Here is a 288,358-nt window from a genome sequence, read left to right as displayed (position 1 = left end):
AAAAAAAAAGCCCACTTCTGTCCTCATTTGCAATTCATCTCAACATTCCCTTACTCCATGTAAATTTGTGCTGTTTTGACTTTTCCTTTGAACCAGTTATAACATCTATCTGCCTGGTTCTGTCATATCATTTGAGCAGAATAAATTCTTTAACACGTGTTCATTTTTGAATATTTTCACGGAAGTCACGATTTTACCTTATAACAGTGTCATACCTCATCCGTGAGACGCGGCCATCCCACTGTGTGCTGTGGTGAGAAGCTGCTGGATGGGTCTGTTTCTCTGAGCTACTCTTCTCTGGGTTTGCCCGGGGCAGGGGGGGACGGTGTGTCCTGGGAGGGCCGAGTGGCTGACCTGGGCCCTGCATCCCCACTCACTAACTGGTGTTCCTTTTCTGACACTGTATCCAAAAACTATGTCAGAGAGGAAAGTCATACCTAGTTCTGAGTACATGAAGCTGTCTTGGAGGAGAGGCAGAGGGCCAGCCCCCGGGAGCAAGGCTTTCATGGGACAGAGAGATAGCCTGGCTAGGAGCCTCTCTGGGTCATGTTTCCTGGGTTTGAATTCTTTAGCGTCTTTTTGCTCATGGGTTGTTAGAACATTGAATATAACAGAAGTACTTGCTTACTCTACTAAAAAGAGAGGGGCGGGGGGGGGGGAAGGAGAAAGAGATGGGAGGAAATGAGGTAACAAATGGAAACTGGAAGAAATGAGAGAGAGAGAGAGAGAGAGAGAGAGCACAAAGGGCAGCGTACAGACACTTCCCATCATGATTCCCTGGGCTACACAAAATGATCCAAGGACACAGCGTTAAATAAATAACAGTGCCCAGATTGTCCCCTTGACGCTTCAGATCATGTAAAGGAGAAAGCCTCAGTTTGGTGCTAGTCTGTCTTCAACACCTCTCTAACATTTCCTATCTCATCTCTTAATCAAGGGCGGGTAGGCCTCCAGCTCTGAGCCTCCAGTCACCAGCAGTATCCAGCTAGAATTTCATACTATTGCTGCCGTTTTCATTGTATTTGTCTTACTGTTTTATAATTTCCTCCTGCTTATGGCGAGGAGTACTGATTTTTCCCTGATGGAAAGCTTTTTTAAAAAGTAATCTTATTCACGTTTTTAAAGGGGCCAAAAGGAAAAAAAAAAAAAAAATCAATGTCAAAAAAATCTAAATGAATCGAGGCTGTGCAAAAGTCACGAGGGTGGCACAAAATGACTGGAACTTCGGGCTGAAACACAGAAGAAAAGGGAAGGAGACAAAGAAGAAAAGAGAGAGAAAACATATGAATAAGAGAAGTGAAATTGGTGGCAGTAGGGGGGTTTGGGGACAAGGGGGTGGCTGGGGATACCAGCGGGCAGCAGAGGCGGTACAGTGAGGGAGGGGAGGGCCAAGGGGCGTGGGAGGGGGTCCCACTTTTATGTTGGGGGTCGAGGTAAAGACGGCGTGTCTTAGATGTATCCCAACTGCTTAGGAGACTCTGGGAAGTTATTCAGGAAAACCGTAAGTGGTTTAGGGTGACTCTGACCTTCAAGAAAGGGAAGAGAAGGGGTGTCCCTGCCGTGGGCTGCCCTGCAAATGAACTCTACACTCTCTTTCTGCCATCAAAGAGCTACTTGAGTAGACACCACCTCGTTTTTCCTTTCTTCGCTGGTATTCATTAGGTATTTTTAAATGTCTAATTGCAAGAACTCATTTCAAGAAGGTTGAATTTTCACGCCGTGACATGAAATTTGTGTCCAGTAACTCAGAGCCTGTCTGCTTCGCTACTTAATTTAGAGATATGCTGGTTGGTGCAAAGCTTCCGGTGCCAAAAAATCTTTCATTTCTGAAGTCTTCTAGCCAAGCTCAATGAAAAATACAGCCATAAATACTCATTCCAACGACTCCCCAGGCCATAGTCACAAAGCTTTTACACTGCATTTACTCAGGGCTCCCCAGCCAAAATTATCTCGCTCATTTTTCTCCAGGGTCCTTGGAAACGTCTGTGTCCCCCCACCACCTGCCTTACTGTGTACCCCCTTTTCTTGCAGGCCATGTGTCTACACGCCGGGTTGAAGCAGTAGGCCCTGGTTTCCCGCAGCAATAAGCCTCTGACTCTCGGGCTTACCGGGAGGTGATGCTCTGGCCAGAGGCACTGGAGGCTGAAGTCTTGGATTCTGGCTTTTGCCACGGGAGGCCCCTGTCACTGGAGTTCAGATATCCACGCAAAAGCTGATGAGTCCCTGGGTCATGGCCTGCAGGGTGGATTTGCAAAATCTACCTATATGGGGAAAGGGGAGAGGGAGATCTCAGAAGGATCTAGGAGGACAGATAGGAGTTCACAAAGTATAATGCTCCTCTCTCTCACCCCATGGATTGCCCTAGAACCCCTGGAGTTCACTTAGTTTACATAGGCTGCCTCCAAAAGCCAGGCAGAGATCAGTCACCAGCCAGCCTGCACAAAAGGATATGCTTGTGTTTCTCAGTGCTGGCTACATATTAGAACTAACTGGGGAGCTTTAGAAACACTGATGTCTGAGCCCTGCCTCAGACCATTTAAATCTAGAATTTCTGAGGGGTAAGCCTTTTGTTTTTTGTTTTTTGTTTTTTAATTGAGATGTCATGTAAATAGAGCAAAGTGCACAAATTTTAAGTATACCCCTTCATGAATTTTTGCACCTGGGCAACTACTACTGAGATCCATATTCAAGATGTGAAAGCTTCCAGTCCCTCCGAAAGTTCCTTTCTGCAAATAGCCAATAGCAAACCCATCAAATCAGGAGCAGGGGCAGCCAGCACTTGTCTTGAACTTTTCTAGTCTTCCCAATTGTGGGGGTAGGACACAACCCCCCTCTTAACATCTTAACTTCATTGGCTGCAACTCTGTAAAGATAGAATAATGACAGAAAAATAAGCAGGAGTTTATTTATTTTTTAATGTTTATTTGTGTATTTTGAGAGCGAGCCAGTGAGAGAGAGTGTGGGTGGGGGAGGGGCAGAGACAGAGGGAGAGAGAGAGGATCCCAAGCAGGCTCCTGGCTGGCAGTACAGAGCTGGACTCAGGGCTCAATCCCATGAACCGTGAGATCATTACCTGAGGCTGAACCCACTGAGAAACCCAGGCCTCCAGGACTTTATTAACGTGTGCATCACGCATACACTGGCAGTGCTCTGGGACCAACAAAAGAACAAAATAACAATGTATTTTTTTTCTTTTCCTTTTAAAGAGAAAGCCCGCATGAGCACAGGAGATGGACAGAGGGAGAGAAAGAATCTTTTTTTTTTTTAAGTTTATTTATTATTTATTTTGAGAGAGCTATTGCGGGAGAGGCAGAGAGAGAGAGAGAGAGAGAGAGAGAGAGAGGGAGAATCCCAAGCAGGCTCCTCACTGTCAGCGCAGATCCTGGTGCGGGGCTCAAACTCACTAACTGTGAGATCATGACCTGAGCTGAAGTCGGGCGGACACTTAACTGACTGAGCCACCCAGACGGCGCCCCGAGAATCTTTAGTAGGCTCCTTGCTTAGCTCGGAGCCCGACCTCACGACTGCAAGATCGTGACCTGAGCCCAAATTAAGACTCCATCGTTTAACTGTCTGAGCCACCCGGGTGCCCCTTTGAAAAAGAGACAAGAGGGAGGAAAAGGACTTTGAACCTCCAAGGGTAGATTGCGCGAAGGCAAATATCTGGGGAAACTAATGGAAGATGAAGGCTGGTATTGGCATGTTCTGTGATGTGGATTCCTCTGGTGCTGTCTCTGGGCTGATAAGGGTCTAGGGTAGCGTCCAGTGATGGACTTTGGTCCTTCCTGACAGAGAGGGGGAGGAGGGACACCTTTACCAATTTATATTCTGCTTTTTTAGGCAAATAGGGGGAGGAGAGAGAGTCTTCCCTGTCTCTGCGTCGTCTCAACTGTCTTTAGCTCAAAATAGTCTTCATGTGGAGGAGGCATATCTTGGGGAGGTATGTTCTGCCCCCCTCCACAGGAGACCTGTGTCAGCGCTCTATGATCACCTCTTGGTCCCTGAGGTTGGGTGAGGGGAAGGGGAATGCCCAGGACCCCAGAGCATGTCTCTCCCTGGTGCAGTCACCACTAACATTTAGAACTAATGGCTTGAAGACACCCTGAGGCCTTTAGAAAAGCAGAATTCTGATAGGGGTTTTTTCTTTCTTTGTTGTTAGGGCCTCAGGCCTGCCTAGAAGGTGTTTCTGGTTTTTTTTTTTTTTTTTTTTTTTCCATTTAACCAGTCCTGCCTAGAAGGTTCAGCACCTTTCTTTAAAAAAACTGTTTTTGTCACCTACTTTTAAAGTCCCATATTACCTCTCTGGGGCATCTGGGTGGCTCAGTCGGTTGAGCGTCCAATTCGGTTTCTGCTCTGGTCACAATCTCACTGTTCGCGGGTTCCAGCTCCGTGTCAGGCTCCGTGCTGACAATGTGGAGCCTGCTTTGGACTCTCTGTTTCTCTCTGTCTCTGCTCCTCCCCTGCTCGCACTCTCTGTCTCTAAATAAATAAATTTAAAAAAAGAATGAAGTCCCACATTACCTCTCTGATAATTGGGTTTTGCGTGTGTGTGTGTGTGTGTGTGTGTGTGTGTGTGTGTATACATGATAAAATATACATAACATAAAATTTGTCATTTAAAAAAATTTTTTTTAATATTTATTTATTTTGAAAGAGAGACAGAGTGTGAGCAGGGGAGGAGCTGAGGGGAGGGAGACACAGAATCAGAAGCAGGCTCCAGGCCCTGAGCTGTCAGCCCAGAGCCTGACACGGGGCTTGAACTCACGAACCGTGAGATCATGACCTGAGCGGAAGTTGGACGCTTAACCGACCGAGCCACCCAGGCGCCCCAAAATTTATCATTTTAACCATTTTTAAGTGTGCAGTTCAGTGGTATTAAATACATTCACACATTGGGCAAACCATCACCACTGACTATCTTCCAGAACTTTTTCAGCATCCCAAACTGACACTCGGTACCTATCAAGTTATAGCTCCCTTCCCTGCTTCCCCGCAGCCTCCGGCAACTACCATTCTACCCTCTCTCTCTATGGATTGGCCTACTCTAGGTAGGTCATGTAACCGGAATCCTACAGCGTTCATTTGTCCTTTTGTGACTGGTTTCTTTCACTTAGCGTGAGGTCCTTAAGGTGCATCCATGTTGTAGCATAGTACACAATTTCTTTCCTTGGAGAGGCTGAATAATATTCCATGGTACGGATACACCACATTTTGTTCATCCATTCATCTGGGGTGTTGATTATTTCCACCCTTCGGTTATCATGAATAATGCCATTATGAATGTCAGTGCACAAATAGCTGTGAAGTGTTTCTGCATGTATACTTTCAGATGCTGTTTGACTGATTCCAGCATGCTGGAGGCTCTTTATGTGCTGTCCCTATTCTCAAATTCAGGCCTCCTCATAGAGCAGGTGGAGAAGCCAGGAGGTGGCAGGACCAGGCAAGCCTTCATGCCATCAGGGCTTCTGATTGATCCCTGGTCATACCCAGTGCTGCCTCCTTGGAAGTGGGCTCCTGTTCTACTCAGCGTCCTTAGCGTCCCTGAGCTCCAGAGAGTTCCTGGACCTTTTCTGCAAGTTGGCCCTCCTCTTTTCCTTGAGAACAGTTCTGCATATGAAGGGGGGTAGAGAGGACTTTGTCTTCCACAAAAGATCCTGATTGCACCCTTTTCTTCCAGAGCAGCCTTACCATGAACATGACCAAGAGGGGCCACTCCAAGTATCTTCCTAGAACAAAAAAAATCTGCTTCACGATGACTTCCTGTCTCCGCCAAGTCCCGGAAGCAGCTGGCAGCCCTTAAATTGCTGCTTCAGGGGCTAAAAAAATATCAGCTTTGCTTAGCCAAGCACCCCACTATACTCACTGGCCTGCCAGGTGACAGACAGGATCCGGCCTCAGGTCTGAACTGCACAGCTAGCATGGGTAGGGTTTACTTGGGTGTGAAGGGGCCACGGTGCCATGTGGGCCGGGGAGAGGCCCATCTCACTCCGCCCCAAGGGGCACATGGTGTGGCCCACTGGGTAGTGAGGACCTCCGGGGGTGTAGGTTGTAAGCTGGTATTTCCAGGGCTGGGAGCCTGGGGTCAGGGCTCTTGGCTGGGACCTCAGCTTCCTCGCAGCCTCTGGGAGGAGTGGCAATGCCAGCCGTTGCCTTGGCTTTAAAAGCCAAGACAGTGAGCTCATATGCTCCTCTGGGGCCTCCTAAAATCGGCACCAGAGGAAGCCAAAGTTCTGGGTTATGCCAGTGGAGGCCCAAGCCAAGGAAAGTTGAGTTTTTACTCCTAATGGGGGTCCCTTTAGGGCTTTTAGGCTGGAGGGGGCTTGGAAACTTCTCATTCACCTGGATAATCCTCAAATTCAATCAACAAACAGCGAGACTGATTCTCAGAGAAGTAGTTTCAAATCTTCCCATTTCCCAGAACTACACTCAGTCTATTTTGAGTTTCATCCTCCCCAACTCTCCCTGCTCGGGGGGGTGCTGCTATAGCGTAAAGTGGTCAGGATTCTGAAAGCGAGGCCAGCATCTAGAGGCAGAGTGCACACAACTGTGCATTGTAAGGCCTGGAACAAGGAGCTAGACTTATCAACACTCTCCAGGCTTCTGGTTTTCATAAAGCAGTTCTTGCCTGAGGATGAAACTGAGAGACGGCAAGAGCCCAGCCAATTAGGTCTGCCTGCTGGTTGCCAGAGCTGGTCAGACATTTCTGGGGCCACCACCTTCTCTGGGGCTTATTAAGGTCAAGATCTTCCCTAACAAGGGTCATTCAGCTAGTCAACAGTGACTGCCTGCTTTTCCTCAAAGCAAGAGCTGGAGCCCAGGAGAGGGAGGCAGGGATGGGGCCTGGTCAATCCCGGCCAAGAATGGGGTATTAAAGATTCACATGTTCTTTACATTCGTCTTCCCCATGATAGGCTCTGCTCCCCAACACGCTTCAAAGGAGCACCAATTTTGTGCAAGTCACACTTGCATGCCTTGAGTGATAGAGACAGAGATAAGACAGCCAGAAGTTTGCCATCTGGTAGAGGAGAGAATCAGGCATACAAGGAAGGGAGCCAATGCCCCAAATAAAGTGTAGGAGAGGGAAGACATTCCCTCTATCCCCCTAGCTTCAGTAGCTGGGTCTGTGAAATCACTTGACAACCGGCAGATTAATGGGAGAAAAGATATACAAATTTATTCATTTCTAATATTACATGGATAAGGGCATCACAGAGAAAAAAAAAAGCAAACGCCTAAAATGAGATGAGATTTGGGGCGCCTGGGTGGCGCAGTCGGTTAAGCGTCCGACTTCAGCCAGGTCACGATCTCGCGGTCCGTGAGTTCGAGCCCCGCGTCGGGCTCTGGGCTGATGGCTCAGAGCCTGGAGCCTGTTTCTGATTCTGTGTCTCCCTCTCTCTCTGCCCCTCCCCCGTTCATGCTCTGTCTCTCTCTGTCCCAAAAATAAATAAACGTTGAAAAAAAAAATTAAAAAAAAAAAAAAAAAAGAGATGAGATTTGAGAGCTTATATACCATCTTAACAGAGAAGGGGGTGCGGATGCAGGTCACTTAGGGGACAGTAAGTGACTTGGGGGAAAGACGGAGGGGCCCTAAGAACAGAGGGAAAGTATGACAGTGTGTGACAAAGTCCGTCTGGGTGTCGTGTCGACTCGTAGTCTCCTCTCCTGTGACAGGAGCCAGTCTTCCCTGGTTGATGAAACTCGAGGGTTGGGGGTTGATGACAATGGAGTTCCTTTCAGAGGATCTGTCTTTAGGCAGATGCGGGGAGTTCAGAGAGAGCCTCTCCCTGTATCTGCTGTTTTTCAAGTGCCTTCAGCTCCAAATAATCAATATAGCAAAGCATATTTTTGAACTTCTTCAAAAGCATGGTAGAAAACGCAGAGTTCTGTTCACAAAGGAAGAAATCCTCAAGCTGTGTGGGATGTTGTTCTTTCAAGGCTGTGGCATTGTTTTTATACAAGTTTGGTATTCTTTTATTTTTTTTCTTAAGTTTATTTATTTTGTGTGAGAGAGAGCCTGTGTGTGCATGAGTGGGGAGGGGCAGAGAGCGAGGCAGAGAGAGAATCCCAAGTAGGCTCCGCCCTATCAGCACAGAATCTGACATGGAGCTCAGTCTCAGGAAATGTGAGATCTTTTAAAAAAAATTTTTTTTTTCAACGTTTATTTATTTCTGGGACAGAGAGAGACAGAGCATGAACGGGGGAGGGGCAGAGAGAGAGGGAGACACAGAATCGGAAACAGGCTCCAGGCTCCGAGCCATCAGCCCAGAGCCTGACGCAGGGCTCGAGCTCCCGGACCGCGAGATCGTGACCTGGCTGAAGTCGGACGCTTAACCGACTGCGCCACCCAGGCGCCCCGGAAATGTGAGATCTTAACCTGAGCCGAAATCAAGAGGTGGACGCTTAACTGACTGAGCCACCCAGGGGTCCCATGGTATTCTTTTAAATAATGGCAGAAGCTCCCAAAATTGAATTAGGGTCAGATGTGTGCTAAGTACTCCGAATGCATTAATTTGTTTAGTTGATATAACAACCCTAAGAGGAAAGTATTATTATATATTTACTTATTTATTTTTAAGTAGACTTCATGCTGAATGGGGATTCCAGTGCTGGGCTTCAACTGACAACCTTGAGATCAAGACCTGAGCTGAGATCAAGAGTGGATGCTTAACTGACTGAGCCACCCAGGTGCCCCAAGTACTATTATTATCATCATCTCCACTTCACAGATAAGGTTACATGCTGTTTAGAGGTATAAAATACTATTTCTCGGGTGGTCTGCCTGGTAAGAAGAGGAGCCATAACCTTGGCCCAGTTTGGTCCAACTCTAGAGCTTGAGTTGTAGATGCAATGTTGCACTGGATGTCCAGAGGCGTCAATGGGCACGTTGGTGGGAGCTCCGAAGAAGTGGGTGCTGATTTTGCTGCGAGTGCTATCCAGCCTATGGTCTTAAGTCACAACTGTGCCCCCAAGGCTTCAGTTTCCTTCTCACTTATTTTAATGGTTGAACCAGATGGCTACGAACGTGCCTTCTGTTTACGAAAATTCTCTCAATCGGATTTTTAAGTTCTTACCATGAAACCACTTCATGTTCACTCTCCTAAATGCCTAAATCCCAAAGAACATTTAGGAGGCAAGCAAGCCGCTATTGTACTTACCCACTCCTGGACGTCTGGGAAGGCTACTAAAAAGGCTGAATGCAGCAAAAGGGTAGAAAGTGGGGGTTCAGAGGTAGGGAGCCATAATCGCGTTTGGAAGGAACTCCATACCCTTACTCTAGCATTTATACAGTGTGCGTTAGAGTTGGCTGCTATGTCAAACAGCCATGATGTTTCAATGGCTTAACCCAAGGAAAGCTTATTCCTTACTTAGGAGTAGTCCAACCCAAGTGCCCTATTTCAATGGCTCTCCTCCAAGTGGCTTCTCAGAGACTCAGGCTCTGACTGCTTCCTAGATCCTCGGGGTTTTTTGGCTCCAGTTATAGAGGATCACATGAAAGGCTTTCAGGGAGAAAGAAGCAGCATCCTACTTCTACCCCATTCCATTGGCCAGAATTGGTCACAAGATCCCACCCACCTTCTCAGGAGAATTGGGAAATGTAGTCTGACTGTGTGCCCTAAAGGAAGCTGATTTTGATGACTATATAGTGGTTTCTCTAGAAGACCATATGTAGTCAACTCAATCTGTTAAAAAATAAGCAAAGAGGAAATTTGCCCTACCAGTCATAGAAGCTCATCATTGCTGTCCTCTCTGTGTTGTTGATGGCTCATCCTCCCACAACTGTTCTAACTTCAGTGTCCCTCAGCAAGAATAAAATGACCCCCCCCCCCTTTCCCTCTTTGGTTCTCTAAGGGAAAGTAATAGGACTTTCTTTTTCTTCCTTCCTTCCTTCCTTCCTTCCTTCCTTCCTTCCTTCCTTCCCTTCCTCCTTTCCTTCCTTCCTTCCTTCCTTCCTTCCTTCCTTCCTTCCTTCCTCCTTTCCTTTCCTTCCTTCCTTCCTTCCTTCCTTCCTCCTTTCCTTCCTTCCTTCCTTCCTTCCTTCCTTCCTTCCTTCCTTCCTCCTTTTTAAAAGAAAGGCAGACTGTCACATGTAGCACCTCATTTGGATATGTCTGGAGTCTTGGAAGCTTGATTACCATACGTTCTTCTACAAATGGACCTTGAGAGCTTGTTTGGAGATTCTAGCAGGGGAGTGCACCTACCCAGACACCCTCGACCTAAGAATGGTCCTCCTCTATGGGGAAGGTTATCCTCTTTGACCAAGTGTGCAGCTTCAGGGGGGAACACACAGAGAGGTGAGGGAGGAAGGGGACACCCACTTAGCTAGCCAGATCAATCAAATCAACCCTGGCGATCAATGGAATGACAGATGTCTTAGCCAGATTGCCCTCACATCTGGTAGTAGGCCTTTCTTAAAGTGTATAATAGGACTTTCTTCAGTATCTTGTCTTGGGATCAAAGGTAGTAATAGTAACTAGCATTTATCAAGCACATATTGTATAATCAGGTACTTATATCATTATCTTAGGATGGGGCAAATCTTAAGATCTGGATGAAATATGTAAAATTAGTAATGTATTTTAATTTACTTTTTTCTATAAATGGCTTTCATTCCTTTTTTTTTTAATGTTTATTTATTTTGAGAAAGAGGGAGAGAGAGCATGTGAGAACACACGTGAGCAGGAGAGGGGTGGAGAGAGAAGGAGAGAGAGAATCCTAAGCAGGCTCCACACTGTCAGCACAGAGCCTGACGTGGGGCTCAATCCCACAAACCTTGAGATCATGACCTGAGCTGAAATCAAGAGCGGAGTGCTTAACTGACTGAGCCACCCAGGAGCCCCTAAATGGCTTTAACTTCTCTTTTTAATGCCCGTTCTTCTGGGTGGCAGAAACTTAATTCCAGTTGATTTTGGCTCCTGCTCTATTCCAGGTTTTGCCTGAGGAGTTTCCAGGTGATGGGAAGAGGCTGGGATTCCATGTCCTGGTGTCCATCTATCCATAGTGGCATCTGCCATTACATCCTGTCAAGTGACAGAACTGAAGCAATTTGAGTTTAATGTCCTTTATTCAAGGGAAAACCCTCCACAGACGAGGGGAGTAGTGCCTCACAAGTAGTAGAGCACTGTTCCCAAGGGTGTTTGGGCAAGAGCGAGTTTTATAGGGCGTCAGAAGAGGCAATGTGGAAACAGGGCATGATTGATGAGGGTTTCCTTCTAAGTCTAACAGGTCTTGTTTCCTAGGGTAAGGTAAGCTCGCTAAAGCTGAGGTGGAGGATTGTGATCGGTGTGTGTTAGGTTTCCCTGACAGATGTTTTTCCTCAGCACAGGCTGACTTGGGTTTAGATTTGTGACGTGAGCCTCCATTTTGCGGGTCCCGGTGAACAAATTAACTTTATCAGTCCCAACTGCCAGACTTGACATCCCATCAGGACCCTGCCTGGGTTACTCCTTCGCTCCACACCTCCAAGTCATGGTTCTCTCTGCTACCTCAAAACTACCTCCTACTTCACCAAGAACAAGCCACAGTTTCCGGCATCTGGAGAGAGCCTGATACTCCCACCTCCCCGCTCAGCCCTTCTGCCTGACAAATTCTGCTGCCTGGAGCCACCTCCCTGGGGTAAGCCTTTTTCTCAGGGACACTACTACCAATGTTTTGCCTCCCTTTGGCTTCTCTCCTCCCTTCCATAGCCTTGATAATCTTTATATGCCTAGTTCTCTGTTTTTCCGTGTTTAATATTTATGCCACAAACTTGATGCTTCCATCATTCAAGGGTTAAATTTGGCAGTTCGAAAGGCCTCCTTACCACTCCTAAGTAGTTTTGTGGCTTTTCTGCCTTATCACTCCTCCCCTGAGGCAATAAAAGCTAGCTGACTTCAAGGCGATAAGGAAAGACTACAGGCCGAATCAGGAGGAGGGCAAGGGACACTAGGAAATAAGTACACAGTTTAAAAAGCATTTGAAATTTGTCAAAATATTTCCCTGTCACAATCTCGTTGAATTCTCAACGACCGCTCTCTGCTGGCCATTACTATCTCTATTTGACCCACGAAGACACTAAGCTGTGTTCTTAAGATCTACCTTGCCAGGATACGTTTTGGTGTTTGGCGGATGAAAAGAAGTTATTTCCATTTTGAATCGGTAGAAAGTTGGGAGAAAAGGCCATTTACAAGACATTCACTGTTATTACTTTTAAGCGCCAACACAAACTGATAGGAAATCTTATCTAATGGAGACAAGTCTTAGACATTCTTTAACAAATACCTAAGGCACACTTGAAAATTGTAAGAAGCCTATTATTTGGAATGGATAGAACAAAACATTCGAGAAGTATCCTCTTAATTAAGTTAAACTCCTTCTAGCAATCTCTTCTAATGATTTGCTTATTAGGAAAATCCTTTTATTTACCAACAGTGTGAATGTAAAGTTTGCTTAATCATTCAATAAATATTGATTGAGGCCTTTTTTGAGGCCGAGGCCAGACAGTAATTAGGTTTTAAACTCTCCAATTTGCAGCATTGAGATTCCCTGAACTGCCTCCTCCCCTCAGCTTTAAAATCTTTTTCTAAAATTTAACAGCAAGGTTTCTTCATTCAATGAACACCCGAAGCAGGAGGTTCTGCACCAGAGGGGGCTCTGGGAGCCTCACAGAGGAGAGAGGGTGGGGGGCCCGGAAAGAGGTGCTTAGAACCGTGGAGGGGGGGGGGGGGGGACAGTGGCTGGCAAGGCACAGGTGCCGACGAGGAGCCTGAGGATCTGAGGAATGAACAAACACTGCAGTGGTGTGGAAGGAATAGAAGACCCCTCTGGGGACAGTGCCTCCATTTTCTATAGATGTCTTCCTCCTGACCTGTTTTGACTGACCCTCAGTGCCCCAGGACAACTGGGCTTTTCTTATACCCAGTGAAACTCATCACGCCTTGGTATCCTAGTGCCAGACAGCGCCGCAGAAGAATCTGGAGGAGCAAGGGACACAACAGCAGAGAGGAACCAAAGAGAAGTGTGCGGCTGGATGTTTGGAGAGGGCAGGTCACGGTCGGGACAGTAACCAAGGTTGGGTGGCAGGGGAACGTGGCTGGGGCTCTCGCGTCTAAAGGAAACCACGGTAAAAAGTGGTTTTCGAAGCGCACAGACCTTTGCCCAGGATTCCAAACAGGACTTATCAGAGAACCTCCAGAGAACTCCTAACCTGCGTGTCCAGGTTCAACGAGGGCTCAGCATCTTACGGGTGAAGAATCAGCAACCTCAGAAGGAGGGACACCTGGCACCTGCGAAGCTTTGCAGGCGTTGGGTTCAATGGTTTCGAAGGCACTCACCTTCCGTTAGGAAAGACGGCGGCTTCCCGTGGGTAGCGGGGAGACTGAGGCGCTTCTCAGGAGAGCTTGGTGCAGCCAACGCTGGCATCCTTAGTAAGAGGTATCCGAGTGGTGTTGATATTGCCACCAACTGCCTTTTCAAACGCCAGAATCAGTAATGGCCATTTCCAGTAGCTGGGAATGTTCGCGGTTAAGCCTGTAGGGACTACAAAGGAAGGAGTCAGGTGACCTGGATTCAAATCCTGGCTTCACTGCTTTCAAGGTGTGGTAGATTAAGGATGGCTGCAAATTCTTTTCACGCCTCCTCCCATTGAGAGATGGAGTCCAGGGCCGCCTGGGCAGCTCCGTGGGTTAAGCGTGGGACTTCGGCTCAGGTCGTGATCTCACGATTGGTGGGTTGGAGTCCTGCCTCAGGCTCTGCGCTGACAGCTCAGAGGCTGGAGCCTGCTTCAGATTTGGTGTCTCCCTCTCTCTCTGCTCCTCTCCTGCTTGCACACTCTCTCTCTCTCTCAAAAATAAATAAACATTGGGGCGCCTGGGTGGCGCAGTCGGTTAAGCATCCGACTTCAGCCAGGTCACGATCTCGCGTTCCGTGAGTTCGAGCCCCGCGTCAGGCTCTGGGCTGATGGCTCAGAGCCTGGAGCCTGTTTCTGATTCTGTGTCTCCCTCTCTCTCTCTGCCCCTCCCCCGTTCATGCTCTGTCTCTCTCTGTCCCAAAAATAAACGTTGAAAAAAAAAATTAAAAATAAATAAATAAATAAATAAACATGTAAAAAAAAAAGAGAGAGAGAGAGAGATGGGGTCCACCCCCATCTTGCTTACCTAAGCCTGGCCTCTGATTCACTCTGGCTAAGAACCTACAGAAGTAGCACTGAAGGCCAGAGCTAGAGGAGACGTGCGGCCTCTGCCCAGGCTTCTCAGGACAGTCCCTCTCAGAGAGGCTACCTCTGACACTGAGTGACGGCTCTAGCTTTCATTCTCTCAGCAAGCATATGGGGACATCCAGCCCCGCGGAGCCTCTGGGTAACCACAGCCATGGCCAACATCTAACTGTAGATGCCTGAGCCCCAAGTGAGAACCACGCAGACACCTGCAGAGAACCAGAAGCAACAAGAGTAAAGTGCTGCTTTCCGCGCTGGGGGTGTGTACGGAGCATGACCTCGGGGGAGATCCTTAGCCACTTGGAGGTTTAGTTTCCTTCTGCAAAGTGGGCAAGAGAGCAGGTCTGCTTCCTAGTTATTGTCACACGAAGGTAATAACGGTGGAAGTGGTGAGCGCGGTGCCCGGCACCCAGTAGGACCTCCAATAAATGCCAGGCTTCTCCCCTCCCCGCTTCTGCAGGAGGTTATATATCCCAGGTGTGAGTGAATCTTGGCTGCCACTCACAACTTCCTGGGCAAACACCCAACTTCCCTCAAAGGGAATGCCCGGGATCGAATTTGAAAATGGGGTTGGAGAGAACTTCATTTTTTTTCTTCTTTCTGGGGCAATCTGTGTCCCCCTTAGGAAAAATACCACTACCTTGTATGAGGAAAATTGTTATGTTTTTAAAAATTTCTCCTCAATTCAAAGGATCGAGAGATTAAGTTTTTGCCTCTTTTTTTTTTTTTTTTTTTTTTTTTTTTTAACAAGAAATAAGCTTGCTCACACTGAAAAGTACCGGCATGAAATAAAACAACTCCCCTTCTGTTTCACAGCCAGCAGGTTTTCTTCAACACCCCAGCCCTGGAGAGCCACAGATTGCACAGCGGGCAGACTTTGTTGAACAGATGAACAACTGTGGCTTAATCTGTTTGGGGAAAAGAAAAAAAAAAAAAAGTCCTGAAGCAATTGATAAAGAGGCTGAGAGGCTGAGGTCAGTGTGAAGGAAGAGTAAATGAGGCCAGATTGGGGAACGTTGAAACCTAAGCCTCTTTCACCCCCTGTGCTGAATTGGGTGTGTGAGGAACAGTCAGGACGAATCTGCTGGGAGGGGGACGGAGAGCCTCCTGGATGGCCTGAGTTTGGAGTTATGTTTTCATTATTATTCAAAATTATTTTATGTCATTTCTTCCTCAAAGGTTTTTTTGTTTTTTTTGTTTTTGAAAACTGTACCAGAGTATAACAGAAAAGTACACGAATCTTAAGTACCGGCAAGTGAGCGTTCATAAACTGAACACATCGTATAACCAGCACATGGGTCGAGAATGGAATATTAGCGGCACCCCAGAGCCCCCCACAGGGAGAATCGCTCTCCTGACTCATAACGTCATTATTTTCAGTAGCTCAGACACATTCATGTGTGTTCTCCTAGAGATATTCCACACATATACAAGAATACAGATGTTATTATTTTGCACAAATGTAAAAATGTATTTAAACAAAAATTTTTTTTTTTAATTTTTTTTTTCAACGTTTATTTATTTTTGGGACAGAGAGAGATAGAGCATGAACGGGGGAGGGTCAGAGAGAGGGAGACACAGAATCGGAAGCAGGCTCCAGGCTCTGAGCTGCCAGCACAGAGCCCGACGCGGGGCTCGAACTCACGGACCGCGAGATCATGACCTGGCTGAAGTCGGACGCTTAACCGACTGCGCCACCCAGGCGCCCCTAAACAAAATTTTTTAAAATATTTATTTATTTTTGAGAGACAGAGCATGAGCAGGGGAGGGGCCAAGAGAGAGGGAGACACAGATTCCGAAGCAGGCTCCAGGCTCTGAGCTGTCAGCACAGAGCCCGATGTGGGGTGGGGCGGGGCTTGAACTCAAAAACCTCTAGATCATGACCTGAGCCGAAGTCAGAGGCTTCACTGACTGAGCCACCCCGCCCCCCCCCCCCCCCCCCCCCCAATAAAGATGTATTTTGCGCACTCTGCAGCCTATTCTCCAGGACGATCTGCCTCTGGATGTTTCCACATTTATCTCAGTGATCGTTCCATATCACTACATAGAAAGCAGCTAAGTTTCTTTAGTGGTCACACAGCAGTCCATTGTCGGAATGTACCACAATTTAATTTTACTAAAAGGCAAAGAGGTTGTGTTCAACCTTTTTGGAGCTGGCCTTTTTTTTTCCTTTTAGAGTATTCTTGAGGCATCTTTGTTGTGCTTTAGATGGAAGGTGGCAACCAGATGCTGCTCTCTGGAAGCCTTAAAAATACAGCTAGTAGTTCTTCCTCATTTCTGAGCCGTGTTGGGCGCGGTACCACCTGGGGTGGTCGCCTATTTTATTGCCTTGTCCTGTTAGGACTCAGTTGTTCCATGTTTGAATACGTATCCAGGAAGTGGAAATAATGTCCCTGACACCCCCACTTCCTTTTCTGGCAAATCAGTGTCCGGTGAACGGATTCGACTGCTTTCACCCACCCCTTTCCTTCAGTCAGCTGCCTGCCCAGCATTGTCCTGGCCGAGACCTGGAGGTTGGGGAAGAAGGGCCTCAGGAGCTCTTCCAGATGGGACTAGTTGGAGGAACTACTGTTCTTTTGGGTTGAACCAAGCCCTCCCTTTCTGCCTGCCTTTTCCTTCTGTGGGTCTTTTCATCTCTGGACTCCAGTCTGGGCCCCAGGCTCTGGACCCTCCCTGCTCTGACCTCAGCTCTCAGAATCATTGAGACTTGGTGCTAGTTCGAGTCGGCGCCTACTTCTTTCTCCTCCGAGTATTCGCTCTTTTGATTTCTTGCCGATCATATTTCTAGAACAAAAGACTTTGTCTCCTTAAGGCCTTTTGATCCCCTGACGGGAGGAACAGTTATATATTTGGGAGTTGGGGCGATCTCCTCCTCGTCTCCCTCCTTCACTACCAGAATCAAACCCGTCCTTTCCCAGCCCTCAGGGGAGGGGCAGGAAGGGGCAGGCGTGGCTGGGTCAGGACCTCAGGGCGAGGTGGGAGTCACCTACAGCAGAGGGGAAATGCCACCAGCTTGTACGAAGGGTGCCAAGGCTGAGCTATAGAAACACGCCCTCGGAAGGCAGGGTCACAGGCAAGTATCAGGGAGGGAGCAACTCCAGTTGAGGGTAGGAGGGAAGTCCTTGGGGGTGTAACACCGGGAGGTGAGGATCGCTGGCTCACCTCTTGGAACTGGCAGCCACACCTTCTCTGAGCCTCAGAGAAGGCAGTAACAGTGACCGCCTTGTAGACTTGTAATAAAGATGAAATGAGTTGATATATAGCCATGGTAAGCGCTCTATAAATGTTAGCTCTCATTATTATACGAGGTGGCCCAGACACAGTGGCCCCAGTGCTGATTACCGGTGGCCAGATTAGCTCTGTCCCTGCTCCATCTCTCCCCCTGTGACTTGGCCTTGGCCTAACAGACAGCCCCGCCTCTCCCTGCCCAGCCAGTTCTTGGTCTCTGCATCCCCTTTCACGCCCCTCCCTCGTGCCTGCTCCCTCCACCAGGGAGCCCTCATTCTTTGCTCTCCTTCATCACTGCCTGTCCCTCCTTTCAGGAGGGGCAAAAAAGCCCACAGCAACCCCTGGAAGATGAAACCGCTTCTTCTCCTAGTGCTTTTGTGTCTCGCTTGCCCCTTAATCTCTGCATTGTCCAGTCTCCTTCCAAACTCCCGACTCCAGGGTCTCCCTGCCATCCCCCCTCTCCCCCTTTGTGTGCCCTGAGGACAGTCTGGTGGGAGAGGAGAGGATGCACAGTCCTGACACCTGGGGACTCTCCTGAGATCAATGATGGCTAACACATCTCTACCTCCTGGCACCTATTGTCCGTGCAGGAAGATAAGAACAACAGACCTGAACAATTTACCCATGAGGACCTGCTACACACCCTGCATTGTTCCAGGCGTTTCACAGTTTACTCTTTCATTTAATCCTCGCAGCAACCCTCTGGCCTGAGTATTAGAACCATTCTGTAGATTTTCAAACTGAGGCTCAGAGCAAGTACATATCAAGGTTTCATCATTGCTTAGTAGTCGAAATGGGATTTGAACCCAGGTCTGCTTGAACTCAGAGCCCAGTAGGACTTCTGATAGTAATAACATTTTACATTCTGTTTTGTATTTGGATCAACTAGCCCAGGAAGTGGTGTTTTCTACTTTTGAACTTGGGATGCCCAATGGATCAGCTGAGGATGGCAAGCTTTGTCTTGTCCACACACAGATTTGATTTTGAAATAGCCAGATTGTAGATTCTCGAAAGTAGTTTTGCCAAGGGTCACGTGGGTGCATTTGTTTTCCCAAACTTCTGAAATACATTCCTCTGTAATAAATCTCCCAGAGGAGAGCAAGAATTAGAAAGACGGTGTCCAGGGGCTCCCCACCTCCAGGGAGGGGGCTCATCAGGATAGAGGCATATCACAGAAGGCACGGACAGGAAAAGCAGTGGATAGAAAAGGGTGCCTCATCATGTGGGCTTCTAAAATGGCTTGAGAGTTGTACTCAAAGCGAGCGATGCTCACCTTCATGGTTAGCTTCCAAAGGCATCCTTCATAGCTCCCAAACAGTCAGAGATGTATGAAATGTCTAAGTGGAGTTTCAGTCTTACCTTCGACCTGAGGTCTCTCCCACCTGTTTCCCTCAAGGTTTGAACTACTCGCCCTCTGGATTTTTGCCTGAAGCTCTCATTTGAGCATGGTCTGTCTAACGATATCCCTAGTTTTCTAGGACTAAATAGGGGGACTGCTCTGGATTGAATGGTGTTCCCACAAAATTCACGTCCACCCAACAACCTCCGAATGTGACATTATTTGGAAACAGGGTCTTTGTAGATGTAATTATTTAAGATGAGGTCATCCCGAATTTGGGTGGGCTCTGAATCCCACGACTGGTGTTTGCCTAAGAGAAAGGAGAAGGAGAAATCACACAGGGACACAGGTGAGGAAGAAAGCCATGTGCTGACAGAGTCAGAGATTGGAGTGAGGCATCTCCAAGCCAAGAAACACCAAGGATTGCTGGGACCACCAGAAGCTCGAAGAGGCAAGGAGGATTCTCCCCCGGAGCCTTCAGGAGAAGCGTGGCCTGCTGACACCTTGATTTTGGACTGCTAGCCTCCAGAACTGTGAGAGAATCAATCTCTGTTGTTTGGAGTCACCAGTTTGTGGTAATTTGTTCTGACAGCTCTAGGAAACCAGTACAGGGATCTCATTTGGCTCTTTAAATAAAAAGCTTCTTTTATTATGAACATGTCCATAGGCTTTGTCTTGTTTTTAAACAAAGCTCCCTGGGCCTCAATTTTCTCACCTAGAGACTGTTTGTTAGTCAGCTACGGCTGCATGAAAACTACCCCAGACCTCAGAGGCACAAAACAACGAGCATGCGTTACCAGGCTCCCAGGTCTGCGGGGTGGCTGGGTGGCTCTGCTCCACATACGTCTTGCTCTTTGAGGACCACAGACCTCCTGGGCATCTTCTTAGGGCAATGGCGGAAGGCCAAGTAGGGAAGCCCCACTGTGTAGGCACATGTAAAGCCTCTGCAGGTGTCACATCTGCTAACATCCCATTGGCCAAAACAAGCCAGAAGACCAAGCCCAACATCAGTGGCATGAGAGTACCCTCTGCTCGCAGCGAGAGGGGAAAGGGAGTGAACACAACCATAATCCCAACTATCAACACAGATGGCATAATACCTGCGGCTATAGACTGAATGCCTGTGTTCTCCCAGAATTCATTTGTTTGTTGAAACCTAATTACCATTTGGAGGGGAAACCTTTGGGAAGTGTTTAGGTCATGAGGGTGGAGCCCTCACGCCCTTATGAAAGGGACCCAAGAGACCCTCAGAGAGCTCCCTTCTGTTATGTAAGGACAAAACGAAATAATAGCCATCCACGAACCAGGAAGCCAGTCCTCACCAGACACAGAGTCTGCACACAGAGTGACTTGATCTTGGACTTCCCAGCCTCCAGAAATGAGAGAAATAACTTTGTGTGTTTGTAAATATCAGTCTGTGGCATTTTTGTCATAGCAACCCAAATGGACTAGGATGCCTATTTAACAGGATTATTGAGAAGTTTCTGTATGTATAACTAAATTAGTATAATGAATAATCAACTTTTATTGAATGCTTATTATGTGGTGGACACTGTTCTAAGTGCTTTCTAAGAGTTTTGGTTATCTATTGCACACACAAAAAAACCCCTGAAACAAAGAACAACAACAACAAAAACCCCAAACTTTAAAACTTAGTGACTTAAAACAACCTTTCTCACAGTTCTGAGGCAGGCTCAGCTGGGTGGTTCTGCTCCACAGGTGTCAGCTGGGGTCATTTACTCAGGTGTATTCAGTTGGTGGCTGCACTGGGCTAGAAGAACCCACAAGGCTTCACTTTCATGTCTAGCGTCTTGGTGCTTCTCCATCTGGCTAGCTTGAGCTTCCTCACAGCATGGTGACTAGCCGTAATGGACTTCTACGTGACATCTGACTTCAGAGGGATGAAATTAGAAACTGCAGATCCCTTAAGGCCCTACTTTAGATATTACACAGCACAACTCTGCCCAATTCTATTGCTTTGTGTTAGTTTCCTATTGCAGCTGCAAAAAAAAAAAAAATTACCAGACATTTAGTGGCTTAAAATAACACAAATACATTACCTTGTAGTTCTGGAGTTTAAAATGGGACTCATTGGGCTAAATCCAAGATCTCAGCAGGGCTGTGTTCCTTGCTGGGGACTCTGGAGGAGAATCCATTTTCTTTCCCTTTCTGCTTTCTAGAGGATGCCTGCATTATTTAGCTTGTGCCCTCCTTCTATCTTCAAAGCCAACAAGGGCTAACCCGATGTCACTCAGACTCTTCTGCCTCCCTCTTAACTCCTAAGGACCCTTGTGATTTCGTTTGACCAGGTGGACAACCCAGGATAACCTCCCTACCTCAAGGTCAGCTGGTTAGAAATTTTAATTCCACCTGCAACCTTAATTCTCCTTTGCCGTATAACATTAGATAGTCACAGTTTCTTGGGACTGGGACACAGACATCTTTGGGGGCCATTATTCTGCCGATCAGTCGAAACTAGTGACGGGGACAGTCGAGGCTCAAGGGGAGGGGATATAGACTATTCGACAGGAGGAATAACAAAGCTTCTGTGGCTCTTTTTAACCAACAACAATACGGATTAACTCATGCAATCCTCAGAACAGCCCCACCAGGTGGGTACTAGAATTATCTACATTTGAAAGTAGAAAACGGAGAGCAGAGGTGTTCATTACTGGCTAAGTTTAGCCAGCTGGTAAGCAGGAGAGCTGGGTCTTCAATCCAGGCCGTTTGGCAGTGGAACCAGAGCACTGTTGTGCCTGGCCTTCCTGGTCCTCGGCAGATGTTTGTTTTCTCCTTCTCTCATTTTCTCAGCCTTTTAAGAGGCTGAGAATCCCCTATAGTTCATGATACACATGCATCTCTCAGACATACACCCACACGCACAGAAGGGCTATGGTAAAGTCCCCTTAATAATCAGGGTGATGGAGTGATCCCTATTCAAGTAAATATAAATTTGGTGTTGATTTTCCAATCGTGTTCTGACTGGTTATTAGTTTTCTTGTGATTTCTCTACCTGGGTTCTGAATTGTCCATGCAACTGCCACCTAACTTCCATACCCTTTTTTTAAAAATTTTTTTTAATGTTTATTTATTTTTGAGAGAGAGACAGAAGGTGAGCAGAGGAGGGGCAGAGAGAGAGGGAGACACAGAATCCTAAGCAGGCTCCAGGCTCTGAGCTGTCAGCACAGAACCCCACTCGGGACATGAACTCACAAGCCGTGAGATCATGACCTGAGCTGAAGTTGGACGCTTAACCGACTGAGCCACCCAGGCGCTCCTCCATACTCTTGACTTGTTGACGGAAACTCAGTTCTGGCTGCTAGCCCCTATCCTTAGATATTGTTTTAGTAATACGTGGGTCCTTTCCCCTCTCTGATGTGGCACTGGCCCCAGCGTTTCCTACCCCCATCCCAAGGCTGGACTAGTCTCTCAGAGCAAACCTTTGCTCTACTTCAGCTGGAATTTCCCATAGTGCAGGTCCCAGAACCAGAAGTTATGGGGCTATGCCCAGAGTGAGTGGAAGCAGCAGCATCTAAAATCGGCCTCTTACCTGGTGCCTGTCTGGCTCAGTGAGTAGAGCATGTGACTCTTGGTCTTGGGGTCATGAATTCAAGCACCATGTTAGGTGGGGTCATGAGTTCAAGCCCCGTGTTGGGTGTAGAGCTCACTTAACAAAAAAAGCGGGAGAGGAACACCCTAGCATCATCTTGTCTGAATACATTCAAATTTAGGTGGGTTTGAAATCAAAGTGTGTGGAGTACTATGTATCATGGTACATCGCCAAGTTCTCTATTTCCTGCCCCAGAACCCGCAAGAAGAAGAGCCCGGTGTCAAGACAGTCTGGCAGACAGACGTGGATGCATGCCTTGTAAATAGAGTCATGCTTTTGGATTCATTCACTTGTTAGACAAATATTTGTTAAGTACTTGCTATGAATCAGTCACTGTGCTAGGCATAGAGGACAAAGATGAATAAATTGGATGGTTCCTACCTTCCAATGGAGTCCACAGTTAATTACAATTATTATCCACATTTTCTACCTGGGCATGTAGAGTCTGAAGATGTTAATCACTACATATGTCTATCAGTAAGGCAAGGTGTTTTTTTCCTGAAATTGTCATTCAGAAAAGAGGCAAGTCGGGGCGCCTGGGTGGCGCAGTCGGTTAAGCGTCCGACTTCAGCCAGGTCACGATCTCACGGCCCGTGAGTTCGAGCCCCGCATCAGGCTCTGGGCTGATGGCTCAGAGCCTGGAGCCTGTTTCCGATTCTGTGTCTCCCTCTCTCTCTGCCCCTCCCCCGTTCATGCTCTGTCTCTCTCTGTCCCAAAAATAAATAAACGTTGAAAAAAAAATTAAAAAAAAAAAAAAAAGAAAAGAGGCAAGTACTTTTATCTTTGGGTCTGTAAAGGAACAACACACTCTTGTGTGTCCCCTTTACTACTCTTACTCAATACTTAAGACATTTCTGGTCACCAGATGTGTGGGTTTTCCACACACCAAGCCCATGTGACACCAGCTGGGTGTCCTACAATTTAACTCAATTCTTTTTTTTCAAAATTTTTTAATCTTTATTTATTTTTGAGAGGGAGAGAGAGAGAGAGAGAGAGAGAGAGAGAGAGCATGAGCATGGGAGGAACAGAGGGAGACACAGAAACTGAAGCAGGCTCCAAGCTCCGAGCTGTCAGCACAGAGCCCGATGCAGGGCTCAAACGCATCATGGACCGCGAGATCATGACCTGACGGAAGTCGGACACTCAACCGACTGAACGACCCGGGCGCCCCTGTTTGTTTATTTTAAAGGTGACAAAGGGAAATTGCATGCTGATTTGTTCCTTGCAGGCTGTCCTACTGGGGCTGAGGTTATAGGCATCTTTTAATCCTTCTCAGGAAGTAAACAAGAGAACAGGGAAGATTAAAACTCATGTTGCTTAACAGGGAGAATGGACTATAAAACCTGAATCCAGAGCTGTTCTTAGTCAAATTAGTCCTTTTTCCCAATCTTCAGTTAAAAGTCAGTCTTTTCTCTCTTAGTTCAGTGCTAAAAGTGATTCACAGGTTTGAAAAACGAATCCTCCATTGTAGTAGGTGCTCAATAAATGCTCTGAGTTGAAATTGAATGAAGTAAGTGGACAATGGGGTCAGGGACTTAGATTTTATGAAGTTTGGTCTCATTGGAGAATTAAGGCAAACACATTAAGGCAAAAAAGTCTGACCCATCTGACTCTGCCCTCCTAGTTGTTTCACTTTGGGCAAAGTTCCCACACGTGCCCAAACAGAAGCTGGCACCAAATATAAGGCAGACCTAAACTTTCCAAAGGGGAAATCCTCCCATAGTGTTTTGGTCAACCTGAGCACAGAACTTTAGTGACATAGATAAAACTGTGATATGCTTATCAAATTTATGAATTATTACACATATTTAATATCATTTATTCAATTAATTAATTTATACAAAAACTTAATTTGTAAGTATCACTGTTTTCCCACTCTATTCCATAAAACAAATCTATTCCAACTCTTCACACACCTCTTGGTCATCAGTGTCCTCATTGTCCCTGGAGCCATTTATCAGGCATTCACTCTCACTTCCATCTGGATTGTTGGGGACTCTCTTGGACCCTGCATGGGATGCTGTCACTGGAAATTTTTTCCCAAACTACAAAGTACCCATTCGCATAGCATTGGCCAGCTCATGTTTTCGCTGGTCTCTCTGACATAACTACTCACCGTTCTGCTTTTCCAAATGATCATAAAAGGTTTGTTTATGACAACTTCCAGCATTGCAAATGTGAAGCGTCGCAAATGTGACTTTTGCACTAAGTCAGTGATCTCCCCAAGCTTCCAAAACTAGCATGAATTAAGAGTATTTTAGGCCAAGATCTTCCTCAATCCATAATATGGTTGTTAAGCATAAAGAAATTTAGAAAGGGGCGTCCGGGTGGCTCAGTCGTTGAAGCACCCGACTTCGGCTCAGGTCCTGATCTCACAGTTTGTGAGTTCGAGCCCCACATCAGGTTCTGTGCTGACACCTCGGAGCCTGGGGCCTGCTTCAGATTCTGTGTCTCCCTCTCTCTCTGCCCCTCACCTGCTCACACTCTTTCAAAAATAAACATTTAAAAAATAATAAAAAAAAGAAATTTAGAAAGCATTGGTGTAACATGTGAGACACTGTAAGGATCCTATGATATTGTGATTTATATTAAGATATAGATATAGATACAGATATAGATTTGGTCTTTGTCCCCATCTGGCAGAGAGCTCCTAAAACCCTTGGAATTTCCTAAGTGATAACAGGAGGAAAAAAGAAATGGGTGTCTTTTGTTATTCCTATAAAAAGCCCCTTCAACCGTACCTGAGTTTACATTAATGAGGTGATTTTTGGAGAGTCCCAAGATGAATTAGGATGGGGGCTGGTTGCTGGGGGAACATTCTCACCCCTCTTTCCCCACATGCATGACCTCTAGGGAGGGGAGAGGAGCTGGAGGTTGAACTGATTGCCAGTAGCCAATGATTTCATCAGGCTTGCCTGTGTAATGAAGCCTCAAGAAAAACCCAAGGACAATAAAAACCCCTGTTGCCCCCACTTGCACTCTGTCTCTTTCTCTCTCTCTCAAAAATAAACATTAAAAATCTTTTTTTAAATAATAAACAAACCTCATTAGTCTTTCGGGGAACAGGATTTTATTTTTTTTACTTATTCTCTGCAGTATCATATAAATTTTCTATATGAGCATGGGCTGTCTTTAATAAGAACAAAAAACCTACAATATTCATTTTTGAAAACACACAACTATTAGGCTACAGAATTCCAATTTCACTTTCCAGACTTGCATTGAACCCACCTCACAATTAAACTCTTTCCCTCCTGGGCGTCTGGGGGGACTCAGTCGGTTGCGCATGGGACCCTTGGTTTCAGCTCAGGTCATGATTTCACACCCGCATTGGGCTCTGTGCTGACAGCATGGAGCCTGCTTGGGATTCTCTCTCTCTCCCTCTCTCTCTGCCCCTTCCCCACTCATGCGTGCATTCTCTCTCTCTCTCTCTCTCTCTCAAAAATAAATAAACTTAAAAAAAAACAAAACACCTCTTTCCTTCCAATTAATCCAGGCTGAGAACCAAACACCTGCCTGTGGGAAATACCCTCAGGGTTCCCCTCTTTTGGGATCTGTTTGCCACCCAACCCCACCTTCCCACAAGATGCCAAGTATGTGTGAAGGAAAAGGAACAGAAAAATGCTCCGAAGAGCTTGAGCTATATGGTTTGTGTGTGTGTGTGTGTGTGTGTGTGTGTGTGTGTGTGTGTGTATGAGTTCAATATTATTATGTCTCTCTGAGACTTTCCTTTAAGGCCACATTCTTACACATTTATCAAGGTCCTATAAGTTCTGTGAAATAGAGTAGAAGACCCTGTGTGACCCAGAGCAAGTTGTGCATCCTCTCTGAGCTTGAGTTTGCTCACCTGTAGAATGAGTGGTTGGATCCAAAAGGAAGGGGAAAAGAACATGGCTTGGGCAGACAGACAGGACTGAATTCAAATCCCAGCTACTTACTTCCTGTGAAGATGAAATATGATGTATACTCTGTACTGTGTAACATATACGGGTCCATCCTATATGCTAAAAAAATGGTAGCAATGGTTTTTATGATAATTACTACTACTATATATATGAAAGAGCCTATTTCTCTTAAAATAAAACCATAAAGCACAAGACTCTCAGCTCAACTGCACAAGCTGTTCACTGCACAACTCCAGGGTGCCATCCACATAGAATACAATGTCTAGTGGTACCTTGAGAAAGCTTCGTACAAATTTTAAATATTGCTTTTATTAAGAATCATTGAGAGGAGTCAGTTAAGTGTCCAACTTCGGCTCAGATCATAGTCTCATGGTTTATGAGTTCGAGCCCCACATGGGGCTATGCATTGACAGTGCAGAGCCTGCTTGGGATTCTCTCTCTGTCCCTCCCCTCACCTCTCAAAATAAGTAAATGAGTTTTTAAAAAGAATAATATAGAGGTACAGAACTTTTATTGTTGTGGTAGGTACAGGGGAGGCTCCCTAAATTAATAAAATAGGTAATAAGAAAACTCCCTTTTTAAAAAAATTTTTTTTCATTTAACGTTTATTTATTTTTGAGACAGAGAGAGACAGAGCATGAACAGGGGAGGGTCAGAGAGAGAGGGAGACACAGAATCCTAAACAGGCCCCAGGTTCTGAGCTGTCAGCACAGAGCCCTACGCGGGGCTCAAACTCACAGACCGCAAGATCATGACCGAGACGAAGTCGGCTGCTTAACCGACTAGGCCACCCAGGTGCCCCATAAACTCCCTTTTTAAAAAAGGTCCTGGACCTTCTGGTCAGGACTTGTTAAAGAGAACAACAAAACGCCAAAAATCAGAGTTCTGCCTTTATGAGTCTATCAGTCACTCAACTATTTTTATTTTTATTTTTATTCTTTTTAATTAATTAATTAATTAATTTTTTTTATTCAACGTTTATGTATTTTTGGGACAGAGAGAGACAGAGCATGAATGGGGGAGGGGCAGAGAGAGAGGGAGACACAGAATCGGAAACAGGCTCCAGGCTCCGAGCCATCAGCCCAGAGCCCGACGCAGGGCTCGAACTCACGGACCGCGAGATCGTGACCTGGCTGAAGTCGGACGCTTAACCGACTGAGCCACCCAGGCGCCCCTCACTCAACTATTTTTAAAAAGTTTATATCTCTATCTCTATCTCTATCTCTATCTCTATCTCTATCTAGAGAGAGAGAGAGAGCATGAGTGGGGGAGAAGGGCAGAGGAGAGAGACTGAATCTCAAGCAGGCTCCAAGGCTCCATGCTCAGCGAGGAGCCTGGTGCAGGACTCGATCCCACGACCCTGGGATCATGACCTGAGCCAAAATCAACAGTCAGATGCTTAACCAACTGAGCCATGCAGTGCTCCATCAGTCACTCATCTTTAAGTGATTTGTTCTAAGTGTCAATAGTGAGGGACACTAGGGAGAGAGTTGCTCCTAGGCATTTCCCTTCTCAAGCTGGGTGAAGGGCCCCAGTGCACTTGATATGGTTTTCCTACCATTAGGAAGACTGGAAAAGTTCAGAGGAGAGGTGCTGTTTGCCCCGCTCCTCACAGTGAGCAAGGTAAACGCTGCGAACAAGTAGGCCTCTGTCCCACCAAGGGCCTCAGAGCGTCTCTCCAGCAGAATGGGGCCAGCATAGATGTAGTGGAAAAAGAATTGGATTGAGTTATTTTCAAGTCTCTTTTAAGGCCTTTTAAGTTCTGTTTGCTTTATATTCTCTCTCTCTCTCTCTCTCTCTCTCTCTCTCAATCTCTCTCCCTCCCTCCCTTTGCCCCTCTCACCCACTCGAGCTCTCTCTAAAATTAAGAAAGAAAAGAAAGAAAGAAAGAAAGAAAGAAAGAAAGAAAGAAAGAAAGAAAGGAATAAAGAAAGAAGGAAAGGAAGGAAGAAAGAAAGAAAGAAATTTAACAGAACTATAGTAAAAGCTTTGTTTTTCTGACCTTCTGTTAACTGGAAATATCTAGTTTACTACGTATCTACTCTCCATGAGATTAACTGCTCTTCCTAGAGATGACCCAAGGCACTGAAAGATTCTAAAGACCTGAAGTCCTGATCCTCTGAGAAAGTCTGAGTTCTATGGCACCACAATTGGGTGTGAAGCATACATTACTGCACGCCAAGTCTTCAAATGATCGCCCTTTATCAATCCAAGTAATTGATGAACCTGAACATCCCATTCCCCAAGCATGTCAGATAACAAACATTTCTTGTACTTAGTGGTGAGGCTCAACTGTGAGAGACATAGCATGGAGGGAGAAAATTTGCTCCTTCCATAGCTCAAGTAAACCTTCATGCCAAATAAATCTCTCCAAGGCCAATTTCAGATGAATGATGTTCAAGATGAAACAAAGTGATGAGCCTACATGGAAACATATATCCCTTTTCTATATACATTTATAGACAGATGTCTCTGGAACTCAAGAAAATGCCTTTCCCTCCATCAAAATACCAACTCCCCTACAATTTCTTGGCAGTTCGCAATTAGAGCATCCTGGAGAGACTGCATTATTTTACCTCAAATGTGTAGAAACACATTGTTCTCAGAAAGCTGTGTTCAAATCTATTAAGTGTTGGCTTGTCCGATCATTGGGGTCATCCCAGCTGTGCAGTAAATGCTGGTTTATCCTTCCGGATATCACGGAGTCATCCAAAGTCAGTGTCCACACAGAAGTTGTGGATTTGTTTGAATAACATCGTTATGCCTACAGGAACGTGAATGTCCGTGGTGGATTGACGTATAGAACATGGTTAGATGTTGACGGGCAGGATGGAGGGCAGTAGGGAGAAAAGTTAAAGCAAACAAACAGGGAGGTCATCTCAGAGAATTAGGAAATCCGGATCTTTTCTTTTACAAGCCTCAGATCTTTCTGAGATTCCATGTGGCTTTCATTTCTAGCTCCTTGTCTTCTAACAAAGACAATGAGGATGGTGTTTAAACTAAATGTGAGCCCTTCCAAGAAACAAGAGCTCCTCCCTTCTCCTCTTTTAGTCTAGTAGCAGAATTTTCTTTTGCACTATTAAAAATGGCGTGGGCCACCTTTTCTCGAAAAACACACGAAGCTGTGGCATAACTCTTTCCCAAATAATTAATCTTTCCAGTGGAATCTTTCAAAGCCCCACGTTTCCTGTTATTTTATACAGCTGCAATTTGTAACTGGAGCTCCTGCCCAGTGTTCCATGGGCAGAGCGCCAAATCCCCTACATTTCACCTACCAAGGTGCCCCGCACAAATAATCCTTAACCGCAAGTTAAACAGTTAGGTCCTGTTCTAGCCGAAAAGAAAAGCCCAAGGAACAAAAGACTTTTAACATGTTTCTGTGTTAAAATTTTAGTGGATGCTCACAATATTTTATTTTCCAGCGTCAACATTTGGAAGTATCACCATGACGCCACAATAAAAGAAGTTTCAAACATGGATTGGTTCTTGTGTCAGGCTATTATTTGTGGATCACAAAAGTGACACCCTTTTCGTTATCTGGAAGCCAGAAACACTGAATTGCTGTATCAGACCAGCCTTGTTTCCTTCCTTGTCTATGAGCTGGAGGACCAGAGCTAAGACTGGCTGGAGGGTAAGTAGGGAGGCAGAAGTCAGGAGGTTGGCTGTGACCCCCTTCCTTCTCTTTGCATTTCACCTCTTCCCTCCACCCAGTTATCATTTCTCCAAACTGCCCGTGAGGGAAGTTCTCTCAAGATCACTAAGTTGGGAGTTTCTCCTATTTTAAACTCTCTCTATTCTCCTTCCTACCTTTCCAACTCTCATCACACATTTTTGCATATAACCTGCCTCCTAGTTTTCAAAAATTGAAGCCATTGAACCAGACCCTCAACTTCTGGCTACAGCCCCACCTACCCTGACACCATCCCCCTTCCTTTCCTCCCATCCTGGCTGATGCTTTCTACCCTAAGGTCAGGCCCTGTGTTCCGGATCCCAGCCCCTCCTTTCCTCTCTAGAGCCTGACACTATAACATGTCTCTTCTCCACTGTATACTCATCCTTCTCTGACACTAAATCACTCCTATTTACACTTAAACATACTCAAGTCCCTCTTAAGATAACACAAAGTCACCCATCTCAACCCACACTCCCTTCCTGTTATATTACTCCTTCCCAGTAAAACTTCTCAAATAGGTTATTATGCTACTCTTCATTTTCATCATTTTCCCTCACTCCCCAGCCCCATTACTTTGGCTAAAATGACTAATGGCCACCATGTTGCTAAGGCAAAGGACTCAGTCTCCTAGTCTGAGGAGGACTAGGACTCCTTTCCTAGTCTCCCTGGGACCCTTCTCTCCTGAAACCCTCTTCCCTGGGTTCTTCTTGTTTTCCTCCTACTCCTGCCCTGTTCTTTCTTTACTTTCTTTCCATTACCATCCTTCTCCACAGAGCTATTAAATGTTTCTGTTTCTTAAGCTAAAAATGATTTTCTCACTCCATATTCAGTCACTACCATCCACATCGATAGCGCCAATTATCAGACTCATATATTCAGTTGCCTACTCAACATCTTCACTTGGACTTCTCGTAGCCCCAAGTTCAAACCCCAAGTCATAATCTTTCCTACTAAACTTGATTCTCTACCTCAGATTCTTATCTCAGCAAATGATGCCACCATCTACCAGTTGCTCAAGTCATAAACCCGACATACTTGGTAACTTGCTCTATTTCTCAAATCTAACCATTCCCTTAGGCCTGGTGATTTCACCTCCTAAAATTTCTCATATCCATTCACTTCCCTCCATTTCCACAGCCACCACCAACCATGGGCATCATCTGCTCTCTTCTGGACCATTTCAATAGCTTTCCAACTGGTTTCCATACATCCATTCTCAACGCTCACTTAGCTGTTCTCCACAACGTTGCTACACTATGTCACTCTCTTGCATGGATTCTTTTAATGGTATGTAGGACACAATATCTGTGTGCCTCTCAGACTCCCTGGACTCCTTCCTTTTATTTCTCTGGGTTGGGTGTTTCACATACACCTCAACTTCCAGGTTTGGTTGAAATGCCCCACCTTGGTCATGACCACTGAGAGGCTGAGCGATGTACTCAGCACAGGGGAATTAGCTTTCAGTAGAGTGAAACATGAACAATGGGCAACGGAAGCTGGGAGAATACTAGGCAGATAAATCACTCCCTCCTTTCTCTCTGATAAGAAATGCTCTGAAATATGGTTTTCCTCGTAAGCTTTCTGGAGAAATTCTGTATGCTGGACAAACACACCACTTTAGTCTTCAACTCAGAATTGACTTCCTAGAGGTCCCAAGTAAGACAAATGTTTAGGATAAAGACCAAAATATTTACCCAAGACTCTACATGGATTGATTCCTACCTGCTTCTGTAGTCTCTCTCATCTCCTATCACTTTCCCCTCATTTTTCTATCTTCAGCTACAGTAGAGAGTTTTCTATTCACGCCAGATCCTCACATGCCAGAAAGTTTATCTGGAAAACTCTTCCTTTCCACGCACCCACCCCCTCCTTCACCTGGCTAGCTGTTTTTCCAGCAGATTTGTTTCACTTCCTTCACTTCCTTCCAAAGGAAATCTCTGTGGTCCTCTCCCTGCTCCTGTTCCTGCTCCTGCTCCCCACTTTTTTCTGTTTCCATTGCTAGGGACTATCAATGATCTGTGTCAGGGTTTGACTAGTGTCTGCCCCCTCCCCACACTGACTGTAAATTCCATGAGAGCAGAGACAGCATCTGCCTTGGCCCCTCCTTTGCATCCCCAGAGCAGAGACTAACACTCAACAACATATACGGAGTAAACAAGCTCTTCAGATCCAACTCTCCTGTTTTATAGCTGGAGAAGCTAAAAGCAAAGAGATGAAGGGATTCATTCAATTGAGCCCATCAGTGGTAGAGCTTGGCTGTTCTTATACATTCTTTTTCAATTGAAAATCATCCTTCTTAATTCTGGAAAAAGACACATAACAGACAGATCAATGAAACAGAATAGAGAATCCAGGAATAGACCTCAATACCTCTGTCACATACAAAAAGTACTCATCCTCATTCATAATAAAATAAATGCAAATTAAAAATGAGGTGAAGGGGTGCCTGGGTGGCTCAGCTGGTTAAGCACCGATTTCGTCTCAGGTCATGATGTCGTGGTTTCCGGGTTCGAGGCCCACGTGGGGCTGTGTGCTGACAGCTCAGAGCCTGGAGCTTGTTTCAGATTCTGTGTCTCCCTCTCTCTGCCCCTCCCCTGCTCGTGCTCTGTGTCTCTCTGCCTCTCAAAGATAAATAAAGTTTACGAAAATTTTTTTAAAAACGAGGTGACTTTTTTGTATCTTTCTAATTGGCAAAATTCATAAAATTTGGTAATTTCCTCTCTTGGAGAAGGCACTCACCAGTAAAGTGCCAAATATATAAGAGTAAATATATAAGTGTTTGTGAAGTACGTATTTAAATTGTATTCTTTCATGAATGACAGTGTGACATTATAATAGGTACAAAATCACAAGAGCACATGTTCTCTGCAATTCAACTAGCAGTTCAACTTTTGGGTATTTATCCTACAGATGTATTTACCCAGAAAATAATAATAAAAACATACAGTTTATTCATTGTAGCATTATTTGTAATAGCGAAATATTTAATGTGCATTATTTAGGGACTGGTGAATGATACAATTATGGTATTTTCACACAAAGGCATAGTATGTAGTTGTTTAAAAAAGAATGAGGTAGTTCAATCCTTTCGAATTCCATATTCCTATCTGTGACTATTGCATATTTCCATTGTAGGAATATTCCATATCCCTATATATTCCATATTTTTGTATACACTAATGTGGGACCCTTTCTACAATATACAAGTAAAAACCCAGGTGGACAGTAGTTATATAATTAAGCCCCCATCTGGGTTAAAATGAACAAAATCTACAAATAAAACCAACTGCATTGTTAACGAAACTCAGTGAGGTCAATGCCCTCCTACAGTTTGTCTTTCTTACAGTGAATGGCAAATACTCCATTAATATTTTTTATGAAGTTCAATAAGAAGAAACGACATAAGGGGAAGGGGGCAAAGGGAAAATGGACAAGTAATCATTGTTTATGCTTGTTTGCCAGTTGGGTGATATCTCATCGAAAGAGAAAGTGAAATCTGCCCGTCAGTATGATGGTTTTAGATCATCTGCGGATTTTTGTTGTTCTCCATGAATTAGTTAGCTATTCCCCATGGGAATTGAAGAGTTGTATGTCCTTGATTGTATCAACTCCTTTCTGTCTCAACGAGAAAAGAAAAGATACTCAGTAAAGCTTTGTTGGCCCAACGCTTATTCAGATCAGGTCTCTGTTATTTGCATGTCCTCACTACTGGATTAACCCGATTTCTCACTCACATATCACATCAGGAAAATCAAATGAAAAGATGCTTACGAACTGGCAGAAAGCTTGGCTCATGCTAAAGAAACAGGTATAATTTGATTAAATCTAGGCTTTCGTATTGCTGCCTGCATGTTCTTTTGGAAGACATATGACTATATAGCTTAGACCTGGGAAGTACTAACTGTGAAATCTGGCTGATGCCAAAGTAAATATCTGCATGTTTTCCTGTCGAAATGCTCAGTGTGTGTGCTCGCCCTGCCTCAGTAGGGACATTACTGCTGCAGAGGCGCTTATGTTATTTTTTCCTGGAAGGCTTTTTTTCTAAAGTAGTATTCAAGTGTGTCGATATGAAACATGTTTTCTAGTGTGACAAAGGCCCAGTGATATTAATAACATCAGGAAGCTGTTGTTTTCCTATCCTGAAATCACTATCTTAAAGGCAGTGAGAGTCTTTTCCACTCACCAGACAGCAGGTAAAGGGATTTTTGCAGGATTAGCCTTGACCCTTTGGCTTCATCTTAGATAGATAGATAGACAGATAGATGATAGATAGATGCAGATGGACAGACAGACAAGACAGACAGGCAGACATAGAAGTACATACGTAGGTAGTACACAGCATTGTTTTAACTAAGGAGAGGTCTGGAATGAAGACTGCATTTCTCAGCTTCTCTTGTGGCTGAGCAATAACATGTAAATGATACTTTTGAATGGGTCTTTCAAGGACTTAAAGGAAGCTGAATCTGTTGGGATGAGTCCATTTCTCATCCTTTGGGTTTGATGGCCTGTTAGAAGGCTACTGCAGCACAGAGATGAATAAGGCACAGCCCCTCTCCTTGAGGCATTTATAATGAATCACACATTAAAGGTATGAAATGACCAGAATACAGAAGAAAAAGGAATTGATTCTGTGTGGAGGAAACCCACAAGGCTTCACAAAGAGGATCCGGTCTAAGCTGGGCTTTACAGAATGGGTTATAATAATAAAATCTCAGATTTGTTAAAGACTTACTATGTTCCAGGCGGTGTACAAAATGCTTCCCAGGCATTATCTCATTTACTCTATGTGACAGCCCTGTGAGGAAGGTATATGATTATCCCCATTTTACAGATGAAGGAACTGAGGGGCAAAGAGGTTAAATGACTTGAAGATTAGAGAGGTCGTAAGTGGCTGAGCCAAGGTCCAAACCTCAGCCCATCTGTTGTTCCTAAAGCTCAACCCCCAGGATTCGGCGGTGTGGACCGACGTGGATGGAGAGATGGGGAGAAAAACACATACAGGCTTTTCACCTCCATCATGAACTCCAGTAACAGTCAGTGCAGGCAATTCAATCCAAGTGGGTTGTTAGGTAGAGATTAGGCCAGTATTGCCTAAAGTATGTCAGCATATTTGGCAGAACATCAGTCTTTTAAGATGCTCTGCAAAAACATTAAAAAAATGAAAATAAGCAAAAGACTTACACACAGTAACATATAAAGGTCCTGAGAAGGCCTATGGTAAAGAAACATGCTTAATATTATTTTATTTTTTAAATGTTTATTTATTTTTGAGAGAGAGCATGAGCAGGGGAGGGGCAGAGAGAGAGACAGAGAGATAGAGAGACAGAGAGACAGAGGATTCGAAGCAGGCTCCTCGCTAACAGCCGTGAGCCTGATGTGGGGCTCGAACTCACTAACCATGAGATGGTGGCCTGAAATCAAGAGTCGGACGCTTAACCAACTGAGCCACCCAGGCGCCCCAGAACTCTCTGATTATTGTACTGACTCAGTTTTATAAGCAAGTGCCAGCACCAAGCAATCACATGCTACAAAAAAAGCACAATAGTTGATAGCTCTTTTCTAAAACACTGTTAAAGAATTGAAGCCCTCTTAATAATTCAGCCTGAAAAACACTGGGCGGAATTATGTTCAGTCCTTCCCTCTCAAGATGTCTTTGGCTAGTGCAGGTACTAATAACTGGATTGCACTACCTTTTTTTTTTCCACTTGACTTTCCCAATAGAAACAAAATAGAATCCCATTAGCACCCCAGGAATACACTTTCTGAGGAACATATTTTGGGAAAGCCTGCTTTAGACAAAACAACCAGTTGAAAGAAGGCTTCACTTTGCGTGACTGTTTCGGTATTGAATAGCTACAGCTTTGGACTCTGATTATCTGGGTTTTTTTTTTTTGTTTTGTTTTTAAAGTCATCACATTCTAAACGGAAGGACTTCATAACCAGTCCTAGTTGTGACTCTTACTATGTCTGTGATACTAAACCATGCACACACACATAAACACACATGCACAAAATACTACAAAGCTTAACACAGGGTAACATGGCTGTAAAGTTAAAATCAGATCAAAACCATATGAAGCAAGTGACTAGGTTATTCGAGGCCTATTGGAAGGAGATGAATCTAAAAGAGATGCTTGCTGTATGGAGATGCAAAGTGACAAAGTAATAAACCATAAAGCACAACAGCAATTTAGTTTCCCCGTCTATGACAGCAGCTAAAATGAACACCGCATGCCAGGACACTGCCAACGGTATCTTCTAAATTAAAGAAAAGAAGAAATGATTTCATTCATTGATGCTTCAATGGCTAGCTAAATATTTATACACCCCACAAGCACTGTACTCAAAATTTACAGTAGCAAAGCAGCCTGCAGCAACCAAAATATTGATTGAGTCATAAAAACGCGAGGTTATTAACCCAAATATCTTCTTGCTTTGTATAAAACTAATTGCCAGGCCAGGGAATGCAATTTCTGAGACAATTACCAGGAATGGGGGCTTTAATGACTTTCTCTTACTCTTTGCATAAATAAACAGTAGCTGCCCAATCCAGGGCACTGGATGAGTTTCCTTCGGCAGCTCAGAGTTAATCAAACGCATTTCTCGCCGTGTGCCCAGGCGATTCTTTACCTGAAGCTAGGCCCGTGTGCTTCGGCAAATGTGAAATGTGTGTTCCCGAAACCGTATACATCCTCGGGCCAACATCCTATCTGATGATACATTATCAACCGTAAAGCTGTGTGAAGGAAAACAAACATAAGCGTAAACTGCCAAACGACGAAAGGCATCTCTGTTACAAAAAGCCGGCGTAGTCATTTGCTGGTGTGCGTGGAAAGCAGAAACTCCAGGCAGCCTTGGGGTCAGCAGGGGAAGGTGTCAGGGAAGACTTGGCAGTTGGACGGTGTGCTTCCTGCCCGGGGCCAGGCACCCCTCCCCCCACGTATCTCAGAACATAGCCAGGCGTGGTCTAGCTAGTGGCTACAGGACAGGATGGACAAGGAGGAGTCAGGACCTGGAAGCAAATTTTCCTCCTGGAGTGGACGGGCTCCGGGGAGGCACGACCAGCTGAAGGAGCAGGGAAAGTAGAGCTTGATCTCTGGAAGTGCGGTTGTGAAACCAACTTTGGTAGTGCCCGCAAGGAGTCCGGGTTGGGCAGCTCCACACAGAGCAGTGGAGATGTCCCAAAAGACAAGCAAAGTATGAGAGTCAATAATCCTGGAGTGGGTGATATTCAGAAATCCAGGAAGAGGGCCATTTACCCTGGGGAGGCAGATCAGCAGGAGCCAGGACCCAGGCACAGGCTGTAGGGAGGGCTTCTAGGTAGGCAGAGGCCCAGGTTAGCAGAACCAGACAGAACCCCAATGTTTTGGTTGGAGTATAAGCTGGGTATTGTTGCTGTTACAGAGACACCCGACATAGCATGCCTTAAATAGTACAGAATCTCATTCCTCTCTTGTGCAACTGCAGCAGTGAAGGACACCATGGCTCCGTGAGGTTGCCCAGGACCCCGGGACCCCTCTGCTCACCGTGTCCACCCTCGTGTCTGAGACGGCTGCTCCGGGAGTCCTCTCCGCTTGGTCACGGCATGCTGACCAGCACCGTGATGGAGTTCTGGGCGGTGGGAAGGGAAAAGAAAACAAGGCAGGGGTGGAGAGAGGGGTAAGACACTTTATTTTGAAACCCGGGAAGCAGAAATTATGCACGTCACTTCTTTTCTTTTTTTAAATAATTTTTTTAAGTTTATTTATTTTGAGAGAGACAGAGCATGAGCAGGGAGGGGCAGAGAGAGAGAGAATCCCTAGCAGGCTCTGTAGGGTCAGTGTGGAGCCTGACACGGGGATCAAACTCACGAAGCTGTGAGATCATGACCTGAGCTGAAATCAAGAGTCAGAGGCTTAACCCACTGAGCCATCCAGGCGCCCCCACACACCACTTCGACTCGTGGGCCAAACGTGGTCACGTGGCCACTCCCAGTTGTCAGAGGGACTGGGAGATGTAGTCCCTACCTGTGTGGTAGGGAGGAGGTTGGTAGTAGTAGTTTCTTGTGGCTCCTGTAACATAGTAGCAACAACTTGGTGATTTAAAACAACAGAAAGTGATCCTCTATGGTTCTGGAGGACGTATGTCCAAAATCAGTATCACTGGGCTGGAATCAAGGTGTGAGGGCGGCTCTTCCTGTGGAAGCTCCTGGGGGAGGATGCCTTCCTTGCCTCTTTCAACCTCTGATGCCTGCTGGCCTTCCAGCATTCTGTGATTTGTGGCCACATCTCTCCATTCCCTGCCTCTGGAGCCAGATCGGCTTCTCTTCCATCCAGGTAAAAATTTCCCTCTACCTCGCTGTTATAAAGATACACGTAATTGCATTTTTAGGCTCCTTCCAGATCACGGAGATCCTCAATCACATCTGCAAAGATCTGTTTTCCAAGTAAGGTAACACTCAGAGGTTTCAGGGATTAGAAACTGATATTTGGGCCGGAGAAGGGGCGTACATTATCCAGCTTGCTACAGGGGTACTCTATTGCTAAGAGGAAAAAGGAGAAAACGGTCTCTGCATCACTCAGCAATCAGAATCAGGAAACTCTGATCAATGCCGTGAAACCCACTCAGGGCTGAGTACCAAAGAATCTGTGTCTAGCTCTTCAGGTTTTCCTGGCTTGGCTCTAGACTGGTCTGGAACCTGCACTGGGGCCAAGTCAGGCAGGTAGCCCTGGCCCTAGGGAAAAGAGGGCCACTAAACAAAGGCAGTGTGTGCCTTGTAAACAGTATCACCCATAGAGAGAAACTTGGTAAGTGCTACCCAAGGACACATAGGAGGTTCTCAGACCAATAAATCAGTACCGAGGCCTCAGCAAAGCACTGTTTGCAGATCACAGCCCCTTAAGACAGAAAATGCCTTCCACCTTCACATCCCTCACCCTCCTCACCCCCGAAAGGCCCCAACAGTCCAGATGCTTGTAAGTGAAATGGCGAAACCCTCTTTCACCTACTTCCCCTGTTCCACTCCCCAGAATTAACCATTGTTTGTTAACAGTTTGATCCTTCCTGACTTTTCTTTCTTCCCCCTGACTTTTCTTTATGTGTTTATAAACGCACACACAGAGGGAAATACAATGGTGCCTTTTTACATAAAGAGGATTGTGCCATACATGTGTTTTATTTATTCACTTAATAATATGTCATAGACATCATGGCTTGTCAACCATAATAATAAATTCAGTACTCACACGGTGCCGGGGGAGATGCTGAGCACTTTCCACATTTTTTATTTCACATCTCACACCACCTTAGTAAGTAGGTACTATTATTTTCCTCTCTAAATGATGACCAACATTCACAGGGAGCTCAAGTGACTGGCCCAAGGTCACACAGTCGGTGAGTGACTGAGCTAGGGTCTGAACCCGGCTTGCTACTACCTGGACCCCAATCTGCTAGCATCCTTTGCTATCACACAGACGTCCTCGGAAATCTTGTCAGGCAGCTCTTCCGCCTACATCAGCCGTGGCACCAGACAAGCTTAACTTTTGCATCACCACCTCTTAGACTTCCCTGGAAACTGCAGTGGTCCCCCTGGTTCCTGGACGGCTGGCTGTCTTGTAGGGCACGTGGCTTCAGCCACCCCAGTCTGTGCCGGGAGGGAACCCTCAATTCTGTTCCAGCGTTTGCACCTGCCCTGGTCCCAGTCCCTTGGCGTCTGCCCCTCGGTCCCTACCTTCTCTCTGCCTCTAAGTTTGCTCTCTTAAACCCTAGCGGGTTTGGCCCAGCATCTGTCACCCTGCTCAGATAAGCTGGCCTTACCTGGCACCTTCTGCTGGAAAATCTACGATCGTGAATGGTAGTTTTTGACTCTTCCCTAGGGCTCCGAGCGGGCACTGCTGCTTTCTGCTGCAAAAGCCTATAGAAAGTCTTTGTAATCATCAACCTTTCCTCCTGGGTCTCCCCGTTGGCCTGAAGCAGGCAGTGAGGGCCTGGTACCAGTGAGACCTCTGCTCCCCTTCTGGACCATTACCATGGAAACAGATGCCCGTAGAGAAACCACATCCCCCTTCTTGTCTGTTCGCATTCCCCAGGTGCTTACCTTCTCGGGAGCTCCGTCCCTCTCAGTTTCCCCGTTGCCTGCCTTCCTACCATCGAAACCTTCTCTCACGCACGGGCAGGTGGAAATGGCTGAGACTGTAGGTGCCCAGCCCAGCGTCTTCGGTCTTCCTTACGGACAGCAGGACTCCAATGTGCGGCTGAGCAGTCCCTGCTGATCGACACAGACACAGACACGGGTGGTGGTTAGTGGGGCAGAGAGGCTTTCCCCTTCAGAGAATTTGAGGCTTGTGGTCTGATCCCAGACCTTTGGAAGCTAAGGGAGTGCCGAGGCAGAATAAATTGCTCTGAGGTGCCAGGAGAAAAGGCCTCGGTTATCTCCGCTCTGCCTTGGTGCAGCTACTTCCGGTGAGCCCTGCTCACGGTCCCGCCCTTGCCAAAGCCGGCCTCCTGGTCTGTCACCGTGTGGTCTTTGCTCCTTGACCTAGTTGCCTCAGGCCTCACCAACTTGAGGACAGACAAAGCAAAGAAAGCAAAGAGGTTGCCACAGAACGGGGCCCCTGAGGCACTGCGGTCTCAGGATGAAGTCCGGGCAGAGGTTCCGGGTGACCCGTTGACCTCCCGTTGACCTCCCACCAGCTCCACCCCAGACCCACTGAATCTGAATCTCTGGAATGGGACCCATATTGTGTTTTAACAAACCTCCCAGGGAAGTCTGAGGCGTGCTCAAGTTTGAGAACCGTTCTCCTGTGGCCCCTTCTGATCCTCTCTCTCCTCGAAGGAAACAGGTCCACTTCCCTCACAAGACTAAGGGACTTTTTCCTGGGTAGTTGTGGTTTGTCACTTTAGACAAGTGGCCAACCCTTGCGAGCCCATGCCCAGATCTGTGGGCCATGTGCCAAACTTTTCTGTACTCTGAGAAGTCAGGTATCTACCAGAGATAAGGAAGGAACTTAAAGCATTGCCCCTCTCAGGGGTACTGTTGTTTTATGAGGCCAAGACAACTAACAGTGGAATCTCAGGCTTTGGAAGGAGAGGGATTTAGGGGAGATAGCACGGTTTTCATGGTTCTCTTAAAACCAACATGTTGAGAGGGTCCCCTTGTTGTCAGAAAGGAACCCAGGCTTTGTCATGCCCCATGTGTATAGTTTTGTGCCACTTAGGCTGAAGTCAGGCTTTTGATTACCACAACCTTCTAGAACTCAGGGCTGGAGTTGGAGCCAGGGCCAGATCATGAAGGGCCTTAAAGCCATTTCTTTTATTTAAAAAACATTTTTTAAAATGTTTAATTTATTTTTGAGAGAAAGAGAGAGACAGAGCATGAGCAGGAGAGGGGCAGAGAGAGAGGGAGACACAGAATCTGAGGCTCCAGGCTCCGAGCTGTCAGCACAGAGCCCGACTTGGGACTCAAACCCACGAAATGTGAGATTGCGACCTGAGCAGAAGTTGGACGCTTAACTGACTGAGCCATCCAGGCACCCCTGAAAGCCATTTATAAAAGTTAGTCTTGGGGCCCCTGGATGGCTCAGTCTGTTCAGCATCTGACTCTTGGTGTGAGCTCAGGTCATGATCTCACAATTCATGAGATCGAGCCCTGCTTGAGAACTCTCTCTCTCTCTCTCTCTCTCTCTCTGTCTGTCTCTCCGCCCCTCCCCTGCTCTCTCTCGCTCTCAAAATGAATAAATAAACTTAAAAAAATAAAATAAAAGTTGGTTTTTACCCTAAGAACATTGGAGGAGCCATGGAACGCTTTTAGGCTTACGAATGCCACGCTCAGATTTAGAGGTGAGAGACAGCTCTTGCTTCCTTGCAGAGAATGGATTGGAGTGGGGCAGAGTGGGGTCAGAAGGACTGAATGCCCAAAAACCACTTAGGGACACAGGTGAGAGAGAATGGCAGCTTGAATTAGGGCGTTGGCTGTGGTCATAGAGAGAAGTGGACAGATTTTAGAAATATTAAATACGGACAGGAGAAGGAAAAAGGACAACTCACTGCGTGCTAAGAGCTGTCCTGAACATTGACATCTAAAACTTACAGTGACAGCCTTATGAGGTCTCTACTACCACAATCTTTGTTTTACAGACAAGGAAACTAAAGCACAGAGAAGCTGAATGTCATGGCCAAATAGTTTCTGACCGGTTGAATGTAAGAGAGAGAGGGAAGGAGGAACGAGTAAAAGATGACACTTGGTTGCTGACCTGAATACCAGGTGGCTATATCGGTGCCGCTTGCTGAGATGGGGCGCGGGCGAGGGGAGGCAGGTTGCAGGGGGGAGAGAGACAAGGAGGTCTCCCTTGGCCTTGGGTTCGAGAGATGGAGCTCTTCAGCTGGTTCTCCTTAATGTTCTTTCCCAAAGAAGCCACTGTGATGCAATTTACGCATTTTTATCAGAAAGGGTTATGATGAAAAAATATGCAGGTGTTGGGAGGGGGTGGGTTTCAGTGAATTACTGGTATGGCTTGTTTTTAGGGCTCTTGGGTTCAGCCTCTCCTTTGGGATTGCTATCCCTGAAACATGAGAGATAAAGCCTTTGTCTTTTCCTCGGTAGCTGCTACCTCAGTGCATTGAATTCTCTGGTTTTGCATGTATGGCCACTTCTTTGGAAAAGGATTCTTCACCCAAGAGACCAAAATGAATCAAGTAAATATGTGTTTAGACAGTTTCTAAAAATCTGTAGTTTAACCCAAGAGACCAGAAAGGTTCCTGTCTCCTAGGTAAACAGCAATTAAATGGTGTATTAAAATGTATATTATGTACCCGATTGGTCCACCGGGTAATTATGCATTTCAGGAATATCTGGAAACATGTGTTCTGCTTCCCTCAGCACTGTTTCAATCCATCAAGTAACTGTATACTTAGAACATGTGTTCTGCATAGTAAGAGTCGTTTTATAAACCCCTCGTTAAAGGGAACCAAACTAAAAGGCATTAGCTGCAGACCATTTTTCAGGAGTGTTTATGCCAACCAAACGAAGACAAAGGAAAACAAAACCATAGAGGCAAAGTCGTCCGCCATGGACCGTCCCTGACTGGCTGCGGAAACTCAAGGGTGATCCTGGACCGTGAAGAGAGCAGATGTTGGGGCTCGCTTGGACACCTTCTGGAGTGAGGCTAGAGGATGTCAAAAAAGAAAACAGGGAGAAGGGTTATAGCACAGGCACAGGTTACAGCCCCAAGGGAAAAATTCACACTTCCCCTGAAGAGAATGAAAAGCAGGTGTTCTCTTGGCTGGTTGGCAACGGAGAAGCAGTGGGCCAAGGTCCAACTCTTTCGAGGGTGTTGTGTTTGCCAAAGGGTTGGAGCAGTTGGGCACTTGGGGTCGGTGGGGATGGGGGGACACAAGAGGAGAAGGAGCGGCAGGACGCCCCTATTAAACCTGTGGCCTGGGGCCAATGGGTTACCCATAGCTGCCAAGGCTTCTGAGCTCTCTTGGCCTCACCACTGTTCTCCAGGAGACAGCAGCATGCACAACACTTTCTTTTCCCTTGTATTTCAGTCTCTCCTTAGTATTCCTAAGTGCTGTTTGCAAGTTAACTCCTGCAGGCTGCAAGGAAGCAAGGATGCACCGAACTTTTCCTGGTCTGAGAGTCTCTCCGAGCCCTTAGCTATTATATAGAAGGAACCAAGCTTTCCTCGAAACGCACCGGATTTAGTGGAAAAGGGGAACTAGAAACTTGGAGCCCCGGAGGCATCACCTGTATCACAAAGGCCGGAAGAGCTGTGACACAGGAGGGGAGATGGGCTTAGGAACTTAAGATCCTACCTGGAAGGGCTGTGTGCAGAGTTAACTCGCTGAGGACCAAGGACACCAGGCTATAGGAGAGAAGCAAAGCAGACCAAACCAAAGGTAGGCAAACAGGAAAGTGGAATAATAGGGAGGGTCCAAACGGAAGTAATAACCGGAGGGGAAATTTCAAAGTGCAAAAGAGAGGAAAGGAAAAGGAAAACTTTCAGAGAAGTCAGGCAGTGTCAAAATACAGGCTTTCGTGGGGGTTGATTGATGATTTGCTTGCTTTTAAGTTCACCGGTGGTGGAGACAACATTTTCCCTCTGTGTATAGAGAGGAGAATTCTCTCTGTCAGAATGGTGGCGGCATCCCTCTTGCTTTAATTGTCGTACTATAACAGTGCAAAACAGTAGCTATTATCTGGGAACTGGGGAATTCTTTTGACGTTATTTTTGGACCCAGTCCTAATCAGTTTTGAAGTATGACACAGATGCATTCTCCTAATGTGTAGGGTCTAAAGTCCTCGACGCTGCTGTCTGAGGAAGGAAACAGGCTGTGTGAAATGCCCGAGTGGGTCTTGGCCAGCTCCTGCAGCCTGAAGAAATAACCGTGTCCTCGGACACGGTAAAGCAGGTAAAGGCTGCAGGTAAAGGCTGCCAGGTGGCCTTGGGCTTCATGATGCATTACGTCCTCGTCACCATCAACGGTGTCACTGCCCTGGGTGGTTGGGTAGGAGAGCTGACCCCACTGCGTCGTCTAAGAGCCCTCAGCTGTTGGGCTCCTACTGGGTACAAGCATCGCCTTGGCTGCATCATATTCATCATGCCTGATCCTTGCAACCGCTTTGCAAGGTAGACTGTATCTGCTTCATTTAACGAAGGGACAAAACTAGCATGATCTGGGCCTCCTAAGTGAATTTAGTCTTCCGTGCTGCCTGCACAGCTACCTTGCTGAACTGTGTTTTATGGGCTCATTCTTCACAGGACACCAGCTTGTCACCCATCCACACCGTATCCTGTCTGGGGGGTGGGTAAGGAGGTCAGTAAGCTGTGAGATCAAGAACACAGAGATCAAAGGCACCCTGATGGGGGCAGGGTCCAGTCCAGGACACTGGAAAGGGCTCACTCCCCAGGGTCCATTTGGTCATCTGCCACATGTCCAACACCTGCTGGGTGCTGGGTGCTGCGTGGGACATAAGGGAATCCTTGTGGCCTGTTCAGGAGATGAGTCATGAGAAACCTCTCCATCAGCCAACTCGTGTTTCCTGAGCGTTTATTTCGCTACGTGCTGGATGAGGCCTGTTCTAGGCTCTGGGCCTTGTAAACAAAACAGACAAAGATCCCTGTCCTTACGGAGCTGATAGTCTAGTGGGGCAAACAGAAGAATAAGTAAAATCTATAGCATGTCAGATAGCAGGAGGGAAAAGGACCACGTAAAGAGGGGAAAGAGCCTAGGAATTAATGAGGGGTTTTGCACTTTTAAATAGGGTGGCCTGGGAAGGCCTCAGTGAAAAGTTGGCCACTGAGCACAGATCTGCAGGGAGTGAGGGCACTAGTTAGGGGAAGAGACTGCAGGCCACAGGAAGGGCAAACACCAAGAACCTGGCACAGGAGGAAGCAAAGGAGAGGGTAGTGGGAACTGATTCCAGAGAGGAAGGGCACCAGGGATGAGGCCAGAGCAAGAAGGACCTTACAGAACCCTGGCAGAACTGTGCTTCCCCAGGACACCAGTAAGACGTTAAGGAAAGGTTTTGCACGGAAGAGGAAAATGATTCTAATTTCTTAATCAGCTCACAGGCCACTGTGTTGAGAACAGTCTACATAGTTCTTAGGAGAGCAAGGACTGATGTCAAAAGACCAGTTAGAAGGCTCTAGAAGTTTCCAGTTCTCCTTCCCTTCCTCCCCACCATCTAATCCATCACTAAGGTTTAATGATTCTGCCTACATTTCCCCCTTGTCCTTCTGCTGACTGCTTGTAGAACCTCATCGCTGAGGGGAAGCATCGCTAAGCAGCTTGGGAGGGTCTCTGCCCTCACCCCTCCCTTCCCATCATTGCCCGTGTAATTGTTTTAAAACATAGGTCAGATATTAGCACTTCTCTGGACAGCTTTGATGTGCCAGATGCTGGGGAGATTGAAATATGATCCCTGCCCTTGAGGAGCTCACAGTCTGGCGAGAGACACACAGAAGCCATGACCTGCAGAGCCAGGTGACGTGTGCCACCAAAGAACGGGGCACCAGCCTCTGCCAATCACGAGAGGAGTGCAGAATGAACCCTTTAGCAAGGCCAAGAGTGAGACGGAAGGATGCTACACTGTGCCCAGGCCTCGTTCATTTTAGTCCAGGGAGCTGGGCAGACTCGGCACACTGTGGGGGCTCCATCTCTCAGAAGTAGACTCACATTAGCCCAACTCACAATAACTGATGTATTTCAATTAGAATTTTTAAGCATTTCAATTAGAAATGTTTAGAATTTAAACATTTCAATTAGAACTTTTAAAAAACAGACTTTATTTTTCTAAAGCACTTTTAGGTTCAGCAAAATGGAATAGAAAGTACAGACATTGCCCATATATGTCCTGCCTCCTCGTACATACTGCCTCCCCTGTATCAAAACACTGCACCAGAGTGATACATTTGTCACAATCTATGAACCTATGGTGACACATGATAACCACCCAAAGTCCATAGTTTGCCTTAGGGTTCACTCTTGGTGTCGTACATTCTATGCGCTTTAACAAATGTATAATGACATGTATCCACCGTTATAGTATCACACAGAGTAGTTTCATTGCTTTAAAATCCTCTGTGCTCTCTCTATACATCCCTCCCTCCCCACAGCCCTGCCAACCACTGATCATTCTACTGTGTCCATAGTTTTGTCTTTCCCAGAATGTCATATAGCTGGAATTGTACACTCGATAGCTCTCTCCGGTTGGCTTCTTTCACTCAGTAATCTGCATCTAAATTTACTCCATGCCTGTTCATGGCTTGACAGCTCATTTCTTTTTAGTGCCAGATAATATTCCATTGTCTGGGTGTACCACAATTTTTTTATCCATTGACCCACTGGCGGACATCTTGGTTGCTGCCAAGTTTGGGCAATTATGAATAAAGCTGCTATAACCGTTCCTGTGCAAGTTTTTGTGTGGATGTAAGTTTTTACCTCATTTGTGATCATCTTTGAAATCCCCTCCTTTTCCTCTTTGACATTGTCAGCTCCCCGTTCTTTTAGGTGGTAGACTAGACTTTCCTTCCTTCATCCCTGAGAGGCTTTGAGCTCTCCTCATTAAGTCATGAATGGAGACTCCATACCATTCTTCATTCATTTGAAAAATACAGAGAGCTCACTTTCTACAGGGCAACACACAGAGCGTCTCTCCCTGAAGTCACCATGTAACTTGAGAGGCTTTTTTGTGGGCGGCTAAGCGCTGATGAGAGGACGAAAAATTAGAAGCTCGTGGGGAGCCTGGGTGGTTCAGTTGATTAAGCGTCTGACTCAGACCCAGGGTGCGATCTCACGGTTCATGGGTTCAAGCCTTGTGTCGGGCTCTGTGCTGACAGCTCAGAGTCTGAAGCCTGCTTTGGATTCTGTGTCTCCCCCTCTCTGTCTGCCCCACCCCCTCTCACATTCTGTCTGTCTGTCTGTCTGTCTGTCTCTCTCTCTCAAAAAAAAAAAACAACATTAAAAAAAGGCCATCCTATCCTTGAGGAGGCCTTCCCAGGTCACTCTGTCTAAAAAGAATCTCTCCTCCCAAACACACCACACTCTAATTTACCCCCTTGCTGGCTTCCTTCATAACACATCAGCATTTGTCACTGTTTTCTCTGTTTACTTCGTTTTTGTCCTTCTGAACTAGAATAACATACTCAGTGAAGGCACAGATAGTGTATCTCCTATCATTATATCTCCATGTCCCAGGATACATTATGTGGCATATCCTACCTTCCCAGTTAAACATTTATTGGTTGAATTTTATTTTATTTTATTATTTTATTATTTTCTTAAATGCTTATTTATTTTTGAAGGAGAGAGAGACAGAGCATGAGCGGGGAGGGACAGAGAAAGAAGGAGACACAGAATCAAAGCAGGCTTCGGGCTCTGAGCTGTCAGCACAGAGCCCGACACAGGGCTTGAACCCATGATATTGGCTGAATTCTAAAAATGAATGAATGAATGAATGGACGAACGAACAAGTAATTTGTCAGAGGCAGTCCTCTCTCTCATCGTAGGTTGGGGAGCCTCTCCTGCAGGGTCTGGGACTTGGTCTGCATGTCATTCTTCTTTCAGGAAACCAATATCCAGTGATGCCCACCGAACACACGCCAGGGTCTCTTCTTTCTCCTGCCGGACAAAGCTCTTTCTCTTGGTTTTCCGAGATCTCAGTCCACACCACATAATTAATCGCAGCCGTTCAAATCATTCAGTACTCACAACACATTTCAAATTTTTTGTACTCATGACACATTTTCAAATTCCTGAAAATTTAGGATCTGAGAGACCTTCCTGTTATCTCTCGGCAAGACAAGACCACCTCTTTGTGCCGCATTTTATTTTTATGTATTTATTTAGGATTTTATTTATAAGAAATCTCGACACCCAATGTGGGACTGGAACCTACAACCCCGAGTCATGTGCTTTACTGACTGAGCCAGCCAGGCGCCCCTTGAATTCCTGAAAATCTGATTGTGCACTTGAAGGGACAAAAAGATGCAAAGCATGACTAAAGAAGTGAACAGTGATTACAAAGCAATGTTTCCCAGTAACCATACAGTTATCTACAGTGCTGACAGAGGTCTACCTACCTGACCATACATCTATCCATATGCTAGCATTGGATGCAACTTCTTTAGTATTTAACACACGTCCAGCAAGTTGCACAGAGGTCTATATCAAATTGCAATACTGTTGGTTAACATTGTTGTAGCAATTGTATGTTGCATTGCACCAAAGATACATTTTAAACGTTATTCTGAACTCATCCACCTGTGCGGGGTCTGCAGTCCATCACTTGCTCGTCAGTGTGCTGGTCTATTGACCGTCAGTCTCCTGACATTTGGCTTGAACTAAATGCAAGAGAGCCGACGTTGACACATATGGGGTTTCTGCTTCCTCTATTAAACATGCATCTAAGAAGTGAAGGTATGCAACCCTGCAGGTGTGTACGGTGATTTCACGTCTCCTATTGAGCATATTTCTGTCAGGTAGAGCTGAGTATTTTTCTCTGTCTGTGTAAGCAAGAAAGAACGGAAAAAAGGAACTGAGACTAAGCCAAATTGGCCAGGACCAAAACAGGAACTGAACCAAGATCAGACACTACTGATGGGCACCAGTGGCCACACACAGTAATCAGAGTGAAAGAAGATTAAAAGTCAAGATCAGCCAAGTGCCCAGGAAAGCTCCCCAGCAAACTCCGCCCACCTGCTGTCTCCTAGGAAACAGAGTCTCTGAGGCCCTCTAATTTTAGTGAGGTGGTACCAAGACGTAAGGAAAGACATAGTCTATGGAGGCAGGAAATTCCGTGGTCAAGACATGGGGGCCATGAGGGTAGGGTGAGGAGGTACCTGGACAGGAGTTTAAAGTAGAGAGGGCTAGGGACAAAGAAGAGGGTGACAGGGTTGTCACATATATGGGTTAGACCACACACCTGACAGGAAGGATTATACAGGGTGTTATCAAGCGGGAATAAAGTGAAAGTCTTTCCAGATACGTGGCTCCCACTTTTCACGAGGGGTGATCTTGATAGCTAGGTTCCTGCTAGGTTCCTGATGATGATCTGGGGAGTCGGAGCCAGACATTAGGAACCACTGATATTCAGGGTCTATCCCACATCACCTTTGTTTTGTTATTCAAATGTACTAATACCTTTGTAGTGGCTTATACAAGCTCCAGCCTCCCCTACCTCTTCGTACTTCTTGCTTACCTATGATTTTACATCTTGGAAGGTCTTCAACTAAAAAAAAAAGTGAGTTAAGAGAGTCTGTGAAACTCGAAGTAGTTTTACTACCATACATGTACTATACTATACGTGTAGGGTCTGGCTTAAGATCTTTTTCGGGGGGAGGAGATTTAAATGGCAATAATAGTAAAAAATGAGATCTCATTATTTTCTGTGGATTTCAACACTATGTGAAAATACCATCCCTCAGACCATTAATTATCAAGAATTAACTAGAGGATGGGGCGCCTGGGTGGCGCAGTCGGTCAGGTGTCCGACTTCAGCCAGGTCATGATCTCGCGGTCCGTGAGTTCGAGCCCCGCGTCGGGCTCTGGGCTGATGGCTCAGAGCCTGGAGCCTGTTTCCGATTCTGTGTCTCCCTCTCCCTCTCTGCCCCTCCCCCGTTCATGCTCTGTCTCTCTCTGTCCCAAAAATAAATAAACGTTGAAAAAAAAATTAAAAAAAAAAAAAAAGAATTAACTAGAGGAGAGTAAGAAGAAGGAAACACAGTTACAGATATAGATATAGACACATGTGCATACATTTCAAGTTTAATACTGAAGTTGAATACTGAAGAAAAGTCATTAGAAGTAAAAAGATTTAGTGCCACCCGATTTTCCTGTGTCATCTTGCCGTGGGAAAAATTGCAAAATTTTATACATTGAAATCCATAAATGCCGAAGAAGCCACAATTAAAAATATTTTTTTATTGAAAGCTAAAATGTAAGTTATTTTTAATAGCACAGAGACAGATGGATGGGTTAGAGTAGAATTCAGAAATGAGAGACTTATGTAGCTATTTACATTATCTGTTTAAATCAAAAGAAAGAAAAGATATCACTCACTCATTACTAACAAGGTAGTATAGACAAACTAGGAAATTTAGGCCCAAATTGCCACATTGTGACCAAATTTCTCTAAATTCTTGGTTTTCACCAAGCCAAAGTTACTATTCTCCCTCTTGTGTTACATTAGGCATAGCAAAAATGGATTCAATTTCAAAATCAGGTCACTACGTCAACAGTTTTGAAATCAATTTTTATAATTTAATGGCTGATTTCCTCACAGTTCACCAAAACACCAGCTCTTGACCTATTTATTTCTTTCATTTAGGTATAATAAAAGGCTATACAGAGCCTTGAACCTCTTCTACACTTTTAAGTGAGTTAAATGAGACTTCCTTTTTTTTTTTTTTTTTTTTTTTAGGCTTTGATTATTTCACACAGCTATCCAAGGTTCAGACACATAGCCTTATTTGAACATCATTTATCTATTTTTTTTTCATATGAAAGCATAGACATTTAGAGTTAAAAGGATCTTAGAAATAAATTAGTCTGTATTAACCAGGGGTTTGGGGTGTACAAATGACAGAAAACAAACTTAAGCCAGGTTAAGCAAAAGTAAGCATTAATTAGAATCAATCTGAGTGTCTCATTTAATTGTAGGCAAGGCAGGGGTACATGTAGGTCTCAGAGACACCTGGTCCAAATGCTACCCCCCACCCCCAATGATCTCTTATCTCTGCTTTTCACTGCATGTGTTAGCTTCTTACACGTCACCTGGTAGAAACAGGACTGCTAAGTGGTCCTGAGCCCCTCTCTACACAATCTACCCAGAAATGCTAACTGTTTTCCCAGTTCCAATTCAACAACAAACAAAAATCCCAAGGAAACACTCTGATTGGTCCAGCTTGGGTCAGGTGCCCACTCCTGGACCAATCAACTATGGGAGGTGGAGTCATGTAAGAAAATGGAGGTCACAACAGTTGAGGTGTGGGAGAGAAACAGTTCCCAGAAGAAGTGACGAAGATGATGGGCAGACTGCCTCCCCTTCAAAAAAAGAAGTTCACTCTGACTCATTTTACAGATGTGGAAATTTGGGCTCAGAGAAATTAAGTGACTTAACTCAAGGTTACAACTTGTACTTAAACTCAACTCATCTGGCACCTAGTCAAGGTTTGGCTCACTACCCGACAAAGCTGTTGATTTTTTTTACATCTTTATTTCAAGCTCTTTCAACAGGAAAGATAGGGGGTGGGGTGGAGGGGGGTGAGATTAAGGGTCTTATGCTATGCCGGAACTTCTTCCCAGTTTTTTGCTGGAGTTCTAACTCCAGAAGTCACTCTGTTGCCTGACTTGCTTTATTTTCTTATTGGGGGAATATACATCTGAAGCAGGAATCCCCCTCTTGTTTTCTGCTCCCGTCAATGCCAGAGGGCTCACCCTGTGTCAAGTTGGATGATTATCATATAACGGTCTACTACACTGAGGTACCAGGGACTAAGTGCTTTGTATTCATTCTCTCATTTAATCCTCCTCACAGCTCTAGGAAAGAGCCATTAGTAGCATTATCATACCCATTTTGCAGGTAAGAAAAGTGACACACACAGAGGTTAATTGGCTTATCTAAAGCCAGAGCTGGAAGGCAGCAGGATTCGAACCCAGCAGTCTGACTCCAAAGCCCTTGCTCTTAAACACTGGAGTTTACTCCTTCCTGGAGAAACACCTTCAGCCTGTGGCTTGCCTGCACTAAAGCCCTGTTAGTGTCTGAGACTCTTTGAATGCCTGCTGACCTAGAGTTGGCTCATCTCTGGAGCTGTCACCAGCCTGTCTCTGCTCAACCCTGCTTCTCCGGACCCTTGTCTTTTACTACTGTTCCTTGAGCTGTTGTGACTTGTCCAGGGCCTGCCTCGTCACAGCTAACAGGCTGCTGCTGTGGCTGTTCCTGGTAGTGGATCTGTTGTAAAGAGCCAACTCTTCTGTCCACGATGGATGGAAGTTTGCCCTCCCTGCCACGCTTGATGGCGTGGTTTAGGGAGGAGTCCTTTTGTCCTCTCACAGAAGGAGAGGGGGCTTTTTCAGGTTGACAAGTTTTCCTTAGAAAAACCAGAATCAAAGTCCAAAGGGGCAAAGGTGATTGTTATAGCGACCCTGTGCAGACTTATGCAGACCCCCATAAACACAGACCTAGCCGCTAGTGACACACAGGGAGGAATACTATAACTCGCCCCCACCTCAGGATGGGGTCCCATGTCCTCATGGGACAGCCTGGATCTCCTCCCTTGGTTGAGATAGGATTATGGTTTAGGCTTTGGGGCTAGGCTAGGATTTGAGTCCCAGACTACCATTCAGCAAGCAGCCTTGTGATGTTGGGCAGATAAACTTTCAGCCACTACTCTTGTTTTCTTACGTGTCAAACGAGGGTAGTAATATCTGCCTCAAACGTTGTGAAAATTAAATGAGATACAATATTAAAGCTCATATGAGAGTGCTAAGCATAAAATTAACTTCAATAAATGATGACATTATCAGTTTTGAGTCTTAACTCTGGTGACTGGGCCCGACCTTTGGGCCACCAAATCCTTATAATTTTTTGAAGGGCGTGAGGTGGCTTATGTGAATAGGATGGCTCATGACCAATATGTAGTTTGCCCTTGATCCACCTTCAGTTTAGGTCCTGGCTGGAGGAACGTGGGTTTGGTAACTCAGAAAGGCAGGCAGAATTAGTGGCAGGATGGACGAGAGGCCCCTCACCCACAGTAGGGCTGGAAAAGACCAATCTGCCAGTTACCTTCCACCTGCAGAGAAATGTGATATGTGCTGTGTTCAGGCCCTGCCAACCTGAGGGTCAGCCCTGGCAAAGCAAACTGCCTCCTGGAAATGCTAATAATTGCACAACACCCACTCCTACCTGATGTCCCAGCACTCACATACATTCTCACCTCCTAATATTTTAACCACAAAGGCATGCCTTTTGTTAAATCTTTACCCATTCTTTTGCCTGGCATTTTTTTGTTTTTTGTTTTTTTCTGTTTTGTTTTGTTTTTTGTTTTTTGTTTTTTTTTTCAAGTCCCAAGTGTAGGAGCTATTTCTGATTTGTGCGGTTGATAAATGCTTCTACTTTAAATTTTTTGTTTTATTAAAAATTTTTTAATGTTTATTTATTTTTGACAGAAAGAGACAGAGCATGAGCGGGCGCAGGGGCAGAATGAGTGGGAGACACAGAATCTGAAGCAGGCTCCAGGCTCTGAGCTGTCAGCACAGAGCCCAACACAGGGCTCAAACTCACGAACTGTGAGATCATGACCTGAGCCGAAGTTGGATGTTTAACTGACTGAGCCACCCAGGCACCCTATTTTATTTTAGACAGAGAGCAAGTGAACGGGGAGAAGGGCAGAGGGAGAGAGAGAGAGAGAGAGAGAGAGAGAGGCTCAGCAAGGAGCCAGATGTGGGGCTCAGTCCCACAACCCTGGGATCATGACCTGAACCAAAATCAAGAGTCAGAAGTTCAACCACGCCACCCAGGTGCCCCTAGATGCTTGTACTTTGTACTGCTCACCAGACTCAGAGGAAGGAGTCAAGTGGTAGGAAATTTCATAGATGGAAACCAGTGCAAAAAGATGACCAAGGAGATGGAACTTTATGGGTGAATGAAAGATTCCAAGGTCCTGACTTTCAAATACTATATGATCAAACTTTTGCTTTATAATAAGTGCGTATGTGTGTGTGTGTGTGTGGTGGGGAGGTGGGGGAGTGTAAAACCCACATTCAGAGACCTAATTTGAAAATACTTTTTCCCTGCTTTTCCTGCATGCCTTTTTATTGGAAGCAAGCAGCCCAGCACCCAAGATATTACAGTTTGTGAATTCTTCAGCTAAGATGGCTTGACCTATATATAAGTATGAAAATCCCAGCTAGCCCAGACTTTCTGAAAGTGGAACTGTATAACATACTTCCCTGACATAAAATGTCATGAAACCTTCCTTTTTTCCTCCAGGAACCCTTGAGTCCTTAAGGGGACAGCACTTAAGGTAATGGGAAGAAAAAAAAAACCATGCAAATGTATTACCTGTTAAAGAAAGACAAAAGAAAGTAGGAATTGGAGGGAGCAAATTGTGAGAGACTGAAATGAAACCAACACAGGAACCCAATGGAGGCGCCAATCAGAAGGGAGAAAGAACTGCAGGACACGGACACACACACACACACACAGATTAAAGGAAAAGTGCAAAGGGGGCCAAGTTGTGTGTGTGCAAGAGAGGGAGAGGGAGACAGAGAGAGAGAGAGAGATCTTGAGATCTAGACAGGGTCAAGCTGGAAGAACAGGCAGAGTGAGACTAGAGACTGGGTGGGGAATCCCAGAACAATCTGTTTACAAAAAGAAAGGCCTATGGAAATTCCACAAGTGACTTTAGAGATTCAAATCCGAAAGAGAAAAGGACCCAGCTACACACGCTGTGTGTTTTCACCAACTGCTGATGTTCCGCCTAGACTAGAGGAAATTCTCCGCGGCCTTGAACAGACACTTCGAGATTACAGATTTCAGATTTCAGCAGATTTAAACCGTGGCCTCCAGGGCCAGGGGGGCCCGGCCAGCGGCCGCGGTGCCGCCGGGCCGGGACCCCACGGGAGCGCGCGGTGCGCGGGGGCTGCCCCCTCGGAACTCCCCCTCGCATTGGCTGTCCGCCCGGGAGTCTCTGCTTCCCAGGCGCGCTCGGGTTATTGTTCTGCCGTCGCCGGCAGGGAGGAGGGGTGGGATGGGATGGGATGGGATGGGGTGGGGGAAGCGGCCGGAGGAGGACGGCGGCGGCACGCGGCTGGCACCCGAGCAGGAGGCGGGGGGTGCCTCTCCGCTGAGCACTGCGCGCCCGGGGGTGGGACTCCTGCGACCTGAGGCTGAGCGTCCGCGGAGGCTGCCGGGCGCCTCCCCCGGCCGGTTCCCCGGTCCCTCGCGGAGATCTCCGGCTCCCCGGAGGCCGGGAGGTGGAGGCCGGGGTGGGCGTCCCGGTGCCGCGCAGTGGCTGCCGCGGCCGCCCCGGCGCTCTCGGCTCGGGGGAGGGACGCTATGACGCACCCTCCCGGTATTAGAACACTTCACCTTCTATTTATAGACACCCCTCCGACCGCAGACCCAGCTCGCCCTCTCTCTCCTTCCCTCTAATCGTGACGGAGGCTACGAAAAATCCTACCCAGAAGGGAAGACCCTAACACACAGTGATAAGGAAGCATTCTATTTCGTGCGTTCCTTTATTATTGCCAAGTATTAATTGCAGGTCTAGTGAACTCCCTGTGGCACAGGGAATTCCCAATTTTCTGAAGCTTTAAAACCTACCCGACTTTATTTTACGTGTCTCCTAAACATGTCAGATAAATCTGTCTCTTTTGAGTTCATGAAATAGGCGCCGAAAATGTGCTCAAACTGGTTAAGACGTAAACCCATTGAATTGAGGGAAAAGAGGTTTCTTGCTGGCTTTCTGTATTTGCTACATGCCAGCAATTCTAGCCGTCGAATTTATTTGGGAGAGGAAGCATATAAAGGGAAAATATCACACATTTCAAGCAAAAGCAAAGTTTGTCTTACGGTTTTTGTTTTGTTTTGTTTTGTTTTTTGAAATTGTGGCTTTTGGATCCTGACTCCATGCTTTTAGATGTACACTATATAATTATAGGTGATTAAAAATAATTCTTACCTAGTCACATTAACATTTGCAGTAATTAAAATGGGGAATTTTTTTAAACCGTAATTTATTTCTCATAATTTGGTTGGTTGGGTTGCAGTCTGCTAAAGAGGAAGCCTGATTATTATCTTTCATCTTGGTTTCTATTCAGTTTCACTTTCTAAACTTCGGAGTTGACCAACAAAATACTGCCGTTTACATTTATTAAGGAAAAGGATATACATATGTACGTATAGGCCTTTTTAAAGACAATTTTCAGAGCAACTTTAGGTTTACGGCAAAATTGAGAGGGATGTACAGAGATTTCCCGTATGCCCTCAGCCCCCACACATGAGCAACCTCCCGCTGACCAGGATGGTACATTTTTTACCAAGAAGGAGCCTACACTGACACATCATAATCACTGAAAGTCCACCCTTTACCTTCAGGTTTCACTCTTGGTGTTGTAAATTCTATGGGTATTAACAAACGTATAATGACATATGTTAATCTGTATAATATCTCAGGATGTATTTTCACTGGCCTGAAATTTTTTTGAGCTCTGTGTAGGCCTGTTTTTAAAAGCATAGTGAGGGCTGACTCAGTCCTTAAGCGTCTGAATTTGGCTCAGGTCATGATCTCACAGCTCATGAGTTCGAGCCCTGCATCAGGCTCTGTGCTGACAGAGCCTGGAGCCTGCTTCAGATTCTGTGTCTCCCTCTCTCTCTGCCCCTCCCCTGCTTGTGCTCTGTCTGTCTGTCTCTCTCTCTCTCTCAAATATAAATAAACATTTAAAAAAATTTAAAACACGGCAAAACCACAAATTGGTTACCATGCAGATAATTCTAAGACAGCAAAATGCGAGCCAAATAATGTTCAGTATGCCATTCTTGCCAACACCTAGTCTATAAAGTGAGGGGTGTCTATAATAACAGTTTTATAACATGATTTTGCTGTGGAGAGTACTGTGGAGAGTACATGGCTGTGTAAGTATTTGATAAAGAATGACTTCAACAACCACTGTTACAGTGCGTTACAAAATGCCCACTTGATGGTAGGCCCCTCATGAAAGACAATTTGGCAGTAAGTGTCACGTTTTAAACTGTTCATGCCCTTGGACCCATCAGTTCTATTCTTGCGCGTTTCTGCTACAGAGGCAGTGCCTACATGTGAGGTCATTGATTGGTGCAGCGTTTGTACAAACAAAAGGTTAGAAATATACAAATGTCCTGCAATAATGGCACATCTATATGATGAACTATTACACAGCCTTGAAGATTAAAACAATCCCTTTTTGTACCAACAGGGTAGTATCTCCAAGATGTCCTGTTAAGTGAGAAAGATGCAGAAACAATATAAAATACTATCATTTATATTAGAAAAATAAATCTAAATGCACACATTAACTTTTATACGTCTCAAATACATACATGTATATTAAATGCGTGTATATGGAAGTATTTATGAAACTAGTAACAATGTTTGCATCTCGGGAGGCACCAGGGAGTCTAAAATGGGAGAGAAACATATTTTCTATTATCCAGCCTTTCGTATCTTTGAATTTAGTTCCATGCCCATGCATCACCTGTTAGTTTTTTTTTTTTTTTAACTAAAAATACCTTTAAATTTCTTTATAAATTTAGTCAGATATGATAGACCTCTCTTTAATTTGTAGAAGTTCTATATTTGGGATTGCCGTCATTTTAGAGAAGTTTACTGTGTTGAAGCAAAACGATGAAAAGTCAAGCTAAGCTTTGATCTTCAGGACTCATTTAACCTAGCTTTACCTAGTCTATGAATCATCATAGAAGTGCTTTGCCCTGATATGGCTAGAATGCTATTACCAGCATTTTTAAAGAAAGCATTCTGTTGTTTTTTTCTCTATTCTTGGGCATATCATAAATGGGAGCCGGGGCAGAGTTAAACATCTATTTAGCTTCTATTATAAAATAATTATTTAAAGAGATTTATAATTCATCCGCTTTTTTTTTTTTTTTTTTTTGCACAAGTCTTATTTAACAGAATTCATGCTTCTTCCAATGATTTTCTATAATGGAGATCAGTTGGTTAGATTTCAAAATATTCTAGTGAGGTAATATACACAGAGTACATCTGCCTCCATTACAAAAGAGAAAAAAACAGAGGCCTTGGGGTAGGCAAGGGGTGTGTACTATGAGATTATACCAGAAATTAGCCAAATTATTTATGTTTTCAATTTCATTGTAGGTATTTTTTTCTTTCCAGCTTTATTGAGATATAATTGACACATAACGTTAAGTACATTTAAGGTATGTAGTGTGTTGATTCAATACACTTACATATTGCAAAATGACTTTGTAAGTATTTCTTACTTACGTTTATGTAAGTTTATGTTGTTACTCTTCAGTATAAGAACAGGAATGGGGCAGGACTGGTGTTGCCAGGGTGGTTTCCCTCCGGGCCCAGCACCAATGCTCTGTGATGAGGATGATGATGATGAGGACAAGGAGGAGGAAGGGTGTCTTTGCACAAACAGAAATGTCGTCAAGTTTTGTGTACACAAACTGTGTGTAGAGCACTTTGCAAGAGTCTGGCAGTTAAAAAGGACTCAAAATAGAATTACTATTTTATTTTATCTTATTTTTGAAATTTTTAAATGTTTATTTATTTTTGAGAGAGAGAGGGGGAGAGAGAGAGAGCGCGTGCGAGTGGAGGAGGGGCAGAGAGAGAGGGAGACACAGAATCAGAAGCAGGCTCCCACCTCTGACCTGTCAGCACGGAGCTCAACTCGGGGCTTGGACTCACTAACCCTGAGATCATGACCTGAGCCCATGAGCCGAAGTCAGACGCTGAATTGACTGAGCCACCCAGGTGCCCCTAGAATTATTTTACAATAGTTTACAATAGTCTCCTGGGCCACAAGTTTTGTTTGGGGTCGTAGGATCAGGCTGCCCATGCACCATATTCCATTTTTTTTTTTTTTTTTTTTTTTTTAGAGAGAGAGGTGGGGAGGAGGGACAGAGGGAGAGGACAAGAGAATCCCAGTGCAGATTCCAGTGACCTTAAGATCATGACCTCAGCCGAAATCAAGAGTCAGATGCTCCACCAACTGAGCCACCAAGGCGCCCCCATATTCCACTTTCTTAAGAACTACAAAGTCCCTGTGCAATGTTTCCCACCGTCAAGTATCACAAAAGCGAAGCACAATCATGACTTGTACTATCTTTAGGCACCGGCTATAATATTATTTCTAGAGAGTTTTTTAAAACATTACTTCAAGATAACTCTACTCTCCCCCTAGCTTTGCTCTCTAAGCAATCATCATGACTTTTAGCTGTCAGTGGTATATATGTGTGTGTGTGTGTGTGTGTGTGTGTGTGTAATATTAGGACAAAATACATTATGTGCATACTATTAGAATAAAAACTGTCTGTGAACCTGCTGAAAGTATCTCATGTAGCGTATCTACCCTCTTGGGATGCAGAAAAGGAGAGATCGCCATGCAATTGCTTGTCTTTGATAATTTCATTGTAACCTGCAGAGGACCCTGCGAGACACTTGGCAGCTACTTCTCCCTTTCGACATCCTTGATTCGGTTTGGGGTGGCTGCTCTGGAAGCAGGAAAACATGATAACCACCTGCTACTCACACTGCAAGGTAGACACTTGGAGAGCAGAAAGCTTTTCCAGTTCCTCGCCATGCATGAGCAAGCCTGGGTATATTCAAGTGTCTGTGTATCCATATTCTGGTGTATGCTTGCATTGCTGCTGGGTTTGAGCTCAGAGAGGACACTTTCAGATGAATGCACTCTAGTCACCTATTTCAGAACAAAGCCAGATTAGATGGGTAGTGAATAATTTGGGGAGGGTGAGAGTATTTTGGGGGAGGAGAGTCCCAGCATGTATATAACTTGCCTGGGAAAGCCTCAGGAGACAGAAGAGTGAGGTTGTGGAAAACTTTATCTTTTGGAGTTGGCCTGAGATACATTAGCTTATATGATACCATGAATACAGAAGAACATATGGCAAGTGTGGTTTTAGGGAAAAAAATAAATTGGACAATCACGTGTCTATCACCTTGCTTAAGAAACAGAGTATCACCAGCTCCTTAGAAGCCCCTGTGTGTTCATTTCCAAACCTATCTGTCTCCCTGGCTTCTCTCAGGAACCACCTTTCTGAATTTTGTTTTTGTTTCTGGTTGTAGTGGTTATGTACGTATTCCTGAATAACAGTGTTTAGATGTACCCACCTTTGAACTATAAGTAGATGGAGTCTTCGATGACTTACTTTTTTCACTCAGCATTCTGTTTGTGAGCCTCCTCCAGCCCCATCCTTTCTCCCCTCATTGCAGACCTCCAGCCCAGATCCCCTCTGGGATTCTCGCTTTTATCCCCTGGCCAGACTCTCTGTTGACAGATTCTTCCTTCTAGAATTAGCTGTGCAAACCACCACCAAATATTCACCCTAAAATGCAAAGTTGCGTGTAAAACTTTTCTAGCAGCATATTCAGTGAGAGATGTTTGTTACGTTGACAAATTTTGTACCAATATATATTATAAATCACATTTGGACACAACGTTAACAATGGCTCTCTCTAGGCAGGAGGTTTGTAGGTAATTTAGTTTTTTGTGATTTTCTATATTTTTTTCCACATTTTCAACGGATTACATGAAACCTTGAAAGTGAGGTTCGGGTCCTTCCCTGCTTTGGTCTTTCCTCTTCCCGGTGGTTTCTGGGGTGTGACTGGTGGAGAGCTGGGAGTGTGGGGCACAAGAGAAGAACACAGAGCCCCATTTCTCAGCGACATGTTGGTGCTTAGAACCTCTGCTTTCTCTCTCACCCTCAGTCCAGAGCATCATTCTCTCAGCCGAGGCAGGGCAGCCTGGCCTTTCGTCTGTTCTTCCATACAGGGCCAGCATCACAGACGTGTCATCCCCGCAGCCACCCAGGGCCCCGCGCTCCAAAGGGCTCTGTGCCGCTGTGCTGTCTCAACAGTCTTGATTTTATTTTTGTGCCTATGTTTTGTATGTGAAGTCCCATGGGACAAGGGAGCATGAGCAGAAGGGACATGAATATCTGCTACTCTTGCCCCCACATGAGCACAGTTTCCTGGTTGTCCCACAATGCTTAGGAGTTCAGCAAGATGCAAGTGTGTTTCATCTTTGATTAAGTGGGGATGCTTGGGCTTTTTTTTTTTTTTAATGTTTATATTTTGAGAGAGAGAGAGAGAGAGACAGAGAAAGAGAGGACAAGCGGGAGAGGGGCAGAGAGAGGGAGACAGGATCCGAAGCAGGCTCCGCAGTGACAGCAGAGAGCCTGAAGTGGGGCTCGAGCTCACCAACCGGGAGATCTTGACCTGAGCCAAAGTCAGATGTTTAATGGACTGAGCCACCCAGGTGCCCCAGAGGTCAGGCTTTCTATTCAAACCAGGATGTGTTTTGAAGGCAGAAAAAAGGGCAACGGCATTCTAAAAACATGAACAGGCAAAGAACCTTATCATATTCTTTCTTACTTTTGATGCTGTCTCTATTAGGCAAGCACATAGGCTGAAAATGACAACATGGAGGGGAAAAGAACACCACGGTTCCTTTTCCTTTCAGTCCTGCCTTACCCATTGGTAAGCTTAAGTAGAGTGTTGGTGGAATGCGCCCATATCAAGAAGTAGAATAACAACAGTTGAATTAGTTCTGTGCAGTGTGTCCACTGTTCTGGTAAGAATAAAATACATATGCACACACAAGCTACAACATATGAATTGGATACTTTCAGTGGCTCTGCTTATAAGTTAAATGCTCTTATATTTGCATTTAAAATTTGTATTTCACAATATAAAAATGAACAGTAAAATTCAGGCTAATAATTTAATTTTCAACTTAATTTTGACTTGTTTACTGAGAGTCACATTAAATAACTTTTTTTAAAAATGTGACGAGTTGAGAGACTATGGAAGAAAGAGTAAAAGAAAGAATAAAACCTTTTTATTCTAGTATCTTTAACAGCACTTTTTTTCTGGGCTCCACAAATTATGCCGGGATACACAGATTGTATTTCCAAGTCTATGGCTTATGTTGTGTTGTAGCTTATGAAAACCCACGTCTTTTCTCTAAAACTAGGTTTCATCTCTGCTGTGAGTTTTCTCTCTCTCTCTCTCTCTCTTTTAATGTTTTTATTTGTTTTTGAGAGAGACAGAGAAAGAGACAGAGTGTGAGCATGGCAAGGGCAGAGAGAGAGGAAGACACAGAATCTGAAGCAGGCTCCAGGTTCTGAGCTGTGAGCACCGAGCCCAATGCAAGGCTTGAGAACGGCAAGATCATGACTTGAGCCAAAGTCAGACACTTAACCAACTGAGCCACCTAGGTGCCCCTCCCCTGTGAGTTCTTAAAGCCCATTTCCAGACCTGGGAGTCAAGGGTTCACTCTTCTTTCTTTCTGAATCTTTATTGTACGATATCCATACCCTGTGGGAAGGGACTGGGGTAGAGAAAATGCTGGGAAAGCACACTGGTTAATATCTCAAAATAGTACCCTCTCTATTAAAAAACAAAAACAGAACAACTAGAAACTATAAATTTCTTGAAGACAAGGACTTTCTCTCTCTCCCCTGTGCCTCCATAGTGCTTTCCTGTAATAGGGGCTTAATAGCTGTTTGTCCTTTTCCTCAGTAAGTGTTTGCTCAATTAAATTTCAAACACTCTTTTCATCATGCTCTTCCAGTTCTCAAACACCTTCAAAGGCTCCCTATTGCCTTATCCTATAAATTGAAACGCTTAACCAGGCATTTAAGGTTCTATAATCTGGGCTCCATCTGCTTTTCCAAATACATCTCTAAGACTCCCTAGAACTCAGTAAGTAATTGTTGAACAAATATGGAGTGATTGGATTACACAGCTTCTAGGAGTTACAGAAACTACAGATGGATAAATCATTAGACCTTTTAGGGTTAGATTTATGTAATAGATGTCAGCTAACATTAATGCCCCAGTACTGGGAGCGTGATGAGTGTTACAGCCCCCAAATGGTAATCATAAGATATGCGATCCTGAGAATAGTCATCTCTGCAGGATCACATTCTGGCTTCTGCAAAAATCAGACATCCAAAGCTAGTCGGAGAGAAGCCTGCAGCTGTGGCTTAGTTCCCTGGGAAGGGGTGTGGGCCATGGGGCCTCACGTGCTGCTCTGCGGAGCTCCCTACCTGGGCTCAGGCAAGCTCCTGCAAATGGGAATTTGAGGGCCATGAAATCATAGCCATTACTAACGGTCAGAAGTTCGTATGCTAGTAAAGAGCCATTAGGAAAGCTCTGGGCAGAGACAGGCTTTTAAGGCAGTATAATCCAAGCAGGGGCTATTCTCAGCATACCTTTGTGGGAAACAATTGCATTTCCAACATGCCTGCTCTGAGGAGATTCATGACCCGACAGAGCTGGGAGAAACTTCAAGAGCCGTTGTGTCCATTCCCCTGCGTTTAGGTTAGAAAACACCCAAATCTTTCAGAAAGCTACCCATCTGTCCCCAAACCTTCTGGTAACTCCTTCACTTGTTTATCCAACACTGATTTCAGGGAACTACTTCTGATATCTAACCTAGATCTCTACAGCTCATTATCTTTTTCATCTTCTCCCTCTCAATCAACCTTAAAAGGCCTTTTGTGTCTACTGCTCATTGACACAAAGCTAATATTACAATTACCGTTATGGTTTCATCCTTAGGGCTATTATTAGCACTGACAGCACACTAGGAGGTATATAAAGATACATAAGCAAACACATTTTTAGGTCAGTCTTGAAATAAAGCTTTAAAAAAATTTTTTTAATGCTTGTTTATTTTTGAGAGAGAGAGAGAGACAGAGACAGAGGGAGACACAGAATCTGAAGCAGGCTCCAGGCACAGAGTCTGACACAGGGCTTGAACCCAAGAACTGTGAGTCCGCGTCCTGAGCCGAAGTCTGACGCTTAACTGACTGAGCCACCCAGGCGCACCCAAATAAAGCTCTTTAAAATCCAGTAACGTTTGGGTGTTTCTGACTTGGAAATGGGGCAACAGGCAGATGTGGGTAGCAGAGTGGCCCTGACTGTGGCTGACTCTTCAAGAGCCATCGCTCAACTTCCACCCAGCTGGATCAGGAAGCTTATAACCAGATGCATGGATATTAAATATGCATGGGGGAGCGAGGAGGTGCTAGGGAAGGCCACAACGGTAGAAACTGTGGAAGCCTGCAGAAGGAGTCGACCTGGGGTGCAGGGGGAGGGCATATATGAAAACCTGCCACAGCATCACGTGGAAGCCGGAAGGAAATATTTGAGTCAGAAGTGAGTTGTAACAACACTTTCCTTATCCTTCCTTCAAAGTGTTCCAGTTAAGAGCACAAATGAAAAACATCCTTGTGATGAAAAACATCCAGAGGCCCATGGCTGACATGGTCTTGTTCTGTTTCTTACCTATTTTCACTTATGAAACATTTTAAAGATTTATCCATGCTACAAGATGTGTATTTAGTACCTTACTTCACGTTACTCCACGGCATCTGCTACACTTTACTTACCTACCATAGTATAGGTGTTATATACTTAAGTTTGCCTATACTTAACTTATATACTTAAGTTTGCCTATAATACCTCAAGTGCTGCTGTGATGAATATCCTCAATTGTGCCCTCTTATGGACCTGTACAAGAGTTTCTTAGTGGTGTATATCTCCAGGAGCGGAACTGTTGGGCCATCAGGAAAACATTTGCTACATTTCATTAAGTATTGCCAGATGACTCCAAAATGGCTGTACCAGGGCTTAAGTCCAAACAGCAATATACAAGGGTTCATACTCTCTCTCATCCTAGCCAACACTTCGTGTTATCCCCCTTTCACATTTTTGTCCAGTTTGTGGATGTAAAGAAAGAAGTGTCCTGTTGTTTTTTTTTTTTTTTTTTTTTTTTTAAATTTTTTTTTTTTCAACGTTTATTTATTTTTGGGACAGAGAGAGACAAGCATGAACGGGGGAGGGGCTGAGAGAGAGGGAGACACAGAATCGGAAACAGGCTCCAGGCTCTGAGCCATCAGCCCAGAGCCCGACGCAGGGCTCGAACTCACGCACCGCGAGATCGTGACCTGGCTGAAGTCGGACGCTTAACCGACTGCGCCACCCAGGCGCCCCTGTCCTGTTGTTTTAATATGCATCTATCTGATTATAAGGGAGGTTGTATATCTCCTCATCTTCTCAGAGTTCCCTTCTGTAAATTTGCCTGTTCATATCCTTTGGCTATTTTTCTACTGTGTTTCCTATTTATTTTTTTTCCCCTCAATGATTTGCAAGAATTACTAGTATATTCTAGATATTAATCTTTTGTTCATTTTAGGCTTTGGAAATACCTCTCAATCTATCAACTGTCTCTTAAATTGTCTATGATGTTTCTGTTGAACAGAAAACTTTAATTTTGATGCAGTCAAGTTCATCGTTCTTTTGGTTTTATAGTTTATGTGTTTAGAGTCACATTTAAGTAGTCTTTTCCTATCTTAAGACTCCAAAGCTATTCCATTTTTAATATCTATTAGCCTACCAGTTTTCCCTTCCCTTTTTAGTGTTCTTTTTTTTTTTTTTTTTTTTTTAATTCATCAAGAGCTCACCTTTGCATGTAGTATGAGCTATGGATGCAACTTTATTTTTCTCCATGGTGAACCAATTTTCCTGAAATTACCTATCAAACAAAACCTCTGCATTGGATTGGATTATTGTTCTCAATCCTTCATGTCTTCCTTGCTATTGAATTATATACCCATGACCTTTGCCATGTGATTTTGTAGGACCTTCCACTATTGATGTCGGACTTGGCCATGCGACTTATTTGGCCAATGGAATGTTAGAATATGTGATGGGAGCAAAGGTATTAAATGTGTTTGAGTAACTTGGCTTCACCTCTTGAGCTTCTGTAATTGCCAGAATGAGACATGTGATGGAGACCTGAACTTAACCTGTGTCCTGGAGCTAAGCCCAGAGAATTCGGTGGAGCCCAATTAAGCCTTGATGAATCCAGATGAGATCAGCAAATCTCAGGTCACACACAGACCCATGAAGGAGAAAACACAAATGGCTGTAAGTAAGCCACTGGTTCTCTGGTTCTCTGGGGTTGTCTGTTATGGAGTATTATTATTGCAGCAATAGTTGGCTATCTCAACATGATTTCCTCAAAGATTTGTGATGTCACCATTATCATATACCAAACTCTCATAGGTAGATGGTTTGTTTCTGAGTTCTCTATTCTGTTCCACTGTTCTACAAGTCTGTTACTGTCACTTAGAATATGTCTTACTATATGGGAGGGTAAATTTCCCCTCTGATTTTCTGCCTGGGTGGCTCAGTTGGTTAAACGGCCAACTTCGGCTCAGTTCATGATCTCATGGTTCATGAGTTCAAGCCCTGCATCAGGGACTATGAGTGCAGAGCCTGCTTGGGATTCTCTCCTTCCTCTATTTGCCCACCCCCCTCAAAATAAATAAATAAACTTAAAAAAATGACCAGATTATACGGAATTTAGTCTTCCATATTCATTTTAATTAATTTATTTATTTTCTATTTTAAGTAGGCTCCACACCCAACGAGAGACTCGAACTCATGACCCTGAGATCAAGAATTGCATGCTTTACCTACTGAGCCAGCCAGGTGCCCCTCCATATGCATTTTAAAATGTTTGAATTCCTCCACTCCTGCTACAAGTTTGAATAGTTTGCATTGAATTTGTGAATAAATTTTGAGATCATTGATATCTTTTTTAAATATATTTTTTAAATATATTTTGAGAGAGAGAGTATGCATGAGAGAGTTGGGAAGGGGCAGAGAGGGAGAGGGAAAGAGGATCCGTAGCAGGCTCTGTGCTGACAGCAGCGAGCCTGATGTAAGGCTCGAACTCATGAACTGTGAGATTAAGACTTGAGGTGAAGTTGGATGCTTAACGGACTGAGCCACCCGGGTGCCCAGATATCACTGGTATCTTAATAATGTTATCATCCTATCCACAAACATTATATATTACCCTATTTAAGTCTTCTTTGAAGTCTATCAACAGAGTTAACATTTTTTTTTTTCCATAAAGCCTTTGTGCGTTTTCTTAGGTTAATTGCTAGAGACTTTACCATTGTAAATAGTATCTTCCTTTCTAGTTTGTTGGTACTGGTGTGTAGGAATACTTCTGGTTTTCATGAATTGCGTTGGTATTTGGGGATCTTGTATCAGTTAGGATTTGGTTTGGCTATAAGTACATTACAACACACACACACACACACAATCTAAGATAACAGTAGCATGAATTAGAGGTTGATTCAGGAATTTCAAGAAGACTGGAGGTAGATACTTTAAGGCTAGTGCGGGTATAGCAGATGCCTTCTGTCTTATTGCTCCACTGTGTGTGTCTTCCATACCCAAGGTCAGCTCATGGTCTAAGATAACTGCTGAAGCTCCAGCCATTATGTCTTCATTTCAGATGACAGAAAAAAGGATGAGGCATACCCTCTCCCTCTTAGGACTTATACACCATTCCACTTTTAACCTATTGCCTGGAACATGGGAATACTTAGCATAAGAGATGCTGCCCAATGCTGTGTTTGTTCTGGCTGGCTATGTGCCATCTAAACAAAGCATAGTGCTGTGGAAGAAAGGGAGAAAAGTGTATCTTCACTTCGCTGATTTCTCAGATTATTCCCTTTTAAAAAAAAATGTTTATTTATTGGGGAGCCTGGGTGGCTCAGTCGGTTAAGCATCCGACTTCGGCTCAGGTCACGATGTTGTGGTTCATGGGTTCAAGCCTCGCATCAGGCTCTGTTCTGACAGCTCAGAGCCAGGAGCCTGCTTCAGATTCTGTGTCCCCCTCTCTCTCTGCCCCTCCCCCCACTCATGCTCCCTCTTTCTCTCAAAAATAAATAAACATCAAAAAAAAGTTTATTTATTTTGAGAGAGAGAGAGAGAGAGAGAGAGAGATAGCATGTGCATGGAAGAGTGGCAGAGAGAGAGACAGAGAGAGAGAGAGACAGAGAGAGAGAGAGAGAGAGAGAGAATCCCAAGCAGGCTCTGCACTGTTAGCACAGAACCCAGTGTGGCTCAAACTCACTATCTATGAGATCATGACCTGAGCCAAAATCAAGAGTCAGACACTTAACCGACTGAGCCACACAGAGACCCCTCTCTGATTACTTCTAATAGCTTGTTTTTGTTGGGTGTTTTATATGGTTGGTCAAGTCACTACAAGCAATCCCAGTTTTATCTCTTTCCTTTGGATTTCTCTACTTAATTTCTTCTTCCTTTTACAAATCTTACCCTGTTAACCAGGATTTTCAGTATCATGTTAAATAGCAGTGGCAACTTTGTCTTGATCCCACACTTAAATGGAATGTGTTTTAAGTAAATCTATTAGTAAGAGTTTTCTGTACATTTTGGTTCTTCATAAAGTTAATTTCTTCCTATTCCTAATTTTCTAGAAGTTCTTATTAATAATAAGTGATACACTTTCTCAAATGCTTTTTCTCTCTGAGTCTTTTTGAGATGAAATACCGGTAGGCTTTCTGATGTTAAATCATGCTTGAGTTTCTGGAATAAACTCTACTTGATTTATTATTCTTCACGTAGATGGCTAGATAGGTAGCTAGATAGATATCTAAGCTAAAGATAGAAAAATGAGACTCAAGGTTTCTCTTAGTTCACAGAAGTAGGCATGTTGAATTTGGTTAGCTAATAAGTGAAATGGGTCTATATTATTCATAAACTATCCTTTTTAGAATTAGAATTTAGAATCTAGATTCAAATTAATTTAAATTTAGAATTAAATTGAGAATTAAATTGAGAATTAGATTTAGAATCTAATTCTGCTAGTTTCCTTTTTTCTGCTTTTGCTTCGTTTTGCTCACGATAGCTTTTTTCTTCATTTGTTTTGTAATTTGGATTGTGAGCTCATGTTTGTCTAGTGTCTATCTGTGGGAATTCTGTGAGGCCTGGTTTGAATTCTCTATCCTTTATCCAAAAACATAAAGGATATGCTTTTCTTCCTGATCCATGTGGGTAATATATATTCAAACTAACTAAAAAAGAGCTTATAATTTAATTGAGATCAGCTACAATCATATAAATAAGTAAATAAGAGTAAAAGAGATCTATATTGTAATCACATATTTCTTGGATACTTTCTGATTTTAGATTTAAAAAATTATACATGTGACTCATAACAGATTGAAAAGTACAGATAAGTAAGCAAAAGGAAAACTAGATAAAAGTGAACTCAGTCCTGCTTATCTGTGACAAACACATTTGAAGTCTTCCTAGACTTTTTCTCAGGTTCCTATTTAAATGTTGCCTGTGTGTACTTTTGAGCCTCTTAATTAGATTATAAGCTCCTTGAGGCAACAAAAATCTCATACGGTACTTTTTTGTTGTAATTATCACAACAATTGTAAGTTGTTGGTACGTCATTAGTTTCACTCCACTGGTTAGAAGAAAAATTATGGTAACAACATAAAAATATTTTTTGTATGGCGAAATTTGAATTTTGAAATGTGACCCGTACACATGAAAAATTCTATCTCTGTGTACTTTGAAACTATAAACTAGTAAGTTTCACACATACTGTAGGTTCATACACAAGATCGATTACAGTGATATTTTTAAGGTTATAAAATTATTTGACTTCCCTATACTTTTAAGTTTTATAAGGTATGCTTATATTTATGAAAGACAATTTGCCAGCTTCAACTTCCTTTTTAGGGATCACGCTGCCAGTATAACACAGACCTGTGTACAAGAGATTTAGAAAAGGAAGTCATCATAAAAATAAGATCTAGGAAATATATAGGAGAAAAGAAATAGATGTGTGAAAAAGGAAAATAAGGGAAAAAATCAAATAAATACGAGTTCTCTAATTTTCAAAAGGAAGGAATACATAGGGGTTCTCAAATCAAATGTTTATTTTGATATTTTAATATTTATTTAAGTCACCTGGGGTATTTGTTTAAATAGCAGATGTCCAGGTCCTACCTACAGAAATGATCATTCAATAGATCTGAGTGCAGACCCAGTAATCTGGGTGGGCCTTAGACAATCATTTAAGAAATACTGGAATTGAGAGAGCACAGAATTAGAAAATGACACATGTTAGACATTGAAGCCATGCCAATAACAACTGACAAGAGGGCAACTTCCACCACAGGATGCTAAACCTGGGTATTTGGAATCCTCTGGAAGATCCTAGTGTATGTCTAGACTCAAAATCTTCTTCTGTGTTATTAGTACCCTCCACAATATGTAAGATAACACTTTCACCAGGACTCAGGTCTACAGGCTGAAATCATGGAGTAGGACTAAAATCTGAGAAGAGAGAAGACATGTCAGGCTGAGTACCACAACTAGGGCTCAGGGGAAGGATCAGTACCTTAAAATGACAATAATCAAAGAAAGCCTCAACATGGCTAGAGTAAGCCTTTGTGTTCACGTATTATCTGTCCTCTGAATTTCAGACCGCGGTAGGCTTTAATCTTATAATTATGAAAAACAGCAGCAACAACTACCTTTCTCGCTTGAAGACCCTAAATCAACCCTTAGGTCTCTCTAGTTTACTTGTCTATGAAAAATGGATATGGGGTATTCTAAGCGGATTTGAAAATATTTTTGTAGGAATGCAATATATAATTTGCCTTTCCTTGGTTTCTTGATGGGAAGCAATTGCTGTACATTTCAAATAATGCACAGAAATGCACCTTGTGGGAAAGGTGGATTTTTGCCAATGTTTTGCTTTTGTGAGCATCTCTATTCAGGTTTACCGGTAATTAAAGTTACTTCCAAGTAAAAGTGCGTAGAAACTGTTAAGGTCCGTATAATGATTATTGGACACTAGGCAAGAAATTTGAGAAAAAGCCATAGCTCCGGAGAATGAGCAGCGTTAAGATCCAGCAGTGAGAGCTTCCCAGCATTGCCATCAGGGTACCAGGTGAGGAGGGTGGGCAGAGAAGTGGGAGAAAGAGTAGTGCGGGAGGGAAGGTAAGGCACAGACACATACTTAAAAAGCAGAGCCCATACAGTTTCGCTCCTGCCAGGTTAAGAAGTGCCTTTTCCAGAAGATCAGTAAAGAAATGGTATGTATTCGGGAGCTGTTTCAACCTGTCCACACCCTACCCTGACTTCCCCAGAAAACAGGCGAGCAAAGAGGCTCGCTCATGCCTTTGCCAAGCCTCGGGTCTCTGGCTTCCAGCTTCCTCAGATCCCACATCCCAGCCCCACAGGACGTCACAAGGAGCTGTCTTTCAGAGTGGGCACTGCAAGGGATGTGGAGCAAAGTTTTGATCCGATTCACTCCACATCTGGTTGCCCCTCGGGAGTGGAGTTCGACCTCAGGGGCTCTCCGGCAGCACAAGGCAGAGGAGATGAGCAGCAGCAGCCTGCAAGCTGAGTAAGGAGCCAGCCTCCGCCGCCGCCTCCTCCTGCCGGTGCGGAGTCGGCAGCACAGCCAGTCCCTTTCGCTGTCACGCCGCCAGCAGCGCGGCCCCTCCGCCGCCCCCCCGCGCAGCCCCAGCCCTCACACTGTTATTTGCGTGACTGACCCGAACCGAGCGGGAGGGAGGGGAAGGCGTTGGCCCGCCCACTCCTTCCCCTCCGGCTCGGGGCGGCACCTTCTCCGCCTCATTGGTCACACGCTTGCGTCCATCACCCCCACGCAGCCTTCGGATTGGCGGAAGACGCACTTCTGGAGCTAGGAGGGCAGAGTGACTCCGCCGGTCTCCGGCGCCTCATCTTTCCCTCCACCCCCCACTTCAACGTCCACCCACCTCTCCCCACCCCCCACTCCACTTCCCCCGCCCCGTTCGCGGCAGTGTCCTTAGAAGACTCATTGGGCCAGGGGCGAAGCCAGCCGCCTATGGAGCCGCGTCGTGATTGGCCGACGCCCACGCCCGTCGGAGCGGCGGGATTTGCCATTCGCCACTTGCTCCGCTCCGCTCCCCGCCCCCCCAACGCCTCGCCCTCTCAGTCGCCTCCTCCCCTCCCGGCTCTTCTTCGGCCCCCTTTCCCCGCCCGTCCCCGCCGCATCTCCCCTGTCCAGCTGGGCGGGGACTGCTGTACGACTCTGTAAAGTCTGTGAGTCACTGCACAACCCATCAATCCAATTAAATGTCTCGAGCGAGCCGAGCAGGGGGTGCTGCCGCCGCCGCCGCCGCCGCTCGCCCCGCCGCGGCCGCCCCTGCTCGCAGCGCCCCTCTGATCCATGGCTGTCTGTCTGTACTTGTTACGGTGTAACCTCCTCCTCCACCTCCTCCTCCTCCTCCTCCACCTCCTCCTCCTCCTCCCTCTCCTCAGGAGCCGCTGCAACTTCCCCTCTGCCAGCCTCCTCTGCTTGGGGACTGCAAAGGCATGGGATAGATCCAGAGCCACTTCTCTCTATCTCCCCTCCAGCCCTCGCTCAATTTCCCCCCTTTAAATTAAAGTCTGTTCCTCGCTCCTCGTCGTTTTAGAAATTTGTCAGTCTATTATTTCCCCTGATTTATTTTCCCTCCCTGGGGTAAGGGGTCGCAGGAGCCGGTGGGTTTATTTTAGGGAAGGGGCTCTCCACCCCCACCCCCGTTTCTCCTCCTTTTTCGGCCGTGACTTGATTGCCCTGTTCCTCTCCGCTCCCACCCCTCGAACTCACCGTCCTGCACTCGAGTGACGCACCGACACCCCCCGCCCACTGCCCAGACGTCCCCTCCCTCGCTGCCACCCCGACCCGACTCGGAGCTGGACCCGGTGCCGACTTCTTCGCAGAAGGGTGAGTACCGTGTTGGGTTTTTGTTTTTTTTTTTTTTGGGGGGGGGGGAATCTGGAAAGATGTAGCCGGTCCACTTTGAGGAGGGCAGGGATCACGTTGTGGGCTGGAGGTTCCTGGTCCGGCGTGGATTTGAGGTGGCGACTGCCTCCCTCCCTCGCTCTCTCTTCCCCCGCCCCTCGACTCCTTATTCACCAGCCTTGCTGTATTTCTAGGTATTGCCAGACTTCCACCATCGGGGCATTATAACGCTTATAAAATGAGCGGTAATGCCATGTTTTCTGTCTTAGGATGCTTAGTGAGCGGTAATAGTCAGCGATGGGATCTAATAGACTCTATAACCTGCAAAAAGTGTAAAACGTCTAATGGGTACATTTTACTCTAAATCAAAGTTAAACTTTTATTTAATGAAGGCAAAGCAAAAGGTATTTTTATTTTGGATGTGTGGGGATAGAGCAAGGGAAGACAGGTTGTCTAGTGGCCTGGCTTAGTATTTTTATTTTAAAATAGTTTTATGGGTTCCCTTTTGAAAAAAAAAATGATCTCAGTATTAAAGACTATGAAGTCTTTGAACCTGTTGGAGGAGTGCAAGGTAAGGTGGAAATCCAGCTTGACACTTCATCTTTCTCTCCCCTCTATTCAAGCGAGGCATACAACACAGAATTTTTTATTTCTCAGGCACTGGGCACAGTGGGATAAATATGGATTTTTTTTTCTTTTGATATCTGTCTTTTGTATACGTGATTGCTCTTAAACAATGTCATGCTATGGAATTTTGTAAAATTTAATTGGTTTCTTGGTTGTGGGTGGTTCAAAGGTACACCTACCTGCTGCCCATGTATGCTTTATGAGAATCTTGCCTTATGGATCTTTAATATTTAATTTGAGATAGAAGAAAAATTATGAAAAATAGTTACTCTGAATTGGCATCTGAGGTCACTTTTGAGAATTCAGCCTGTTTAAAAATGGTAGTACCTTTTTTGAATCAAGGTCTGGTCTAGTTGTCCACAAGATTCAAATTAGGCCAAACCAAACATGTTTTGAAATATTAAAGTATAAGAAAGGCCTCTTAGTAGTTCATTCTCTCTTTCTCTTTCAGACTAACCAGAATAAGTTGTTACTAAATTTAATTTTAAAGAATAGATTGTTCCTGTACTGAAATCTGCCAAGTTTCTACAGAGATTTCTTTTTAAAGAGCAGAAATGTGTTTATGATCAACCCAAAGTAGTAATGTTGACTCAAATGTAAATGCTGTCGTAAGGAAGTGCTTGTCATAAGCCCCAAAACCTTGCAAAGTGCTTCAGGAAGACTTACACAAAGCCTTTTGGAATTGTTTAATAAATTTCTTCTTGGGCCCTTTTCTTGAATCTAAGACTGAATCACTGAGAGACCTCATAGCACGGTGGAGCTGTGCTGCCTGCGTTTGAATCTTGCCGCCTACCCTTGAGGGCTGTCTGACCTTGGGCAAGTTTCAAACCCGGTCTGTGCCGGTTTTCTTTTGTAAATGGAAAGGATGACTTTTCCTCAAAGGGTTGCTGTAAAGGTAAATAAGAGAGTGCCTGTCACAGAGTGTTGGGTGTTGTCCCTCATCATCACCATCTGCAGTGAGGATGTCTAGTGTAGAAATTGAGAGTATGGCCTTCAGAACCACAGTCTTTAGTTCAGGTCCCAGAATTTCCTCTTGTTATCTTTGTGACCAGGGTCAAGTGAACTTCAGATGCCTCATCTGTAAAATGGGAATAATAGAAGCATTTGCTTCATAGGGTTATTGTGAGGTCGGAATGAATTCATATATTCAAAGATCTTGACTAGTGTTTGGTGCATCTTTTCGAATTTAATTCTGTGTAGCGTTTCTTGTCTGTCTTGAACCATGGGTGACTATATTTTTTAGAAATAAATTTTGGTAACGATAGAGAATTATAGCCGTCATGAAATATGCAGAATTCCTATCCATATGCATGATGTTTAATTGAATTTATACTTTTAAACCAGAGTTTATATGAGTCTTTATGAAATTTAGTTATTAGATGAGTTGATCACTCTTTCATTTAAATATACATAACAGACTGTATGACTGTATAACAGAATGTAAAACTCTCTTATGATGGTACCTATCACACATTTGCTGCTACCTGTGATTTTCTCCTCTACTAAACAGAAAAAACTCTTTGAGGGTAAGAATAGTGTATCATTCATAATTTAATCTCTGGTGCCTAGCAGAGTGTTGGATATATAAAGAAGCTTAATGAATGCTGTGTAGTGAATTAAATACTGTTATTCTCAAGTTGTTTGTGAGTAGTTGAATGACCTTATAAGTGATACTGTGGAGAATGCTATTATTAGTATTGCTGAATTGAATTTTTACATTCTTAATTATTATTTTTGTAACTTGAGAGTAAATAAGGGGAATTATAGTAAAACTTATGTTTTATTAAGGAAACATTTCTCGTTTTGAAAATTAAACTTAAAATAGTCTGAAAAGTACATATTGAATGTCTTTCTTTGTTATCTGACATGTCCATTTTTTATTGGAAAACTTTCTGACTCCCACACTTTCCTGCCACTAAGTTGGATGTCATTGCAATTAACATGAATTATACAGATTCTAATTTGGATGTCCCAGATGATGATGAGATGTTGTTATTGGCTTCAGAATGAATAATAATAAAGAAAAATTTTCAAGTTAACACTGTGAAAATAAAGTAGTATCATTTCCTTAAGGACCAAAGCTTTATTTCTCTTTCCATTCAAGAGTGAGACTCTCTTGAGCAGTCTTAATAAATAATTAACTTTTGAAATAGCTGTAGTAAATAGTGTAACAGGAATCATAAAGGAGGTATATGTAATTAGGAGGTAAAACACTTAAACTTTAAACCTGACTGCACATTTAATAGGCATTACACAATGGGAGAATATATTTTTTTAAATAAGCAAAATTGATGGGACCTTCCAGCTGCTTCATTTATAGAATCATTCTGTTTTACCTGTCAATATAATGCAGTTTAATTACTGTGCTCTCTGAAATTATAAAATGCAAGAAATAGCTTTCATGAAAGAGATATCCTCAGCAAAGAAATCTGAATACTAATCTACTCAGAAGTGTATAGTGTTTCATAACATTGTTAAAACTTTTCAAAAATGTGAACCATCTACTACAATGTGGATCCTTTGTTCAGTTACCCAATTTAGTTGAATATATTGCATTTTTATTGGCTAAAACAATTTAGTAAACTTGCCCTTTTTTGTTCATATATTTTTAAAGCAACCAATCTCAGATGGAACTTAAAAACATTAAGTTATGGGCACTGAGAAACTACACTTAAGGGTCTGGTCTGTGAGATGCAAAGTGGTTTGTTTTCACTTGACACATTTTAGCATGACATTGTTTCCGCACCTCATATCTCTTTTCTTTAACACTGTTGTGAAGGCATTGGAATATTGATTAGCATTTTACAGATGTATGTGATGTCTCCACCTTTTGAAGAAGCAGTGTTTCTGATGAAGAATTGCATGGAAAGAAGAGGAAAGAGAGATAGAAGTAACTTTTAGGACTTGTGATTTCTATCCTTGTCCTCTAACATTAGGAAAATGCTTAACTGTGTGCTTTGTCAGTGATCCAAAGGAGAGGAAAATAATATATGCATTATCTATTGACAAACTTAGAATCGAGGTCCATGGAGTTCTAGACTGAGCAGTGCTACTGATTGGCACGTGACCTTGAGCGGTACACTTCATTTCCACTACTGTTCACGTTCTTATCCTTTCAGCGGGAAGAGAGAAGGCAGTTACCCTGCCCTCACTCAGAGAGAACGTTGCAGGGGTTATAAGTGCTTTTTAAAAGCATTAGAGAAGGACAAGTTGCAAGCAAATACAAAATAAACATTAGGATTTAGAAATGGATATTTGTTTATCATTATTTAAAAATTGTAACCTTTTAGCTTGTTTGTCTGAAGGGCGTTTTTCCTTTTAACTTTATATTTGAAGAGACTTCTTATTGGTGTGTTCACAAGATTATGCAAGGTAACTCCTAAAGAGGCAAGGAACTTTGGTTTAATTGAATGGGACTTTAATGTTAACACCGAGTTTTGTTTTATCCTGGGTTATAGCAGATGTTGATGTTGAAGAATAAACTACGTATTGAGAAGATAACACATTTTATTAGGTTAAAACTTGTAAAACCTGCACGTGCATTTCAGGAAAAAAAAAGTTCAGATACATCAGATTCCATTAGAAGTATATCCAAAGGGAAAAATTAATCACATTATTTACTTTTAAATTTCAAAAAGATTACTCGGCTGCAGGACCCCTCCCTTGCTCATTTAATTTATACCTCGAATGCAGTGAAATGTGCACAATTCAGAATATGTATACTGGCCTGGAGGATTTCTCGTATTCCAGCTAATCTTTTATTTAGGAAGGTGAGTGAAGACACACGTGGAAAGGCTGTATTTTATGAAGTAGTTTTTTTTCCCTCTTGTCCCTAAAAGTGAGTTAACAGTCTTTAAAAGTCAAAAGCTGGAGTTAACACATTATGTAAGTTTCTTTGAATTTAGCGTTTCCTCTCTGGTTATTAGAGAAGAGTTGTCACAACCTCACGATGTCACTTTTTTAAGTGGAAATGAAATTCTAGTGTACTCAGAGTGAGACCTATTCATATGAGTGGCACATACGAGAAATATTATTCATCCCATTTAATATTAAGTATAGGGAACAATGATCCTCAAATGCAAGGTTGTTAAGTAGAAAGCAACTTTTAAAAATATATTGTCTTTTTGTCCTTATTGTTCAGCTTCCAACTGATGGAAACTTGGAACGATCAGATTTCTTTTCCACTTTTGAATTTAAAGTCTACATTGATGTTTGTAATCTTGGGTGGTGGTCTGTATAACTCTGTAGTACTGAATGTTTACTTTTAACATATTAAATAAAATGATTAAAACAGCCCATCCTTTATTTAAACTTGATCTGTTTTTCGCAACCCCCTTCCCTTTGTTCTACCATTGTTTTCGATTTTCTTAGTGTTTCCACATGAGTTTGTGTGTCTTTTAATGCAGCATCTTTCTTATTTGCTCTGTCTTCTTTTTGCATCTGTTTTCTTTTCCCCCATCACAGCACGTTTTTTCTTTAGCTCTCTTTTGCCTTTGCCTCTGCATAAGGTATGGAGTAGGGGTTTTCACTTAGTTCAGTCTGCTCTTATGAGACTGAGGCAAAATGTAAAATTTTCTCCCTATAAAATTTGCCTTATCTCAGCAGAGGAGCTCTCTGATCATCTTATCTATGCAAAACTTCAGGGGCCATTTTGTAAACCTAAAACCAAGTTTTAGTTTATGTGGGATGGTGAAAAGGGAAAACTGTGATGTGTTCATTATTTACTATTTTTCTACTAATTTCTTTCATTGGAGGATACCCACAGCATTTTTCTGTCCACGTTACCTTGAAACATCTAAACATCCAAGCTTTGTTGTGTTCCTTCCGCTCCGCACCCAGTGCGCTGGCGAGTCCTGGAGCTGTCTCAGCAATGACCGTCGCCACCTGACCACCTCGGGGGTGGCTGGCCTGAGAACATCGAGTCAGACGGGAAGAGCAGCTCCTTTGTTTTGTTTTGTTTTGTTGTTAACTCCTTAAAACCAGACAGAACATCAGACCATGTCCACTGTGAGGTTTTCCAGGGTTCACCATTGTTGAATGATTAATGGTTCCTAGTAAAGTAACCATCAGCTTTATTGTCTTCCATGGCTTCAACTCAAATGAAACGTATCCCTTTGAGTTAACTTTTGTTTTGATTTTTAAGGGTTCTTTTCACCCAGAAAATCAAAGGGTATGAAAATGAATATGTATTTTTAAACAAAAAAGATTTACATAAAAATCACTTGAGTAGAAAGTTTCCTAAGGACCCAAATCCATTGATTTGGAGTGAATGTTTAATAGTTTCTCTAAATACCTGGCATTATTCAGACATCAGTAGTAGGAAACCTTTCAGTTTGATTAAACAAAATGACTCCTCCTTTTGATTTAGAAAACAAGCAGACCGTTGTTACTTTTTATTTAAACAATTAAAATATAAGATTAGATAAACTGCATTTTAGAGTTGATTAAATAAGAGAGTTTTCCAGAAATTGCATTTTATGAAATCTGTACCTCATAGAAAAAACTTGATTTTTTTTTTGTACACCTATATCTCATTCCTAGCTTCTATTTATTCATTTATTCAGTTTATTCAGCAGATATTTATTGAACACTTACTATGTGCCAGCTACTTTTACTAGGCACATATATTACAGCAGTGGAGAAAAGAGACAAATATTCTCGTCCTTGTAGGAATTACATTCCAAACCATTCTGGTGTGTATAGAGCTTTTTATTTACTATGTGAAGTAGTCATAACTAAACATTGTGTAATAACGATTGGAAAAAAAAGTAAGATTCCTTTGTATGGATTTTATGTCCTTCGACTTGGTATAAAAGAATCCTGAGGCTGCCTGGGTGGCTCAGTCGGTTGAACGTCCAACTCTTCGTTTCGGCTCAGGTCATGATCTCACGGTTGTGGCATCAAGCCCCATGTTGTTGCTCTGTGCTGGGCATGGAGGCTGCTTGGGATTCTCTCTCTCCCCCTCTCTCTCTGCCCCTCCTCTGCTTCCGTTCACTCTCTTAAAATAAATAAACAAATATTAAAAAAAAAAAAAAAGGAATCCTAACTCCTAAAACGAAACTCCATTTGAATGTACAAGTTGAGTTTGAGTTGAAATATTAAACACCTAAAATGTTGTTGGATGTTTCCACCAGAAATCATGAAATCATCCTCATTTATGAACCCCGGGAAACCTAACAGTGGATACTGTTTGAAATTTCTCCTTGGTTTTCTTTATACTTTTAAAGTTGTTTTCTCCCTTTGCTTTGTTTTCTTTGTGACAGAGCCTGAAAAAAATGTGTAACACTGAAAATTGCACAATGGCAATGTAGTCATCTTGGCTATATTGCACAATTAACAAGAAAATCTTAGGTTTGCTTTGTCTAGTATATGTAAAGAACTAATTTTTTGTTTCCATGATTGTCAAAACCATGTAGTTGCCTAAACAAACAAAACCCTCAAGTGTACCTTTCCAGCTCAGATATTAAAGTAGATATATCTAAGTGTTTTTACAGTACAAATAGCATTAGTATGATATAATCTATTATAATGATTTTTATTTTTAAATTTTTATTCATAAATACTTAATACATGTCCCAAGTACTTGGGGGTATCAGAGACAAGTAAGACATCACACCTGTTCATAACGGTGTTCACAGTCCATTTGGGGAGACAAAAGATCCCCACATGAAAATTAAATCTCTTGTATTAGGCAATATGGGGTTTAGCTTGATGGGAAGTCTGTTGTAGGCTGCTACAGTAAGCTGAGTCCTAGGTCAAGTGGACATGCCTGGCTCGTCTTCATGGGAATCCATCTTTTCTGTTCACTTTGGGCAAAGATGGTTGGCAGGCCTTCTTTGTGCCTTAGGCACCTGAGGGTAGTGAAGTCCCCTTTCCAGCTACTGCAACTGCTCAGCAAGGAAGGGGAAGGAAAGGGAATAGAGCATACATCCTAGCCATTTACTGCATTCACTAGCTATGCCTGCTGGAAGCAGAAACTCTGCACTTGAGAATGGAATGTATATAGACACACCATGGACATGGTTCAGGTTCTTGAGGCCAAAAATTATTCCATAGGTTTGGGAGGACTGATATATTAACGAGGGTCCTGTAAAGAAGGGGTGTTCCCTGAGAAACAGAAGAAGCACCAAGAAGGGAGGAAAGAGCCTTTTGGCGGTTACTGGAGAGCACTCTTTCTTCCTTAGTTTTGCCTGAAATAGCTCTGCCTGTGAGATGGGCTAATTTGCCAAATTTAGGAAGTCTGTATTGCTATAATATGTAGATACAATCTTTCTAAATTATTTTGCTTCACAATTAGCCAAAATTCCTGATATGTGTGTGTATTTAAATTCTCAAACAATGCTGTGTGCCCATGACTTTTGTTTTCATTTCCCTGGACATTTGAAAGTATTAAGAGTCTCTTTGTTTTTAGAGTATATTTGTTTGTTTATTTGGGCCTAAATCTAAGATGGAATAACATCCATTGTTGTCTTTTAGATTTAAATTGGGGGGAAAAAAAATCCAAAGCCTCAATGTGTATTTTGTCTGTTGATGAAACTATTTGGACACTTGTATATAGATTTCTTTGTGGTGGTGGTGGTTGTTGTTTCAAATAACAATTTCTATGAAGGATTTCTTTTCCTGAAAACTATATCTGGGCAAGAATCATCACACTTCTATTTGATTCAGAGGCCACCTAGGATAGTTATGTTCATTTTCTTGATTGCTGTGATGGTTTTAGGGATATATACATACGTCAGAACTTACCAAATTATACATTTTAAATCTGTGCATTTATGGTATATCAGTAAAACTTTTAAAAAGCCACCTAGGTCATAAGGTGTATTTTCAAGATAAAATCCGTATTATAGGAATTATATTTTAAAGTTTGTCATTTGTTTTTTATATCTCTATTTTATCTACCATTTATTCACCTCTATCCCATACCCCAGACACATATGTTTTAAGAAAGACAAATAGAACTGAGGAGGCCTCTGCTCTAGCTGAAATTTAGATATGGGACCTTAGAGAGCTTTTTTCCGTATGTAAGGCTCACTGGAGTATCTTTAAGTAAATTACACAAATTTGAATTTGGAGAATTGGAGTTGTGTGTTTTTCAAGAAATCCTCCTTTCCTTATAGTTTAACAGATTATGACTCATCTTTGGCATGGAATAAAGAACATGATTTTAGTAAGACCTTTTTTTTTTTTTTTTTCTTAAGAGAGGTTAAATTACTTAATGCTTCTTCTTAAATATTGTTCTCTGTTTTTTTGTTTCTTTTTTTTCATTTTTGTAAACTAACTTTTGGCATGTTGAGCCATAGACTCTATGAATAGATTTGTTTAGGAAGAACTAAGTCAACTCCACTCTTCGTGCCCCATGCACAGAAGGCTTAATATATGTTTCATTAAAATGATGGTTTACTATTAACTGAATATTTCTTGTGTCACCCAGTATGTGTCTGAGGGAAATTTCTTTATTGTTGGATTAATGCTTATGTTAAGTTTAAAACACTGGCAATGTTTCATGAATAAAACATAGCCTAGAAAAATTTTCAGAGCTGTCTTTCTGGGATTGGGACTATTAGAGTTGTGACTTCAAAGCTCAGGCTCTTTCCACCATACCAGTTGTACACGTTGGAATTACCTGTGCCTAGGCCACAATCCTGGGTGAGGCCTTCCTGTAAGTATTTTTTAAAGTCCCCGGGTTATTCCAGTAACATCCACACTGTCTCTGCATCATATTCCCCCACACTCAAACTTTCAAACATGTAGAGAACTTGGAAGAATAATTCAGTGAACACCCATATTTCCTCTACCTAAACTCAGTAATTTGCTTTATGACTCTCTCTCTCTTTTTCGCTACATGTAATAGTTTATTGTACCAGTGAAAATAGGTTTCAGACACCGTGACTCTTTACCATTAAATACTTCAGTATGCCTCTCTTGTGGACAAGGACATTCTCCTACATAACCACAATACCATTATCACACCTAAGAAAATTAACAATAACTTAGAATGCTCTTTAAGAGCTCAATTCCATTTATTAAAGGCATGTGAATTCATATTCTACTAAAAATTAAATGCATATGAAATGAGAAGTTCTTCAGAATACGAAATCCTGGGAATTCTTGCCAATGATATGTTTCTCCTCTGTGTTTGCTTAAATCGTTTTGATGAGGTAAACGTATTTATTTTCCTACATATGGTGAAGTCAGATCCTTCCTAGCTCTCACATCGCATGATCGTATGGTGAGAAAAAACACTTGTCAAAGTTCATGCCACAGTGTGGTTTAGTGGAAAAAGCCCAGTTTCAAGCCAGAACAGTGTTGGTTCAAACACTTGCTCTGCCACTTACTGCTGGTGACCTTGGAGAAATAAAACTCTTGTGTCAGTTAGGACAGTGTCAGAAACTACCTTCAGGCTCACTGGAGTGATCAGGAAATTTATTATTTCACAAGAAACCCAGAGGCAGGACAGGCTCCATGTTGGTCAGTTCTGTAGTTCAGGTACTTAGCATCTTTCTACTGCGCCAGATGCCTTGTTGGCTCCAGCTTCTGTTTTGGCTTCTTCCTCAAGGTGGTTCACATCTATACAGTACGGTATTCAGAGGCAGTCAGAAACCTCTTCACAGGTGTGGGCTGTCTGTCTTTGTGTCTGATTGGACATCTCTGCCCACTTCCAGACCAGTACCTTGGGATGGGGTTTTCTTCAGGAGAAGAAGGGAAGAATGGACTTTGGGTACCACTAACAGTGTCCAGTACTCCTCCAGATCCGTTTTCTTTGCTGTAAAATGGGAACAGTGATGTCTATCTCTGTGGTTATCAACTGACATGAAATAGGTAAAGCAACAAATACAAAGCCGATAATTTAATGATGGGAATTTCTATTTTTTTTTCCTCTCCTTTTCATCCTCGAGAAACTTCTGACACTGCTGCACTGCCTACTAGTAAGCACGTGTAAGTGATTGTCCCTTAACGGGTCTCTCTTGTATACTCTCACCTCAGCATGTAAGGAAGAACTTTTTTTTTTAAATATATTTTTAATGTTTATTTTTGAGAGAGAGAGAGTGAGAGAAAAAGAGTGGGGGAGGGGAAGAGAGAGAGGAGACACAAAATCTGAAGTAGGCTCCTGGCTCTGAGCTGTTAGCACAGAGCCTGACATGGGACTTGAACTCACGAACCGAACCGTGAGATTACGAACTGAGCCGAAGTTGGACGCTAAACTGACTGAGCTACCCGGGCACCCCTAGGCAAAACATTTTAGGTGAACTTTTCAGATTTGTCAGATACCCTCCATTAACCTATTTTGGCTCATCTTATTTTTTCTTATATATTTCAACTTCACTTTATATTATTGCAAAGCCAGAGAAGGGAAACTGTCAGTGGGTACATATTTATCAAGATCAAGATCCAGATCCAATGTGAACAAAAAATATCTTTAATTTCACTACCTGTAAAAACAAAAAAGTTGAAATAGGTTTTCCCCTTTTATTAAAATACGTGCACCATGATCTGTGAAAAAGTCAACAAAATAAAATGTTATATTTGAAACATAGTATCTTATTTGTCCAGGATAGACCAGGTCTTTGATACGTGGGGCAAATCTAGGCTTACCATCATTTAGCCACTCTGGTTTCCCCAGAACTTACTTTCTAAAAAAAAAATCTTGTTTACCAGCAGATCTTTTTTTGATAGTTTGGTCTTGAACCTTCTTTTCCCCACTGTGAGAAAGTCATCTTCCAAAGTCATGTTTTCTGATATATGCGAACACTGGAGGGTCTTTGTTCAGGCATGCCTTTTTCAAAATATGTAAAGAAGAGTTGTCATATTTTTCTCCCTATGGAATTTCTAAAGCACTTCTGAAACACCTGTGAAGTTCTGCAAAATTATTACAGCCCAATCACATGGGAAGATCATCACTTTGTTTTTGAATTTTCTCCCTAAACGATGGGATTTCTTTTGAAGGGGAGCTACTGCTCCTTCTTGACCCCTCAAGTAGAAGATTTAATTCCTGCCAACTTCCATGGCTAGGGAATAGAAGAACAGTGACAAGCCGAGTGTCTCTCCTGACTTGGAAGATGCTGGACCTAGGCTTATCCTGTCTTAGTCACAGTTTTTTTGCTTTGTCTTTAATTTTGTTGATGAGGTATCTATTGGTCTAGTAAGCTCTTTGAATACTGAAAATGGTCAGATTTTGAGTGGTTCCATCATAATTCAAACCTTCTGCTGGCATGAATCATTTCAGCCAGAGAGATGTTTTTAAAGGAACAATTTAAATGTGTGTTGATGTTTCTTATACGTTTAATTATGAAGCAGCACAATCAAAGCAGAACTCTGATATAGATCATAATTTTATTAAAGAAGCCAGATAAGGGACACTGTGGCCATAACGTTAGTTAAAAGTGCTAGAGTTTTGGGGGAAAAAATAAGTTTGAAATTTGTATTGCATTGTCTCGAATTAGTTACTTTTAAAAAGGGTGATATATGATTATAACTTACGAAGCTTTGTTTTGTTGGGGCAGATTTTTAATTTTAGTCCCTTTCCGGAAAGTTTTGTGGACAGGATTCCCTTTGCTGTGTAACACATGCTTTTACTGTTTAGTTAAGGTTTGCTACCAGTGGCTCAGAGGCTAAAATGAAAAGTGAAATGGCTGTTGTTTCCCATCTAATAACAGATTTTATTTTTATTTCCACTACCCAGTGTTAAAAAAAGAAATGAAATGAAAGCAAAGATCAAGATCCAAAAGCTCAAACTAAAATTTAATTTCCTAACTAGAATAAGGCTGGCTTTGCCGTGATGTGAACAGTCATATGTAGGAAACATTTGTTCATAGCTATACAGTTGGCCATGCTAATTGCTGGGATTAGTAGTTGGATTGGCATGTATTCCTGTCTTCAGACACTCCGTCAGGCACGTAAAAACCAATGAAGGCTAAGCAGTTGGGATTGACTCAACTTTTTTTTTTACCTCCCTACTGAGAAATGTTTCAACTGTGCTTCTTGAGAGAATGGAACAAAAATGTAAGTGATAGTGGGTTGGAGAGCCATGCATTATCCATCTCTTATTACCCAGGACTTTAATGATAGAGTAATTGCCAGAGCTTTGTCTTTGTTTCTTTTCTGATTCTATCATTTCTATATTCTGTCTTGGAGCTTCTTATGTATGGGGTCTAAAGTTGTCTGGAATAGATTCTAAGGGCAAACTGCTTTTGTCCCAAGTCATTTATCGTTTCACTTTTCATATAGAGTTCTTGTTTTGACAAGAATCACAACATGATCAGTGAAAAATTCTTGCCCAGCTAAGAAAAAATATATTTACAGGAGATTTTATTTTATTTTATTTTATTTTATTTTATTTTATTTTATTTTATTTTATTTTATTTTTAAAGTTTATTTACTTATTTGAACAAGACAGAGACAGCACGAGCAGGGAAGGGGTCGAGAGAGAAGGAGAGAGAATCCCAAGCAGGCTCCGCACTGCCTGCCCAGAGCCTGACATGGGGCTCAAACTCACGAAACCGTGAGATCATGACCTGAGCCGAAACCAAGAGTCAGATGCTTAACCAACTGAGTCACCAAGGTGCCCCTTTACAGGAGCTTTTAAAAAATTATTCAGAAAAGGGATTATACTTGGAGAATCATTTTTGTTATTATTTCTGAAAGACCCAGTACCACAGAAAGTTTTAGGGCCATGAGTCCATTTAGCCATACTGAGCATTATGCCATTCAGTTTATCCATCTTTAGCTGTATGCTGTGTGACTGAGTCACAAAGTATTTGGGGATACTTACTGGTCCACTTGAGTTTTGAGAAGTAATTTTTTAAAAATTTGCAGCTGGACACAAGCACAGGGTCATGTGAGAATATTATTGGGATTGTGTTATGGTCGAAAAAGCTTGATTGTCACAAAATTTGTAATCAGCCATATATTTAGTTTTATCGTGGACTGAGTCGTGGACTCTGCTGGTGATGCAGCTTGTCTTTCTCCCAGCTGAGCATGAAAACCTGGTAGTACAGGGACGCGCCTGTCTTCTCAGCATCGGCAGGTTTCGCAGCAGCTCCTTTCACATGTTATTGCTGACACGCTACCAAGTGGTGAGTGCGCTACACTGACACGGGTCACAAATTTTTGGTTTTGTTCTTTGTGGTACTTACGCACCGTCAGAGCCATGCGATGACAACGGAAGCATTTCTCTTTGGTCTGTTTTAGGATCATCAGTAGACACATAGAGGCATTTGACTGTTTTTTTAAGTTAAAAAAAAATTTTTTTTTAATGTTTTATTTATTTTTGAGAGAGCATGAGCCGGGGAAGGACGGGTGGGGGGGGGGGGTGGTGGAGACAGAAGATCCGGAGCTGGCTATGCGCTGCCAGCAGCGAGCCCGATGTGGGGCTCGAACTCAGGAACTGGGAGATCGTGACCTGAGCCGAAGTCGGATGCTCACTGACTAGGCCACCCAGGCACCCCCGCTCCCCCCCACCACACACACCTTTTTTTTTTTTTTTTTTAATGTTTTGCTCTCACGTGATGACTGGATGGGGAGATGGGCAAAGAATCTCTGTTGGGGTGATGGAGGAGAGTTGCTTGTGGCTACCACTTTTTGTTTGTGTGATCTACTAATCATTTCATATGGCTGCTGGCAACTGTTCCGGTGACCTAGGTTTCACTTCCTTCGCAGAAACTCTGACTTTTATTTTTGAATAATCGTATGAATAAGAAAGTGTTTTTTAAAAATGGATTTGCCATTTCCTGAAATAAAGTGGAAGCCTTTTGTCTGTTTATTCTGCTTCATCTTTTATTAGCCACTTGCACACTTGTAGGCATTGTTGATGTGAGAATTACTCTTTTGAAAGCTTTCAGTTTGGTTTTTGTTCCAAGTGGTGACATTCCAATTAGCAGTATCCCTGCTTTTTACCTGAGGAATACAAAATGAGATGCACTTTGGAATATTTATTCTTTAACTTTTGAATATTGGATGCAGGTATTAGTATAAATTCAGCACACCATTATGTGATGGGAAGAAAAGAGACATGTTTATGACGAGCGAGAACTTTTTTGGCAAAGAGCAGTTCTGTCCCGTTCAGTCAGTTACTGAGATGGAACTGATGAGTTTCCTTTTATTAGGTGTGTCTTTGAAGTTGAAATGATTCAGTAGTCACCTGTGAGCATTAGTGTATCGAGTTCTTGGAACCCGTTGTACTCCCAAGGAGGCAGTTTATGAAGCAAATGTATGGCAGGCAAGTATATTACGACTTTTGTAAATAGCGTGCCACAGAGCGGCTCATGTTTTGCTACCATGTGTAACACAGTTACACCGTGACATGTCAAGTGGAAACTCAGGCACTTGGTCAATCCAGTGATAACTATCTACTCTTCATGTGCGCTCATTTTCTCAGTGTGCGTTTATAACTGCTTTATAGTGATCCTCCTGATTTGACAACCAGGAAGAGTAAAAAAAAAATAAATAAATAAACCCCGAATAGTTGATTTTAGAATTTTTTTTTTTTTTTAAATATTTTTTTTTTCAACGTTTATTTATTTTTGGGACAGAGAGAGACAGAGCATGAACGGGGGAGGGGCAGAGAGAGAGGGAGACACAGAATCGGAAACAGGCTCCAGGCTCTGAGCCATCAGCCCAGAGCCTGACGCGGGGCTCGAACTCACGGACCGCGAGATCGTGACCTGGCTGAAGTCGGACGCTTAACCGACTGCGCCACCCAGGCGCCCCTGATTTTAGAATTTTTAAGTAAGTTGGATAGGGGGAAATGTTGCCTTTTGCTGGTTTCCTTATCAGTTGACTGCTTTACTTTATGTGAAGTTTTATTTCTTTTAAAAATAAAGTTCGTGGGGTGCCTGGGTGGCTCAGTTCTTTAACTGACCGACTTTGGCTCAGGTCACCATCTAACGGTTCGGGGGTTCGAGCCCCGCGTCGGGCTCTGTGCTGAACGCTTGCTCGGAGCCTGGAGCCTGCTTCAGATTCTGTGTCTCCTTCTCTCTCAGCCCCTCCCCTGCTCGTGCTCTGTCTCACTCTGTCTCTCAAAAATAAATAAATGTAAAAAAAAATTTTTTTTTTTTTAAATAAAGTTCATGAATTTTGTACCGATTCAGGATGTGGCAAGCAATGCTGTAATCACTGCTCTGTTCGGTCAGTAAAATTCCTGTAATCGTGAAACATCTGTGGCTGTTAGACTCTTAGTGTTCCTGCATGCCACCATCTTATCATTGTTTTGCATCATCATTGACATGTATGTTCAGGTGCTCTTTACTACATGAAGAAATGAAGCTGGTAAATAGCCATTTTCAAGTATAATCTATACCTGCTTCCATGGTTTTCTACAAGGTTTTCTGGCATCCTTTTTTTTTTTTTTTTTTAATCATTCATGTTAAGGAGGAGCCCAGGGATGGCCTTTCAGGTTTCTTGATGTACTTAAGAATATGTGGCCAATGTTACTTGCTGGAACTGGCCCTAAAAAAGTTGAACTGGCGCCATACTTTTCATGCTACTGTTATGTCTAACTATAAAATGAAAGAAGTGCTAACAACACTTCCTACTTGTTTAGCACGTTTTCCTCCCCAGCTCTCAAAGGAGTTGGCCAATATCAGGCTGGGTTCCCAGACCATGTTTCTATTATTTTCTAATTCCTGCAAGGTAATGTAATGTTACATAAGGCTTTCACTGGTTGACTTCTTTTTTCTTATGCCTTCCTAAAAATCGGAAACTAGTATTTGCCGTTATCGTCCCCACTTCTCAGATGCTGAGGATAAGGCTCACCTTGGCTAACTGTTTGACCTAGCATTATACTATCATCAGTTTCAGAGCCAAAAACAGAACTCAGAATGTGTCCTCAGTCCTCAACCTCATTTGTTACTGAGCCGCAGTTTCTCTTCTTTTCCGCTATACTCACAACAGGACCAAAGAAAATACATCTTCAGGTACCAAAAGTATTTCCCACGTTTCTTCTTCAGTGTTCAAATGTTAGGCTATACACTAGATTTATTGTCTGAAGTAAAGTTTCAGTGCCAGTTATAAACATGATCTGTTGCCATATTATTCCTGATTTGACTGGTGTCCCAGAAGGTGATGGATAGTTGAAGAAAGAATATAATGAATGCAGCCCCTATTTTCTTTTGCCCTTCTAAATTTGATTTAACGTAAGGTTGCTTTCTGCCAGGAACTTTCATGAATGGGCATATATTAATAAGCCAGACCTTTTTTCCCCTTTATAGTAACAGACCTAACAAAGCATCTCCCCAAAGTGGATTCAGTTGGTGTATGCTAATACTTGAGTGCGTACTTCCTGAACTTATAGGAGGAAGCAGCTCCAAGCACTCCGAAATTGAAGTCGTTCCTATAAAACTTGGTTAGTGCAGTCTGAACATATTTTGTGCTTTGAAATAGATCTTGCGTAATTCTTTCTGTTAGTGATTGTTCATCGAACTTGAGGAGTCTGTTAAAACTAGAAGAATTGACTGTTCGGCTTTAAAAATAAAATTTACTTTAGAAAATCAAACGAGGTTTCTGGGAGTGGCATTTTTTTTTTTCTTCAGAGTGACAAAAGTGAAAGTTGCATTTTGATCAGTTTTGATGAGTCGTCTTAGTGGAAACCCCAGACCCGAAGCGTGTGCTGGTAGGCACATACAAAGCAGTTTTCATGTTTGGGTGTCCCCCCACCCCCAGTGAACCGTTGCGTGTATACACATGCCACACATAAAGAGTCCATTCGTGCTCACAAGCAGCTGAAGGGGGCTGGCCACTGCGGTCTTCTGCTCAGTGGAAATTGGCAGCCTTTCTTCTCCTATAAACAACAGCCTGACGTCACCCCACGCAGTGGTGATAGCGGACCCACTTTAGAGATTCTCAATGGGCAGAACCGTTGAAGGCCTGTCGCCGGCTTTGGTCATCTTCAGCCACGCTCGAGTAAATGCAGTGCAGGGAGGTTCATTAATGTCCGGGATCCTGGCGAGCCCTTTAAAGCTGTCGGTCAGGTATTTATCCTTGAACTGGCACAGAGAATCCTCACAAGAAACCTGTGTGATGAGCAGGAGAAGTGGAGTTGTTCCTGTTTTAGAAATGAGCTGACTCAAGTCCAGAGAATTAAAAAGTGAGCAAGTGGTGGAAGGATGGACATTCAGGTTTTCCAAACACGGTTTTGTCTGTGTTTCCACCATGTTAAATCGCTTCTTTAGTAATTGTTAACTGTTCGAATCTGTTACTTCCCCTCCTGTCTAAAATGTGTGGAGGTGATGATTTATGAGGTTTTTTTTTGTTTTTTTGTTTTTGTTTTTTTTTCCAGTCAAGACATCTGTGCATGAAAATCAGATAGAGTCTTGATACATTTGGGAACTCTTTGACAGTAAGGTAACCCACTCCCTTGCCTCAGAGAGAGCCTTTTGAAAAATCGAGTGTAAGTCTACACTATCCAGTGTAATTGGAAAGATTTAACAAGATGATCCTGTTTTTCATTTGGCCTCCAAAAGTGACATAAAATTGCGAGAATGAATGATTATAATTCTTTTGTGTTATTAACTGGGAGAGACAAAACCAACATGAAAGAACTGTTCTATTAGTTAGAAGTTAGATTTTTATTGGGAAGGAGGGGAGGATTAAGCCACTGGTAAAAATATAATTTATTTGTTACGTAAAATAGTTGTTTTTCTCACATGCCCACTTCAGGCAGTTACAAAAAGTGAAAGAAAAGTTTTACCTTCCATGACTTACAGTTGCATATGTGGCTTGGGGATACTTTAGATTTGTAGATAACTCATGGTTTTCTGTTTGTGACTCTGAGTTGGTTTTTCAGTGTGACATTAAGAATAAATGGGCAGGGGGGGGCACCTGGGTGGCTCAGTCGGTTAAGCTTCTTGACTCTTGGTTTCGGCTCAGATCAGGATCTCATGACTCGTGAGTTCAAGCCCCATATTGGGCTCTGGGCTCTGTGCTGACAGCGAGGAGGCCTGCTTGGGATTCTCTGCCTCCCTCTGTCTCTGCCCCTCCCTTGCTTGCTCTCTCTCTGTCTCTCTCTCAAAAATAAACATTAAAAAGAAAAAAAAAAGAATAGGCAGGGAGGGTGTTTAAATATGTGTGACCTATCCACGAGAAATTACTTGTACTTTAACTTCTCCCCCACCTTGAGCCAGCTCCCCTGATTCTGATGTGTGTGTTTAGGGAATGCAAATTGATGTTGATTTTAGCTTAACCCTGACAGAAAAATGGCTAAAAGTATGTATTAAACAGGCAAATACAATCTTTAGAAAAGCTGCTGTCTAAAACTGCACTTTGGCACCCAGGAGGCACTCAAAAATGATTTTTAAAAGACTTTTTATTTTTTAAGTAATCTCTACACCCAATGTGGGGCTCAAACTCACAGCCCCGAGATCAAGAGTCGCATGCTCCACTGATGGGGCCAGCCCGGCGCCCCTCAAAAATGAATTTAAAATGAGGTGGTGGTAATCAGAAGTTAACTATGTTGGCGACCTCTGTAAGGTAGCATCTGTACAGTAGTTGACGAAAATACACCCAAGAAAAAAAGTACACCTGGGGTGAAAGAAATGTAATTTATCGCATCACGTAAAATGAACCAAAAGGGTTGTTTATTTTGCATTTTATTTTATCAAATGGGAAAAAATAGTTTGGCCTTTAAAAGCTGACGCTGCCGGCTTTTCAAATTACGGCGGGCCGAAGGAATAGAGCTGAAGTGCGTAAAATCTGCTTTAACAAGGAGAACAGAGTGACTGCCTTTTTGCCGTCTTTCCCCTTCTTCTGTGGGTGACCGAGAATAAGGAGTAAGTAACGGCTCCCAGGCCAAGCCTCTCACTTCTGCTGTGCGGTGAGTCTGGGTCTGCGGCCGAGCGGAGCCACCTTTGCAGCAGCGGCCCAGCGCGGGCTTCCCCGGCGCTGCCCCGGGAAGCCCGCGCCCACGGCCTGCCCGGCCAGCTTGAAGTTGAGAAAGCGTGCCCGAAGTGTCCCAGTTTAGCATTTAGCAGCAGTGCAGTTTCTCATCGCTGCTAGAAGCTGTTTGTAATTGTAGACAAATAGTAGGAAGGGCAGGGCACAGATGTTCGATAACTGAAGTCAGTGGCGGCGAGCAGCGGGAGCGCCAGGTGGGGCTTAGATTTTAACTCCTACGTAATGATCTTGCTGTCTGTTCCATGGCGAATATGATATGAACAGAAACCAAAGGAGAGTTTTAATTTTAACCTTTCGTGAGAGCATTAGCTTTTTATTTTAACACTTCAGAGTTGGTTGAAAAATAGTATTTTGGCAGATTTGTTACAAATAATGATACCACGCAGATGTGTATGGTGCGTTGCAGTTTGTAAGCACCCTCAGGGGCATTGTCCTATGCCACAGCCACAGCCACAGCCACCTCGTGAGTCGTGCTCTTTCCTCTTCTGATGGGGAGCAGAATTCTGAGCGTTTATGGCTCGTCCAAGGCACATAGGAGTAAGTACTAGAGCCAAGACTGGAATCCCTGTCTTTTGACCCCCTGCTCCAGTATTCCCTTCACCAAACCAGGAATAAGCACTTTGATAACACCCAGATCCCTGGTCTTCCTCACCCCTCGCTCTCGTTTCTGCACAGAAAACCACGGTCGGCAAATCCAGGTTAGCGACCAGTTCCTGTTGCGCCAAGTAGGAGCACGTATAATATCATCAATGGGCAGCGTCTTGATTGACTTTGAAGTTAATACTCAGATAAGAAAGTCTTTTTAATTCTTTTTAAGACTCTTTTTAAGAGTCTTTTTAATTCTTACTTAGAATCAGAATGGTAGTGCAGAATGAACCTTAGGTACTGTTCAGTGTAATGTACAATTTTTTTTTTTTTTAAATCTAGAGTAAATATCTTCCATAAGGAAAGTGCAACTTTAGTGAATTCAGAGACTAAGAGTTACGACTCATTCCCCAGACCCAGACCAGTGTGCTCTTTCTTTAAAAAAAAAGTACACCTCCCCAAGCAGAGGCTATAGTCCCATCCCAGGAGCTGATTGGAGTTGAGCTTCCAGCAGACATTCCTGAGCATCTGCCCTGTGCTGGACCCAGACCTGCAGGAGTGTGGGATTTACTGGGGGAGACTCCATCCAAGGTAAGGTGCGCCCAGCGCTAAGTGTCCAGACATTTGAAAAACAGACTAGGAATGTTACAGATAGATTCATGGATAACCCAGATTTGGTCTCAGTCTTTTGTAAACATTTATGAAGAAGCTCTTTCTTATATAACCTTCTAGCTGTATGAAAAAAATGACAATTGTGATCACTTCGGAACATTTCAGAAAAATGCTGCTCATCCCTGAGAAGCTGAAGTATAAAGATTAAAAGTAAATGAAAAGCAAATGAAATTGAGATTGTTAGCACCAGATTTTTCTTTAGGTGTTGTCCCTACAAGTTTGTTTTTTTTTTTTTTTTTAATGCTTTATTTACTTCGTGAGAGAGAGAAAGAGAGAGAGAGAGAGAGCATGCACCCAAGCGAGCATGAGTGGGGGAGGGGCAGAGAGAGAGAAGGGAGGACAGAGGATCCAAAGCGGGCTCTGTGCTGACAGGGTGACAGCAGAGAGCCCGATGTGGGGCTCGAACTCAAGAACAGCAAGATCATGACCTGAGCTGAAGGTGGACACAACCACCTGAGCCACCCAGGTGCCCCAGGTGTTGTCCCTACAAGTTTTGATTGAGAACATTCTACATTACTTGTCCTGTGTTGTAAAAGCTCTGCTGATAAGTTTTCATTCCTTAGCACACATTTTCAGAGAGCTAAAGGCAAGCAAGTCACATGCTCCCTAGCCCTCTATGAATGTTGTTCAACTGAGAACCTGGAGAGCCTTTTTGAAACCTCTGATAATTTGGGCAGTCTCCAAGTCATGCTGAATTGATAGGGAATGCAGAAAATGATCAGAATAATTACAAGTCCCATTATATAAGAGATCACTTTGCCAACCAAAACACTCAGGGAATGTCTTTATAGACCTTACTTGCACCAGAATTAAACTTGTCTTTCTCAGTAGCTGTTTCCAAAGCTGAATAAACTGCATTGTGTAAATGGGTCAGTTTGTGCAGTATTCTGCATGAAATGTTCAGGTACACACAAAGGCAGTTGGATTATAAATTTCAAGGGCAAACTAGCCTCCAGTAAAGCAGATATAGGAGGAAGCTATGTTATATTCTTAGAGGAAGAGGGGTTTCCCTTTAAGTTAAAAGCTGCATTCAATTTCCCAGTCTCTTGGCTCGGATCGTGCTCACCTCTCAGCTCCGGGTTCTACCCTTTAGCAGTCTCTCTCTTCATTCTCTCACGTTTCTGCCTCCAAGCCTTTGAATCACACCCAGCAGTACTTGGTTATAATCAGGAGATTCTGCCCTCCCTCTGTTCTCCAGGGCCTAAGAACTTGCTGGAATGATTTTGAATTAACTTAAAAAAAAAAAAAAAAAAGATATTCTATTGACTAAGATCTGTGCAGTACCTTTCTACTTTAATGCTCCTGGCTTCAAGTCTGGCCAAAGATGGACAAAATATTATAAATGGTACATATGTGAACTTTGCTTAAGGGGCTTTGAGGGCCCTACCTCCATTTACCATGCTTATCCCAAAGTGTTCTTTATTTCATTTTGGTAGTGAAGACCAAAGTTGAATTTCAATAACAGCCTTTTTATATTTGTAGCTTTTTGTGAGTTGTGCCAGTGCTCCCTCTTAGATGATAAACAGTGAAGCGGGGTGGGGGGGGGGAGTTCCATAGATATTAGGGCAAGAACCCAGTTCATCATTCACTGGGATTTAAATTTTCAGTTCATCACTTCAGCCCCCAAGACTTGAGAAGAGAAAAACAGGCATTGCACGTCTACCTGCTTGACTGAAATTGTCAGAAACCTATCAAACTAACTTAGAAAACAGAGACTTGACTTACAGAATTTAGGAAAGGCTTGAGTCACCAAACTGTGGGAAGGGCAGTATTGAGGTTGGCTTGAAAGTGGACAGAATTCTCCTCCTTTCACCTCCTTCTGCATGTTGTTTCATTCCTTTTCATGGCAGACCATTTTCCCACGTGATTGGAAACATGGCCACCAGCAGGTTATTTTATAGCTTCTGTCACTGAAAAGTTCTCTGGGGGTCAAGTTAAAAAAAAATCACAGGGAACTCATCAGATCAATATAGATCACCTGTCCATCCTTGGAACACTCAGCAGGGATGAGGGAGGTGGGGCTCATGTAGAAACATGGTGACACATGTATTTACCCATACAACGAGAAGTGGGTGGGTGGGTGGATGAGTATTTCCCCGGATAAGAGACGTTTGTTGGGAAGAAAATTCCCTAGCATGGATGCTCATTACAACATGTTAAACTAGTGCTTTTCAAGCGTTTTGACAGAAACTCATAGTAAAAAATACATTTCACATTGCGGCACACAATATATACCCATGTTTAATTGAAATACATTTCATGAAGCAATATTCACCCCCACTATAATTTAAGGCATTCTGATGTTTTCTATTACATTCTATTGTAGTTCATTAAAAAAAAAAATACAGGTTATAATCCACCTAATTGATTTCATGACTCATTAGTGGATAATGATCTGTAGTTTGAAAAATACTATGCTAGACATAAAAGTGAGCAGGTAGTTCAAGTGCCGATACTTGGATGTGAATAGTTACTGAGTCTTGCTGAAGAAATAACTTACATTTTAGAAAGATGCTGGAATCTCATAGGGCGACAAGTATGTGACATGAATGCCCTTTCCAATTCCCATGGTGGATATGATTGGTGCTTTTCCTACTGAGGAACGTCCTGGAACCACTTGTAAATTAAAGAAAACAAGCACTGTATGGAAGCAGCTGCCCTTCACTCTGTTTTGGGTTTACCTTGTGCTGAGAAATACTGAAATCTCTGGACCTAGAAAATTTCCCAAAGTGCTTTCAGTTCTCTCTCAAAACAAAACATCAACACAACTTTTTTTTTTTTTTTTAATTTTTTTTTAACGTTTATTTATCATTGAGAGACAGAGAGAGACAGAGCATGAGCATGGGGGGGGGAGGTGGTAGGGGGTGGGCAGAGAGAGGAGGAGACACAGAATCCGAAACAGGCTCTAGGCTCTGAGCTGTCAGCACAGAGCCCAATGCGGGGCTCGAACCCACAAACCGCGAGATCGTGACCTGAGCCGAAGTCAGATGCTTAACCGACTGAGCTACCCAGGCACCCCAACACAACTTTCTTGAAAACTTCGTTGTGGCAGCATGAGGGGCACTGTAAAGAGATGGATGATACATTTATTTACCCAAGAGCCAGTTGAACAACTAAAGTGTCTTCTTTTTTGTCTTCTCCTGAAACATTTGAATCGCCAGGCTTCTATCTCTCAAGTTGAATTGAGGTACTCAGATGGAAAGTTAGAGCAGTCGTACATACAGAATGACTCTTGAATGAGACGTGGAAATGCTCCTTTCTGTAAGCCGTCTAGAGCCCGTAGAGGCCCGAGATAACCGATAAGCATGCAGTGCCATGAATCTCACCGTGAAATGCCAAGTGGTAAAATGTTGAGAAGAATGTATGGAGAATACAGAGAGAGTTAGGAATATGGAGAGATTTCATAAACAAGATGCAAAAAGTACTGACCATAAAGGAAAAGATTGATAAATTTGACTACGGTTGGTCAACTTCTGTTTACTAAAAAGATGGGACAAAACAGGTTTGGGAAAAGTCTTTAGAACACATACAACAGACATGAGACAAAGGACTCATGTTCAGAATACAAAGAGCTGTCATGAGAGTGTAAATTTGTACAACCGCATTAGGAAAAAGTCTGGTGGTATCTAATGAAGCTGAAGATAACATGCCCTGTGGTCCAGCAGCTTCACCCCCAGGTTACACTGTAGAACAGCAGCTCCTCAAACCTCTTGATCTCACTTTATACATACATAGATAATATATATATGTATATACTATATATAATATATATACTATATATAATATATATATTATATATATATTATATACAATATATATATTTTGTATATATATAATATATATATTATATATATATATATATAATATATATATATATGAAAGAACAAGTTGGGGAGAGAGGGAGAGGGAGACAGAGGATCCTAAGTGGGCTCCATGCTCAGTGTAGAGCCCGACGTGGGGCTCGATCTCATGACCCTTATGAGCCAAAATCGAGAGTCAGATGCTCAACTGACTGAGCCACCCAGGTGCCCCATCTCACTTTATACTTTTAAAACTTATTGAGGACCTCAGAGAACTTTTGTTTGTGTGGATTATATCTATTGATATCATCTGCCATATTAGAAAACAGAGAAATTGGTTTTTTTTTTAAAGTTTATTTTTAAGAGAGAGAGAGAAGGAGATAGAGCATGAGCAGAGGAGGGACAGAGAGAGAGGGAAACACAGAATTCGAAGTGGGCTCCAGGCTCTGAGCTGTCAGCACAGAGCCTGATGCGGGGCTCGAACTCATGAGCTGTGAGATCATGACCTGAGCTGGAGTCAGATGCTTAACCGACTGAGCCACCCAGGCACCCCGAAAACAGAGAAATTGTTAAAATATTTATTCATTGAAAAGCTCATTATGTGTTAACATAACATTTTCAATGCAAAATAACTAAGTTTTACCAAAACAAAACAAAAAAAATTAGTGAGAAGAGTGGCATCGTTATACAGTTCTGCAAATCTGTTTAATGTGTAGCTTAATAGAAGACAGCTGGATCCTCATATCTGCACTTTTGCATTCATCTTTTGTGGCACGTTGTTTTGGTTGAAGTATATGAAGAAAATGTGGCCCTCCACAGATATGTAGTCAGAAAAAGGAGGAGTATTTTAATAACCTTTCCAAAGAATTGTAGATGCTTGTCTTTGACACTCAACTAAAACTGCAAATGGTAGTTCCTTAAAGGTTGGTGGCAATGTGAAACCTGCAAGCATATCAACAAACTTGTGATTATTTATTAATTACGTTATTTTAGTTTATCTTGCACTTTGCATAGATTTTCACTCACGCATGATCTTGTAACACCAAACGTCGATTATTTGAAAATCTTGGTTTACTGAACTACGTGGATCTATTCATTGCCGACATGTCTCATTATACAATATGACGATGTCACATTCTTTAACTTCACCACTGATCTCATCAGAAAAGTGTTTAAGTATCAGAAAGCTGTCGAGCACATAGTGGCAGATACAAGTTTTCCAAAAATCTAATTTTCACTTGAAAGCCCGAATTTTATCAGTGGCACCCAAACTGTCACTTGTTTTTCTGAAGTGATAGGCTCACTTGTCTGCCAGATACTGAAGTCTGAATAACCATAGTTTGTCTGACTGTCATTCCTTCAGTAAAAATGGTGTCCCATGAAAAAAGCAGCTACTGTCAGCTCAAAGGCAGACAGTTGCCCAAGTGCCTTTCTCCAGGCAACCTTTGAACCTTGGTATGCAGCAAAAGTGCTTTATGTGTACTCTCCCATTTCGACACACAGAAGATTAAAAAGACATGTATAAGGGTAGAGACTGAATACAATGAATATCTCTGCTGCTCCACCAAGGACATTTTCATGTGAACCTGGCGTGTTTTCTTTAGTGTGTGGAGGTGAGGAATACAGTGATTGTTAGTACAGTCTGGCGCTGCTGCCTTTGTTCATGTCATCTTGAACCCATCCCAGTTTTTCACTGGTTTTCAATAGTGAAGGAGTCTGGGACCCCCAGGGGTCCTAGGACCCCTCTCCACCCCAGGAGTTAGTTGGACCATGCTTGAGAGCTGCTGCCCTAGAGAGAGCACAGCTCTCGTGCACCCAGATACATGCATGTCACTGGGAGTGGGGGGAGGGCGTATGATGGAGGAGGGGTGCGCGGTGGGGAGGGTGCTTCTGGCATGCTGACAGCATTCTGTTTCTTGACCTGGGTGGGGATGTTGCTTTATAATGTACAGATCTGTCCATTTATATTTATGCACTTGTCTCTGTGTTTGTTACTTAAGAATCCACTTCTCTGACTTTTACTAGTATTGCTGGTCTCTGGTTTAGCAATACAGGGTGTGGAGGAGGGAGGAACCACCCTCCAGTGCTCCCCTCTTTGTATTGGATGCTGGATGTATTTGTCCCACCTTTTCTGCTTTTTGGGCTGTGGTTCCTTTGGTTCTATCACAGTTAAGGCAGAAATTCAAATACTTCAAGGGTGTTTTCCCCTTCGGTTACAGATGTGGCCAAGGCAGTAAAAATTACGATGAGGAAACTTTTTTAATTCAAAATTTTATATAGTGCTTAGTTATTTGAGACTTAGGAACCTTTCTGTAGAAGCTGTTCCCATATCCTTATTTTCTGGAAGGGGAACAAAGTGAAAAATGACTTGAGTAAGGACTTGAGTAAGTGGAGACTAAAACCATTTCTAACTCCTGCTGTTATTAAATCATAAAACTCTGGTGACTGTAAATGAAATAAGAAATAGTAATGAGATTTTGGCATTACTGTATTACCTTACTTTTGGTCATGCTATTCTTAGTGGTCAAATTTTATCTCCGGAACACTGAACTAAGCCCACCAGGTACTAAGACTTGCATTTCATAGGTAAGAAAACTGACGCACAGAAAAGATCAGTAATTAGCTCTGTAGCAAAGCCAGGACTCTTCTTGATTTCATGACTCCTAGAATTTGCTTTTCCCACAAAGCTAGTTGAATTATAAGGAGTTCAAGATGGTCCCCAAAATGTGGACTCTTGCATCTTGACCTCTTTGGCCCTCTTTGCTGCAAGCCGAGCTCAGGCTCTCCCACTTCTGACCAGGAACATCAGTCAGTGTTCTGTATGTACCTCAGCACCATCTGCCCTGCTTCCTTACGTTCTGAGACTTGGAATGAGACCGTTTAGAAAACCACAAAGACCAAAATAATTTCAGTGTTGTCCGTTAGAAACTGTGTCCGTGGAGGTGTGCATTCTCTGCTACCAATCATAACCTTCAACGTGAACCCCTGCACTGTAAGCAAGAGGAGTGTTTACTGTCCGGTTTTTAGCCGTCGGGATGACTGGAGAGTGATGGAGCTGGACGGCAGATAAAACCGGTTAACTTTCGGATGTGCCCGATCTCCCAACAGGACTAGCCTCTTGTTCCCGGGCAGAGGGTCGTACGCTCCGGGTTTGTGTGTGCAAGAGTGTGTGCACGAAGAGAACGGAATTACCCAGCATGATCGCAGCAGATGAGGCAAAGCCTGCTGGACTCTGGAGGGTGTGTGGATGGGCATGCCTGTAGAACGAGCTCTGATTTCAATGGGCATGTGAAGTCTTCACGAAAGTGGCTGAGATTCTCTGGCAACAGAACATAAATTAAGGCTCTTTTTATGGTTTGTCCAGGCTAATCTTTTTTTGTAAGTAATATTTACCTTCGTTAAGGGTTAGTGTCTCTGGATAAATAAAAACATTTTTGGATATTATCAGCCTTGGGTTTCACAACCAGGACCCACAGTCAGTACGTATTTTCCTCGTTAACTCCTACCAGCATATTATTCCTAAGATTTAGGTCTTGATCCAAGTCTTTCGTAAGTGAGATATAACAGAAATCTAAGAAATGAATCTACTAATTGCGTTTTTACTGATGCATTTCAAATAGGGCCGTCTAATTATAAGCAACCCCACACACGAATGGCTGCCGCCCTTGCCCCAGTTTTCCCCTTCTAACCAGGCCCAGATGCTGCTGCCACGGAAGCCGTTGTCTGTGCTCAGAGAATCTGAGGGTCAGAGTAGCGGGAGGAGGGGACATCGTGGAAACTGTGGCCAGGGGAGTGGACCCCAGGAACAGGGCTGGGCTGGTCGTACCGCGGCAGCTGCCTGCCTTCTTGTTCGCTACCGGAGTTCTCCTCACATGTCCTTGTCAAGCGCCATTGACCAGAGTAACAGGTGTGGGGTGGCAAGAGTCTTCTTTAACATATAGCAAGGAGGAGAAGAGCGTGCGTTTGGATTCTGACACTTCAGACTCGAAATTGGGTGTTAATCACTTTCCGGCTGTGTAACCTTTGGGCAGGTTGTTTTACCTCACCTTCCAGGTCTGTTTTGTCTTCTGTGAGTGGGAATAAAACTTGTGTACATACACTGTACATGATCCAGTGCCTAGGATGTGGCAAGGATATGGCCTAGGATATGGTAGCTCTTATCATATATGCAAAAAAATAAATGGTTCACCAATGATCCCTGCAGCGTATATGATCTCTGTGACAGTGCTGTACTGCAAATCTCTAATTGAACTCTACTCCCTGGAGGAACTGACATTTCAAGAGGGATAGGACAGGAGGGAACTTTTACCATAGAGATGCTAGTGAAGGGGCAGTCCAAGGTGGGAAACTCAGGAGATTCAGAGCATCGTAAGGTCCTGTTAAACGGGGAGAAGATTAAGAAATGGGACTGGGTAGGGGCGCCTGGGTGGCGCAGTCGGTTAAGTGTCCGACTTCAGCCAGGTCACGATCTCGCGGTCCGGGAGTTCGAGTCCCGCGTCAGGCTCTGGGCTGATGGCTCAGAGCCTGGAGCCTGTTTCCGATTCTGTGTCTCCCTCTCTCTCTGTCCCTCCCCCGTTCATGCTCTGTCTCTCTCTGTCCCAAAAATAAATAAACGTTGAAAAAAAAAAAATTAAAAAAAAAAAAAAAAAAAAAAAAAGAAATGGGACTGGGTAGAGTCTTCCCCCAGAAAAGGGAAAGAATTCTTCCCTATTAAACCACATACACATCGTTGCCAGGACCCCAAACTCAGGTTGGGACTGTTAATATTATATCTGCCCTGTGATTGCACGTTCTGTATGTCACAGAGCTTAACAAAAAGTGCCCGTGTTTCGGTCTTGCCCCGGTCCCTCAGATCTGAATCTTAGATGGTGAGACCCTGCAGCACCTTAGGGAACTGATGTGTAGCCGGGGTTTGGAGACACTCGAGCCATGTGTGGGCTGAGTATACTTGTGAGGGTTAGCCTGGAAACCTGCCCATTCTAAGTTCTAAACAAGTGAGAACTTCCCACACACACATGCGTGTGTGCATATACAGTCTTAACTTCACCAAAACTTTGTCCTGATTCTACACTCATGAGGAGTGTAGAAGAGATGTTATTGTCAATGCTTTTAAGGTAGAGAAGTAACCTTTGTTTACAAATAACTATAAAATTTCCAAGGTACCATGAGTGCCTTTAATAGAGGCATAAATTAGGATGACAGTTCAGAGGAAGGACAAAGTGCTCATGAGCGCTAGCAGGGAAGGCTTTTTAGAGGAAGTGCAATTTGACTTGAATCTTAAAGGGCGGGTAGGGTTCTGGATGGTGAGGATGAAGAAGGAAAGGGATTTCAGAGGGAGGGAATGTTGTGAACAAAGATGCAGAGATAGAAAAGCCCAAGGCATATATGGGAACAATAGGTGGACCCGCTAGGGAGTGAGTTGAAGTTTATGCCGAGAGTTTGGCAACTTAATGTGGGTTTTGAAGCGGAGGGTAATGTGGAGAGAACTATCTTTTAAGGAAGGTGAATCTTCCTGATGGTTCTGAGGATAGAGGGCTGGAATGCAGATGCATTTTCATAGTCGTGTGTCTTTTCTGAAGACAAGAGGCTGCGTGAAGGAGTGAGGGAACAGCACCCGTTGGGACAGTGGACAGTGGTGGTGGGGTGACATGGAGAGAATGGGAAATAGGAGGGGAGGCGGCTGGATCAGAAGAGAGGAAATTCATTCTTTTACTCAAACTGCTGTCGCCTGATGTCTACATATTATTCTGCAAGATCTACATTGGCCCATTTCAAACCACTATGTGGGTTATTCCTCAAGATTCAAAGGTGCAGAAAAAAGCTGGAAAAATTTTTTGAAAATTACCTTTTCTCCCCTGAGATTTTTTTTTTTTCCCTGAAATAGAGTATAGAACTTTGGAAAAATTGTTTAAGATAAGGTGTTCCTATTGCAACCTGCTCATGACTGCTGATCCCCTCCCCACCCCCAAATTATTTCTGAAAACCTGGCAATAGAAAGACTTCTCTGGAAAACCATCTGCAGCTCTCACTTCCCTGAATCTCATTCTCCCTTTGTCAGGCATTCTTTATCTAATGGCCCAGATAAAATGAACTCTGGGAGAGTCTGAGTGCATTTCCACTTATGAGCACAGAGAAATACTTTATTTAGAAATAGGAGGGTTTTGCTGCAAGCCAACCCGTGTGGCTGCTCAGCTCTGCTATCCAAAAATTCAGGAGGGCGTGTGGGTGTGGGGGCACCTCTCCTGGATTCGCCTGGATTTGCCCTGGACTTGGAATCTTGAGAAAGGACAGCGATTTATGTTATTTCCAGTTAATATAAATATTAAGAATGGGAAGAAAGGCTATCGTTACTGCTGCCCTAGAAAAGAGACTAATTAGGCAAAACCATCCATGGGAGAAGTTATCATCCGGGAGGTGGCCTTGCCTTAGGAAGTTTCTTCCACCTTAAAGAAATTGAAAAACTGGTATAGATGTAAAGGTGATAGAACAATGTTAAAAATTTTTATTTGGGGAAAGATATTAACTACAGCCATTGAACTGCTGTTTTTACTTTTGACCTTTGCCTTATTCCGCATATGTATGCTTACCTGTAGGTGTAGATAATATCCATGCAATGATGTATCCTGGAATATGCACTTAAAATATAACAATCATTATCTTATGTCTTTATATCATTTTTATGATAGAAATTTATTTAGTATTATACATATTTTATTGGGTTTATAAATCATAATTTATCAAGCAGCTCTTTAATACTGGCTTGTTAGATCGTTTCTTGTTTTTAGGTACTAGAGAAGCACTGCAGTGTATATCTTCCACATATGCCATTTTGCCTTTATTCCATTATTTCCCTAGAATAGATTCTTAGGAATAGATTTATTTAGTCAAAGGGTACAGTATCTTTATGGTGTTTGTCTCACTTCCTTTCTGAAAACGAGTACTTTCTGTATTTGCTCAGTGCCCTAAGGGCAATAAACCGAGAAACTGTAACATTTTCTTACTGTGCCACAATTTTGATTTTAGTTTTTTAATCTCAAATTGGTAACAACTATTATTTCCTTAAATTTAGGATCCCATAAGTGTATTTATAGCTGTAATAGAAATGAAAAATAAATTCAGTTCATTAATTTATAATTAAATAACCTGTATCCTTTATTACGTAAAATAAACCCCATACGTTATCTTCTTTTCTTCAATATTTCCAGAAAGTTTATCTGACTAATATTTTAGAACTATAAATCCCTTTAAAATCCTCCTTTTTCTTTTCTTCACAATACGCTAGGTCAATTCAGTCATATTTACATACCTAGTGGACCTGTGTTTCCTTGAAAAATTTTGGTGTTTGTGCATACACTTGTATATTTTTCTCTTGTTAATTTTATAAAGGAAAAACCCAAGTTTTATTTGAGCTGTTATATGTTGATCTGGTATATTAAAATACATTTTCCTGCAAGTTGCAAGTCATTTTGTGTTTAGGTGGGTCTTTTTCCAAGGACTTATTTTCTGCGTGTCTGATATATAGCTACGTTAAGACTGAAATAAGCTTTGTGGCTGAGAATAGTCTCCTTGCCAGTTGTGGCAGTGGTTTCTGTCACACTTTTCTTTCCCCTCCAGTCCATCCTATTCATTACTCCCAGATTAATTTTCCTAAAACACTGCTTACTGAAAAACCTCACTGAAAAACCTTAATTGACTCCCCGTTTCTAGATGAATTGAGTATAAACTCTTCACCTTGGCATTGAAGACCTGGGACAAAACATGCTTTTGCAGGCTCACGAGAGCCACTGGTGAGGAGATTTCGCATGTTCCCACAGTTCCCTACCCCAGAAACCTCTAGGGGTAGGACCCTCTGAAATCTCTCTCTCTCTCTTTTAAAGCTCCCCAGTTGCAGCACCGCTGGACAGGGGTGACGAACTCTGGCCCTGGAAAAGGGCAGACACAGACTTACACCCTGGCTTTGCCACATACTAGCTTAATGATTTCTAGTGTGGGTGCAGGGCTCTTTGCTTCGGCTTTCTTCTTCTCTCTGCAAAATGGGGTCCAGTGGTACCTTGTGAGGATCATCGCAGTTCTGCATATGATAACCGGTACAGGGTAAGTACTAAACAAATATTGGCTGCTACTGTTTGGTAGTAGTAGGAATAGAACTCAAAAGTTTTGCATTCAGGCAAAGCCCATATGAGATGTGGTCTCATATCACAACTCAGTTCTTCTTTCTAGATCTTATCTAAATAAACTACTTCTCTGACCCTCAGTTTCCTCACCTGTAAACAGGGCTAATAATGCCTCCCTTTTTAAAAAACATATAAGATATAAACTTAAAAAAAATATATATATATATATATATGTATAAAATGTTAGCACATTGCTACATAGTGGGCACACAATTATATGCCAAGTACTTATGTTTTAACTCCCCTTCCCGTTAACGCTCTGAGGTGCTACCACCACTCCCATTATTCTATAGACGAAGAAGCTAAGACAGAGAAGTTAAGCAACTTGCTCAAGGTCGCACAGCTGGGAAACCATGGATTTAGACTCAGTCCTCTGACCCCGGAGCCCACTCTCACCCACTGTGCAGTATTCCTTCTCATTTTTGTATTGCGTTATTATTGACTTCCTTTATTCCCCCACCCCCCACCACCTGTGTCAGTGCTAACTCCCTTAGGAAGGTGAGGAATTTTTCTTTACACCCCCTGCAGCACCTAGCAAGTAGCTCATCTGTAGAAGACACTTAACAAGTGTGTGTTCAATTGAGTACAATAAACATACCCATTTTTCACATCTGATCACAGGTACACTACTTTTGGCTTTAGGCAGCTGTCTCCTGGCAGACTGTCTTCCAGCCTCAAATCAGAGGACTCTTAATTCACGCACTTAGCTGCTGTCCCAGCCTCTTCTTTCTGAGCTTTAAAAGTCTGAGCCCTGAAGGGGAGAGGATGGGAGTCTGGGTGATAGGATTTGGTAGGGACTCTCCGTGAGGACTAGGCACCCGGAAGGCAGCCTGGTCGGGGAGGGGGGGGCGCGGTGCTGGAAGGTAAGAGTCCAGACCGGGAAACCACTGTCTCAGGGGAAGGCAGGGTTAGCTGCCACCCATTTTGCCCTTCCCCTGTGACCACGCCAAGAAGCAGCTCCCCCTTGCAGTTAACCCTGGACGCCTCACACTTAACCCTGGACGCCTCATCGGGTTCAGGGAGGCACCACATTCATTTCCCAAAAGGATGACCCTATTTCGACTTGCTGTTTAAAGGGGTCGATCTGGAGGTGATTGTCTTCTCTGACCTCTTTCCAGTCTACCAGCAGAATGAGAGTGTCAGCTACATCTTTTCATGCTGTTACATTTACTTTATGGATTTCACACTTATTCCCTAAAAGACCCTTTTATTTTAGCTTTCTCCAAAGGAGAAATTTAGGTGTACATCTTCCTTTATTACTTATACTCTGAAATTTTGGAGATTTAATCAGAATACTTATCTTCCTGAGTAATCCAGAATTCTGTATTACAGTTGTGAGTATTGTCCTTTGACATTAAAATTTTATCTGAACCTTTGATTTCTGTTTTTTTTTTTTTTACAACATCCGCTGTTGTATTTTTAAATTACAGAATCAGAATATATTCATTGTAGAAGACTATAAAAATGCAGAAAAGAATAAGTTAAAAAAATAAAACTGTGCTGCATTGTGTTATTTAGTGATATTAACTTTTAACAATTTGACAAGTGCTCTCCTACTGTTTTTTCAATGAATACACACACACACAATATGAACATATGTATATAGCATATACACACACACAGAAACGTTTCATAAAGTTAGCATTTGGCTGTACATACTATATCTTGATTATCTCTCATTGTGTGAGTTGTAAGTATCGTCCACGGACTTGTTTGAAAAAATAATGGAAATGAATGTAAAGGCACTTTGTGTACATTGCTGACAATCCACATCGGGCATTTATTACTAGCGCATTTCCTAGGACCTGGGCAGCCTTTTGTCTGAGCTCCATTTGGAAGTCTGTCTCAGCAGTAAGAGTGACTAAAAGAAAACAAGCTTGACAGGGAATTTCGAGGTGGTTCCCTCTATGGATCAGAGGCGCTGGCCTTCCCCCTGCCATTTGAGTCCTGTTAGGAAAACAAAGCTGCCTTTGGACTGTGTACTACTGTATGTGGTACTTGATTCTATATGTGCTGGTTTTCCACGTACCTCGCCAAATTGGTTTCCTGACCATGACCTTGTAGTTCAGCATTTCCCCTTCCCTCCACCCGTTTCCTGCCTTTGCTTTTGATCATCAGGATTTTTTTTTCACATGAATCCCACGGTAGTAATGTAATAGACCCACCACTGGAAGATCCCACCCTTGGTCTCCTGAAATTCTTTTTGGAAAAGTACATTTTACAGGTCTGTACTCAGTAATTGTAACATGAAACTACCACACAATGAAAAAAAAATGTCTTTTTCATTTTATTTTTTCTAACAAATTTTAGAACAAGCACTTTTTCTTCATTAAACCTGGCATCAGCATTGCTTTTAAGGAGTGTTTTCAACTCTTACCTGTATGCATGTGACTCCTATATTTTGTTCAGCCCTCATCTCTCCTGTTCCAGTTTTGTATTTCTGTATACATTTAGGACGTCTCCAATTAAGTTTAACACTATCACTTTAAACTTAGTTTGTCTTATATGGACCTCATTATCTTGCATACAAACCTGCTTCAGCTACTTGTGTTTTTTCTTTCCTGTGGAATCTAATATTCTTTCACTCTCCTGGAATAATTATTAGTAATAGTAACTAACTACTATTAGAACTAGTAAGAAAAAAACAGTAAGGTGGCCAGATGCAAAGAAAATATGCAGAGTTCAATAGCTTTCCTATACATTATCAGTGATCACTTTGATAATATAATGAAATAGGGGTGCCTGGGTGGCTCAGTCAGTTAAGCGTCCGACTTCGGCTCAGGTCACGATCTCGTGGTTTTTGTGGGTTTGAGCCCCACGTTGGGCTCTGTGCTGACAGCTCAGAGCTTGGAGCCTGCTTCAGATTCTGTCTCCCACTCTCTCTGCCCCTCCCCCGCTCGCACTCTGTGTCTCTCTCTCTCTCAAAACTAAGTGTTTAAAAAAATAGAAAATGTAATGACATAATTAGCCCCAATCACCATAGCAATAAAATAAAATAAAATAAAAATTTTTAGTAATAATTTTGTAAGATACATAACAAAATTTTGCTGAAGGACTGACTATTTGGGGAAACACATTCCAAGATAAGACGATGCCAGTCCTCCCCAAAGTGGTCTATATATTCAATGCAATTACAACCAAAATCCTAATAAAATTTTTAATAGAATTTCATAAGCTGATTCTATTGTTTCTCAAAATTTGAATGGAGAAGAATGAAAGGAATAATCCTACCAGGTATACTTCTATCTTAGGCCTAACATAATTAATACATTAAAAAACAAACAAAAAAAAAACTATGGCATTGGCACAGGGAGAAACTAACAGATCAATGGGACTGAACAGAATCCAGGAAAAAAAAAAAAGACATAGAACCAAAGTTAATATATGGTAAGTACAGCTTTTGTAATCAGAGGGAAGAGAATGGGCTGTTCAATAAATTGGAGAGAAAGAGGACAAAGAGAATGTTGTAAAGGCTGTGAAGTGAGAGAATGTGCACGGTGCATCTCGTGAAGCAAGAAACTCCCATGACTGGAGAGGAGGAGTAGGGGCAGTAGGGAGAGATGATGTTAAGGAGGTGAACAAGGGTCCTTACACATCCTTCTAAAGAGTTTGGGCCTTTTATTCAAGTGCCTTACTCATCTCCAGGTTAGGAAAAATATTCTCGTACCTTTTCTTCTATGTTCTTTTATGATTTCTTTTTACATTTAGATCTTTCATTTATTTGGAACTTATACCCATTCATTACATGAGCTAAGGATACAACTTTCATCTTTCCTAACTAAATAACCAATTATCCCAACTCGATGAATTGAATCTTCTTGCATTGATATTAAATGCTGTTTTATTTATTATTTAATGTTTATTTTTGAGAGAGAGAGGGAGAGTGGGGGAGGGACAGAGAGAGAGAGAGAGGGAGACACAGAATCTGAAGCACGTTCCAGGCTCTGAGCTGTCAGCACAGAGCCCGATGTGGGGCTCAAACTCACAAGCAGTGAGATCATGACCTGAGCCGAAGTCGGATGCTTAACTGACTGAGCCACGCAGGCACCCCTTAAATGCTGCTTTAAATGTCCACACGTACAAAATTATTTTTCTGGGGTTGTTACTGAATTGTATTCCATTCCATAAACCTGTTTCTATATAAAATGCACCGCCTTGGGTCGTCTTAAGCAGCAGAGTGACATGATGGGATTTGCATTGTCGGGAGGTTACACTGGTCGGTTAGGATTCTGTCCCAGTGAAATTCAAGCAGGAGAGTCTCAGCCAGAACTGAACCAGAGCAGTTGGAGTGGAATGGGCAGGCCTTGGTGTTTGCTGGAATGTTGTGGGTTTAGAAAGAGGAGGGGATGAGGATGGAACCCATATTCTTGGCTTGGGAAACTGGATGGATGAAGATGATGCCTTTCACTGAGAAAGAGGAAGAGCAGCAGATTGGAGGAGGGGCTTGAGAAGAGAATGAGTTCAGTTTTGGACATGCTGAATTTGAAATACCAAGAAGACAGATTTCTCAGGGGAGAAGTAGAGTTAGGCCTTTGGGTTTGTGAGTCCAAATCTCATTAAAGATCTGGGTGAAGAAATATTTATGAGGCATCAGCAGATAGCCCACAATTGGTGAGTGGGAGCAGATGAGGGAGTACAGCAAAGGACGTAAGTGAGCAGGTGAGGACAGCATCCTCAGGAATACATGAGGGAGAGGAGCCTCCAAAAGAGGCTGAGATCGAGTGGCCAAAGAAGTGGGGAGAAATTTCGGTGAAGTGTTCTGGAAGCCAGGGGAAGAGCTCACTTAAAAAGAATAGAATGGGGGCGCCTGGGTGGCTCAGTCGGTTAAGCCTCCGACTTCAGCTCAGGTCACGATCTCACGGTCCGTGAGGTCGAGCCCCGCGTCGGGCTCTGGGCTGATGGCTCAGAGCTTGGAGCCTGCTTCCGATTCTGTGTCTCCCTCTCTCTCTGCCCCTCCCCCGTTCATGCTCTGTCTCTCTCTGTCTCAAAAAAATAAATAAATGTTAAAAAAAAATTTTTTTTAAATAAATAAATAAATAAATAAATAAATAAATAAATAAATAAAAAGAATAGAATGTAGTCTGGTAGTATACCGTCCTGCAAGGAGATCTGGATAGCTAAGCTCTGAAACATTTCCCTGGACTTAGTAACAAAGAGGCCGTAGCTGACTATGACAAGAACCGGTTGGATGGAGTGGTGGAGTGGAAACTTGTAGTGAGTTGAGCACTGAATGGGAAGGGGAAAAAGTGGAGATAGGCACTTGTTAAGAATTTTGAGTGCAAAGAGAAGACAGATGGTGGGACCTGAGAGGTGAATGGCCAACTGGAGTTGAACAGTTTTCAGAGTTTCTCTTTTGAAAGTGGAAAAGGTTTCAATGTACTTAGATGCTGATGGGGAGGATCCACATGAGGGAAAGGAAAAATTGACAGGTCCTGGTCTCTAGGGTGGCTGAAAACAAGAGCCCCGAGGGGTTGGGGTGCAGAGACAGAGTGCGTGTGTAGATGACCCTGTCAGGTAGTGGTCAAGCTAAGAGAGTATGAAGGCTTCTGTTTTCCCTGTGAAGCAGGAGCAAGGTTTTCTGCTGTGGACAAAGAGAGATGTGGTAGAATGAAGGTTTTAAGAAAAAACGCAGAGGGGCGCCTGGGTGGCTCAGTCGGTTGAGTGTCCGACTTCGGCTCAGGTCGCGATCTCACTGTCCGTGAGTTCGAGCCCCGCGTCGGGCTCTGGGCTGATGGCTCAGAGCCTGGAGCCTGCTTCCATTCTGTGTCTCCCCCTCTCTCTGCCCCTCCCCCGTTCATGCTCTGTCTCTCTCTGTCTCAAAAATAAATAAAACGTTAAAAAAATTTTTTTTAATTTTTTTAAAATTTTTTTTTCAACGTTTTATTTATTTTTGGGACAGAGAGAGACAGAGCATGAACGGGGGAGGGGCAGAGAGAGAGGGAGACACAGAATAGGAAACAGGCTCCAGGCTCTGAGCCATCAGCCCAGAGCCCGACGCGGGGCTCGAACTCACGGACAGTGAGATCGTGACCTGGCTGAAGTCGGACGCTCAACCGACTGCGCCACCCAGGCGCCCCTAAAAAAAAATTTTTAAAAGAAAAAATGCAGAGAGTTTGAAATAGCTACTGTGTAGAATGAAGAGGGGCAACTAGCACAGTATGATGCTTTGGGCTCGTGGAGTTTGAATTCGTAGGGACAACGTCTTTGTGAGCTGATGGTCTGGAGCCGAGGCTTCAGTTCAAGATGAGATACAAGATTTGGGATTGTTAGGAACCTTAAATTAAGGATTGAGAGGAAAATGAACAATCCGCAGAGCAGATAGATCAGAGAAAGAGACTCCGGACAAGGATATTGAAGGGGAACAGTAGGAGAAATAGAAATGCCCAGCAAGTGTGATGTCACGGTGACTAAGAGTTTCAAGCAGAAGGGGTGAGTTGAGGAATAGAGTCAGTGTAGAGCTGGGGTTCTTGACGCTGGCTGCACATCAGATTCAGCTGGGGAACTTCACACAGGGACCCAGCCCTCTGCCAACCCAAGACCAGTTAAATTGCAATCTGCAGGTGGGGCCTGGGCATCAGTATTTTTTTTTGTTTTTGTACTGTACTGTAGCAGGGCTGAGAATCACTGCTATAGAGAGAGAAATGACGAAGACTGAGGTGCGATTGGACTTGGCAACCAAGTTATCAGTGTCTCTTGAAGAGCGGTTGCCTTAGAGTGGGGAGACAAGATTCCAATCCGTTGGGAGGAGGGGCTGGCTGAGGACACAGCCAGTGTGGGGAAAGTAAAGTAAATGGAGAGACCTGAGGCCGCGCGGCCCCCATCTTCTTAAAAGTAGGCGTTGTTGTCAGCCACTAACCATAAGTGGGGTGTGGATCTATTTGAGACTTTGTGGATCGTGGGGAAGAAACCGAACAGATGCTATGAGGAATTGTAAGAGACTGGAAAGCCGCCGTAATGGTGAAGATGAGCGTGAATTGCATTCTGTAATTATCTGGCCTCTGTTCCTCACTGTTAACTGAAGTAGCGCATACGGCACTGATGCATATGGTGGAGTTGCATCTGAGGCAGGAGATCAGTTTCGAAGGTAGCATGTAAGGCCAAAATTGCATTTGGTCAAAACTGCTCTTGTAAATCCCCGAGGAAGGTGCACAGTGGGGACTGCCATTCCATCTCCCCAGACAGCTAGTGTTCCCTAGCAGCAGTGGAATAATCACTGTTTCTTCAGTCGAGCACAGATAAAATAGTTGACTTGCATATAACTAATGTTCTATGAAAAAATGTGTCTTTATGCTAAAACCCCACTCAGCCTAATTAAATACTGTCTTGAGTCATTAAAGAGGGGTACTTAAATACCGAAATGGACTAACGGTACAGAATTAGTTTCCCCTCTTGTGTCCTGAGCATACAATGAGTAGAGCGGGAGGAGTTGCCTTTACTAGCTAAATTGTTGTCTTCCACTTTCCTTTTTAAAAAAATGGTTGTTTTTTTACTTTTGAGAGAGAGAGTGTGTGCACATGTGCGCATGCACACGCAAGCTGGGGATGGGCAAAGAGAGAGAGGGAGAGAGAGAGAATCCCCAGCAGGCTCCGCACTCTCAGCGCAGAGCCCTACATGGAGCCCCATCTCACAAACGGTGAGATCGTGACCTGAGCCGAAATCATTAGTCAGAGGCTACCCAGGCGCCCCCAGTTTCCTTTTTTTAATTGAGCACATATAGTTGAATTTGAGTAAGTTAAATGCATGGTAATGCAGCTCACACTACTGTATTTTTTTTCTTGCTTGTCCCTTGCTATTATCTTTGGGAGAATATAATATAGTAGTTAAGAGCATGGGCTGTGGCTTAGTCCACCTGGGTTCACAACACATCACGGTCGCTTACAACATGTGTGACTTTGGTCGTGTTACTTAGTCTCACTTTTCCTCACCTGTCTCATCTGTAAAGTCAGCATGAAAATACTATCTACTTCATAAATTTATTGTGAGGACCAAATGGATACATGGAAAGCACTCAATACTGTTAGAGATTATTATTGTTGTAGTAACAGTGGCACGTGATGCTTCCTAAGTGTGATCTGCTGTTAGACTACAACTTACATCACAAGGTCAGACTTTTCCCAGACCGTAGATTATGGCCCAGCTGACGATCTTTGCCTTTCACATCAAGGCCTTGGTGAAAGAGCTGCTGGCAAAGTTCAGATGTTTTACTACCAAAAAAGGAGCCATATTTATGACTTTTAAAGAATCGAACTTGCTGCCGTGGGGTCTTCCTCAAATCTCAGAACAAAACAGACCACCAGTCATCACACCAAGTCACGGTCTTTACACGAAGATAAGTGGTACATATGCTGGGAGGTAGTAGATTTTCTAGTATCGTATGTTTTACAGGTCGTCTCTACCAAAACTGTGCTATGTGTTGAAGGCATTCTTGTAAATGAAACGATACGATGAGTTGTCCAGATTTTAGGCCGCATGATTTTTTTGCAAAAACAGGCATTTATTTTAAAAGAACACCCCTATTGCAAAGGGACAATGAAATGAAGTCTAATGATGTGATAATGAAATTAAGGGATGGCTCAAAATGGAGTGATAAAGACATAAAAAGAAAGAAGCTTCATTGTAAAAGAATGGAGGGGGGGGGGAATACCTCTAAGATTTGAGCATTTCTTAGTTCTAGGCTTTTTATATAGCTGGATTTTGCAACGGTACCTTTTAAACTTGTGGTAATTGCTGGCATAAACTCATTTCCAGTTCTTTGAACAAGTACGTGTGTCACATTGGCAAAGATTTTTTATTTTTCCAGAATAAAACCTGCAGCTGATAAACATATTCACTTTTACAAATTGTCTATTTGAAAAAAAAATTACCACATTTTGGCTCAGAAAATTAATTAGATTAAGCCTCTGAACTCTTTGAAACAATTGTACTATATAACCTTATGAATAAAATTTAGTTAATGCAGAGTTTTAAAGCACCTCAAAGATTTAAAATTAATTATTCACCACTTTTTTAAAAAGTCAGAACCATAATGAGTTGAATTATAGATGCCTTAAAACTTAAATATAGCTTGGTTAGTTGCATGGCTATCCCACAGCAGTAGAGTACTAGAATCATTTATGCCCTGTAATCATACGATAGCTAATACATTTATTGAGCATCGAGCATTTATTGAGCATTCTCTGTGTAAGGAACTGTTGCAAGTGCTTTATACGTATTAACTCAGTTAATCATTACAGCTCTGAGGCAGGTCTTATGTTGCCCAAGATTTCATAGCTAGTATGTGGGCAGAGCCGAGACTTGTACTCATACCATCTGGCTCCAAGGCTTTAACCATTATGCTACACTGCCTGTACTCAAATATGTAAATTCTGAGGTGGACTTTAACACGCTTGAATTCCCTATATGTCTTGTTTTTTAAAGAAATGGAGAGAGTTCACAGTATTAACTTGGATTTATTGTACAGGTTATGATACCCTGCAGAGAGGTTTCTGTTTCAGGTGCCCTGTTTCAAGGGCAGAATTCTTGAGATTTTAAGTACTTCAGGATATTACAGGCCATTGAAACAAGACTTTTCAGATGTGCTGGCTGTGCTATTTGCTATTTGTATTAGACCGACAGCTTGTGTTACATTACCTCTTCCTGAATCAGTCTTGCTCTCCATATTACATGCCAAACAATTTACTGACTACTTTTTAAATTGATTTTACGTTTGGGGATTTTGGAATAAGTTGTGGGTGAATATTTTTGAGTTTGCAGCAAAATAAGAGACATTTTCGTGGTGTTGGACAAAAGAATTCCATTGCATTTGGGATGTGTTTTCAAGTGTAGGTTTTCTGACTGGTCAGAACTGATGCGGTGACCATCTGAACACCTCATGGCCTTGGTTTGCTTCCTTATAGTTCCTCCGTTTACTTGCTTCTTGTGTTGCTTTAGAATAGCATCATTTGTAAGATAAAGCAAATTCTTTTCTCAGGATGCTTTACCTGGGTGGCTTCTCTAGCACCTGTCTTTTCCCTGGGCCTTACATCACTAGAACGGAGGTGGGGTCAGGGGAGGATTTTATTCCCTAGTAAGCCAATTTGGTCAGCTTTAGGCTTCATTGCCATAATGATTAATAAGAGTCTCTCATGTCTTATCTGATACATACTGAATTTAATTCCTTTGGATTTAAAGGAATTAAATCTGCGTCTATGCATGTGTATGCATAATGTGTCATTATTATTATTTTGTATGTTTATGAAGATAATACGTGTTTGTTCAAGAAATCCAAACCATAAAAGTATAAATCCCCCTAAGCCCTCCGCTCAGAATGCGCTGGCATCATTTTGATGAATAAACTTCTGGACCCACCCCTAGAGGATACGTAGAAATTAATAACTTTATTAAATAAAGTCATATTATAGATGCCATTTTGCTTTATGTTATTTTCAGGCAGGGAATCCTTTCCATGTCAATATAGATGATCTTTTTAAATAGCAGCATTGTATTCCAATGTGAATGGGTGCATAATAACTTACTCCCTAAACCATTATTGCCAGACATTTGTATTGGTTTTCATTTGTTCTCTTGGAAGCAGTGTACTGCTGGGAATATCACTTACACTTACATCTTTGCACGCTTTTCCATTTTTCTCAGTAAGGTAAATTTGTTATAGGTTTGCTGAGTCTAGTAGAATGTACATTAAAACATTTTATAATATTGTCAGTTTGTTTTCCACTGTCTTAGAGTGTGCTTCTACTAACAGCACATGAGAGATCTGTTTTATTTTGCCGAATTGCTTCTTCACTAAGCTGATTCATTTGTTTAATCAACAACTGAGTGCCTACTATGTGCCAGGGTATGCTAGGGCTTCAATAATAAGCGACACAGAAATTGTTTTTGCCTTCCCAGGATTTGTTGTTTGGGGAGACTTAATTGAATTAAGTCTTAATTTCTTTTCTTCTCCTTAATTTGAAAATTTTAAACTGTATATATTGACTAGTATTCTTTTATGAATTGTGTATTCACATACTTGTTTTTCTGTCATTTATTTTTTCTTATTTATTACTAGTTTTAGATTGTTCTATGGTCAGCTCTATCTTTTTAGGCAGGCCTTTTTCACCCCGAGATCATAAAATTGTTTGCCCGTTGGACTAGCTAGAGTTCTTGGTTGCAAAAACAGAAACTGACTTTGCATTCTACTTAAGCCATAAATGGTATCAGGTGCTCTCCTGAATTGCCAGAAATTGCCTGGAAGGCTAGAAACAAGAGGTCAAGAGAAGCTGGGTGGTCTGTAGCAGAATAAGGCCCCATGACAAGGGTAGATTCTTAACACCAATCTTCCCATTCTGAACCTGCTACTGTTCAAAAATAGCATCAGGAATACATAATCTTTTCTCACTTTTCTTCATTGTTATCTCCTGTGGTGTCTTCATTCTTAGGTGTATTGTCCCTATGCAGTAGTGGGACAGCCAGAAGCCATGGTCTTATTACCTTTTTGGCATCCTTAGCAGAAAGAGGGCACTTCTTTCCCAGTAGTTTGTGCAGAGATCTTGGCGTTAGACTTCATTGGTCTGTCTTGGGACATGTATGCATCTGTGAACCAATCACTGTGTCTAGGGAGATGGAATGCTTTGATTGGCCAGGCCTAGGTCATGTGCCCCGTCCCTGGTACCAAGAGTAGAATCAGCTGGACTGAGAAAAAAGGGAGGGGTGGCTCACAAGAAAAAGTGGGGTGCTGTTATGGAAGAAGGGGAATAGATGCAACAAAAGCAACAGATGTCCTCTGTGATGATGGTATTTGACATTTTTAATAATGCTGGATTCTGCATTTATTCTGCATAAAATAATGAAGGATTCTGCATTCCTTCAGTAGAGCAAAATGTCACTTTGTAATTTATTGTTTCAGAAAATTAAAATGTCCTTTTATTAAATAAGTTCTTTTTTTTACTGTACATCAGTCACTAGGTAGAGGAAATACTAAAATCCTAATAAGGAAAGTAAGTTTCATCCTTCATTTTGAATCAATTATACTGAATGAAAGACAGCTGTGTAGAGGAATAAAGAACTTTTTCTTTTTTATTGTATATATAGAACATGGGTTCTTAGAGATGCAAGATTCATACAAGGTGGGGACGTATATTTTACTAAAAACTCCTATGTTATTAAAATATGATAACGTGCTATAAACATGTTTAGGAAAGCCAAAAATATAAAACTGAAAAGAAAAGCACTTATACTCTCAATTACATGGCATGAAAAGTCACTGTTGTGTGTTACAAGGTATTTCTGTAGTCATTCAAGACTGTTTCCCCATTTGAGTCAGTACTTGCTCAATGTATTTTCTACCGGGAATGCTGGCAACAAACAGAAAAATATCAAGAAACAGTGAAGCGTAGTGAAACTTCATGAGTTTTGGAGTCAGTCAAACTTGAGTTTCAATTTGATCTTAAATGATGTGACCATGAGCACGTATCCCCCTCTGTAAAATGATGTAATACCTACTTCATGAGTTTAAGAATGAAATGATGTTGTTTATATAGTAACTAGTATCATTGCTATTACAATTTGGAATTATTACTTGGGGGAAGATAACAGTGTTTTGGAAAATCAATTGTGTCGGCATGTTCAGACACAGTGAGTATATGAAAGAAATATAATACATTCCCAACTGTGTACTGGGATTTTCTCTTGATAGCTGCAGTTTGAGAGTATATCTGTGGTGAGCCTTTGGGGTGAAGAGGTTGATTTACCAAAGATAGGCTGTAATGTGTTGACTTGGATTATTCTAGTGTTTGAAGATCTGCGAGAAACTTTCTGTACATTTTCAGGTCTAGGAGAAAACAGCAGGAGCCTGATGTGCCCGGTAACTGCACTGTAGTCCAGCACTCTAGGGATTGAAGGAACTATCTGTGGAGTTAGACTAATCTAGCCTAGCAGCATTTGAACTTGGGGCCACACTTTAATTTGATTAACACTTTCACTTATTAGTGGTCTTGCTGTTTTGGCACTCTGCAATTGAATGATTTACACAAAGGCTTTATCCTTTGGGCAAAGCATGCATTTGTTGTCTAACTACAGAGTTTAGCATCAAATAATTTTATGACAGACCACATTTGGCATGCCTAGTTATTCAGGGAATTTTCAAAGAACTGTAGTGGGACTTTTTAGTCACACATCCTCTCCGTTCTTAGTCATCCATTCCTTTTATGGTAGTCATTAGCAAATATCTCTCAACCTCTTCTGTAATGGTTAACAGTCAGTGTAAGCACTCTGTAGCGTTGGCTGTTTTGAGCTCTGTGTACTTCATTATGAGACAGTGAGCATATACTTGTGAAAACATAAACTAAATGTTGGTATATTCTCCACATGGTTTTTTTTTTTTTTTTTTTTTTACAGAACTACTGTTGTTAATACACACACTGAACTATTTCAAAATCACTAATTAAAAGATTTTTCCCATGTATACTTTTTTGGGTATTATCTCTTCTGTCCAAATGTGGTTGATTACTTACAGAATTAAGGAAAAACTGAAATGAAAGTCAGTAGGATTAGAAATTTTGTGTTAATGCATGAGATGGCAGTCATTTTTACATTCTAGGCAATCAGAAGCACCTTTTACATTTAACTGCTTGACCCCAATGGTCTGGTCAAATTCCAGTGTTGCACAATTGCATTCTACCTTCCCTAATACGTAGTAAATCCAATTGTTTGGTTACCACCTGTTTACTTAACTTTTAAAAACTGTTTGTTGACTGTGCTCTTATTGTAAGGGCACAGCAGAAGCTGTGTACGTGTGTACGTGTCACTTTTTCTAAAAATTTGATAATTTTCATTCCAACCCTTCTTCTTGCCCTTCCATTTTTTCCCCCAAACTCATAGACATATTGCTCCAAACATATTCAGTAGTGTTCTTTTTCATACATCCAGAAGACTTTGAACATGTGGGTTGAAAACAACACTAAAGGTAATTAATTAAGGTAAGAGAAGGAGATAATGGGTAACACCTTTTATCCAGTGTCCAGTAAGGTATTACAAAGTATTCTTTTGTCTTGCAGGCCTCAGCATATCCGGAGTTAAATTTGTTACCTCTCCCCAGACTCCAGTTTACCCTCCTAAATGCTCTGTCTCCGCTTGTGGCATCTCTCTCCATGCTTTTGTCATCTCAACTGGAACCCCAGCTCTCTTCCTCACACCCTATATCCAGTCCTCTCAGGCCTTAAGTGGAGAAGGGGGGCAGTGGTGGGTAGCCCCGGGTAGCCACAGTCTCCAGTGGTCTCATCTAGCAACCAGTAGGTGCATCCATTAACTGTAGCATGCTGTATAAATCCCAGCTGTGTAGCAGCTGTATGACTTTGGATGATTATGTAAACCCTCAAGTACTCAGTTTCCTTCTTTGTAAAATGGACATCATCCTCTCTAACTTGGGGGGTTGCTATGAAGATTAAGTGGAAGATAAAACTGTTTAGTGCTCAGTAAATGCTATGTTACAGTACTTATTTGAACTACTGAAATATTACATAATTCCTTTTTGTGTGCTCTCTGATCGGTTCTAAACTCCTGTACAAAAGGACTATGCCTTACTTTTGTCCAACATCTGCGACGATGCTTGCATTAGTAGTAGTGGTAGTCGTCGTCGTCGTGCTCTGTAGATCTTCCTACGTGCCAGGGACAGTTCTAAGAACTTTGTTAACAGTATCTCCCACACAGCGTTGTTGAGGGGGTCACATGCCCTCACAACAACCCTATGTGGGAGATACTGTCGTATCCATTTAACTGATGAGGGAACTGAGGCACAGAGAGGTTAAGTACTTGATCCCAGGCTACATAGCTATTAAGGGGAGGAAACAGAATTTGACCCCAGGCATCCTGGTTACAGACTCCGTGCTCTTAACTACCACACTAGGCTCCCTTATAGTAGGTATAATAAATATCTGTTGAATAAATGAATATGATTCAGATAAAGAGGCATGTGGGACAGAGTGCTGGAAATAGTCTCATTCAATGAGATGTGGGTAAGAAGTAAAAAGATTATCAAAAGGTAGACAAAATGAATAAAATAAAGCATTGATAAATAGGGGAACAGGGAATATAATCAGTGTTAGTGACTATGGATGGCTGGTTCTTTGAAGATGCATAACTGGTCAGCAGGCAGTGTAGGACTATGATTTCTGAAAGAAGAAAATGGAGTAAGCCCTGAGATCATCACAGGTTTCTGCCTGGAGCACTGTTTGTCCACATTGTAGCTGAGCTGAGGAGAGAGAGACTAGAGTTCAATGAGGATGAAGAGACTGGAATTTGTGAGGCCAAGTACTGGAGAGGGGGAGCTATGCAGACATCTGCATAGGGGTCCCTGGAATCTGTTGCTGAATACTAAGCTATGCATGTCTGTGGTTAAACTCCACAAAGCTGGTTGTGTTGGTGGTCCCAAGATCCCTGTCAGTTTGATGACTCTCTAGGAGGACTCATAGGATTTGGCATATAGTCAAACTCCTGGCTAATATCTATTACAATGAAAGAATACAAAGAGAAAGTCAGTAGAGGGAAAAGGTGCATGGGGTGAGGTCTGGAAGAAACTAGGTGTGAGCTTCCAAGAGTCCACTCCCAGTGGAGTCACATAGGACACAGTTTCCTGTGTAACATGTGTGCAATGTTGTCTACCAGAGAAGCTCATTAGAGGCTAGTACCAGGGTTTTTATTAGGAGCTGGTCATGTAGGCATGTTCTACCTGACACATACCAAAATTCCAGATTTTTGTGAAGAAAGCAGATGTTCAGCATAAACCATATTGTTTGTACAAACGTTGTAGGCCCAGTGAGCCACTCTTATCAGTTAGTATGTTGGGAACACTTCTGAAGTCCAAGTTTCCAGGAAGCCTTTCAAAAGATAGCAATCTGGCCTGCTATGTTAACTGTTTTCTGTACACCAGACAAAGAACTGAGAAGACCTGTAAGCTAATGATTCCCAGACCTCACCTATGGCATTATGCTGTTTGAGTTCTGGGTAGCCAGGGGGTCATTCAATAGAGGTACCAGAAAGGTCACATCTTGGAAATAGGTCTAAACCAGCCCTAGAGTAAAAGCTACCCTACATCAGTGGTTCTCAACAGGGATAATTTTATCCCCCCAGAAGACATTTGGCAATATCTAGAGACATTTTGTGTCATCATAACTGGGAGTTGCTACTGATACCTAATGAGTAGAGGCCAGGAATGTTGCTAAACAACCTGTAATCCACAAAGCAGGCCCCCTACAACCAAGAATTATGTGGCTCAAGATATCAGTAGAGCCAAGGTTGAGAAACCCTGCTATCCTAACAAAAGTTTAAAACAAGCCTAGAAAGGATCAAGTTGATCTGCAAGTAATTTGAATGCTGGTCAAAACAAAATGACAATTTTTAAAGGAAGGCAATGAAACCCAGACACTTAACAGTGCAACATTTATAATGTCCAGCATTCAATAAAAAATGACTAGACATGTGCAGTAGAGAGTATGATTCGTCACCAGGAGAAAAAAATTATTCAGTATAAGGGGGGGGGGCTAGAAATGACTAAGATGATGAATTAGTAGACAATTATTATCAATATGACCAAGGACTTAAAATAAAACATAACCATAAATAAGGACGGAAATGGAAGATACTTAAAAACAGAAACTTCTAGAGCTGAAAAATACAATGTCTGAAATGAAAATTTTACTGGATGAGATTCTTGACAGTTTAGAAATGCAGAATAAAAAGGTCAGTGAACTGGAAGACATAGCAACAGAAACTATTCAATATGAAGCATGGAGAAAAATGACTGCAAACAAAAAAAAAAAAAAGAAAAGAGAAAAAGAAAGAAAGAAAGAAAGAAAGAAAGAAAGAAAGAAAGAAAAACGAAAGTTTCAGTGACCTGTGGGACAGTAGAAGTAGTCTGATACTCATGTAATTTTGAAGTTCTAAGGATGGAGGGAGACAAAAATTAGACAAAATAAAGGATAAAAATAGCCAAATTTGATGAAAACTAAACCTTACAGACTCAAGAAACTAGATGAATCTGAAGCAGAACAAACACAAAACCACACCAAGGTACATCATAACCAAATTGTTGAAAACCAATATGAAGATAAAAGTCTTAAAAGAAGCCAGAAGGAAAAAAGACATTTAAAGAGACATTTACATACAGGGAATTTTTTTTAAGTATCATAAACTACTCATCAGAAACTACACAATCAGAAGACAGTGAAATAACATCTTTTAGATGCTGAAGGGAAATGTACCCAGGTGAAATGTACCAGGTGAAAATATCCTTCAAATATGAAGACAAAATAAATGTTTGAAACAACAAAAGTGGGAGAATTTATGGCCAGCAGATCTGCATACCAAGAAATATAATAGGAAAATTTTCAGACTGAAGGAAAAAGATCCCAGATGGAAACTTAGACATGTGCAAAAGAACAAAGAGAATAGATGTGGTAAATATGTGGATAAATAGGAAAGACTTCCCCATGTAATATTAAAAAAAATACTCTTAGCAATTGATTATTCAAAGCAAACAAATAGATTATATTATGGGTCTTATTACTTATGTAGAAGAAAAATGAATGGCATCAGCAGTACCAGGAATGGTTTGTTACAATATGTGTGAAGGTGTATAATATTATTTGAAGGTATATTTTGTTAAGTTTAAATGCGTATTGCAAATACTAATAAAGAAATGAAGTGAAATAGTAAAATATACACAGTCCAAAAGAAGGGAAGAAAAGAGGGAAAATGAACAATGAACAGATGAGATGCTAGACTTAGAGCCAACCTAGTTTAATAATTACATTAAGTGTAAGTGGTTTAAACAATCCAATTAAAAGGAATCAGACTGGATTCAAAAACAAGACTCAACTATATGTACTGTCTTTAAGAAGGGCCCAACTATATAATAACATCTCTAGTTATATATTATTTATACACTTAAAATATAAAGACAGATAGGTTAAAAGTAAAAGAATAGAAAAAAATAAACCATAAGCACTAATCAAAAGAAAGCTGTAGTACCTATATCATTATCAGGCAAATTATATTGTAGAGTAAGAAATATCACTAGGGGTTAAGAGAGACATTTCCTAATGATTGTGATAGTTTTAAGTGTATACTCAAATTGTTTGACACTCCTTTCTTTAAGAGGTGGAGGCTAATTCTCCTTTTGAGTAGTGGTTGGACTTAATGACCATGAATAGAATATGATGGAAGAGATAAAAGATACTGTAGCTTACAACTTGGTTGCTCTCTGTAGAAAGGTTCATATGCTGAGGAACTGAGGCTGTCCCTGGATTTCTGACCCTCAGAACCTGTGTAAGATAATAAATATTGTTTTTTAAGGAATGCTCTTGCACTGTTGGTGGGAATGCAAACTGGTGCAGCCGCTCTGGAAAACAGTGTGGAGGTTCCTCAAAAAATTAAAAGTAGAACTATCCTATTACCCAGCAATAGCACTACTAGGAATTTACCCAAGGGATATAAGAGTGCTGATGCATAGGGGCACATGTACCCCAATATTTATAACACCGCTTTCAACAATAGCCAAATTATGGAAAGAGCCTAAATGTCCAACTGATGAATGGATAAAGATGATGTGGTTTATATATACAATGTAATACTACTTGGCCCTGAGAAAGAATGACATCATGCCATTTGCAGCAGCATAGATGGAACTGGAGGGTTTTATGCTAAGTGAAATAAGTCAGTCAGAAAAGGACAGATATATGTTTTAACTCATATGTGGATCTTGAGAAACTTAACAGAAGACCATGGGGGAAGGGAAGGGGAGAAAAATAGTTACAAACAGAGAAGGAGAGAGGCAAACCATAAGAGACTCTTAAATACAAGAACAAACTGATGGGGGGAAGGGATGGGTGATGGGCGTTGAGGAGGGCACTTGTTGGGATGAACACTGGGTATTTATTGTATGTAAGCCAATTTGACAATAAATTATATTAAAAAAATAAATGCTGTTTTCAGCTGCTAAATTTTAGGGTTGTTACACAATAATAGACCTAATAGCATGATAAAAAGGGTTGCTTTATCAAGAAGACATTCAGATTTTAAATCTGTATGTACTTACTAATATAAGTTCAAATTATATAATGTAAAACTTGACAGCACTAAAAGCAGAAGTAGATAAATCCTTATTTGAGTTAGAGACTTCAGCACTCTCTACCCAAAAATTGATAGAACAAATAGACAAAAAAATCAGAACTGGAAGTCTTGAGAAACACCATCAACCAACTTAATTGATTTTTATAGAATACTCCACCTGGTCGTAGCAGCAGAATACATCTTCTTTTCAAGTGAACTAGAGCATTCACCAAGATAGACTATATTCTTGGCTGTAGAAAAAGTCTCAGTAAATTTTTAAAGATTGAAACCATGGAGAATGTATTCTCTGACCACAATGGAGTCAAACTAGAAATCAACAACAGAAATATACCTGTGAGATTTCCCAAGTATTTGGAAATTAAACTCTACACTTAAAAAAAAAAAAAACTTTTTAAAAATGTTTGTTTCTTTTAGAGAGAGAGATACACAGAGCACAAGTGGGGGAGGGGCAAAGAGAGAAGGAGACACAGAATCCAAAGCAGGCTGCAGGCTCTGAGCTGTCAGCACAGAGCCCAACGTGGGGCTCAAACTCACGAACTGTGAGATCATGACCTGAGCCAAAGTTGGATGCTTAACCTAGCCACACAGGTGCCCCTGAACTCTACAGTTTTAAAACAACATTTGGTTTAAAGGAATCGTAAGGGAAAATAGAAAATATTTTGAACTGAAAGAAAATGAAATCAATGTATTAAAATTTGTGAGACGCAGGTTAAGCAGTGCTGAGGGAGATGCATAGTTTTAAATGCTTACACTAGAAAAGAAAACTGATCCGAAGTCAATGACTTAAGTTTCTACCTGGATAAACTAGGAAAAGAAGAGCAAATGAAACCCAAAGTAAATGGAAGAAAATAATAAAGAGAAATCAATAAATAAAAAAGAGCAAAGAATATTTTAAAAACTGTGAAATAAAAATTGGTTCTTTGCAGGGGCGCCTGGGTGGCTCAGTCGGTTAAAGCGACCGACGGCTCAGGTCATGATTTCACGGTCCGTGAGTTCGAGCCCCGCGTCAGGCTCTGTGCTGACAGCTCAGAGCCTGGAGCCTGTTTCAGATTCTGTGTCTCCCTCTCTCTGACCCTCCCTCGTTCATGCTCTGTCTCTGTCTGTCTCAAAAATAAATAAACGTTAAAAAAAAAATTGGTTCTTTGCAAAGAACAATAAAATTGATTAAATGTATCATGAGTCTTATTCCTGTTGCATCCCTAAAATACAGTACAGTACACTTTTAAAATGAAGTTTTGAAAACTAAAAAGTTGACTCCTTAATTGTCTTTTATTTAAAATACATGGCATTATTTTGAGAACTAGGCATTGAGCTATAATAAAATTTATTTGAACAGGTCTCAGATACAAGTTTAGTTATGATCAATTTATTTCAGAAAGATTCCTTGGAAAGATAATGAGTTATACTTATGGAGAGAGAGTATTTGCAAAAAAAAAAAAAAAAAAAGAAGAAGAAACTCTCCACAATTTGAAAGTTCTGTATTTTGTCTTCAGTTTTGAACAAAAAAGGCATAGAAGACAGTAAAAAGTTTGAGATTACAAGCAATAATATAAGTTCCAGGAAAATCCAGTTAAAGATGTTGAAAAGTACATATTGAGCATTTATCGATTTCATTTACAAGGAACATATTTTCAAAGTATACATTCCTGCAAAGTGTTATTCGGTACCATTGATTATAAACGAATACCTGCCAAAAGAAAACTAGAGACCAAAACCAAATGTGCCAAATGATGAGGCATAATTTTAATAGTTGATCTCTTCAGTTATCAAATCCATTGATAAATAATCTGTGCCACGATTTGTAGTGTTACCCACGACAAAAACACTTTTGCTAAAGCAAAGAATGAAGTGAGGCAAGAATGTATAAGGAATCATTTTGTCCTTAGTGAAAGTGATCTTAAATATTCAGTTTTATCAGAATTGGAAGATAATAAATTACTTACTTGTAATAGTCAGCAAATAATGCATTCAAGCCCAAGGAAAAAATAAAATCAGGTAAAATTCACACGTAATCACTAGGATATTTGGTAAATTTTTAATCATTTCTTGATTATTCATTGTCTGACATTCTGTTCATGGATTTTACAGGTTCTCTGTTAGAATCAAATTACATCATCCAGCCCCCTCATTCAGTTTCCTTTTGCTCTTCATCTTTTGAAACACCTCACTGATTATGAGCCTGCCAGATACAGGAAGAAACACTTAAAACCAAACCAGTCAGTTCTGCTACATTCTAATAGAGTTTTTAAAAGGTGTCTTCACGTAGGGGGTGGGGGTGGAGGAAGGAAGACAACCAAAATTAGGAGTTCAGGGTTATAGTTGGAACTCAATTTCAAATTCAATTTTTAACTTCATTTAATCATCTCATAGTGTTTGTAATATGCTTGTCCACCTGCTTCTCAAGAATAGTTTCTGGTTTTGATAGTCCTCCCTCTGAAGTATGAATTTTCACCCCAAGCAGGAGATTGTAATCAACTGCAAGGGCAGACTCAAGGAAAACTTTATGAGGATTCCTTTTCTGGGGGAATTTTGTTGCTTTGATTAGATGGGGCACAATGTTCACAATTAGAAGGAAAATTTTGGCCAGCCCAGAGAAGAGTTAGTTTTAAGGACAGCAGTATTACTCTTCCTGTTGTATAGCTTCAGCTACCAGGAATTCCTTAAGTGCTGTGGATCCCAGGGATTAAGTGTGACAGAGTAATAGTTACACTTCTTATTATTTGCACTGTTTCCTGTATGCATGTCCTCTTTCTACATTTTTTGAGTTTGCTGTATTTGACAGCTGTTCATCAGTGGTATTTTTTGTAGTTCAAAATAAATAGAATGTGCTATAGCTGTCACTTTGTATTTTCTGTAGTTTTCTTTTTTGCTCACTAGTAGGAGGGCTTGTTTTTGTTTGTCTGGAGCTGTATTTAAAAAATAATGGGAACAGGGTGCCTGGGTGGCTGGGTCGGTAGAGCCTCCGACTCTTGATTTCTGCCTAGGTCATGATCCCAGGGTCTTGGGATAAAGCCCTGCATCGGGCTCTGCACTGAGCATGGAGCCTGCTTGGGATTCATTCATTCATCCTCTCTCTCTCTCTCTCTCTCTCTCTCTCCCCCTCTCTCCTCCCTCCCTCTCCCTCTCCCTCCCTCCCTCTCTCCTCCCTCCCCCCTTCTCTCTCACTCTAAAATTTAAAAAAAGTTAAAAGGTAATGGAAAATAAACACCAAGCAAACTTGAATTCTACGATACATTGTTGCAGAGGATGAAGTCTAAAGCCATCACAAATTACCAGGGATATATAAAATGAATGTGACCGTTGCACTCAGTTTGCTTTTCTCTCTGATTTGTTATAAGTGTTTCCCTGTTCTGAGTTCAAGTTCTCTACTACGCTTTCCTACTTTCTTAACATTCCTAGGTGTCTCCTCTTGGGCAAGGCAGTTCTTGTTTATTTCTTCTCAGAAGTTCTTCCTTACATTTAAAAAAAGAAAGAAAGGAAAAAGATAAAAAAGGGCATGACTTTCCTAGAACCTAGTTTTTCTTACCAAGTTTATTTGCCAGATAGTGGCTTTTTTTTTTTTAATGAGTATTGTGAAATCTGTTAATTTTCCAGTAAAAGGCTTTCTATCATAGTGGGCAATCATTAAGTATTTCTTGAATTAAATTAAATGAATTCTTATGCTTACATTTGACGAAGAATTGAGAAATACCAGCTCATAGGAGTCCCCCCAAAGGATCAATTAAGGGAGACTAAAGACAAAGATCGCATGTTCCAACAGTTTTGTAATTCTGCAGAGTCTGGCAGAAGAGAACCCTTGGTTATTGGGTCACATTGCATAAGGCGTGTGAACTCTGTTCCTTCAGCCAAGTTGTTTACTACCTAGAATAAGCCAGGCACTGTGCTGGTGGTGGGATAGGGTGATAAGATACAGAAGGTGGCACTTACCTTCCAGGTTCCCTGAGAAGGCAATTCCTCAGCTAGAGGCAGCTATTTCTCACCTGTTTTGGTTTTTTTTTTTTTTCTTCCCTCTTCTCTTTTGTTTTGCAAACCAGTTCTAGGAGCTTTCTTTGCTGCGATCTGTGACACCATTACTCTGGAGCTCACATCACAGTGTAATTACTTATATGTCCCGTTTTCAGACTCAAAGGGACTGTCTTTTTATTTGTTGCCCCAGTACCTAGCAGCGTAATGGAACCTCGTTGGTGTCGATGTTCACCAAATAAGTGAAATTAGAGTAATGTGTCACGATCTTTTTCATGCTGTGACACATAAAAAATACTGAAGAGCACGAGCAGAGGCACTGGCTGAAGACTTGCCATTGCTTTGGGCCCTCTGTGACTGCCCTGCAGACTGATGGATCAGCATCTCAGCATACCTGTCTCCCATTTGGCATTTTACACACTCTACAGGAGCTCTGTGCTAGAGAGTACCATGTGCTTTGAATCTGCAGCTAGAGGGAAGGGGAAAGAGTGGTGGCCAGGAGCAAATGTAGGGCTGCAGGCATGGAGGGCAGAGTCAGTAAACTAAAGACTGAAAAGGAATCTAGGAGTTTGGGCCAGTTGTCTGAAGGAGAATAAACTTTGAGAAAATTCCTGCAGTTAAACTTTGGAAGATGGGGCTTTAGCCTTTGAAAAGGGTGGTAGATTGTGTAAAACTCCCTTCCTTCTATTTTCTTTCCATCCTGGCCTCTCAAAACACCAAGTGCAAAAAGCAGTTGATTGTATGACTCTGTGAATATACTAAAAGCCATTGAATTAGATGCTTTGTATGGATGGTTTGTATGATATGTGAATTCTATCTCAGTAAACCTGTTAGAAAAATTTCTCTGCTCCACTTAAGTTAAAAAAAATGAATCTGGAGAAAAAAAGTTGATTGCTCTCTACTTAGGGAGTTGGGATTACCAAGATACAAATATTTAAATTACTAATCATTAAACATTTCCAAATCTGAACATTCAGAAATATACTTGTTATTATTGGTATCTCATGGATTTTATAACATTTTATAAATGTCACACAATTAAAGCTTGATCCTGAATTGTATTATAATCAAGATACTATTTTATTTTGGTGGAAAAGAGTAAGAAATCTTTATGACTATGTCATAGAGATCATTGTTTTGATATGAAATCATTAGTTGCAAAATATTTAGTAAAATTAGTTGTTTGGTTACCTTCAAAGATCTGATTTGCTAGTGTCCAATTGTATAAAGATAAATAAAGTTATTTTCATAGTCTATAATTATGTATTTCTTTTTCACATGAGCACTACCTACAAATTTCTAGTATGTATAAAAATAGCAAAACCATGAAATGAAATTTATGTATGACTTTTTGAAACTATGACCTCTTATCATTGATATTTCTGTTTTAGAACAGCTATATTAATTATCAATTGCTATATAACAGATTACCCCAAAACTTAGGTTAAAACAATAAGTATTTATCATTTTAGCTTCTGTGAGTAAAGAATTTGGGTGCAACCTGGTTGAGTGCCTCTGTGTTTGGGTCTCTCAATGCCAAGCAGGGCTGTGGTCTCATATGAAGACATGGTTGAGGGAGGATCTACTTCTAAGCTCACTCACCTGGTGAGTGACAGGAGGACAGGATTTAGTTCCTCATAGGCAGTTGGAATGAAGGCCTCAGTCCCTCATGGGCTGTTGGAAGGAATTCCTTGATTTGTGGGCCTCTGTCTAGAATAGCACAATATGGCGTCTGGCTTCCATCAGAGCAATTGAGCAAGAAAGGGTGAGTAAGATGGAGGCCACAATCTTTTTGTAAATCTAATCTTGAAAGCGACATCCCGTCACATTTGCTGCGTCTGTTTGTTAGAAGTGCGTCACCAGGTCGGCCTATACTCAAGAGAAGGGAATTTCACAAGAACCTGAATACCAGGAAGCGGGAGTCAATGGGGACCATATTAGGGGCTGCCTACCACAACATTCCTCTCAGAAAGTTCTACATAGTATGTATTTTAACTTAGAATTCATTTCGTTTTAAGAATGTGATGGCATTTCTTGAAAATATTAGTGATACGCAAAGATGTAATAGATAAAGGACCAGGGAACAATACACTAGAACTGTTATCATATCCCTTTCTATCTTTTCACTTCACTACCCTGGAGCATTACCTTTGTCTAGGATGGCGCAACACCCACGAAAACAGCCACTGGAAAGGGAGCACAGACTCGGGGGAAAGATGGGCACAACACATAAGTCACATAAGCCGTCATTTAAGCTCTCTATCCCATTTGCCAGAACATAGTCATGTGGCCACCACCACCCCCACCTGCTACAAAAAAGGCTAGGAAATTCAGGCTTTGGCCGAGCAGTCATGAGCTCAACTAAAAATTACGTTGTTACTGAAGAAAGGAAGAATACATATTGGGGGAAGGTGGAAGGCTCTGCCCAAAGCTTTCAACAGCATTAAAATGATTATCGCATGAAATGCACTAATGCATTTTACTCAGAGGTGAGTAAAATCATGTCCTCGTTCGGAGCCTATTACTCTTAATTTAGACAGATAGAATTCTTATTAGCTTAGTTACAGGGCTTCCCAAACCACTGCAGGTTAGGAGGAAGTTTAGCGAGAAGTAGGCATCATGACAGCTGCAAAAATCGACAGCAGAATGTCCAGTAACAAATAGGGAGGTACAGAAGGCCAAAGCTAAAACTAAGCTGGCAGTTCAGAGGAATTTGATACAGGGGCAACCGATTCTCTGGTAGCCCCAAAGCTTTGCTCATTTAACAACATTACCACATAGTAAAATACTTAGATTTAGTAATGATGATCCAGAGTCTTCCATTGTGGTGAAGAGAAAACGTTTTGGCATTCTGAAAGAGGTAAGCTTCATTGATTATCTAGAAAATTTTGTAGAGCATTCTGTAAACATGATCATGTCAAATAAAGGAGAAGCCCCTCTACTTAGAAGACTCTTGGTTGAGTATCAGTCAGTTGAGCATCTGACTTCGGCTCAGGTCATGATCTTACGGTTCGTGGGTTCGAGCCCCGCATCGGGCTCTGTGCTGACAGCTCAGAGCCTGGAGCCTGCTTCAGATTCTGTGTCCCCCCTCTCTCTCTGCCCCTCCCGTGCTAACACTCTGTCTGTCTCTGTCTCTCAAAAATAAATAAATGTAAAAATTAAAAAAAAAATTTTTTAATCTAATTACCACCACGTTATTTGTACAGAAAAATTCTTTCAGAGTTCCATTTCTAGTATCTAGAATTGTATATTATCTCAGAGAGCTTGGCATTAGTAATTTCCTTGTTTTTATAGAAAGTGTCTATATTAGCCAAGCCCCAAATATTTGATATTATAAACACAGAGCTCCTACTTCCCATCCTCTTATAAAGACGTTATACATATAGAGTATTATTGTAAGTATAGGATTGTCAGAGAGTTCTGCACTTCTCATATTTTTTAAGCCACTGGCATCATAGCTAGTTTCACCATTCTGATACATTAGCCCTGAATGTTTTCTTTCCCTTTTCTCAGTCTGGCAAACTCTGACTCATTTAAGACTCTGATCCATTACAGAATAAATTGCAGTACACATGAAATGCATGATCTGTGAAAGGAAGAAATGACAGGTTACATCATCGAAGTTAAAGTTTGCCTTATGAGAGACTATGTTAATAAGATGAAAAAACAAGCTGCAGAGTAGGAGAAAATATCTGACAAAGGACTAATATCTAAATATATAAAGAACTTTCAAAACCCAACAGTAAAAAAACCAAACAATCCAATTTAAAAATGGGCAAAATACATGAAGAGACATTACACCAAAGGATATATACAGATGACAAAAGGGTGTTGAACATCATTAGACTAGGGAAATGCAAATTAAAACCACAAGGAGATACAAACGGATCTATCAGAATGGCTAAAATAAAAAAAATAGTGACAACACTAAATGCTGGCGAAGATGCTGAGAAAGTAGGTTACAGATACATGGCTGGTAGGAATGTAACATATCGCAGACACTTTGGAAAACAGGCTGGTAGGTTCTTCAAAAGCTAAACATGCCACTACCACACGGCCCAGCAGTTGCACCCCTGTGCAGTTATCCCAGAAAAATGAAAACTTAGTTCATGCACAAACCTGTACATGAATGTTTATAGCAGCTTTATTCATGGTAGTCCCAAACTGGAAACAGCTGAGATCCTTCAGTGAGTGAATGGTGAAACTAACTCATATGTTCAGCATACCAGTTACGAATGATACGTGCCACAACTTGGGTGAGCTGTGCTGAGTGAAAAAAGCCAGTCCCGAAAGGTTGTATACTGTATAATTCCATGTATAGAGTGATCTTGAAGTGACAAAATTACAGAAATGGAGAACAGATTAGTGATTCCCAGGGGTTAAGGAAGGTGATGGGTAAAGAGAGGGAAGTGGATATGGCTGTCAAAAGGCAACACGAGGGATCAGTGTGGTGACGGAAAGGTTCTGTATCCTGACTATATCCATGCTAATATCCTGTGCTATAGTTTCGTAAGGTGCCACCCTGGGGGGAAACTGAGTGAAGGGTATATGGAATCTCTTGGTATTGTTTGTTACAACAGTGTGTGGAAATATAATTATCTCAAAAAATTAAATTAAAAATTATGAACTCCTGAGAACTCCATTGGACTGTGAACCTCATGAAGGCAGGCATGGATATCTGTATTTCACCAGCAGCTAGTACAGTGGCTGACTCATAGGAGGTGCTTAAAAACTGTTTGTGGGTTGCCTTAAGGGAGAGAGGCTGAACATTTGAATGTAGCCATATTAGGCACATCCCAAAATGAAGGGGGTCTCTCTGCTGACCTCTTCATTGAAAAACTATCGATTGAACATCTGCCTCATGATAGACACTCTTCTAAATGCCCAAAATACAACAGTGAACAAAATCAGTAGGTGAGGGGTGGGGGATCTCCTGCTTTCACGGAGCTTACAGTTTAACTGGGGCAAAAGACAATGAACATAATACATAAATTATATAATATATGAGGAGATGCTAAGTGCTGTGGAAAAAAAGTTTTAAAGGATTGCTCAGGGTTTGGCATTTGGGGATACAGAAAAGACTGCAAGAGCGAGAGGGTTGTAATTTGCAATTTTATACAGGGTTTAAAAACAAAGGACAGTGTCACTTGAACAATTTTGAAGGAATTAAGGGAAAAATCATGCAGGTATGGGGAGGAAGAGAGTTCCAGGCAAAAGGATCAGCCAATGTAAAGGCTTTGAGGTACAAAGGTGTCTAGTGTGTTCAAGGACTAGCAAGGAAGTGAAGCCAGCATGGAAGGAACAAGAATGAGTGAGGGAGAGTGGTTTGGTAATGAATTAGAGAAACAATGAGAATGCAGAGCATAGAGAGTGCTTTAGGATGCTGTGAAGTCTTTGGGTCCTACTTCAAGTGAAATGGGGAGGTACTGGAGAATTTTGAGTGGAGCAGTGACACAACCTCCCTTAACATTTTCAAAAGGGTCGTTCTGGCTGCTGTATTGAGAATAGACAGTAGAGGAACAGGGTAAAAGCAAGAGTACTTCAGAAGCTATCTCAGTACTTTAGGGCAAAAGGGGACTGGGGTGGTGGCAATCGAAATATGAGAAATTATCCGTTTGTATTTAGATTTTGAAGACGGAGCCAACAGGATTTGCTGACAGATTGGATGTGGGGTATGAAGGAAAGAGGAATCAGTGATGACTCTAAGGTTTTGGAGCAGAAGACTTGACAAATGGTGTTGCCAATAACTGAACTAGAGAAATCTGGGGTGGGGGGGTGCGGTGAGGGGCAGCTTTGGGAGGAAGTTGAGGAGTGCATGTTGAATTTGAGATATCTAAGTGGAGACGTTGAATGGGCAGTTGGGTATTCCAGTCTGGAGCTCAGAGGAGAAGTATACGCACTGGACATTTATGTTTGCAAGTTGCCAGCATTTATATGGTATTTAAAGCCATGAAACTAGATGAGATCTCCAGGAAGGTGTATAGTGAAGCATTCTAAACACTGAACCCCAGGAACCCTGTAGAGGTCAGGGAGAGGGAGAAGAACCAGCTAAGAGAGGCTGAGATGATGTGGCCAGTGACAGAGCAGGACCGAGGATGGGATCCTGGAGGCCAAGTGGACAAGGCGTTTCCTGGAGGAGGAGGGAGTGATCAGCCGATCAGCTGTGCAGGTCAAGTAAGAAAAGGACTGAGGATGACCTTTGGTTTAGTAACATGGAGGGAACCGGTAACCTCCTCACTAGAGAGAGGGAGAATTTTAGTCGTGAAACTGATGTATGACTCATTACAAGGACAAATTTAAGTTTTAGGAGCTTTGTTTTAAAAAGCTACTCTCCAGTTTCTCAGAAGGTTATAGAATTACCATATGATCCAGTAATTCCATTTCTAGGGCATACCCAAAAGACTTGAAAGCAGGAACTCGCATCCTAGTATGCCAATGTTCAGAGCAGCATTACTCACAGTAGCCAAAGGTAGAAGCTACTGAAATGCCTGCTGACAGATGACTGGTTAAGCAAGATGTGGTATATACATAGAACAGAATATTATTTAGCCTTAAAAAGAAATGAAATTCTAATACATGCAACAACATATATATAGGTGAACTTGGAAAACATACTAAGTGAAATAAGGCAGGTACAAATGAGCAAATATTGCATGACTCCACTTACATAAGGCACCTAAAATGTCAAACTCATAAAGACAGAATGTAGAATAGAGGTTATCAGAGGCTGGGGGCAGGAAGGAATGGAGTGTTATTGTTTAGTAAGTACAGACTTTCTGTTTGAGATTATTTTTAAAAATTTCTGGAAACAGATAAGAGGTGATGGTTGTACAACAATATGAATGTTGTACATTGTACAACAATATGAATGTACAATATTAATGCCAATGAACTGTACACCCAAAAAGTTTGGAACGGTAAATGCATAATAAAAAGAAAGTATAGGATGCAGAGAGAATACTGTCTAAAGAGAAATTGGTTATATATATATGTATGCTTCGAACATATATATTAGAATAAAATCAATGAATGAGCAAAAAAAAAAAAAAAAAAAACCCACCATTTTTTCACTTATTTCTAATCTAAGAGCTAAGCTTGCTTGAGGCATCATCTGAGATTGGCTTTCCTTGTAGATCCTTTAGTACATGTTTGTTACACTTTTTTCTTTCTTTCTCTTTTTCTTTTCTTTCTCTCTCTCTCTCCCCCGCTTCCCTTCTTCTTCTTCTTTTTTTGTTACACCCTTTTTTTTTTTTTAATGTTTATTTCTGAGAGACAGAGACAGAGAGACATTGCATAAGCTGGGGGGAGAGAGAGGGAGACACAGAATCCGAAGCAGGCTCCAGGCTGAGCTGTCAGCACAGCGGGGCTCGAACTCAAGAAAGGCGAGATCATGACCTGAGCTGAAGTCGGAAGCCCTACCAACTGAGCCACCCAGGTGCCCCTGTTACACTCCTTTTTAATGGCACAAGTCTTAGCCATTGAAGTAGAAGAAAATAGTATTCTCTTATAAAGGTCATTATCATCAGGAGGGCAGGAGAAGAGTCAATTGTTTGAGATTGATCCAACTAATTACTATTTTTGGAAAAGGGTTCATCTGTAAAATATTTACATTTTATATCTATTAAATAAATGTATTCCATATGTATTAAGTATATATTCATTCAGGAAAACGTTTCTCGTACAATGACCCTTGAAAATAATGTTCCTTGGGTTCACATGTTAAGTGTTTTCCTGCTAAAACCAGCATTTTTGATAATTTAGCAGAGCCGATACGGAGCAAACCTTGAGTACTGGAAGGTTTTGTGGCACAGCATATTTAATAACCGTGACAACTCAAGAATTTTAAGCAGACTCGCCTCCTTGTCTGGGATCTGTCGGCACCAGTGTGTCTCTACTGGCAAGCCCCTAAATGTACTGTTTCAGCCAAAACTGTGCTAATAATGGTCTACCAAATTTTAACAGGATATTTTTAAGACTTGACAGTCTCATGATTTAAAAAAAAAAAAAACACAAAAAAACGAAAAAACAAAAACAACTTTTCCGTCATTCCTTTCAAAAGCTGCCGCTCTAAAATATGTGGCAAATTAAAAAAACAAAAGGTCTAAAATTGCTTTACAGTCTGGATGAAACAAAGACTGGTGTGCTGGTGTGGCTGCAGGGAGCTCTGCGCTGCTTTTGTATGATTTCAGAGGTGAATTTAGATGGCTGGAAGATAGATGGGTGCCAGATGCAGTTTGACATAGATTCAGGCAGCTGCTCCTGGGCTAGGTTTCATTAGCTGGTAAGTGCGCCAGCAGAAGCAGCAGAGCGAGGCCCCAAATGCCAAAATGACAGTGAGAACAGTGGAACAATACAATATTCACTAAGTGATTTTAATCTTGGAGATTAACTATCACCCAATCAGTTTCCAGGTCTTAAAAACCAACTCGTACAAAGCCATTAGAGGGCCCAAGTCTTTGTCCATTGGGGGGGGGGGAAGATGTTTTAGTAAAAAAAAAAAAAAAATTATTAGTTGAAAAACAAAAAGTGTTGTAAACTCATTTTGGTAATATCCGATTAAAAATCACGTCAACTCCCTCCACACACACGCTGCGGTAAAAGAAATACATCCACTGTTGCAACCAGGCAGTAAGCGGACCCAATGTTGGTTTATCTGTCTTTTTCAAATGAAAGTCTTGGGTGAGCTTCCCAGGCCTCTTCCAGCTTTAAGGGCCCCCTCCCCCACCACTACCACACCCATTCTTCAAAGAAAGATCAAGGTCTCAAAATCCAGAGAGTGTACCTATTTGCTTTTCAGACCTTATGATCTGCATAGCTAGTGGTGAATATGTACGCAGCCACATAATTGTGAATTAAAAAAAAAAAAACAATTCCTATAAAGAATTTTTGCTCTTACTGCTTGTGGGGTCATAAGTAATTATGAAACTGACTCCAGAAGTCCCCATACTTGATTTTAACTCACATGTTTTCTCAGATGTGAAAGGGAACCTTTATTTAGTATATTATTTAAACTTACTAAACTTATCTTTGCTTTTCTGAAAAGAGTGTTATGATCTAATCTATCAGTGATGCAACCATTTCATGTGGAGTAATTTTTTAAGTTAAAATTAACACAAAATAAATAATTTGATTGGACATGTACATATTTGAAAACTGTAAATTTAACCAGTCTCTGCTTTTTTTATGGAGTCGTAGGAAGCTAATGCATCACTTATAATAACTCTGAGGCATTACACGGTATTTCTTTTTTTTTTCCTCCAAATGAGTGTGTGCTTGGCTCTCTTAATAACAATGGGAGTTGTATATGTGCTCAAATAAGAATAGCGTCCATTGTGTTTTGGTATTTTTAGTGTTTTGCTTAGTAATAATGTTGTGACACCACTTTTTGGGGGGGATGTCTACAGAATGGTTAAAGACCTAGAAATAAGCTCGGATTGAGTTAGAAACTCTGTATATTTAGGAGCACATTCTAATGTTAACTAGTGGCTATATGATACCCTACCAAGTTTGAATATATTCTGGACTTAAGTATGTTGCATACATGTTCTTTAAAGTTGAATTTCCTTGAGTTAAGGCTACCCGTCTGTGAACTGATATTTGAATTAAAGGGAATGATACCCTAGGTGACGTGGTTTTAGCTCCTGTAAGTCTTTGGGAGTTATATCCTAGTGACCAAAGCTCTGTCTCTCTCTTGCTTTCTTCCCTCCTTTTTCTCTCCCTTCTTCTACTGGTCTAGCACTGACGACTTCACCATGTGGACCTCAGTATTGAGACCTTTTTGTTTGTTTCACTGTACATACTGTTCACAAGGCCTGCTCTTGCAAACCTCTTTGATAACGGGTGAGTACTGGGTTAATGAAGAGTCTCTTCGGTTCAGCACACTCAGGTTTAGTGAACCTGACGAGACTCGGTTTGCATTTCTCATGACGGCCTTTAAATAAAGCTTACCTAACCTTTCTGAATCCCCCTCATAGGGTCTCTGGGAGGAGAAAATGAGGCACGTATGTTACACATTTAGCAGAGTACTTGGCCCAGGGGTTCATTCGGAGGTTCTATATTCTGTATTTCTTTCCTTTACTTTATGCAAATATCCTCTGGAAAATGTCTCATTTAACCCTGTGAGAAAAGTTAATATATGTAGGAAACATATGGAGTTCCTCAGGGAAAAGGGTTATATGAATAAGTCCAAGATGCCATTGTGGTGATTACTGACCAATACAAAGCTGTTTCAATTGTTAATAATCATTTGACATTTAAAATTTTTTTTTTCCAACGTTTTTATTTATTTTTGGGACAGAGAGAGACAGAGCATGAACGGGGGAGGGGCAGAGAGAGAGGGAGACACAGAATCGGAAACAGGCTCCAGGCTCTGAGCCATCAGCCCAGAGCCTGACGCGGGGCTCGAACTCACGGACCGCGAGATCGTGACCTGGCTGAAGTCGGACGCTTAACCGACTGCGCCACCCAGGCGCCTCTCATTTGACATTTTAATTCTTTTTTTTTTCCCCCTCAACGAAATCATAAATTTAAGCCTAGTCTTTTACCACTTATGGCTAATTTTGTTAATTATCAATGTTATATCTATTCCCCCTGTTACTTCATTCTGTTTCCGTGGTGGTGGTGGTGGTTTTCATTTTGCTTTTGTTGGTAAAATACATATAACATAGCATTGAACTTAGCCATTTTTAAGTACACTGTTCAGGGGTATTAAATACATCCACACTGTTGTACAGTCATCACCACCATCCATTCCCAGAACTCTTTTCATCTTGTAAAACTGAAACTTCATACCCATTAAACAATAACTTCCTATTCTCCCCTACCTCCAGCCCCTGGTAGCCACTTTCTGTCTTTGCTTTTGACTACCCTAAGTACTTGTTCAAATAAGTGGAATCATGTAGTATTTGTCTTTTTGTGATGGGCTTATTTCACTTAGCATAATGTCTTCATCCATGCATGAGGTTCATTCATGTTGTAGCATATTGCAGAATTTCTTTCAGGAACTTCAGCCTTCTTAAGGCTGAATAATATTCTATTATATGTGTATACCACATTTCCCGTGTCCATTCATCTATTGATGAGCATTTCGGTTGCTTCCACATTTTAGCTACTGTGAATAATGCTGCTGCGAACTTGGGTGTACAGATATCTCTCCAAGACCCTGCTCTTGATTCTTTTTGGTATATACCAGAAGTGAAGAAATTGTTGGGTCGTATGGTAATTCTGTTTTAAATTTTTTGAAGAACTGCCATACTGTTTTCCACAATGGCTGTACCCATTTTACATTCCCACTAATGATGCCCAAGGGTTCCAGTTTCTCCACATCCTTGTCAGCACTTGTTGTTTTCTGGTTTTTTGATAGTAGCCCTCCTAACAGGTGTGAGATAATATCTCATTGTAGTTTGGATTTGGATTACTCTAATGATTAGTGATGTTGAGCACCTTGTGCTTGCTGGTCATTCATACTTCTTCTCTGGAGTAATGTCTTCAAATATTTTGCCCATTTTGGGGCGCCTGGGTGGCTCAGTTGGTTAAACATCCGACTTTGGCTCAGGTCATGATCTCATGGTTGTGAGTTCGAGCACTGCATCAGGCTCTGTGCTGACAGCTCGGAGGCTGGAGCCTGCTTTGGATTCTGTGTCTCCCTCCCTCTCTCTCTGCCCCTCCCCTGCTCATGCTCTGTCTGTCTCTCTCAAAAATAAATAAATATTGAAAAATTTTGAAAAACAAACAAAGCAAAACAAAGCAAATCCTTTGCCCATTTTTGAATCAGGGTGGTTGTTTTTGTTGTTACTGACTTTTAGGAGTTCTTTATATATGATGGATATTAATCCCTTATCAGGTATATGATTTGCAAATATTTTTTCCCATTCTGTGGGTTGCCCTTTTACTCTTTTGACAGTGGGTTTTCTTTTAAGTTTTTGTTTATTTATTTTAGAGAGAGAGAGAGAGAGAGAGGGAACGAACAAGCAGGGGAGGAACAGAGAGAAGGAGAGACAGAATCCCAAGCAGGCTCTGTACCATCAGCAGAGCCCGATGTGGGGCTCGAACTCAGGAACTGTGATATCATGACTTGAGCTCAGATCAGGAGTCAGACGTTTAACTGACTGCACCACCCAGGCACCCCTGTTGACAGTGTTTTTTGATGCACAAAACTTGTAAATTTTCTTAAAGTCTAATTTGTCTATTTTTTCTTTTGTTACTGGTGCCTTTGGTGTTATATCCAATAAATCAATGCGTAATTCAATGTCATGAGGCTTCTGTCATATGTTTTCATCTTGAGAGTTATGTTTGAGGTCTTACATTTAGGTACTTCATCCATTTTGAGCTGATTTTTGTATATGGTGTTAGGGCAAGGGTCTAGCTTCATTCCTTTGCATGTGGATATCTGGTTTTCCCAACACCATTTGTTGAAAAGACTATCCTTTCCTACCAAAGGGTCTTAGCACCCCTGTCAAAAATCATTTATCCATATAGGTGAGGGTTTGTATCTGGGCTCTCTGTTCTGTTCCACTCATCTGTATGTCTGTCTTTGTGCCAATACCACAGTTTTGATTACTGTCACTTTGTAGTAAAATTTGAAATCAGGAAGTATAAGTCCTCTAAGTTTGTCTTGTTTTTCAAGATTGCTTTCAGTATTCCAAGTCCCTTGAGATTCCATATGAATTTTACGATGGTTTTTCTATTTCTGCAAAAAAAAAAAAAAAAAACAAAAAAACAGCTTTGGGATTTTGATAGGGATTGCATTGAATCTGTAGGTCTTTTGGGTAGTATTGACATTTTAACCATATTGTCTTCCAATCCATGAACATGAGATGTATTTCCACTTATTTATGTTCTCTTTAATTTCTTTAGCAATGTTTTCTAGTTTCCATTGTACATGTGTTTCACCTCCTTGATTAATTTCTAAGTGTTTTATTCTTTTTGATGCTATTGTAAATTGAATTGTTTTTCTTTTTCAGATTGCTCATTGTTATGTATAGAAATGCAACTGATTTAAAGTGATTACTGATAAGGAGGGACTTCTGCCATTGTGGTATTAGTTTTCTCTATGACTTAATAGCTGTTTTTGTCTCTCATGTCCTATATTAATGTCTTGTTTTGTGCTGAGACAATTGTTAATAGTGAAATGTTTAAAGTTCCTTCATTTCTTTTTGTGTATATTCTATAGCTACTTTCCTTGTAGTTACCATAGGGATTACGTTTAACGTCCTAAAGTTGTAACACTCTAATTTGAATTTATACCAACCCAACTTCAATAACATACAAAAACTCTGCTCATTTGTAGCTCCATCCCAACCCCTTTTGGTTGTTGATGTTATGCAGCAGTCTCTTAAATTGCAGAAAAAAACAGATTTGGAGTACAAACCAAAGTTACAGTAATACTAGCTTTTCCACTAATAATTTTTTTTCTTTAAATCTATTTGTGTCTTGAATCATATTGAAAATAAAAAGTGCAGTTAAAAACCAGTTTTGCAATAATACTGTTTTTTATAATTGTCCTTGTATTTACCTTTATCGAGATCTTTATTTCCTCAGATGTCTTTAAGTTTCTGTTCAGAGTCTTTTCCTTTAACCTTGCTGGGTTCCTGAGAACATTTCTGGCAGGATAGGCCTAGTTGTCATGAACTCCCTCTGCTTGTATTTATTTGGAAATGTCTGACTTTCTCCTCCCTTTTGAAGGACAGTATTGTGAGATGTAGGATTCTTGGTTGACAGTTTCATTCTTTTAGAACTTGGAATATATTGGCTAACTGTCTGGTGGCCTACAGAGTTTCTGATGAGAAATGTACTGATAACCTGATTGAGGATTCCCTTGTACATGACAATTGACTTCTCTCTTCCTGCCTTCAAGATTCACCCTTTGTCTTTTGAAAGTTTTATTATAATATGCCTCAGTGTGGATCTCTTTGAGTTCATCAATTTTGGAGTTAGGTGAGCTTTTTGGATGTTTATATTCATGTCTTTCATCACATTTGGGAGTTTTCAGCATTATTTCTTCAAATATTCTCTCTACCCCTTCCTCTCTCTCTTCTTCTGAGATCCCATGATGAGTTTATTGTTTAACTTGTCCCACAGCTCCCTTGGGCTCTGCTTGCTTTTCTTCAATTTTATTCTTTCTATTCCTCAGACTCAATAATTCCCAGTGTCATATCTTCAAATTTGCTGATTCTTTCTTCTGCTCAAATCTACCATTGAATACTTCTAGTGAAATTTTCATTTCAGTTATTGTGCTTTTCAGCTGCAGAGCTTCTTTTTAGTTTTTTTTTTAAAGGTTTTCTATCTCTTTATTGATATTTTCATTTTGTTTCACACATCATTTTCTTGACTGTCTTCACATTTTCCTTTAGTTCATTGAGTATCTTGAAAATAGTTGTTTTACAATCTTTGTCTAGTATGTATGTCTCCAGTAGGTCTTTTTCAAGGACATTTTCCATTGATTTATTTTTTTCCCTTTCAATGGGCCATACTTTCCTCTTCTGTTTTGTTTAATGCCTTGTAATTTCTTTTTGTTGAACACTGGACATTTGAGTCTAATATTGTAGCAACTCTGGAAACCAGATTCTTCCCCCTTCCTCAGGGGAGGATATCCCTTCTTGGATAAAAAGACAAAAGCTCATGACTTTCCTCTTATCTGGAATGTGGATGAAATAGCTGGTAGGTAGCAGCCTTCATGTGACTCTGAGGACCATGAGGTGGAAGGTTACATTTGACCCATCCTTCCAGTCCTGGACTGCCTAACCCCACACTTTTAATTTTGTGAGAAAAAAAATAAACTCTTTGTTATTTCAACCACTGTTAGTACTTCTTTTTTTTTTTTTAATTTATTTTTAAAAATTGTTTTTATTTTGAGAGAGAGTGAACAGGGAGGGGCAGAGAAAGAGGGAGGGAGAATCTCAAGCAGACTTCCACACTGCCAGCACAGAACCTGACATGGGGCCTGAACTCACGAACCACAATCATGATCTGAGTCGAAATTAAGAGTTGGACACTCAACCAACTGAGGCACCCAGGCACCCCTGTTAGTATTTCTTCACTCACAGGCAAATGTAAATCCTGTTATACCACTCGAGCCCATAACCCACCAACCTAGGGGTAGAAGTTTGAGCCAATGGAGATGAGCACCAATATTTTTCAGAGCAATGCAAGAGGTTGGAGATTCAGCTACTCAGAGGTATAGTGGATATTAAAGAACAAGGAGTACATTTATTTCTAATGAGGTGTTCAAGCTTTCTACATTTTTGGTGTTCATTCTCTGTTTCTTTGGGTTCACTTGCCAGACATTACTGGCACTTTTTTTAGGTGGAATAAGAAAGCATTGTAGCTCAGTTATAGCAATGAAAGTAGGAAGAGGCATGCTGGTTGCTCCTGTTACTTATATTTGAAAGCCATTGTAGAAAGTAGCTGATTTTTCTCAGTCTTTGTTAGAATTTGTTATGTACACGTTATCACATCAGAATATAATTAAATCGAAGGAATAAGAAGGATGGAATTACAAATAACAATTCAGACATCTGACATTCTCTCAAATATTTGTAAGAGAATCTTTTCTAAAATGTAGACTAGGGCCTCGCAGAGTGGATAGGCAGTAAATGTTAAGCAAAGAAAAAAAGTGGAGTTGGTTTTATATGGAACTACAGGTACAGAGGTAGAGGTCAGATGATGAGATTTATTCAGTAAAGATGCCTTTTTCTTACACTTCAGTCTGGCCTGATGCCTTAAGTATGCAGGGCTCCATCTAATGTCTAGTGTGCTGTAATGTGTGTCCCAACCCCATCCATGAGATTCATCATAGCAGCGAAGACTAGGCCTACTGGGAATGAGCAAAGTTAGCTCTCCTTCCAACACCAGCGACTCCTAGCGCGGTGCTGAACTTAAGTAATTATTAAAAACAAAGACCTTTGTGTATCATTTTCAGGGGGCTGTGCTAACTTCTTTACATACATAAATCTCACTGAACCCTCACAGTAACACCTGCCTCAGGTCCTGGCTGTATCCCCTTTTTACAGCTGAGAAAACTGAGGCTTAAGCAAGTTGCCGAAGGTCAGATAGCCAACACGTGGTCAAGCTGGAACTTGAAACCCTGTCTGTCCCGGGGCTTTTTGACTCCAGAGTTCGTGTTGTTAGGCACGTGAGAAGATGTTGACTACAGTTTGCTTAATTACATGGGAAATAATCTCTAAATAGTCTGTACTGTGTCCTTTCGTTTTTCTGCAAAGAACCAAAAGGTAATGGCACAAGTGGCCTAAGTCGTAGTAAAGACTTTTCTATTGTTAACGTGGAAAAAGTGACTTCTGACTAAGGGTGCCTTTATATAATCCTTTTTTATTCACTTCAGTTTCACGGTTTGTCTCTCCCTCGAGTGGGAGGGTGGGTCAGAGGTAGACAGATATGCTCTGCTGGGGTCACACACGCTGTGCCGCGGGGGCAGGAGCGCATGTGCATATGTTATGCAGAGCACAGCTTCATATCCAGCCGGTATGTCACCGAACTGCATGACTGTGGCAGCCTTGATGAATCATGGCATTTTAAGCTCTGCATGTGTCATCGACGTATGTGGGTTGAAATTGCATGGAAACATAGTAGTCCACTAGAAATATAAATAAGAGTAAAATACACCATTGGAATAACTGCGGCATTTCTTAGAGCAAGCAAATACTTGTGAAACTGGTACATTTTGAGCTTTTTGTTTTTAGAGCTAATGATTTTGTTTACTAGCTTAGACCATCTCAGCATTTTCTATTTATTTAAGTGTTTGAGGTTCAGTCATAAAATTTCACTCTGAGCTAGAGCTGTTTATAGAAGCTTAGCCAGTGTGTGTGTGTATATATATTAAAAAGAAAGAGATAATGTATATATATTTTAAAAGATACTAAAATTTTTCTGATTTGTGCTGCTTTCTAAATAAGTAGATAGGTGGATCACCACACTTGAAGTGCCCATGTGAATTTGTTTTTAGAAATTCAGGTTAAGTGAAGTGCTATTTACAATAGTAAATTTGAAAATGAAAGTTGGATTTTGAATCAGATCTGGATTCCAGTCTGGGCTTTATTGCTTGGTCATTGTGCGGTCTTTTATTAGTATTATTATCTTTTTTTATTTAAAAATTTTTTAAAATGTTTGTTTACTTTTGAGAGAGAGAGAGAGAGAGAGAGCACGAACTGGGGAGGAGCAGAGAGAGAGGGAGACACAGAATCCGAAACAGGCTCCAGGCTCTGAGCTGTCAGCACAGAGCCCGACGCGGGGCTCGAACTCACAAACGGTGAAGTCATGACCTGAGCCGAAGCTGGACGCTCAACTGACTGAGCCACCCAAACGCCCCTATTTTTTAATCTTTATTTCTTTATTTTGAGAGAGACAAAGTGGAGGGGGGGCAGAGAGGGAGGAAGAGAGAGAATCCCAAGGAGGCTCTGCATTGTCAGAGCAGAGCCCATTGCAGGTCTCTATCTCATGAACCACGAGACCACGATCTGAGCTGAAATCAAGAGTTGGATGTTTAACAGACTAAGTCACCCAGGAGCCCCAGTCATTGGGGCATCTTGAGAAAGTTTTCTCTGAACCTCAGTTCCTCAAATGTAAAACACAATAGTAGTAGCTGGCTTTTGGGGTTTTAGGGGAAGAGGAGCAAATAAGATGGTGATGTCAACATGCTTTATAATCTGTAAATAAGTAATTGTACAGATTTAAAGCTGGGGTATCCTTACTGTATACTCTATAGCCAGCAGATGGCTTGATCTAATACCATCCTTCATCCATGAAGGTGACAGTGTCAGTTTTGGTCTCTCAAACCATACAGATTTATTGAGCTCTTATGATGCATGATGACTAATTCACATCAGCAGAACTTATGTATAGATTTATAACAGCTATGGTTTATACAGTGATGCACTTTATATAGCATACAGGCATTCTATACATGAGCATTCTATAGATGTTTGAAGTTTCTCTTCAAGCACCCAAATTTGTTTCATGTGAGCTTGTTTGATAAAAATCTTTCCCTATACCATTATTGTTCTTGTAATTACATTTTTCCCACAGAGAGCATTGAGCATAGTAGTACCTTTTATTCACGATTCAGGATCATTTAGTTTGCTAAGGCATTCTGTTGGAACAGAGTCCTTTGGGCAGCGCTGGTGAGGGAGGGGCATGATGCTATTTGCCACGACTTTGAATAATCCCACGTCACTCAATTTTTTGAATTCTCTTTTTTTTCTTCAACATTTTATTTATTTATTTTGAGAGAGAGAGCATGCGCAAGCGGGGAAGGGGAGAGAGAGAAGGGGAGAGAGAATCCCAAGCAGGCTCCGTGCTGATAGCACAGAGCCTCACGCGGGGCTCAGTCCCATGAACTCTGAGATCATGACCTTAGTGGAAACCAGAAGTCACATGCCCAACCAACTGAGCCATCCAGGCGCCCCTGAATTACAATATCAACATTTTAATTCCTCCTCCTGTTTCAAATTGTTAGTTGTCTTTTTCTTTCTTTTGGCTAGTATCATGTACAATCCATTTTCCCTCCTAATTTCTTAGGGAAAAAAATTAAAATCATCTTTAAGATTAAATAGACATTCGGGAAATACATGATAATGCATGAGCTTTGTGATTTCTTATTTTTTCTCAAAGATTGATTTTTGCTTACTTTGTTAGTTCCAAGTACCTGGAATGTCTCTGGACGAATTGTCTTGCCTGTTACCATCATTTGCAGTCTGCATCAGTTTCCTCTAATAATTATCAATCATACTTCTATAACTTGTTACCAACTATAAATTGCTCCCACATACATTGCCTTGCTTGATCTTCATATGACCATGGGAGATAGGCAGGACATATATTATTTTCAGACTTAACAATAAGAAAACTAAGGCATAGTTGGAGCTTACTCAGTGGGTTTTAGCCAGGGGTGCCAGGTGTGTCTCCCAAGGAGGTTTATTCACCCGCATGTGCCTGGTGCTTGTACCTGGATAGCTCGGTTCCATAGGTCTGGGGCAGGACTCAGGCATATATTATTTTGGAAAAAGATCCCAAACAATTCTAACGTGCCTAGCTTTCCCCGACCCTTTTATCCATCCTTCACGCCCCACCTCTGCTCCCATCGAGGACCACTTGGTTAAGTTTTTATGACCAGTAAGTGATTTACTAGGATGCTTTCATGTGCAGGTTACAGAAAAGCCAACAAACAGTGGCTTAAACCTATGATTTTTAATGGTTCAATAATCAACTGAAGTGTGGTCAGAATAGTGCCCTTCATCCATCCAACCCCCCAAGCCCCACAGTTAACTTTACTTGGTAAAAGAAACTTCGCAGATAAGGTTAAATTAAGGATCTTGAGATGGGGAGGTTATCCTGGATTGTTTGGCCGGGCTCCCTGTAATCCCAAGAGTCCTTGTAAGAGGGAGCAAGGAGGTCAAGGGCAGAAGAAGGAGATGAGGCGACAGAAGCAGAGGTTGGAATGATGTGTTTTGAAAGTGGAAGAAGTGACCACGAGCCAAGGAGTGCAGGTGGCCTCTAGAAACTGGAAGAGACAAGAAGACAGATTCTCCCTTGAAGCCTCCAGAAGGAATACAGCCCTGTCAACACTACGATTTTAGACCTCAGAACTGTCAGAGAATACACTTGCATTGCTTTGAGCTACTAAGTCTATGGTAATTTGTTACAGCAGCAAAAGGAAACCAATACCACTGTGAGAAGTATAAAATGCAGATTCTTTTCTTTTTTAAGTTTATGTATTTTAAGAGAGACAGCACACATGGGGAGGGGCAGAGAGAGGAGGACAGAGGATCTGAAGTGGACTCTGTGCTGAGAGCAGAGAGCCTGACGCAGGGCTCAAACTCATGAATCGCGAAATCGTGACCTGAGCTGAAGTCAGACGCCTAACTGATTGAGTCACCCAGGGGCCCCTAAAATGCAGATTCTTAAGCCTCTCTCACAGAGATAATATTTTAGCAGAGGTGGGTGGGGTCCAGCGATGTGGGGTTAAACTAGTCCCTAGGTGATTCACTGGCCTGTGGTCCTTGGACCTCACCTACAGAGTTATAAATATACCCATAAATCATTTATTATTTCCCTTGGAAGTTCAGAGGTGGGCATTCCTAGGTCAATTATTCTCTTTAAATTGTTTTTTTAATGTTTATTTATTTTTGAGAGAGGGAGAGATAGGGCGTGAGCAGGGGAGGGGAAGAGAGAGAGGGAGACACAGAATCAGAAGCAGGCTCCGGGCCCTGAGCTGTCAGCACAGAGCCCGACATGGGGCTTGAACTCATGGGCCATGAGACCATGACCTGAGCCGAAGTCAAACACTTAACTGACTGAGCCACCCAAGCGCCCTTTGGTGGTTCTCTTCAGCTCAGTGACATCATCAAGAGCCCAGGCTCCACTTAAGCCTCTACCCCACCACCCTCGGTGCGTTGGACTTTTGTCCTTAGCCTCCTTAAACTCTGTACACCGGAAGACACCGCATCCTCACACAGCCAGGAAGGGGAGAGAGAGCTCTCTCTGCAGGCCTGTGTGCCCCTCACTTTTTAGTCACGGTGGTAAATTCTTCCCCAGAGCTCCCAGCAGACTGACTGCCCCTTACAGCCCACTAGCCAAAACCGCATCACCTGCCCACCTCCAGTAACATGGGAGGCAGCGAGAATCCTTGAGTTCTCCTCCTCCTCGTACATCCCCTCAAACGACACTCCCCTCTTAACCTAGCTGTGGCCTCTCTCCTCCAAAGTGACCCTTTAGTGCCAGTTCCACGTCCTTTTGAATCATCTCACATCCCACCGTTGGCACCCTTCACTTTGAGAAATAAATGCATTGTTTTATTTAATCTTTGTGACACCATGGAGTCGATAATATTTCCCCTGTTTTTACAGTTAAGAATCAGAGATTGAGAAACATGCCCAGGGTTCATTGGTGGAAAGCTCCTAAGTGGCAGGTCTGTCTTAACTGTAAAGCTCAAGCCCTTAACCATTACACCCACTGGTTACACAACTGCTTCTCAGTTGTTTGATTTTGGTGGCACGTTCTCAAATGCTAGAGCTTTTGGCACACTTGAAGAGATTCAAAACACAAAACAACACTAAGCAGATCAATCATTACAACACAATCACCATCATCGGAGGGTTTTGCGAGAGGAGAGGAGGACATGACCTGACTTTTGTTTTAAAAGGATCAGTGGCCACTGTCTCGAGAATACATAGGCGACAAGACTATTGCAATAATCGCTTCCCCTCTTACTTAGGGTAAAAGCCAAAGTCATTGCGTTGGCTTATTAAGGCCCTCCACAACCTGCCCCCTTCTCATACCTCCTCTCCTTCCACTCTCCCCTTCACTTCCTCCTCCACTCCTCACGCGCCCCTCCTTTCCTTATGGATGTGGAGCCCTCGCGCATGCTCCCCACTGCTAGTATTTTCTCTTCCCTCTGCTGGGGAAACTCTTGTCCTGAGCTTCAGTTCTTACCTCCTTCAGGTCTTTACTTCTTGTCATCTTCTCAGCAGGCTTTCTTAACCACCTCTTCAAAATCACCCGCCCACCCCCCCAACACACACGCCCAGGCACACATTCCCCAGCTTCCCTTCCTGTTTTATTTTTCCGTATAGCACTTAATTTCTAACATGCCATATAATTTACTAATTTATTGTGTTTTCTCTTTCCTCTCACTAGCACGTAAGAGCCATGAGAACAGGGATTGTTGCGGGTTTTGTTTGTTGCCACATTCCCAAGTCCCAGAACCTAGGGCACAGTAGGCATTCAATAAATAGTTGTTGAATGAATATAATTTTTATGTGCAGCTCTGATTAGTTCTAAGGAGTAAATTCCTAGAAATGAAAAGACTACATTACAGCATATTGATATATATATATTTTTTAATTATTGCGTTTATTTATTTTGAGACAGACAGACAGACAGACAGGGTGTGAGTGGGGGAAGGGCAGAGAGAGAGGGAGACACAGAATCCAAAGCAGGCTCCAGGCTTTGAGCTGTCAACACAGAGCCTGATGCGGGGCTCGGACTCACAAACCGTGAGATCATGACCTGAGTTGAAGTTGGACGCTTAACCAACTAAGCCACCCAGGTGCCCCCGGCATATGGATATTTTAAAAGGTTCTTCACACCCGTGACCAAACCCTGTCTTCTCAAGGTTGCATCCAGTCACGCTTTCATCAGTGGCTCTGGCATCCCAGCCCACTGTGCCCGCACATTGTAATCAGGGTTAACACATCTATAGTCAGCTTGGGATGTGGCAATCATATTTCCTTTTAATTTATATTACTTTGATTAGATGAATTTGTATTTGTTTTTTTCATGCATTTCTTCTTTTGGTGACCATTAGCTTATATCCTTCGCTCATTTTTCTAATTTAGCGTCAGTGTTTTTCTAATTTAGTATTGGTGTTTTTCTTTCTTATTCTTCTTTTTTAATGTTACTCATTTTTGAGAGAGAGAGCGTGAGTGGAGAAGGGGCAGAGAGAGTGGAGGGTGGGGGGGACAAAAGATCTGAAGCAGACTCTGCGCTTACAGCAGCAAGCCCAGTGCTGGGCTCAAACCCGTGAACCGTGAGATCATGACCTGAGCCAAAGTCGGATGCTCAACCTACTGAGCCACCCAGGCGCCCTCCCCCTTTTTTTTAAGTTTATTTATTTATTTTGAGAGAGAGAGAGAGCACACCAGAGGGCTTGAAAGAGCAAGGGAGGGGCAGAGAGAAAGGAAGGGGGAGGGGCAGGGAGAATCTCAAGTAGGCACCATGCTGTCAACACAGAGCCCAATGCGGGGCTGTACAAAGGGCTCAATCCCACAAACCATGAGATTACGACCTGAGCCAAAATCAAGAGTCTGATGCCTAACCAACTGAGCCACCAGGTGTCCCATATTGATGTTTTTCTAATTGATTCATAAGTACTTGTTTGGCTATCAGGTTACTAACTCTTTGTTAACTGTGTTACAAATATTTTTCCTAGTTTGTCATTTTTCTTTTAATTTTGCTTATGGCGCTTCTTGGCATATAGTTTTGTAGTATAATCATTTTAATTCTATGTTTCTTCTTTTGCTTTGTGTTTGGAAAGGTCTTGTCTACCTTTCAGATCAGTTGTTCCTCTGTAATTTCTTTTAGTTCTCACATTTTTTAAAATATATTTTACTCTTTAGTTAATCTCTAGTGTTTTATCGCCTTGTTTGAGGCAAAAATCTAACATCCATTCTTCACAAATAGTCAGCTACTGTACAGGCGGTCCTCTTCTCCCTAACAAGAATGCCATCTTTGACTCTATTAGATCTTTATACTGTGGCGTGTTTCAAGTTTTTCTTTTCGTTTTTTAAGTTTATTTTGAGAGAGAGGAGAGAGAGAGAGAGAGGGAGAGAGCGTGAGCACGTTTAGGGGAGGGGCAGAGAGAGGGAGAGAGAGAATCCCAAGCAGTCTCCACGCTGTCACTGCAGAGCCCGATGCAGGGCTCGAACTCACGAACTGCGAGACCACGGCCTCAGCCAAAATGAGGAGTCGGACGCTCAACGAACTGAGCCCCCCAGGCGCCCCTCAAGTTTTTCAGTGCACATCCATTTGTATTTTTCTTTTGTCAGAATCCAACTCTATTATTACAGCTTTTTAACATCTTCTATAAAATTTATTTTTCTTCATTTGTTGGTTATTATAAATAACTTTTAAGATTGTTCTGTCAAATTCAGGAATAGATGTAGAATTAACGTCCAAAAATAAAAGTCAGATGATGCCACTCTCTCACGGAAAATATTTTAATGATCCCTCACTGCCTTCGGAATATAAAGTCCAAACTCTTTAATGTGGCACCCAAGGCCTTCCTAGACATGCCCAGCTGAACTCCTTAGTCTTGTATGTAGCTACTTCTTGCTTGCAGTTTAAACTTCGGATCTGTACCCATATCCACTGCTATTTCTCACCTCCCTGTCTCTGCTGCTAATGACCTTGACTAATCCCCATTTGTCTTAAAACCATGGCTTTCACACTGGCCAGGCTCTGTGGCCACGCATATGTGTCCATTGTCACTCTGTGTGTGTCTCTATCACCACATAACCTACTGCATCACATCGATGAGTTAGTTTTTCCCGTGAACTTGGTGGGAGCATCTCTTGTTCATTTTGTATTTTTAGTACCTCGTATGCTACCAGTCGTGCAGCAGGTGGTGTAGATGGATTAGAGGGGGAATATTCAAGACTGGAAGTAGGGAGATGGATTGTTGCCGTAATCAAAATCAAAGATGATTAGGGTCTTGACCAGGGCAGTGATGGGAAAAATGGAGAGGAAGGGACATATTTGAAATGTATTTAAGAGGGAAAATTGGCAGGACTCTATGTCTGGTTAAATGCGAGGGAGAGAGAGAGGGAAGATACTTTGAATCTTAGATTTCCAACCTAGACACCAGGGGTACCTTGTTGGTAACTTAACCATTCTTAGGCATTCAAGAGGAGGTGCAGATTTAAGGAAAATACGATTAGGACAATTTTAGATGTGCTGTGACTTGGAGGTGCCTTTATGGTACCCAGTGGAGATGTCTAATAGGCAATGGGATAGAAATAGGCTAATTATATACTTTTATTGTTCCAACCAGGACCGTTTTGAGATTGAAACAGGGTGCTATTAGTAATTATGCCACGACAAGCATAAACTAGGAATGACCCTGACAAACTGGGATATATGGTCTCTCTCTATATAAAGGTCAGATATGAAGCTCAAAGAGAAAGGTCTGGAATGTGGTTAATGGTTTGTGAATCATTAGCATATAGATGCCCTGAGAGTGGGTGAGGTTGCCTGGGGGGAGTTTATAGGATGAGAAAAGAAGGAGCAAAAAGAAAACCATAGGGAATACAAACATTTGGATAGTGATTATCAGTGGGCAGAATGTTCTCCAAACACTCGTGTCTTCACATTTTCCTGAAGATTCTGATATCCTAACCAACCACCCCCATTCCCCACTCACCTCAATTACCCTCTATGGTCCCAAATTGCAACCGGAGGTGATTTTGGAAAAAAGTCAAGAACTATAGGTTTATAGGGAGGTCAGACGAAGGGGAGCCAGCAAAGGAAACTCTAAGTGTCCAGAGAGATAAGAACCAGCAGGCTATAGTTTAACCAAACTCACTGAAAGAGATGGTCAGAGGTGGTCAGTAATGTCAAATGCTACCAAGAGACTCAGTAATGTGAGGAACTGGGAAGAGTGTCCATTGGCCTTGGTGCTTAGAGGGCACTGGTGCTCTTTTCTAGGGGCGGTCAGTAATGTTGTCCTGCAGACGCCAGAGGAAGGAGGAGGGGCTAAAGCAGTGAAGGGTAGAGACAGGAGCAGCTACTGGTCTCCCTGCAGCACTGAAGCACAGAAAGATTACTTCTTGCTTTAAAACTGAAGACAAAGAGTGTTGGGTCCATAATTTATTGACTTCAGGAAGGAGCCAGTGGAGAGGGCAAGGCTGGGTGTAGACGAGAGGGAAGAAATAGCAGTTTGCAGTCATATTTAAGCTGTTTTCCTTGGACTGGTTTTCTTCTCAGGAATACCTGTGTTGTCCTAGAGTTGAATGCCACCAACCCATTCCAGTAGGAGTCACTTTGACTTTGAAAAACTTATTTAGGTATCTTTTTATTTGGTTAGCCTGGGGTCTGGATTTTTCTTCCAGTTTTTTACAAAAGACTCAAGATGGAAACCTTTGACTAGAATATAAATTCATCTCCCAGTTGCACTGATTTGCTGAAATGTCGCTAACAAAGTGTTAATAACCCATCAAGCTAGACTTATGGGTGGATATGATATATCCTTGTTGATAGATTTAGAAACACATATTGTAGATGAATCTATTCTTTTAGAACACATATGTGTGTGTTTATGCAGTACTGTATGTCTTAGAAGGAAAAGTGAGTTTTAAACTGAGAATTGATTTTTTTTCCCCATGAGAAGCTCCATTAAAAAAAAAAAAAAAAAAAAAACTTTAGGTTTCAGAATAGAAACTGTTCCGTTTTCTGATCTGCTACCTCATAGTAAGAAGTTAGTTGTAAGGTTAACTTCCTCGGAGAGAAGAAGGCAAGGACACCAGCAAATGGAAAAGAAAGGTTTAATTGCTCTGCAAAGGCCCAGACATGCTCTGAAAAGTAAAGATTTCAGGCTTAATGTGCACAGAACAAAAGGCCGTTGTGAACTGTGTACAAGAGTTGGTGAGAGTTTGTATTCTGCCCCTTTTTTCTGTGGGAGTTATTTCCTGTTGTTGACTAGAGTTCTTTATTTAGAACCACCTAGCTTCAGAATGCCTGCTAGCACGCAGAAAAGTGTGTATTTAAAACATAGGCTTATTTCAAGACAATCTCTGAAAAAAGTCACATTACCCATGCACTGAGACAACATCATGTCCCCAAAGGTCAGGAGAGCATGTGGGCTTTATTTCTATGCCTATGTGGAGAGACACAAAATAAGAAAGAATCAAAATGCATTTGGTATAGCAGCCAGTGGTCACCTCAATACCAAGTGAGAGATATTTATTTCATGGGGAAAGTGTGTTTCCGTTGTTTTAGAATGCACAGACACATACGTGCACACGATTTCACTTTTTAGTGCTAAATGCATTATTTGGCATATTAATCAAGTAACAAGCCTTCCTATTTTGTGAGGAAACTTTGATCTTTTCTGGCATGATGGAAGTTAGCCTGTTGGGTGAGAAATACATGGACTTTATCCCAGTTATTCTCTTACAGTTGACCTGTCAGCTGGGCTTCCTGTTAAGAACTTTAGGTTACTGTAGAGTCATCATTGGATTTTACAGTCTGTTATTAGGAGAGAGAGAAGGATAATATATCCAAATGAGTGTAAAGAATAAGCTATTACTGAAATAATGGGGAATGAATAAATACATTAAATGTAAATACTGCTCAATGCTTTATTAATAGAGATTAAGAAATTGTGGGAGAAAAACTTCTGAAGTTCTACTTCATGGGGACCATAAGGAAGAAAGAAAATAAGGTGTATTTTTTTAACCTGATGAAATCTAAATCAATAAATTCACACTGTGTATTCCAACATACTTACTTGGCTTTTCATGTTTGTAAAAAAGAAATTAAACATTATAGATAAAAGAGAAGCCACCTGTGTGTCTCTCCCTGATTCCATTTCCCTCCTCTGTTTACCAGAGGTAACCACTTTCCTAAACGTTTTTTTATCTCTAATGTTTTTATTCTGTAATTGCGTACCTATGTATTTGTAAACAATGTATAGCCATATTTTACATGCGTTAAAAGATTTTATATAGTGAGATTATACGGTACCTATTTAACAGCTTGCTTTGTTTTACTCAGCATTATGTTTTTTTAAGATTTAGCCACGTTGATATAGGTACCTTTAGTACTTCTTAACCACTATAGTTTTCAAGTGTATCAATTTAGTCTTACCTTGGTGAACATTAAGGTTGTTTCCAATTTTTAGCTGTTATAAGCAAAGCGGCTACAAATACTCTTCTATGTTTTATGGGGGATAAAAACAAGAGTTTCTCTAAGATTCTAGATTCAGCTCTTCTCATCCAGAATTCCTCCAGAGAATTAAGCCCCAGTACCCTAAGACATCCATTATATGTAATGAATTAACTTCCTTCCTGTAAATCTAGAATGATTCCTGTGTTTGGGCTGGAGCTAGGGACTGACACCTGCCCCTGAGAGCGATCGTGTGAATCCCTTTCCAATTCTTGAGTTCATTTGGGAGGCTTCAAATCAGGTGTGGCTATTTACACCACAGAAATCAGTACATGCTACAGATAAAGGCTTCTTTCCGCATCGATCCAGCCAGTTGGTGAACATTTACCAACACATGACTGGTTTTTAACTGTATACCATCCATGGGAGAACTGAGGAAATAGAAACTTGAATCATTTTCTGTAGGGCTTATTTTTTTCATGGCACCCCAGTAGAGAGACTGCATGTCTGTGGGTAGAGTGGATGCATCTCCAACTTTACTAGTTCATGTCAGATTATCTCCAAAACAGTCAATCTGATAGCTGTGAACTATCTTTTTGTAATTTGCATTTTTCTTATTACCGATGAGATTGAGTTATCTTTTCACATGTTTGTTGGGCATTTAAGTTTCTTTCCTCTTTAACCCACTTTTCTGTTGGGTTTTAGGACTTCTAAAAACTTGATTCAGAAAAGCTCTTTATTCTGGATACTAATCGTTTGTTGATTATATGAATCACATATGTCATTCCACAGCCTTTAGCTTCCCTTTATTTTGTTTGTAGTGTATTTTGTTTAATAGGTGTTTAAGTTTAATGTAATCACATTATTGATCTTTTTCTTTATGGTTTCTGCACTGGGTGTCTAGTTTCTGAATAGTCAAAATCTCGGCAGGAAACAATTTCATTCAAATGATACAACTTATGAGACTTATTAAAGGGACTTTTTACAGAGATGTGACAAAAGTTGAGGCATGGAAGACCAACAACAGTAGGAAGCTGTTCCTGTCCTTAGATCTGAGAGAAGGGGAGGAAATGGTGTTGCTTGAATATCAGCAGAGTTGATATCCTGGAGAAGGGGGCCACCGCAGAAGCTGTGGGTGTGGAGGGATGGATACTGCCATGACAGGGGCTCAAAGCAGGAAGGGTCACGAAAGAAACACCCAAGCCTCTTTCCCCTCTGACCCACTGGCCTCCTTCTGGTGCCTTGCTTTTGCTGAATCCAGCTGGCAGCTAGTTGGCGAAAGAGCTTAGTCCCGAGGGGGTCAACATTTCAAGGCACAGAGCAAAGCAAAAGCAAGTGAGTCTGAATCTTAGCAATCAGACCATAATCTCACATTCTTTATCCTGAGGCCATAAACATATTCTCCTATATTCTCTCCTTAAAAGTTTTATTTATTGGGGTGCCTGGGTAGCTCAGTCAGTTAAGTGTCTGACTCCTGATTTCAGCTCAGGTCATGGTCATGAGTTCGAGCCCCACGTGGGGCTCAGCACTGGCAATGCAGAGCCTGTTTGGGATTCTCTCTCTGCCCCTCCCCACTCGTGTTGTCTCTGTCTCTCTCAAAATAAATAAATAAAGACTTTAAAAATTTTTATTAAAAAAAGTTTTCTTTATTTTTAAAAAATGTTTATTTTGAGAGAGAGAGAGAGAGAGAGAGCGCGCACACAAATGGGGTAGGGGCAGAGAGAGAAGGGGAGAGAAAATCCCAAGCAGGCTTGCATGCTGTCACCGTGAAGCCCGATGTGGGGCTTGATCTCACGAACCATGAGATTGTGACCTGAGCCAAAATCAAGAGTCAGATGCTTAACCGACTGAGCCACCCAGACGCCCCTCTCCTTAAAAGTTTTAAAGTTTTGTTTTACGTATTTAAATTTAGTCCACCAGAATGTATGTTTTGGAAAGATATTAGGTACTTAATTTTATTTTCCATGCAGTTAATCAAGTGGCCCTTAGCCATTTATTGAATAATCTGCTCTTTCCCCCTGCTCTGTAATATCAGACCTGTCATATTATACACTTTCTTACATGCGTGGGTCTATTTCTGCACTGTCAATTCTGTTCTGTTGATCTATTTATCTATCCCTATGACACAGCACTCTCTTAATTACTAGAAATTTATAATAAGCCTCAGTATCTGACAGGACGCATCCCCCATTTTGTTCTTTAAACTTACTACAGCTATCTTTTGCTCTTTGCTATTCCAGGTGATTTCTGGATTTGCTTACCAAGTTCCATGAAAAGAAAAGGGGTATTTAAATTGGAATTGCGTGTAATTTATTGATGAGTTGAGGGGAGAGAGAAGTGATATTTATAAAGTATTAAGTATTCTTGTTCATAAGTGGTATAGTTCCCCATTAATTCTGCTCTTTTCATCTGATGAACTTTTGGAAAGATTTCTGTTTTCTCACTTTTCATTTTTGGCCGCATGTGAAAACAGTAAATCCGAAGTCTTTATAGCTGTTATTTTTTTTTATCACAAAAACTAGAAGTATGATGTTTAACAGTTCTAAAGTGGTAACAAATGAGAATGGATTGAAAATGAACATCTGATGCATTACAATTTTTGTCAACCTTTTTGTAATTTGGGTCTTAATTTCTAAAATGAAGTTAAAAGGAAATATAAATGGTGCTGAAATTACCAGTATCATTCCCACGAAAGCTAGTGCTAGGATGGACTGTGCCGCCGTGTGTAATGAGGCCAAATGAATAATTAGTGAAAGTCAGGGAATCTGGCACTTTTTAAGTGAGTTTTTTTTTTATTTGATGTAATCCTTTCACATTTGTGTTTTCTTTTAAAAGAATCATTTTTAGGAATGATTAGATATATGTATTGTTTGAGCAAACTCAAGTTCGCAGCGTGTAATTTGTAACAGAACAGAACAGCAATGGGCGTCTATGCTATAGATGATATTCTCTCATTCTCCTTTCTAAATTTGGTGTCACACAGATTCAACTTCTGTTTTTAAAAAGGGAAGTTACATATAGCTCATTCACACTATTATTTTCCCCTTAAAAGCCAGTTTCTCTGATAATTGTCCATTTAAGGAGTTTCATATAACTCAAACAAGACTTCTCTGAGAAAACAGTTTTGAAACAAATGTTACTTAGCAAGATTAAATTTTTGGTTCAATATTTAAAGCGTGTTTAGCAAAACAATTGGCTGGTGACACCAGGGTATCTAATGTGTTAGTGTTTAGCTGGGATGCTTGCATTACGTCTTCCTACTTGACTTCACTCTGTGTGTTTCTGAAATTTTAAATTAAAAAACCTTGTAACTTAAAAATACAACCTTTTTTCAATTTAAAGCAAGGGACCGTTATGATTGGACAGTTTGATAATTTTGAAAAAGTCTTACTGTTTACTCTGGGAACAGAATAAACTTAAAAAAAAAACTTTAATAAACTTAATAAAACCTTCTACATTGGTGACTAAAAGAAAAGATAAGGTCTACACCATTTTACCTAGGTGTTGCCTCTTCCAGGAAATCCAATAAAAAAAAAAATTCAAAGGTCAAACAAGTGGATTTATTTTTAATTGTATACTATGTTTCCATTTAAGCTGGGTTCTCGGTCAACATGTTTCTTTTCTAATGATGCCTCATAGCCTGAATTTAGAGGCATTTCCTGGGCATCTCTACACATTAAAGCTTGGAAATTTTTTAACTTCTCAGGGTAGAATTTTCATAGCTGGGACTTCAAAAATGGATTAAATATATTATTTACATTCTTCAAATTACCATCATTTTCTTAAGTGACTTCTTTATCCATAGGTGATTTAAAGGTACACAATCCTAGATAGTTTCTACAATAGAATGAGACCATGTATATAGCAGAAAAGAGAATTTAGTCTAGCCAGTCATATAAATGCTTGGTTTTGAAACATAAAAGATGGCCAGCATTAGAGTAATACTGTTAAAACCAATTATTTTTGCTGTCATCGTCTTACCAAGTTTTCCTGGAAGTTAATATTGGTTGATGATGTTCATTACATATTTGGTTATTGGCATATTTTTTTTTATATTCCATGACCAAGAGGGCAGGAAGGTGCCAGTAAGAAGTGGTCATTTGAACCATCCAGGTAATCACTGGAAAATTTGCATAGGCAAGTCTTTTCCCCCCCATAATTATCAAATGCTGCTGTGGTTTTAAATACCATTTGACCAAGACTTTTATTTCTTAAAGTAAGTAGGAAGAGAAAACCTTTATAGAGAATACAGAATGGTGGAATTTCAGCAGTAATTTATCTGCGAGGTTACTTCCCCAGTCGTGAGACTGTATAGATTAATAGTACTTTGTGAGTGCCCATTGGTCCTTTTAGCTATGTTAAACCCAAATGCATATTTTAGAATTGCTGAAAAGCAGTTACAAGGACAATAGTGTATTGCTCACAGCAGGAAAGATTAACCCCTTGAGTTTATGAAACTGGGTATACACACTTCAGCATTCCTTAAATTATTCATTCAGTGAAAACTTAACAAATATCTGCCGTGTCAGGTTCTAGACAAAGCGATAAACATGAGTGAGGGGACTGGATGGTGTGATGAGTTTTCTTTCTTCTCTGTTGTGTTGTTTATGGGGTATTAATTTTGTGGGCTAAAAGGGGATGCTAACAAAGCTGACAAGCAGGGTTGGGGTTCTTTGGGTAAGACGTAGAATTGTTGTTATTTTATGACTCTAGTATAGGGTCGAAGCAAAGTCGTGTCCAGCTCCTGGCCAGCACTACCCTCCTGGTGATCTCTGCACTTCCTGCCTATAACCCAGTCTCCCTCCTTGAGCACTTCATTCTCTTCTCAAGACACTCAGCTGGCGTCTTTCCTGGCTTCCACAATTTCAGTGAATGTTAGGAATCACAGCCTCCAGACCTTCTTTGTCCCTGGGAGTCAGCTCGATAAAGGAGTTCAATTGGCTGGTTCATCTCCAAGCCTCTGTTTAACTCCTCTGTAAAACGTGGGAAGGAGGACCTGTCCTGCCTGTGGCACAGGGAAGGTGTTTTGAAGAGTGGACAAGTAAATCCGTATGAAAATGCCTTATAAACCATCCTGCTTCTATCCAAACGTTGGGGTTGGGGGCGGGGTGACTTGAACCATAACGGGTAACAAATCCAGGAGAATGTGGATAGATTGCTCAAATCTGTCTTCTAGATAGGAAAATAATTCCAAGAACATATTCTGTTGAATGGAGTATATTATCATTATTTGTACTTCTCCTTTCTTTTGGAAATTTGTGAATGTGAAGTTGGTTTTATATTCTTCCAGTTTGAGCAGGTTATCTCATTTGAGTCTAAAACTCCCCTGTGGGGGTAGTCTACATTGTAATCACTTTTTTATAGACTCCTAGCTCTGGGAAGGGGCTACAGAAATCGTTGACCCTGAGCACCTCCTTTTGAAGGGTGTGAAAGCAGGCCCCGTGATGCTAAGCGTCTGATTCAGCCCCACGGCTGGCTGTGGCTGAGGAACTAGACCCCAAATCTCCCGACCAACAAACAACCTGTGCTGTTTTCCCTGGAACTGGGGCTGACCCTAAACCTGTGACATGGCAGATTAAGAAACTAAAGAGTCAGTCATAATTAAGTGATTTATTTGTACAAGATCTTCAAACTCCTACTCCGGGACTCATCATCCCCCTCAGACTGGTTCCCGAGGACAGGGAAGGTCTGGAGGCTGTGCAGTCTCAAACATTCATTGACGCTTTCTGTGGGTGCCAGTGGTGCTGAGTGTCTTGAGAAGAGCATGAAGTGCTCAAGGAGGGAGAATGGTTTATAGACAGGAAGTACAGAGTCGACACGCAGAGGCCCTCGAGAGGGTAGTGCTGTGTGGGGAACAGAGGACAATAAGAGATGCTTATGAGAAGCCACCACCAGTCCTAGTGGAGCAGCATGCAGCAGGAAGGAAACATAGAGTTGTTACCAGTGGTTTCCAACTGAGGAGAGGGTGAGAGCAAAAGCTGTAGTCTCTCAAGAAGGGCTGCTCCAAATTGGACCTCGCAGTTTATCTGAAGGTTTTTTTTAAGTTTATTTGTTGATTTTTTTTTTTCAACGTTTATTTATTTTTGGGACAGAGAGAGACAGAGCATGAACGGGGGAGGGGCAGAGAGAGAGGGAGACACAGAATCGGAAACAGGCTCCAGGCTCCGAGCCATCAGCCCGGAGCCCGACGCGGGGCTCGAACTCACGGACCGCGAGATCGTGACCTGGCTGAAGTCGGACGCTTAACCGACTGCGCCACCCAGGCGCCCCTATTTGTTGATTTTGAGAGAGAGAGAGAGAGAGAGAGAGAGAGAGAGAGAGAGAATCCCAAGCAGGCTTCTCCCTGTCAGCGTAGAGCCTGGTGCAGGGCTCGAACCCATGGATTGTGAGATTGTGACCTGAGATGAAGACCGGAATGCTCAGCTCAACCAACTCATCCACCCGGGCGTCCCTATCTGACGATTTTAGTGGAAAATAGTGGCAAATGAAATAAGAAGGAAACTAATGCCCAGCAGAAGCCATTTTTTTTCTAGCAATGGTGAGAAGGGACTAATGAACAATGTTCGGGGAAAAAAAGGTTTTAAAAGCGTTTTCTTCAAATATTATCATTAAGATATTTTAAATATTTAAACATTGTCAGATTTTTTTAAAAGGGAAGAAGGCATATCTCTAACAGAAGAATAACCTTCTCTCAGAACATAAGGGGCTGTCAATGCAAAGCAGTCCCATAATAATTAAGGAAGCTTTGCAAAAGCAGCCCTTCCCTGGAGTTGAAGTTCTGCTTGTGTGAATGAACCATGACTTCAGGGAGAAACGGGGAAAAAAACCTGACAAAAGTAGGTGGAGGAAGAGATGGAGGGGAGTCTGCAGAAGTGGATGTGTTAACATGTTCCATTGGCACAGTGACGTTTTAAATGGCCAGTGGCTGCAAAGTACTGAACCTGTCTGTGCCACCTTCTCTAGAGTGTTGAGGTTTCCAAATCCTTCTGTCCCGTATGACTCCTTGGTAATCAGTGAGGTGACGTGACTCCCAGAAGTTTATTTTAAAGTTAACAGTTTTCAGGGGCTCCTGGGTGGCTCAGTCGGTTAAGCGTCCGACTTCGGCTCAGGTCATGATCTAACGGTTCGTGAGTTCGAGCCCCGCGTCGGGCTCTGTGCTGACAGCTCAGAGCCTGGAGCCTGCTTCGGATTCTGTGTCTCCCTCTCTCTCTCTGCCCCTCCCCTGTTCATGCTCTGTCTCTCTCTGTCTCAAAAATAAATAAAACATTAAAAAAAATTTTTTAAGTTAATAGTTTTCAGTTGTCAGTGAATGAGAAGTCCAGGTTCAGGAAGGATGTCTATATTTTCCATAAAGAGATTATTTAGCCTAGCTGGCCGCATACAATATGTTTCAATAACTGAAATGTTTATTTTCTTTTTTTTCCCGAAGACCAGTAGTTTCAAGGTGTATACGTGGATGATTATTACTAGTATTTCAAGTGGAACCGGAAAGATAAAATGTAATAAGGGAGAAAGAAAAATTAAAGTTTAAAACTGTTTTAAAGTCTTTGTTTCTCAGTTTATATAACCAGCTTGTCCTGGTGTCTTTTCTTGGGTGCATGCTAATTAAGTGCTAAAAGTGGCCTTCAGTCAGTGAAGTCGTCTAGTAGTTTGCAAGATGTGAAGGTACAGAAACTTTCAAAGAGAAGCAGTGAAGTGCGAACTAGTAGCCAGAACTACAAAGCCGTGTTGAGAAGTAGCTCTCTGAAACTAAACCAGTGAGTATTTTTATAATTTACCATTACAGTTCTGTACTTACAAAAGCAATGTTTGTTTTCTCCCTAAACAGATATGTTCCTGATAGTTAAATGCGGATGACTGGCCTAATTTCTTAAATGTGAGAGCGAGAAGGAGAAACTCTAAACTCTAAATCCTGAGGGTAGGATTATTTTAAATGGGCTTGTTAATGTCCCAAAGAGTGGGAGTGAAAACCACACTTACATGTTCACTAAACATTTCTTGTTCATGTGCTGGGAATAAGCAATGATTTTTTAAAAAGCGTGCCGTTGCATACTGAAGGGAGTTGACTTCAAAAGCTCAGGGAGAGCCTTTCCTTATCTTGGTGGAATTGGGTTCCTAGGGCCAGGCAGGGATTGCTGTGCTGGCTTGCTGGGGCTCGGGCTGGGGGAGGGGTGGTTAACCACCTTGTGTCTGACCACATCGGCAGCTGTTGAAGCTGCCACTTCACGCTTTGACAAAAGATACCAGACTCTAAAAGTGGGGGAAGTGGAACTCCTACTATATAACATGCACACTGTTAAGATGTTACTACCTTCCAAGGTGTGGAAAGGAGAAAACCTTTTCACTTGAAAACTCAAGTTGCGCTCCTAAGAATGCAAACCTTTCCTGAATTACATGCCTTAGCAGAATCACTGGTCCACTCTGTGTCTGGAGACACAAAAATTGTCACTTAGATCTTAGTTCTTTTTACAGGAACACTGCATTTGGTAACCCGTTTGCTAGGAAATATTCAAGTGTCACAAAAATTCTACAGGTCTAACTTGCTGCTAACTTCAGTTCATGGATAAACGGTTTAAATTCATTTTAAATTCAACAGAGCCTTTGGCCTCTGCCACAAAGATATCACAGGAAGAGATTATTGCAGCTTCTGTTTCAATGGCTTTTCCTTAAAAGTGAGCGCTGAAAGTATAAGGGAGTGGGTGGTTGGGAAACTGTTAGAAGTTAGTGTTGTCTCTAAAAGGCAGAACTCTGGAAATGAAAAATATCTTGGCTTCGCAGCAAAATGTTTGAATGCTGTGCCGCCCAGGCACAGACTGAGCAGGACCTACAGAGGGCCCCGCACAGTACTTCCATGATGTGTCATTTGGAGCGCCATTATAATGAGACTTTCTAAAGACATCCACAAATAGTTAGCTTTTGGCATTGGTTATACTTAAAGAAAAATCTATAAGATTTTAACTATACTGAGGGTCAAGTAAAATCCTTTTTTTATTCTCCTTAAAGATAACACAAGAAACACTGCCTCTTCTACCAACAGTTTAAACCAAGTTTAATTTCAGTAAGATCATCAACTTGATTGATCACAAATGATTGCAGAACAGTTCGAATAGGTCTAAACTTGTCTTGATGTTAACGACTTATAATCACCTTTATGTTAGCTCTTAAAGCTTTATTATTCTTAAATATAACTAGTAGAGCGGACCGTGAAATGCCAGCTATCTGAGATGATACTGATTGGGGTGGCAGCCAGAATTTTAAGATGCTTCAATTACTTTTTGTAACATCTTTACACTGAACGCGCATTTAACTTTTAAAATAATCATTAATTTTCCGGGGGAGCTCTTTTCCTGGTGTTTTAAATTTGCACCACTTAGGCACACACACAGCTCTCCCAGTTAGTATAAATTTCTCTGCTAAATGAAAGTAGTTCAAAGCAGAAGCTTTCCTAAGGAGAGGGAAAAGGTTATCCACATGAAACTTCTGGGCGGAGGACCGGGGGCCTCTGACCCCGCTGCGTCTCCAAGCCTGGCTTCCCTACCTGCGTGGGCTCTGCCAGCGCGGGCGGCCGGCTGCCGGCTCTGCACCGCTGCGCAGCCGGCCACGAAGGATGCAACTCGGTTCCGTCCTACTCCGAAAGTACTGTTGACTTGGTGACCCATTTCGAGGTGTTGGGCCGAGACTGTCGCACGCAAGGAGCATTTTCTGCCCCCGGCTCCAGCTGGAGCCCCCGTCCTGCCATTCGGACATCTCTGCAGGCCATTCGGACATCTCTGCGTCCGGAGACCTGGCCGTCTGGGAGTGTCCCAGCTGCAGGCGCTGCCGCCCCCCGCCCTCCAGGGACGCCTATCTCGAAAGCCGCGCAGGCAGCGTGGACGCCGTGCCTCGGGGTCGAATTTTTGCCCCTCACCTCCTATCCCCCCCTCCCCCGCGGGACCCTGCCCGCCCTGCTGACCGGCCCCAAGTTGCCGAATAGCTCAGATGCTTGTCATATTTGCGGTCGCGCGACTCAGCGGGCTGTGCGCGCGCTGCACTCGCCGCCGCCTTTGTCACTAGCCGCTCGGTCATTTGCATGAGTATTTTCTGGAGTGTGAGGGGATTATTGGTGGTTAGTTGTGGTCCCTTGGCCGGAGTGTCTCTTTTCGTCTCGCCTTCTCTTTAAGCCTTTCCTTGAGAGAAAATAAAGGGCGCGCCGGCCGGGGAGGGAACCGTGGGCGGCGCTGCCACCCGACGTCTCCCGTGCTCTGCCTGCCCCTTCCTGCTCCTGCAGCGGCCGGGGCCCGGCTCGGCATTTATCTCGCCTCCCGGGACCGCCGGGGGAGGGGGGCGGGGCCGGGAGAGGGGCGGGGCCTGCGGAGCCAGGGGCCCGGAGCTCGCGGGAGGCTCGCTGGCCGCACGTCACTCCTGCACGGCGAGTGCTGGAGCACGAGCTGCCGCTCCCTCGGTCAGGGCGCCCCCTCCGCCCGCCTCCCGCTTCCTCCTCCGCTGCCTGCCTGCCGCCGCCGCTGCCGCCGCCGCCTCCTCCACCATTGTATAATGCTCCGAGCGCGCCGGCAGAGGACTGCGGAGTCTTAGCTTCGGTCTCGTCTCCTGCCCGCTCCCCGGCGCCACCCTCGGGCCCCCGGAGCGGGGACTCCGCATGGAGAGAGAGTAGCTTGAGGAGTGGGCAGAAACCCCTCCTGATGCGTTAGTTCCCAGGTGGAGCTGCATGTGGTAAGTTCTCCCGGCGCCAGGCGGAGGGGATCCTCGTATGCGCCGGGCTCCCGGCGATGGGTGGGGGGCAGCGTTGGGACCCGGCCAGGGCCGGGAGAGCCCGGAGGGCGGAGGAGGGGCCCGAGCGGCCGCGGGGGTCGCGGGCGCCTCGGCGAGAGGGACCTAGCCTGGAGCAGGTACCCGGACAAGCGTTCCCTCCCACTGCTTCCCGGCCCCGCGCCCTTAGACCCTCGGGCCGAGGGCCGGGGACCCCCCGGCGTACCCGGGCAGATCTGCTGGGGGAAGGGCAGGGGACGGGCAGTCACGGACCCAGGTCAGGAGGGGGTCGGGAGCTAACCGGAGCCCAGCAGTGGGGCGAAGGGAGCTTGGAGCTGTCGCTTCTACAGCTGGGATGTGTGTGCGTGTTGTGGCCGTTGTGTTGTTGTGAACGTACGAGACTTTTTTTTTTTTAAGGTTCGGATTGCTGGAGCGAAGGCTGCTTCACTTTTGGGTTCCGTGACCGGGTCTGCATCCAACTTGCTATAGTGTGTTTCTGTGAGTTTCTCTTGTGTTTTTAGCTTGAAATCCTCCCTCTCTTCCCTGCTTTCGCCCGTGACAAGTGAGTTGATTTTGAATATGTGTGTGTATTCAACTTAACGTCTCACTGGCTTTTAAGTTAGAAATCTACAAGTCATCTTGGTGGTAACCGCCTCTGACTGAAAGGGAGGGGGCTGCGGGGAGCCAGCTGGCCCTGGCCCTGGACTTTGTACCATTAAGACAGAGGGTGCCGTCCGAGGGCCACTGCACCTAAAGAAAATCATAAATTGTTCTTATTTTTATTCTTGGTGGTCAATCATCCTGCCTTTAGCAGAAGTAGTAGTAATAGATTGAGAAGGGAGTAGGGTTTGGGGTTTAGTCTAAATTTCACAAAAAGATTAGGTATAGTTTGTCTTAGAGTAACTTTTTGCTTTCAAACCGGGTAGTTTCAGGATGTTTGGGGTGGCAGAAAGTAAGTTTTTACAGGCACTGAATAGGGAAGGGCAAATCAGCAGGGTGAGACATACAGCCTCAGACTGTAGCAGTTTTTATTTGAATCGAATTGGGCAGCCTCAGTCTTAAGGAAGATAGTAGATGTTTTCAAGCTTTGTTCATGAAATATGCTTTTTGATTTCCCAATATCTGTTAAGAAATGGCCATAATGTGTGTAAAGAACCTAGAAGTTGTAGTAGCCAATAGGATCCTCGAGGCCTTAAGTGTTCAAAGTAGCGTTCTGTAATTAGGGACTGGCCTCTGACAAGATTGAAGTGGGCTCTTGGCTCCACTCAACCCCTGGAGGGCAGTCCACCTGAGAGTCTCTTCATTGTTGTGCTGAGGGGGGTGAAGGGGATAGTTGCTCAGCTAACCAGAAGGCACCACTCACTCCAAGAGCTCCTCCCATTGCTCCCACTTTTTATAGCAGTCTATTCTGATTTGAGTGAGCTAGAGTGTGCTGCGAGGATGAAAATACCCATCCGAAGACCCAGCTTCTGGCATGAGCAGGAATAGCTTGTTCACGGATCTCTGCTTTCCTATAAATTTCATCCGTTTCTTTGTGGAAAGAAAAAAAAAAAGATGAATGTTAGAAAGTTTTCTTTTAGCTTCATTGATTTACTTAGAGGGGATTATATGCTAATGTAAAGTTATTTATGTTGTTCCTCAAGTTTGGAATCCTTGAAAATAATTTTTACTTTTTTCCTCTCCTCCTAATTGAAACGTACATAACTGTGTTGCTGTCAGATGAGAAATCTTAGGAAATGGATTTGAGAGCCTTTTTTTTTTTTTTCTTTTCTTTTTTGACACTCCGTGTGTTCCTTGCTTTATCACAATGGGCAGGTGAGAGGACTCACATTTTATAATACCAGCCAAGTATACAACAAGATGTCCTAAGGAACAGTTTTATTGTCAGGCAAGTGTCACAGCTTCTTAGGTAACAGCTGCTCAGGTTTGTTTCCCTTTAAGAACTAAGAGAAGGATATTAATTGAGATTTTGAAATCCTTTAGACTCCTGTGTGCTGAATTGTCCCCCTTGAAAGCTTTTTCAGTGAGAAGGTGAAATATGAATTTACCCAGTTGTCATGCACTGAATTATCAATAATGAGTATAGAAAATAATAAAAATCTTGATATTTTAAAACTCACCCAAATTTGTATAGCAACTGATAGCTTTTGGCATCCACTATTTTACATAACACTCTAATGGCAGAATAAAAGTACAACACTACTTGAGAAAGACACATACACAAAACATAAAAAAAAGGTGTGGAGGAGGTCAAAAATACAGACAAATGCATACAGTGGTCTTTTTTTTTTTTTGTCAGAGTAGCATACTACAGATTATCAGTATGAAGTTTTACTACAAGGTTACCCTCCGTCAAAATATTTTACACTTTATTTTTTTTAATGTTTATTTATTTTTGAGAGAGAGTGAGGTGTGTGAATGGGGGAGGGGCAGAGAGAGAGGGAGACAGAATCTGAAGCAGGTTTCAGGCTCTGAGCTGTCAGCACAAAGACCCATGTGGGGCTTGAACCCATGAACCGTGAGATCATGACCCGAGCCAAAGTCAGATACTTAACCCACTGAGCTACCCAGGTGCCTCAATATTTTACTTTAATTAACTAAGAAAGGTAAAAGCTACAACAGAAACATTTTGAGTTTGTTTTTTGCTGTGGTTCCCCATTAACACTTATAGTAAAAGCATGGTGTTTTATTTTATATTTAATTTGTCAGAAAAATGAAGACCTCTTTGTCAATACTCTATGTAGATTAAATACATGTAGAGATAAATATGGCATTGAGGAGTGTGAACCTTAGTTCACTTTTAGAATTTTTTAAAAACTTTGTTGCTACAGAAATTTCATATTTACTGTTAAGATATATCCTATAGGAGATGGTTCTGGTTGCAGTAGTTTCTTGGCAAAGGACAGAAAGAGAAAGAGAGAGGTATCTCTGATTACTGAGTCCAAAGATCACACATATGCTAAAGGCACCACAGAGGGCAAGCTTCCAGTTTGAAGTGAAAAATGGCTTCGCAGTAAAGGTAACACCTACCTTCATAGGTCTTTCCATGAATTAATACTGGCCAGCAGAACATGAAAATCTAAGATTTGGCCACTGCATATGCATAAATCATAATTTTCTACCTGCTGCTACTATGTATTACTTCAACAAATGATAGAAACCCATAAGCTGGGACTCCTGCTTAAAAAGTATGTGCGTTTTAAAGTTAGTTTTAATATTCTTGAAGGAAACAGCTACTAACCAAAGCTGGCGTGTCTTTGAAAACAATTATTGTCTCCAATGGCCAGTGCAATTGGTATGAAAAGCAAACTTCTGCCCTCTGTGCAGATGCCGGGAAACCCTGTGAACAGAACTGTCCCCTGGAGCGCCCATCACTCATTGTGTGGAGCAGTGTCTTTCTCCATGAGCACTGTGTGGCAGTTCATTCTTTGTATGAATCTGTGAATGGCATATGTCAGGCCAATAAGACGACATTCCTATTCTGGGTAATAAATAGATGCCTTGTGGGTTTTTTTTTTTTTTCTTTTTTCTTTTTTTTCTTTTTTCTCAAAGATCATGAGACAAAACATGCTTGGCTGTCTAAAAATTTTCATTGAAATACAAATAAAAATTTCAAAATAAAAACCTCACAGTATCTTTGAAAACGTATGACTTTTAATAGAACAAAACAAATACTTATCATTTAAACTAAGCACTTCACATAGACCATGCAAACTCCCTTTTGGAAATTCTGCTCCTTTTGTGGTCTGATGGCTCCAAAAGCTGGAAAGCCTCATTTGTCTCCTCTCAAGGTCTTCTGTCCCTCATCTGAACTTAATTGGAAATACCTGCCAGGATTCACTGACACAAACAACCACAATTTGATTTATCTATTTTAGAAACCCAGGACCACGTAAGCTGTATGCCATGCCCAGGGCTGCTCTCAGCTCAGACCGGAGTCAGCTCCTGCTGGCCTGTGTGGCCTCTCCTTACACTTGCACGCTGTGTGTGGAGCGCTGGCCCTGGCCATGAGCAGGGACGGCAGGACGAGGGGTGAGTGTGCCCGGCCCGGCACCGCCCGGCGTGGAGTGAGCTATGCGGATGCGTGGGGTGGGGGCTGGAAGGAGGAGAGTGGAGGGCAGGTCTGGAGCCACTGTGCAACTGCTACAGCAGGTCTGACTAGTTTTAGGTGCCCAAAGGCAGCTTTGTTTCTCTAGTGACTCCAGGTAGCAGCAAACCTACGTTCTGAAAACGAATTCGTGTCTGAATTACTATCTTTTTGTCTCTCTGCAAAAACCCTGTAACTTTGCAGAGTTATTAAGTAGTTCCAAGGTTTCTGCTTTAACAATCTTCATAGGCGGTTAACTGAGGAGACGATGCTGAACCAAGCGTTTTTGTGCTTCTAGGGGGTTTCACGTAGAATAGTGAAGGGGAAGGGATTCTGGCTCTTAAGGGCATTTTATGTATACACACACATACACACACACACACACACACACTCATGTTTACAGTGGGCTGTGTGAATCTGCTGAACAGAAAGTGAAAAGAACCGCTTGGATATGCCGTGGTTAGACGATTACATTCAAATTACGTTCGGATGGATACGCCACTTGCTGCACATCAACCTTTAGCTCCTTGCTCTCCTCTCCTGGCCGGCTGCTTATCACTCCCTGCCACGCCGGGGCTCCTGGGGCTTCGAGCAGGGCTGCTGGAGTACCCCACCCTGGTGTTTAGAAGTGCTGCCTGAGTTCAGCTCAGGGAATCTGAAAGTCCCAAGGTCATCTCCACACCAGAAAAGGTTTGCATAAAATTCTAACCACGCTAAGGAGATAATGAGGCGGCATCTGTTTTAAACCGAGCCTCCCTGAGTGGTTATCCCATTTTTATAATACCTGATACAGACTTGCTTTTCAGATTTCTCTCCTTCTTTGAGGAGGGAATCTCCATGTGCGTGTGTACTTCCGTGTCTTCCCCGCGGTTGGAGAAGCCATCCAGCAGAGGAATTTGAGTTTTGTGGTCTGCAGCTGAACAAGAAATTTTTGTGCTGCCTTTCTGCTTGTCTTGAACCTGGTGGTGGTCCTTTCTGAAGAGTTTTTAAAACAGGCTGCTTTCTTCAAAGCATTTTTTACCGAATCCAGGAATGTAAAATAAAGTAGATTTGACCTGATGATGATTGTTAGCTGCCTGATGGTAGCTGGTTTCTAAATTCAAAATGTGGATTCTTCCAGTGGCACCTGCCTTCTTGCTTCTGAAACCCCTGAAGATAGGCAGGAGGACTGGAATGTCAGGGGTCGAAAGTGTGGTAGACTGGAGGCCCGCTCTCCTTAGGGATCATTGGAGACCATTGAAGTGTTGAGGTCAGTTCCTTAGAAAATAAATATTTATCATATTCAGTGTGGTACTTTGATTATTTTTATTGTCTTTGACTAAGTGACTTTGTGTTCCATGGGTCATTAATTATCAATACGTAGAAGTCTTCAGAAAGAAACACATTTCATCTCAAAGTGGCCCCAAAGTATTATTTGTAAAAATGAATGGCTGCCATATTTATAAAGTATCATTCACAGCTCTTGAGTCTAGTTTGTGTCCTCATTTTCTGTCTCTACTCTGAATTTCTCAAGTATATTATATAAAGTTTAAATTGTCTTTGTAAGACCTTATCACTAGCCTGCCCAATTCTTAGGAGTAACTAAAACATTCTGAGTATGGATGTGGCTTATATGGGACTGTGATTTACACAGCAGAATAGTTCTCTCCCTTTTACATGTCTCTTAAGTCTATTTCTATTATCCTATACCTTCAGTTTTTATCTTCTTATGTCATGTTGTAGAGATTTTTTTGAAGGAATCCAGATTTGGACCATACAGTACAATGTTTAGTTTGACTCAGTAAGTAAATTAAAAAAAATAAATAAATAACTAGACTGCATGTGGAAGTTAAAAGATGAAATATGTTCAATATTTGTGAGTAATGTTTTATAATCTGTCTTCTTTAAAGTGATCTTTCACAGTAATACAGAATACAGTATAGTATACAGTATAGTATACAGTAAAGTATTCTGAATTTGAACGCAAAGAAGATTAAAAACGTTCCATAATGTTTAAGAAACACTTCCATAAAAACACTTCCTGATGTAGCATACTTAGTTTTTATTCATTTCATCCAGTGGTAACTAGTTGGCTAACAAAACGTGGAAGGCAACTTTTTGTTTTAACTAAAGATGCAATTGTATTTTGCACAGATTTATTTGAACAAAGTACATTTGCCTGTTTCAGTGTGACTGTTTTATATATCTGATGGCCCTCTTTAAAAAAAAAAAAAAAAAAAAAAAAAAAAACAGAACAAAAAAACAAAAAGCAAACCTGTCACTTACTTTTGGCAAGGCATTGGTTTCTACCCAAAGCCTTTTATTCCCCCTGACATTGTTTATTAAAGGTCTCTAGTGTGAGGGGAAAAACAAGGTATCTTTGGGGAAAAGGTGCTATAGGAGGGTTGAAACCAGAATCCCATCCAAGCAATTATAAATACAGGAGAAAAAAATATTTTCATTATGTACGGGAATGGGGGTGGGGCAAGGCTGGCTAGACTTTACAGGCACATTATCTTAAGAGAAGGAAAGAAATTCAAATCTAACAATTTTTTTTCCTTAACTGATTATGAATCTTTAGATTCAGCATGCTAAAGATGATCCTGACACCAAATAAGCATGAATTACTACCATCAGAATTTAAATGATTATAATAAATTATTTTATAAAAAATAATAATGTTTGTATTTACAAAGTTTCAAATGGAAAGTTTGGTGATAGTAGTTAATTTCTTTCGAACATTATTATGGAACATACATCATCATAGAACATCAACTTGTAATTGAGTAGAAAAATAGTTCATCAAGTAGTTACACAGTAACTGGTTTCATTATCTAAGGTTAACTTTGTTACATTTTATAGTTAAATGACTCTTCCCCAATATCCTTTTTGAAGTTTTCCCAAATAACTGCCCGAAGCCATATCTGTTCAGGGTGGAAGTAATTTCCAGTTCTTAAGAAGCAATAAGATTATTGAAGGCTTTTCAATACTAGTAAAATTCTTAATGCTACCATTGAGACTAACTCGTGTGGTTGGGAGTCCACTGTGGTTAGGACCTCCACTGGAAAATTTGAACTGTTGGCTTCTCCAAGTTCTCATCTTATACTTGGGTTTGTATGTTTGTTGTTGTTGTGTGTGTTCTCACTTCAGAAATCCTCCAGGGAGTTTAACCATGGTTTTTGAAACATCAGTGTCACATACACAGGCAACAGCCTTTTTCTACACATAGTTTATTATTCAGTCTGAACCATAGCATAATGTAATTTAGTTTGGCCTTGGCAAGCCTCTTGGCTCGCTTAGCAGTGTCCTGTGTAGACTGCAATTTGGGAACAATCTCTGAAATGTGTATACTTTGAGAAGTCTATAGGTAGAATTGCAGTGAATAATCAGAATTCAGGCGTGCCTTGTTGCTCTCCTGCACCCCCTTGTGGCTGAATGTGATGTGCTGTCTTTCAGAGTTTGAAAGGAGTTGACCTGTACTGGGCTGGCGTACTTAGTTTACACGGAGCATTAATAGCCGCCTTCTGTGTAAACTAACCTCTCAAGTTAATAGAATAGTTCTCGCTGAGGGTGTAAATAATTTATTGTGCTTATTTGATTTTTTTAGTTTGTAGAATTTCAAACATACGTATTGACATGTTGTGTGTGTGTGTGTGTTTAACTTTTTATTACGGAAAATTCCAAACACGCAAAAGTAAGAGTGTCATGCATCCCCTTGTACATATTACCCAGTTTCAATAGTTGTCAACATTTTGTCAATTTTGTTTCAGCTCCGTGTCCAGGTTTTCTCTCGAGGATTTTGAAGCAAATATTGAGTATGTTGTTGTTAAACTTAAGTTCAGAAACTGTATATTTCTGCTCAATCTTTTACTTCAAGGGTGGGGTGCTTTTGGCCAGAATCCTTTGGTAAAATAAAATAACTGCTAGCATTTCCACTGTCTTTGGAAGAAGGTGACTGATGTCCCTAGCTTCATAAGATTTAGCTTTAAAACCTAAAATTCCCAGCTGGTGGAGGAACCAATAAGACAGGATATTAGAAACATTTTATACTACTTAACAGTAACATTCGAAAAAGCCTGTTTTTCTTTCCAGATGTTTATTAACAAGGCCATACTATATTCCAAAGAAACATTTACTTGAAACGTTCTCTCCCAGAATTTGAGTCTGTTTTGCTTACTAACTGCAGTTAGTTGTCAACATTTAAATTTTGCCTTTTCTTTTTCCAAGAGAAAAGATTATATTTGACAAACCGACAGTGTCTGAAGCAGTCTTCAATTTAATAGAAGTATGCAAAAATCACGAGAGAGGCGGCTAGAGTTTCTTAAATGTGGACATTAGAAGACATTCCCAAACAGTCCAAGTCTTTCTGGGTTTGTTTTGTTTTGTTACTTTAGTTAGGGGTTGACTTCCTGGCCGAATTTCGGTTTTGTCTCCAGGCTTTAAGGCTGTGTCAAGAAAGCAGAGAGGACTGTTCCCCGGGTCTCCGTGGAAATGCAGTGTCTGACGCCTAGCAAACAGCCGGTGCAGAGCCCTGCGGCCCGGAGCCCCCTGCGCAGCGGGCCGAGCCGGGAGGCGGCGCCGCGGCAAACAGTGGTGTCGGGTTACAGCTTCAGAATAGCGCCCGAGCGCGCCGAACTGGCTTCCTCCAGTGACTGGCTTCATAATTACATTGCTGATTTGTTAGGGAAGGCTTTGTCTTACTTACCAATTAGCATGGATGTTACTGCGGGGACCTCGTCCTGGATGAGCTTCGGTTGTTTTTTTTTTTTTTGTTTTGTTTTGTTGCGAAAAAAGCTTTCCCGGTGCAGGCAGCTTTAGGGCTTGTGTTAGTAACACTCTCCCCTGTCTTCGGGGAGTCCTTACCCTGCCTGTAAATAAGCAGGGAGGCTTTCTCCCCGTTGGAATTTTGCCCCTGTGTTTCCGCCATTCCCCGAGGCCAGAGGCAGTCACTTTGGGGTCTGAAAGGCGGCCTTGGGGAGGGCGGTTTCCACCCCCCACTTTCTGCACCCTCCTGGAGGCTCAGCGGATCCCCACCCCCACGCTAGGGGATCCGTGGTCACTGGAGGAGGAGCGTGTGGCGTGGCACAGCTGCGGGTAGGGAGCCCTTGGGGGACTGGGCCTGTTTCTGTGAGCTGTTTCGCCAGCACCGCCACCTACTATGTCCATTTCAGGGTGGCCTTTGTGTTCTCCGGGTGTGTTTTGTTGTTAACTTGCGCCAGGGAGGGTGTTAAAAGCGCCGACGTTATCAGGTTTCTGAGTCCCGTGTGTTTTTTAAGGTGTAATATTTTAACAGTGTAGCAAGTTGTCTAAGCAAATGTGGCTTCCCCCCACTGAAGTTGGATCAGGCTTTTCCTTCCTGCCTGGGAGTTGCTGTGTGACATTCTTGACGGTGGAAGCACCATTTCTCAGAGTTCTGCCCTGGGGCTGGTGGGAGGAGACCTTTCTTAGGACCAGAGGCTCTCCGTTTGGACCGCCTCAAAAACAGGATCCAGAATGCACCTTAAGGCAAGTAGACTCCAGAAGGGAAGTGAGACCATCCCGTGTTGCAGAGGCTGTCTGAGAACCATTTCTCCGGCCGGCCTCTCTCTGGGTCTTGGAAGTCTCACACACACACACACACACAGTAATTTTGCCCGGGGCCCTTGCTGCTACCCCCATAAGAAACTGGAAGAATGTGTGTGTTTCCACTTAAAGGGCTGTGGGTTTTGGTGGCACAGGATGTCCTATGAGGAAATCACCCCTGCTAGGCTCTTTGAAGACACTTGTCACACATCTTCTCTTAGCTTTTTTTTTTTTTTTTCCCTCTTCAAGGGAGGTTGATCCATGAGGACAAACCATTGCTCTGAATTGTTGGCATCACTGTAAATGTTTTTTCACTTTTAGGAGTTTTAGTGTCAGCACTGGTACTTCTGTACCCTTCAGCGACCAGCAGTCACATAGGAAGATGTAGTCGCAGAGATTAGGGAGATGGCTTCCTAAAGCTCCCCTTTGAATTGGGAGCCTTTTCCTTGAGAGCTACTAACGAGTATTTTTTAAAAATATTTTTATTATGGGGCGCCTGGATGGCACAGTTAAGCATCCGACTTCCGCTCAGGTCATGATCTCGCAGTCCGTGAGTTTGAGCCCCACATCAGGCTCCGTGCTGACAGCTCAGAGCCTGGAGGCTGCTTTGGATTCTGTGTCTCCCTCTCTCTCTTCCCCTCCCCTGCTCGCTCTCTCTCTCTCTCTCTGTCTCAAAAATAAATAAACATTAAAAAAATAAAAAATAAATTTAAATATATTTTTAGTAAAGTCTAGCATGCATACAGAAACATGCATAGATCCTAAGTGTGCAGGCCAGTGACCAGACTCCCCAGAAGCCATGACCCACTAAGGAACTACCCTTTCCTGACCGCAGATACCACAGCTTAGTTCTGCCTTGTTACTTGCCTTTTAAAACAATGTGTCACTTAATGGTGAGGCCTGCTACGCTCCTGAATGGGATAACACTGGACTTCTAGTTTTTATTTACTAGTACAAAAGGAAATCAGAACAGGCTCTTAAAAATGGACACAGTGTATGACCTAGTTGGGCGTGGAGGTATTTTTAAGTAATGATTTTCATCCTTTTTTCACCAGTAGGTAGTCAGAAAGGCAGCCCCCATGGTGGGCTGAGGAGGCTTCCCATTCAGGCCCCCAGGGGCCCCAGCAGGGATGCTACCCACAGGGGCATCACTGCCCTCGGTGGGCCTGTCTGTGGGAGGCCACAGAGGGCTCTGGAGACCCTGCAGGTTAAAGTAATGGGGGGGGGGGGGACGACAGAAGTGGTAGTTTGCAAAAGTAGACTTAATATTCTTAATTTATTCTTAATTCTTCTTAATATTCTTAATTTAAATAGAACATTTATTTTTGACAGTTCAAATAGCATTAAAGGAGAGTGTTCATTTGTTCATTTTAAAGACATCGCTTTTAAAAAGTTGAAAAACATTGAGTAAAGAGAACTTTCTGACTGTTTTTTAAGTTTACATTTTGTTTCCTTAATGCCTTAAAAATATAAAAGCTATGAAATGTTAGGCTTTTAACACATAGGTACTATTTCAGTTCCTTCTTTGGATGCTGGGCTTAAGGCCTCACTGCCATGCACTCTAAGATCAGGCAAGAAGAATCTGAGTCCTGCTAGCCAGTGGGATGTGATATATCAGTCTGAGAAGCTGGGCTTTACCATTAAAATTGAATCGAAGGCACCTTAATTCTGCATATAGTCTGTTGTTTTTTTTTTTTTAATGTCAGTTGTCAGTTGCCATCGCAAAAACGCTGTTCATTTCCTTTTTTCCTTACTTGCTTAGACACAAATAGGGAAGACCTTTAGACTCCCTATTGGGAGTAAAATTGGATAAAAATATCCACAGGCTTACACATGAAATGGCTGGATGCGGAAAAGAGGAAGTTAGGGTCCCCAGACCAGCATAACCTGGAAACCCGTAAATACAGATTCCCCGGCTCCACACTAGACCTGCTGAATGAGAATTCTGGGGGTAGGGGGATCAGCGTTCTGTGTTAACAAGCCCTCCAGGTGAGTGGGATACTCGCCCAAGTTGGAGAAGTGTGACGGGCATTCACTAGACGACTTTCTGAGCTAAGCCTTCCCTGCCCACTCCATGTGTCTCAGTCCCACCAAGTTTCCTGACCCACATCCCGCCCTGTACAGCTCTCACCTCTGAGGTCTGTTCAATTCTCCTCTTTCTCAGATCCTCCCTCTCAGGGACAAAGACACACACATCATCGTCTTACAGTTCCCTGGCTGTCCCGCAGTCTTCTCATTCTTTGCATTTACTATTCATTCAGTCAGCAACTGTTTGTGGGGCATCTTGTGTGTGGCGAGGACTGCCCTGTCCTGGGGATACAGAGGTGAATGAAACACCGTCTATGCTCTCATGGGGCTTATCGTCTGGAGTAGGAAATAGGCATTAAGAGACCATCCCATCTTAATACAAATCTCAAACCCTGTCTCCAGAATTCTTCCCTAATCACTCCAGCCTATAATAACCTCTCTGATGCGTTGCTATGGGAGTCCCTCAGAATCTGAAATTGCACACCCCCAGGTAGTCAGGTAATATCAGCCCCTGTGTTTCTGGTCCTATGGAATGTCCTAGTGACCCCGTGTTACTTTTGATCATCTGCCCAAGCAGATTGTAGCTTTTGAGGGCAGGGTCCCTTCTGATGAAAGCCGTGCCACCGAGAGCCAGGTTGGGTCCATAGAGTTGTATTCAGTATTAAATTTCTTGGAAAACTCCGGAAGAGAGGTTTTCATTTATATTGCTACCTATGAGTTTTGTTCTTTATTTTTAAAACTTAATTTGCTGTAGTTAACACTTGCTAAAGTTTATGTTAAGAAAAATGAGGATGCCAGGAGTTTGTTTCTAGCAAGTTTATTGGGAAGGGGGTGTTTTATCGGGAACCTTGTATCAGAAACCACCGAATATGCAAGAGAAGAGTGGGTATGGTTGGCTTTAGGCTCCTTGGAGGGGCAGAAAAGGGAGGAAACAACCACCTCCCTCCTGCATCCGGGGATCTCTAACCAGGCCTGAGGTTCAGGGTCCCTTTTTGGATCTTTGGCTGCAAAACTGGGTAAAAGACATGTGTGTTGGGCTTAAGTCTTCACAAGCCAAGGGAGGAGACAAAGAGGGGTGTCAGGTCTCTGGATGGCCTAGAAGCCACACTTGTCACAAGCCCCTCCTTTCTGTCCCGGTGTAGGTGTCCCTGTTCCACAGCCGGGGCCTTTCAGGCAGGAACAGCAGAACACCCCCTTCTCAAGTGTTACCTTGAAGCCCTTAATGAGCCCCAGCTACTGCTTGGTCTTCAAGCTGCAGCCCAGTGAGGCCTTTTAAAAGGTCACGTGCTTCGCCAATAGCGTGCTTAAAGAGCTATTGTTGTTTTCTTAGGGAGCCTGGGGAGCGAGGCTTCTCAGGAGCTGCTGACCCTGGCTTTGGCCAGCCTGAGCCCCAGGCCCAGAGACACCATTTGGCTTTTTGCCCTCAGGTTCTTGAGTGGCTTGTCTTTCCTTCTTTGAACTGTGCCCTGCTCCGGGAGGTGGTCGTTAACACCGCACTGAGAGTGAGAGTTCTCAAAACCTCCCTCCTGTAGGAGTTGGAGGCCTCTTCTGAACGTGGTCAGTGGGAGGACTTGACTCAAACAATGTGTTAAGCAAACTCTGCAGAAACTTCAGCTCTTAAAAATAAAAAAATTAAAAACATGTTTTTAAGAGTTAAAGTTTCTAAGTGAAGATGCGGACTCCATTCTATTATGTTGCATTTTATCCTTTCTAGCAAGATTTAGATAGAATCAGGATTACAGATGGGGATTGTGTGTGTTTTGCAATCTCACTTGGGTGTGTGCAGCCAGTTTTGCCTCATAAAATGCTATAGAGAAATGAAGGCAAACCTGCTTTGAGACATACTGTATCATGGGTTATTTACACATCTGAAAAGCATCCAAGCTTCCATTTGTCTATCCTGCCCACAAATTTTGCTTACAAGTGTCCTCCTCCTTCCCCTTCCAGCATTACAACGTCTTATCAGGCTGCCCCTGAAGCATTAGGATTATCACACAGCTATGACCAGCTGGCTCATTCTAATTGGAAATTAAGTGCTTCTCACATTGAAATCTCTTTGAAAACATCTCCACCGATCTCCTTCAGCTGTGGGAATTCCTCTAAATGCCTGTGGTGCTGCATGCTTGGTAAACATTCGAGTTTCACAGATCCAGTGTTTATTTCTAGAGAAATAATCCTTATTGAGAAAGTTATTGAAAAAGTCCTATTGTTAACCTGGCAACAACTCTTTAAAAAGACAATCCTATAATGATGACTAAAAGAAAAGGATGTCTTACCTGTTACCTCTCCCCCAGAAAATTCCAAGTGGCAGTGAGGGTACTAATTTTTTTCTAGTTGTTTATTTGGTTTACATTTTTGGGACAGTGCTTCTCAAACTTTTTGTGATGAAGGACCATCTTGCTTGTTCTTTCCTTTACTCTAGTAAAACATAAAAATACTTACTAGAGAAATGGAATAAAAGTACTGAGCCTGGGCGGCTCACTCAGTTAAGTGTCTGACTCTTGATTTCAGCTCAAGTTATCATCTCATGATTGTGAGATCAAACCTCACAACGGGCTTTGTGCTGCACGTAGAGTCTGCCTAAGATTCTCTCTTTCCCTCTCTCTGCCCTTCTGCCGCTCTCCCCCACTCAAGCTTGCTCTCTCTCTCCCTCTCTCTCTCTCTCAAAAAAAAAAAATATATATATATACAAAAACAAAGTAGAAGCCTCATTTTAGAAATTAGATTTACAGACATACAATTACCCTGTAAATTTGCTGTAAACGTTTCTAAATAATACAGTATCTCTGTTTAACTCATCGTGGGCCAGTAACAGTTCACAGACCGGCACCTTCTACAGACCATACTTTGAGAAACACACATTTAGAGTGTATTTGTATGAATTTGTGTATTCTCACACAGATTCACATGTATTGGGTGAGATTACATTATAACCTACAACACAGACCATCTAACAGCTTTATATGAGAATTAAATGCACTCAGTGAGCTCTTTGGCAAAAATGGAATTTTTCTAGAAATGAATATTTAAATGCTTAAATTTTAAGGAGATATAATAGTGTAACTGTCACAAAACACAGCCATCCAGTAACACTTCTAAGGCATAAAGGGGAAAGTGTCCTGTAATGTGAAATGAAATCACCTCTCTGATGCACACTCACATTTAAGTAGCACAGGTACTTTAGATAGGAAATGTTCTATGCAAAGTATATATACAAATGAGACTTTTTAGTACTGAACAGTAGAAAAGGTTTTTGTCATGGGGAGTATTAGATACAGAAGTCACATCTGCCTTCCCTCAGAGAACATTGTGGGCTGGTCTTTGGTCCTTGTGATTGACATCCATTTTCTTCATGTTTATGAAGGGAGGCGTTTCATATAAGTAACTGTATATTCTTTATGAACATTAACAAGTTCTCAGGCTGATTCTGACATTGACGGGTCGTGGCCATCTTTCTCTCCCAGAGACCGAGGCATGTGAAGGCAGTCACTCCCAGTGGAACTTGCGTACCAGGCTCTGTGACCCCCTGCATGTTGTTTGTCCATCTTGGGGTGGGGTGGGGGGCAGCGTGGCCTTCCTTAACAAAGTGTTGCAAGGAAGATCTGTGCAGTTTTGTTATGGTTAGCCTTATTCCCTTAGGATGAGACTCAATTCAAAATGATAATGAGGTGTAGGAGATGATACTCAGCCCCTTGAAGACCAGGCTTTATTCATCTGTGGGACTCCCAGATGGGACTCTTGGGCAGAGTGCCCAAGACAGCATAGATGCAGAATGAGTAAATCTAAAGGACTGAATGAGGCTCCATCAAAATCCACTGAAGCAATCCAGTAAAAGGCAGGTCACTTTTAGAAGAAAACATTGGCGAAGTACAAAGTACTTGTAGGTGAAGGTATCAAAGAGTGAGTGGCACGGATGAGAGGATTAACACTCGCCTGTGGGTAGGTGCTGCAGAGAGGGTGGGTGAGCAAGCCCCGGCCTGGCTTAGTTGGAACCACGTCTTCCGGTCTGGATGGCATGAGAACAACTTTCTTGATTAAATGGTTCGAAAGTGAGGTCTGTGAGGCAAAGGCCAGGGGACTTGGAATCGTTCTATTTAGATGGCAGAAGTTCCGAAAGGAAGGACCCCTCTCCAGACGACGCAGCTAGCTGAGGGGGGTCTTCACTAAGGCGGGGGCAGGCGAGGAGCCGGCCTAGGCTGTGAGCCTCAGGTGAGGGGGGGCAGCAGTTCAGAGCCAAGCCATTCCCAGATGCTCAAGGTCTGAGATGTCAGGTGGTTGGGGTTTTTTGAAATACGTATGTATCTCTGGAATCACAGTAGGTATTTTGTTATGAAGTGTCTCACGTCCTCAAACAGCAATGCTTCTAATCAGAACAAAGTACTTTTAAACTCGTCCCAGTTGCATTCAGACGTAACTGTATGCAATCAAAGTGAGCCAAGGAACTTGGACTGGGAAAACCGCATTCCTCCACTTTATTCTAGGCTGAAAAGCAGTGGAGGCTCCATCGCTGTGGTCGTTTAACACAGGCCAAGTGCTTCACCACATGTCACCAAACAGGCAGAGAGTCTCTATGCATAATGAGGAAGGAAAAGGCATTTTGAAAGCACACAAGGTTCTACCAAAATTGTACATCCCTCCCCCCCCCCCGCCCCCCTTCTCCAGCTTGGTTCTTTTAATCGTTCAAGATGTGTTCGAGATGTAATCTGTGACACCTTTATCTGTTAGGTCCTAGCATTGTAAGTGTTTTCTTGGGCTTTAAAAATAAATCTGTTTAGGGAAGGGAAATTGAACCTGCATGGTAATGTTAGGCAAGCGAACGCAAGCGCACGAGTGGAGAAAGTCAAAATCATGGTTTCCATGGTAACGTGTAACTTGTCTGTGTCGTACACATTTCTCAAGAAATACATTCACCAGACTACCTAGTGATAAAAATTGCTCCACCAGCATACAAAGGTAGATTTCCCAATACTCTCGTATTCCGAAAGATCTTCTCCCCAGTAAATCCGAGTCTTCTACATAACCTTGGGCAAGGAACCGGAGTCCCAGGCCCGACCTCCGAATCAGCGTCCTTTTCAGGGTCGAAGTTGGTTTTCGTGTCATTGATTCCATTTCCTTCCTTTCTCCTTCGCAGATATATGTTGGGTAAAGGAGAAAAACGGAAGTTTGACGAGCATGAAGATGGGCTGGAAGGCAAAATCCTGTCTCCCTCCGATGGGCCATCCAAGGTGTCTTACACCTTACAGCGCCAGACTATCTTCAACATTTCCCTTATGAAACTCTATAACCACAGGCCCCTCACAGAGCCCAGCTTGCAAAAGACCGTTCTGATCAACAACATGTTGCGGCGGATCCAGGAGGAGCTCAAACAGGAAGGCAGCCTGAGGCCGGTGTTCGCCTCCGCCGCCGCCGCCGCCGCCGCCGCCACCGCCTCTCCCCCGCCCGACTCGCTGAGCGACAGCTACCGGGAGGCGGCGCCGCCCGCCCTCAGCGCCCCCGCGCCCCCGCCCGCGCACGCCTGCGACCTCGGGAGCACTACGCCGCTGGACGCCTGCCTCACGCCCGCCTCGCTGCTCGAGGACGACGCCGACGACACGTTTTGCACTTCCCCGGCCGCGCCGCCCGCGGCTGCCGCCAGACTGTCGGCCCCAGCGCCCCCGCCGGAGAAGGACAGCTTCTCCTCCGCCCTGGACGAGATCGAGGAGCTCTGTCCCACGTCTACCTCCCCCGGGGCCGCAGCCGCAGCGCCCGACAGCTCCCGAGGGGGCTCCGGCGCGCCGGGCGGCCCGAAACCCGAAGACCCGAAGCTGATGGACTCTCTGCCCGGGAACTTCGAAATCACGACGTCCACGGGGTTTCTGACAGACTTGACCCTGGACGACATCCTGTTTGCCGACATCGACACGTCCATGTACGACTTCGACCCCTGCACGTCTGCCTCGGGGCCGGCCTCGAAGATGGCCCCGGTGTCGGCCGACGACCTCCTCAAGACTCTGGCCCCTTACAGCAGTCAGCCGGTCGCCCCGAGTCAGCCTTTCAAAATGGACCTCACGGAGCTGGACCACATCATGGAGGTGCTGGTCGGGTCCTAAGAGCCCCGGCCCGGCGCCCGCGCCGCCCAGACCCTGCGAGTGTCCCTGCACCCCACAGCTCTCCGCACTGTGCATGCACCCTTGCTTGCCTTTTTCAGAGGAAAAGATCGTTTTACAAAAGGATCACACTAGTTTTTGCTTTGAGCAGAGTTGGAGTGCCTTCATCCACGTCTGACCACTTTTAATATGCTTTTTTTTTGAGTGGTCCTCGGAGACCTACTGCCCTGGAATAGGAAAGAATGCTTTTGAAGACAATGTGGCTATGCTGAATGACAGAAATAAACAGTTCAAGTGAAGCACAAGGAAGAAGTTGGAAAAGCTGTAAATTGCATGTGCATATTTGTCTATTTTTTCTATAAGTTTTATTGCAAGAGGTAAAAAGAGAAAATATATATATATATATTATTTAGATAATCTCAGTACCTTTTCTGGCATTTTCGCCCTGTATAGGTTGACTTGGCAATTCAGCCTTTTTAGAGGCATTAACTACTCCTCCTAAGTGTTGCATTTACATGGCTGTTTAGAAACTGCTGCCCAAATTTATTTTATATTTTTGTACAGATTCTGCAGTTTATGATATTGTTTTTCTAAAAACAAATGCTGTTTATACATATGAGATAGCTATTTTGATAGGATTTGCTCACATAGTTCCTGCAAACTTCAGATGTACAAGTTGCACTTGTACTTTTATAGAGTTGTAATGTTTTATATGTGTTTGGTGCAAAGAGAAAATTGGGTCAAATTAATCCGCAGTTGATGTCCCCAAATGCAAACACACACACACACACACACACACACACACACACACACACTGCTTTCAGAAAGGGCCAGGCAATATCACACCCAAATTTCACAGGCACCAACCCCCTGGCATGAACACCCGCCAGCACTGTGACTTCCAAAGCCAGAGCCGCGTCTGCTCATCAAACTTGCATTAAGCAGTTGGCGGGAGATGGCCACGGAGCTGGGGGGTTGAAGTGATGGTTCTCTTTAGCTCCCTCTCTTGAGGGGAAGCCTACCGAATACTCACTGTATTTATGCCAATTAAAAGTTTGTGCTTTTAATTGTTTTTATTTTTTTAAACAAAACCCCAGATCTTTCCCTTTTGGCGTAATTTTTACGATGACCTGAAATTTTACATGAGAACAAAATTTTCTGAAAATTAACCGACCTCTTTGTGGAACGAAACCCTATTGCAGATGCTTAGGGCTCGTAAGGAAGAAACTACCCCCAGAAGGCATCCACCGTGTTGCTCAGTTGTCTTTTCCAGCTTCCCTTCCCTAGAGCTTTTGATCCCTCTGTTGCTAAGTGCTGAAAATGTCATCTTCATGATCACCACAGCGAGCTCCGCTCACCTCTGCCCAGCCTGGGGATGCTGTCTTGTAACAGCCGTGGCTCTAGAACCTGGAGTTGGTACCATTATGTCACAGCTTCCAATCTGGTTGCTTCCTTGAATCAACTGCTTTAACTACACTTTTACAAGGCTGTTTTACCCAAATAACACAGACAGGACTTTTCTATGCATGTTTCTCCTCCTTCCCCTTGCCTCCCTGCCACCCCCTCCCCCGCCCCCACCCGGAACACTTGAGAAAGTCGCTCTTTATTCCTAGTGGTGTACATTTAATTTTAAAACACTTGCAATGTATCATGCTTGTTGCCGAAATTGTTGATGGCCTTTTCGTTTCAGTTTTTTTCTTTCTTCCAATGGTACTTTAGCTGGTTACAACCTATATTGTTGAAATGCAGATGGCTTCTTTAGGAATAACTTTTATATTTATTTAAGAATTTTTAAATTATGGGATTTGTGTTGTTGTTGTTGTCTTTGTTGTTGGTCATTTGTCAATATTCAGTCACCAGTTCTGCTCACTTCTTGCCATGGATAAAAATTGAGTCCTTCTGGCCAATTAAAAAAAGACAGCTTTATAAAATGGCACTTTAAACAAGCCATAGATAGTTTTATTTTTATAATGCACATGGCAAAGCAAACACATTTGTGATGAAGGAACTGCTCGTCTAAGCAAACGATCTCTGTATGATATGATTAAACTTTTCTGTATTCGAATTTACTTTTCCCCCACTTGAATGTGTTTTTAGAGGCTAATTGTCAACTCAGTAGAGCAGTGAGAAACAGATCAAATTGTACTTGTTCTCCTACGAGCAACCTCTGCCTGGACGCCTCTTACTGCTGCAGACGCGTCACCTCCTTTGATAGGACCGGGGACCATAGAGTTAAGGTGAGGGTTGTTGTAGATGCTTCCGGTGTCACTGTGCCTGTCCATTTTAAGAGCTTCCTTTTCCTGTGGAGAACAAGTCAGCCCAGACGCCATGCTTTCGATAACGGGAGGACCCGGCGGGCTCGCCACATGCCGCGCACACACACACACACACGTATACAGACACAATAGTGTTGATTATTCTGAACAATAACAGGGGAAGGCGGTTGATTTGCCATTGTTAAAAACTGATTTACAGTAACTTACAACAACTGTACTTTGGTTGGATTAGCAAATCGTGTGTTTAAACAAATCCCATATGTTGGGCAACAGTTCAAATAAGCACAGCAAAGTGTTGCCCAAACATGGTTCTCTGACTCTCTCATATTTGTAAGGCTGGGCTTCAAAACCAAAACAGAAACCCCCCAACAACAGCGGGCAAATGCTTTTTAACTCTGGACACCCTTGCCACAAAGGCTTGACATTGAAGGTCTGCTGAGGAAGACATGGGAAATCGGTGGCCCGTTTCTAAAAGAACAAAACCATCGAGTGTTCAAGTTATCTTAGTCTTATTTTCACAAGGCGGTGTCCCAGCGGGGAAGCACGCGGGCCTGGGTGTGATCTCCAAGTCCCCGTCTTGAGTGTGGGATGTGCTTCCAGATGCCACGGGGCAGCAGCGCCTTCCCCCTTCCTAAAGGACATCGCGTGGCATTCAGAGTCAGGCAGGCGGTTGGAGGTGCTTTTACGGGAAAGACGTGCCGGGTGGGGCTGGGAGAGGAAAATTATTGACAGTGATGTGCAATGAAGTGACAAGATGAGAGCAGAATAATAAGAGCTTTGAATTTGAAGTGATTTTTTTTTCATAAGTTATTTATTCCTTTTTTTTTTTCCATGTAAATATATTTATTTTACTGTGGAGCTCTAACAACATCTGGATCGTAACATGTGCAGAATGTATGGTAGGAATGTATTCTCTCGTAGGAATGTCAATCTGTATTCAGAGGGGGTCCGAGCCAGACCCCTGGGTCTTCTCATCGTGTATGCTCAGCCCACATTCAGTTTTCTCCTCTTCTCTCATCTAGGTCTATTTGAAATATGCAAAAGGTATGGATGAGGAATGTTTCAATACCTCCAAATTTTTAAGAAAATCAAGCATCAAAGGGTTGATATTTTTAAAACTTTTTTTAGCAACACTTTCTCTTCCTGACAGAAGGGGCAATCACACCGACACCCTCGTTCACACCAAAGGGTGGGAACTGGCCAGAGCCTCCACTGCACCTCGAGTGTCTTTATCAATTGAGCTTTTATTGCCCTATCCCCGTGGAATATCCCAACTGCCCTGAGGTCAATCAAGGAAAATTTCTTGAATACATAAGCTCCAAAGAGCCAAAGTATCATCTTACAGATCGTTTTTAAAGCTTAAATTTATCAACCACCTTTGTGGTAAACAATGAATTATGAATACTGCAGGGCAGCCTTCTTAAATGACAGATGTAAAAAAAAAAAAAAAAAAAAAAAAAAAGACTCTGTGCAGCGATTGTTACCCGCTATATGAATTGTCTTAGTTTCAAAACCTTGCTGTTACAAATTGGACCTTTCTCCATTTTCTGAGAATATTGAAAAGAGCATATTTAACTTGTTCTGGCTGCAAATGGTTAACTTCCTGCGACTGCCGAAGGCAGCGAGGTGTGTGCGTCCTGCTTGTGTACAATTGTTCTCAGTGCTTCTTGAGGGTGAGTCTAAATGGTTCTTGAAAATTAGCCAGGATCAAATGCTATTGCAGACAAAGCCAATAAAAATGTTGGATGTCTTTTGGGGATACCAAGTTTGGAAGAGAAGTGCAGTCCATACAAGCAAACAAGCTTTTGGAAAAGATGTACATAGTGACATGTTTGGTGCATGGTTTTTGAGGAAGGCTTTTGTCAAAAAGGAGGTGTAACCTTTCCCCCACAGACCTGAGAGCTGTGCCTTTTCTATGCAATATTACAGACGTTACATCGGAACCCAGATAGCTGTATTCACATGTAGGTTTGGGCTGTAATCTAAACAATGGGACAGATTAAATGTACATGGAAATGAGCAGTCTTACTTTTGTAGTTTTATATTATACAATAAACAGTTAAAAGATGAGAGAGGCGTGTTCGCAGTTTCCTTCTGACTGGAGCGCAACCAGCTCGTTGGTTCGTCACAGTTTGCTTGTGTTGAGGAACAGCCCCCCCCTCGGCCTGTGCCAGAGTTGGGGCCGTTGACTTTCTCACACCTTCTCAGCCCCAGGAGCACATTTCCCTCCTGGTTCTCCCCCTGCCTCTTGGGCTCTTCTCGACCTCCCTATTCTCCCTTCTCTCCCCCAGCTGTCTCTCTCCCAGGGGGACCTAATCCGCTCATGACTCTGAAAACTCGTTTCCAGCTCCTGCCTCTCTCCCGAGCTCTGGAGTTAAGTATCTGCCAACCTTTGCCATCTCACACTCACCGTGTTTCCCCACGGGGGGCTGATCCTTTCCCTTCGGGCCGCTCTCCAGTGCCAGCCACTCTGTTCCCCGATGTCCGAGCTCTCCTGCCTCCTGCTCTCCATCCCTACCACAGTTTCCCCAAACCCTGGCCCTCTCCCCTCCCTGCCTGCAGCCGTTTCCTATCTAGCTTCCTATCTACTGTAACCACCACAGTGGTTTCTCTAACACCCTTGCTGCTACAGTTGACGTTACAAAGCACCAGTGGTTCGTGAATGTGTTCCACGTCCTCCAGCGGTGCCCCTTCCTCCCGTCCCCAGTTTACACAATCCGGCCTTCCCTCATCTTCCAGAGGCTCATGGAGGAGATCCTGTGCCAGCTCCTTGGGCCATCTGTGATGGGAGTCATGGGGTCCAGCCTTGCCTGGCCCAGGCAATTCTGGGTCACCATACCAGCTGGTGAGCAAATGGAGCTAGATACGAGGGGGCTGTATAATGAGGGTTCCATTCAACCAGCAGTGGAATATTTGGGGGGGGGGAAGGGATTGGTGTTGGGGAGGTGATATGGGTCGAATTGTGTGCTCCAAAAAATGTGTTGAAGTCCTAACCCCCCCAGTACCTCAGAGTGTGACCTTAATTCGGAAATAGGGTCTTCAACAGAAATAATCAAATTAAAATGAGGCTATTAGGGTGGGTCCTAGCCCAATTTGACTAGCGGCCTTATTAGAAAAAGGGGGAGATCTTGACACAGACAAGCACATAGGGAAGACACCATGTGAAGTTGAAGGCAGAGATCGGCCTACAAGGAACACCAAAGCCTGCCAGCAAAGCACGAGAAGCTAGGGGACAGGCGCGGAGCAGATCCTCCCCCGCAGCCCTCAGGAGGAACCAGCCCAGCCCACACCTGGATCTCTGACTTCCAGCCCGCGCAACAATACATTTCTGTGGTTGAAGCCTCTCGGTCTGTGGCACTTTGCTAGGGCAGCCCTAGCAAACTCCTGTAGGAGAGAGGAACAGGCAGGGTGAGCTCTTTCCAGACATTCCGGTGGAGATACTCATTAGGCAGCTAGAAATAAGAATCTGTTGCTCGGTAGAGTGGTTTGTCTCTGGAATACGAGCATCTGCTATTAATTAGAGATAGAACTTGGGCAAATCACTCACTCTCTCTGAGCTTGTGAGGGCAAGATAAAGTCGTAGCTCCTAAATCTTCGAAAACGTTAACGGTGCAATGAAAACGCAAATGACGAGCATGGTCTATCCTCATGCCCACAGTCGTGCCTAGCACATAGTAGGCACTCAAGATTTCTGTTGGATTAAAAGAAGAGAAAAGCCCTGTTGTTCTCTTCTCTACCATATGGGAGAAGCACAGAACTCCGTCTTCTTTGTCTGGGTCCCAGGGCGGCTCCCATCCCAACCCTCTGGATGCCCCCATTCCCAGCACAACGTGTGCCTTTGCTTGTGTCCCTATTCTGCTTGTAGAAATTCTACCCGTCATTCCAAGGCCAAGCTCAGGAGCCTGTCCAGGAAGCTTTCTCTGCATCTCCCGACTCGGAGCCAACCTCTTCCTTTGCCGGGGGCTCTGCAGACCTCTGTAAATGCTCTTAGCAAGTCCTGCCCTGTCTTAGGTTAGCTCTGCACCATCTGTTCCCTCCACTACTTTCTGCTGTTCTGTGACCTTGTGATGTTCATCTCTGCCAGAGGTCAGCTGACCACGGCCCTTGGGCCAAATCCTGCCCACTGCCTGTTTGTTCAGATAAACTTTTGTTGGAAGTCAACTGCATTTATTTATTTGTGTATTGTCTGTGGCTGCTGTCCTGTACAATGGCACAAGACCATACCATACCATATGGCTCTCAAAATTTAAATATTTGGCCCTTAACAGAAAAAGTTTGCCGAACCCTGGTCTATGCAAACCATGTAATGCTTAGGATGGTGTCTGATCATAGCTGGGGCCCCGTGGTGGGGCAGGGCACTGTCCCTGTGCTCAAAGGTTTATGTAGACTGGATACAGTACAGGTGTCAGGGGCAGGAGTCTCAAGGGTACCGAGTGCTGGGGGTGGGGCTGCAAGGGCCCGGGAAGGCAGGACAGTCAGCAAAGTCACACAAGAGTGGACATCTTCACAGAGTTTAAGACCTGGGAGGAGGCTTAGACATGGCTCTTGTGGCGAAAAGACCCCATTTTACAGATATGAAAGCTGAGACGCAGAGAGAGAAGGTGATTATTGTCTAATGCAAGACATAGCTTACGGCTTTGGGGTTCAGAGTTTGGCTCAGCAACCAGACTGCCTGAGTTTGAGTCCTGGCGCCACCATTCGTAGCCTGTAACCTTGGGCAAGCTCCCAAATCTCCCTGTGCCTCGGCTTTCTCATCGAGAAGATGAGGGTAATGATCGAGCTGATTTCACGCGATGGTGTTGATTAAATGAGTCCATACAGGTAAAGTACTTAGTTCCAGGACATTCAAAAAAGAAGTCCACGAACATTAGCTGTGGCTTAGCACAACAGCGGGCAAGGCTAAAATCCACATCTCCACTCAGTGTGTTGTTTCAGGTTGAGCCGCAAGGCAAAGCTGGGGCATCTTGATGCAGAAGGCACGTTGTGTGGGGACACTACCATTTCCCAACACCATACTTGTCATGGTGGTCAGCCGTTTGATTACTGAGGACTGTGCTCTGAGCGTGTGTGGCAATCTGGGGTCCCAGCGTGCCTGTTGCCTCTTTCATCTTTGCTTTTCATTTCCTTTTTGCTCCTCTTGGAAAGGAATCTTTGACTGAATCTCGAGTAACGGTCTCCAGGGTTACCACTTACTGAGCGTTCACATGTGCCAGACATCCATGAGTGCTGGCGTGTGATCTCATGGACTCTTTGCTCCAGCCCTTTGAGGTTTATCTTAGCACCTCAGCTTTCCAGAAGAGGGAGTCCAGGCTCAGATAGGTTAAGAAATTTCCCGAAGGTCGCAGAGCTGGGATTGTGGGTTGGGCGGGCCTCTCTGACTCTTATAATCCCTTTAGCACCCTCTTCTATGGCCCATCATTCATTGCTCCTGCTGTCATGGGGGATGAGGGGAGCGGGCTAATGCCCCGAGGCCGGGCAAGGTGAGGGAACCAGGAGACATCATCCCAATCTGAGCCTCCAACAAGCCCCTTCACCTCTCCTCTTCTTCATAGGGGTGTGGATCCCTCTGGCACACTGAGGCATTGCCCTGAGGGACAAGAGGAAGATGTCCCAGTGAGGCCAGCAGTGAACCGGCAGTTAGGACTGCTCTACAGGGCCGAATGCCACCTACGTTCCCTCATCCTGGCGCTCTGTGGACCTTGGACCAGCCACTCCCTGTCTCGGGGACTCGGTTGGCTCAGTGGCAAAAGAAGGGGGCAGGACAGCGCACACGCCACATGCTGGGGCCCGTGGCTCTCCCTGGCTGCAAGTTAGAATCCTGGGGACTCCGCCAGCATCTCTGGACGCTGGGGCCAGGCCTCGGGGATTTTGCAGAAACACTTGGTAGGAGGAGCCCGCTGCTCTGAGGGCACCCGTGCCAGCCTTGGGGGCTTCTGGGATGGCGCAGTGTGTGCATGACTGAGAAGGCGCACACGCTGGCATTGTCCCTGGAGCTGGGAACCCCAGCCCCACAGCCTGCCGGCGGCCCCCCTCCCTCCCCCCACCCCACCAGGCAGGGCGGCTGAGCCGCCAGCTGCTCGCAGGGCCTATTGTTCAGCAGTGACAGGCAATGGCTGCAGGAGCACAGGCCGGGGAGGCTGGAGAGGAGAGGGGGAGGGGTGGGGCGAGCAGGGGGAAATGTCTCCCGACCGCACGCCCCAGGAGCCGGTGGGCAAACACACGTAACCACCCCCACCCCCTCCACCGCCCCGTTCTCCTCACTCGTCTTCTCCAGACGTGATCCTCCGTGGAAGGGTGTGTCACTGGTTTTGGGGGGTAGTGCACAGTCAGGCAGCCTCTAGAAAAGGCATTTTGGTCACTTATCTGCCAGCCGGGTGCCTGAAAACAGTGCCAGGTGGCTAAGTGCTTTTGAAATGGTGTTGTTCGAAGTCGATCCAATCCACATGCGTGTCTCCGGGAACGTGTCCTCGGGCCTGGAGAGGTTCCAGCGACGGGGACAATCATCCTCGACGTTTGTGTACAGCTCAGAGCTGTGGTACATTCATTTTATTCGATTCTCATGACTGTTCTGAAGGAGGTGGTGATGGGGGAAGCTGAGCAGGCCTGGGAAAACTGAGGTACACAGAGGGGCCCATGGGGGCTGGTGGGTGAGGTGGGGGAGAGGCCGTCCCAAGCTCTGGGCTCCAACCTTCATTACCTTCTGGCATTTCAGAGCTTAAAGAAATTGGCCAGAAACTTAGTTATAAAAGGAATAGTGGTTAACAGCAAGGCTTAGAGCCAGGAGTCCCACCTTGTCTTGGAGCTTTGTAACAGATTCAGGGGTAACTGAAGTCATTGACGGTGTCCGCCTTTCTGTCTCTGAGAGCCTCCCTCGTCTTTCCTCCCTGGAGTTGAGGGGGGCGACAGCAGCTGAGGCGGGGGCGGTGGGGGGGACAGCCAGTGGCCTTCACCACTTCCAGTTGTCAGGCCCAGGCCCGTTCGTGACCCACAGTGCCATCCCAAACATTTAACCTCAAGGAAAGTTAGTCTCTGACTGGGTTGTCCTGGGTTGTCCCAGCTTGGAGACAAATTCTGAGTCCCCCCCGCCCCCCAAACCAAACTGCTGCCCCTAAGCCTTGCCAGTGCTGAATTTCTTCCACCTGCCTAAGGGCTAGCCCTCAGTCTCTTTGTCTCTCTGTCTCTCCGTCTCTCTCTCTCTGTCTCACTCCCTCCTTCAGTCTCTCTCAGTCTCTCGGTCTCCCTTCTTTGCCCTTTCGGTCTCAGTCTCTCTGCCTCCATCCTTCCGTCTCCGGCCTTCGTACTTCAAAGCAAGCTTTGCTGCCAGAGTCTGCGGATGGCACAGGTCTCCCTGCCCTTGGATCGGGCAAGCTGGGCTTCAGTCCCTGCACAGTCCTGGTGGGGCTGGGGTGGTTCCCGGGGCAGGGGGGCTCACCTGTTCGTCGGGGGCCAGGTGCTGCCCCCTCAGTCCCCGCCTTCCCATCTGGGGCCGCCCAGCCACCTGGCTGCGGGGCCAGTCGGGGTTAAGAGGTTTTTTAGCTCCGTTTTCCAGGTTGGCCTGACACAGCTCTGACTGGGCCGGGCACAGCCGGCCTGCAGGCAGGGAGGGAGATTCTAAGCAGGGGGAAGGCTGGCTGAGCTGCTGGGGAGTCAGTGCCGGGCGAGGTGGACTCTGCACAGAGGCGAGGCGTCTGCCTGAGGGAGACAGGAGCCCGCGGTGCCGGCGGGGAATGGACATTGGAAGACTCCTGGGTCATTCTGTTCCAAGTGGTCTGCAAACAGACTGCACAGTGTGGGCCGAGGCTGCGCGGGACCCCAAGGGAGGCCTGATGGGTCGGGCTGAGGGCCTGTGCCCTTAGGGAGATAAGGAAGGCGAGACCACCTTCTTTAAAGCAACTTCATTCTGCTGGACACTGGCGTGGGCCTCTCTCTGGCCACCCTCTCACGGATCCATACAGGGAAACCGGGGCCCAGAAAAGTTAGGCAAGTTGTCCAAGGCGGCACAGCTGGTAACTGGGGTCTTGGGGCAGGGGGGTGGACGGTGGGAGAAGAGCTCCCACCCAATGAGACTGATCCCTGTGGGTTGTAACAACTGGGGGACAGACCCCTTTTCAGCTGGAAACAACCCGTGAGCTTATGTGATGGCCGGTAGCAGCAGGAAGACCGACGGGGGCAGACCAGGTCAGGGAGCCCTCGTGGCGTCTCATTTGTTCTTTCATTCAATTAGCCTTTGTTGGCTCACCCCCCACCCACCCCCCCCCCATCCCCAGGACGGCAGATGGCACCACCACTCACCTAACCGATGAGGCCAAAATCCCTGGGGTCCTTCCTGACCTTCCCCCTTTCCCCCCCACACCCCCACCATGAGCAGACCCTGTAAACTCTGCCTTCCAGATAGAGGCGGGCCCTACTGGCTCTGTCACCTTTCACCAGGATTATCACACAGCCTCCCAGCTTGTCTCCCCGCTCCCAGCCTTGTCTGCATCGTCTGTCTTCAACAGAACAGCAGAATGATCCTTCAGACATATGAATCATTGCTGTGCTCCCCAAAACATACACGTGAATCACCTGGGGATCCTGTGGAAATGCAGATCCTCACTCGGCAGGTCTGGGATGGGGCTGAGCACCTGCATTGCCAACAGGCTTCCCGGAGACTCTGGCCCACGGACCACACATCAAGTAGCCAAGTGTTGGATTATGTTGCTCCCGGGCTCCAAGTGTTCCACTGGCTTTCCCAGAATGGAATCCAAAGTTCTCCTCATGGCCTTTGTGGCCCCCCGCTACTTCCCTGACCCCGCGTCTCCCCTCTCCCCACTCACTCTGACCTAGTCCCACCCGCCTTCTTACCCTTCCAGCACGCTCTGCTTCCTGATGGCATACCTTGCCGCGTTTATGTGATGACGGTGTCTCCCTCACCGAACTGTACAGTCCACGGGGGCTGGCATTGTGTTGCTGTGGCTGCATCGCCAGTGCCTGGCAGAGGGAAGTGACACTCAGTAACTACCTGCTGCTGATGGAATGGATGGACTAGATCCCGTCAGGCGCCGTGGCTCCAGGACTGAGCAAAACAGATGGCACCCGTCCTTGTGCCATCAGCAGCCTTGTTCCCCGGCAGGAGGACGGGCATGGGGTTGAGTAACCCAACGGTTGTGGTCAATGAATACTTCCCGGTCTCTTCCTGTGCCTGCCCTGGGCTAAATGTTTTTCATGAAGTATCTCTTTTAACCCCCGTACAGCCCAGTAAGGTAGGCTCTGTCATTGCCAACTACTTCCCATTTCAGGGCAGCCTTCTGCTTGCCCTTTAGGGATCCACTTTCTCTCCCCTGGGCCAGTGACCTGACTTCCTCACCCTATCCTCCCTCAAGGGCAAAGCTGGGGGCAACCTGCTGAGAGGAGAAGAGGCCTCCCCTGCACCCCCTCCACTCCCTTGTGCTCTTGGGCAGGGGGAGCGGGGGGAGGAGGGGGACTGCACATTGGTCCCAGGCTTGTGTACAGTCTCCCCCCACCCCCCACCATGCATTGGTGAGGGATGGGATGGTGGGGTCACACTGGCTCCAGCCTGGAGGGAATCGCTGTGCTCAAGGGACATCATCCTAGGCCAGATAACTGATTGGGAGAAATAGTGTATGTGCTCATCTTGCTGCCAGGTGAGAGATATTTCCCTTTCCCAACTGAGAAAGTTCTGTGCATTTAGCCTCAGCCACTCCCTCCCCAGCCCTCCCACGGCATTGGCTGGGGAGGGGACAGCATCTGCCGGTGGCTGCTGCTAAGGGAGAGAGAGGGCTTGCCCAGCCCTGCCCTGAAGGAGACAGGAGTAGGTAGCAGAAATCTTTTTGAAATTACTTTTGAAGATTTTTTTTTATGAATAGACTTTTTACAGCATTTTTAGGTTTATAGAAAAAAAGTGAAAAAATACAGAGTTCCCACATATCCCTTCTCCCTGCCCCCCTAAAGTTTCCTCCATTATAACATTTCGTATTAGAGTGTTACATTTGTTACAGTTGATGAGCCAGGATCCGATGCATTATTATTACCTAAAGTCCACAGTTTACATTAGGGCTCACTTCTCTTGTACATTCTAGAGATTTTGACACGTGCATAATGTCATGTGTCCACAATCATGGTATCATACAGAATAGTTTCTCTACCTCAAAATCCCCCGTTCATCCCTCCCCTCTCCCCCTCGGCCCCAGGCAACCCCTAATCTTTTTTCTGTCTCCAGAGTTTTGCCTCTTCCGGAATGTCATATAATTGGAATGTTAGAATATGTAGCCTTCTCAGACTGGACTCCTTCACTCAGCAATACACATTTAAGCTTCCTCCGTGTCCTTTCATGGCTTGATAGCTCAATTCTTTTTATTGTTGAATAAGATTCTACTGTCTGAATGTACCACAATTTGTTTATCCATTCACCTATGAATGGTTGCTTCCAAGTTTTGGCAGTTGTGAATAAAGCTGCTATAAACATTTGTGTGCAGGCTTTTGTGCGGGCATATGATTTCGATTCCTTTGGATAAATAGCCATGCGCATGATTGCTGGATCATATGGTAAGAGTATTCCTTGTAAGAAACTGCCGAACTTGTCTTCCAAAGTGGCTGTAGTGCCAACAATGAACAAGAGTCCCTGTTGTTCCACGTCCCCATCAGCGTTTGGTGTTGTCAGCGCTTTGGACTTTAGCCATTCTAATAGGTTGGTAGTGTTACCTCACTGTTGTTTTAATTTGCAATTCCCTAATGACATATGATGTTGATGATCTTTTCATATGCTTATCTGTCATCTGCATATCTTCTTTGATGTAGTTCACGTCTGTTCAGACCTTTTGCCCATTTTTAATTGGTTTGGCTCTTTTCTATCGTTAAAAGGTTCTTTGTGTATTTGGGAAACCAGTTCTTTGACCACTTTTGTGTTTTGCTAAGATTTTCTCTCAGTCTGTGGCTTCCTTTCATTCTCTTGGTAGTGTCTTTTGTAGAGCAGAAATGCTAAATTTCACTGAAGTCCAACTTATTAATTTCTTTTTTACTTGTTTATTTTTAATGTTTATTTATTTTTGAGAGACCGAGAGAAGCAGAGCGTGAGCAGGGGAGGGGCAGAGAGGGAGGGAGACACAGAATTGGAAACAGGCCCCAGGCTCCGAGCTGTCAGCACAGAGCCTGACACAGGGTTTGAATCCACAAGCCATGAGATCATGACCTGAGCCGAAGTCGGACGCTGAACCAACTGAGCCACCCAGGTGCCCCTAATTTTTACTTTCATGGATCATCATACTTTTGGTGTTTTATCTAAAAAGTAATTACCAAATCCAAGGTCACCTAGATATTCTCCAACATTGTCTTGTAGATGTTTTAAGTAGTTTTTCATTTTACATTTAAGCCTATGAGATTTGTTTTGAGTTCATCTTTGTGACGAGTACAAAGTCTGTGTTTAGATTCATTTGGTGTGCTGTGAATGCTCAGTTGTCCCAGCACCTTTTGTCGAGAGGGCTATCATTTCTCCATTGAATTGTCTTTGCTCTTTTATCAAAGATTAGTTACTGTATTTGTGTGGGTCTGTTTCCAGGTACTCTGTTCTCTTCCATTCATCTGTATTTATTCTTCTTCCTATACTATGCTGTCTTGATCAGTATAGCTTTAAGTCATGAAGCCAGGTGGTCAGAACTTAAACTTTGTTTTTCTCCTTCAATATTGTGTTAGCTGTTCTGGGTCTTTGGCCTTTCCATATACACTTTAGAGTAGGGTATATGTGTCAGGGTACCTAACCAGACCCTGACTGGGATTGTGTTGAATCTACGGGTTAAGCTTGGAAGAATAGGCATCTGAACAATATTGAGTCTTCCTCTCCATGAACATGGAATACCTCTCCATTTATTTCAATCTTCTTTGATTTCTTTCATCAGCATTTTTTATTCCTTCCTTATCTATATCTATTTTGCACATATATTTTGTTAGGTTTATACCTAAGTATAAAAAGTGTTAATATAAATGGTGATATGTTTTTATTTATTTTTTTAAGTTTATTTATTTTGAGACAGACGGAGACAGCACATGTTGGGGGTGGGGGCAGAGAGAGAGGGAGACAGAGAATCCCAAGCAGGTTCCACACTGTCAGCACAGAGCCCGATGTGGGGCTCGAACTCACAAAACCATGAGATCATGACCTGAACCGAAACCAAGAGTTAGACACTTAACCAACTGAGCCACCCAGGTGCCCCACTGTTGTTTTTGATTTCGAATTCTAAAACATTCAACATCTCAACATTCCAAGCAAGAAACAAGCTACATCCTGGCCTTCCAATAACTTCCCACTGAACTTAAACTCTCAACTCCTTCCCTGACCAGTCCCCCAGTCCAACCTCAGTTTTCCTAAGTGTTTTGACCTTGCTTAGTGCCCTACCACTCCATTAGACTTTCTGAAGTTGGACCACCACTCTAAGCTTGGGTCTGCCTCAGGACCTTTGCATTTGCTGTTCTTTTCCCCTCGAGCCTTGTATTTTGTTGAACCTTATGAAATTAGTATTTTTGTAGACCACAAAAAAGTAAATATGTGTGATTACATGGGGGTTCTACCTAATATATCCCATTGTTTCTCATCCTTCGAGACTCAGCTCAAATGCTGCCTCCTCAGAGAATAGCCATCCCTGACCACCCAACCCCACCTCCAGCCAGCCAGACACATCACTCTGTTTTATTTTCTTCATAACATTTATCACCATGTGAGGTCATCTCATTCATTTATTTGCTTCCTTGTTTATTACCCATTTATTTCCTGTAGTATATAAACCTCCTAACAGTAGGGAACTTCTCCTGGCCAATAAATTCTTCAGAGACTAGATGGGCTGGGGACCCCAGATATTTATACCATTCTAGGGAAGGGGAAGCCTCCCCCACTCCAAAAACTTGACTAACGTCATATTTCCAACCAGTTTTCTTGTTGGGAACAGACCCTGATTTATCTGACATAGAACAATAGGGAAACATGGTATTTTCCCCATAAGTGTTGAGGACCAAATTCAAAATCATGTGGTTGAACAGTAGCATGGCTTGTTCAGAAAAGAAATTCTATTGGAGGCAGAGAGCACCAGGTAAGAACCAACTCTGTCCCAGCAACACCCATTTATTTCCTTGGCCACCACCTCTACCAGCCTATCCTCTACTCCACAACAGAAGGGCTTTCCTTACACCACCACCCTCCTCCACCCACCTACCCCCTGATCCCCCCACCCCCATCCCTGGCCAGTGTTCCTCCAGATCCATAACTTTTGGTGGTTCCTATTGCCGGACCCTGCTCTCTCCTGCCCCGTGGATTCTTCCTGGAGTCCTTCCTCCCCTGGTACCTAGCCAGACCTTGCCTGTCCTTTGGAGCTAAGAGTTAAGCCCCACCTCTTCCGAGAGCCCTTCCTGTCTGCCTGACAGTGCAGGTCTTCCATCAGTGACCTGTTATCTTGCTCAGCTCACAGGGTTTCTTTGAGGATTGCTGGGCCCTGTTTCAGAGCTCAGGCTCCAGAAGAATAGGGACCCAGTCCAGAGACTGAGCACCAGCCTGCTGCCTCCAAGTGTGACTTGCTGGAAGGGGAAGGAGGAGACACTGAGGGGCCTCCCATTGAGGGGGGACCTTTGTCTCCTCCTTGGTGGGGCCAGACCCCCAAGAACACAGCAGCTCGGAGAGGTGGGGCATGGTCTCCCCGCTCCCCAGAGAGGCCACGCAGCAGCCCCTCCCTCCCCCAGTGTGGAGCCGGGCTGACTCAAGTGGCAGGAAAAACGACCCCCCCCCCTTCCAAGCTGCTGCACATCTGTGCCCAGACAAAGCCAGCTATTAATCCTAGCTTTTGTGTGAGTGTTTGGGTGTTGAATTCCACTTGGATCTGCCGGCTTTTGGAAAGGGAGATTGGAGGGGATTTAGTGACAACAAAAGGAACCCACTGAGGGGAATGGGAGGGGCCAGGGGAGCCAAGAAACCCAAGTGCATTCACTCTGAGCCTGGTGGGGGCTCCCGGGAGCCCAGCTTCAGCGAGAGTCTAGCAAGGCTCCCAAATTCCCAGGGTCTGAGTCACAAAAAGGGGCCACTCCCCAAGAGAAAAACACCAGCTTCGTGGGTCTGCCTTGCACTCCAGATGCTGCCTGGGGCTGAGGCTCCAGCTTGACAGGGCCTGGGCACTGCCCCTTTCAGAATGGGGCGGCCCATCGCCTAGGGGAGTCCAAGGGTTGGGAGACTGGAGATAGGGACCAGGCAGAAGGCTGGAGCCCCAGGAGGGGTGGGGGTGGGTCCAGATCAGGGAGAACCTCAAAGCCACCCTAGGGAGTCAACAACACAGCAATAAGGCCAGAGGCCCTGTGGCAATAGGTTGCCTAGTGGTCTGGGTTGGATTCTCCCTAGAAGTTCTCGAGCACCTGGTCCCAGCCAGAAGCTCAACCTCCAGGGAATCCAGTCCACACAAACCCTAACTCTGGCTCAAGCATCAAACACTCAGAATAGCCCAGGACAGGGTCTGAGGGGGTGTGGGGAGAGGGGCAGGGGGTGTGTCAGGCAATTCTGAGGGGGAAGACCTACAGGCGGGCGGCTGGTATGTGATTCTTTTACTTCGCCAAAGCTCTGGTCTAGTTACTACTTTGCTGGGAGAGCAGCCTGGAGTGTGAATGGAAACCCCCGGATCTGCCCCTGCCCCTCCTTGCTTTGTTCATTTCACTTTTTTGAAATGAGCTTCCCATCTGTGGGTGCTTGATTCCAAATGTTCACCGAGTTTTCAGATCCCAACCAAGTACAAGTGGTTTTTTTTTTTTTAATTTTTTTTTTAACGTTTATTTCTTTTTGAGACAGAGAGAGACAGAGCATGAACGGGGGAGGGGCAGAGAGAGAGGGAGACACAGAACCGGAAGCAGGCTCCAGGCTCCGAGCCATCAGCCCAGAGCCCGACGCGGGACTCGAACTCACAGACCGAGAGATGGTGACCTGAGCTGAAGTCGGATGCTTAACCGACTGAGCCACCCAGGCGCCCCAAGTGGTTTTAACTCTATGTGGTGTGGAGACACACTTAGAGCTTCCTCCCCTTTTCCCGACCTTCTGTGAGATGTCTGCTAAAATCATTCATTCATCCATTCGGTAGCTGACTGAACTATTGCTCTGCAGGCCAAGTTCTGGTTTAGCTGCTGAGCAGCAGATGCAAAATGTGACTCCCGACTGACACTTGTGTGCTCAACTAAGCCTCTGGGTTTACTTGACTATTTTCTAACGCTTGTGCACACTTAACATATTTTTTAAAACATTTTTGGGGTGCCTGAGTGGCTCGGTCAGTTAAGCGTCTGACTCTTGGTTTTGGCTCAGGTCATGAGCTCATGATTCGTGAGATCGAGCCCTGAGTTGGGCTCTGCACTGACAGCATGGAGTCTGCTTGGGATTCTCTCTCTCCATGTCTCTCTGCTCCTCTCTCTGCCCCTCCCCTGCTCACCCTCTCTTTCTTGCTCTCAAAAAAAAAAAAAAAAAAAAGAAAAGAAAAAAAAAACAACCCCCCCAAAATCCAAGTGTTTGGGGGCACCTGGGTGGCTCAGTCTATTAAGCGTGCAATGTCAGCTCAGGTCATGATTTCGCAGTTTGTGAGTTCGAGCCCCGCGTTGGGCTCTGTGCTGACAGCCTGGAGCCTGCTTCGGATTCTGTGTCTCCCTCTCTCTCTCTCTGCCCCTTCCCCACTAGTGCTCTGTCTCTCTCTCTCAGAAATAAACATTAAAAAAACCCCAAGCATTATTATTTGACTGTGCTACATTGGTTTCAGGTGTACAACATAGTGATTCAGCTTCTCTATACCTTATGCTGTGCTCCCCGCAAGTGTAGCTGCCATCTGTCACCACACGAGGCTATTACAATACCATTGACTGTATTCCCTATGTTGTATCTTTTACTCCCATGACTTGTTTATTTCATAACTGGGAGCCTATATCTCCCACTCCCCTTCCCCAGTTTTGCTCATCCCCACCCCTCCCCCTCACCCCTCTGGCAACTGTCAGTTTGTTCTCTGTATTTATAGGTCTGATTCTGCTTTTTGTTTGTTTATTAATTCGTATTGTTTTTTTTTTTTTTTTTTTAGATTCCACATATGGTATTTGTCTTTCTCAGTCTGAGTTATTTCACTTAACATAATACTCTTCGGGTCCATCCATGTTGTTGTAAGTGGCAAGATGGCATGCTTTTTTAGGGCTGAATAATATTCCTCTGTGTGTGTGCGTGTGTGTGTGTGTGTGCGTGCACGTGTATGTGTCACATCTTCTTTACATGAATGTTTTCTTCTATCTTAACCAACTCTGGAAATAAACTCAAATCATTCATTTATTCATCCCCTCACTCATTCAGCACAGGTGAAATCAGGCTGGCCCACCAGGTAGGTCCTTTATACTAAAAAATCTCGATTGTTCCCCCAACCCTTCCTGGTCTTCAGGGAAGAGGGCCTCACAAGTGCTCACTGTGCTACTATAAAGGCTCTCTCCCCCCAACACTGTTTCTGAGGACCTGGTCTCAGGCAGCCCTGCTCTGGAGGGGGGTGCAGAATAGGTAGGCTGTTTGCTGCCTCCAGGGACGATGGCCTCCTCTGGGTCAGGGAGCAGGCACAGCTTCTCTAGCTCCCAGATGGAGCCTTCTAGAAGACCAGAGAACCACTCTTCCCAGTTTTGCCAGAGGGCATCTGTGCTGTCATTGGGGAAACTCCGCGAGCCTGGGTGAAGGTCCCCGCCACTGCACTCACTGGAGAACTCTGGCCCGGTGGACATGTCACTGTCCTGAAGAGCTGGGCCACCTTGGTGGGAACTTTCTTCTGGGTTGCTAGTGAGGGGCTTGGCAGCATGGATATGGTCGTGGCGGTCGAGAGGATGGGTGAATGGAGGTGAACGTGGGACTAATCCCTTAGTTCCACATTGCAAGGGTGGGGGGCGGCGAACAGTGGCAAGATGAGTTTGCAGGCCTTGGGTGGCCCTGAGGCGTCCCCGAGTAGGCAGTGATGAACGGAGCTACTGCGGAGGAATGGTCAAGACGAGGCACCGGGCTCTGGGGGCATTTGTAGAAAGAAGGCACTGGGCATGTGGAGAAGGGACTGTGGTTTAGAGCCCTTACCATGGGTGGCCTCCTAGGTCCGGCACAGAGTCTCGAAGGCCCTTCTGGAGTCTGTGGGTCAGGGCTTTGGCTTCTGTCTCCAGTTTCCTTCCCGAGATGGTCAGAAGGGACTCTGTGAGTGTCAGGACCGTCAGAGGCTCCCTGTGCAGCTGCTTGGGCAGGGAAAGGTCGGGCTTCCCAAATCAGAAATGATCTGAAGTGCCATTTATTGAGTGCTTTGTGCCAGGTATGTGGTCAGGACTATTATTCCCATTTTATAGCTGAGTGAGCGCACACTGAGACTCAGAGAGGTCAAGGGCTTGACCCAAGGTCACATAGCTAAATAGCGGTGCATCCAGGACTTCAGTCCCTGGGTTCTCCTCCACCCTGATGGGGATTCCTCAGACCTCTGGATCCTCTCTTCCCCAATTCCACCTCCCTCAGCCATTTCAGAGTTTCAGAGTTCAGCAATGTGGGAAAGGCCTGGAAGGAGGGGGTGGAAATCCAATTTGAGCCTCTCTTTTGGCTTCTTGGTCAAAGATGAGATGCAGAGAGGGACATGAGTGGTCAGGGGGTTATCTGGAGAGTTCATTTCTTCAAGATGTCGACCCCACCCCCCCACAGAAGAAAACGGAGTAGCAAATTTTGCTCTGGAAAGTAAATTTTTAAATTAGAAATAATTTTTTCCTTTAGACGAAAACAAGTATGTCCTTTGTAGGGCAGAGCTAGAAAATACAGAACAGCAAAAATAAAAATGTCACTTTTGTATTAGAGGTGATGACTTCTAAAACCTTATGTATATTTTTATAAGTTCCTTTCTAAGTGCAGACACATACTCACACATACACATTGTCAGACTCTTTATTTTTCTAACAAAGCAAACTGTTACCATTATTATTTGGAATCTTTTTTTCACTCAATAATTTATCTGAACATTTTCCCAAGCAGGGACATATTTATTCATCTACTATATCATATTCATTGGCCGTGTGGCATTTCGGTTCTATGACTACACCATAATTCATTGAACTAATTTCCTAATGTTAAATATTTAGGAATTTCCCATTTTTTGTTCTTGCTATGATTAACAACTCTAGTTAAAATCTCAGTACATCCTTATCTAGAATCTCAAAGTGAAATTGATGGGGCAAAAGGTGTGCCCAAGAGCCCTCAGGCAAGACTGTAGCCATTTATTCTCATAAAACAATGTTTAGGGGTCCTCCCACCCCCCAAACACACTCACAATACCCTGTTGCCATTCCTACGAATATTCTTTCATTTAAAAAAAAAAAGGTTGACAATTTGATACATGAAATGCTATCTCATTATTGTTTTATTTAGCGTTTCTTTAATTATTAATTGAGGTCAACAGTTTTTCATGTGCCTATTAGCCATTTTTATTTCTTCTCTGAATTACCCATTCACATCCTGCGTCCATTTTTCTATTGCATAATCTTTTTAACACAGTTGTCTTATTTAAGTGAATAGTTCTCAACCCTGGCATATTAGAATCACCTGGAAAACTTTTTAAAGAAAGAAAGAAAGAAAGAGAGGAAGGGAGGAAGGGAGGGAGGGAGGGAGGGACAAAGCCTCATCCCAGAGTAAATATTTGGTGAAGCCCGGCCATCAGTATTTTTTAAAGTGCCCTCGTGCTTCTAATTTGCAGCTATGGCTGAGAACCCTCGTTATAAATTACATTTCTCCCTGTCTGGCTCCGAATGCTTTTATTGCAGAATCTATTCTCCTTTCTTTGACACCAGTTTTCTCTTGTGAAAAATGGGCAGAACTGGGAAGCAACACAGCACGCCCTTCTAAATTCTATAAATCCCATCAAGGAGGCCAGAGCTTCAGGAAAAAGGGTGAGGCAGATGCTGTGGTCAGGCTCTGTGCCAGGTGGATTGGAAGAAATTAAAAATGCTCGCTCAGGCCATAAGGCTTTCCCTGAAGACAGCCTGAGCTCTGAGTGGAGGGAGATGAAATTAAGTTTCTGCGCAACATGTTTGCTTCTCTGTTGCATCCACCTTCAGGTGCACAGCAATCTTGCCCTCTCTGGGGCTTCGAGGTTTAGAATTAAAGTCTTCTCTGAGGCATTTGCTCAGTTGCCCTTTCAGTTGCCAGCATGAGAAAAGACTGTAGGTCCAAGGAATCGGGTCCTCTAGGAGGGAACTATCCCCCTGGCTCACGGGTCTGCCTTGAATATGGGAGGGGGTCTCCCGGGGGGTTCGAGGGCCACCTCCACTGCCTCTCGTCCTTTCAAGGGGTTTATGACATTGTCAGAGCAAACTTATTAGAATTCTGTTAAAACCCGAAGGATCCGCCCCACCCCCACTGCTCCACCCTGGTGCCGGCTGTACAGGTCCCACCTGGTGCATAGGATGGGATGAAAGGGTCTTTCTGGTGATTCACTCAGGAAGTTCCCTGGAAACCCCCAGGCTGGCGGGGTGCCAATCCAGGTCGTGTGGCTGAAGCCTTGCAGTGGACAGCAAACTTGGGTCTTCTCGGTGTTACTGCCCCAGAGGAAGGTGGGAGCCATGCATGAATCCTACTCCACCTTGTGCTGGTACGTGACCCTGAACCTCAGTTTCTTCATCTGTAAAATGGAAGGAGAGTTGCCAAGAGGACCAAAAAAGCAGTATGTAGCGCACTGTGGATCCCGAGTAAATGCCAGGGGTGCTCCATGTACGTCCCTCCACATCCTTTCTCTACCTTCACCAGTCAAACCTGAAGGCTTCGAGTCCAGATTGAATTCCCACCCTCTTTCTTATCCCCGTGTCCCCCACTTATCCCTTTGTTGCGAGGCAAAGGAGGCAGCACCGATCCCCGCCTACACCAGAAGCTGTACCCCTCCACCTGCATTGACCCCCCTGCCTCATCTTCTCCCCTCTCCCTGAGAACCCCACACTCCCCAAAGCCCTGGCGCTTTCCCACCCAGGCCTGACTAAAGTATTTACGGTAAATACTAATTTTTGTCGAGTTTATTTTGTGCCTGGGACCATGCTTCATCTGCATTATCTGGGTAACTATTCACAGGAATCTTTTGTCATCCCATTTGACAGAGGAGGAAGGTTAGACTAGTTCTGCATAGCTTGCCTAAAATTACAGGGCATTAGGGAACAGAGCTGAATTCTCACACCACCATGCTTTGTGCTCTGTATTATATACACTGACCTTCTCTGTATTATATACACTGTGCCCCCACTCCCCCACGCCCCTTGCACCCTGCTCATCTCTTTAGGATTTAGCCTACTCTGCCTTGAATTGGTATTTTCTCTTATCTCCTTGGACCATGAGTTCCCCCAGGGCAAAAAATAAACTTTTGTTATCTTATTCATCTTCGAGTCTGGCAATGCGTAGAACGTTGTAGGTTCTTAAGTTATTTTTCTAATTCTAAAGTAAAAAGTGCTCATTCTAGAAAAAAAAAAAAAAGGAAAACAAAAAAAGTGAAATAGAAAACAAGTATCACCTGTGAATCCACCACCCAGAGAAAATCTTTGCAAATATTTTGGTGAATTTCCTTCTAATCACATGTATATATATATAACATATATATGTAATTTAGACAAATACGTATTTTGCACAAAGTGGAACAACATACAAGACCATTTTTTTGAACATTTTTATTTATTTTTGAGAGACAGAGACAGAGCATGAGCGGGGGAGGAACAGAGAGAGAGGGAGACACAGACTCCAAAGCAGGCTCCAGGTTCTGAGCTGTCAGCACAGAGACTGACACAGGGCTTGAACCCATGAACCGTGAGATCATGACCTGAGCTGAAGGACACTTAGCCGACTGAGCCATCCAGGCGCCTCCAAGACCATTTTTTAAGAAAGATTTTATTCCCAAGTAATCTCTATACCCAACATGGGGCTCAAACCCACAACCCTGAGATCCTAGAGTCAAAAGCTCCACTGACTAAGACAGCCAGGTGCCCCTACAATATTATTTTTATGCTGCTTTTCAACCTTATATCATGAGCAAATCTCAGATCATTAGAAATTCTTTGAAAATGGGATTTTTGATGGCTGTAGTTTGTTCTCTCATGTGACAGGTCCCCTTCCTGTCTAAAACACTCCCATAGTGTTGTGGTTCGTTGACAGTTTCTCTGATTATTCCCATAAGAGAAATATCTGAAATGGAATTGTTGGGACAAAGAGAAGAGATATTTGCAAGGCTCTTGACATATCACAGCTGGCTCTGAACAAACCCCTGCTCTCTCAGACCCTCTCTTGTCTCACCTACTCAGGTGTGCCCATTGACCAGCCAGAGGCCCCAACTCTCTAGGGCCCCCTCTCATTCCTAACCCACCTGCTCAGAAGCAGGTGGGAGGGTCACCTGGTACATGAGACTGGAGGGACCTGGCCAACCTACGCCCAAGTCTCCCGCTGTCTGACTTGGACTCCATCAACAGAATTATTCCTTAGGTTAAGGGCAGTGTGGCTCAGATGCTTGTAAAATGTCTCTGGCTGGAGACCATGACTACTAAACCATGAGTACTAGGCTATCCTTCTTTGTCACTAGGTTAACAGGGCTAGAACCCACGAACCCTGAGATCATGACCTGAGCCGAAGTCGGATGCTCAACCAACTGAGCCACCCAGGCGCCCCGAGGGAGCTTTTAGATCATAATCTTGGAATGTATCCCCAAACCCTGCTTGGATGGATTTTCATTCTGCCTGTAAATGACCTCCATAAAGCAGTGGCCCACAGTTCTTTAGCAGGAGGCTGGGCACAGGAGCCACCCCAGGTGCTGTGAGCTCCTCAGAGGCCACGGACAAGACAGTCAGAGTGCTTTTCCAGCTCTGCTGTTAACAATTTGGGGTTAATCTAAAGAGATGCTAAGCGGATCAGTTCTTTGAGAAAATGTGTGTCAGTTTCCAAGTCACTCCTGGTCATCATCCAGGAAAGACAGTTTTCATTAAAGAACGCCAGGGCCGCCTGTAGGAACACTTCTCCCTGTGTCCCCAGGCACTCAGCAGCAGACGTGAATGGCTGCGCGGAGCGGCCGCTAACTGAGCGAACAAAGACGGGATCGGAGTCCTCCCGGGGTCCGGTGGCCTGCGGGACAGAGCCGGGCGCCCCAGAGCCGCTGCCCTCAAACTTCCGCGGACGCGGCGGTCTCAGAGGGCCTGCGGGTCTCGGAGCTTGCGGGGTGCTGAGACTCTGATGCCGAGGGTCTGGGCTGGCCCGAGAGTCTGTGGGTCTAACAAGTCCTGGGGGGGGGGGGGGGGGCGGAGGGCAGGGGCGCCTCCGGGCGGCGGGACGGGCTCAGGCCGCGGGCGAGCGGGAGCGCGCGAGCGGGCGGAGGGGCAGCGGCGCCAGGGACCCGGGGCCCTCGGAGTGGGAGCGGCCGCGGCAGGCGGGCGGGCGGCTCCGGGACGCCCGGCCCGCTGACCCGTACTCGGGCGCCGCCGCTGGGGGAGAGCCAGAGCCCACAGGGGCTCGCGCAGGGTAGCAGGAGGAGGGAGGTGTTGGGGGGGGGGGGGGCGAGGGCGGCAACTCAGGCTTCTCTGCTCTGCCTCCCGGCCCACCGGGCCCGGGCCTCTCGAGGCCTCCCTCTTCCCCAGCTGCCTGTGGCGAGGGCACAGGGCTCGCCTCCTTGCCCACGGGAGGAGACAGGAGGCTTCAAGGGCACTCCCGCCCCCAGACCACCGGTCTAGCGACCTGGAACCCATCTCGCGGCCATGTGGCCTTCAGCACCTCACTTCACCTCTCTGGCCTCAGTTTCTCCTTGTGTAAAGCAACCGGATTGGAGAGGCATGGTTTCTGAGGTCCCTTCCAGCTCTGGAGGGCTGGGATTGTCCATCCTGACGGTGTGAGTGGGACTAAGATAGGCAGGGAGCTACGTTCTCCCTGGAGGAGGAAGGAGGATGAGTTGAGAGGCAGGCAGCCTGGCCTCCAAAAGGGAAGGTCCCTGTGGGAATCCCCTCACTATCTGAGGGCCTGGTTTAGGGTCACGTGTTTGCTAGAGGATGAGGGAAGGAACAGGAAGGAACGTGCAGACTTGACTGGAAAATCCAGCTGGACAGGAGACAGCTCCTGGCTGCGCCTCCCACCGGGGCTGGAGGCCGGCTTGGCCCTGGCCCGGCATCACATGCCCTGCTGTCCGGTCGCCCCATCCAGGGCCGCAGCTGCCACCCGGATGGGAGCCCCTGAACACAGTGTCTAGTAAGCTCTGAGGCTTCACACGTGCTCCCAAGATCGTGTGGAATCTTCAACTTAAATCCGTTTTTCCTATAGATTTACCGAATGAGTTTGAAGACACTAGTTCTTAATTTATGAGCTTGGCGGCAGCTTCCAACACATTAACCCCGGAGGCCTTCAGGTCCTCCCCAGCCCACGCCTGTCCCCCTCTGCAAGAAGGGAGGCTCCCACAGGATGTCCAGATGGCTCAGAGAAGTACAGAAGATGGTCCGGTTGCAAGTGGCACAAATGCCCCTGCAAGTGGCTTAAAGATCAGCGCACCTATAGAATATATAAATACGTGTGCCATGTGACACGTGCATCTGCCTCACGGATTCACCGTAAAGGTTGAATGCTAGGCAGCAGGAAGGGCAGGGGCGTGACGGGGCTCGGGCGCAGCGGGACTCTGCCGGCTGTCCCAAGATCAGGGACTTGAAGTACCACAGCAGCTCTTTTCCAAACATCTAGAGCAAGGGAATCCTTAGCAAACCACACAGAGCATTGGAGGAAGGTCTGCTGAGGCCCAGACCGCTTCACCCGGGCCTCTTTGGAAGAAGTGCCAATAAGTGCCTTGTGGGTGAAAGTGGGACGGCAGGCCCTTGGGTTGGGGGCTGAGGAGGGCTGAGAGGGGACAGACTGGGGAGGCTGCCTCGAGAATCTCTCTCTACCCAGAGAAGGCACTCCTTGGAAGAAAGACCCCATGACTTTGATGCAGAAGAGGGAGCGAGGGGGGTTGTTAACCTTGAGTCTGGGCCCCACCTCTGCGAGCCATCTCTTCCAGGCTGGGGACTCTGGACTAGGATCCCTGCTTGTCAGCCCCCAGGAGCTGTCCTTGAGGCACACACCTCTGAGCTTGATGGCCTTCCAGTGTCCCATTGTTCCGTGCTCAGCTATTCCCCTGGTCACCCCTGCCCAGAGTGACCTCTCACCTCTCTGGATTCCTCTGACTTTTGTTTTGGCTCTTGGCCCTCACAGCAGGAGGTCTGTAAAGCCCCGGGTGACGTGGGGCCTGTTGCCCAACCTCAGTGTTATTACCTGTGGAATGGAGATAATCACCGTAGATACTTCAGGGGGTGGGTGTGAGTCTCAAATGAGATTACAGAGCTCGAGAGGTACAATGGCGCCTGGACTTTAAACTCCAGCTTTAAATCCAGTCTGTCTGCTGGGGGTTAAGCTTTCTGGGTCTCAGTTTTATTATCTGTGAGGGGAGATGAGAAGAATGGCACCTATTTCCTAGGACTGTTGGGAGAATAAACGAGAGAGCGCTTTGAGCTGTGCCTGGCACTTACGACGTGCCAGCTTTGTTGCTACAGAGCTGAGCATTGAGCTGTGTGGATAGGAAACCCCCATGAAATCACTTGAAAACAGACCCAAACACCCCAACCTGCCTCCTCTCATCGGGCCTTATCTCCGCAGTTAGCTAGCGCTGCATGTGGCGGGAGTTTGACACAGCTTTGTTGATTCACTCTCCAAAAAGCTGCCAGATGCCGGTCTCTGTGTTTTTCTTACCCATTTTTCCCCTTTATGGTGGGGGGTGGGGGGGCGGTATCACCAACTCTGCTGGGAAACCGATGAAAGTCATGGATCCCCAGACAGGTGCTCAAGAAGCAAATATTCACAATATGTTGCACAGAATTTCAGGGGACTCCTAGACCCCCCGAGGGTGAGGGTGACAAGCCCCTCTTTAGATGATACACCCTCCACGTCTTGTTTGTTGGTCTTACTCCAACAAAACAAAAGCTGTTTCTCCTCCACTCATCAGTGCCTGGCACCTTGGCTTCCACCCTGGCTCCGGTCCCCCGGTTACCTCTCCCCGGGGCCCCTTGCTCAGAGCCTACATCAGGCCACGACCCTTGGCTAGGAGTTAAAAACAGCACCTGTTCAGCGTTTGAGGGTTGAAAACGGGGTGTGGGGGGGAAGTGGGGGTGGGCAGGGGGAGGGGGGAAGAAAAGAAACAGAAGAAGCAGACTCAACGTAAAAAAATAATCAGACAGAAGGAATCATCCTCCAAGCCAAACGCCATAATTCACAGGGCTCTTATTCGCTGAGTGGGACTAAATGGTATTTATGACCAAGAGGCCCTGGGCTCACCCCAAGTTGAGCAATTCATTCAGTTGCCCAAACTCCGGCAGCAGGGAAGAGAGGCACGGGGCTGGGGAGATCAGACAGCTTGGAGGGGGAGATTTTACTGTTCACGACTCGTGTGATTCTTTATCTACTTAACGTTAAGTGTAGTTTCCGAATTTTAGTACATGTTTCTGGGAAGATGATGACCTCAAACAGTGTCTGTTCCCTTTAAGGTTAATTATGGGCTTGGAATTGGGCTCTATGCTGTGGGGCCCATTCATTCATTCATTCATTCATTCATCCAAGATTTATTAGGTGCCTTCCTTACACATGAGAAGCTCTAGGCACTAGAGATACAGCAGTGAACACAGCAACAAAGGTCCCTGTCCTAATGAAGTTTACAGTTTTGGCAGGAAAGACAGATAACACAAAATAAACAACAGATACATGTTGGATGGTAATGTGTACTGAGAAGAAAGACACAGCAGGCAGGGGCTAGACAGGGTGGCAGGGTGCTATTCTAGCTAGTGCTTAGGAAAGGCTTCTTTGAGCAGAGGCCTAGGGGACGAGGGACAGAGCCATGCAGAGGCCTGGGAGGGGGGTCCCAGGGAGGAAGGAAGGCCATCCACCAGGTTGGGTTGGGACAGCCCAGCATGACTGAGGACCCACAGGGTCAGTTCCCACAGCTGGGGGTTTCTGGATGGCAAGGCTGGGATGTCCCCGGCCCTCTGCTGGAACATTTCCCAGGGCTCTATAGGTCCTTCCTGGCTGCGTGCTTGGACCTCTCTCCTCCAGGCTGAGAGCACCCCAAGGGCTGTTTCTTCCTCAGCCTTACCCCTCCCTGTTGTACCTACATTTTGCAGAGCCCAAGACTTTTGCTGAAAGCTGGATGGAGTTGGCGATATTTCAAGATGTTGACTTAAGAAAGGCTATCCTGTTTGCTGTAGACTGAATGTGTGTGATTTGTGCCCTTTCGGAATTCGTATGTTGAAATCCTTACCCCCAGTGCAATGGTATTTGGAGGCGGGGCCTTTGATTAAACCTTTGGGATGGGATTCGTGCCCCTATCAGGCACCCCAGACAGCCCCTCCGCCCCTTCTGCCATGTAAGGACGCTGTGAAAGAGAGCTGTCTATGAATCAGGACACAGGCTCTCACCAGAACCTAGCCAGGCTGGTGTCCTGACCTTGGACTTCCCAGCCTCCGGGACTGTGAGAAGTATTTTTGTTTAAGCAGCCTGAAGGGACTAAGACCCTGTTAGAGGAAACAGAGGGGATAGAGAAACAAGTCACATGACACCGGCAGGAAACAGTCAGGTACGTCCAGAATGTGGGGCATTCTGTAACACAACTGGCCTGGCCTCTTAAAGAAAACAACCACACTGTAATAAAAAATAAAAGGATGGGAGGACTGGTCTAGATTAAAAGGAACATATAGTCAAATGGGATGCATACTCCTTGAGCAGACCCTGGTTTGAGCAGCCAAGCTATAAAAGACATTTTAGGGACACTCTGGGGAATTCAAATGGACTGGTTTTCAAATGGTATTTGTATATTACTGTTCGTTTTCTTAAGCGTGATAATAGTATTAAGGTCAGATGAGAATATCTCTGTATTTTGATATGATGTTGATGTGTGTGGCAGGGACATGTGATGATAGCCATAATTTATTCTGAAATTATTCACCCAAGTAAATAAGTAAATAAAATCTAAGATACCTAAGGTCTGGAATGGCTCAAGGGAAGGGAATGAGATGCCCCAAGGGACATGGTCCACCTTCCTGGAGTTGGCTGGGCCCTAAATACTTGACAGACCCCAATGGGTGCACTTTCTGTGTCTCGGAAGGGAATGTGCACAGCACCTGGCGTTCAGTTGCTTAATCGGAGGTGAATGAGTGGATGGTGTCTGTGGGACTGAGTACTCGCCCCTTAACACCGACACCCCACCTACCCTTGACGCTCACCGCGAGACAATTAATAACACGAGCAGACTGTCAAGGGTCACGTTTTATAGAAATGCCCTGTGAGGTCTCTCTGGATGATTGCAGACGTCACTGCCATCTGCCTGCCCCCCTCCCCGCTCCCGGAGCCCCTCCAGCATCTCCTGGCGGCCCCGGGCGGGGCGCTCAGTTATTTCTGGAGCCTCAACCTTCAGGTGGAGAGTATGCGGCTCATAATCACCAGGTCATGAACAGCTGGCCTGCCGGGCCCTAATTATTTCATCGAATCAGGGGCTGCATCCTAACAGCCTGTGTCTCAAAAGACTCCCAAGTCAGGCAAGGCACATTGTGGGCACCCAGTAGAACTTGATGCTGTTATCCTAAATAACAACAACAACAACAACATTCATAGTACCGAACATTTATTGACCACTTAGTATTTCCATGTGGTCACGCTAAGTGTCTAACATGAGTTATGTCTTTAATTCTACTCAGAAGCCTGTTTGGGTCTTTTTCACGCTAATTCCTATCCCCATTTTGCAGACTGGTTCATGGTCTCGCAGTCAGGCAGTTCCAGGATTCAAACTCTGGTTGCCTCGTTCCCGCTTCTCTCCCAGGAGGGCCATGGAAGACGTGGCCCTGGAAGACTGACTCAGGATTCCTTTGCCGTGGGGCTGCTGAATGCCTGAAGGAGCTTCCTAGGAAAGCCGTGAGCCACCAGGGCCCCAGGGACTCTAGTTACATTCTTCGTCCCCTACTGAGCTCCGTATTGAAGCAATTAGCTAAAACAATAGCTCGTGCCCCTTCTTTCACAGCCCTGCGGTAAGTAGCACACCACAGGGCAATGAAAAGTCAAAAAGTCAGGCAGACCGACAAGTGTCACCTTTTACGGAAGTGCCAGGGAGGACCCTCCCCCCAGAAGTCTGCCCGTGAAGATTTGTGCCACCAGAGGCAGCCGCTCCCCTTCAGCTGGGAAAACAACCCTGTTTTCAAGCGCCTTGGGCTTTCTTGTCAGTCATTAGGGAAAGGCATTCCTGGCGGGTCCCCACTAGCATCTGAGCTGGGACCGACCACCGGTTTTCACCTTTGCTCCTCGCCCGGGACCGATGGCCCATCCATCTCCTGGTTGGCTGCAGCTGATATTAGATAAATACCGGTTGTCACCAGTGGGCTCTGCCCAGATTTTCCACCCCTGAATGCATCCTTTCAATAGGTGTTCGGTGACACAGGGCCCATGAGGTCCTGCCTGCCTCACAGATGTTAGGTTCCAGCCACAAAACCAAAAAAAATCTGGGGTGGGAAAGAAGAGTCCAGATTTCACTGAAAATGAAGCTTTCCAGAGCTGCTGACTAAGGACTTCTCTTTCCAAACATCTGAAACAGCAAACAGATTGTAAATTAAGAGGGAGTTACAAGATAGTAGCTGCAGGGAAGCTCGTCCCTGTTGTCTGGGTTGTAGCTGCTGCTACAGAGCCGAGCCTGGACCTGGGCAGCCGAGAAAGGTGATTACACAGGGCAGGGGGTCTGAGCGCTGGAGGGCCCGCCACAAGTAAGAGGTGGCTGCCCAAAGAGTTCTGGCCTCTTCTCTGAGCCAAGGGAGAGCAGTTTATTCTGATGAGAGGTGGAAGGAACACTGGTCTGGGTCGTTCTCTGGAGCCAATGAATTAGTGACTCCCACCCAGATCAGAGTTCAGACTCCCGAGGCAACTCAGCAAAAATAAAGTGAAACAAATTGTAACCCCATCAAGATGATGCTTCCCTGGACCAGAGCATGAAGGGAGGAGTTACACGGTCTTGGGGCCACACTTCTCTCCTCCCACAGAGTAAAAATACTGATTTTGGGAAAATGTCTGCATTCAGTGGAGGCTTGAATCTATAATGACAGGAGAGCCCCTGGGATAGCTTGATCTGGCAGCAGTCTTGCTGGATGTGGGGTCCTGGGGCCAGATGGGAGCCTGGGCCCAGAACCACAGAGTCAGGAGCCAGTCTCCCCACCATGCCGGAACGAACGGCCGCCAGCTCTAGCACGGAAGTCCTGCCTCGGATAACCGGAAAGAAGAAAAGGGGTGGGGTAAAGGGGGTGTGGAAAGCTGATGGAGGCTGGGCAGGTTTCAACCTGGAGCATGCCTTCAGGCATCCTCGCCTTGTCACCGGAGTGTAATGACTGTCAGGGTGACACCCCCTTTCCGGATATCCAGCTTTGTCTGAGGATCCAACAGTCTGGTCATCTGAGTGCCTCTGAGCCACGTCGAGCCTTGCTCAGCGACCGAGAGGCATTTTACTGATTCCCCATAACCATCTGCACAGGGCACCCTCTGGGAAACGGTCAGGGTGATTCTAGGCTTGGGAGTCTCCTATAGAGCCGTGTACTTTTCAGCCAGGAGCTGCTGGTGGTGTAGGCTACAGAGTTGTGCCCCAGGAGTGGCCGAGTTCCCCGTATGTCCAGCCCCTACTTGCTGCTTGCCCAAGGCAGGGACTGAGGCAAAAACAAACCAAAACAAATAGCTTTTGGCAAAATGGAAGCCCTGTGGGGGTTGTGCTGATGTTTGGGGGTTGTTTCAGAGCCTGGAGGATTGAGTCAGTGATCAATAGAATAGGGTTTGTTTTGGAAAAATTCAGATGGGGCTAGAGGTGGGGTTCACAGTATTTGCAGGCAAAGGCAAAACACAGATTCTGGAAGGATCCCTATCCATTTCACTGGGAGGCTTATGCATAAACTGGTTTAGGAAGCAAACAAGGTGACAGTTTGCCTATGTGTCAGGCGCTGTGACAGGGAACAGGGGGACAAATCTGGGCCAGACCCCGTCCCTGCCCTCAAGATGCTTGCAGCCTGAGGGAGAAAGAGGAGCAAATCTGTCGCCATAAAGCAAGGCGACAGGTGCTGTAACAACCCTCATCGTGCCAAGAGGCTGACACTCTCCGGGTGAGCATTCAGACTCTGGGATCAGATAGACTTGGGTTCTAGACTCTTCTGCTTCCTGGCTGAGTGACCTCGGGGAAGCCACATCATGTTCCAAGTCTTGGTTTCGTCACCAGTAAATTGGAGCAGACTATATAGTTCAGGTACTTCTCAGGGTCACCGAGAGGATTCAGGGAGGGAATGTGTGCAAAGCCCCATGTCTGGCACTCAGGAATGCTCTTAATCAATGTAAACTAGCTTTATTACGAGTGGTATTATCAGAGAGGCTTGCCAAACACCCTGCAAGGCTGGAGAGCGGCAGTGTCTGGGGAGGCGGGGCCTGGGGGCATCCGGAAGAGCTCCCGGAGGAAGGGGTGCTGGCCGGCTAGTGAGGAAGAGCATTCCTGGGGTCCAGGTGCTGTGCCACATTCACACAGATTATGTGAAGATTTGCAATACTCTCCTCAGCGGTGGCCCAGGCCAAAAGGTTAGACTGAAACAGCGGATACTGAAACATAACGCGCTGGAGGTCAGGCTGACTCTGACTTACAGTCAGGAACACAACCACGGGAGGCTATGGGGACTTAGGTTTTCGCTCAGTAGAAGTCTTAACAGTCAGTGCTGGCCGTCAAAGCAAGCGTGTTCGAGGGCCGTCTTGTGAGATTGAGCTCACTTGAGGTCCTTGCACACCTTCCGGCAAAGGCCGGACTGGCCACCCCTTCAGAGGGGAGCTGCAGGAGGGTATAAATGAAAAGGCCCGGAGTTGGGAAAACTGGCTTCATTGCGGTCCTGCCTCTAGTTATAGATGGATAATGTTGTGCAAGCCAGTTTCCTTGTGTGGACTTAGCACTTCCTCAGCTCAGAGAATTGAATCATCCTTGGCTTTTTCAACTTGTGAAATCTTCTGCAACACCTCCCCCTGCCCTCAGTACATAGGTCCGATGAGCTACTAATGGACATCCCTGTCACCACAGAGGCTAGCCCTCCTGGGGCGCTGCGGGGCTCCTGGGAGTGGTTTACAGGGGCTGGACTGGCTGATCTTCCAGCCCTAAAATTCTATCGTTCTCTACGGTTTCTTCCTACCTTACTTTTCAAGTCTGTCGACTCCAATCCCTCATTTTATGCAAGAAGTACCTGAGTCTTAGAAAAGGGATTTAGCCAAGATCTTACAGCTGGTTAGTGGAGAACTGTATTTAGAACACACAAGTCCTGGCCTAATCCCTTCTACCTCTGCAGGCAGCTCCCTACTGCCATCCATGATTTGTCTTAGCATTTGTTCCTCCCAAGGTCCCAGTACACCTGTGCTGCCCTCTGTAGATTTCTTTGCCTCTTAGAAAAACAGATCCAGTCCGACACATTGCTGCAGCCCGAGACAACACCCTAGGATTCGTTTCTCTAGGTAGTACTTTAGCTCAATGAAATGGGAAGTGAAAAATAAGGCCCAGACTTCCAGTTGTCCCACAGTATCTGTTCTCTCCTTCTTACTTCCAGAACCCCATTTAGATGGCTGCCCAAAATAAAGGTATTTCCCACTCTATTTTGTAGCTAGATATGGCGCAGCAACTAGGTTCTGCCCTAAAGGTAGTACTGTAATTAGAACTATCTTGTGTACATCATGGAAAGGGTTCTTAACGAGAGGGAGGATGTCCTTCTTCAGTCTTCCTTTATCGATGGCTGGAACGTAGGCATAGTGCCCGTACCATCAATAGTCACCTCGGACCATAAGGTAGACACCATAGGAATGGTGTCGGAAATGGTGAAACAACAACACAGTTGAGAGCTTAAGTCTCTGATGATCTTATGAAGTCTCTTCACCAGCCCCCGACAGCTTTCCTTGTGTTTTACAGGCAAGAGAAAGAAACTTCTATTGTTTAAGCCACCATTACCATTTTTCATCAACTCTTGTCATTGATTGTAAGACAGCATTATTTTGTAGATCATGAACAGAAACCACTGCCAAAGAAATGGACACCCCTTCCAACGGTATGACACGTTCCAATTTCAGATAAGTTCAGATGTGACAGAAGTATGAATCTTATTACATGAAATGCAGTATTTTGGGTTTTTGCTACTCACAGCCAAGCCTAATCCTGATTCAAGAAACATGAGGGAAGGAAAAGATGACAAGATCTAAATAAAGAACACGATAATCATGTGGAGGGAAGAACAAGTTTCTATATAAAAGAATGACTCACAAAAATAGTAGTGACATGACTCAGTTTAGGGACATTCCTCCTATACTTCCCAGTCTGGCTCAGATTAAATGGGAGCTTATGTATGGCTACTTGCATTTGGCCATCAAGTGAAACGAGATGCTAGGGGAGGAGTTGAGCTGGCTTTAAGGTGTTGAGAATGCAAAGCTGATTGTTAAATCAGTCTCCACTCTGTGATTTGGCTTTCAGGGGGTCTGCCTCCTTGGTTTCTTCTCCCCAACTCTGCAGGGTTCTCCTGCTTAACTTTGAGAAAGACTGATGGTCAGCTGCCGTTTGCAGCCAACGAGCCCTCCCTTAGCTGAGACCCGTAGAAACGCTTTGGGCTCTTCCCGAACCCGCCACCGCTGCTGCCTTCTGGTGCAACTTAAGTCCTGGGTTGGTGCAAGTACTTCTGGTCCTCGAGGCGAGACTTTAACCTATAATAATCCAGTACAGATGTGCCTGTTGGGATTTAAGCATCGAAGGCCAATGGGACAAACAAAAGGGAAAACTGGTTTACCAACAAGTGGTTCTAAGATGAAATATCCATTCTGTGTGTCATTAAAGCAGAGTCACTTTCATGAGGAAGGTTCACTTGACCATTTCTGTTTTATTTTAAATGTTTATTTTTGAGAGAAAGAGCGTGCTGTGCACAAGCAGGGGAGGGACAGAGACAGGGGGGGATAGAAGATCCAAAGCGGGCTTCACACTGACAGCAGACAGCCCAAAGCAGGGCTTGAACTCACAAACTGAGATCATAACCTGAGCTGAAAAAGGATGCCTAACTGACTGAGCCACCCAGGCGACCCTTGACTCTTTTTTTTTTAAGATTTATTTTTGGGAGAGACAGAGGATGAGCCGAGGAGGGGCAGAGAGAGAAGACACAGAATCCGAAGCAAGCTCCAGGCTCTGAGCTGTCAGCACAGAGCCCAATGCAGGGCTCGAACTCACGAACCTAACTGCGAGATCATGACCTGAGCTGAAGTCAGACGCCCAACCGACTGAGCCACCCAGGGGCCCCTGCCCCTTAACTTTTTCTAAATAATGCAATAACTTGTTATTTTCCATGATCCTTTCTCCTGTGATTGCTTCTTGAATCTACGGGGACTCCAGCCATCACAGGTTTTGCTAACTCTACATTCACTTACTGATTCTATCAATTCCTATTAAAAAAAAACACATTTAAAAAAAAATTTTTTTCATTTTTGAGAGAGAGTTTGAGGAGGAGAAGGGCAGAAAGAGAGGGAGACAGAGAATCCCAAGCAGGCTCTAGGCTGTCAGCCAAAGCCCGACACAGGGCTCGAACCCACAAACTGTGAGATCATGACCTGAGCTGAACTTGAACACTCGACCGACTGAGGCACCCAGGCGCCCCTATCATTCCCATTTTTAAATGAAGGCTAGAACAAGTCGATTGACTCTCATAGTAGCGCAGCTAATAAATGGGCCGTGAACTTAACGTTGGTGAAGGTTGCCAGTACAGGGTAGTTGCAATGTGCTGTAGAAGCGGCCCTTTAGGGATTTTAGGCTTCAATCACTGACACATATGAATTTCTGCTGAGGAATATTGTTACCCTTCCATTCAGAAGGGCCACCGGGCAAAAGACTTGTGCCTATTCTGAAACAAAGCCTTCTCTGAAAACACAGACAAAAAACAAAACACAAAGAAACCCCAAGGTTGGATGCATGGTGGGAGATGGACTGGATAGGCACGGCTACCCCAGGCCACACTTCCGTCATACTCACCGACGGTTCCGACAGCCTTTGTGATAAACTGGCAGCACCCGAGTCTGTCATCGAGGGAGGGGCACAGGGTCCCACAGAACATTCCCACAGCACACGAGGTACAATTGGGGTCGGGCTGCCTGCCTGTTTCTAATGAAATATGTCATGTGACTCTGTGGGAGCAATATCTAATAACAGTATTTAAAAATAACGTTTTAGGAATTTTCTGCTCACATCATCATCAAGCATGTATTTCCTAGAAAAGAAAAAAATTCCCTATAAATCCTTATTTAACCTTGCCAATTCTGTTGAAGATATATTATAGTGAATCATGGGAATTTCTTTTATGATCTCATGTTCTACATAAAAACAGCTCAGCTTAGTATGACCCAGTTCCTGTGGGCCAGATTCTAATTCCTTCTGGTTTCAAAAAGCAGAAGCCCTACCAAATGATTTCCTCTGGATTGAAATACATTAAAATGGAATAAAATTTCATCTCCAAACTCATTACATTTTCCCTCAGATACCAAAGTACAAAAACACAATGCTAAATTTCTTTTAAATTATTTTATTTTTGTGTAAGCTAAAAGGAAATTTACACACTGAAATCTCAAAAGACCTGGGCATGCACATTCACCTTGTTAGAGGTTCCTCTACATGTCTTTCTTTTTTCCATAGGAATTTCCCCAAACATTTAAAACCCATAGTTTTTACTGTATATACAGCCTAAACCATAGCAATCTATGATTATGTCATTTTACACTGTGCAAAATCCTCAAAAAATAGTGGTACGATAAAACAAAAAAATCATTAAAACAAGTAAATTTCATTGTAAGACATTCATATAATTTGGTCCTTCTCCAAACCAAACTGATTTAAAACAGACACAATCTCTTTAAACCCCTCCAATCAAGTTCTGACAATGATCCATACCCTACAACAAAACAGCAATCAATTAAGTACCTCGCAAAAGGTCAAATAGCAATATGCCAGATTGAAAAGATTAAAAAAAAAAAAAAAAAAGCGCAAAAATGTTAACAAAAGCCAGATCTGAAACAAACCCACCACACGTAAAATTGAAAAAAAAAAAAAAAAAAAAAAAAATTAAATGGAGACTTTGGAGCTTATTTGTGATAGCAAAAGTAATTCAACATATGATATGAAAAATTAATAGAACATTCAATGCAATCTGAAAAGACTGAAGGGGATTTCACAGACAGTGGAGATTTGAGTTTTTAATTTTTTTTTATTTCAAAAGTTTTGTAAGAAGGACACCACCAGTGTATTTCACAAAGACATAAATGTATACACCCCAGCAACACAAAAAGAATAAATCTTCAAAAATGTTCACCCCCGATTATTTACATTTTTTCTAATATAAATTTAGGACTTCAGTATGTAAATAAATATACATTACTATGTATACCTTTCTAGTGCGGCTTACCAACAAATCAGCTGAACTTTTTTTTTTTTAATTAGAGCAGGTATGCTTTTGATGGTAGGGAAGGGCTGGAGGAAAGGAAAAGCAATTGAAAGTGTCCAATTCACATCGGTTATCAGTCTGCTTTCTCTTGGGACCTTGTGGAAGGTGTTAACGTGGCTGGGAACATCAACACCTTGGCATGCATGAACGTTAAGTCAGGAAGGCTAGCGATCACCTTGATGGCTTCTTCACTTAGGTGCTCTTCTCTTTTCGGTTTCCTATTGACAAATGAAAACAGAGAAGTGTGTTGATGTGACTTTGCTGTAGGTCAAATGGGAGAAAATCCACTCCCAAGGCAGACAGCGATCTGTGGGGACTTCCTCTATCAGGTCCCGAACTTCCTAACAGCTTTGTGCTGTGTGCTTCCTCCGCCAGCTGCTGAGTGGCTCACAAAGACGTACGTCCTTCTTATGTATGCCAATTGCAGCCAGGCACGTCCCTGTAGATATTCACACGGACCTACGCACGGCCCACAGATTTGCTTAAGGCTGGAAGCATCTACTGCCCAGGCACCCTTTTAAAATGTTACTAAGCTGAAACATAATGCCAGAGCCCTAATAAAATTTCACCCAACTGGATTTCCCCCTGGCCCCCTGCGAAACTACCAAAATTACTTCAACATAAAACAAAGTATGTCTGGCACAAGACCTTGTAAGTCATTTTAACCTCAGGCGTTCTTAATCCCCCATGGGGAATTCCAGGAGAGAAAGCCTTCACCTCAAAAACACCCAGTTTCGGCCCCACCGGGACAGACAGAGCAGGTCCCAAAGCAGCACGGGAGCCGGTTGTGGACGTGGACAATGGACATACTCCACAGACGTGGAGTATGGCAGGACATACTTGGGGAGAGGGGGAATCCCCAAATCCTATGGGTTCTGTAAATGGAGGACATTTTATTACACTGACCCCTGCTACTAGAGGTGACAGGGTTAGTGCCTAACACAGGAAGAACTCTTTTTGACCCGGGGCCTCCCAGCTGGTGAGGTGCAGAAATGTCAAGTGAGCCTCAAACGTGGCTCAAACTGAGCACATGATTGTAAGCCAACCTTTATTTTTTCCAGGACATTAAATATATTGAAAGAATAGTTGTAGTCATACAGATATTAATTTTAGGCCAAAGTTTATTTTTAAATTGTTGACTCTAAAAAGCCCAATTTTCTTTTATGGTAAAGGATAGTTGGTACTATATTAGGTGTGACACAAGTTATTTCTTCCACCTAAATATGTTCTTTGGGATGGGGAACAGAAGTCAGGAGATGAAGCAAGACAAGATAGACAGACCTAGGCCTTTATTTCATACCTAGACTTTTCTGTTAATCACTTTTGAAATCAGGCTGAAATTAAAAGACTTAATAGAATGACTGAAAAATCAAACATCAGAATTTTAGGACCAAAGTTCTTCAATAGGGGGTCGAGCTTCAGGCACACTGAAACCATCAGATCAACCAATACTCAGTTCTAGGGTTTCTCAGAAGAATGGAATAGCAATCTAGTATTTTCTGATTAAAATCTACACTTTTAAAAAATGTCTATTTTTGAAGGAGAGAAAGAGTATGAGCGAGAGAGGTGCTGAGAGGGAGGGAGACACAGCACGAAGTGGGTTCCAGGCTCTGAGTTGTCAGCACAGAGCCCAATGTGGGGCTTGAACTCACCGATGGTGAGATCATGACATGAGCCAAAATCTGATGCTTAACTGACTGAACCACCCAGGTGCCCCAAAATCTACATTTTTAATTGCATTTAAACAACAGCAAAATTCTTAGGTGGATATCTGGTGAAGAAAAACCGGATAGTTCATTTTTTTTAAATGTTAATTTATTTTGAGAGTGTGTGTGTGAGTGGGAATGGCAGAGAGAGGGAGAGAGAGAATCCCAAGCAGGCTCTACACCCAGTGCAGAGCCTCACATGGGGCTCGATCCCACAACTGCGAGATCATGATCTGAACTGAAATCAAGAGTTGGACGCTCAACTGACTGAGCACCCAGGTGCACCCCACCCCCACGGATAGTTATTTTTAGTCTCAAAGTGAAAGACTGGAAGTGCATAATGGAAAAGGCCAACCTCTCACCAACACTCAATCTTAGCATCACTAATGATGGAGTCAACTAGATATTACGCATCTTCTGATGTGGTTCAACACCTGTGCCGTTTACCAGTCAAAACGCTTTACCTGAGTTTATATAGTATAATATAATAATTTGTGGATATAATTTCTAAAGCTTACAGGAAATAAGGGGAATAGAGAAAGATATTAAATACTACTTGAAGGAAGCCAACAGATAAAATCCAGAAGTTGAGACATTCTACAGGACACCTAGACTGATCTTTTTAATAAGCTAGTGTTAAAACTGAAAACAAAAGGCATGGTGATAGATAAACCATATTAAAGGAGATTTGGGAGCCATAATGGCCAGGTACAATCATTCTCTGCTTTGTTAAAACCAATATTCAATTGAGGGGATATCTGAATATAGCCTTGGTATCATATGGAATAAAAATATGAAGTGGACAGATGGAGATCACAGACTGCAAGGGTAAGTTCAATTCAGTATGGACTACAAAACCTCACTTTTGGTTAAAACACCACACATACGTATATGTTTCCATAGAAAATTATCTGAAAGAATACACTATCTGAAAGAAGGAGTTATACCGACCTGAGTGGTAAGAATGTGAAACTAAGTTTTAACTTTTTGTATGCATTTTCTAACTTTCTATATAATCTACCTTACTGCTGCTGTAATGATAAATGGTTGTCAAAAACAGGAACAGATAAAATTATACCTAAACGGACTTTCTCCTTTGTGGAGTGCAGTTGGGGAGTGGGAAAGGAAAGCAATGTAGAAGCTTCCACCCAAGAAATGGTTGGTAAAGATGACTCCAGGCTTTTTACCAATAGCCTTACTTCAGAGGCACTCCTCGGAGGCAACAGGAAATTGAACAAAGTTTACAGAGTTCATAGTCTGTGTATTCATCTGTACTCAATGTGCATTGATGTGATCTAGTTTTTTTTTTTTAGCATATAGGAAGAAAATGCTTGAGAATTTGAAAATAAAAATTGTATCACGAACATTTTTCAAGTCCAAAAGCAGTGACCTAATTTTGATTTATATTCTTTAGCTAAGATTTATCCTTTTGTCAGTGGAATGCAACTGAGAGTCTAGAAACAAACTCAACAAGGGTGCCAAGACCATCAATAGGGTGAAAAACAGTCTTTTCATCAATATGGGCTATCCACATGTAAAAGAATGAAGCTGGACTCCTATCTCACACCACATTCAAATATTAAATCAAAATGAATCAAAGGCCCAAATGTTAAGAGTTGAAGGTACAAAACTCAGAAAAAAAACCCTAGGTATAAATCTTTCGGACCTTGAAGTAGGCAATGGTTTCTGGGATGGCTATCATCACAAAGTCAGTGAGAATGCAGCGAAACTAGAATTCTTATATATTACCGGAAGGAATGTAAGATGGTGCCACTACTACGGAAAATAGTTCGGCAGTTCCTCAAAAAGTTAAACATATGACTCGGCAGTTCCACTCCCAAGAAAATTGAAAACATCTGTCCACACTAGAACTTGGACACGAATGCTCACAGCAGCATTACTCAGAATAGTTGAAAAGTGAAACAGCCCAAGTATCTATCAATTGATTAATGGATAAAGAAATTGTGGTGTAATCACACAAAGGAATATTATGCAGCTATAAAAAGGAATGAAAAGTACTGATACACACAACAGCATGGCTGAACTTGAAAACATGTTCAATGAAAGCAACCAGATACAAAATGTCACATACTATAGGAGTCCATTTATACGAAAGAATCAGAATAGGCAAATTCCTGGAGACAGAAGGCAGATTAGTGGATGTCAGGGGCTGGGAAAAGTGGCAGATAGGGAGTAACTGCTAATGAGCATGGAGTTTCTCTCTGGGGTGAAAAATATGTTCTGGAATTAGTGGCAACGGTTGTGCAATGCTGTGAACGCACTAAAAACCAATGGATTTTATGGTATGTGGCTATCTCAATTAAAAGATTAAAAAGAAAAAAGATGTATGTACCCCTTTTGGCAACTAGTTTGGCTTCTATAAACCTGAGTTAGAGGTCTGTGGCTACTAACTAGGTGGCCACCCACTGATTCAAATAAGGAAGAAATTTTTCTCTATATTAGAAAAGGTGAGCAAGAAGATGGAACTGTTTTAAAACTAAGAACTCGTATTTCTTTAAAAAGTGAAAAGTCATTTTTTTCTTACATATGCAAAACCACTTAAAAAAGAGAATGCTGTTTGTTACACATCAAATTCCTCTACATGTACCACAGTTTCTTAACCCTCTCGTGCCTTATAGTCACTCTATCTTCTGTGTACTGTCAATAGCCAAGGTTTTGCTGAGCTTTACTTCCTGTAGTTTATTTTATTCAAAAACAAAAAGAAAAACAAAACGTAAAACAACAAAGACTCCGAAATTTTCTGAAATGATACCTGCCATCCCCTTTTCTTTTCCCTGTACGACTGGGATTCATTCATGAGGACATCTTACAGGATTACCTTCTAATTGTAAGACTTGTCAATATTTGCATTTCTTACCATTTTCAAATAACTAAATCCTCAAAGTTGAGGAATACAAAGCTGGCAACTCATTTTTTTCTCAATTTGTTGTTGAAATTTTTTTTAATGTTTATTTATTTTTGACAGACAGACAGCAAGCGGGGAAGGGGCAGAGAGGGAGGGAGACATAGAATCTGAAGCAGGCTCCAGGCTCTGAGCTGTCAGCACAGACGGGGTGGGGGGGGGGGGGGTGGGGGAGGACGGAACTCGAACCTATGAACCACAAAATCATGACCTGAGCCAAAATTGGATGCTTAACTGACTGAGCCACCCAGGCACCCCTCAATTTGTTGTGTATTAAACATGAAGCCGGATAGATACTAGAGAGCAATTCAATGCTCTCAATGTTACAACACTAACCTTAGGATACACACAATAGTTTTAGTTCATTCCATAATGGTACAGAATAAGGGAAATAATGAAAATAACTTCTTAAAAGTAATAAGAGTTAAAAAAGTTCCCTGGTGTACAAGGGATGTTTCAAGGGTGAGTTAAAAAGAAGAGCAAGCAAGTTAAAAATGTGGTTTAGAGCTCCTCCTAATGGCACGAAGACAGAATTCTGATCACTGGGACTCTAGTTCATTGAGATTGCAGAGAAAAAAAGGTAAGGAAACAGTAGGACTGTCCTTAGAAAAGACTGTCCTAAAAATAAGCAGGGGAAAGCCCAAACAATAAAAGCATCAGTAGTTTTTTTTTTTTTTTTTTTTTTAAGTCAAAGGTAACATTTGGCTAACATATATAGAAGAAATAATGGATGAGATTTGTATGAGAAGAATTTTGACTTGTAAATATGCTTTGAGAAAAGAAAAAATTAGAAAGCAAAAAGAATCCAGAGAGGCTTCATTTACAAGTAGGTTTACTTAACAGGAGGCTTTAACAGTGTCAGGAGGCATTACTACAAAGAAATAGGAACAATGAGAATAGAGAAAATCTGTGGATGAAAGGAAATGTGCGTGCATGCTATAAGTTTATTTTAGGGAAAAGCTAAGGGTATCCACAATTATAATAATGCTCTTATATAATTATACATATCAGTAATATAAAATATCTATTGAATGAATGGATATTTAAGCACAAAATACAGTTTGAAAGGCAATGTGATAAACTCAAGCCAAAGTTTTAAGACAGGTAAGCATTTATTATTCACAAGAAAAAAAGATATATACACACACACACACACACATATATATATGGGTGTATATACATATGTGTGTGTGTGTGTGTGTACATATATATATATATATATATTTTTTTTTTTTTTTTTTTTTTTTTTTTTAGAGTAAGCAGTAGAGAGGAGGAGACAGACAGAATCTCCATGCTGGGTGGGGAGCATGATGCAAGGCTCAATCTCATGACCTTTAGATCATGACCTGAGCTGAAATCAAGAGTCAGATGCTTAACAGACCGAGCCACCCAAGAACCCCCCAAAAAGGCTTTTTTAAATGGATGCTTTTCTATAGAAGAACTGATTCAAAAGATAAATCTGAACCTGACAAGAGGAATGTTTTTATTTAGGACTAAGGGCTATAATACTTCTGCCAAAGTGGGCAGCTAACAGATAAAGATTTCCACTTGAAGATGCTGAAGAAGAATGGATTTGGGACAGCACAGTCAGTAGGCCTATCAACCAGAATTTGCTCTTGCAGTAGTGATTTCCTGGTTCGCAATGACTACTTCTTGTTAGGAACTGGCCTACTCTTATGGCTCACATGTCAAAGCAATGGCTTATTATTCCAGCGCTAAATTGTGTAAACCTAAAGGTTTCCTGAATCCTAAACACAAGGCCCAAGTGACAATCCTTCTATCTGGTTCCGACACGGAGAGAGAACTGCTTTTCTAAAGGCCACACCCCTGGCCTCCCAGAAAGCCTGGCAAAGCAAGCCTTCACATCCCAAATCAGAGGTGCTGCATATCAGCAAAAATGAAGAAAATAAAATAGTAGCATCCCCTACTCCATCTTAAGCCAGGACTCAAAAGATGAACCTACATGACTCTGGGAGTGTGAAAGTGGGTTCCCACAGACGATCATCTCAATGGTTATGAGGAGAAAGAGGGACTGTTTCTACAATGGCTTATGGTCTCAATACTTAATCAGAATTCTCCTCTCTGAAGTTTGGAGGGTGGAGTAAAAAAGAGAAAAACATATCTGTCAGCCCTTTCCAGCCTCTTATGAAATAACTCTGCTCTAATAAAGTTCATATTAAACATAGTTTGATAACTGTTTTCTGGAATTAGGCATCTATCGATTTTTTATAAATACAACACGAATTTTAATACACATTTAATATTGAAATACTGTCAACTTACTCGCTTTCCCATTTAGGCAGTTTTGTTAAACACAGAATTCAAAATAGGGTGTAATGAACCCTAGCTGTTTACCTGGTAGATGTGCTTGTCTTCTCTACTGTGGACATGAGTCTTGCAAATGCATCAGTCACTTTGAGGCTTGAGGTGGAGATTTCCAGCTTAGAAGTTGTTAACTCATACAACTCTGGATCCACACCTTATAGTATAAAATGATAGTCAGTGATGGCAAGCTGCAATAGGTTACTCAATTAGCTACAGTCCAAGATGCAAAAGGCAATTATTCTGTAAACATCTGAGTCTTTTCCAAGCATAGCACATCTTTAGACTACTGTAGTATTGAATTTATTTTTTACATTAGAGATTCCATGTTTCAGAGTTTTTATGAAGTAGGAAAGTACTTTAGCCTTAATCTAACATTTAGGTAGTGGCTATCAAGCAATTATTTCTAAAATTTCTGTCTGCTATGGAAAACTCCCTCAATTTTAGATTAGTTAGCGATAAAAGTTATCCATGTTTCATAGAGTTCATGTTTGTTACATGACATTTCAATGTTCAAATGTACTGATTAACCTCATTTTGGAACTTCCCTCTCCCTCTCCAACCATCTTTTCTCCATTACTTTACTCCTCACCAAAAGATTTGGAAGCTAACAGGAAGTCTCAAACATGGTAAATGACTCAGTTAAATATATTCTGACCATGAGGACATGAAGCATTACTCAAAGCATCAAATTATTACTAATGATAAATTATATACCACATTGTTTTTTCTTCAGGTAAGAAGGAGGGTTAAATATTCCCAGAAAAATATAATAAAAGCACAACTTTTAGACAAAATGAAAACTGTCTCAAGGGTTAATTATATTTCTATGGTCTCATATCTGATCTTGCTTAATTCAAAATAAAGATGAGGTCGGAGAGATTATAAAAGTCTATAAAAATTCTCCATCTGACTTCACTAAAATATGCACATATATTTTTATATTTCCCTTGAATACAGATTTATATTAAATAACAATGACTATAAAAACACTGAAAATAACAATTAGATATTTTTGATTCAAATGTTGGATAATAAAGACTCAAATAAAAAACCTATTAATCCTATACTCTCTTTGGTACCAGCAAGTTACTGGAGATAAAAAGTTTAGTAGTTTCAGAATAAGAGAAAAGCAGATTGTAAGGAAGAATATCTTACAGTTTCATCAATTTTTACTTATTATTCCTAAAAAGTTCTGAAGATCAGCAGATAAAGTTACATATACATATAAATACTGATGTTGTAAGTTTCCTCCTTTTAAGATATTTTAAGGGTAAGAAAAAAAAAATCAGGAACTGCCTTCTATTAACCACCTTTGCAGATGAGTAGCAGATGTAAAAACAGATCTCAGATGTTTACAGAAATCAAACAAGCAAAAGCAGCTTCCACAGTTATCATGTCCAACAAGGGAGGAAGGCTATAGAAAATGTTTGTTGACTCTCCCAAGTTCTTAATATTTCATTAAGGTACAGTTTCAAAATATACTTAAGGCCTTTTATTAGTATTTCTAGAAGTATGTAGCTTTCAATTAAAATCTAAATAATTGTAGATGCCTGTAAGGGACCAAATGAACCCAAAGTACCTCCTTCCTCCACTGTGAAAGGTTGGATTCCAAGTAACCACAAAATTTAAGCTGACGTCTAATATATAATGCAGAGTAAACAACTGCATTTCGACTGGCAACAGGAAAGTGGTAGTAAAAATTTGGTTGGGTTTATAAAATACTGGCCATTTGGCTGTCAAAGAATAAAGTGGGAAATAAAAAAGAGAGAGAGAGAGAGAGAGAGAGAGACAACACCCACCGCCCCAGCCCAAAACAATGACCATCACAAAAAAAAAAAAAAAACAAAAAGGGGAAAAGTATCAGGACTATGTATTTTTCAAAAACAAGATAACTATTCTACGCTAAAAATTGGAGTAATTTTTTTAATGGAAGAGTTTGCTTGTTTTTTCTTTTGTTTTCTTTTTTTACTTTACAGAACCTTAATGAGGCATAGTATAAATAACTATAAAGCTAGCCAACCAAGTTCTATGCCAACCTCCTAATTCTCACACACAAAGTAATTAAATAATCGCAAGCTAAATAAGACAAAATGACTTTCCCAGAAACAAGTCAGAAAAAGTGCAAGCAAGTGGTGAAATGGAATACTGAGAAAGGTGCTGATACCTGTAGCTTGATGGTAAGTTCTAACAAAACCCAATAGCAATAAAAAGAAGCCAAAGCAAATTTATAGTAATCAAGTTTACACAGCAGCTAGAGCATACTAATGAAAATATGGAACAAAATTATTTACAAGGTTCCAAAGTAAGGAGGACCGCATTTGAGCATGCTAATTTCACTTCTATTACAACTCTAAGCTTCTGAAACCACTTGCTCTTCTCAAAGTTGTGTATACTGAGCCTGGTTATCAGGTGATTTCTGTACTTCTTTATATGGTGAGATTATTTGTGTTATGGATGGTTTTCAACTGAGTTTGAAATGTAATGAAGAATTAAGTTTAAACCAGGTTTTAGGTGTCCAAAAATAGCGACCTCATGTAAATTACAGTATGGTTCATGACAAAACAAATCTGAGAGCAAATTAAAAATGGGAGCTTGGTATTTCATTCTTAGGAACACAGTAATGAGGAAACTGATACCCAAGTTTTTGGTTGTCTTTTCTTCCCCCAATTAAGTATTAAAAACAGCTAATTAGGCTCACCCAGGTCATTTGATAGCTCAAATGTATTTAGAAGTAACTTGAGTAAACAGTAAAATATCATTTGGAAGTCAAAACCAGAGACAGATTGGTTTTTCATATGCTTACAAAATCTCAGAAATAACGAAAATGATAACCAGGGGCTTAGGTTTGAGAAATCCAGTCATTCTACCAAATGGCCTTAGAACTTCCTTACAGTAGGATCAGTTCTCCATAACCAGATTTTGGAGAAGGATGTTCTAGCTTCCAGGCTCACCCTTATCTGACTTGTATGGTCTCCCCCATTTCCCACCATGGCTCCTAAACTGCTGGAAGAGGGTGGTATATTCAAGTGGAATGGAACAAAACCAGCAAATTCTCAGGAAACAGGCTGGCTGTGTAACTGACTGCTAGTGGGGATGGAGAGGGATCCTCGCTATGCATTCTGGGCATCAGCATCTATATAGCACCCCAACAGCTGTCTGGTGATCAATGGGCATGATTACCAGATCACAAGGCGGGATGACAGGGACTCATTAAAATTATATTGAATAAAATGTAAACATAAAAATGCCATTATATTTTAATCTTTTATTCAGTTAGAAAATGACAAAGTACATTAGTCCTTTGGTCAATAAACTGAACTTCGCAGGGCTGAACATTAATTTAACAGGCACTCCAGTAAGTTTTAATTTCTAGCTTTTAATATCTCATAGCAATTATTTTCTACTATTAGCTTCTGTAACATTTTTTTCTTCATGGAAAACTAACAGAATACTTTCTATGTAAGAGCTACATGAAAACTACAGAATAGTTCTATGTGGGACCTATATATAACTAAGTGCTAGACTAACATTTTGGAATCTAATTATACACTTAGCAGTAATAAACAACTAACTGAATGCTAGAACTTGTAAAGGTTCTATTATCACAGGCACTACAACGTAAAGTCATCTTTGTATACTAAAATATTCTTATATCTCTAAACCTGTATATTCTCAAATGGCTTTATAGAATATGCTTGTAAAAATAAGCATATAAAACATCACATTTTCCATTTACAGGAAAAAAAAACCCCACAAACCCCGCTTTTAACTAAGGACATTAGGGCCATTTTACTCCTAGAAATTACTTTCAGCTCTGAATATTACACTTAGAAAGCTTTCTTTAAGACACATTTCACAGAAGTCAGTTGTTATAATCAGATACTAGGAAATAACAATAGATAAAAGAAAAGTATCAGAAAGATATTAGAGAGAATACAATCTATTCGTTTCCTTGTTTATAGGAAAGTCACGTGGTGTGGTCATGCTTTTTAGTAATTAAACTAGAATTGTGGTTTGAACACTCTGCTGACCTGGGATTGTGGTGCTGCTGCTAGAGCTACTGTCATCCACGGGCCCAAAGAAATCAAGGTTCAGAAGAGTGGAACCTCCACTAGCTTGAAATTCAGTGACCGTGTTGGTGGGCAGCCACACAGAAGGTAAGCCAAGGGAGGAGGGGTTATGTGTAAAAAGGGGTAAGACACACACTTGAACATGCAGGTTATAATTAGTAGTCATTACACATTTTAAAATCAACATTAAAACAATGTGTACAGTATTAGTTTTTCATTACTAAGGACATTTCTAAAGTAACAGTTTAATCCAATGTACATTTTCTCATGTACAAAGTAAATAATTTAACACTTAGTAAGGTTTTAGTTAGGAGTTCAGTTCTTTCAATCAAAACTCGAAGCCATACCAGAAAGACCAAGGGGAAAGTGTACCCGTTAAAGGGAAACAATACTTTAATCTCAACCCAACATTAAGTCACTGTACATGCCCAAATCAATCTTCCTTGTTAGTAATGTTGGTTTCTAATTAATGATTTTTAAAAAGTGACAAAGTTGTCAGTTTCAGGACACACACCAATACATTAACTTGGTCTAAATTAAAATTAAGAAGGAATGTCATAACTGCCCTACCCTGATGTGCAACCTCAAGCTGTACTGTTCCCCTTTAACTCTGAAACAGTAATCAGAAATAGTATACATTTTTAAAGAAGTTGTTTGTTAATAAAAAGCATGATGATTTGACTGAATAAGACACCAGACAACAGCAAAAGGTGCATCCAGGCTTTCCTTCAGCACTGTATTCAATTGGATGCTTTCCATGTCCTAGGACCCCCAGTCTAAGGTAAAGCTGATAGAGCGACAGGTGTATTAGACAATGGCTCAAATAACTTATGAAGTGTAAGGAATAAGGGTAATTGTATCTTAAGATCCAATTAAAATTTGTGGTGTCAACACACTGGAAAAGTAGCATTTGAAAGACCCACATTACTAGAATAAGTTATTCCTTTTTTAGGATTTTCTCTTAAAGCCATGAGAGAAACCAATTATTTCTACAACTACCTACTAGTACTTTGAGATAAATTTTAGAAAAAGATCATGAAAATCATTCATTTTCCATTTGCATAAGTGCTCTATAAAATATTATTAAATCTGAAAACTACTTTGAGTCAATAAATATGGATCTATTTGCACATTGTTTTTGGTTATATAATTGTGCTTTGTGCTTTTTTTAAGCAGCCTCTAGCCACAAGACTTTGCATCCAAGAAAATTCCACAAATTAAAACTACAGAAACAGATTTCAAGTGAACTGGTCCTACCTAAAATATCATTTAAACTACTTAGATATTGTAAAAAATAAAGAAGCTTTTTACGTAAGATAAAGAAATCAAAATTTTACCTCTACTGCTACCTGAATTTGGACATTAATACTGTTAATAATAGTAATAGCTGTTTTGTTTTTGTTTTTGTTTTTTTTTTGAGCAATTACTATTCAGAAAGAAAGCCTGAATTTCCAAAGATAAGAATAAGAAGTTATGTTCAAACAAAAAAGGAAATCAGCAGAGAGAAGTTTGTCTGAACTTTGTAGCTTTCTTAACTCTAGCTCTGGTGCTAGAGGCTCTACGGAGAGACGTACCATCTAAAGGGTTAGTAAGGCCACTGCTACTCCAGTCAAACTGGACGGGTGGTAGAGACTCCTAGAGTTGAAAACCAAAAAATCAAAATTAATCAGTACAGGCTGTAGCAACGTAAAGAATCCTTAAAACAAAACAAAAAACTATTATAGCAAGATCATTAGGCAATGAAGTACCTAAAGACAAAACTGGGATAATTTACAGTTTCGGAAGATTATCTAAAAATATGAACACAAACTGAAATTGAAAAACTGACAAACAGTACAGCTTATTGATATTAAGAAAAACTGAGAAATGGAATTACTTTTATATTTTCAAACATACTTAAGGACTGATTCTATGTCAAGATTTCAATCTATTCTCAAGTTATGGTTGAAAACTACTGGCTAGATTATAATACAAATATTAAAAAAAAATCACTGACTTTTTTCACTGGAGTGATCTACTTAATATTAAATGACTGGCCACTTAAAATTTCTCAGTAGATGGTCTAAAGCAATAGAGAAGGTACCATACTGAAAAGGAGGAGATTTGCGTTATCCAAGACCGAGTAACTGCTAATTAACTAGTTGTAGGATCACGTGTGGTTTAATTTAACTGGTCTCTTTATATATAAAATGAGAAAGTTTAGAGTCCAAGAGCTCTGGTTCTTTACAATTGCCCAAACTACAAAGAAAATTATGGGCCAATAAATAGGAACTACATTTAAAATAAAAAAAATCAACTTCTCTAACTTAGAAATCACTTATAATCAGTATCAGAATTTAATTTTAAAAATAATGTACTTAAAAGTATACTTCAGAGCTTGTTTGCATATTCTAGGTTTTAAGATTTTGTTAATTGTCAAACACATAAATTGAGCAAATAGTACATGTGAGATGGAAAGTGGTACAAAATATTTTAAAAATGATCATTGCTTTAAGAATAGTCTTAACAAGAAAAAATTGGGATTCTTAGTTTTCTTTCTTCTTTTATTTTTGGGGTGGTATTGACAACAGTTACTGAAATAACCTGTGTTCTAGAAGACTCTTAATACCAACATGTTGCTCTTTTTTTGGTAGTGCTTACCACTATGCTTTATTGTAAGGTAGATATTATTACAACTTTATACTCATTTTTTTTTTTTTTTCTGTGTAAAGACTTGTTCCCTGTAGGAAAGGAGCATGAATTGGTTATTTTTGAAAGTCTAATTCCATGATATTATAATACAATTGCCTTGATAATTGGGATACCAATGATAAGCATGTTACTATAAGCATTTAGTCTTCCCTAAAGTAGGTCTGAAGATTTAGGAGGGAGGTATAAACAAAGCAAAATGCTAATATTAGTAGTTGCCAGGGGTTAGGGATAGTTGGGGGTGGGGAGGGCTATTAAAAGAATTCTTTATGGTGACAGAAGAGTTCTGTATCTTGATTGCAGTGGTGGTTACACGTATCTATCCATGTGATAAAATGGCATAGAACTATACACACACATTGAAATCAAGTCATATTCCTGGTTTTGATATTATACTATAATTAGTAAGCTGTAATTAGGGAGAGAAACTGGTGAAGGGTACAAAGCATCTCCTCTATACTATCTTTGCAACTTCTTGTGAATCTTTAATTCTTTCAAATAAAATTAATGCTGGTGAAAATCTAGTTTATAACCTACCTGCAAGAGTGATAAACACTTAGAAAAGATCTTTAGCTGATCTCAGAAACCATCAAAAAGCTGTAAGTATTCCAACAGATTCAACTATTATTTTACTTAGAGACACTGAAACCTTTAGTCCTATTGAATAGTGACTGGATGGACAATACTCAAGTTTATGCAATAACAAAATTTCTGGTTAAATGGAGCAAAGCTCTTTCATTAACACGTTTTATCTAAATGATGTCAAGTAACCGGTTGCTTAGAAATATTTCAATGATTTGCTAGGCATTTTAGATTCTCATCCAGATATAGGTCATTTTGAAGACACAGCCAATATTATAACAATGAGGTGCTAAAACATGGCTCAACATTTAGTGGAAATAAGACAGAAGTAAAACAGGACACGTTGGCAATTATAAGCTAACTAATGGCATTGCCAAGGAAGACTTCTTAAAGAGAAAGCAGCATTTTAAAACAAACTTAAGCAATGAGGTATGATTACTGTAGAGACTAAGCACTAAGGAAGAAAAGGTAATAATAAAAAGAGCAAAAACATTATATGTTAACTAAATGGAACTTAAGTAAAAACTTCAAATTAAACAAAAAAAATTAAGTACCTTTAGATTTATCCTCATTTCATGGTTTTGTTGCTTTGGTAATAGCATGTTTTTTTATTTCTGTTCCTAATCACTTGTTTTTAGTATATATAGAAATATAGTTCATTTCTATATATTGATCTTACAGCCTGAAATTTTGCTAAATTCACTTATTGGTATTACTGTTTTTGTAAATTCATTGGGATTTTCTACGTAGATGGATGTCATTTGTTAATAAAGACAAAGAATACCGATTAAGAAAAAAAAGCAACCCCCGCCACCCCCCCCCCCAAAAAAAAAAAAAAAAAACAATGGGAACTAGAAACCAGAGACTTGGGTTCTAGTCCCAGCTGTACCACTGATGTATGATTTTGGGTACATCATTTAGCCTTTCGAAATATATTCTCTGAATGTAAAAAGAGCACAGTGCTACACAATTTTTTTTTTTTCTTTCTTCTAACTTTAAAATTCTGATTCACAGTGCACCTGGATGGCTCAGTCGGTTAAGCGTCTGACTCTTGATCTCGCAGTTCATGAGTTCAAGCCCCATATTGGGCTCTGTGCTGACAGTGCACAGCCTGCTTGGGATTCTCTTTCCTTCTCTCTCTGCTCCTCCCCTGTTTGTGCTCTCTCTCAAAAAATAAACTTAAAAAAATTAGAAAAATGAAATTCTGATTCACAAATGAAATAGCCACATCCAGAAGCCTAAGAGGAAATTTTCTAGTAGTGACTAGCTAGATAACTGCTAGCCAGAGAGCTGACTCAATTCAGCAGTGGATAATGTGTGGTTAATGTACTGATCTTGCTAAGTAATAGGGGAATCAGTAATGGCACCATGAATGATGTGACCTTGACATTCACTGAATAAAGATTTAAAAAAAACCAAAACAACAAAAGTATCATTATTGCCTTTTGCCCACAAGCTGTTTTTTTCAGGTAAAAGTATCCTAGAAAAAAACACCAGGAACAGTTGTTAAATAAGTCATTAACCTCCTAAACAAGAGATGCAATGGTAGAAACTAATTTGGAAGAAACAATAAAAATCCAGTGGGTACCCAGATTGAGCCAGATCAGAAAGCAGGCAGTCGTAATGAGAATTATACAATGATGGTAAATTTGGAAGTCACTGTTAGTGATGCCAATAAAAAAACATAAAAGGAAGGTACGGTGTATAGTTGACCAAAAAAAAAGGTATTAAGCAGATCTTTCCTGACACATTTTGTTGAACTTCTAGTACTAAAGGCTATGGCTGTTTCCTCCGGATATCATGACTAGTGGAAAGATGTAACGGTATTACAGCATGGCCAAAACGTAAAGTAAAAATAATACACACACTGCCTGCCAGAGAATAGTGGTAAGAAATATTGCTTTACATTAGATGTTTCTAAAATATTTAAAATATTCAGGAGTATGGAGCCAAGCAAAGATCATACAATTTAGTGAAGAAGGTGTGCTGAGGTGCCTTCTGATACGTGTATGAAGTATTCAGTTTGAGTGTCTGTATGCCGACATGTTTCACGTAGAATGAAGGCCTACAAAGGCTTAAGTTGATTCAGAAATAAATTTGAGGGGCAACTGGGTGGCTCAGTCAGTTAAGCATCTGACTTCAGCTCAGGTCATGATCTCGTGGTTCGTGGGTCTGAGCCCCACACTGGGCTCTGTGCTGACAGCTCAGAGCCTACAGCCTGCTTCAGATTGTGTCTCCATCTCTCTCTGCCCCTCACCCGTTCACTCTCTCTCTCTCAAAAATAAGCATTAAAAAAAAAAAAAAGAAATGTGAACAACTTCGATTGGGAGATATTTTCATTGGCTCCCAAAAAGCCTAAAAACTTAAGCTAATGAGGATCACAAACCCCAAAAAAGGTACTTAATGTTTGTGTATTTTTTAAATAAAGAGATGTATGCACTAAACAGAATAAAAGCATGTGATTAAAGAGAGTTGTTTTTTTACATAATTAGCAAGAGACCAAGTTCCATCTTCTAGCAAAGAAGTTAGATGTGCTTAAATGCTGCTGAGAACTTCTATACTTGACTAGAAAGGGGGACAGCAGTCCTTGGATTATAAGTATATATATGGGTGTATGCATACGTATAGACACAGCAGCAGCTAAACACCTATCATGGAGCCCTGATTAACCTCCATTAAATTAATACACTTTAGTTTCCATTAAAAGTTCCATTAAATTAACATACATGTTTTTTATTAGGTCATCTAAGACTTATAGTCATTTATAATTGAATTCTACAAGAAAGATGGTAAGTATGAGGGGTGACTAGAATATAATATGTAAGATCAGCTAAACCAACTAGGGGCAAAAATGACAAGTGACAGCTAACTCTGATAAAATAAGCAATAGTTTATGGGGTGCAACACAGAGAAGTGGTTGGATGGAGAAGAGGAGGAGGAGGCAGCAGGCAAAACGAGCAACAAGTGGCCTCAAGCAAGAATGGCTTCATTTTCAGTAAATGTGCCAGGTAGTCTGAACCAGGTAGTTCAAGTTAGTTTCCTAATACCTCACACTGTAGGAATAATAATGTTGCTTTAAGGCAGAAGTGGGAATGTGCTATGGGAGAAGTAATTTTGGGATCTGCTTATGTAGGGCAGGCCTGAGAAGGAAGCTAAGAGCCAGAGAACAATGTAAGGACAATTAAAGGAAGAGAACTAAGGACAGATTCTACCTACGGAGACAAATTTGCCCAAAAACCACTTTGCCTGTTGCCAACCATCAATAAGGCCAGGCATTTTATGTTTCAGGCCTCCTTGCCCACTATTTCGGTGCTAGTAATGAAGTGGCTTCAAAGGGATGTTTAAGCTATGCTAAGTATAAACCACAGTGGTACACAGCCATAATATCAGATGTTCCTTGAAACACAGCTGAAAGGGTAGGACTTTGCTTTATGTTACTGTTTTCTAAAGTATATTCTTCAAAATTCTAGTTCAATGGGTGTTATGACTCCTTTTCCCTTGGTCCCTGTGGCCAAGTAAATTTAAGAAATAATTAAAATTAAATAGGGTTATTTACTGCAGGATACTCCAGAGACCTTAATATGTGTGTTGAGAATCTTCAAGGGTGGTTATTGGGTATGTATGAAAAATTTTCCAAACTTTCTCCCCCCTGGAACCCTTCTTTAGTAGAGCATCTCTGGGGGTTAGTGTTCAAAGGAACACACACTTTGGGAAAAGCTGTCCAAATACACACTTTTGTGTTAGATATAACTAAAGATGATATTTAAGGTAAAAAAAAAAAAAAAAAAAACATGGCAAGAATGTTTTACAAATGGTAATGTTCACTTAAAAATATTAATCTTCTAAAAAAAAAATGTTTAACCAGCACTCAGTCAGTTTCTAACGATGTGGGAGGAGTAAGCAAATTTTTCCACAGATAGAAAAGTGAGGGGGAAGGCTCTGCTATTAACTATATTAGACTGAAAAAAATTTGTGCTTAATGATGCCAAGGAGGTAAAGGATAAGAAAGACTGCTTTCTTTTCTTCTGAATCCGGAATGTTTTGTAAAAGGCCACATTATTTTCAACTTAAATAACTTTTATTCAAACTCTCAAAACAACAGTTTTTGATGCAATCAACAATTTTATTACTTAATAAAATTTGCAGGTTTCGGGGAAAACACACAATAGCAGATCTGAAGAGTCGGTGTCAATGTAGCATTTCCCAATTTTTTTGAAAATCAGCACTTACCAGATTGGTATGTCAGTAATTATGATCATACAATGTTCAAGCTGTAAGGGGTTTTTAGAGATGCCTGCTTCACAAAATCTTCATTTTATAGGTAAAGAAACTAGGGCCTAGATGGATTTAAAGGACTTACACGTAACCAGCTAGTGCTCAAGTGTGCCTTTTTTAAAAATTAAAGATAGTTTGTTAATTGTATTCCAAGGGATGTTAATAAGTAATCAAAATCATGTCCATCATGAAGTCAAAATTTTTACATATTTTAAACTAAAATTTATACTTAAGGGAAACACTCTGGACGTATGTGTGTATACATGCATAAATGTATCAATACACAGATATTTTTACCTGAAATTGGTCAGATGTACATGTGTTCATTTCTGGTGACATGGTGTTTGTCTGACCAATGGAAGCGATTTTTTCTGCAGCAGATAGTGGTTTCAATGGTTCCTTGGTGGGTTCTAACATACCCTGAAAAAGGCATATTAGCCATTAATGGGGAGGGGGAGAAATCAACTCAAACTTCATGAGAAAAATCAATGTAGCACAAAGTAAAAACCCAAGTCATTTGGAAAGTGCTAAAGACAAAAAGGAACTACTGTTAAATTTTGTTTAGAGAAAATTTTATAGCACTGTAGTGGAAAATGTTTTACAATAGTACCTTTGGAATCCAAACTTTTGAAGCAAGACCTTGTATTTTAAATCAGATTTGTTTTAAAGTGCCTAGTTATCACTGTTATACAAAAGCATAAGCAATTTGGAATGCCAGGGGTGGGGAAGAGGCAAGCACAACAGTATATAGTATGCAGGCCCTAAGAATCCAACACTTTTGTGACGTTTCAGACACTGAAACAGAAAAGGACATCCTTTGTACCCATTACACCATGGTGGTGCTTGGAGAAGTGAGAATTCTAAAACACACCATCTAGAAAGTGGCACTCTTGGAGGGGCCAAGATGATGGAACAGCATAGAAGCTCTCTGCTTCTCTCGTCCCTGAAATGCAGCTAGATTAGCATCGAACCATTTTGCACACCTAAAACACATCATCTAATGTGATGGGGTCTACATGCTTCAATGTATGTTTAGTATTTGAGCCTATCACCACTAGAGGATGGGAGCTTCATACTTAGTTCCTTGAATTGGCATAGTAGAGAAACAGCAATTTCAGAGGGGAAAACATCTTACATGTTCCACTACGTGTGTTAAAAATCTAACACATTTTTTGAGTAAGAAAGGAAGGCACTGAGGATGGAGGTAGAAATAAAGAAGGAAAAAAAAATCAGCAGTTTGCATCAATACTCTACCAAACACTACTAATAGTGGGTAATCATCCAGGTTAATGGCCCGCCAAAAAAAGTTTTAACACATTTTAAAATAACACTTGATAAACTCTTGAATATTTATCAACCAGACCACAGAAAAGTCTCCCTTTACTGGGGGGAAAAATATCAAAACTGCTAAGACAGCTTTGTAAGGCTAGAATCTGTAAAATCGAACCCCCCTCCCCCTCTTTTTTTTGTAAGAATCTGTAAATTTCTAAAAAGTTTTCAGGACAATCTCTCCTCTTTTCGTGTAATAGGGTATATGCTGGGGCACCTGGGTGGCTTAGCTGGTTAAGCATCTGACTCTTGGTTTGGGCTCAGATCATGATCTCACGGTTCCTGAGTTTGAGCCCTGTGCTGCGCTCCGAGCTGACAGTGCAGAGCCTGCTTGGGATTCTCTCTCCCCACCTCTCTTCTCTGACACTCTCCTGCTCGTTCTCTCTCACGCTCTCTCAAAATAAACTTAAAAAAAGATAGGGTACATGCTAACTAAAGCAATTTATAGATGCAATCTTTTTCTTTTTAAGTTTATTGTGTGTGTGTGTGTGTGTGTGTGTGAGAGAGAGAGAAAGAGAGAGAGAGAGAGAGAGAGAGAGAGAGAATATGAGAATATCCCAAGCAGGTTCCATGCTGTCAGAGCAGAGCCCCACGCAGGGCTCAATCCTGAGAACCATGAATTCATGACCTGAGCCGAAATTAAGAGTCAGACGCTAACCACCCAAGTGCCCCACACAAATTCCATTCTTAACGATGATATTTTATAAAAGGCTTTCCTCCAAAGCTTGAATGAAAATAAATTCGTGGTCTGACTCATCAGCATATACATTCTGCACGCTTTCTAGTGTGCCCTTATGTAAAGAGACCATGCAATCAGCAAACAATTACCAACCTTAGCCAACTTTTCTAATGTCAACTATCACTTAAATCAGTGGTCCTCAAAGTGGTCCCCAATCAGTAGTTTTTGCATCACCTGGGAACTCGTCAGATACTTAACCCCACCCCTACTGAATAAGAAACTCAATGGTGCCCAGCATTCTGTTTTAATACATCTTCCAAGCAATTCTGATGCATGTTTTTTATAAAGTATTTTTTTAATGTTTTATTTTTGAGAGAGAGCAGGGGAGGGGCAGAAAGAGGGGGGGGGGGTAGAGGATCTGAAGGAATCCAAAAACACAAACACATCCTTGGGCTGAGGATCCAAAGTGGGCTCAGGCTCTGCACTGACAGCAGCGAGCCCGATGCACAGCTCAAACTCACAAACTGTGAGATTATACCCAACCTGAAGTTGGATGCTCAACCGACAGAGCCACCCAGGTGCCCCAATTCTGATTCATATTAAGGTCTGAGAACCAGTGACTTAACTGACCACTTCAGGTACTACTGCTTCCGATGAGACCAAAAGATACTGAACACCTTATCTGTGTAAAGCACCATGGGAAAAATTCAGGTATAATTAAAATCTGAAACCAAATATGAAAAAGAATGTTTCTAAACATAAGGCATCATAAAGATGGAGGAGGAGAGATGTATTCACTAAATCAACTTTGGTATTAAAAGCTTATAAAAATGGTAGAGTTATTGCTAATAAAGATTGTAATTAAGGCAGAAAAATAAAGCAAGAATATCCGTCTCTAATTCCTCACAAAATTTAAAGAACTGGCTCATGCCTGAGCCCACACATAAGGATTAAGTAGGTTACCGCCCCCAGTGTGCTGAATGAAAACTCCTACAAATTAAATTCATACTTTCTACCTCAGTATATGACAGTAACACCAACCACCTCTAGAATGCTACTCCTTGAGGAAAAAAGAAATGCAAATAACCAAAGGTTAGAGTATGTCCTGGATTATATTTACCCACACAGCAAACAGTATAGGGATAATCAAGGTGTTTTGAAAATACAACGTAAGTTACATTTGTAAAGGAGGGAAACTGATAAAAAGATTCAAGCACAGGTTTTTGTCTAATTCCACAAAACTACAAAAACAAAACAAAGTAAAACATTCCAATTCAAATCAATAATTAGGCCTTATTCATGGAAAAGTTTTGTAGATTAAAAAAGGTCAAATTTCACAGCAAATTCATTTTTGCATGCAAATAAGGTTGTATAAATTCCATACCAAGCTATATTTTTCTTTCTTAAACGTTTTTCCTTGTTTTCAAAAGTTATTGGTGAAAGAATTTAATTCACCAATAACTCAAAGACACACCAAAAAACACAAACACATCAAACTTCAAAGTGTGACTGAGTCTTGAGAAGGTACAGAAAGAAAATTCCTCAGTTATCCTGGACTACCTGGCATATCTGAAAAAACAAAATTCAACATATTTGAAAAATTAATGGAAAAACTGAGGACCGATTATGGGTCCTGGCCCATTTTCAATTACTATCATTTGGTATTCCCAAGGTTTTAGACACATCCATCCATAGCTTCAACAGTGCATGATTTAAAACTGATCACAACTGGGTTACAACAAATGCTATCTAAGCCTTCAAATACTTCAGCTTCCACTTTTTAAAAGCAAATTTAGGAAGAAAAACAAAAAGGAAAGAAGAAAAAGCAAGACCTCTAAAGATACATTTTACAAAGAGTTATTATGAGCACTATATTACTAGGATAAAGATAATCTTCAATCTAAAACAAAACAGTCTCTTTAATACAGCAAGATGTCCTTAAATCAAGACTTGAAGGGATGAGATGAAAAAGGATATTAATACTTATTCCCTTAATGTTCCCACACTAAACACCCCTTAAAATATACTTTCCACATCATGCCACGTAAGATAATTTTATAGAATGAATGCAGCAATGATAAATAGGTACAGGGACGTTTTGTACTTACCAATCCTGCTGCATACATGGGCACTATAACAGGCTGCTTCTTGTTACCCGTGAAGAGCTACACATGTGTGTTAGAGAAAAAGAATGTATATTCAGAGAATGAGATGTCATACACTGAAACAGTTAACATGTTATTGCATACATTGTGAAATATAAATAGAAGAAATTGTTAAGTTGCCCATATGGGCTTGTATTTTGGATCTGTTACTACAATTCCTCTATTTTATAGTTAATGAAAAACATTACAAACAACGTTTTCTAAAAGTAAGAAATATTGACTGGAGAAAAATTTAGATGCATTTATGTTTAAGAGCTGGCATATTCAAAATACATGAGCATTTAAGCCAACTAACATTTATTTTTCTGAGGAACTAGCTTATCACAGCTTGAACAAAAGTGTAACAGAATTTAAAAACACCCATAGGTCCACTAAAGGATTTTCCAAGGTACTAACAAAACTCACAATGTTTCGGGTGTCTATTCCCAAGGAGCACAAAAGCTTCTTGTTGCTATGGGAGCCACCCCACTGGTATCTCAAGCCATGTGCATCGTGGATGTCCTGTAGCTCGGTCCACACATCCAGCAGTTCCCTGCAAAGGTCATGATGAAGCCATCAACAATGGGTTACTCAATAGCTTTCACCATGAATCCTAGTTTTAATGTGACTGTGAAATATTATACATTACAGTTAATCTTATGTTTAACACGAGTATACAGCTATTTTCTGAATAAAATCAACTGCCACCACTTATAGTCATTAAAGTAGCTAGTAGCTAAGCTAAACTCATTTGAAACAATATGTCAGTGATCAACCAAAATTTAGCCTGTTTTTTCAATTGTAAAAAATATTTTTTTTATTTTATATATATATTTTTTAACATTTATTTATTTTTGAAAGACAGAGAGCACAAGTGGGGGAGGAGCAGAGAGAAAGGGAGACACAGAATCCGAAGCCAGCTCCAGGCTCTGAGCTGTCAGCACAGAGCCCGACATGGGGCTTTAACTCACAAACTGTGAGATCATGACTTGAGCTGAAGTCTGATGCTTAACCAACTGAGCCACCCAGGAGCACCAAACTTTTTTTTTTTTTCTTAACGTTTATTTATTTTTGAGAGACAGAGCACGAGCAGGAGAGGGGCAGAGGGAGAGGGAGACACAGAATCTAAAGCCGGCTCCAGGCTCTGAGCTGTCAGCACAGTGCCTGACATGGGGCTCAAACTCACAAACTATGACATCATGAGCAGAAGTCAGATGCTTAACTGACTGAGCCAACTGGGCATCCCTTAAGACAAAAATATTTAATATTTAAGAGGAGGAAAGAAATCATTCAGCATTCCACCATATTACTGTAGCTATTTAATATGCTTTCTCTTTGAGTCTTGATCCACAAACACACAACTGCAATTACAGCAAATACATAATTTTGTATTCTTTTTTTCAGATTTTAAGCATTTCCTCATCTACATGTATACCTTTTCCAATGGTCATGTAACATTCTGTTAGACACATGCATCATTATTTGACCACAATCTTATAGTTTAAATAAGTTATTTTCACTGTTCATCTCCTATTGTTAGTAAGGCAAATTATCTTCCTGTATTTTACAGTGTATTTTATTGTAGAGTTGTGTTATTTCCCAAAATGAATCTCTTGGAGAGATTTCTGGGTCTAAGAGTATGAACTACTGTACAACTAGCATATTTTTAAATAACACATCTAAACAGTTTTAAGATGGTAAAGCATAAACCTTTTTGTCCCGTCCTCAGAAATCACCCCCCAAAAACCAAGAAGCAAATCATAATCTCCATATTTAAAAAAAAATTAAGAGATAACTAAAACTTTGCACCACAAACTTTGAGGTCACAAAGAGGGATGAAGGAGGAACTTGTAGAGGGAGAGAATATGTTCAGAGGTGGAGTAATGAGATGCAAAAGTCCAGGAATAATAACTTTGAAATTAAAATTAGATAATCAATCTAGCTCCTCTAACACCTAATAATTAATAGGAGTTCCAGAAAGAAAACAATGGAGGGAAAGTAACTGTATTGGTATTATATTGGTAATTGTCAATTCAAGAGAACTGCCCAATACTGAAGGACAGAAGCCTCCAGATTGAAAGGTCATATACCTAGTGTTCAGTCCATTTTAATAAAGACTCATATCAAGATACTTCATTGTGAAATTTCAGAATACCCACAACAAAAAAAATCCTAAATTATAAATTTAACATAAGGGTAGAATAAAAATTTTACTACCCATGTACCTTTATTTCTCAGGAAGCTATCAGAGGATGTGCCCCACCAATATGGGCTCTAAGTGAATGGCAATCCCAAGATACCATGTTTAAGAAGCCTAGATTGAATCCATCCCAAATTGGGATAGATTGGTGGAAGGCTCAGGGAAAAAAAAATGGAATGGCTAGCCTGACAGGTTTGATCATAACCTGGAGGGTAGGAAAAGACTGAGTAAATGAAAAAGAGAGACAACTATTAAGTCCAAGAAGAAGCTTACTATAATGGAAATAGTGGCTTAGCAATGAACACTATTCACATGATTAAAATAATGAAAATACCAAGTATCAACTTAACAAAAAACAATGATGTAAGTCATACAGGGAAGATGAAGGGAGGAGAAGAGCACATGTAAAGTCTAAATTCACACTTATCATACTTAGAAGTCAAAAGATAATATATAAAATCGACTGAGGAGAGTAAGGATTTAGAAATATTTGAAAAAGCGTTCAAAAATGGAATAGGGAGGTTTTGTTTTTTTTGTTTTGTTTCAGCACAATATGATTTTTTAAACTTCAACACAATGTTACAAGAACATCTTAGAATCCTGATGTTTTAAGGTAACTGTTGTTCTAATTTATAAGGTTAAAACTAAAGAACATACATGCTATCTAAAAACTGTCTACTACTTACCCACTTTCAGCTAAGGCCTCTCTTGTTTTTATTGGGAAGGTGCTTGTTTCCAGCAAGTGCTTCAGGGAAGTAACTTCTTCTTCAGTATCAGGGATAAATATTGAAGGAAAACATGCTTCGAAAATTCGCTCCAGGCGGTTTAGTAAAGCTGTCTGCATCAAAACAACCCCCCAAAAGTTTAATTTCTCTAATTCTAATGATTTTGGTTTTATCATCATCAACACACATACACACACACACCTCTGACCCCACACCCTGTCCACTACTACAGGAGAGGGAGGTTCACCATCAGTCAGGTACAGGAAGCGCTAAGTCAAAGGAGCATAACTACTTGCAGAACAGATGCTCTAAATGATCACTTTAAATACTCATGGTGATACAGTGGCGACAAGTAAATGTAGTTATATGCCAAGCAACATAGCTGGTACTTTGCAAACATTACTTTATTAGTCTGTTAAAAAATTCACAAAGAAGAAATTAACTACTCAATTGTATAATGAGAAAGCAATCGCAAAGTGTGAATTATCTACCCAAAGCAAAACCAAAACCAAACAGCGACATTCATAAAAGCAGGCGGCATTCATATTCTATCACGGGATGTCCCCTACTACCACCCATGTACTCTAGATTTAGGAACAATTAAATTGAAGGTTTGTGAAAAGTATTATGCTATCATAGTTGAAGAGAACTTTTTTCTTGAACATAAAAACATTTGAATTTTAAAACACTTTTAGAAATATCTCTGCTAAAAGAACAAAGTAGGAAAGAATGTCTTATTTTTACTAAGAAAAGCAATAGCTCATTTTTCATTTTGATGATCTGTGTTATCTTTTAAAAATCCCACTTCTTTACTCTTCTGTGGTGCATACAGGTGTATTTTTGAATAGAACACTGCCTTTCTTCCAAGAATGGATATTCCCTAGAGTATTTTTACTGAGAACACTGGCATTTTGAAGTATTTTCTTTAATTAAAATTTGCTGAATTTATATTAACTTACACTTTTTGGGGTACTACTAGGTTATTCTACATGTGCAGCCCACACATAACATTTATCCCCACTTTCCTAAGTGTATCTCAGACACATGTAAAATATTTTCAACTTAACTCAATTTACCGCTTAAACATCAAATAGGAATACAAACTGTTAAAGACTGTCGGAAGTGTACTACTGACATGCTATCGAGTACACAAGAAAATGCCACATCACGGTGGTGTTTCCTGCCAAGTAACAAAGACAAGTTAACGCTTGATTTCTGTTGTTTAGCACAGTCAGCAAACAGGAAAATGAAAAACAAAAGGAAAATATCTTCCAGATTTTCCAATCCAAAAATCTCTTTTGGAAGCAGTATCAGAGCAAAAACTTAATGCATAATTAGTCTCAGGGTACTCTTCTGCTATCTCTACAAAAGTTATTCTAACACCTTCATTATATTCATGTGTGTGATATGGGAAAAGGTTCTCAGTATCAATTATGAAACCTACAGTAAAGAGTAGACTCAAGATCCCAAGGCTTGTGAAACTTGAGTGTGTCAAGGGGACCGGCACTTACTTGCTTCAACAGAGGGAATGGACAGACATTACTTTTAAAGGGATCAGATAACCATCTAATTGGAAACATGATGAGCACAGGCTCCTTCTGGGCAGACAAGGTAAACAAAAACTCACATATGACCATATTTTACTTCTCTGTAAATTAAAATTGAATCTCTCTCGTATCCTCTTTGTTATCCTTTTCACGGGAAAGAAAAAATATTTGTCAAAAGAAGCAATGACCCCAAAATACATTCAGTCATTTGGGCAATATTACATCTAACTACCAAGTCTTAGGTACGACAGTGAGCAAATTCTTAAAATGAGTGGAATGTATGTGAACATTACATTCACTTCAAGTTTTTACATCTTCCCCCTCTCATACAGAGTATAAATTACATGGGAAATTTAAAAGACAGTTCCATTTGTCTTTAAGGTTAGATATTACATTCGATTGCTTCAAATATTTTGTTGAATGAAGTAGAGCAAGGGTCAGAATTTTTTTCTATATAGGGCCAGATAGTAAATACTTTCAGCTTTGCACCAGCCATAAACAAGTAAGTGTGGTGTGTTCCAATGAAACTTTATTTACCAGAACAGGCGGCCAGATAGAACAGGCCATAGTTTGCAGATACCTGTGGTATGGTAGTAAATAACAAAGATTCAAATAATCAGAACCCACTAATTGAAAAGCACCACCCACCACAAGGAGGAACTCTAACAATTTAACAAGAAAGCAGCTAACAAAATTAAAGATTTTGACGAAAATTGAATTTCCTCTGACATTTTGCTTTAAAAGTACATCGATTTCCAACTATCAGACTATTTCCAACTATGAGACTAGTCTGATAGAAGGGAATCCTCTAGAAAGAGTTCCATACTAATATTTTGTTCACGGCAACGAATGCCAAATTTCATTTGTACTAGTCAATTCCAGTAAGTAAATGGCTGATGTAACTATAATACTTCAGTGGAGGGCTGTGGACGCAAGGGGCTGAGACTCCGCTTCTGGATTTATAAACTGGAGGTATCAGGGGCAACCTCACAGGGTGGGTGAGGAGTTACAGGATTAAATACTTGGCATCCAGTGTGTGCTCAAGAAGTGGTAACTTTTTCTTATTACTATTGTTATTGTACAGATGATATCCAGAAACAGAGTGGCCTACCAAGGAATAAAGTAAATGTCAAAACTAGATTCAAAGCTCACTAGGGATGTTGCTCTACCACTACTTGGCATTCTAAATCATTAAGAAAATATTTGTCTCAGACTATCAATTTCTACATTATAACAAGAAAATAATTTTTGCACCTTCTCCAAGATCCCCCAACTTAATTGGAAAATAAGTACCAATTTAAAAACGTCTATCATTAACCACTTTTATAAATAGAACGTGTTACTGCTACTCCTTGTGGATTTTAAACTTTGGAAATTGGTAAACATTTTGCTTGACATTTTGCCATTTGTGACTCAAATCTTGATCACATTTATAAAATGCAAAGTGTGCAAATCACACGTTGGGGGTGTTTGAGTGTTTTACTTCCCAAGAAGCACAATAAAGTTACAAGTTCAAAATGTAATGGAACATAGTCCAAGGAACTTGGTAAGTAGAACAGGTTTAAGAACATAGCTAACATAATGCTCGAAAGAGAAATTAAACAACCCACCACAACAGTCTCTCTTGTGACCAAACAGAAAGGTTTCTTTCAAGAAACAGATTTTCTAAAAGACTGTAATCACACAGATTAAAAAAAAAAATCGTTTTTTTTGAGATATTTGAGACATATGAGCACAAGATGAAAGTTATATATGAAAACTGTGATATTGGTAAAAGTTTTTGTTTTAATTATTAAATAATTTTAACTGTTGTAATGTCTATATAAATTTTTTCCTCAATACTATTAGCCATGGATAGTTTAATACATACAATAGCTTTAAACCAAATCAGTAATAAAATTAATATCACATCAACACTAGGGTCACTGAAGTGAAATATTATTTAACTTGGATTTATTCTACTGTGTAAGAGTAAAAAATAACTTTATATTACTCTACCTAATAAGAATTCTGGTTTCTATATAGATTGTATCCAGCCATAAGAGGCAAGCTACTCCTAGTTTTGATTAAATGGCGATACTACACAGTTTTGAACTCCTTGGAGCAGACTGACTCAAAAAAAGATGTGAATTTAACAGTAATGTTTATTAACACATTACAGTTCATGTGGACTTGTATTAGATGTAAAATTCTAAAATATTATATTTTATTATTTGGAATTAGTGGTAAAGTCAGACTGGCTACGCTCTAGTTTCCCTCAGCAGACAAGGCAGCATATGGAAAGCAAACAATATCAGTACAGCCTAGTTCAAGAAAGTGAAAGATCAAAAGATGTCCTCTGAAACCGTCACAAACAGCAAAAGCTTGATATAGTGTGTTATGTTTTTCATTTAATGCTTATGCAGTGCTTATCACATGCCAGGCATTATTCTAAATGCTTCATGAATATTAGCTCACAGAAGAACACAGATGAACCATCAGAGGGAAGTAACAGTAATCTTATCCCCATTGTCTAGATGAGAAAAACGGAGCACTAAGAGGTTAATTTGCCCACAGCCAGATGAATATTACATGCTGAATCCTAATCTAGGAGGTACAGTTTCAGAGTCTGTGCTGTTAAACACTAGATTATGTTGCCATCAAAGCAGTTCGAAGTTCAATTTCTAAAAATTATAGGAGCTTTGAGGGTGGGGACTATGTCTCATTTCGAATCTCCAGTACTTAGGTTCGTGCATATAGTGGATATTAGCTAAGTCAGTGTGCACTTAAAAAAAAAAAAAAGAAAGCACTTCACCCTTTTTAAGACTGCAGGGGGCATGTTTGTTCTACTTATGAAAGTAGATCTTATTATAAGCCATCTAAATCATTTTTGTACATAGATTGGATATATTTACATAATTGTAACAAGTATAAATAACCAAATGCCTTTATGTTCTAGGTACTATGTTTGATACTTACATATGTTACTTTACTAATCTTTAAAAAAACAAAACCAAATCCTGAAAGGTAAGTATTACTGTTTCCACATTATAGATGAAACTAAAGCTCATGGAGATTAATTAACCACAGTCTCATGTTGGTATGGTACACAGCAAGGATTTGATCCCAAGTCTGACTCCAAAGTCTCTTTTCACCAAATCACGCTTTTACCCACTTTTTGTGGTCTTTCAAACATTTGTAGCCATTAGGTAAGAGATTCAACTGTTAACTGCTGAGGTGATGACCACACTTAAAGCAATTATTTCATCTATATAATTCATAGTTTTTAACAAAGCAAATTATAAATTTTTGCTAAAGAGTGATGCACTGTAAATTAATGAGAAGGTAACAAGTGCCCACACATTTAGCATACTAGTTAGCTGAGGTTACAATAGTAACTGTATAGCAAACTAAATAAAATAACATTCACATCAATTACCTGACTTTTATCTTTTTAAGAAGTTGGGATTAAAAAAATGTTCATTGGGGCACCTGGGTGGCTCAATTAAGCGTCCAACTTTGGCTTAAGTCACGATCTCCTGGTTCATGAGTTTGAGCCCCATGTTGGGCTCTGTGCGGACAGCTCAGAGCCTGGAGTCTGCTTCAGATTCTGTGTCTCCCTTTCTCCCCCTCTCCCGCTCAAGCTAGGTCTCTCTCTCTCTCTTAAAAATAAACACCTTTTTTTTTTTTTTCAATTTTTATTTGAGTGATCAAGCGAGTGGGGGAGGAGCCGACAGAAAAAGGGAGAGAGAATCCCAAGCAAGCTCCACACTTAAGTTCAAGCCCCACGTCAGGCTCCACATTACGACTGTGAGATCATGACCTGAGCCGAAATCAAGAGATGGACACTTAACAGACTGAGCCACACAAGCGACCCTCAATTATTGCCTTTTATTTTTTATTTATTTTTTTCAACGTTTATTCATTTTTGGGACAGAGAGAGACAGAGCATGAACGGGGGAGGGGCAGAGAGAGAGGGAGACACAGAATCAGAAACAGGCTCCAGGCTCTGAGCCATCAGCCCAGAGCCTGACACGGGGCTCGAACTCACGGACCGCGAGATCGTGACCTGGCTGAAGCCGGACGCTTAACCGACTGCGCCACCCAGGCGCCCCAATTATTGCCTTTTAAATGCTTTTAACTTCAAAGCCAAAGAGGAAAAACAGTCATCAGTTCTCTCTTGAATGTGGAATTAGAAAACTGGTGGTTGGTTAGCTGAATACGCAGGCCTTTCAATTCACACATGTAGCAAATTCTCAGCCTGGTGAACAGCCTCACGTCTGGCCATTACACGTTTTAAGAACTGGGGGCTCTGATAAATGTAGGGTTGAAAGTCAAATGCTATTCAAGGCAGGTGCCAGAGTCCATCTTATTTCCTCTATTCATGTCCAGCGCTAAGACGAAGGAGAAGAGCATGGTGCTCAGAAGAGTTCCTAACCTGTCAAAACTATTCTGAGAACAGAAACTAGCCCCAAGCAGTAGCCAGAACTCGAGATACTCTCACACAAATTCTCATTTGCCTCCAATACTTTCTGCCATTCACCAAAAAATGCAGTTGGCATCACTATCTCTTGCACCTTTACAAACCATTTTCCAAGAAGCTCATTTCTGAGAAAGCACAAATGCTCAGCTATTCAATGGTTTAATTCATCAATGGGGGCAAAGCATTATGTATGAATTCGCTTATACTCATTCTCAGGTCTGTCATATCTCCATGTTTAGGGTAAAGGTATATAAGCAGCCATTGCATTTTATTCACTGATGCAAACAAGTCACATTATTAAATGCAGAGTTTACCAACTGGTAGGTCCCAGTCACAAATACGTTATAAATCTCCCCTAAATCCTGAATGCTACACAGGAACAAATGGCACTCCCTCTTATTAAATTAATGTTATGTGTCAACTTGACTGGGCCATGTGCCCAGACAACTGGTCAAACAGTGTTCTGGGTATGTGTGTGCAGGTGTTTCTGGGTGAGATTAACATCTGAATTGGTAACCTGGGTAAGGCAGATTGTCTTCTCTAATATGAATGGGCCTCATGCAATCAATTGAAGACAGCTTGAGGACTGTAGTTGGTACTTCTCTGCCTCCATAAACACAAGAGCCAATCCCTTATTCGTCTCTTTCTCTCTCCCTCCCCCAAGTCCATCCATCTGTCTGTCCATCCATCCATCCATCCTCCTGGTTCTGTTTTTCTGGAGAACCCCAAATACACCCCTATTTTATAAACGACTCTACTGGAGTATAAGAAGTGTATTGAAAATATTCAGTTTTCCAAAGGGTAAGACCAGCACCTAGGATCCTAGACTCTGGGTCTTATGCCATTTACATGCAGACCTTCTTAAAAGCATCTTGTATTTAAGGTTAATTCCTAAAGTTGCTTCAACATATTTCTAGCTAGTTTTCTTCCTTAGGAACAAAAGTTGATTAATATTAACAGTTTTAACGTTGATAAGCATTAGATCTTGCTCTGAAGTTGAAGTTTAAATTTTTTTTTTTTAATGTTTGTTTTTGAGAGAGACAGAGATAGAATGCGAGTGGGTTGGGGCAGAGAGAGAGGGAGGCACAGAATCTGAAGCAGGCTTCAGGCTCCGAGCTGTCTGCGGACAGCCTGACACGGGGCTCGAACTCACGAGCTGTGAGATCATGACCTGAGCCAAAGTTGGACGCTCAACCGACTGAGCCACCCAGGCGCCCCTGAAGTGGAAGTTTGGAAGAAACATAAAATCCACTGGGTAATTTAATCTTCCATTTAAGAGGTCACCTTATGCCTTGCCATTATTAAATATTAAGTAAGATATCAAGTACAATCGACACTTGTACACTTTATCAATTCCCAATTTCAAGCTATATAAGAAGAGTGAACAACTGTAATATTCACCATGCTCTAAAGATGGTTTGGCCTTTCTGCACAATTTGTGCATAAATCTAACCAAGTATTTCCACCTATTTTGGAATTAAACACCAGAATGTCAATTTTTCTGAGGGAAAAATAACACAAGAAATATTAGTTTCAGGTGTATGACATAATGATACGAAATGTATATATTGCAAAATGATCACCACAGTAAGTCTAGTTAATAGCCATCCCATACAGTTACAAATTTTTCTTTTCTTGTGAGAACTGTTACAATCCGTTTTCTTAGAGATTTTCAAATATACAATACAGTATTATTAACTATAGTCACCCTGCTGTACAGGCGTTCATCTACAGAAAGGAAAACCTGCACAAATCTTAGGCAGATGATTAAATAAACAAAGGTGAAAATGTAGAATTAGAGTCAGTTTGAGAATGCTGACTTCCCAGCAAACAAACGATTTATTTATTATTTAGCAGGTTTTTTTTTTTTTGTTTTTTTTTTTTTAATTTTTAAAGAGCAAGCGAGGGGACGGGGACAGGGACAGGGACAGAGAGAGAGGGAGAGAATCCCAAGCAGGCTCCACACTCAGCATGGAACCTGATGTGGAGCTCGATCCCACGACCCTACTAGGATCATTACCTGAGCCAAAATCAAGAGTCGGGTGCTCAACCAACTGTGCCACCCAGGCACCCCACCAACAATTTGGCTTATTTTACTTTAAAAGTATTCGTAATTCTCTTCCTTCTTTTTGTGACTTAATTTTTAAGCCTCTCAGAAGAAGTCATCTAGTAACATTTTCCCAGTAGCATAATCAAGTAGATGGCTAATAAGAAACAATTACTCATAATTTCCTTTTCTATAGCTACTTAATATAGAAATTATCAATTACCTAAATTCTCAAATAACATCCACAGCAATATTTTAAAAATTTTACCAAAACCTCAGAGTTAAATGTTGTACTTATAATATTACCTCCTTTACCATACATCTAAGAGAAAGTAATCTTGGCTATTTCAATCAACTTTCCTTTCTGGAACATTAACAGGTTTAAAAAAAAAAAAAAAGAAAACTGTTAAAACAATATATGAAATGGTCTTTTGGAAAAAAAGGACTGCTTTGAAAGTAAGGAGGACTTTTTTTTTTTTTTTAAATCATCATTTTGTTTTGTTTTGAATTTTAGCCCAGAAAGCAAATAATAGTTTGGACCTCTTTCCAATTTGTACAACAGAGATAACCACTACTTGTTTTCCTCTACGATGTGTAAGAATGTTAACAAGAAAATGAAATATACTGAGCTCTGGGTTCTCAGAAAAAAACAGTCACTGAAAGGGAAGAATAATTCTCAATAAATAGTCATGCATGACTTTACATCAAGGCTTCAATCCTCTGAGGCGACCAGATCCACATTTGAGAATTAGTTTGACTAAGAACATTTTATAAGTTTGAAAGATTTCTTCTTGGTTGACTTTTCCCTAAGTAGCAAATTATTACAATAAAGCTGTAACAACTGATAGTCTCTTGACTCAAGGAAGATATATTTTATCAGAATATGAAGATATCCTTTTGGTAGCCCAAAAAAAGGAAAGTATTAAAAAATAGAGACCCAGACAATGTCACAGTGAAAAGAAGAAATCTGAAATGACAACTACACCATTCGTCTCACTTCTCAAAACCAAGAATTGTTCCCCATGTTTCTTTAACTGAATTAACTGAGCTATGAATCCTAAAAGACTCACAACATTCTGTCAAAGCAGAATTTGGACAAAACCACTTGAAGGCACTCTGTTTAAGGCAGAATTGTTGCATCCATGTTAAGACTAAACAGGAATAAATCATTTTAAGTTTTACCACTAAAACCCTAATGTTCACTGTCATTAGTATGTGAAGATTTCTGTGCTGTCCCCAACACTTAGCAAGTAGGAGAAACATTTTAAGAAAAATATCAGTAAATCTAATCCTCTCCTAGGGGGCTTAAATGTACTTTTCCAGCAGATTCTGCAAAAGGAAGAGACTGCGGGCCACAAGCCTGGATCACAACAGCCGGATAAGAATAAAAATCATTTCCAACTCAGTCACTTACTCAGCATGCCTTACCCATTTCCTTACCTCAACTTCCTTCTAAAACTCATCTTTTAGCCCCTTTCAACAATTTCTTCTTTCCAAAATCCATCTTCAAGTTCTGCTAATTTTCCAAACCCATTCAGCAAAAATAAAAGTCTGAGGACCAAGCCAAACAAATCTCAGGAAGTCTTAATGTATCTTGCCACATCCACATGGTTTTTGCTCTATTTTCACAAAATAGAATCATACTATAGAATTCTTATTTTTCAGTGGATTTTTTCACTCACTTTAAAATTTACTGTCATTTTATCTTCACAAAAGTCCAATGAAGTAGGTATGATCTTTTTATAAACAACTGAACTCAGAAGTAACTTGTCCAAAATCATAAAGCTTATAAGAGGCCGAGTCAAGATTCAAACTCAGATTTGTAAGATTATATAAAGCTCATATACTTTACTACCTCTTATGTCCAGTTGTCAAATTACAAATAACTTCAATCAACTTGTGTAACAAAAAGGTCCTTCTTGAACTGGTCATACTTTAAAATTCATTATCTGATGATGTTAAAAGTTCTAAGGCTATAAATTAAAGATCATTCAATACCAGTGTCACCTTACAGTAAGATGAAACTCAACAGGGAAAGGATTAGGTCAAAATCAACAGTCTTGGCTTTGCATTATATAATTAGTTCACTCCTTGCAAGCTTCTACTTCCATAATAAATTAATCAACAGGAAAAATATACATTAGCCAAACCATATAAAAACCGAATTAGCAAATTAAGCTGTTCAGACACTCAAAGTCAAATGAAAAGTAATTAGCTATGCACACCACCTGGTAATACCATAACAGTATTTTCACGTATCAAAGCAATGATGTATAACCATTTCAACTGACACTCAGACTTTGGAAATATTTCCAATTGAAAATGGTTTGCTTGGCAAAAGATAACTGGAAGAGTTTGGGGAATTTTATTCTCAGTATCTCTAGAAGAAGCTGGTAGGACAAGTGTTCCCTGAAACAGTTGTCAATATAAAGCAGTGATTTTCTGGGGAGTTTTCTTTCTGATACCTCCGGGATTGAGGAAAGGTTAGGTTTAGCACAGGGTACAACTCAGGACCGGGGAATAACCTGGATATTAAGCTGCGTCTCTAGGGGCTACTTTAGGTCAAGATAAATCTTAGTGAATCTTCTCTGAAAGAGTCTGGAACAGAAAAGGATAAAGTACAGGCCCTGGCGGGTAAAAATATTCTCCGTGACACACTTATTCCCCAATAAGTGTAAACGTAAATGTACATTTTCAAGAAATTATAAGCAAATACAGTTCTAGTCTTCTCGTACCCTCATCCCAGGTCTTTAGTGGCTGTCAAATTATGAAGTCCAAATCTGCTTTGCTCAAATTCTTTTTCTATCCTTCAATTCCCTATAGCCTTCAGCTCAGGTTGAGGTTTCAAATTCTGCTTGTTCTCTGCCACACTCAAAACTGTACTTCAATTTCCTAGGTCTTTGATGGACAAAATTAAGAGACATTATTTTCTGAAACTTAAAAAAAATCTTCTAAATCTGAGCTTAACTTTCTTCTAAAATCACTGTAGAGGCAGAAACTGAAGGATTCACTGGACTAGTTAGCTAATTAATGAATTTTTACATAAGTGATATTTATGTTAATCAAAAAATCAAGCTGCTGAGTTTCTGTAAATATTAAACTCATTGAAATAAAGAAAAACCTCACCAAACATTACTTACTGTAGGACTGTCCATTTAAAGTTTACCAAAGCGTTGTGAAAAATGTAATCCACAAATCAAGCAAGCATTATGTATCATAAGAAACTCCTTCAACAGGTACCCAATTTAAAAACACTTTTTGAAAAGCTGAATTGCCTCCACGGCAATTAGTATATTATACAAAATAAGGAAAACCAGTAAATACCTGAACTGAAGTGGCTGTTTCCTGTAAATGGCCACCAGCAACTGCTCCTTTGGAAGTTGCTAAAGGGACACTGTGCATTTTGGGGGTTCCTGGAGTATCAATCTTTTCGTCTGTCCTATGTGACTGCCAGGCTTCCTTTCGATGGTGAGATTCAGCAGCCTGCTGGTCTCCAAAAGTAGCCCAAGAGCAACTATCTTTCTGTCCATCCTCAAAGGCATTCCAATCTACAACTTGGCTAGGCCCAGCTGAACTGAAGTCCGCAAAATCATCAGAGTCTTGAAAAGCACTGCGGTCCTCTCGAATATTTGGCACAGAATCAAAATCTCCAAATTCACCTTCTTGCTCAATTTCCAGTTTTGAAACAGGATCAGTGCCTGTCCCAGAAGACTTTCCCACCAACTTACATTCCTCTGATAAACTATCAGAAGTCTGTTTTAGGTCGGACTCAGTAAATAGAATTTCATCTTGGCAAGAAACAGCATTTGTATCCCCAAATTCTCCAAAGTCATCACCTGGTTCACTAAAATGTGGAAAGTGCTCTGAGGACTCTTCGAAAGTGATATCGCTCATTGAATCTTGGGTACCAGTAACAAAAGGTGGAGTCGTGCCACTGGCTGTGCCGAAGTCACCAAAATCATCCTCGTTAGTATCATTGCAAGTCACAAAGTCATTACTACTGTCACCATTTTTTACACTTAAAGAATCATCCAGAACATTTTCTTCTGTAGGATCAATGCTGGGGCTTTGGGAGTCAGTAAACTTTTTACTTTCTTCTTTGGAAGAACCAACTTCATCATCAGCATCAGAAGTTTTAATAGAATCCATGCATAGGTCAGCACACTTAGAAGTAAACAAATCAAGTTTTTCCTCAGTTTTACATTCTCTCATACTGGCTTCTGAATTATCAGCTGAGTCTGCCAAACTCCAAGGCTTTGATTGAACTGATTTTAAAAATTCATCCTGTTGCAATGTTGGAAGGTCTTGTTTTTCAGTACTGAAACCTCTGGTACTCATTATGCTTATTTCTGAAACACAAACCTGATCCTCTCCATCAATGTCTCCTTTATCGTCAAAGCTTCTACCCAAAGACAGTGCTTTTACAGAACTCAGTTCACTGACTCTATTAATTTTATTATTTTCCTGAATGGTTAATGCTTCTCTATCATTTAAAACTGCACATCCTATATCTTCTAGTTGTATCCTTTCCTTTTTGGAAAATGTGGCAAAATCTGCAAATTCCTCAGCAGGACTAGGTGCACAGTCTAAGTTATAGTCAGTACTATGAGTGCTAAGAGGCTTTCGTCCTTTTGAATCGGCTTCGGTGTCCAGATCATCTGTTCCCTGAGGATTTACAGTTTCCAATACTGCAAACCCGTTTGTTAGAATCTCCAGACAAGGAGGCTTTTCACCATTGCAGCTCTCTAACTGCTTGTTTTGATGAACAACATTCGCATCAGTTCTAAAATCTCCTGGAGGGAAACATTCAGGTGTTCCAACATTCTGTCTCTGCTTCACTATAGTATTTAAATCTCCTGGACTTTCTATGCCATCAATGGAAGTATCTAAAGTTTTAGATGAAATTATTTCTTTGCTGGTGGTAGAAAGTAAAACGTCAGACTGTCCTTTCACAGGAGAAGAAAGTTCAGCAGTGATGTCTTTATCATTACCATTCTTAATGGATTTAAAGCTAGTAAGGCTATCTACATTTTCTGAGAAATCATGAATTGGCATAAAATGGTTTGAAGGTACAAACTCTTCCTTGGGACGAGTATAATCTGGTGTATCAAAGTCAACAAATCCTACACCAGAAGGGCTAACTTCTGAAAACCCACCAAATTCCCCAAATTCATCATCATCATCATCCTCGGCTCCATTGTCTAGTGGTGGTGGGGATGAAGAGTACATTCGAATGATGTCTGGCTCCATTGTTCAATTGCTTTCAAATAATTAATTTACACCTGAAAAAACAAAACAACAGGTTTTTTTTTTTTTTTTTCTTGGAGGGGACTGATTACGTATACAATGTCTTTCAAAACTCTCTCAAAGCTATTTCAAACCCGTGAAAATTTGCAGTGCTTTGTTTTGGACCTTTTAAATTCTTTTTCTCTTAGGTAAGATGACTTTACACAGCTATAATGGCAAAAAAATTTTCTCTTTTCTAGTGTAGGTTTCTAAGAACATTGGTGTTACACTACTGAATTTGGGGATTCCAGGAAATTTTGAATAAACACAAAAGTAGATCTACAAAATTCTCTTGGAGCACTTGCTTATTCTCTTAAGCTTGCTTTCTAGTCCACTGGAGATTCAGGGCCTGCCTTATGGATTTGTGAGTTCTTTATAAATAAGACATGAAAATTTTCTTTAATAATTGCTATTCAATTCAACGTTTATTTCTGACCCAAGTTAAATTTTAACAGACTATTTTTAGAGCAATTTTAGGTTCATTGAGATGGTAAGTGAATTCCTAGATCTTCCCCACCCCCATTCATCCACAGCCTCATTTATTACAGACATCCTCCAGCAGAGTAGTATATTTGTTACAACTGATGAACCTACATTGACATACATCGTTATTACCCAAAGTCCATAATTTATATTAGGGTTTGCTCTGTGTTGTACATTCTATGTGTTAGGACAAATGCATTAATTACAGTATCACAGAGTAATTTCAATGCTCTAAAAACCCTCAGTTCCATTATACATCCCTCTCTCCCCTGTGCCTGGCAACCACTGATCTTTTTACTGTCTCCAGTTTTGCCTTTTTTGGGATGTCACAGAGTTGGAATCATACAGTACGTAGACATACATATGTCACACAATATGTAGCCTGTACATACTGTATGATTAGCTTCTTTCATTTAATAACATGCATCTAAGCTTCCTCCAGGTCTTTTCATGGTTGATGGCTCATTTCTTTTCAGCACTGAATAATATTCCATTGTCTGGATGTACCGCGTTTTAATTTAGTTTTATAACTTTTCACTACTGAAGTCATTTAAGTTGCAAAAACAGTATAGAGCTCTCATGTATACTCCAACCAGTTTCCCACACTGATAATGCGGTAAATAACTCTAGTACCTGTTCAAACCAGAAAACTGACATCAGTACACTATTAACTCAGTTACACACTTTATTTAGATTTGACCATTTTTCTGTGTGTGTGTAATTCTATGAAATTTTATCACATATGCAGATTAGATTCAAGTAACCAACACTACAACTAGGATAAGAACTGTTGCAAAAATAGTTCAGTCATATTCATCAATATAAAGAAACTCCCCTGGGTAGCTCAGTCAGCTAACTATCTGACTCTTGATTTTAGCTCAGGTCCTGATCTCGAGGTTTGTGGGTTTAAGCCCCAATTGGGGCTCAGAGCTGACAGTGCAGAGCCTGCTTGGGATTTCCGCCCCCCCCCCCATCTCTCTGCCCCTCCTCCATGCTCTAATTCTCAAAATAAACTTAAAAAAAACCAAAAACCTCATTTGTGTTACCTCTCAATACACCCTCCCCTAAACCCTAACTCCTGTCAGCCACTGATCTGTTCCCCATAATTTTGCTACTTCGTAAGTACTTATTATGTAAATGGAATTATACAATATGTAATTCTTTGGAGGTGTTCCCCCCTCCCCCACTCAGCTTAATGCCCTTGAAATCCATCCACGTTGTTGCACGTCAAGAATTCATTCTTTTTTATTGCCAAGTGGTATTCCATTATATAGCTGCACCACAGATTGTTTGTCAGTTCATTCAATTTAGGACCTGTTGTTTCTTGTATTTTACAATTACAAATAAAGCTGCTATGAATATTTGTGTACAGATTGTTGTCTGACCACAAGTTTTTATTTCTCTACTATGAATTCCCAGGAGTGCAAATGCTTGGTCACATTAAGTTTACTTTACAAGAAACTGTAAAACTGTTTTCCAAAGTTAATTTTTATGGGACCAAATCAATTCAACTGTTCACTAGTAATTTTCATTAATTTGCTTTCATATAAGCTTGAGATTTAATATTTTTCTAATTTTACACGGTTTTCTTTGCATTTAGTTTTTTTTTTTTTTTTTTCAACGTTTATTTATTTTTGGGACAGAGAGAGACAGAGCATGAACGGGGGAGGGGCAGAGAGAGAGGGAGACACAGAATCGGAAACAGGCTCCAGGCTCTGAGCCATCAGCCCAGAGCCCGACGCGGGGCTCGAACTCACGGACCGCGAGATCGTGACCTGGCTGAAGTCGGACGCTTAACCGACTGCGCCACCCAGGCGCCCCTGCATTTAGTTTTTAATACATCTAGAATTTTGGTATACGATCTAAAGCAAAGGTCTAATTTTTTTTTCTAAATAGCCAAGCAATTATCCTAATCCCATTTATTGAATAATCTTTCCCATATCAGTTTATGATATCTTCTTCACCTAACTTCTCTTTTAAATATTTATTTAATCTCTACACCCAACATGGGGCTCAAACTCATGGATTCGAGATCAAGAGTCACATGCTTTTTGGACTGAACCAGCCAGGTGCCCCTCTCTATATATTTAACTCTTAAATGGAATCTATGTCTGAGTTACCCTGTTCCTCTATACTAAATCGTCAAAAATGCCTTAAGACAGATTTACATTAAAAGCAAAGGGAAAATTAACAACAAAAGTCCTAGAACAAAACCAGCCTATAAATTGATACTTCCAGTGAACTAAACTGAAGCCCAATGAATTGGTATTTTCTGCCACTCACGGTTGCCAAGTTAGATACGTGAATACTTTACCACAAAACTTCATAAGCTCAAAAAACAAAACAACCACTTCCTTCTAATTCTCAGAATAAAGTTTCATAAAGTCTTCCAACTTTAGGGAGAAGGTACCATACAAACCACTTAATTTAATTAGATATGAGGAAAATGAGGCCTACTGATGAGCAAGTTTCTCAAAGGTCATACAGCTGGTTAGAGAATGGTTTCAGAATTTTGAAAATGATCTTTGAGGTCAATGGTCAGAGTTATTTGAAAGAAATTGAGCAAATCATAAAAGTAAAAGACTCCATTGTAACAGATCTATTTTAAACTGTCTTCCTTACAAAATCAGCATCATAAAGAAGGGAATGATGGCTTTACTTCCTGAGATACCTTCTTTTTTGCTCTTTAAATGAGAAAAGGAAAAAAAAACTGTAAAAGATACATATAAACCCTTAATTTTCTCCTTTGTCTAGAGTCCCTATAACCCATTTCAATGCTTAAGTATACAGGGTTATTTGACCTCTAACAGTTTCTCTGTGATTATGAAGTTCCTATTATTCAAAAATACTGTTAATGAGTGTGTGGAGAAAAGGACATTTGCACACACATACTGCAGGTGGGTGTGTAAATTGTTAGAAGGCTTATAGAAGGCAATATGGCTATACCACACAAACTTTCTTTTCCTTAAAAATAAAACAAAATGCTCCAAAAGGGATTATTTAAGCAAATTATGACTTGTCCTTCCAATAACATACTATGTAGCCATTCGTATCATGATTCTTTTTTTTTTTTTTTTTTTTTTTTTTTTTTAATTTAAAAGCATTCACTTGGGGCGCCTGGGTGGCTCAGTCGGTTAAGCGGCTGACTTCGGCTCAGGTCATGATCTCGCGGTCCGTGAGTTCAAGCCCTGCGTTGGGCTCTGTGCTGACCGCTCAGAGCCTGGAGCCTGTTTCAGATTCTGTGTCTCCCTCTCTCTCTGACCCTCCCCCGTTCATGCTCTGTCTCTGTCTCAAAAATAAATAAATGTTAAAAAAAAAAAAAATTAAAAAATAAAAATAAAAGCATTCACAATGGTGGCAGCATGTCAAAAGGACACAAAAGGCAGCCTGAAGTGATTCTTACTGGTAAAATCAGTGATAAGCATCAAAATAAAGACAGTAATGGATTATAATCCACTGAATAACCAACTATCAGTCCTCAAATATAAACATGTTAAGATACTGCAGTTTCAAAATAGCTCCCCACAACATACTCAATTATAAAAGAAAGCAGTGTAACTTTACAGCGGTGAAAGCTGACACTTCATCAAATGATCAAAGTGAACATCATTAGCAACGGGAATATCAAAATCCCACATGACCTGACAAGACACAACAAGAACACAGGATCACTTCTGGAATATTCCTGCCCAGAATATACAACCTGAATCGATTCATGAGGTAACGTCAGACAAATTCAAACTGAGAGTCTGCAAAACAGCTGGTCTGTAATCTTCAAAAGTATCACTATCATGAAAATTAAGGAAAAACTTAAGAACTGTTCCAGATTGAAGACAACTAAAGAGACAAGTAAATTTAACACTTGATTTTTAACTAGCTTCCCTTTCTATACAGGTCATTATTGGGACCACTGTGAAACTTGAATAGTGTCCAAGGACTAGATAGCTGAAATGTATTGATGCTCATTTCTTGGTTTTGAGAGTGGTATTGTGCTTATGTAAGAGAATGTCCTTGGTTGTAGGAAATGCACACTAAAATACTTGGGAGAGATGGTACATCAGGTTGGCAACAGTCCCAAATTATTCCAGATAAAGACTTATTTGTATTGCACTTCCAACTTTTTATAGGATTGTGATCACCAATCACCTCAAGATGAAAATGAAAAAAGTTAAAAGAATTCAAGATCTATGTTTGCATTTAAATGTGTACACTGTATAATAAACGTGTTACTTACATAGCATTTAAAAAATTGTGACAATACATAAAATTTACTATTAAATTTTTTAAATGGACTATTTTAACAATTTTTAAGTGTATATTTCAGTGACATTAAGTACATTCACATTGTTGTGCAACCATCACCACCACTCATCTTTACAACTCTATCTTCCAAAATATTAAAATGTTTCCCGTACTCATTAAACAACAGCTCCCCATTCTCCCTCCTCCCAGCTCCTGCGACCACCATTCTATTTTGTCTCCACGAATTTGGTCAGTCTAGGTATCTCATGTAAGTGAAATTGCACACTATTTGTCCTTTTGTGACTGGCTTATTGCACTTAGCATCAAGTCCTCAAGGTACCTGTTGTAGGGCCAGTGTCAGTAGTTCATCCTTTTAAAGGCTGAATATCATTCCACTGTATGCATCTACTATCATCTGTTGGTAGACACTTGGGTTGCTTCCACCTTCTGGCCACTGTGAATAATGCCGCTATGAACACAGCTGTACATCTTATTTTTATAATTTTGAAATAGACTAACAAAGTTGCAAACACAGTAGACACTTGCACACTCTTCACCTAGCCCCCCCAATGGTGAATCTTACATAGCTCCAATAGAGGAGAAAACTGAAAACTGACCCTGTTGGTCCATTACTATTAATTAGACTACGGACGTTATTCAGTCTTGACCATTAAAAAAAGAAACCAAAAACTTGCATCCACTTGTGTTCGTGTGTAATTCTGTTCAATTTTATCCCATGTATAGATCTAACTACCACAACTATCAAGATACAGAACTACTCCCTCTCCCCCCGACCCCCATCCCTGGCAACCACTGATCTGCTTTCTGTCTCCATGGTTTTGTCATTTCAAAAGTGTTACGTAAATGAAATTATACACTACATAACCTTTTAAAGTTGACTTTTTCCACTAAGCATAATGCCCTTAAGGTCTGTCCTGGTTACTGCGTGTATCAATAGGTCAATCAGTTTTTGCTAGGTAGTATTCTATGGTACAGATATACCACTTTGTTCAACCACTCAACAACTGAATGCGATGAGTTATTTCCTATATTTTATTGTAAATAGTATACACAATACATTAGTAATATATGTAACAGCATCTTTAAGTAGTATACATAATAAAGATGCTAACAACTTTTATGTACACGTTTTGTAGTGAATAGAAGTTCTTATTTTCTGGGATAAATGCCCAAGAGTGTGATTACTGGGTTCTACGGTAAGTGCATGTTTAGTTTTGAAAAAGGCTGCCAAACTCTTTTTCAGAGTGCTGTACCACTTCACCTTCACACAATATTTTTTTTTTTTTTTAAAGAACCACCTGTGATGTTTCTTATTAGTAGAATCTGTTCACAGTTAACCTACTGCTCTTCCTAAAACTTTTCATTGTTTGAAAAATGAAACATTTGATGAGTTTGAAATGGGCCTAAACCAAGGTGTTAAGGAAATACCAAGATCTGAATAAGAGAGTTTGTAACCAAACAAACCAACATAGGAAATAGTTTTTCTTCCTGTCATAAAAGTACTCTCCTACATGCAACAGGCTGTCAGTCTCCCACACTATGAATATTTCCATATTTCTCAAAACCGTGTCACCTACTGATGGGAAAAACTTGGGCTGCATATTCCCCTTCAGTAGGTCTTTGTTCTGGCCCACCTCATCCTTCAAAAATCTAAGAGAATGCCACTCTCAAGTTTCAATCAAGAACGCCAACCAGCCAGTGTGGAGGAGGAGTGAAATTTTCCAAAAAAATTCTTCCGTGTCTAGGCCAACTCAGTAAAATTTGTTAGTTGAAGTATTATTTGTTGTTAATTGAAGTATTTGTATGATGAATTAGCATATGAAGTTTGACTTAGATAATTAAAAAGTGTGTCTATTTTGAGAGAGAGAGCGCGCGTGCACACACACATGCAAGCAGAAGGAGGGGCAGAGAGAATCTCAAGCAGGCTCCATGCTATCAGCACAGAGTCTGATGCAGGGACTCTATCCCACAACCATGAGAGCATGACCTGAGATGAAATCAAGAGTCGGACACTTAACCGCCTGAGCCACCCAGGCGCCCCCCCCCCCTTTTCTTTTATACAGAAAATACGGCTTTTAGCTATTCCTAACAGGAAAAAGAGATAGATGAGCTACTTTAATACCGTGCCTGGCACATAGCAACCTTAATAAATGTTTCTTCATCCTTCTTAATAGACAACTTACTCCTTACTCCACACAAGGATTTCAAAACACTTGTCTAATTTCTTTATAATCCAAACAAGCATATTCACACGTGTGTGTATGTGTAGAAGGATGTGTTCAACTCCCCATTTTTATGCCTGCTTATTTCAAGACCTCTTACAGTGAAACAAGTAATGGGGTATCTAGGAAAGATTCAAGCCATAGTATACACAAAAAGTAGACATGGAGCTTTCACGTCTGGGTACATGGGGGATCCTAAAGTTAGAGCACGAGGCAGAGAATTCGGGCAGACCTCCTGCACTTTGTAGAGATCTATGGGAAATCACATCCTTATGCAGAGACTAGGAGACAACATAAGTGAAAAATAGTAAACATAAATGTGAGCCAAAAAAAGACCTTCAGGGCTACACACCACAAAAATCAAAGGATCTTAGCTTTGGGAATTCTAATATAAAAGGTCCAATGAGAGGAGTCAGGGGAACAATCCAGAAGTTTAGTAGCAATCGGCAGTGGAATACTGAGTCCTGAGCCAGATTAGCAGCCAGGGTAGCAAGGTGTACAATAGGTAAGAGTGATTCAATATTAATCTCTCACAAGAAAAGAAGCTGCACCTGCTCAAGGAGTTCTAGCCTCATATCTGAAATGGTCATGGAAAAGAAGAGATGGGGAGTCTGTAAGTGGAAAGCTGTGGGGTCAGGTGGAAAGGTGGGCCTGGGAAGGCAGAGGACTCAAAGGATGAATAGGGCTAACTATCACCTAAGATTAAATTTTTTTTTTTTTAACGTTTATTTATTTTTGAGACAGAGAGAGACAGAGCATGAACGGGGGAGGGTCAGAGAGAGGGAGACACAGAATCTGAAACAGGCTCCAGGCTCTGAGCTGTCAGCACAGAGCCCGACACGGGGCTTGAACTCACGGACCGCGAGATCATGACCTGAACCGAAGTCGGCCGCTTAACCGACTGAGCCACCCAGGCACCCCTAAGATTATCAGGCAATTAAAAAAGTTTCCCAAGAGGAACAAAGTTGGAAGACTTCAACCACCAGATACCAAGACTCAGTTTAAAGCTACATCATCATGTAATAATAAAGACAGCACTGCAGTGGGGTGGGAAAAGGACAGCCATGTTTTACAAGTGGTGCTTAGATCAAGTGAATATCCACACAAGGGGAATCAATCTTTGATTCTACCTAATATCTCACACAAAAATCAGCTCCAGACAGATTGTAGACCTAAATGTGAAAGGTAAAAAAAAACAATCAACCTTCTAAGAAGGTAACTTAAGAGATTATTTTCATGACCTTAGGGAAGGCAAGGTGTTTTAAATAAGACATAGAAAGCAGTAATCATAAAAGAGAAAATGATACATTGGACTTCATGAAGGTTTAAAACCTATGTTCACCGAAAGAACAGCATTAAGAGAGTGGAAAGGCAAGCCATTCCCCAGAAGATATTTGTGGTTACATGTAACTGTCAAGGAACTCATATCCAAAATATATAAGGAATTCCTAAAATCAATGTGAGACAACCCAACAGAAAAATGGCCAAAATATATGAACAGGTAAATCACAAGAGGATATCCAAATGGCCAATAAGCATGTGAAAAGTCATCAGAGAAATGCACATTAAAACCATGGTATCAACACTATTATACACCCACTAGACCAGCTAAAATTAAAACAAAATAACATTCACCACAGCTACCGACGGCAACAGCACGAAACAAGTGGTATTCTCATACTTCAATGGCTGAAATGTAAGTTGGTATACCCATTTGGAGAACTGTTTGGCAGTATTTACTAAAACCGTACCTGGTATATACTCCACAAAGGTGAGTACATACATGCAATGAAAGACATGTACAAGACTGCTCAGGACAACTTTATTCTTAACTGAAAATAACCCAAATAACAGATGCTTAACAAACCATGGTATATACATACAGTGGGGTACATGGCAATGAAATGAATTACTTACTACATGCAACATGGATGACTATCACAGACGTGTGAAAGAAACCAGATACACACACACAAAATATATATTATGTGATTCAATTTCTGGGCAGTTCAAAACAGGCAAAACTAATGTACGGTGATAATTCAGAATAGGAGTTACTACAGCAGGTATAGTATTGACTGGAAGAGAACATAAAAGAGCCTGGTGAATGCTAAAATTGCTATTACCTCTTGATCAAAATACTAGTTACACACGTATATGTATTTGTAAAAGTTCATCCCGTTGTACACTTAAGACTTGTGTACTCTGCTCTCTATATGCATCAAAAACAAAAAAATGCTTCTCAGAAAATCAACATACTTCAATTAAGTGACTCCATTACGTGAATGTATGTGACCATAATAAACATATCACTCCATTAAAAAAAAGTTTTGCTTACTTATACTTTGCCTGTCTCTGGGATTTAAGGTAATATATGTATGTCTCAAGAGGTAGTATGGTACAGGAGAAATATCTTGGACTTGGAATGAGATCCTAGGTTCAGATTCCAGTTTCCTCACTTACGAATTATGTGAGTTTGCCCTGAGCTTCAGTTTCCTATCCAGAAAAAGGGGCTGGCAGCTCCTCCCTTTCAATGCTGTTGTGAGGATTACAGATAACAGACCTTCAGTATGTGGCACATTCTGTGCCTCAGCCAGTTGTCAACTATCATCACATTTTAACTTCACTGAGTCTGTGGTTCAAATCATAATCTACCCTTAACAAAAATCTAAGTCAATGTTTGCTTAGTCAGCACAAACATTCACATGACTCTGCATATAGTTTAGGTCACAGAGTAAATCATGGAAGAAAAATTTACTAACCACACTAAAGATCCATGACACTGACTTTATTGCCAATTTCTATAACCCATCCCTGGAAAATATAAAACAATATCCAAGGTTGGAGGACTGAGAACATAGACTCTAAAGGGACCCAACCAACTCAACAGACTCGATTAAAAGATGGAGGTTTTATAAGTCAGAGAAAGTCAAATACCATATGATTTCACCCATATGTGGAATTTAAAAACCAGATGAACACAGGGGAAAGGAGGGGGAAAAAAAGAGAGGGAAGCAAACCATAAGAGACTCTTAACTACAGAGAACAAACTGAAGGCTGATGGAAGAAGGTGGGGGGGGGTGGGCTAAATGGGTGAGGAGTGTTTTTTTGTTAACTTTATTGAGCGAGAGAGAGTGCGTGAGGGAGAGGCAGAGGGAGAGAGAAAATCCCAAGCAGGCTCTGCACTGTCAGCACAGAGCCCAAAGTGGGGCTCGAACTCATGAACCGTGAGATCATGACCTGAGCCAAAATCAAGAGTCTGATGCTTAACTGACTAAACCACCCAGGTACCCCGGGTGATGGGTATTAGGGAAGGCGCTTGTTGTGATGAGCACTTGGTGTTATGCGTAAGTGATGAATCACTAAATTCGACACCATTTCAGGTGTCATATGTATTAGCTAACTAGTATTTAAGTAAAAACTTGGTGGGGGGGAGATGTTTTTGATGAGCAACAGCACAATACAACCCAGTTAATTTGAAATAAATTGGCTGTAGATACTATCCATTTAGAGAAAGACCACAAGAATAAAGGCTTCTAAGAAGGTGCCTAGTTGGAATGGAAAGGATTCTACATGTTCCTCTAAGAAAGAGTTAATCCTTGACCACTCCTCTATCCTCCATCATCCACCCAGTGTATTATTAACACCCTACGGGTCCTTGGGCTCACATTGGGTGGTCGTGGTGAGGTCTAAGAGGTCTTTCAGGAATTTCCCAGATTCAAACACTGAGATAACTTTCCAGACAAGCTAAAAACTCACCGGAGAGAGAGACTCCCACGTTTTATAGGGCACCAAACTGCATCAATGCGTGTATCAACTTTCAAGGCCAGATAAGCGCATCTAGATTATACAATCCTCAGCTTTACTGAGGACCTTTCACTCCAAACTTATTGTTATAGGGACTGGAACAGGGGTGAGGGTGAAGGAAAACACAAGCCGGAAGGATGGTGGTAAGAAAAGACAAACACTGTATCTGAAGTTGTGCTACGGACTTTACATAGTACAAACTACACTAGCAAGGTTTAGTTAATGGATCACACACACACAAAACTGTTACCTTTTTACCATGATGCCTGAGATTTTTAATGAGTCACTTGTTAAATCATTTGGGTGAGTGATGGGAAAAAACATTTTTCTTTAGAAAAATGAATATTATATAAGCAACATTGATTTGCATTACAAATGTTGCCTGCTATTGCAGTAGTTCAAATTATTCAAATCTTCACTGTAATATCCTTGCTGGAGTTTTAAGATACTCCTCAAAATGTAGTGTCAATGAATCTGTCCAGCCTACATTTCTGCTTAAGAGTCATAGTATCATAAAGAAACCAAAGAAAGAGCCCTTCCTCTGAGCCATATGAAGATAGGGATTTTAGTTAACTTTCTGGTTTTTGATACATCTAGAGATGACTGGACCATGTATGATGTCACAAAAGTTTTCATGCTTCTAAAATTTAAATTCTACAAAATCGATAATTTTCATTTTCTTTTTGAGTGGCTTGTCCTCAGCATATTATATTGCTCAATGGCAGCTAACAAAACAAGGACAGTCCCTAAAAATAGATGCTTTTTAGTAAAAAACTGAGAAAAGTTTTAGGTTTCTAGGACTCCCCTTTTAACATAGGCTGCAAACTTCAAAGCTATTTAATCAAACTTCCATAATTCCAAAGCTGAACATTGTTAAGAGATCTTATAATTCCTTCAAACTTGCTGATTTAAAAACAAAAATCCAAGGGGCACCTGGGTGGCTCAGTCAGTTGGGCATCCAACTCTTGATTTTGGCTCAAGTCATGATCCCACGGTTTGTGGGTTAGAGTCCCATATCAGGCTCCATGCTGATACTGCAGAGCTCCATGCGTGATACATATACACGATGTAAATGACAATGTAAATGAGCAGCGATGCATTCATTCTTCAATGAATGTTGCTAAATAGCAGTAAGAGTTATTTTACAGAAGGTAGTTTTCAAAAGTATCAGGCTCCATGCTGATACCTGGGATTCTCTCCCCCCCTCCCTCTCTGCCCCTCCCAGGTGTTCTCTCTCAAAAAAAAAACAAAAAAAAAACAAACAAACAAACCCAAGACATCATAGACATCAACTGTATCAATAGGTCAATGTTATCAACTACACAACACGCAGTATTTAAAACACTTGAATAGTATATTCCATGTGCTTTCATCTTCTGCTTACACCAGTGTCAATATTTATTCAACACTATGTGTTGATACTATGTGAAAAATATTCATGAATTATCTCATTTAGTCCTTATACTATGCAATGAGGTAGGAATTACGATCTTCATTTTACAGATGAATACAAGCTTAGAAGTTAAATAATCCCTCACAGTAGTGTAACTTGTAAGTGGTGAATCAGTCACAAGCTAATAAAATACTTGAAAAATGTCTTACTGCAGAAACAACTGACAGCAAATATTAGAATTACAGGAATCATCCCTTAAAGTTTTCTGAATTGTTCAGAAAAAGGTTCCTGAAACTTCTACAATAATTTGGAAGGAGAAAATAAGATGCTTACAAACTAATAACCAACGAAAACACCAAGAGGTGAATGTCTTCTTTTAATCTTAATGTACACAAATTAAGTGGTAAAAATGTGGTAAAGAATGAAACAAGCAGCAATATATCTTTATAGGTAGGTTGATCACCCTCAAAAGGCCAGACTGCCAAAAGTGATAACCAAATTTTCTGTCTTCCTGATTTTGACATCAGTAAGGATGATTCACAAGAGTACAAACATACACGATGTAAATGGCAACATGAGCAGCGATGCATTCATTCTTCAATGAATGTTGCTAAATAGCAGTAAGAGTTATTTTACAGAAGGTAGTTTTCAAAAGTTCCTAAGAGCTTTCCCTTCACTGTGTTTTAAATTTCTATGTAAACCCATAAGGCACTTGTGTTTATATAGCTGTATAGTAAAAATTAAACAAGATAGATAAAAACATTTGAAATTGTTTTACCTTTAACTCACATCAACTGGCCATATTTGAGAGATTACTGTTATTCCCAAAAAGGTACTTCAACTTGAAACAGAATAAATGATATTGGATAACTGTTGGTAACAAAGACAACAAAACAGAAGCAGCAATGAGGATAGATGAATTAGCCCTTGGAAACAGTTTTTTCCCTAGTACTCTTTGCTCTTATTACACAGTTGCAGAATAAATGAGCCACTCTAATTTTCCACCCTAATATCCCAGAAACTTTACAATGAAAACAGAATCTAAAAGCAGGAACTACTTCAGTTTCATTTCCTTTCACTAAAATCTTGCTTACACTTACGATAATGTCTACAGATAACCCCTGGACCTTCTGTTCTCTTTCTGAATTGCTCGCTCAGGGGACCCTTTGAATTTCTCCACTACTACTGATGCTTTCTCATCAGACTGTAAGTGTTCAAGAGTCTTCCAACCCTCAAATCAGAGCAAAACAAAACTCTTCCCTTCTGTATCCTCCTAGCTTTCCTCCTCCTCACCAAACTTCTTCAAAGGGCCATATCTATTTGCTATCTCTACTTCCTAACCTCCCACTCACTCCTCAAGCCAGCACAATCTGGCTTCCATCCTACCACTCCACTGAAACGGCTCTTGCAAGAGGTACTTTACTTGAGCTCAAAAGACTGGAAATGTTGTGCAGGCACAGGCCTCCGTTGTTGACCACTGCATCCTCAGGGCCTGCCGCATGGGAGGAACTGAATACACGGTTATTGTTCTTGCTGGGGCATGTATTCCACTGACCACTCTCGAACTGTTTGCCCCTCCACCTCCCACTAGATTTCTATAACCCTAGCTATGATGTTCCACCAAGTCAGTTAGGAAACATCTAAGTCAGTCAAGGTAAGTAAGCGTGATCGGAGAAAGGCGGGCCTGAAACGTAGCACATGCAAAAGAAAACAAATCCAATCCTTTGTGCTGAACCTGTCTGAAAAAAAAAAAGCTGAAAGGGGGAGCACTTACACAAGCTAAGCGAAACAAAACAGCTAAAGTACAAAAATTTGTTCACGGTTTTTAACAGACCAGCTAGTGTGACTATCTGCTCTGACTTGAAGAGTTTCTTACCGTAAGTGGAGGCATCAGCCAGGATCTCCAGAGTGTGACGTGACTCTGGATGGCCCAACTAACTTCCCCTGCTCTTATTCTCCACTCCTAGCAACTTTCTTTAGTACTTCATGTAAAATTTCCTGCAGATTTGCAATCAGCTGACATGAAGAGCTGACATGTTTTGAAAGAAATTTCTTGCTATAAAGCTTTAGATTTAAATTCCGGTCAAGACTGATGAATTAAACCAAGATCCCATGGTATTCTGAAAACAAAAGAGCCCCATGAAACCTACTTTGTGGATTTCCAAAACGAAAGACCCCTAGTCTGTAACTAAAATATGTATATCTCGGCAGGCTTTTGGCAGCTGCCCTTCCTGACAGTGTTACTATGTTATAAATGCCTACCATGAGAACTCACCTTTTAGAGAGAAAAAGCATCTAGTAAAAGGTCTAAAGCTGCAACCAAATGCAGTTAGAATTCAATTATCTGAGCTAATGAGAAAGGATGCAGACAGCATCCTAGATAATCTATAACTCACAAATTTGGCCTTAAAATATGACCTATGTAACAGCACATTTACCTTACAAATTGTCTTTGCTAAGTGCTATTTGTTCCTTTAAATTTTCCTCTGACCACCTATCAATTGAGAAGATAACCTAGAAATGTGTGAGGCAACAGAAGGAAATCAGACAATGAACCAGGCTTAAAAATAGTCATATCATCCACAGATAACATAATGACACTCTTGGGGGGAATTATTATAAAACAGAAGCTTTATATATGTAAAAAAACAAATATAAACACATTCCAAAACAGTGCTCAAGAGTGTACATGTGTGTAATATACACAGGTAATGCCACAAGTAGGTCTACCCGTACTGATAACCTTCATGGAAACTATGGAAGGAATTCCCATAGCAAACAAATTCTAGGTAGTTGACCTTTTAATGGTGTTGTTTCTTGGTTTAAAGTTTTACTTTCTCATGTAAGGTAGAAAGGCTAAAGGGTAAAAATTAAAAAAAAAAAAAAGGTAACATTTATTATTTGCAATCTACCTTTTGGTTAGAAATGATTTGAGAATAAGCCTGTCCTATAAAGCAGAATTTTAAACTTTCCCTCACATAACCCACAAAAGCAATACATTTTGCATGATGACCCAACACATACACATTAAGGGAAAAAAAACCAAAAACAAAAACAAACTTCACCAAACAGTACTTCCCCTTACTCTCTGGGTACTCTTGGTATTTTTAGTTCTATTCCATTTTATCGTAAAAGCTGGTCACGATTCCCTAACTTGATTTTACAAACCTAAATTTATAAACCAGAAATAGGTCATAACTTTAAGTACAAACAAAAAAACCCAAAACGGACACTGAAGAGTTTAGAGAGAATGACCAAAACCAACAATTTCCCCTAAATACTATTAGTACCACTGGGGTTAGGAAAAGCTAAGTCCTTCCATACAGACGTTATGAACGATGTCAAGTAATAAAAAAAAAATTTGAAATCTGAAATTTTTTTTTTTATCATTGGACCATGTAAGCAGCACAATTTAAGGTGACTTAAAACTTCAGTAGTATTTCTATTCTGCATATTTAAGACGTCAATTCTCCTCTGATGAGTTTGATAGAAATAACCCATTTTACATTATTTGAATGAACCACATAATTTGATAAAATGAAAGTGTTCCTTTCCTCTTCGCAGAATTTTGCATTAAATAAAAAAAATACTATTTTTCAAATTCATAATACCCTCAATCTAGGAAGCAAGCCACTTTAAGGATAAAATTAAAGACACTATTGGTCAGTGTACATGTTGGTTTATATTCCAGGCAACTCTACAATACACCACAAATTTTAATGCACATTTTTTGGACTAAATTTCATCCACGAGAATGTATCCTACAGAAGCATTCATGTAAGTACACAAAGATCATTCCATACAAATGTTAATTCCTGCATTAAGAAGCAACTGAAAATAACAAATATTTATCAATGAGGAATAGGGTAAATAAAAAGTATAGCCATAAAAAAAAAGATAAGGCTACATTACTAATAGGAAAAGGTGTCTAAAACACGTTTTTAAGTGAAAAAAGTTTCTGAAAGGCATTTTCTCTGGATTTCCCTCTTGCCTATGATATCCTTTCTCCTCCAACAGATCTGCCTTCTGCTTGCCTCTTAAATTTCAGCGTTTCCCATATTTCCTTATCCCAGAGAGAGATCTCATCCAATTTTTTTTTTTTTTTAATGTATGTTCATAATGCTGAAACCCCTATCTATAGGCTGCACAACCTCTGGATCTATGTACCCAAATGCCTTTCTGAATATCTTTATTTGACTGTACCAAAGATATCTCATATTCTCCAACTCCAAAACTGAAATCAACCTGTATTTAAAGAACAGAAACTACTTGTTCCTATACAACGTTCTGAATTCTAAGTCCAGAAATCTGAGTGATAGCCCTGACTGCTCCCTACTCTGCCATTCCCCCTCCCACAAATTAAATCTTCGATATATTTGTTTTAACATCCCGTGACCTATAGGGTCTCATTTCAGGTTCTCATTATTTTTGGCCAAGACTACTACAGTCCACTTGATATTCCTATCTTATCCATGGCTAAGATACTATCTCTTTACTCCATCTAGACAAAACTACCCCCCTGGTTCCTCCACTCGCCCTATGTCACAAGTCATTTCTTCTAATTTCCTGTTCTTACCTGTTTAGAGAACTCATTTACTACACCTTCAAAACCCATTCAGGCATGAAGTTTCCTGTGAAGTGAGATCACCAATACTTATCAAGTTATGATGTCATAGGTACTATGAGAGGTGCTATTCATACACTAATTTAACCTCAACCATCCATTTTACACAGGAGAAAACAGGCTCAGAGAGGTCAAATAATCTGCTCAAGGTTTCAAAGTATGGAAAGTAGGACTCTAACATTAAAGCCAGTGTTTCATTAGGTTAGGCTGCCTTTCTGAATCAATTAATCCCTCTTTAGATCTATCTCTTTTATTACATTCAACAAAGTAAATCAAAATTTTTTCCCCATGTTTTTCTCCTCTAGCAGCCTATTAACCAATGTTTCTCAATCTTAGCTTTGTATTAAGTTTTCCTTTTTTTTAATAGAACAGGTGGATCTAAAGACCTGTATTTTTAAAAGTTTCAAAAATGATGCTGATTGTTAGCAAAGGTTGAGAACCAGTGAATTAAATTACCAAAGGGTAAGAATGTTGCCGGACTTTATAACTTTTGGGGTGATATAAACGTCTGCAAACTTCACTAAACTGATACAGGTAAAGCAATGAAATTTGTACTTTTTCTCATAAAAAGCCTTCCGTAACTTACAATGGTTTGAGTGTACAAACATTTCTTAAAGTTCTGCCATACACATTTACCTGAGAGTATCACAAAGAAATGTCACCCTCAAGATTTAAAAAACAAAGAGTTAAACAAAAAAACGTTCTCAACATAAAATTTTCAATACTTAAAAATGACACTTGGAAAATTTCCTTAAAGGATCAAATTTAAGTTACTGCAATAATCCTTGAAACAGATATTAACATATAACATAAATGTAACAGAATTCTTGGAAAAAATAAAATCCTGTCTGAATAATCAGTTTCAGTTGCAGGTGAATGTTAAATTAATATGTAAACAGCAACAATAACCTTTTCTCTACTTCCAGAAACCAAGGTCACTGGCATCTGATTAAAATCTGTACCTTTTATTTAGGTGTAACACTTGGCACTTGTTTCAAGTAAACTTCTGAACCCTAAGGAGACAGAAACCTAGCACCTGCTGGCTCATTAGGATATAGAGGAAGGAGTCTGAAATATGAAAGAAGAAATGATAACCACAGGTAAAAAGTAATGAATATTCATTCATTTGGGCTCCTGATAATAGAAGATTTGAATTTGATACTTGAAACTCTTGGTATGATTTTTAAGAAATAAATATGCCATTAAAAATATTTGGCATAAAAAGTTAACTTAATGTAGGTTTATTACTCTATAAATGGCTACTAAAAACAAAGGCCTTAAGAAATGAACGCTTCAGATTTTGAGTGTCACTGTAGCAGAAGTGTTTGTTTTACCTACAAATTCTTGAGCTCAACATTTCTGCATCCAAACAATTCTTCATTTTGCCTCTTTAAACAACTGATCTCATTAAGATATATGCAAATATTAAAGATCTTATTCCTAGAAGTCTTGCTTTGAAAAGTATCATTTAGGGGCACCTGGGTGGCTCAGTCCTATGAGCGACTGCCTTCAGCTCAGGTCATAACCTACCTCAAGGTTCACGAGTTTGAGTCCCACAATGGGCTCACTGTGCTGTCAGCCTGTCAGCGCAGAGCCTGCTTCAGATCCTCTGTCCCCCTCCCACTTGTGTTCTCTCAAAAACAAACATTAAAAAAAAAAAAGTATCATTTAAAGTTAGTATTGAAAGAATAAGATGTGAATTGGGAATGATGTCCTCTATTACCTAAACATGCAATTATTAAATTTAACATAAAAATTCAATGTTAGCAACATAGGATTTTCACATGTTGTTAAACTTGTCAGGTATTTACTTCTCATGTTTTTGCTTCTCATGTAAAATGGGGTCTCCACTTCTATCCTATTTTCTATTTAGGAAATTGGAAGCTCTTGCTACTTGTAAATCATCATATCATAGGCAAACCAGAGCATCTGACCGACCATTTCCTTTCCAATTCTTAGGTCTCTGTTTTTCCTTATTGACTGTGCTTGCTTAATACCTCTAATACCAAATCCAATAGTAGTGGTGATAGCAGGCATTAGTATTCCCCCTAAATTAAGATACTGATCTTTGGTTTGAGGTTACATACATTTTGTCGTATTACAGAATTATCCAATTCTTAAGCTGCTTTGTTAAAAAATTTTTTAAAAAGGAGTTTCCAAATGCCTTTTCAGTATTTATGGAGAAGTACATAATTTTTCCTTAGATCTATTAAGGTAACAAAAATACCAGTATTCATTCATAATTGTTTTCAGGCTGTTCAATAGTCAGAGAAGCCCGGTTTGTTTTCTGCTACAGGAAAAGGTATGTTTCAAAGTAATCAAATAAGCATTGTTAGATTATGTGCTCGATTACACACGTCAAACAAATATTTAACTTATTTAATCCAATTTACTCCTTACTTTCACTTTTACAAGTAGGCCTCAAAACAAACTGAAATTTTCTCGTAAGTATGAAACATTCAAATTAGTAGTATAAGTCCTTTCAGGTTTCATCTAGGCTCTTTTCTTATTCAACTCCTCCTCAAGCAATCTCATCCACCTAAGGCTTTAATTTCCATATCCTAGGACTCCTACTTTATTCCTACAGCCCAGCCCTCAAACTTGAGCTCCAGACCAGCCAGGCCAACTCTCTACAAGTTCTCTCCTCTTGAATTCCTCAACTCAAACTAAGCTTAACAAGAGAACTCAAGCTTTTCTTTCTCAAACCTGGTCCTCTTCCAGGGCTCTGTAACTTAGTAACTAAGTGGGTGCAGGGGCCATCCCCTAAGTAGGAAACGTAAGAGCCGCCCTTGACAAAGCTCCTCACCCTCACCCTCCTCTACCTTCTAAAGAAGGACTTTTATCTCCTAAATCCCTCAATTCTAGAATATCTATCTGTACCTCCTTTCAGCTCCCCAGACACCCTTCTGGTTCTGGTCTAAAAGCTGCCATCATCATTTAAATGCTCTCTCCCTGACTGGTATTCAATCATGCCCAACCCAAGAAATCTCTTTAAAAGTCAATCTGATCACATGGATCTCCTACTTGTGATAAAGATTTTTTAAAAGTATGTATTATTTATTTTGGAGTGCCTGGGTGGCTCAGTAGGTTAAGTATCAGACTCTCGGTTTCAGCTCAGGTTATGATCTCACAGTTTCATGGGTTCAAGCCCCACATTGGGCTGCGCTGGCAGCTTGGAGACTGCTTAGGTCTCTCAAATAAATAAATAAACTTAAAAAAGTATATTTATTTTGGGAAAGAGCACAAGCATGCACATGAGAGCCTGAGTAGGGGGAGGGTGGGGGAGAGAATCCCAAGCAGGCTCTGCAGCCCCAGCATGGAGTCTGAAACAAGGCTCGAACTCAAACTGTATCATGACCTGGGCAAAATCAAGAGTTAGTTGTTTAACCTTCTGAGCCACCCAAGCACCCTGTGATAAAGATTAAAAAAAAAACAAAACTTTAATAAAGTCTATATAAGCCATTCCCATCTTTCCAGTCACCACCTTCTCCTCCCTTCCCCTATCGTTTCTAATGCTCCACACCAGGCCTTCTTTCAGTTTTTGAAAGGCAGATAACATTCTTTTATGCCACAGGGCCTTTGCACCTGTGGTACCATTGCCTAAAACATTCCCACACATCCTTCAATTCTTAGAAGATTTACCTGAGGCATTGATCCCTCATCTAACACCTTTCCCCAAGTCCTCCTACATGTATTTCTTTCAGAGCATAAGAACTGCAGTATAGTTTGTAATAAAACACAATTTTAAAGATGACTGTGCAAAATGTACCCCATGAAAAACACACTGACAACCTGAAATGTATGATTTTTAAAAACCCATTTGCTGCTTTCCAGAATAGTGAAGTTAATCTTATAGTTCTTTTCAATAGATAAAAATAAGTCAGTGTCATGCTCCTGAGCAGCACTGTCCAACTAAAATATAGTATGAGCCACATAATTATTTTTCCAGTAGCCTATTAAAAAAAGCATATGAAATTAATTATAAGATACTTTGCTTAACCCAAAGCGCCCAAAATATTATTTTAACGTGTAATCAGTCCGAACTATGTATCTTAACATTAGTTTTGAGATCTGGTTTTTTGTTTTGTTTTGTTTTTTACACTTAGAGTACATCTACTTTGGACTAGTTTCATTAAAAGTGCCACATGTAGCCAGTGGTTACTATACTGAACATAGTTCCAGAATATCGTATTTCTTTCACTTAAATAGCTAAGAGAATCAGTTATTTTAAGAAGAGCACATTATTAAGCAATTTTAATCTCATATCAAACAAGGACACATCTCCCATTTAAACACTTCAAAAAATGTTTAAATTATGCAAATATTCCATACTGCTGAAAAGCCTAAATCCAAAATAAAAATCTAGGTAAACACTTTAAAAACTGCATATTTACTGATCATTTGAGGAGATTAAAGGAAGACAGGTACCCTCAGCCACTGCTTGAAGGACTGATTTTATTACAACCTCTTGAAAAGCAATTGGTTTCCCTTTGATTTAGTAACTACACTTCTAGGACTCAATCCTATGGAAATAACCCAAAACAAAGTCCAAGATTACAAACCTGTTCACCAAGATACAATAGGATTCATACATACATGTGTGTAGGACACTCGAACTCACGGGGGGGGGGGGGGGGGGGAACAATGTAATCCAAAATGTTTAGTTATCTCTTTGTGGTGTGATGACTAATATTTTAATACATATTATTCCTTTTAACATGTTTACTGAGTGCTGCTCTGTGCCAGGCATTAATAACAGATGGGTCCCTGCCATGGAGGGGCATACCAGTTTTCTTGACACTTTTCTACAGTTTCCAAATATTCTACAATATTCTATAATAAACATTTTCCTTTCGTAACTTTAATAACCAGAAAAATATAATATGGAGTGGATGCTGATTTGGGCAAATCAGCTGTAAAGGGACATCGAGCCACCTGGAGAAGAATTTGAATATAGCCTCGTATAGTGGCTTAGATGAAAATTTTCTGAAATGGTAAGGGAAGTTTAATTAATGCAAAACAACCTACAAAGTAGTTTGTGCAATAAGACTCTGTTTTGGTATAAAGTGCATGTTTATATATGTAAAAAATAGGTGGAAAGATATGCATTAAATTGTTAACAGTGGGGATTTCTGAGTAGTAGGAGTGGTTTTTTTTTTTTTTTTTTTTTGCTTGCCAATTTTCTACAATGCCCCTGTAACAAAAGACTACTTTAAAAAATTAAATAGATACATACCCACTACTTACTGAGCATTTACGACATACAAAACTGTGCTAGATTCTATAAGGGGTAGAAGTGAGTAAAAGGAGTCGCAATCTTAAAGAAAATTACAGTTAATTAGGGGGAACATAAACAAAATGCAAGCCAGAATATAAACAGCAAAGTAAAATGTAGTTATAAGGAATCTAAGAAAAGATCTTACCTGATTGGGAAGAGGAAGAAAGAAGGGTGAAAACAAGAAAAAGCTTTATGGAGACAGAATTTGAAATGAAAGGGTTTTAACTGATCCGATCCAAGTAACAGTGGGCACTAAAAATAAAGTATGGGGCAAGTATCAAAGAACAGGAAGTCACATAATAGAGTTTGGTTAGAATGTAGGATATATGAAGGAAGTAGGCAGTATGCTGGAAAAGTAGGCTGTGGAGGGCCTTGAATTTTCAGAAGGGAGTATCTCTAGAAGTATTTTTGAATTTAGCAATGGTGAAATTACTATAGGTTCCAATTCCAGAGACTGACTGTATCACTGTAACCACCTCCTAATGGAATCTTCCTGCTTCCACTCCTGAACTCCTATAGTCTATTTTCTGTACAGCAGCCAGCCAGATCCTCCCCCCCAACCCCAGCCAGATCCTTTTAAAACATAGATTATGTCACATCTCTACTCATAAGCCCTGCAGTGGCTTCCCATCTCACACAGTAAAAAGCCAAAGTCATTAGAATTTCTACAAAGCCCTGCAACACTGCTCTCTCACCCTCTAACTCTCTGATCACATACACTACTATTCCCCTTGCAATTCTTTGAATATTCCAGGCATACTTCTGCTTCTACCACTCTTCCCCTTATTCTCCTCACCTCCTTCAGGTCTTAAGATTTCTCTGACCCTATCCTATATAAAACAGCAAGCTCCAACAACCTCTCCCTCCTAGCTCTAAGTCAAAAAGTCTGAACTCCCGTATCCCTCCAAATGGACGTTTTTCTCTAGGATACCTATCTGCCATTTTTTTTTTTAATCCCCCTACATCTACACAAACGTGTGTACACACACGCACACACGCACAGTTCAGTGAGGGTTGTTTTTCTTAGTTGTTGATTTTAGTATCCTTAGCACCTAGAACAGGGCTTCACATGTTGCCATAAGAATGAAATGAAGAGAATATCATGGTGTTAGGTATTTAGTTGAAATGGTTTATGGCATATTTTAAGTATTTACATAAATGGAACCTACACTGTATTCTAGTTTACCAGTTTATTTTCCCCTGAGAACTATTCACCAAAACAGTGCTTATGAGTTTTGAGCATACAGCTGAGCTTTAATTTATTAGCAATTTATCTCTGCAAGGTTTATTGAAGTATTATTTGAAATAAGGATGGTGGTGGTTGAAGAAGAAAGAGTATAAACCTATGTTCCTTTTTTCATTTCTTCCGAACTAATGAGCAATGGCTCCCCACCTCTGCTTCCTCCCCAGTGTATAGTTTCTGACTTTTTCCTTTTCCTAGGGAAGGGGTCTAATCCAGACCTATGAGCCCCCACCCCAGGGTAAGGTCAGCAATAAGACTAGGAGTGTGATACAGGGCTGTGCAGCTGGTTGGCAGCAAAAAGAGGAGAGCCCAGGCAAGGGAGGTTACTGCAGAAGAAACTCGGGAGGGGAACAATTTCTTGACTTAAATATTTTCAAGTTAGAACTTCCTTATATTTTAAAAGGAAGTCAAAACAAAATAACATTCAACCTAATTCCCTACCTTCATTTTAAATATACAATGCTGAAAGAGTGATACTTTTAAAATGAAAAACCTGACCTTTTATTATGATTTCAAGCATAGTTTAGAAAAAAATATAATGAATGGTCAAGTACCCATTACCTAGCTGTGTTAAATCTTTTACCAAATCTGCTTCAGATTTATTTTAAAGGCAGTAAAGCTACGGTTGAAAAACCACAGGCCCTTCCTAGATCCTTTATCCCTCTTCAGTTCTTCAGAGGTAACTTTAATTCTCATTTGGTATTTATCATTCCGATGAATGTTTTTATACTTTTGTTATATATCTCATGATTCCCAAAAAATATGTTGTATACTTTTACATATTTTAAAAACTATATTAAGACTATAGGAGTATGATAAGCAAAACTATCATATCCTGGCTCTGTTACCAGCTGTCTGACCTGAGGTAAGCTGCTTAACATTTGTGCCTGTTTCTTCTCTGAAAAATGGAGATAATACCACCTGAGTTTGTAGGGTTGTTAGGAGAATCAAATGAGTTAATATATTCTGTATAAATCACTAAGTATCTCACTCATAGCAAATAGTGTATATCAGACTTAGCAGTTCTATAAAGTTGCAAAATGACCTGTGATTGTATTATAGACACACTCTGTGAAAAGACTATCAGATATATATCTATATCTATATCACCCATGTAATGCCAGATATTTTTACGAATTGTATAAAAACTATAAATACTTATGAAGCTCAGGCTGGAAAGGTTCACTAGCCTAACCACTAAGAAAAAAAGTCCTTATTTTTTAACTTACAAATTGTAGATAACAGTATAAACATTTAAGTAATTTATGACGGTTTAAAAATACCTACTTAATGGCCTCCTTTTATGAGTTTTGGGGGACAGGGTCAGGAGAGAAGGGGTAATTCCTCAATGAGATGCTATTCCAAGACTTTAGACTCTTAATGGAAGCACTTTAGATTTCACACAAAAATAAAACACTTGGTACTCAAATATCACTTGCTTTCTGAACTTTTAATTGTAAGTAAAATAAGTTAAAAATTTAAATGATACTTTATGATAGGATTTATCTAGATGACAAAATTTTCATAAAGACAGCTGGATTCTGCAAAATTTATCCATGCAATTAAGGACACTGTATCCAATTATGGACACATTTGATATAGGGTTATTTTTATAATCTCTAGGTCAAAATCAGAAAACAGAAAAACAAATGCCCCACATCTTATGTGAATTCTAATTTCTTACAAGAGCTTTCTAAAGGTTGTGAAATATATTAATTGATCAAGTGTAGATATATCTAATTAGTATATAGTGGAATTCGATCTAATGAGCATTTACTAGGTATCATTTACTGGGCTAAAGGTTTTATACAAGATCTTTTAATCTATGTGCAACATCTTCATGCACAAAATTTACAAGACCACAAATACTCTGCATAAACACATACTTCTGCGAAGTTAAAAATGACTACTACAAAAGTCAACAATTAAGCTGGCAAAGCATATAAAATGTAGATAAACTGTGCAAATTATATCAACGGAACAGTGTTGACATATTTGTTTCCCCTAGTTTGGCATATATTTCAACGTTTAAAAGGTTCACTGAGAGTAACAATTAAATGTAAACATTAAGGATGAAACGTCTCCCCCCTCCTATCCCCAAAGGAAAAAAACCCCGAAATCAAAAACCCAATTTGGAGTGGGAGAAATACTCCGTGGAAGCTAGTGAAGAGGAAAGACTAAAGTTCAAAAGTTTTACTTTTCTCCTAGTGAGAACTTTGAAACGGAACCAGTGCTTTTTTGTCTCCCTTCTCATACCCCCACTAAAATATTTACAAGTATAAGTCCTTTCCTCAACCCCAGAAGATTCAGTGAGAAACAAAGCTGTAACTCGCATTAACCAGTAAGAAAAATCTAGCCATTCTCAGTAACTTCCTAATGGAGAAAAGACCCTACTACCGTTCACCCTATAGTCTCGTCCTCTGCCCAAGCAAGACACTGCACCTGCCAAATCGGGAGTTTAAAGAATAATGGTCTAACTTTGCGAACGCGATCTGGGGAGGAAACGCAGATTATTTGAGCAGTGCAAGAAAGGAGCAAAAAAGATCCTTTCAGGAAAGGATTCATGGGCTTTGGGGCTTTCCTCTGCCAGTTGGAGGATTCAAAATCCGCTTGCTTCAGAGACCTTCGGAAGCAGCCACACTCCGGTCGCAGCCGGCCTCGGGCCTGGGAGAAGCAGGCAGTGTTTACACCTGTCACGAGGAAGGGGGAGGGAAAAAGAGGAAGCCCCAGCAAAGCCCCAAACTTCTCGACAGCTCCAGAGAGGGAGCGGCCGGCCGGAGCTGTGGGCAGGTGGAAGCGGAGGCGCAGAGCGACCCGGCAGCGGCCGGAGAGGTGGGAACAGCTCACACTTCCCCGGCCGGTGCCCGGGTTGGCGGGGAGGGATCCTTGAGCTTTGGGCGCCGCCGCCGCCGGCGTCCCCGCACCCGCCGCGGAAGAGGGCAAAGCCCAAGTCCGGAGCCCGCAGGCCCGCAGAGCCGGCACCGTCCCCGTACCCGCAGTTCCCGGCCCCGCGGCAGACAGGTGCTCCCGGCCCGGGCAAGGGTCCGGCCGGTGGGCTGGGCCAGGTCCCCGCACCCTGTTCCCCCCGCACGGCTGGAGAAGCGAAGCGGTGGCGCTTACCTGGCTCGTTCGGGGCGGCCGCGATGGGCATGGCTCAGGGGCCCGGGGAGGAACTGGCTCCCCGGGGAAGGACCGGCTAGTCCGACACGGAGCTGGTGAGAGCGGAAGGCAGACTGCTCACAGCCCCGTCAGCGAAGCAGCGCCATGGACGCCCACCCGGAGTTTCAGCGCTGTCGCGGGACCCCCATCCCATTACCCTCCGCCCTCTTCCGCCGCCGCCGCCGCCTCCACCTCCTCCTCCGCCGAGACCCCCCGCCCACTCCACACACTCTCCCATCATGCAGCGGGGAACCGCTGCTGCCGACACGTCACTTCCGGGCGCAGGTGGCTAGGTCGGGGCCGGGCGCTGTTGGGTGCAGGGAGGTAGGGGGAAGGGGGGGTGGGGGAGGACACTCCAGGGGAATTAGTGTCACAGAACGCTTACCCCTGCGCAGGCGCGGTCACGCTAAGCGCCGGCCGCCATTTTGGGTGAGGGCAAGCTGCCCTTTTCCTTTACTTCCTTGCGAGTCATCGAGCTGTTGCGGGGAAAGACGTCCTCCTGCGTTCCGCCTCCCTCTGAAACAGCGCTCCCGGCGAGGGACAGGTGCTC

General features: G+C 42.1%; 2 protein-coding genes and 1 long non-coding RNA gene across 17 annotated transcripts; 1 reads left to right on the top strand and 2 right to left on the bottom strand.

Annotated features, from left to right (window-relative positions):
- Nucleotides 1-10,777: 10,777 nt before the first annotated feature.
- Nucleotides 10,778-40,518, bottom strand: LOC123580864. Of its 4 annotated transcripts, XR_006703504.1 has the most exons (7): nucleotides 40,022-40,512; nucleotides 39,742-39,828; nucleotides 37,473-37,557; nucleotides 34,957-35,085; nucleotides 20,429-20,758; nucleotides 14,959-15,099; nucleotides 10,778-13,515 (listed from the first exon to the last, which is right to left on the bottom strand). It is a non-coding gene; the product is annotated as an uncharacterized LOC123580864 (long non-coding RNA). The 4 variants fall into 4 exon arrangements; XR_006703505.1 differs by lacking the exon at nucleotides 20,429-20,758 and having other exon boundaries at nucleotides 40,022-40,518; XR_006703503.1 differs by lacking the exons at nucleotides 10,778-13,515; nucleotides 14,959-15,099 and adding an exon at nucleotides 36,577-36,682 and having other exon boundaries at nucleotides 20,264-20,758; nucleotides 40,022-40,513.
- A 31,513-nt stretch (nucleotides 40,519-72,031) lies between these two features.
- SERTAD2 (SERTA domain containing 2) lies at nucleotides 72,032-188,871 on the top strand. Of its 8 annotated transcripts, XM_045446245.1 has the most exons (4): nucleotides 72,032-72,813; nucleotides 138,381-138,484; nucleotides 163,866-163,955; nucleotides 183,571-188,871. In XM_045446245.1, the coding sequence occupies exon 4, from the start codon at nucleotides 183,575-183,577 to the stop codon at nucleotides 184,526-184,528; it is 954 nt and encodes a 317-aa protein (XP_045302201.1). In that variant the 5' UTR covers nucleotides 72,032-72,813; nucleotides 138,381-138,484; nucleotides 163,866-163,955; nucleotides 183,571-183,574; the 3' UTR covers nucleotides 184,529-188,871. The 8 variants fall into 8 exon arrangements, with proteins under 8 accessions (XP_045302201.1, XP_045302204.1, XP_045302205.1 ...); XM_045446248.1 differs by lacking the exon at nucleotides 138,381-138,484; XM_045446249.1 differs by lacking the exon at nucleotides 163,866-163,955.
- A 32,546-nt stretch (nucleotides 188,872-221,417) lies between these two features.
- On the bottom strand, nucleotides 221,418-288,090 carry AFTPH (aftiphilin). 5 transcript variants are annotated; one of them, XM_045446236.1, is made up of 11 exons: nucleotides 287,770-288,018; nucleotides 274,283-274,374; nucleotides 259,375-261,332; nucleotides 247,956-248,107; nucleotides 245,496-245,622; nucleotides 245,034-245,090; nucleotides 241,215-241,337; nucleotides 234,947-235,007; nucleotides 233,334-233,417; nucleotides 229,333-229,456; nucleotides 221,418-222,566 (listed from the first exon to the last, which is right to left on the bottom strand). In XM_045446236.1, exons 3-11 carry the CDS (start codon nucleotides 261,298-261,300, stop codon nucleotides 222,422-222,424), a joined length of 2,799 nt encoding a protein of 932 aa, XP_045302192.1. In that variant the 5' UTR covers nucleotides 261,301-261,332; nucleotides 274,283-274,374; nucleotides 287,770-288,018; the 3' UTR covers nucleotides 221,418-222,421. The 5 variants fall into 5 exon arrangements, with proteins under 5 accessions (XP_045302192.1, XP_045302194.1, XP_045302191.1 ...); XM_045446238.1 differs by lacking the exon at nucleotides 233,334-233,417 and having other exon boundaries at nucleotides 287,770-288,049; XM_045446235.1 differs by lacking the exon at nucleotides 274,283-274,374 and having other exon boundaries at nucleotides 287,770-288,029.
- Nucleotides 288,091-288,358: the final 268 nt, after the last annotated feature.

Source organism: Leopardus geoffroyi, chromosome A3 (genome assembly GCF_018350155.1).
Source record: "Leopardus geoffroyi isolate Oge1 chromosome A3, O.geoffroyi_Oge1_pat1.0, whole genome shotgun sequence".
In the NCBI taxonomy this organism is placed as follows: Eukaryota; Metazoa; Chordata; class Mammalia; order Carnivora; family Felidae; genus Leopardus; species Leopardus geoffroyi.
Note: the sequence above shows the minus strand (reverse complement) of the source record. Positions and strands in the feature narration are given on the sequence as shown.

Excerpts from the sequence above, each read along its gene's own strand:
- AFTPH (XM_045446235.1), bottom strand. The coding sequence starts at position 261,300 with ATGGAGCCAGACATCATTCGAATGTACTCTTCATCCCCACCACCACTA. Across the intron at positions 241,338-245,033 it reads CCATGTATGCAGCAGGATTG|GGTATGTTAGAACCCACCAA; the intron begins GTAAGTACAAAA and ends TGCCTTTTTCAG. Across the intron at positions 235,008-241,214 it reads GTACATCTGACCAATTTCAG|GAGTCTCTACCACCCGTCCA; the intron begins GTAAAAATATCT and ends TTTCAACTCTAG.
- SERTAD2 (XM_045446241.1), top strand. The coding sequence starts at position 170,685 with ATGCCATGCCCAGGGCTGCTCTCAGCTCAGACCGGAGTCAGCTCCTGC. Across the intron at positions 170,816-183,570 it reads CAGGGACGGCAGGACGAGGG|ATATATGTTGGGTAAAGGAG; the intron begins GTGAGTGTGCCC and ends TCTCCTTCGCAG.